At 39.7% G+C, this 261,517-nt stretch overlaps 13 protein-coding genes across 20 annotated transcripts; 5 read left to right on the top strand and 8 right to left on the bottom strand.

Annotated features, from left to right (window-relative positions):
• Window positions 1–20,088: 20,088 nt before the first annotated feature.
• Window positions 20,089–23,732, bottom strand: LOC133999329 (formin-like protein 1; the record flags this gene model as incomplete). The annotated part of the gene is made up of 14 exons (XM_062438521.1): window positions 20,089–20,249; window positions 20,381–20,487; window positions 20,660–20,754; window positions 20,834–20,935; window positions 21,038–21,192; window positions 21,275–21,404; window positions 21,493–21,573; window positions 21,649–21,717; window positions 21,811–22,045; window positions 22,158–22,348; window positions 22,453–22,577; window positions 22,749–23,196; window positions 23,469–23,558; window positions 23,682–23,732. Coding segments are annotated over 14 exons (2,040 nt in total), but the record flags the coding sequence as incomplete, so codon positions are not given.
• A 6,324-nt stretch (window positions 23,733–30,056) lies between these two features.
• On the bottom strand, window positions 30,057–46,186 carry fmnl1a (formin-like 1a). Its single transcript, XM_062438555.1, has 25 exons — window positions 45,603–46,186; window positions 42,169–42,252; window positions 41,671–41,757; window positions 41,499–41,572; window positions 40,100–40,183; window positions 39,859–39,996; window positions 38,912–39,020; window positions 38,610–38,686; window positions 38,428–38,521; window positions 37,968–38,042; window positions 37,752–37,862; window positions 34,066–34,215; window positions 33,852–33,953; window positions 32,997–33,576; window positions 32,702–32,826; window positions 32,388–32,590; window positions 32,043–32,277; window positions 31,878–31,946; window positions 31,715–31,795; window positions 31,498–31,627; window positions 31,249–31,412; window positions 31,039–31,140; window positions 30,857–30,952; window positions 30,578–30,692; window positions 30,057–30,451 (listed from the first exon to the last, which is right to left on the bottom strand). The coding sequence occupies exons 1-25, from the start codon at window positions 45,786–45,788 to the stop codon at window positions 30,387–30,389; spliced, it is 3,336 nt and encodes a 1,111-aa protein (XP_062294539.1). The 5' UTR covers window positions 45,789–46,186; the 3' UTR covers window positions 30,057–30,386.
• A 952-nt stretch (window positions 46,187–47,138) lies between these two features.
• On the top strand, window positions 47,139–56,126 carry mlx (MAX dimerization protein MLX). Of its 2 annotated transcripts, none has more exons than XM_062438740.1 (8): window positions 47,139–47,177; window positions 48,538–48,574; window positions 48,753–48,842; window positions 49,726–49,835; window positions 49,944–50,046; window positions 52,059–52,158; window positions 52,340–52,541; window positions 52,647–56,126. In XM_062438740.1, the coding sequence occupies exons 1-8, from the start codon at window positions 47,139–47,141 to the stop codon at window positions 52,701–52,703; spliced, it is 738 nt and encodes a 245-aa protein (XP_062294724.1). In that variant the 3' UTR covers window positions 52,704–56,126. The 2 variants fall into 2 exon arrangements, with proteins under 2 accessions (XP_062294724.1, XP_062294723.1); XM_062438739.1 differs by having other exon boundaries at window positions 48,535–48,574.
• A 129-nt stretch (window positions 56,127–56,255) lies between these two features.
• On the bottom strand, window positions 56,256–59,283 carry psmc3ip (PSMC3 interacting protein). Of its 2 annotated transcripts, XM_062438741.1 has the most exons (8): window positions 59,228–59,283; window positions 58,707–58,807; window positions 58,479–58,568; window positions 58,269–58,380; window positions 57,940–58,085; window positions 57,787–57,840; window positions 57,491–57,550; window positions 56,256–57,348 (listed from the first exon to the last, which is right to left on the bottom strand). In XM_062438741.1, the coding sequence occupies exons 1-8, from the start codon at window positions 59,244–59,246 to the stop codon at window positions 57,292–57,294; spliced, it is 639 nt and encodes a 212-aa protein (XP_062294725.1). In that variant the 5' UTR covers window positions 59,247–59,283; the 3' UTR covers window positions 56,256–57,291. The 2 variants fall into 2 exon arrangements, with proteins under 2 accessions (XP_062294725.1, XP_062294726.1); XM_062438742.1 differs by lacking the exon at window positions 59,228–59,283 and having other exon boundaries at window positions 58,269–58,367; window positions 58,465–58,568.
• A 1,143-nt stretch (window positions 59,284–60,426) lies between these two features.
• Window positions 60,427–69,511, bottom strand: retreg3 (reticulophagy regulator family member 3). Of its 2 annotated transcripts, XM_062439149.1 has the most exons (10): window positions 69,419–69,511; window positions 68,926–69,202; window positions 66,972–67,078; window positions 66,578–66,608; window positions 66,348–66,474; window positions 65,910–65,994; window positions 65,096–65,233; window positions 64,274–64,353; window positions 63,357–63,489; window positions 60,427–63,260 (listed from the first exon to the last, which is right to left on the bottom strand). In XM_062439149.1, exons 2-10 carry the CDS (start codon window positions 69,171–69,173, stop codon window positions 62,710–62,712), a joined length of 1,500 nt encoding a protein of 499 aa, XP_062295133.1. In that variant the 5' UTR covers window positions 69,174–69,202; window positions 69,419–69,511; the 3' UTR covers window positions 60,427–62,709. The 2 variants fall into 2 exon arrangements, with proteins under 2 accessions (XP_062295133.1, XP_062295134.1); XM_062439150.1 differs by lacking the exon at window positions 69,419–69,511 and having other exon boundaries at window positions 66,972–67,077; window positions 68,924–68,955.
• A 1,844-nt stretch (window positions 69,512–71,355) lies between these two features.
• On the top strand, window positions 71,356–79,254 carry tubg1 (tubulin, gamma 1). Its single transcript, XM_062438067.1, has 11 exons — window positions 71,356–71,479; window positions 71,859–71,971; window positions 73,304–73,471; window positions 73,569–73,637; window positions 74,733–74,812; window positions 74,932–75,058; window positions 76,369–76,455; window positions 76,849–76,998; window positions 77,132–77,284; window positions 77,398–77,559; window positions 78,116–79,254. Exons 1-11 carry the CDS (start codon window positions 71,431–71,433, stop codon window positions 78,311–78,313), a joined length of 1,356 nt encoding a protein of 451 aa, XP_062294051.1. The 5' UTR covers window positions 71,356–71,430; the 3' UTR covers window positions 78,314–79,254.
• Window positions 79,255–81,390: 2,136 nt separating this feature from the next.
• plekhh3 (pleckstrin homology, MyTH4 and FERM domain containing H3) lies at window positions 81,391–111,547 on the bottom strand. 2 transcript variants are annotated; one of them, XM_062438065.1, is made up of 13 exons: window positions 110,901–111,547; window positions 105,088–105,143; window positions 96,311–96,405; window positions 92,303–92,485; window positions 90,799–90,956; window positions 88,503–88,626; window positions 87,756–88,053; window positions 85,596–85,803; window positions 85,276–85,403; window positions 84,577–84,697; window positions 83,642–84,130; window positions 83,319–83,510; window positions 81,391–82,026 (listed from the first exon to the last, which is right to left on the bottom strand). In XM_062438065.1, the coding sequence occupies exons 1-13, from the start codon at window positions 111,033–111,035 to the stop codon at window positions 81,856–81,858; spliced, it is 2,358 nt and encodes a 785-aa protein (XP_062294049.1). In that variant the 5' UTR covers window positions 111,036–111,547; the 3' UTR covers window positions 81,391–81,855. The 2 variants fall into 2 exon arrangements, with proteins under 2 accessions (XP_062294049.1, XP_062294050.1); XM_062438066.1 differs by lacking the exon at window positions 81,391–82,026 and adding an exon at window positions 82,110–82,265.
• An 11,463-nt stretch (window positions 111,548–123,010) lies between these two features.
• cntnap1 (contactin associated protein 1) lies at window positions 123,011–140,734 on the top strand. Its single transcript, XM_062438422.1, has 24 exons — window positions 123,011–123,142; window positions 127,376–127,477; window positions 128,159–128,352; window positions 128,647–128,800; window positions 129,180–129,383; window positions 129,650–129,834; window positions 129,943–130,092; window positions 130,993–131,254; window positions 131,427–131,576; window positions 131,663–131,837; window positions 132,297–132,403; window positions 132,524–132,646; window positions 133,002–133,205; window positions 133,310–133,466; window positions 133,553–133,680; window positions 133,783–133,956; window positions 134,079–134,297; window positions 134,415–134,654; window positions 134,804–135,043; window positions 135,217–135,344; window positions 135,764–135,857; window positions 135,972–136,202; window positions 136,291–136,335; window positions 140,149–140,734. The coding sequence occupies exons 1-24, from the start codon at window positions 123,082–123,084 to the stop codon at window positions 140,346–140,348; spliced, it is 3,927 nt and encodes a 1,308-aa protein (XP_062294406.1). The 5' UTR covers window positions 123,011–123,081; the 3' UTR covers window positions 140,349–140,734.
• A 3,626-nt stretch (window positions 140,735–144,360) lies between these two features.
• On the bottom strand, window positions 144,361–157,429 carry ezh1 (enhancer of zeste 1 polycomb repressive complex 2 subunit). Of its 4 annotated transcripts, none has more exons than XM_062438236.1 (20): window positions 157,397–157,429; window positions 155,517–155,698; window positions 155,205–155,330; window positions 154,468–154,590; window positions 153,973–154,090; window positions 153,523–153,753; window positions 152,761–152,863; window positions 152,304–152,467; window positions 152,052–152,143; window positions 151,773–151,935; window positions 150,354–150,568; window positions 148,761–148,852; window positions 148,389–148,417; window positions 148,174–148,299; window positions 146,836–147,014; window positions 146,601–146,696; window positions 146,266–146,347; window positions 146,090–146,170; window positions 145,904–145,988; window positions 144,361–145,751 (listed from the first exon to the last, which is right to left on the bottom strand). In XM_062438236.1, the coding sequence occupies exons 2-20, from the start codon at window positions 155,694–155,696 to the stop codon at window positions 145,691–145,693; spliced, it is 2,346 nt and encodes a 781-aa protein (XP_062294220.1). In that variant the 5' UTR covers window positions 155,697–155,698; window positions 157,397–157,429; the 3' UTR covers window positions 144,361–145,690. The 4 variants fall into 4 exon arrangements, with proteins under 4 accessions (XP_062294220.1, XP_062294222.1, XP_062294219.1 ...); XM_062438238.1 differs by lacking the exon at window positions 157,397–157,429 and adding an exon at window positions 156,728–157,120 and having other exon boundaries at window positions 145,862–145,988; window positions 155,517–155,699; XM_062438235.1 differs by lacking the exon at window positions 157,397–157,429 and adding an exon at window positions 156,728–157,120 and having other exon boundaries at window positions 155,517–155,699.
• A 3,376-nt stretch (window positions 157,430–160,805) lies between these two features.
• On the top strand, window positions 160,806–165,477 carry ramp2 (receptor (G protein-coupled) activity modifying protein 2). The gene is made up of 6 exons (XM_062438960.1): window positions 160,806–160,890; window positions 161,474–161,539; window positions 161,633–161,659; window positions 163,530–163,562; window positions 163,730–163,895; window positions 164,012–165,477. Exons 1-6 carry the CDS (start codon window positions 160,830–160,832, stop codon window positions 164,259–164,261), a joined length of 603 nt encoding a protein of 200 aa, XP_062294944.1. The 5' UTR covers window positions 160,806–160,829; the 3' UTR covers window positions 164,262–165,477.
• A 6,947-nt stretch (window positions 165,478–172,424) lies between these two features.
• Window positions 172,425–173,083, bottom strand: apnl (actinoporin-like protein). Its single transcript, XM_062439569.1, has 2 exons — window positions 172,980–173,083; window positions 172,425–172,881 (listed from the first exon to the last, which is right to left on the bottom strand). Exons 1-2 carry the CDS (start codon window positions 173,081–173,083, stop codon window positions 172,425–172,427), a joined length of 561 nt encoding a protein of 186 aa, XP_062295553.1.
• Window positions 173,084–174,576: 1,493 nt separating this feature from the next.
• On the bottom strand, window positions 174,577–176,185 carry LOC133999328 (uncharacterized). Its single transcript, XM_062438520.1, has 2 exons — window positions 176,082–176,185; window positions 174,577–175,006 (listed from the first exon to the last, which is right to left on the bottom strand). The coding sequence occupies exons 1-2, from the start codon at window positions 176,183–176,185 to the stop codon at window positions 174,577–174,579; spliced, it is 534 nt and encodes a 177-aa protein (XP_062294504.1).
• A 41,363-nt stretch (window positions 176,186–217,548) lies between these two features.
• Window positions 217,549–230,310, top strand: LOC133999697 (C1q-related factor). The gene is made up of 2 exons (XM_062438962.1): window positions 217,549–218,175; window positions 230,131–230,310. The coding sequence occupies exons 1-2, from the start codon at window positions 217,567–217,569 to the stop codon at window positions 230,308–230,310; spliced, it is 789 nt and encodes a 262-aa protein (XP_062294946.1). The 5' UTR covers window positions 217,549–217,566.
• The last annotated feature ends 31,207 nt before the right edge of the window (window positions 230,311–261,517 follow it).

The raw sequence follows: 261,517 nt of genomic DNA, 5'->3' as shown, positions 1-261,517 counted from the left end.
TTTTTTTAATGAAATGACTGTTGTAGTATGATTATCAGGTGACCATTGTTGTGAAGCATGATTTTGGTGAGTATACAGTGTATAATATTAACGCTATTGACGATTTTTCAAAATAATATTCCCCAAAAATATGCAAAAATATTTATTTTTTTATGAAATGACTGTTGTAGTATGATTATCAGGTGACCATTGTTGTGTAGCATGATTTTGGTGAGTATACAGTGTATAATATTAACGCTATTGACGATTTTTCACAATAAAATTGCCCAAAAATATGCAAACTTTTTTTCCCCCTGAAATCACTGTTGTAGTATGATTATCAGGTGACCATTGTTGTGTAGCATGATTTTGGTGAGTATACAGTGTATAATATTAACGCTATTGATGATTTTTCACAATAATATTCCCCAAAAATATGCAAAAAGATTTATTTTTTTTCTGAAATAACTGTTGTAGTATTATTATCAGGTGACCCTTGTTGTGTATCATGATTTTGGTCATCCTACAGTGTATAATATTAACGCTATTGACGATTTTTCACAATAAAATTCCCCTAAAATATGCAAAAAGTTTTTTTTCTGAAATGACTGTTGTAGTATGATTATCAGGTGACCCTTGTTGTGTATCATGATTTTGGTAATCCTACAGTGTATAAAATTAACGCTATTGACGATTTTTCATAATAAAATTCCCCAAAAATATGCAAACTTTTTTTCCCCCTGAAATCAAAGTTGTAGTATGACTATCAGGTGACCATTGTTGTGTAGCATGATTTTGGTGAGTATATAGTGTATAATATTAACGCTATTGACGATTTTTCACAATAATATTCCCCAAAAATATGCAAAAAGATTTTTTTTTTTATGAAATGACTGTTGTAGTATGATTATCAGGTGACCATTATTGTGAATCATGATTTTGGTGAGTATACAGTGTATAATATTAACGCTATTGACGATTTTTCACAATAAAATTCCCCAAAAATATGCAAAATGTTTTTTCTGAAATGACTGTTGTAGTATGATTATCAGGTGACCCTTGTTGTGTATCATGATTTTGGTAATCCTACAGTGTATAAAATTAACGCTATTGACGATTTTTCACAATAAAATTCCCCAAAAAATTCAAACTTTTTTTCCCCCTGAAATCACTGTTGTAGTATGACTATCAGGTGACCATTGTTGTGTAGCATGATTTTGGTGAGTATATAGTGTATAATATTAACGCTATTGACGATTTTTCACAATAGTATTCCCCAAAAATATGCAAAAAGATTTTTTTTTTTTCTGAAATGACTTTTGTAGTATGATTATCAGGTGACCCTTGTTGTGTATCATGATTTTGGTCATCCTACAGTGTAGAATATTAACGCTATTGACGATTTTTCACAATAAAATTCCCCTAAAATATGCAAAACGTTTTTTTAATGAAATGACTGTTGTAGTATGATTTTCAGGTGACCATTGTTGTGTAGCATGATTTTGGTGAGTATACAGTGTATAATATTAACGCTATTGACGATATTTCAAAATAAAATTCCCCAAAAATATACAAACTTTTTTTCCCCCTGAAATAACTGTTGTAGTATGATTATCAGGTGACCCTTGTTGTGTATCATGATTTTGGTCATCCTACAGTGTATAATATTAACGCTATTGACGATTTTTCACAATAAAATTCCCCAAAAATATGCAAACTTTTTTTCCCCCTGAAATCACTGTTGTAGTATGATTATCAGGTGACCATTGTTGTGTAGCATGATTTTGGTGAGTATACAGTGTATAATATTAACGCTATTGACGATTTTTCACAATAATATTCCCCAAAAATCTGCAAAAAGATTTTTTATTTTTATGAAATGACTGTTGTAGTATGATTATCAGGTGACCATTGTTGTGTAGCATGATTTTGGTGAGTATACAGTGTATAATATTAAAGCTATTGACGATTTTTCACAATAAAATTCCCCTAAAATATGCAAAAAGTTTTTTTTCTGAAATGACTGTTGTAGTATGATTATCAGGTGACCCTTGTTGTGTATCATGATTTTGGTAATCCTACAGTGTATAAAATTAACGCTATTGACGATTTTTCACAATAAAATTCCCCAAAAATATGCAAACTTTTTTTCCCCCTGAAATCAAAGTTGTAGTAAGATTATCAGGTGACCATTGTTGTGTAGCATGATTTTGGTGAGTATATAGTGTATAATATTAACGCTATTGACGATTTTTCACAATAATATTCCCCAAAAATATGCAAAAAGATTTATTTTTTTTCTGAAATGACTTTTGTAGTATGATTATCAGGTGACCCTTGTTGTGTATCACGATTTTGGTCATCCTACAGTGTAGAATATTAACGCTATTGACGATTTATCACAATAATATTCCCCAAAAATATGCAAACTTTTTTCCCCCTGAAATCACTGTTGTAGTATGATTATCAGGTGACCATTGTTGTGAAGCATGATTTTGGTGAGTATACAGTGTATAATATTAACGCTATTGACGATTTGTCACAATAATATTCCCCAAAAGTATGCAAAAAGATTTTATTTTTTTTGAAATGACTGTTGTAGTATGATTATCAGGTGACCATTGTTGTGTATCATGATTTTGGTCATCCTACAGTGTATAATATTAACGCTACTGACGATTTTTCACAATAAAATTCCCCAAAAATATGCAAACTTTTTTCCCCCTGAAATCACTGTTGTAGTATGATTATCAGGTGACCATTGTTGTGTAGCATGATTTTGGTGAGTATACAGTGTATAATATTAACGCTATTGACGATTTTTCACAATAAAATTCCCCAAAAATCTGCAAAAATTGTTTTGATTATTTTTAAATGACTGTTGTAGTATGATTATCAGGTGACCATTGTTGTGTAGCATGATTTTGGTGAGTATACAGTGTATAATATTAACGCTATTGACGATTTTTAACAATAAAATTCCCCAAAAATATGCAAAACGTTTTTTTTATGAAATGACTGTTGTAGTATGATTATCAGGTGACCCTTGTTGTGTATCATAATTTTGGTCATCCTACAGTGTATAATATTAACACTACTGACGATTTTTCACAATAAAATTCCCCAAAAATATGCAAACTTTTTTCCCCCTGAAATCACTGTTGTAGTATGATTATCAGGTGACCATTGTTGTGTAGCATGATTTTGGTGAGTATACAGTGTATAATATTAACGCTATTGACGATTTTTCACAATAATATTCCCCAAAAATCTGCAAAAATTGTTTTGATCATTTTTAAATGACTGTTGTAGTATGATTATCAGGTGACCATTGTTGTGTAGCATGATTTTGGTGAGTATACAGTGTATAATATTAACGCTATTGACGATTTTTAACAATAAAATTCCCCAAAAATATGCAAAACGTTTTTTTTATGAAATGACTGTTGTAGTATGATTATCAGGTGACCCTTGTTGTGTATCATAATTTTGGTCATCCTACAGTGTATAATATTAACGCTATTGACGATATTTCCAATTTTTGTTTCCTGAAATAACTGTTGTAGTATGATTATCAGGTGACCATTGTTGTGTAGCATGATTTTGGTGAGTATACAGTGTATAATATTAACGCTATTGACGATTTTTCACAATAAAATTCCCCAAAAATATGCAAAAAAATTTTTTTTTTTAATGAAATGACTGTTGTAGTATGATTATCAGGTGACCATTGTTGTGAAGCATGATTTTGGTGAGTATACAGTGTATAATATTAACGCTATTGACGATTTTTCACAATAAAATTCCCCAAAAATATGCAAAAAGTTTTTTTTCTGAAATGACTGTTGTAGTATGATTATCAGGTGACCCTTGTTGTGTATCATAATTTTGGTCATCCTACAGTGTATAATATTAACGCTATTGACGATATTTCAAAATAAAATTCCCCAAAAATATGCAAAAAGATTTATTTTTTTAATGAAATCACTGTTGTAGTATGATTATCAGGTGACCATTGTTGTGAAGCATGATTTTGGTGAGTATACAGTGTATAATATTAACGCTATTGACGATTTTTCACAATAAAATTCCCCAAAAATATGCAAAAACGCATTTTTATTAAATGACTGTTGTAGTATGATTATCAGGTGACCATTGTTGTGTAGCATGATTTTGGTGAGTATACAGTGTATAATATTAACGCTATTGACGATTTTTCACAATAAAATTCCCCAAAAATATGCAAAAAGTTTTTTTAATGAAATGACTGTTGTAGTATGATTATCAGGTGACCCTTGTTGTGTATCATAATTTTGGTCTTCCTACAGTGTATAATATTAACGCTATTGACGATTTTTCACAATAATATTCCCCAAAAATATGCAAAAAGTTTTTTTTATGAAATGACTGTTGTAGTATGATAATCAGGTGACCATTGTTGTGTAGCATGATTTTGGTGAGTATACAGTGTATAATATTAACGCTATTGACGATTTTTCACAATAAAATTCCCCAAAAATATGCAAAAAGTTTTTTTTATGAAATGACTGTTGTAGTATGATAATCAGGTGACCCTTGTTGTGTATCATGATTTTGGTCATCCTACAGTGTATAATATTAACGCTATTGACGATTTGTCACAATAATATTCCCCAAAAGTATGCAAAAAGATTTTATTTTTTTTGAAATGACTGTTGTAGTATGATTATCAGGTGACCATTGTTGTGTATCATGATTTTGGTCATCCTACAGTGTATAATATTAACGCTACTGACGATTTTTCACAATAAAATTCCCCAAAAATATGCAAACTTTTTTCCCCCTGAAATCACTGTTGTAGTATGATTATCAGGTGACCATTGTTGTGTAGCATGATTTTGGTGAGTATACAGTGTATAATATTAACGCTATTGACGATTTTTCACAATAATATTCCCCAAAAATATGCAAAACGTTTTTTTTATGAAATGACTGTTGTAGTATGATTATCAGGTGACCCTTGTTGTGTATCATAATTTTGGTCATCCTACAGTGTATAATTTTAACGCTATTGACGATATTTCCAATTTTTGTTTCCTGAAATAACTGTTGTAGTATGATTATCAGGTGACCATTGTTGTGTATCATGATTTTGGTCATCCTACAGTGTATAATATTAACGCTACTGACGATTTTTCACAATAAAATTCCCCAAAAATATGCAAACTTTTTTCCCCCTGAAATCACTGTTGTAGTATGATTATCAGGTGACCATTGTTGTGTAGCATGATTTTGGTGAGTATACAGTGTATAATATTAACGCTATTGACGATTTTTAACAATAAAATTCCCCAAAAATCTGCAAATATTGTTTTGATTATTTTTAAATGACTGTTGTAGTATGATTATCAGGTGACCATTGTTGTGTAGCATGATTTTGGTGAGTATACAGTGTATAATATTAACGCTATTGACGATTTTTAACAATAAAATTCCCCAAAAATATGCAAAACGTTTTTTTTATGAAATGACTGTTGTAGTATGATTATCAGGTGACCCTTGTTGTGTATCATAATTTTGGTCATCCTACAGTGTATAATATTAACGCTACTGACGATTTTTCACAATAAAATTCCCCAAAAATATGCAAACTTTTTTCCCCCTGAAATCACTGTTGTAGTATGATTATCAGGTGACCATTGTTGTGTAGCATGATTTTGGTGAGTATACAGTGTATAATATTAACGCTATTGACGATTTTTCACAATAATATTCCCCAAAAATCTGCAAAAATTGTTTTGATCATTTTTAAATGACTGTTGTAGTATGATTATCAGGTGACCATTGTTGTGTAGCATGATTTTGGTGAGTATACAGTGTATAATATTAACGCTATTGACGATTTTTAACAATAAAATTCCCCAAAAATATGCAAAACGTTTTTTTTATGAAATGACTGTTGTAGTATGATTATCAGGTGACCCTTGTTGTGTATCATAATTTTGGTCATCCTACAGTGTATAATATTAACGCTATTGACGATATTTCCAATTTTTGTTTCCTAAAATAACTGTTGTAGTATGATTATCAGGTGACCATTGTTGTGTAGCATGATTTTGGTGAGTATACAGTGTATAATATTAACGCTATTGACGATTTTTCACAATAAAATTCCCCAAAAATATGCAAAAAAAAATTTTTTTTTAATGAAATGACTGTTGTAGTATGATTATCAGGTGACCATTGTTGTGAAGCATGATTTTGGTGAGTATACAGTGTATAATATTAACGCTATTGACGATTTTTCACAATAAAATTCCCCAAAAATATGCAAAACGTTTTTTTTATGAAATGACTGTTGTAGTATGATTATCAGGTGACCCTTGTTGTGTATCATAATTTTGGTCATCCTACAGTGTATAATATTAACGCTATTGACGATATTTCACAATAAAATTCCCCAAAAATATGCAAAAAGATTTATTTTTTTAATGAAATCACTGTTGTAGTATGATTATCAGGTGACCATTGTTGTGAAGCATGATTTTGGTGAGTATACAGTGTATAATATTAACGCTATTGACGATTTTTCACAATAAAATTCCCCAAAAATATGCAAAAACGCATTTTTATTAAATGACTGTTGTAGTATGATTATCAGGTGACCATTGTTGTGTAGCATGATTTTGGTGAGTATACAGTGTATAATATTAACGCTATTGACGATTTTTCACAATAAAATTCCCCAAAAATATGCAAAAAGTTTTTTTAATGAAATGACTGTTGTAGTATGATTATCAGGTGACCCTTGTTGTGTATCATGATTTTGGTCATCCTACAGTGTATAATATTAACGCTATTGACGATTTGTCACAATAATATTCCCCAAAAGTATGCAAAAAGATTTTTTTTTTTTTGAAATGACTGTTGTAGTATGATTATCAGGTGACCATTGTTGTGTATCATGATTTTGGTCATCCTACAGTGTATAATATTAACGCTACTGACGATTTTTCACAATAAAATTCCCCAAAAATATGCAAAGTTTTTTCCCCCGGAAATCACTGTTGTAGTATGATTATCAGGTGACCATTGTTGTGTAGCATGATTTTGGTGAGTATACAGTGTATAATATTAACGCTATTGACGATTTTTTAACAATAATATTCCCCAAAAATCTGCAAAAATTGTTTTGATTATTTTTAAATGACTGTTGTAGTATGATTATCAGGTGACCATTGTTGTGTAGCATGATTTTGGTGAGTATACAGTGTATAATATTAACGCTATTGACGATTTTTAACAATAAAATTCCCCAAAAATATGCAAAACGTTTTTTTTATGAAATGACTGTTGTAGTATGATTATCAGGTGACCCTTGTTGTGTATCATAATTTTGGTCATCCTACAGTGTATAATATTAACGCTATTGACGATATTTCCAATTTTTTTTTCCTGAAATGACTGTTGTAGTATGATTATCAGGTGACCATTGTTGTGAAGCATGATTTTGGTGAGTATACAGTGTATAATATTAACGCTATTGACGATTTTTCACAATAAATTTCCCCAAAAATATGCAAAATGTTTTTTCTGAAATGACTGTTGTAGTATGATTATCAGGTGACCCTTGTTGTGTATCATGATTTTGGTAATCCTACAGTGTATAAAATTAACGCTATTGACGATTTTTCACAATAAAATTCCCCAAAAAATTCAAACTTTTTTTCCCCCTGAAATCACTGTTGTAGTATGATTATCAGGTGACCATTGTTGTGTAGCATGATTTTGGTGAGTATATAGTGTATAATATTAACGCTATTGACGATTTTTCACAATAGTATTCCCCAAAAATATGCAAAAAGATTTTTTTTTTTTCTGAAATGACTTTTGTAGTATGATTATCAGGTGACCCTTGTTGTGTATCATGATTTTGGTCATCCTACAGTGTATAATATTAACGCTATTGACGATTTTTCACAATAATATTCCCCAAAAATATGCAAAAAGATTTTTTTTTTTTATGAAATGACTGTTGTAGTATGATTATCAGGTGACCATTGTTGTGAATCATGATTTTGGTGAGTATACAGTGTATAATATTAACGCTATTGACGATTTTTCACAATAAAATTCCCCTAAAATATGCAAAACGTTTTTTTTATGAAATGACTGTTGTAGTATGATTTTCAGGTGACCATTGTTGTGTAGCATGATTTTGGTGAGTATACAGTGTATAATATTAACGCTATTGACGATATTTCAAAATAAAATTCCCCAAAAATATACAAACTTTTTTTCCCCCTGAAATAACTGTTGTAGTATGATTATCAGGTGACCCTTGTTGTGTATCATGATTTTGGTAATCCTACAGTGTATAAAATTAACGCTATTGACGATTTTTCATAATAAAATTCCCCAAAAAATTCAAACTTTTTTTCCCCCTGAAATCACTGTTGTAGTATGATTATCAGGTGACCATTGTTGTGTAGCATGATTTTGGTGAGTATATAGTGTATAATATTAACGCTATTGACGATTTTTCACAATAGTATTCCCCAAAAATATGCAAAAAGATTTTTTTTTTTTCTGAAATGACTTTTGTAGTATGATTATCAGGTGACCCTTGTTGTGTATCATGATTTTGGTCATCCTAAAGTGTATAATATTAACGCTATTGACGATTTTTCACAATAAAAATCCCCAAAAATATGCAAAAAGATTTTTTTCTGAAATGACTGTTGTAGTATGATTATCAGGTGACCATTGTTGTGTATCATGATTTTGGTCATCCTACAGTGTAGAATATTAACGCTATTGACGATTTTTCACAATAAAATTCCCCTAAAATATGCAAAACGTTTTTTTTATGAAATGACTGTTGTAGTATGATTATCACGTGACCATTGTTGTGTAGCATGATTTTGGTGAGTATACAGTGTATAATATTAACGCTATTGACGATTTTTCACAATAATATTCCCCAAAAATCTGCAAAAAGATTTTTTATTTTTATGAAATGACTGTTGTAGTATGATTATCAGGTGACCCTTGTTGTGTATCATAGTTTTGGTCTTCCTACAGTGTATAATATTAACGCTATTGACGATTTTTCACAATAAAATTCCCCAAAAATATGCAAACTTTTTTTCCCCCATAAATCACTGTTGTAGTATGATTATCAGGTGACCCTTGTTGTGTATCATGATTTTGGTCATCCTACAGTGTATAATATTAAAGCTATTGACGATTTTTCACAATAAAATTCCCCTAAAATATGCAAAAAGTTTTTTTTCTGAAATGACTGTTGTAGTATGACTATCAGGTGACCATTGTTGTGTAGCATGATTTTGGTGAGTATATAGTGTATAATATTAACGCTATTGACGATTTTTCACAATAATATTCCCCAAAAATATGCAAAAAGATTTATTTTTTTACTGAAATGACTTTTGTAGTATGATTATCAGGTGACCCTTGTTGTGTATCATGATTTTGGTCATCCTACAGTGTAGAATATTAACGCTATTGACGATTTTTCACAATAAAATTCCCCTAAAATATGCAAAACGTTTTTTTTATGAAATGACTGTTGTAGTATGATTTTCAGGTGACCATTGTTGTGTAGCATGATTTTGGTGAGTATAGAGTTTATAATATTAACGCTATTGACGATATTTCCAATTTTTTTTTCCTGAAATAACTGTTGTAGTATGATTATCAGGTGACCCTTGTTGTGAAGCATGATTTTGGTGAGTATAAAGTGTATAATATTAACGCTATTGACGATTTTTCACAATAAAATTCCCCAAAAATATGCAAAAAGTTTTTTTAATGAAATGACTGTTGTAGTATGATTATCAGGTGACCCTTGTTGTGTATCATAATTTTGGTCTTCCTACAGTGTATAATATTAACGCTACTGACGATTTTTCACAATAATATTCCCCAAAAATATGCAAACATTTTTTCCCCCTGAAATCACTGTTGTAGTATGATTATCAGGTGACCATTGTTGTGTATCATGATTTTGGTGAGTATACAGTGTATAATATTAACGCTATTGACGATTTTTCACAATAATATTCCCCAAAAATCTGCAAAAATTGTTTTGATCATTTTTAAATGACTGTTGTAGTATGATTATCAGGTGACCATTGTTGTGTAGCATGATTTTGGTGAGTATACAGTGTATAATATTAACGCTATTGACGATTTTTCACAATAAAATTCCCCAAAAATATGCAAAAAGTTTTTTTTATGAAATGACTGTTGTAGTATGATAATCAGGTGACCCTTGTTGTGTATCATGATTTTGGTCATCCTACAGTGTATAATATTAACGCTATTGACGATTTGTCACAATAATATTCCCCAAAAGTATGCAAAAAGATTTTTTTTTTTTTGAAATGACTGTTGTAGTATGATTATCAGGTGACCATTGTTGTGTATCATGATTTTGGTCATCCTACAGTGTATAATATTAACGCTACTGACGATTTTTCACAATAAAATTCCCCAAAAATATGCAAAACGTTTTTTTTATGAAATGACTGTTGTAGTATGATTATCAGGTGACCCTTGTTGTGTATCATAATTTTGGTCATCCTACAGTGTATAATATTAACGCTATTGACGATATTTCCAATTTTTTTTTTCCTGAAATGACTGTTGTAGTATGATTATCAGGTGACCATTGTTGTGAAGCATGATTTTGGTGAGTATACAGTGTATAATATTAACGCTATTGACGATTTTTCACAATAAAATTCCCCAAAAATATGCAAAAAGTTTTTTTTCTAAAATGACTGTTGTAGTATGATTATCAGATGACCCTTGTTGTGTATCATAATTTTGGTCATCCTACAGTGTATAATATTAACGCTATTGACGATATTTCCAATTTTTTTTTAATGAAATGACTGTTGTAGTATGATTATCAGGTGACCCTTGCTGTGTATCATAATTTTGGTCTTCCTACAGTGTATAATATTAACGCTATTGACGATTTTTCACAATAATATTCCCCAAAAATATGCAAAAAGTTTTTTTTCTGAAATAACTGTTGTAGTATGATTATCAGGTGACCCTTGTTGTGTATCATGATTTTGGTGAGTATACAGTGTATAATATTAACGCTATTGACGATTTTTCACAATAATATTCCCCAAAAATATGCAAAAAGGTTTTTTTATGAAATGACTGTTGTAGTACGATTATCAGGTGACCCTTGTTGTGTATCATGATTTTGGTCATCCTACAGTGTATAATATTAACGCTACTGACAATTTTTCACAATAAAATTCCCCAAAAATATGCAAACTTTTTTCCCCCTGAAATCACTGTTGTAGTATGATTATCAGGTGACCATTGTTGTGTAGCATGATTTTGGTGAGTATACAGTGTATAATATTAACGCTATTGACGATTTTTAACAATAAAATTCCCCAAAAATCTGCAAAAATTGTTTTGATTATTTTTAAATGACTGTTGTAATATGATTATCAGGTGACCATTGTTGTGTAGCATGATTTTGGTGAGTATACAGTGTATAATATTAACGCTATTGACGATTTTTCACAATAAAATTCCCCAAAAATATGTAAAAAGATTTATTTTTTTCCTGAAATAACTGTTGTAGTATGATTATCAGGTGACCATTGTTGAGTATCATGATTTTGGACATCCTACAGAGCATAATATTAACGCTATTGACGATTTTTCACAATAATATTCCCCAAAAATATGCAAAAATTGTTTTGATTATTTTTAAATGACTGTTGTAGTATAATTATCAGGTGACCATTGTTGTGTAGCATGATTTTGGTGAGTATACAGTGTATAATATTAACGCTATTGACGATTTTTAAAAATAAAATTCCCCAAAAATATGCAAAACGTTTTTTTTATGAAATGACTGTTGTAGTATGATTATCAGGTGACCCTTGTTGTGTATCATAATTTTGGTCATCCTACAGTGTATAATATTAACGTTATTGACGATTTGTCACAATAATATTCCCCAAAAGTATGCAAAAAGATTTTTTTTTTTTTAAATGACTGTTGTAGTATGATTATCAGGTGACCATTGTTGTGTATCATGATTTTGGTCATCCTACAGTGTATAATATTAACGCTACTGACGATTTTTCACAATAAAATTCCCCAAAAATATGCAAACTTTTTTCCCCCTGAAATCACTGTTGTAGTATGATTATCAGGTGACCATTGTTGTGTAGCATGATTTTGGTGAGTATACAGTGTATAATATTAACGCTATTGACGATATTTCAAAATAAAATTCCCCAAAAATATGCAAAAAGATTTTTTTTTTTTAATGAAATCACTGTTGTAGTATGATTATCAGGTGACCATTGTTGTGAAGCATGATTTTGGTGAGTATACAGTGTATAATATTAACGCTATTGACGATTTTTCACAATAAAATTCCCCAAAAATATGCAAAAACGCATTTTTATTAAATGACTGTTGTAGTATGATTATCAGGTGACCATTGTTGTGTAGCATGATTTTGGTGAGTATACAGTGTATAATATTAACGCTATTGACGATTTTTAACAATAAAATTCCCCAAAAATATGCAAAACGTTTTTTTTATGAAATGACTGTTGTAGTATGATTATCAGGTGACCCTTGTTGTGTATCATAATTTTGGTCATCCTACAGTGTATAATATTAACGCTATTGACGATATTTCCAATCTTTTTTTCCTGAAATAACTGTTGTAGTATGATTATCAGGTGACCATTGTTGTGAAGCATGATTTTGGTGAGTATACAGTGTATAATATTAACGCTATTGACGATTTTTCACAATAATATTCCCCAAAAATATGCAAAAAGTTTTTTTTATGAAATGACTGTTGTTAGTATGATTATCAGGTGACCCTTGTTGTGTATCATAATTTTGTTCTTCCTACAGTGTATAATATTAACGCTATTGACGATTTTTCACAATAAAATTCCCCAAAAATATGCAAACTTTTTTCCCCCTGAAATCACTGTTGTAGTATGATTATCAGGTGACCATTGTTGTGTAGCATGATTTTGGTGAGTATACAGTGTATAATATTAACGCTATTGACGATTTTTCACAATAATATTCCCCAAAAATATGCAAAAAGATTTTTTATTTTTTTTAAATGACTGTTGTAGTATAATTATGAGGTGACCATTGTTGTGTAGCATGATTTTGGTGAGTATACAGTGTATAATATTAACGCTATTGACAATTTTTAACAATAAAATTCCCCAAAAATATGCAAAAAGTTTTTTTTATGAAATGACTGTTGTAGTATGATTATCAGGTGACCCTTGTTGTGTATCATAATTTTGGTCATCCTACAGTGTATAATATTAACGCTATTGACGATATTTCCAATTTTTTTTTCCTGAAATGACTGTTGTAGTATGATTATCAGGTGACCATTGTTGTGTAGCATGATTTTGGTGAGTATACATTGTATAATAGTAACGCTATTGACGATTTTTCACAATAAAATTCCCCAAAAATATGCAAAAAAATTTTTTTTTTTAATGAAATGACTGTTGTACTATGATTATCAGGTGACCATTGTTGTGTAGCATGATTTTGGTGAGTATACAGTGTATAATATTAACGCTATTGACGATTTTTCACAATAAAATTCCCCAAAAATATGCAAAAAGATTTTTTTTTTTATGAAATGACTGTTGTAGTATGATTATCAGGTGACCCTTGTTGTGTAGCATGATTTTGGTGAGTATACAGTGTATAATATTAACGCTATTGACGATTTTTCACAATAAAATTCCCCAAAAATATGCAAAACGTTTTTTTTATGAAATGACTGTTGTAGTATGATAATCAGGTGACCCTTGTTGTGTATCATGATTTTGGTCATCCTACAGTGTATAATATTAACGCTATTGACGATTTGTCACAATAATATTCCCCAAAAATATGCAAAAAGTTTTTTTTCTGAAATAACTGTTGTAGTATGATTATCAGGTGACCCTTGTTGTGTATCATGATTTTGGTCATCCTACAGTGTATAATATTAACGCTATTGACGATTTTTCACAATAAAATTCCCCAAAAATATGAAAACTTTTTTCCCCCTGAAATCACTGTTGTAGTATGATTATCAGGTGACCATTGTTGTGTAGCATGATTTTGGTGAGTATACAGTGTATAATATTAACGCTATTGACGATTTTTCACAATAATATTCCCCAAAAATATGCAAAAAGATTTTTTATTTTTTTAAAATGACTGTTGTAGTATAATTATCAGGTGACCATTGTTGTGTAGCATGATTTTGGTGAGTATACAGTGTATAATATTAACGCTATTGATAATTTTTAACAATAAAATTCCCCAAAAATATGCAAAAAGTTTTTTTTAATAAAATGACTGTTGTAGTATGATTATCAGGTGACCCTTGTTGTGTATCATAATTTTGGTCATCCTACAGTGTATAATATTAATGCTATTGACGATATTTCCAATTTTTTTTTCCTGAAATGACTGTTGTAGTATGATAATCAGGTGACCATTGTTGTGTAGCATGATTTTGGTGAGTATACATTGTATAATATTAACGCTATTGACGATTTTTCACAATAAAATTCCCCAAAAATATGCAAAAAGTTTTTTTTATGAAATAACTGTTGTAGTATGATAATCAGGTGACCATTGTTGTGTAGCATGATTTTGGTGAGTATACAGTGTATAATATTAACGCTATTGACGATTTTTCACAATAAAATTCCCCAAAAATATGCAAAAAGATTTATTTTTTTAATGAAATGACTGTTGTAGTATGATTATCAGGTGACCCTTGTTGTGTAGCATGATTTTGGTGAGTATACAGTGTATAATATTAACGCTATTGACGATTTTTCACAATAAAATTCCCCAAAAATATGCAAAAAGTTTTTTTTATGAAATGACTGTTGTAGTATGATTATCAGGTGACCCTTGTTGTGTATCATGATTTTAGTCATCCTACAGTGTATAATATTAACGCTATTGATGATTTTTCACAATAAAATTCCCCAAAAATATACAAACTTTTTTTCCCCCTGAAATCACTGTTGTAGTATGATTATCAGGTGACCCTTGTTGTGTATCATAATTTTGGTCATCCTACAGTGTATAATATTGACGCTATTGACGATATTTCACAATAAAATTCCCCAAAAATATGCAAAAAGATTTATTTTTTTAATGAAATGACTGTTGTAGTATGATTATCAGGTGACCATTGTTGAGTATCATGATTTTGGACATCCTACAGTGCATAATATTAACGCTATTGACGATTTTTCACAATAAAATTCCCCAAAAATATGCAAAAAGTTTTTTTTTCTGAAATGACTGTTGTAGTATGATTATCAGGTGACCCTTGTTGTGTATCATGATTTTGGTGAGTATACAGTGTATAATATTAACGCTATTGATGATTTTTCACAATAAAATTCCCCAAAAATATGCAAACTTTTTTCCCCCCTGAAATCACTGTTGTAGTAAGATTATCAGGTGACCATTGTTGTGTAGCATGATTTTGGTGAGTATACAGTGTATAATATTAACGCTATTGATGATTTTTCACAATAAAATTTCTCAAAAATATGCAAAAAGTTTTTTTTATGAAATGACTGTTGTAGTATGATTATCAGGTGACCCTTGTTGTGTATCATAATTTTGGTCATCCTACAGTGTATAATATTAACGCTATTGACGATATTTCCAATTTTTTTTCCCCAGAAATAACTGTTGTAGTATGATTATCAGGTGACCATTGTTGTGTAGCATGATTTTGGTGAGTATACAGTGTATAATATTAACGCTATTGATGATTTTTCACAATAAAATTCCCCAAAAATATGCAAAAACGTTTTTTTTTATGAAATGACTGTTGTAGTATGATTATCAGGTGACCCTTGTTGTGTATCATGATTTTGGTGAGTATACAGTGTATAATATTAACGCTATTGACGATTTTTCACAATAAAATTCCCCAAAAATATGCAAAAACACATTTTTCTGAAATAACTGTTGTAGTACGATTATCAGGTGACCCTTGTTGTGTAGCATGATTTTGGTCATCCTACACTGTATAATATTAACGATATTGAAGATTTTTTAATATAAAAAATCTCAAATTATATCAAAACTAATTTCCCAAAAATAAATGTTGTAGTATGATTATCAGGTGACCCTTGTTGTGTAACATGATTTTGGTCATCCTACACTGTATAATATTAACGCTATTGACGATATTTCAAAATAAAATTCCCCAAAAATATGCAAACTTTTTTTTTTCCTGAAATAACTGTTGTAGTATGATTATCAGGTGACCATTGTTGTGTAGCATGATTTTGGTGAGTATACAGTGTATAATATTAAAGCTATTGACGATTTTTCACAATAAAATTCCCCAAAAATATGCAAAAACGCATTTTTCTGAAATGACTGTTGTAGTATGATTATCAGGTGACCCTTGTTGTGTATCATAATTTTGTTCTTCCTACAGTGTATAATATTAACGCTATTGACGATTTTTCACAATAATATTCCCCAAAAATATGCAAAAAGTTTTTTTTCTGAAATAACTGTTGTAGTATGATTATCAGGTGACCCTTGTTGTGTATCATGATTTTGGTCATCCTACAGTGTATAATATTAACGCTATTGACGATTTTTCACAATAAAATTCCCCAAAAATATGCAAACTTTTTTTCCCCCTGAAATCACTGTTGTAGTATGATTATCAGGTGACCATTGTTGTGTAGCATGATTTTGGTGAGTATACAGTGTATAATATTAACGCTATTGACGATTTTTCACAATAAAATTCCCCAAAAATATTCAAACATTTTTTTTTTTATGAAATGACTGTTGTAGTATGATTATCAGGTGACCCTTGTTGTGTATCATGATTTTGGTCATCCTACAGTGTATAATATTAACGCTATTGACGATATTTCAAAATAAAATTCCCCAAAAATATGCAATTGTTTTTTTCCTGAAATAACTGTTGTAGTATGATTATCAGGTGACCATTGTTGTGTAGCATGATTTTGGTGAGTATACAGTGTATAATATTAACGCTATTGATGATTTTTCACAATAAAATTCCCCAAAAATATGCAAAAAGTTTTTTCTGAAATTACTGTTGTAGTATGATTATCAGGTGACCCTTGTTGTGTAGCATGATTTTGGTGAGTATACAGTGTATAATATTGACGATATTGAAGATTTTTCACAATAAAATTCCCCAAAAATATGCAAAAATATTTTTTATGAAATAACTGTTGTAGTGTGATTATCAGGTGACCGTTGATGTGTGGAGTGAATTTGGTGAGACTACAGTGAATAAAAGTGGAGATATTGAATATTTTTTGCTTTGGTACTGCAATTCGTAAACGGTCCCTAAGCGCTCGCCTCTCCGCCCGCAACGCATAGAGAGCAATATATTTCCTGCAGCCTGTAGGACGACTCGTTTTGGCGAAAATTAGTTTGTAGTCAATAGTCTACCTTACTACGATAGGAAAGAGACATTTTTTTTATGTTTTAACAATGTTTCGTTTGTGAGCTATTGATCGCTGAAGTTCGAATCTGCCAATCTCTTTCTAACTTTACCTAAATTGCTGAAATTAAATGTCTGATCAGTCTCTGATCCATCCTGCTCAGACTCTCTGCGCGGGGCAGCTCTCCCGCATCACTCTCTCGGTCACCTGACTGCAGCTGGATCTCTCTCCTCTCTGACGGAGCTACCAAACTCAACTGTTTCTGTCAAAGATAACGTGTTGTGTGTCAGGCTTTCATACAAGCTAATGGACGTTAACATTAGAGCTGACCTGTTAGGTTACGTTACAAGGCTGCCGGTAAACGTTGGCTGCGCTGTTTCTTACCTTGCTCTACGTTGACTTTACTAGTTCCAGCTTCACCGTCACCACCTTTTTTTTAAATTTTTTTTTAGAAAATCTCTAAGGCCTCTATTTTCCTCTTATCTTTTCTTTACTTTTCTGAGCACCGGACTTGGGCTGACCGGACATTTTTAGCGTACTGAACATGACAACATCAAATTTTGATCAGTGGCCAAACCATTTTTGTGTTGGGGGTGGGGTGGTTCTTGACCACTATTTCAAGAGCGATTAGGAAGAAAACAATTAAAAGCTTTTATGTAACTCAAATATTACACATCTTTTCCACAGATAGGCCTATTTTGAAAAATTATTCCATAATTTAATGTGGGCCCAGTTCTGGCCCCCCCCCCTAACCTGGGCCCGGGACAACAGACCCGTTTGTCCCCCCCTATCGGCGGGCGTGGCTTCAGACATCATGTTACTGTAACCCCAGCCACATAGAAACACCTGAAAAGTGCCACGTACTATTCGTCTTTCTCGTGTCGTTTTTTCCTCCGCAGCACGGTAGACACCGCAGTTTTAAAAGAGAAGCAACAATCCTGCTTTAATGTATTAAAATAGTGACTCAATGTTTTTTCGGATTTCTTTCATAGGATGTAAAAAAAAGTGTGGTAGATACGCACATCCGCAGCTCCCAATGCAGGTGGATCCCAATCTACCTGCATTGGGAGCTGCAGCATGCGGACTTTTTTTTTTTAAATTGCCTTTACAGATTTTGTTATTTGGTCCAGCTCCTGCTTTCTTATTCTGCGTGTATCTACCACTCATTTTTTTCTTTTATAGGATGCGAAATTTTTAAAGCATCAAAATGTGGCACTTAAAGTGAACAGGAGGTCTATTTTTTATTTAAATAATGATATTTTAGAAGCGTTTTGTGATTTGATATGAATGGAAGTGTTTGTGTTAAATCTGCTGTTATATAGTCTCATATGGATCCTGCCTCCTGAATCGAATCGAAATCGTATTGTGACAGAGTTTGTGATATTGGCAAACATCGAATCGTTGTTCATTGAATCGATATAATATCGTATCGTGAAGAAACTTGTGAAATTGTTCATTTGGAAGACGTACTGCGAGCCCTGGTGTGAATATATGCTCACACATTAGCATCCACTTAGCTGACAAGGTATTAAAGTAGTTAAGTGATTAGGTAGTTAGCTAATGTGGTTAACGAGTATGATAAGCTCATTGTGACAGAAAGTAAATTATGGGGACGTTGTTTATGTATTTTCCAGCATTGCATCTCATTAACTAGGTCACAACAAGGCGTGAAATCAACACTAATTAGACTGAAGCTGCTCTGATGCTAACCTCTCCTTTATTACCTGTGCTGACTAACTACTCTGCTAACATGACAAACGTGAGAATCATCAGTGATGTTGTCGGGGATGGACTTAATGTTATATTAGTTATAGGCCTATTGAAAAGGGAATATGATGGGGTCATCAGTATTTCACACGCTCATTGCCTACTTAATCGAAGACACCACTCGACTTCATTACTGTCATGTGGCAGGCTATGATGGTACTCCTCCTCACGTGCTGCAGACGTGTTTACAGTATTGTGATTTAAACATGGTGTCATTACGTAGTTTGACCAGCAGAGCGCGCTTCGACTTCATGCTCTGTGAACAATGAGTTCGAAGAGTGCTCTGCTGGTCAAATACGTAATGACACCATGTCTAAATTACCCCAAGCATAATTTTCTGCATTATATGAACTGTTCAAATGTTTTATATGCCTTCTTTTGTACATAATTTGCTGTTATTGAGTGTCCAATAGAGTGCAGCTCTTTTGTACAGTCTTGGCGTCTGAGCTTGCTTTCTGACCGGACTTTCTGTGTGTTGCCCTGTCAGGAAATAACTGCATCTCTTTAGCATCAGAAAATGTGGACACAACCCGGATGTTGCATCCAATATCAGATCAAAACTCTTATATTGTTGACAATATAAAATTACAGGGACATTAAGCTTAATTTAAAATGCTCATGATTTTTTAATTTTTTTTAATTTCTTAACAGGTAATAACAGTACAAATTTAAATCATACAAAATACATGCGATGTCACCTGGAAAAAAATGTTCAGCAATATTTGGAATCAAATTAATTGACTGCATTAAATATGACAAATAATTCCAATTTGATATTTCAGGCAACACAACATGGCAAGAGGCTTATTATATATTTTGATATACTTTATATACAGAACATTTTGAAGCATGCTCTTTTGTCTGTATGCTTAAGTGTGGTTCCAGTTGAATTTGCAAGGAGTCTTTGTCCAAAAGTGGCCCAAGTTTCCTTGCGCTGAGCTGGCCGTCGACCATCCGTCTGCCTGTATGGTGAGTTTCTCAAATCTGAGGCAGAGGAAGGACCAGCATAATGAAATCAAGGAAGAATTTCATTTCAACAGCATGTACACATCAAACATGTAACCTGCTTGAAGTATCCCCATGTGACACCTCTAACATGCATTATGTGACTGTATCTGTGATGATGTCCTCAAAAGCACCATCCTTCCCCTCGCGTACCTGGGGTTTCACCTGCCCTTGGTTCAGCTCCATCTGAGGCATCTTGGGCATCATAGGCCCATAGTTAAAAATACAATGAAATATATATGATAATTTATTGTGAATGTTTTTGTGAGATAACTCTATCTTTAAAATAACACAAAATACATTGACACACATCCCCATTCAATACAAAGGTCTGATATATATTTTATCATTATGCCTGTCCTTCCTTTATCACTAGACCTTAAATGTCTTACCTTTTGTGCCCCGCCTTGTTGGGTGATGGAGAGTCTTTTACCTTTCTGACCTCACTCTCCATTTTCTTTTTCTTCTTAATCTCTTCCTCTGCTTTCTGTGTTTGACAAAAGGTTTAACTTGCAATGTAGTACATCCTAATTGATAAATATCAGAAACCTACCACATATCCTCACCTTATAGGCCTTTATGAAGCGTCCAAAAATCGGGAAAAACTCTGAGGGATTTGTGGTTTTTGAGTTCTCTCCAAAGTAATCCACCACAGAGCAGTAAGCCTCCTGGAACGAGTCAGAAAGAGCGAGAGTATAACATAAAGTGTGCATGTAAAAGCATGTGATAAGGTGGTTTTCTCCGTTGTAAGTTTGATATGAATTATAGACCTGGGCTGTCTTGCCGTGTTTCATCAAAGAATCCAGCTTCTTACTGTTGGTTTTGATGAATTTCTTCAACACTGGGCTGTCATCCTGCACCTCTTTGGTCATCTCCATTCCCCTCTCTAATGAGCAGATATCTTGAATAATACTGTCGAGGTACACTGACAAAGAAACAGAAATTAGTTTAGTACCAGTCCTGATTATATAATAAGTTTCAAAACTGCCCTGTCTGTGTGAATGTACCAAGTGCTGCCTCGTCCACAAAGTGTAGCTCAGTGTGAAAGTTGGCCAAGTCGGCATATTTTTCTAGGATGATATTGGTGATGAAGTGAAGCAGCGTCTGCGAGCGGTCAGTGGACTTGGTCTCCAAGAGCTGAAGAGGAAAGACAGTGTCAGAGCATATTCATTTAATCAAGTTGTCTTACTCTGAACAAGTAAATGTGAAAACAAAAGCTACTTACTAGATCCATACTCTGCAGTCGAAAACCATAAGCTGAGCCCCTCTTACTGCTGTTCATGTAGTTGCCATGGGCGAGAACAATCTAACACATGAGATGACTTATAGAAAAACACACATTTGGAAGATACATCAACATGTTGTATTCTCCCTTACTTACTTCTAAGATCTTTTTCAGTTTGGTTGAAGACTTGATGGACATCGACGCAGAAATGATAGAGTCCAATTGCTGTGGATAAAATTTTAAAAATTTGATGTATCTGTTGAGGAGTTGAATCCAATTCTCTTCCGGTCCAAGTTATAATACACTTTATATACTCACCAGCTGCAGTCGTTTGACAGTGTCCGGGAAGTTGCCCACGAAAGTGAGAGTGTTAATTTGCTGGCTCAGATGAGGAATCTTCCCAAAGCGTAACATAAATTGGTCTTCGTCAGCCAGATCCTCAAGTGGGCGGCCATCGTTTTCATAGTTAACCAGCAGCTTCATCTCAAAGTCTGATGGTATGAAGGGCTTGAGCAATTCAAGGAAGACTACAGACAAAGACTTCTGGTCATACCTGCGCAAAATAGAAGTAACACCAGTTAGTGTATGAGAGGAAGGGTGCTGGAAGAGCAGGAGGGTCTGTTTATGAGGAAGATAATTCAAAAAGTTCCGCCTCAAGCACATACATCTCTATGGCAGTGCAGATTTTAGATGGGTTCATTCCCCCCTTGTGTAGAGTAATCGCAAGATTCTTTGCCTTGTTGGTGTTAATCAGGGATGTCTTCTGGACAGCCTTCTTCTTCAAAGTGAACTGGCCTCCAGGATTACCCTGAGCCTTAGTCTTAAACTGTTCCTCAAATATATCCATGTTCAACTCCTGAAATAGACAGAACAAGAGGCAGAGATAGGAAGCAGAGAGGTGATAAAAAAAACCCTACAGATTATCTTGTACAGTGTATGTGGAAAATGGAGGATTCTTACCTCTAAAATCTGCTCATCATCCAGCTCATTAAAGACGGTGCCTTTCACCTGGTTCGGCTTTAAAACCTGCCAGTTAAAAAATGGCATCCTGAACTTGGTCTGAATAGGCTTCTTGCCCTTAAGCCCTGAGGAACCATGCCATGATGCAGAGGAAGAGAATCAGTCAGAGTGAGGAAAAGAAGAGGAATGGTCAAATAGGTAAGATCTTTACTGTTCAATTCCTTCCATTTTATGACAGTTTTCAATATTTATCAAATCCTACTGTCAAGCGTTTACTTCCGAGACAACATACTTACCGGATTGAGTGTTTGGTGCTCCAGGAAGGAGTGGGGGTACACCACTAAGTAGGGGATAAGGGGGAGGTGGAGGAGGAGCAGGAGAGGCACCTGGACCACCAGAAGGGGGAATGGAAGGAGGAGGAGGGGCAGAGGCAGGGACAATAGATGCTGGGGAGGGAGTATCAATGACATAATCTGGGGCAGCTGAGGCTGATGTTGGTGCCTGGACGTATTCAACCACTGTGACAGGCACAACTTGGATGTCCAGAGCTCCTGAGGCACTGCTTCCCAGTCTGATCAGCCCCTTATCCTGCAGCTCCTGGATCTTCTGGTCCAGCTCTGAACTCGTCTGTGGGGTGGAGGTGTTCAGCTGCTCCCTATCCTTCTCACTCTCCCTGTCCAGCTCCTGCTCCCTTTCTCTTTGCTGTAAGGCACTAACCTGGGAACAGGACTCTTGTAGATTTTCCTTTAAGTTACAAACACAAATGTAGACACACAAATAATCACCAAAAAGAGCATTTATAGAATCTTTCATCAGGGTTTACATGTGTACATATGTTAAGCATATATGTGCTTAAAATACAAGGTTATTAAGATGTATTTGGTAAGTGCAATGAGGATTATTAAAATAAAGTGAAGTGCCACTCGTTATTCTATGTGATCACTGTGAGGATGGCACGGCATACTTGGCTAATTAATCTTGAAAAACATCATACATGTACGTGAAGCAGCACTTACTTTGAGCTCATCTATCTCCTTGGTGGCCTGCATGAGCTGAGTCTTGAGTTCCGCACTGTGAATCTCACTTTTTTGTAGCCGAGCAATCAGCTGCAAGACAACATGCAGGATGCAGACAACGTTGCTTTAACGCCACCTTACACAATACTTTACACCAACAAAATCTCCTTTTTGTCACAGTGATTCGTCTATTTGTTTTATTTTGCAGCTGACCTGTGAATTATTATGTTGCAGTTCTTCCACCTTATCCAGCAACGTCTTTATGTCCCCACCATCCTTCAGCAGTTGTCTTCGATCCGGCCTTATTTTGCGTGTGCCCATGTTTTCTTGGATGGGTAACTGGTGGGTGGTCAGAACGAATAACGGAATATTCACTGCATGCCCACATTCACAAGCGCTAAATAGATCATGCTTTAAAAAAATCTGCCACTATTAAAAACAAACAAGCTTTAACTGCGCAACTTGTATTTATTTAACTAATAAACAGCCTTCATTTCTTCATAAACACATAAAAGACTTTTTTTTTTGAAGGCTTACAGACCCTTATAACAGCGTGGATTTTTTTTTCTTCCCGTCATAAACAACGCTGGACACAACGATAGTTTTCTCACTGAGACTTTTGTCACACTTTCGATGATAGTTATAAATGTTGACGTAGGCTACTAGTTTGGTGATTAGAAGGTCCATCTTCCTCGATCAATAAGCGTCACAGCAGCCTTTTCAGGTGAGTCAGCATTGTCGAAGTGAAGTCACAGTAGTTCAACCCTGTCTCACATATTTCACACCTGACAAAATTATCCTTTACCTTCTTAAAGTTTTTTCACGCTGGACTTTTGTGTGACTTCGTCTGCATCATGTTCCCTCTATTCAGTTAGTGGCTACCGAGTCAAAGTGGCCAGGGCAGGAATAAAAATTCACTGCGTGTGTCAGGCTCAACTTAAACACATGGTGGAGGTGGTTAACAAAAGCTTAGGCATGATCCTCCTGGTGGGTTATGGTTGCTCTCCAGTAGCCTTTAATGAACCCTTCATACTAGACTACATAGTTCAACTCTTGTTTAAGTTTTTCAGTGGAAAAAAAAGACCATAGGCCATAGCACAAAGGTCGAAGTTGGTCCCTGCAAATGATTATTTGATTATTCAGTTTTATTGGCCCATCCCTATTCTGGATCTGGGCCTGCAGTTTCTCGCTCTCTCTTTGCTTCATGCTCTAACACACAAAACTGTATACAGTAATGAGTTATACATGCAATTTAAGTTATAAGTATGATAGCCTACCGTATCCATTGGATGTTTAAAGTAATACCGAATGTACATCCTTCTAGAGTATAATGATTAAGAGTTAATTATCTTCTCAAATTCATTCATTCATTCATTTATCATTCAACCTGTATTTATACTTGAGAGATCATTGAGGGGCAACCCTCATTGACAATGATATCAAGTCAATTATAAAAACAGAGGGGGCAGAGGGCCTGAGGTATAGGACAAAAACAGCAAATATGGAGAGAAAAACTGATTAGGGAAGATAATTTGATAGATTGAGATTAAAATGTCAAATAAAATATAGTCATGTAAAAAAAAAAAAAAGATTAAAGTAATAATTAAGATATAAAGTAAAATACAATCATGTAAAACAATTGCAAGTAGAAGTTTAAAGATCCAGGTTCTAAAATGAAAATGATGAAACAATATTGTTGATATAAATCATAACAAGAACTGGACCTAAAATTGAACCCTGAGGGATAAAAACTCAATGATAGCTTCCCAGATTAACAGATTGTTGTCTCTCTGATATAAGATGTTTCTGAATCATTTAAATGCATTGATATCAAATCCAACATTATGTAGCCTCTACAATAGAAGAAAATGGTCTTCAGTATCAAATGATTTGGATAAATGAAGTCCCGCACAGTGCTTTTTCTTTTTTCTTTTTTTTATCTAAAGCTGATCTGTCATTTAGGACCAGAGTAACAGCAGTTCCAGTACTTTGCCCTGTCCTAAAACTATAATGAAGCAGACTTAAGATGGAAGACAGAAAGATCTTCAATTTATCATTAACTAGACATTCATGGACCTTTACCAGGTAAGGCTGTTTGGATATTGGCCTATAGCTAAGATTGATGAGCATGTTATGAGCCATTTCCCAATCTCTGGGAACTGTACCAGTAGAGATAGAAAGATTGAAAATTAGTTATCTGAGATAAAGTTGCTAACGATTTTAATAAAGACTATATCAAGTAAAATAAATAGAAAAATAAAAATCTGTTCTGTTCAGTCAACTTTTGACAAATTCAATAAAGAATGACATAAGAATAAATAAATAAATAAATAAATAAACATCAGTTCTGTCAGTCAATCATCAGTCCATTACTGACTATTTTAATACTGCCAGTCAATTAGGGGCAGGTTGTAAAACAGTAAGCATAGCTTCTCAGCATTTACACCTGTCAGGGAGCTCTTCTTGTCATCATAAATGTTCACCATTGTACTAAAAACCCTCTCACTGGTGACAGCGGACGATGGAGAAGTTAGGAACCACCTGGCCAATGGACAGAGCTTCAGAAAGCAGCTGCTGCTCTGTTTTCGCCACTGCAGAGGGTCACCTGATCATAAAAATAAAAATAAGATAACTTTTTTTCTCTGGATATAAAATATTGATGTTTATACTAGAAAAAAAGCTACAGGTTCTTTAACAAACCTGTTTTTTTCGATCCAGAACTGGCTCTCTCAAATACTGTTCCAGCTCCTCAAGGAGACCTTCATAAGGCTCTGGCTGGCTCATCAGCATGTCATCATATAGGTTGTCTAACAGACTCTGAGACTGGCCCTCCCCTGTGGGATTCTCTTCTCTGCTGGTGGTTGCATTGTTGCTGCTGCTTGGTTTGGTGCTGTGGCTGCTGAATACTTTTTCTGCCTCTTCTTGGAACCAGATTTTGGCAGTGTTTATTGTTGATTATGACAGAGGGCACTGCTTGTACCGACAATCCAATATGCAGGCCAAAGATACTTCTCTTCTTTCCTCCATGGCTCCAAATCTCCTATTCAGCCTGTTCAGCACGGTCTGTCTGAGAATTTGGATTCCTCTAGTGTTTGGACCCTGTGACTCCAAATAACGCTGCAGTACTTCAATTGTGGGTATGATACATGAGAGAGAAACATCGTATTTACTCATTTCCAGCGTGATTTCTTCTATTGGAGACAAAGTGTCAATGACTTTGCCCACTAAGTCCCACTCATCAACAGTTAGGCATGTAAATGCTTATACTCCCAAGAATACAGGGTGAGTGCTCATTTCTGCTACTGCATTCTTTTGAGCATGTGAAATGTTGAATTCCATCTTGTGAACAATGGCATGACATGGGAGGCCAACTTCCTCTTGGAAGAGACAGAGTGGCCAAAGTGACTAGCACCTCTTCAGCTTGGCAATGATGTGCAGTACAGCCCCTCTGGGATGCAAGGCCATCCTTTACTACCAGTTTGAGCGTGTGGGCACTACAGCTGAGGCCTGGCATGTCCACAATCTTCATCGCCTTCACCATATTGGCACCGCTGTCACGCAGCACCAGCACTACACGGCTGCTGTTGATGGCCCACTCGTCTAGCATCTCTAAATACATGCCACTAATGTACTGGCTAGTTAGGGACTCTGACAACACCTTGACATTTAATACAACTTGCACTCTTTTCCACTCTTTGTCAATAAAATGGGTAGTTAAGCTCATCAGTGCTTCAGTTGTCCCAGACCAACAGTCTGTTGTGAATCCAATGTCTCCAGCATTATCCACAGAGAGAAGTCCTTTAATTTTTTCTACCACCTTGCCATGCACTTCAGGTACACTTCTCTGACCAAAAATCTCAAATTTGGACTAATCAGACCAAAGGACAGATTTCTACTGGTGTAATGTCCATTTCTCGTGTTTCTTGGCCCAAGCAATTCTCTTCTTCTTCTTGTCCTTCCTCAGAGGTGGCTTCTTTGCAGCAATTCGACCATGAAGGCCTGATTCACGCAGTCACCTCTGAACAGTTGATGTAGAGATTTGTCTGCTACTTGAACTCTGTGAAGCATTTATGTGGGCTCTAATCTTGTGGTTTCTGAGGCTGGTAACTCTGATGAATTTATCCTCTGCAGCAGAGGTAAGTCTTGGTTTTCCTTTCCTGGGGCGGTCCTCATGACAGCCAGTTTCATCATAGCATTTTATGGTCTTTGCGACTGCACTTGAGGATACATTCAAAGTTCTTTAAATTTTCCGGATTGATTGACCTTCATGTCTTAAAGTAATGATGGACTGTCATTTCTCTTTACTTAGTTGAGTGGTCCTTGCCATTATATGGATTAGAACAGTAGTCAAATAAGGCTATTCACTGTATAGACCTTTGTACCAACCCTACCTCTGCACAACACAACTGATGGTCTCAAACACATTAAGAAGGCAAGAAATTCCAGAAATTAACTCTTGACAAGGCACATCAGTTACTTAAAAACCATGCCAGGTGGCTACCTCATGAAGCTGATTGAGAGAATGCCAAGAGTGTGCAAAGCTGTCGCTGTCGCTTTTCAGCCATCTGTAGGTCGTTTAATTTAAGATGGGCATATTTAAGATGAGCATTTTTTAAATGTAGAGATAACAGTTAATTTTAAGTTATCATCTTTTACGTTTACAATATTGATCTGTTAAGTAAACTATAGAGGTGAAATAAATGTAATAGAAATGTAGGTGGAGTGGAAGTAATAAAGTAGCTAAAATGTAATGGAAATACTCAAGTAAAATAAATACAGTACTTAAATGTATGTACTTATATTCTACCACCGCTCTCTACTATAGGCCCTGTACTACTATAGAGCTACTGCTTTGTTCCTATTCCCAACCATTATTTCAATTGATTGAACTCCAATCAGCATTGTGAAGTAGTACAATGCTTTTTTTCTTGCTCATCAAAAAATGTCATCTTTAATATTTCACTGTTCATGTAGCTATAACATAGCGGTCATTGACAGAAACTCCGCTGCCGAGTGAAGAGATGAAGAGCAGCAGCGATGTTACACCATAACGATATTCTGTTAAACGTGCTCAGTCGAAACGTTCAACTTGATTTTGTTCATTTCTCACTCAGCCCGCCCCCCTGGCCCCTTTTCGCAAGGTTTGGGACAATCGCCCACCCTTCCCCATTTTTTTTTTTTTCGACTTTTTTTTTTTTTTTTTTCAATTTTTGCCCGGTTTGGAAAATCCTTCACAATTTTCACACAATGCCCCAACAGTGGAAACTAGAGGTTGAAATTTAGTTTTTGTAAATGTTACGACTCTAATTGTTCAATGGAAGACATACCAAACTGCGACCCCTGGTGTGAATACATGCTCACACATTAGCACCCACCTAGCTAACAATGTTTGAAAGTAGTTAGGTGGTTGGGTAGTTATATTAGTTTATATTGAAAAAGGATGATGGGGTCACTGTTTATGAACTTTTTAATATATTTCACACAGTCGTTGCCTACTTAAAGCGAAGACACCGCTCGACTCTAGTCTACTATCATGTGGCAGGCTGTGTGGTACTCCTCACAGACATGTTTACAGTATCGTGATTTAGACATGGTGTCATTACATAATTTGACCAGGAGAGCGTGCTTCGACTTCATTTTTTATAGATCACATGTAGAGATAATTTATAGAAGTGGCGATTTTAGACCCCTTTTAAGGGTGCTCAAGCACATCTAAATTTGATCTCAGCCCCCCTAAAAATAAATAAATAATGATTGTATTTTTTTCCCTAAAAATTATTTTATACGGCGTTAATTATTTTGTGAGCCTGTCTGTTAGAGATGGGACAAACAATTATGCTACAGGTTCAAATGGTTTTATTTTAACAGGTTTAATGTACTTTTGATAGTTCTGTCATTAATATTGCCCTTCCCTCAGGGTTCATTAACTTATCTAAGGGTCCCCTCTGTAGAAATCTGTGATTGTATATTCTGAACCATTATTATTACAAACTATAGTACACCACTCTACTATGTATTAATATTTCTTGTTGCAATTTACGTTATCCAGTGAAATGAGTAATTTAGCAGGGGGTTTGAACACTTGCAGGGCATTGTATGTCAAATTCTCATTAGGAGCTCAGCCCCCCCTAAAGGACTGATCCTCAAATCGCCCCTGAGTTATAGCCATAGAATGCACATCTTTTAAATCAGACTTCCGGGAGAGGAATAAACATACATGCAATCTAGGTAAATGTAAAAAATGACACATCTCCAAAGCATGGAGGGACGGGGGATGTATTAGTGTAAGGTGTGATAACTTGTCTGTCATACTGTAGCAGCTGAAAATGATGTACATTTGAAAGCCTACCGATACTGGAGATACTAATTTATCAGTGTGGATGCCATGTTCTGTGAGAAATGTTTTTGTTTTTCCTGTGAGGAGACAGTTGGCAGTTGAACCTGCCTTCTTTTGTACATAATTTGCTGTGATTGTGTGTCCAATAAAGTGCAGCTCTCTTGTATAGTCTTGGCATCTGAACTTGCTTTCTGATCTGACTTGTCTATGTGTTGCCCTAAAATTACAAGAGCAATGGTTAAAAAAAATAGGCTTATTTTAAAATGCTCATGATTTTGTTTTATTTCTTAACAGGTAATAACAGTACAAATTTAAATCATACAAAATTCATGAGGTGCCAACTACAAAAATGTTCAGCAATATATCGAATCAAATTCATTAACTGCATTAAAAATAACAAATAATTCCAACTTCATATTTACAAAGAAAATTCACACTAAAATGTTGGCAATACAACATGGCATGAGGCTTATATATTTCGATATACTTTATATACAGAACATTTTGAAGCATGCTCTTTTGTCTGTATGCTTAAGTGTGGTTCCAGTTGCGTTTGCAAGGAGTCTTTGTCCAAAAGTGGCTCAAGTCTCCTGGCGCTGAGCTGGCCGTCGACCATCTGTCCGTCTGTATGGCGAGTTCCTCAAATCTGAGGCAGAGAAGGGACAAGCATAATGAGATGAAGGAAGAATTTCAACAGCATGTACATGTCAAACATGCAGCATGGTTGAAGTATCCCAATGTGACACCTCCAAGATGAATTGTGTTACTGTACCTGTGATGATGTCCTCCAAAGCACCGTCCTTTCCCTCGCGTACCTGCGGTTTCACCTGCCTTTTCTTCAGCTCTGCTATCAGATCCATCTGAGGCATCTTGGGCATCATAGGCCCCTAGTTAAAAATAGAATAAAATATGTAAATATATAATTTATTGTCAATGTAGTATTGCTGAGATAACTATCTTTAAAATAACGCACATAATACAATGAAACTGATTACCAGTCAATACAAAGGTCTGATATATATTTCTTATCACTGGACCTTAAATGTCTTACCTTTTGTGCCCCGGCCTTGTTGGGTGATGGAGAGTCTTTTACCTCACTGACCTCACTCTCCATTTTCTTTTTCTGCTTAATCTCTTCCTCTGCTTTCTGTGTTCGATCAACAACAAAAGGGTTAACTTGCAATGTACTACATCCTAATTGATAAATATCAGAAACCTACCACACATCCTCACCTTATATGCCTTTATGAAGCGTCCAAAAATTGGGAAAAACTGTGAAGGCTGTGTTGTTTTTGAGTTCTCTCCAAAGTACTCGACCACAGAGCCGTAAGCCTCCTGGAGTGAGTCAGAAAGAGCGAGATATAAACATAAATTGTACATGTAAAAGCACGTGATACTGTGGTTTTCTCTATTGTGTGTACGTTTTATGAATTATAGACTAACCTGGGCTGTCTTGCTGTCTTTGATCAAAGAATCCAGCTTCTCACTGTTGGTTTTAATGAATTCCTTCAACACTGGGCTGTCATCCTGCACCAAAAACTCCTTTTTGGTCATCTCCATTCCCCTCTCTAATGAGCGGATATCTCCAAGAATACTGTCCAGGGACACTAGCAAAAAAAACAAAAAACAGAAATTAGTTTAGTACCATTCCTGATAAAAAGTTTCAAAACAGCCCTGTCTGTGTCAATGTACCAAGTGCTGCCTTGTCCACAAAGTGTATGTCAGTGTGGAAGTTGGCCAAGTCGGCATATTTTTCCAGGATGATATTGGTGATGAAGTGAAGCAGTGTCTGAGAGCGGTCAGTGGACTTGGTCTCCAAGAGCTGAAAAGCAAAGACAATGTCACAGTCGATTCATTTAATACAATTTTCTTAAAGTAAAAAAGTAGTTGTAAAACAAAAGCTACTTACAAGGTCCAGACTCTGCAGTCGAAAACCGTAAGCTGAGCCCCTCTTACTGCTGTTCATGTAGTTGCCAAAGGCGAGAACAATCTAAGAGGAAATACATGAGATGACTTATAGAAAAACACACATTTGGAAGATACAGCAGTGTGTTGTATTCTCCCTTACTTACTTCTAAGATCTTTTTTAATTTGGTTGAAGACTTGATGGACATGGACGCAGAAATGATAGAGTCCAATTGCTGTGGATGGAATAAAAAAAAATTCAATACATCTGTTCATGAAAGTTGAATCCAATTCTCTTCCAGTCCAAGTTATAATACACTTTATACACTCACCGGCTGCAGGCGTTTGACAGTGTCCGGGAAGTTGCCCATGAAAGTGAGAGTGTTAATTCTCTGGGTCAGACGAGGAATCTTCCCGAAGCGTAACATAAATTGGTCTTCGTCAGTCAGATCCTCAAGCGGGCGGCCATCCTTCTCGTAATTAGCCAGCAGCTTCTTCTCAAAGTCTGATGGTATGAAGGGCTCGAGCAACTCAAGGAGGTCTATGGACAAAGACTCCTGGTCATACCTGCACAAAATAATAATAACACCAGTTAGTATATGAGAGTAGTGATGTTAGAAGTGCAGGAGAGTCTGTTTATGAGGAAGATAATTCAAAAAGGTCATTAAAGCACATACATCTCTATAGCGGTGCAGATTTTAGATGGGTTCAATCCCCCCTTGCGTAGAGTAATAGCCAGATTCTTAGCCTTGTTGGGGTCAATCAGGGACGTCTTGGTAGGGGCCTTCTGGGCAACCTTCTTCGTCATAGTGGACAGGTCTTTAGGATTACCCTGAGCCTTAGTCTTAAAGTGTTCCTCAAATATATCCATGTTCAACTCCTGAGGCAGAGATAGGAAGCACAGAGGTGATGATTTAAAACAAAATACTTGCATTAAACTGCAGATTATCTTGTACAGTGTATGTGGAAGGTGGAGGATGTTTCTTCTTACCTCTAAAATCTGCTCATCATCCAGCTCATTAAAGACGGTGCCTGTAACCTGGTTTGGTTTTAAAGCCTGCCAGTTCAACAGTGGCATCCTGTTCTTGGTCTGAATAGTTTTCTTGCCCTTAAACCCTGAGGAACCATGCCATGATGCAGAAGAAGAGAATCAGTCAGAGTGAGGAAAAGAAGAGGAATGATCAAACAGGTAAGATTTTTCTGTTCAGTTCCTTCCATTTTATGACAGTTTTCAGTATTTTTCAAATCGTACTGTCAAGCGTTTACTTTTGAGACAACATCCTTACCAGATTGCATGTTTGGTGCTCCAGGAGGGGGTGGGGGTCCACCCCCAGGGGGGGGAGGTGGAGGTGGAGGTCCAGCACCAGGTGGGGGAGGAGGAGGTGGTGGGCCTCCTCCAAGACCAGGAGGAGGTGGAGGAGGAGGGGGCACAGCTCCAATTCCAGGTGGAGGTGGAGGAGGAGGTGGTGGTGGTGGAGGAGAGGCATCTGGACCACCAGGAGGGGGAGGGGGAGGAGGAGCAGGGGGCGGAGGGGCAGAGGCAGAGGCAGCAGGGCTAGATGCTGGGGAGGGAGTATCACTGACAGAGTCCGTAGCGCTGGGCGGGGCGGCTGAGGCTGGTGCCTGGATGTATTCAACCACTGTGACAGGCACAACCTGGATGTCCAGAGCTCCTGAGGCGCTGCGTCCCAGTCGGATCAGCCCCTTTTCCTGCAGCTCTTGGATCTTCTGCTCGAGCTCTGAATTTGTCTGTGGGGTGGAGGTGCTCAATCGCTCCCTATCCTTCTCCCTCTCCCTGTCCAGCTCCTTCTCCCTTTCTCTTTGCTGTAAGGCACCAACCTGGGAACAGGACTCTCGTAGACTTTCCTTTAAGTTACAAACACAAATATAGACACCCAACTAATCACCACAAAGAGCAATTTACAGAATCTTTCTTCAGGGTTTACATGTGTACATATATTAAGCACATATGTGCACATGCAAGGTTATTCAGATTTATTTGATAAATGCAATGAGGATTATTAAAATAAAATGAACAGCCACTCGTGACCATATTCTATGTGATAATAGTGAGGATGGCACACCTTACTTAATTAATCGTATTAAACTTTGTACATGTAATGAGCAGGAACAGCACTTACTTTGAGCAGCTCAGTCTCCTTGGTGGCCTGCATGAGCTGAGTCTCGAGTTCAGATATTTTCTCCGAAGCCTGATTCTCAATTTCTTGAAGCCGGGCACTCAGCTGCAACACATGACACAGACATTGCTTTAATGTCAGTTTACAAAATACTTTACACCACCAAAATCTCCTTTTAGTCACTGTGATTCCTCTTTTTCTTTATTTTGTGGCTGACCTGTGAATTATGATCTTGCAGTTCGTCCACATGCTCCATCACCCCTCCTCTGTTCTCAGCATCCTCCAGCAGTGCTCCTACGTCTAACACGTTGTCCAGGTAGGCCTGGATCTGGACCTGCAGCTTTTCGCTCTCTGTTTCCTTCAGGCTCTAACACACAAACACAATTATAATAATGAGCTACTACATGCCGTTTAAGTAATAATATGTATTATAAAGTATGCATTGCATGTTTAAAGAAATAATGATGAAGATTAAGAGTGAATTAACTATATATATATATATATATATATATATATATATATATATATATATATATAGTTATATTTGATTTTGTCCAAAAACGATGTAATTTTCTGAACCTACCAGATTGTTCTAGCTGTTCCTTTATTTGCTTTTTACCCATATATATATATATATATATAGGGAGGAAGGAGGAAGGAACAGCTAGAACAATCTGGTGTAATTTTCAGAAAATTACATCGTTTTTCTGTAATGCAACTACTCTGGATGGCATTACACTGGCCTCCAGCACCATTGTAAGGAATCTAGGAGTTATTTTTGATCAGGATTTGTCCTTCAATTCCCACATAAAACAAATTTCAAGGACTGCCTTTTTTCATCTGCGTTATATTGCAAAAATCAGACACATCCTGTCTCAAAATAATGCTGAAAAAACTAGTCCATGTGTTACTTCTAGGCTGGATTATTGTAATTTATTATTATCAGGCTGTCCTAACAAGTCTCTAAAGACTCTCCAGCTGGTCCAGAATGCAGCTGCACGCGTTCTGACAAAAACTAGAAAGAGAGATCATATTACTCCCATTTTGGCTTCACTGCATTGGATTTAAAATCCTTCTCCGTACCTTCAAAGCTCTTAATGATCAGGCTCCATCATATCTTAAAGAGCTTATAGTACCTTATGTACCTACTAGAACACTGAGCTCCCAGCATGCAGGCCTACTTGTGGTTCCTAGTATCTCTAAAAGTAGAATGGGAGGCAGAGCCTTCAGTTATCAGGCTCCTCTCCTATGTTACCATCTCCCAGATTCGGTTCGTGGAGCAGACACCCTCTCTACGTTTAAGAGTAGGCTTAAAACTTTCCTTTTTGATAAAGCTTATAGTTAGGGCCGGCCAGGCTTGTCCTGGACCAGCTCCAGTGTATGCTGCTATAGGCTTAGACTGCCAGGGGACACCCATGGTGCACTGAGCTCCTCTCTCCTCCTCCCTCTCTCTATCCATCCATCTATATCCATTAACATTCATGCACTATTAATGCATACAATAACCTAAACTTCTTTCCCGGTGTTGTCTATGCTTTCTCGTCTCACAGGTAATCTGGGCATGTGTAAAGTGCCTTGAGATGACTTTGTTGTGATTTATCGCAATACAAATAAAGATTGATTGACTGATTGATTGAATTGTTTTTTCAAATTAATTCATTAATTCCTTCTTTCATTCATTCATTCATTCATACATTATACTTGAGAGATCATTGAGGGGCGACCCTCACTGACAATGATGCTCATTGACAATTATAATGACAATTATGATGACAACAGCGAAACAAATATACTAACAGAGAAAATGTAATACCACAGTTAGCTCATTAAAAAAGCCATTAAAACATAAACTGAGGTCTTTAAAATGTAAAATAAAATACAGTTATGTCAAAAACCTTAAGACATTCCAAAAAGATTAAAATGATTAAGCTATAAAATAAAATGTAGTTATGTAAAACAAGTGCAAGTAAAGTCTGGGAAGTTAAAGATCCTGATTCCAAATTGAAAATGATGAAACAATGATGTTGATATAAATCATGAAAAGAACTGGACCTAAAATTGAAACCTGAGGGATAAAAACTCAGAATGATAGCTTCCCAGTTTAACATATTGTTGTCTCTCAGAAATAAGTAGTTTCTGATTGCATTGATATCAAATCCAAAATTATGTAGCCTCTAAAAGAGAAGGAAATGGTCTACACAGTATCAAATGATTTGGATAAATCAAGTCCCGCACAGTGCTTTTTTGTTTTCATCTAAAGCTGATACAACGTCATTTAGGGCCAAAGTAACAGCAGTTACAGTACTTTGCCCTAAAACCAGACTGAAGCAGGCTTAAGATGGAAGCCCTGGGCAGACAGATCTTCAATCGATCATTAATCAGAGATTCAAGGGCCTTTGCCAGATAAGGCAGTTTGGATATTTCCCTATAGATAAGATTGCTCTTGTCATCTCCCATACATATGGGCATAAGATGAGCCATTTTCCAAACTCTAGGAACTATAATGGAGGAGAAAGAAAGATTGTAAATTAGTTATTTGAGATCATTTGCTCTAACAGCCTAAGAAAAAAGGGTTCCACATTGTCGTCTTTAGTACTTATCCTGGGATCTATGGCCAGGAGAGCATCTTTGACTATACTTGAAGAGACAGAATATAGGGGAAACAGATGACTGAGAGAAACAGAGAATAATCTGTCATCAGTTTGAGGAGAATCAAATTCTCCATCCTCAAAAAAGTGACCAGCTGCTTCAAAATATTTATCAAAAGCTAAAATAATCTCTTTATACTCAGTTTTTAGTTTTATTGGAATTCATGGCCTTCCAAAGAATTTGCAGGAATTAAGTAATAACTAGAGATTAATTCAGGAAAATACTCCTTTTACTACAATTTTCAGAAGCAATTGTATTACTCCTATTGGATAGGATTAAATCAATTAGCATTGAGTTCAAAGGATTAGGTCTAGTAAATTGGGTGATTAGCTGTGACAGATTAACACTGCAACAGATCTCTTTAAAGTAATCAGAGGTGTCAGAAAGCCAATCAATGTTAAAATCACCCATGACAATTATCTCACTATTAACATACCTAGAGAGTTTATCTGCCAGATGATTAATCTAGCTAGTGACAGCTGCCTGTATCAACCACAGCAATAGACAACTTGAACCTGCCTCCCTAAACTCTGAATAAACTGTAATCATTTATTGTCACTAACACCCTTCTTTATCCATGATTCAGTAAGAACCAACATATTAGGGTCTGCCTGAGAAACTAATACCTTAACATGATCTAATTTCTGATGCTGGAGCAGATTTAAAATGTAGAAATCCCAAACCTATCCTGGATTTGGGAATAACATAGTGATAGATAATACAAAAAATGGTAATACAAGTGATTGATTTCATATATGGTATTATGCATGTGAACATCATATTGTTGAAATTATGTTTCAAAACAGCTCACGAATTGATTTGGGTAGAGATATACAGCACAATTTAAAGGGATTCGATTTTTAAATTACAAAAGCAAATGTGAGATATTTGTAGACAAAGCTATGTAGAGAAAAACACGTGTTTACCTCTCAGTTTTCGCAGAAAATATTATGCTGTTATATTTTTTGACTAGAATTAGGAAATCTCCTCTATACCAGCACTGCCTCAAATATAAAAGTAAGGACGTTACTATGTAACTCACATATGTTTCCCTTAGCATAAAGTAAAGGAAAGTGTATAAGGATGCAGCGGCCAAATAATTCTAAATGAGGAAGAGAATAATATGCATATACATATACATACACATAACATGCAAAAAATGTATGAATTTTATGATATGCAATTAGTTTTCACCCCTAACCACTGAGTTTTTAGACATAACTAAAAGCTACATATCAAAACAATACAACTCACCTCCAAATACTTGTCTAGTCCGAGGTGAGTGAACTCATACTGTAGATGGACACGAAAGTTCATGTTTTCCACTGAATGGACCACAATGTTTATGAACTGCATGGACGCCACCTGGACAAAGGCACAATGATGGTTAAATCTCTAATACATCCACAGTTTAACAGCTCCTTTGAGTATTTGTTAAACAGTCAGCCTGTGGTAAATTTAAGGACCCACCATGAAGTCAATGTTGCTGTCATCATTGGTGAAGTACTCCATCAACTTCTCAAAGCGGTTCTTTTCTTTGCTCACCTGAGGGGGGAAAAAACCTATCTTAATGTACACAAGAGTATGCATTACAACTCTTCCCCACATGGTGGCGTAAGGGGGGCATAAAAGAAAAAATAGTCTTTTCCTGATAATGTTATATCTATTACATGAAGTAGTCAATACTTTTAGTTAATTGGTACAATATATTTCTTAACATTGCACTGTACTTGCATTTGAATGTATTGGTATACACACATGCGTGACTGTTCTACATGTGCTAAAATTATGATCACAGTGCTTGTGTCAGTCACAAGATGAGTAATCAAAGAAGGGAAGTCTGGAACAATGGCATGACTGAATGAGTAACTGTCGAGGTCAAATAAAAACATTGCAATATGGTGAAATACTAATGCAAAACTCATTTAACCTCTTTAAAGCTGTCAAAAGCAGAGAGAATGATGTCGTGTCCTCCCCTGACAAGACAGACAGCCGCCAGCAACTCCAACACAAGGGCTTTGGTCCTGTCGCAGCAGAGAAGGGACAGATAGTTAGATATGGATGCAGGTAGACAGATAACACATGCTTTCTCTCGGGACCAAATGCACTCACCTGGGATTCTTGCTGTTGAGGCTGAGGGTGATCTCATTCACACAGCATGGGTGAGTCATCACCTGGTTAAAACCAGACTGAAAGCAGAACAAAAACATGAACAATGGCCTCCAAAGAGATGCAGGGAATGTGTGTTATGTTGTGTTTTAGAGGAGAAACTAAATCGTAAAAAACAAAATCACACAATGAGTGTCATAATTGTCTTTTTCATCAGACAAGCAGAGCACTTAGACAAGTGAAACAACAGTGGGGGATAAAAGTGAAGTTAGGTATCACTTGCAAGATTTTTTACTTTACTCTACCTGGTAGTTCATGATGGCTCGCAGGCACATTATGCACACATGCACATCATCTCTCTGGCCGAATGCCTGGGACTTTTTATGCATCTTGCTCCCCAGAGTGTGGGTTATTCTGAAAGCAATAACAAGTTTATGGACACATGAACAAATACTTTAAGAGGAGAGCTGTGCACAAATGGTTTGAAACCAGGGGCCCAGAACTGACATGCAAATAGGATTTCAGAACAGTTAGCAGTGGGCCAATTATAACAAGACTTCAGGCGCTGTTTTGGACACCCACTGCGTCAGTGTGGCAATGGATGTGTTGCATCAGGAAAAAAAAACTCAACAAAAGACCAAAGGAGATGAATGAATGAGAATGGGAGGTATCCGTCATGGTTGGTAAATCACTTTCAAGAAAAACTGCTGTCTAGCAATAAAAAAGCCATGAAATTTAATGAGATATGCAGCAAAAACACTGTGTTATACATTTAATATCCACAAAACTGAACCACACCAAAATTCATATTGATTCAGTTAAAAAGACATTTAGTTATTTCATTTTTTACAGAGACAAAAGCCTTCTGCAGTTGGTTAATCACTACTTATCACTTGTTACTTGTCACTACTCATGAGAGCATTCGAAATAATGAAGCTACAAACATCAGGGAGACCTGGAAACTTAATATGCAAGTCAGTACATAAAGAAGGTGGTTTAGTGAGGTTTAGTTTGAGACAGCTCAGCCTCTCTTGGAAAAAAGGCATCTGATCAACTCTGTGACACTATGACCCTATCACTATCACACCACTTTTCTCACGTGATTCTATGTTCTACTATATATGCAACTGTAATCTGAGAGTTCCTCTTTAAATAAGAATTTTTGATAGAGTGCACTATACATACAATCATACTATCAGTTGAACATCTCTGGGTTTAGGACTCTGCTTCTTTCATGACCGGAGCTTTTTACCTTACAGTCAGCGCTCGAGCAGCTCTGGTCATCCCATGCGCGTGGGAGGTGCCGGAGTTCTTGGTCAAGTCTTCCATTGACCTCTCAGCTGGCTTTCCTCTGTCCGACACGCCATTTTCAACACTCTCCACATCAAACCTACACAGTTAAGAGATACAAAATAAACACCATGGGGATAAATGACTTCACCATAGTGCGCCATCAGTTTTTGACACAGCTTTTGCAGCCTGCTGGTACTCACGAGACGTCACTCTGTGCATGGGACAGGTATTCCACCAAGACATCCAAACCTTTGTTATGTTCATTGAGAAACTCTTGTGCCCATCTACAAAAAGACAGTCAGAGAATGGTATTTAGTAATTATGAGACACAGATACTGCATTCAAATTGGATTAAATGCTCAGTGAACTCAAACTGACCACTAATAATAATTAGGGCCGGGACTTTAACGCGTTAATTAAGATTAATTAATTACACAATAATTACCGCGTTAAAAAAATGGACGCATTTTAATCACACTTATTTTTGCACCGCGGAACGTTTCTCACTGGATGAGTTTCAGGCGGACCGATTATACTGGAGCACCAACTAGCCTTAAAAAGGAGATAGTGGGGGTCTCCAGGAAGTTAACTGGTTTAGAGTGGCAAGGTATGGTGAGTGTGTCCCGATTAAAGAACACGGATACGGATGTACGGAGTTATCTGCTTTATTACAGCTGTGGTCCTTATACATTCACACACAGCAGGAAATCAGGGCAATAAGGATGCAAGATGCAAAAAGGCAAGGGAAAAAACGTCATGGAGAAGGAGAATAGCACAGGTGTGGTGCGTTCAAGAACGTCGGTAAAACTCAGCTGCATTCAATAACGTAGGACAAATGAAACCTACAATGCAAACAGACTATAAACAGGTAAATATCACTCAAAACAATGTGGGCTTTCTAACAAGCGTAGTTCAGACAACAACAAACCACAGTGAACATGAACAAAGTAGCTGATGAGACCGCTTTGGTTGGCCCCGTGGATGGGAGTGTGGATAAGAGCATGGTTGTGTGCAAGCTATGCAACAAGGAATTCGCATATCACCGCAGCACATCGAGCCTCAAGTATCACCTCAATGCAAAACATATAGCAGCTAGCATGGAAGCTAGTGTGGTAGCTAGCTAATTTCTGAAATGTACTATATTTCTAAATATGCTATTGCTACACTTAATGGCAAAAATTGCACTGGTCTGTTGGACTTGAACAAAAATAAACAATATTTTTGTTGCTTAAGCTTATGTATTCAGTCATTATTCAATGGTATACTAAAAATCCATGTGAAAAAAATTACTTCTCACTGTTCTCAGGTCAAATATTTATATTCGGTTAAAATACGATTAATTTCGATTAATTAATTATAAAGCCTCTAATTAATTAGATTAATTTTTTTTAAATCGAGTCCCGGCCCTAATAATAATAATAATTAACTTTATTTCTTTATCTTAATTAATGCTTCTAGAAAGAGCTTTACAGACAGAATGTGCAAAAATATACAAATAATACAATAAAAAGTTCAGATTACACATTTTTTAAATTCATCAAAGGACCCAACAAAAAGCTACATCAAATCATATTACACATCAAAAGTTAACATGCTCACCCAATGTGATTGGTGCGAAGGGAAATCTCCAAATCTTTAAGGACCTGGGTGGCTTCTTGGGTCCGTTTCTTATGCTAAGGAAGCAGCAGAGGTTGCAGTCAAGACACCACTGTGCAAGTATAAAAACTAAAGATGTATCATATATGAAAGGAAGATGCAGTTTTACACTGACCCTGCGAGACACCCCTCCTTGATCCTGGTAGAAGCTCCTGATCTTGTTCAGGTAAGTTGATGGGGGACTCTTTACCTGGAAACGCTCCTGGGGGAAAACGGATCACAGTGGAACTGAGTCAAAATGTGTTTTTTATAGTAAGTTTCATCAGCAACCCCAAAAGATGGTTTTGGACACACATTTACCAGAGTGCAGCATCTAAAGCTATAATTGCTTGCACTAGTAAACACAACAGACACAAACTGCTCTCTGTTTCCATGCCGACGCCTCTATCAATTGCCACCGCGGAAACTGTGCTGCAAGGTTCTTACAATGCACTCTGTTCTTCACCACTTAAACCACTCTGCGTGTTTATGCACTACCTTTCAACCCTGTCCCAATGAAGGAGCTGGTGCAAGAAGTCTGTTACGTTTGATGTCATATATTCTGAGGTATAATTGTGACACTGGCTTGTTATCAATATCACAGTGTATAAATAGAAAGTAAAAATACTGTTACCTGATCGCAGACTAGTTCCCACTTCTTTTCATTATCATACTGACTCAGTAGCTTCAGTTTATCTGGGGGCAGGTTCATGTAGCTCTGGAAGAGAGTGAGAACAAGACAATCAAAACTCAGAAAATCCAGTGTGATCAAATTAATTTTAAATGTGAGGATTTAATTCTGGGTAAAAATAAAAAAATCTCACAGGAACCATATGTTTTACAGTTCATCTTAACACCTCGACTGTAATTAAACATAAACATTTTACATATCATTATTTCTTCTTCTTTCCTGCTTATGCAATCATATTCAAATTTAAGAAAACCACTGATGCACTTTCAGTGCAAAGCAGGAAGGGTGTTAACAACCAAACGGAACTGCCAATGACTCAGTGTTTACATGCATGTATGGTTGTCAGGTACCATGTACGTCAGAAAAATAATACTTTTTGTCATCATTTGGTTGCTACAGTTTTACACTACAATGTAACCTGTATTGAAGACGTTTTGTCCTTAGTTGATCGCACATTTAAGAAATCCCACTCCAATACCCATTGTTATTTATTTCTTTACTTATATATTTATATGACCAGATTTAAAATATGAACTGTGTCAATTTTTTATATGTAGACACAATTAGATTATCATTCAGATCATTCCTTTCCATCAAAAACTGTGGATAACATGTCAATAATCTTGCAAACATTATGGAGAAGTTTCGCACAGATCAAGATCTCCCCACCTACAAAACATTTCGGTGAAAGGTGACTCAAAACATCTCAAAAGTTGACATACAGTATTGGTGTCCAAAAAGTACCGTTTCAATTTGACTTATCACCCTCGACCTACAGTAAAATGTTTGACATTTAAATGCCATTAGAACTGAACAGTTATGTAATGAATGATTGTGACATGGATGTTCCAGACACCAGACCTCATCCTAAATTAACTCTTATGGATGATTCAAAACCAAATAGAATGATGTGTAGAAAAAAAGAACAGTTTTAAAGGGCAAGATGCCTGAACAAATCTAACCAAGAACTGGAGTTAATTGAATATTTATATTTGTCTTTATGTTTTCATTTAAGTTTTTTTTTGTTGCAGAATTGTCCTTCAGTTTCACAAAACTGCAACAATCTCCGCCAACCCCATTGTGTGTTATGCACCTGTCCCGAGACTCCAGACACAACTATGACTAACTGACAAGACTACTCATTTCGGTTGACATTGGGTGTTGATCTTGAATCTAACAGTTTGTACATTCGTGCAGTCCTTAGTAGTTTCTTTCCACACCCTAAAGACAAAAATGAGAAGCAAAAACGGAAATAGCCCACTGCGGTGCTGCGGAGTTGGCACTTCAATCCTGCTGGGGTAAAGGAGGGGTCTCACTTATGGTTTTGTGGTACAACACTTACAAGAAAACATTGTTTTTATGACATGCATAAACATTTATATGCTTCAAAACCAACCCACTGCTACTATAAATTCCCCAAGTTTAGAAACAACATAAAAAAGAAGAAGAAAGCCCACTTCTCATTTCCTTGTAGATTTAGTTACACACACAGGAAGGTGCATATTGGCGTCTCTCTGAAGATGACTTTTGTAAGTATTTTTCTGAAAAAGGAAGTGAGGTCATTCTTTCATATAGTGCCTGAAATGCCACTTAAGTTATTTTTCTGGGTGAGAAGAATATGTCACACTGATTGTGAAATAGATAACATTCTCATGCCTTGTGTATTTTCAAGCATGACGACATTAGCACTCTAACAAGACGTTTTGTCAATCTATGTGAAATAATCACATGTACATTTTAACGTAAATAAAGTTTAATATAATCTGTCATCAGTTCTGATTGAATGAATGATCATTACTCTCAGTGATAGTGTTTGAAAATTTCTGAATTACATAGAAAATTTGGATGGTTTTTCAGCTTCACTAAATGCCTAAAAGTATCATAAGGTATAAAAAAGAGTCGTGCTTACCCCAATCCTACATTTACAAAATTGAAAAACACATAAACTCCCAAGGTAAAGTGGATATGTAGCATTTTGGTTAATTACTGTACTGTACTGTTTACATAAACAGAACTTCACCTGTGCCTCAAATTAAGTAAACAGGTTTCCAGTCAAACAAAAGAGATTAATCAGATACATTGTTTGACACTCCAATTTCAGTTTTTGCCATCTCTTTACACATCCACAGAGTACCTGGATAATTCATGCTTTTCATCCAAGGGAAAAAGAGAAGATTTTGGTCCATCACTGAACACATGATATCACATGTATATGGAGCGTCATAGAAAGAAAAGAAAAACACTTTGGGGACCAGAGACCATTAAGGTGTAAAGCTTGTTTTTTGTTTTTAGTTATATTTACACACATATATACATATTGTAATGGATAACCATACACTGTAAATAAAGCATTACTCACAAACATGCACAAACAGAGAGGGGAAAGAAACAAAAAAAAAGGGAGGGGGAGGGGGGGAGTATTTTGATGATGTACAGGTTGACAAAGTCAAACTACTTAATTGATGTTAATGGACACACTGCAGTTTGTTTTGTTTCAGCATGACACCACAGTTGGAAGTCTCTTCAGTTTTAAAGCTTTTTATGTTCGTTAACATGGACTTGTCCTGGAAATTCAAATAAGATCTTTAAAGTGAGTTGTATCTTTGTATGTTTCATTTGATTTTGGTGTTTAAAAAAATAAAAATATTTTGCAATATTGATCAAAGATTCAGGTGCATATTTGTCCCTGACACTAAATCACAGGTTTTGATGTGTTATGATTTGGTCTTATGATAAGTGTCCCAAACTCTTTCAATATTCATCACAAGGCTTTATGTTTTCCAACTTGTTGTAAGACTGGTGAAAGAGTGGTGAAACAGTTGCTTTCCGGTCTTATGGCCTCACTCATGTAAATGTATTGCTCAACTTCCTCTTAGGGCCAGCTGCCCATGCATGCATTAATCACCCTGTTCCTCGCCTGCCATTTTCTAATCAAATGGTAAAGGAAAGAAATACCAATCAGTCTCACCACTTGTTAATAGTATTGGTTCCTTTGTGATAAACCAGTGATTTGCTGTTAACTTTGTGTAATTATTGTTGGACAAAAATCGTAGATCAAATGACTCTTTGATAGACTTTTGAAGCCGACAGTATCAACATCAAATAAAGTTTGTATACAGTTTATATTGTTTTTTGACAGCACACGTTGGACTGAGAGTATAACTGCTTAAAACAAGACTCAGAACACTTTCTACTTATAAAAACATTACATTCTCTGATAAATTGGTTTGTTTTTTCTGGGCCTCTGAACCATATGAATCTGCGTAGTTATCCCAGCCTCCGGCATTATTAGTGTGTAAATAAAACATATATATATTTTCTGTGTTTTCAAGTGCAGTAAGGGTGTTTCCCTTCTTGTCGCCAGTTCAGTCACTCACCAGCACCATGTTGAAGCGTTCTTCCAACTCTTCCTCTGAAGGCATGGGCAGTTTGGGGGGAGCCGGCTGCTTCTTCTGCAGGGTTGGTGTGGGGTCACTCATTCCTGAAGCTGCCCCAACTGAGTTCCTGGCCTCTCTTCCTTCAGTGGGTTCCTGCTCCAAAGCACCTGCAGCCGCATTCCCCATCACTAATTTCCAAAAGTAATCCAGGAGGAAAGCTTTACAAAAACACTATTTTTGTTGAGAAATTAGGGTATTCCAAAAAAAAGTAACAAAAGACCTCCACTTCAAATGACCAGAACAAGTAGGCCTATATCAAAACAAGTCTTAAGGCCTTCAGTGAAAGTAACATCAAGCTACTTGTTTACTGCATCCGCCTCAGTCCTGAGTGCAAGGTGGATGATGAAAGAAGGTAGTTCGTCCTCATGTCTGTCTTCTCTTCAATGTGTACCACTCTCTCTACAGTAACTTTACAACAAGCCTTGATTGGGCTTGGTAGGGCACTAAGACAATAGTACCCACCTATTTCTATGTTCTGCACGAGATGACAGAAAACTCCTTCAGTACAGAGGGCTGCGTGTGAGAGGAAGGATAGGGGAGTGTGTGACAACCTCTAACACAGACAGAAACCACAGAAGCACAAAAGCAGAAGAGTAACTTCCTGTGTATGAGAGCAAAAAGAACCTGGGGTGGAGGACAGGGTGGGAGATTAACATGGTAACAGTTGGGTGTACCATGCATTTACAAGTAGGTGGTTGATGAGTACAACAAGGTAGTACAGGAATTACAGAGCACAATGTTCAGAGATGAGTAAATACATGCTAACTAGGCAGATGCATATGTTAAATCAACCAGCAAGCAAAGGACACTTTCTCCCACTTTACCATTAATCCACCTGCACTACACTGCAGCCATTAATTCTCTGGAGGCTAGCTGAACCTGCAACGGGCCAGAGGTTACATCAAGGTTTCATGTGTTTTGGTCAGTTTCCTTTCATGTAAGTCCAGATTGTTTGTAGCAGTAAGGTAAAGGTATATGTGTTGACAAGGTAGCGCGGATTGCCCAACAGCGACACTCTGTGGTTGAAGTCAATTACTGCAATGCAATGTTGCTGCCTTTGGGTGCCCCCGGAAACTTGGGAATGATCTTCAAAAAATATAGTTTCGTTCATTATGTTTTAGACTAAATGAGAAATGTGGACATGGACCCTGTAACACAGTTTGGTTAAATATATGGATAAAACATGTATATAAATTACCACCAGCAACTACATGCTTTTAGTAATCCTTACATACGAATTAGCTTACTTTAGGAAACTGATTATTTAGTTAGTAGTGGATGCAAGTGATTATTTCGACCGTACATGAGTTACTACAACTTTAACTCCCGATACAACTAGATTTTTTTTTTCTTTTACGGATTTGGATATTTGAAAGTAAAAATTTTAGTCTGCTTTCACTTTTTAAAAGAAAGAAAATACAAATTTACGACAGGTACGCAAAGGCAGCAGCGCTATCAGTAATTTAGCATTCCAAAATGACCGACCCAACAACGTCGCCAGAGGACCACTGGAAAGTAAGTCACTTTAACTATTATCAGCTAACCTCAACCTTTTTTTTTTTTAGGTGTAATTGATTTGCACCCTTGCTGTGTGACAGTAGTGATAACTGCCGAACCTCGTTTTAGTCCAAAAGATGAAGTTTTGTTAACATTGTGGTTGAGCTGTGCTTTGTTAGCTCGACTGCTAACGCTGCGAAGCTACAGCTGCTGGCTAGTTAAGTAAACAAAACCTTCAAGCTCCTCATATTTATCTCCGTTTGTGTGGGAAAATGTATCATTTTTCTTTTTGTGCATTTCTTTTAAATCTTCAAGTGTAAATTTGTTGAAGAGTCTGCAACAATAACAACAGTTATTATATACCATTACTAAGCTTGTTTTAATTGCAACTTCACACTTTCACTTGTGAGAATCACTGATAAGACATAAGAAGTGTTATTGTCATTGTGCTACTGCGGACAGCATAACAACGAAATTAATATGTTGCACGGGGGCTATATAAAAAGTGCCATTTAACAATTTGACAGCTCGGGGGAAGAAGCTTCATAAAGCTGCATACATCTGTGATTGAGAAATAACTCAGTCCACTTTCTAATGTCAGAAGTATTGACTGCTCCACAAAAATGGTCAATTAATGTTATAATGTTGGTATCTTATATTGATCTAAGTAGCCAGTGCACACAAATGACACCTGCCACCAGACAACAAAAAACACTAATAATCGAAATGATAATAATCATAATTGAGTGGCTGGTAAAATGGTGGGCAAAAAAAAGTTAATTTTGCACCCTTACTGTAACTGTCAATCATGGAAAAGCTGCGTGTGAATAAAAAGTCATTTAAAAAGATAGATCTTCCTCAGACCAGAGGCCCCTAAATAATTGTTAAAAATCAACATATTAAACACTCTTTGGAGATGGCAGCAAAATATATGTCTGCTCCAGGTGGCAAGAATAAAATCTTTTGTCCCAATATTCATTGTTAAATATTAAACATCAACCATGACTCATTGTTGAAATTGAAGGCAGTTTTATGAGTTTTGTTCTAGCTGGAACCATTGAGAGACCCCTCGAGATAACTGGTCCCAACTTTGGAGCCACATCTTTAAGTAACTATTGGGTCGTGATGCCCTAGATCAAACAGTGGAGCTGTGATTGAAGTACTAATTTGGAACAGCTCTTTATCCTCCTGCATATATGAATTGGACAAATAAGGGCAATGCTCAGTGGGGGTTTAGACTTTTTATTAAGCAGGCAAGCTGTTGGCCTATTGTCAGCGTATTTGGGGCAGCACAATTTTCCTCCTTATTATTTCAGCCTCTCAGCCTCTTATTTTCTCATTTTTCCCCATCTTCTGTTGTGTGGTGATGGCTCAGCAGACAGACGGTGCTTTCAGCGACAGCGGCTTTGACCCCAGTGAGTATAAAGTCAGTTCATATCCCATACGTTAAACGACAGGAAACTCATATCTGATATTCAGACCGTGTGATGGTGAGCTTTTTGTTTCTGGTGTTTGAGATTAGAATGTCAATCTATTTCTGGTCTTGTGGTGAACGAGTGAAACATATTTTACGTCTGCTTTCTTGCTCGTCAGGTTTCTTTGCTGAAACAGCCAGAAAGGGTACCGTTGTGTCCAGGGCTAACAGCATCGGCTCAACAAGTGCCTCTTCAGTACCAAATACAGGTATGGTGTTTGAAACAGAGAGTATCAGCTGTTCAGAGTGTTTTTTGTTTTTTTTAACATATGAGAGCTGTAAAAAACAGACTTAGCCAGACTTTTCCTATTGTGACCCACAGTATACAAAACATGGAAATAAAATGCATCTTTATTAAGTTTTAGTGCAGCTGGTACCCATTTTATATATGCAAATGTGCAAATTTAACCTGTGTTTATTAAAAAAATTCCAAAATCAGCTTTCAAACATGTTGTTGTATTCATCATATTCTATAAAATGTTCACCTGGAGTCTTTTTTACATAAGATTGATCAAACAGAAGGATTAATCAAACATTTATGAATGACCGAAAGGAAATTTATGAATGTGAATTAGTGTAGAGACTAATTATGAGTCAGAATATGAACAGTATGTAATGGTTGATTTAAGAATTTATACTTTGTTAACTGTGCCTCTCATTGAATGATTGTCCTGAAATGGGTATGTTTGTACTCTTAATTCTCTAGAAAGTATCACATATTTAATATATGTAGCATATTATATCAGCTTTCATGTAAATTAAAAGTCAAATGTAAAACTCACTCATTATGTGAGTTACTGTATTTAAAGTCAAATTTAGTAGGAGCTCAGGAAAGCAGCATTCTAATGGAGGGCTTTAAAAACATTAACAGGACCATAAATTGTTATAATTGTTTTACCATAGGCCAGTTTAAAGTGTATTACAGCAATCTTGACTTGACTGAATCATCTTTTCTGCATCCTGCCGAGATGAAAAAAAAGTCCCACCTTAAGACTTAAGACTATTTCCAGGGTTATAAATCTTACCCGAAGGTATTCTGTCACTGCCATGAGGCATGTCTCTTAATCTAAGTCTTAATATATTCTCAAATAGATGATGAAGACAGTGACTACAGGCACGAGACGTCATATAAGGACTCGTATAAAGATCGGCGGAGACAAGCGCACACACAGGCTGAGCAGAAGCGTAGGGATGCTATCAAGGTAAGGCTTTATAGTACACTGCAGTAGGATGTGGGTCTCTGAAATATATTTCAATTTTCAGGGTTTTTTCACTTGTTAATAACACCTTCTTTTTTTTTTAAACTTTAGAAAGGCTACGATGACCTCCAGTCAATAGTACCGACCTGCCAGCAGCAGTCTGAATTTGCAGTGGGAGCACAGAAGATCAGCAAGGCTACTATACTGCAGAAAAGTAAGACGTGATCTTCAGTTGCTCTTCGTATAAAGGCAGTTTTATAAACACTTGGACAGCAGATACAAGGATTACCACTGTTATTCAAATCACTATGACTTAAAGGTTTAGATTTACACTCACCGGCCACTTTACTCGTGTCTTTGTTAGTTTCCCCTGACGCAGTTGACATTTTCTCGCCCTGCGCTCATGTTGTCTAAATAGCAAATGCACTTGCACCGGTCTGTGCGCCCGTGGGCGTGTTGAACTCAAAATTAGGTGTGGTCAAGCGCATTGGTAGCGCTTTGCTGTTTTGAGGAAGTGGAAAGCAATTGCACTAGTGACCAAAAAAAACCACGTCTGAAGTCACTGCCGCGTATTTCAGAGTTATTTTAAAGGCACATTATCAAGATTTTAATATGATCCTACATAGGCGGATGTGCAGCGCGCATACACTGTGCTTGTTACGCACACACGGACGTGCAGCAGCATACAAACATTCAAAAAAATTATAATAAAATAAAAGTAGCCTATTACATCAACATATTAAACAATACATGTCATATTGGTTAGTCATAATGTTTATCAGATTTAATTACTTGTAAAAAATAAAGGATTAAATGACAATGGGCCTCCCACTACTGTATATGTTTGTTTGGGCGGGGGGGTCAGCACCTTGGAGAGTGCCGCTGCGGACCGTCCTAACAAATCTATGAAGGCTTAACATGATTTAAAACAGTTTTGGAACAATATTTAACATACAGATGCGCTGTTATAATAGCAATCCGCCAAAGTGACAGTGCTTCTGGAAATTAAAGGGAATGGGAGATGACACTCTGATTGATTTACAGCGTGTTACGCCCAAAACACACCTATGATTAATGAGGGGACTTAAGTCCAACCCTTTTAGACCATGCGATCTGGCGCATTGACCATTTTTCTGCTGTTAAAATAGAAAAGTGGATTTGGAAACGCCCCAAAGGCACTTGCGCCACGTGATGCACGCTATGCGCTATAGATCATTAAAATAGGGCTCTAACTGTCATGATGTAGGCTCCACTTAATTAGATGCCTTCATATCAATAGGGTGAGAAACAAGGGAAAAAACTATAAGAAAACAGTCAGCTGGAAGTATTTAAACGTCCAGCGCTTACTGAAAACTCTTCTCTTGTCTTTCTATCAGCTTGGTTCGTTGTCGCCGTCCTCACTGATCTCTGCCATCAATAACACATTTTTGCCCAGAGAACTGCTGCTCACTGGATATTTTCTCTTTTTCAGACCAGTCTCTGTAAACTCTAGAGATGCTTGTGTGTAAAATTCCCAGTTCTGAAATATTAAAACCAGCCTGTCTAGCACCAAAAACCATGCAACATTCGAAGCTACTTAAATCACCTTTAATCACCACTCTTCCCCCATTCTGATGCTCAGTTTGAACTTAAGCAGATAGTTCAAACATCAGTCGACATCTTAATATGCCTGTCAAGAGAAGATAGAGTAAATAGGAGAACGACAGCGAAAGTGAAGGCCAGGTTATTCTGTCCAGCTGCCAACAACTAATTACCTGAACAGAGTATCCACTTGAGTCCAGCTGTGCTTAATTAGTTGAACATGGCCCAAAAATGGGCAAGGTCATTGTTTTATTTTCACTTGTGTCACCTCTCAATCTGCATACAGATAGCCCCAAATTACAGGTAACAGACTTGCATGTTTACATTATAAAAAGCAAGCCCAATATTAAGACCATAATGGAAAAATAATAAAAATACATACAGAACATAAATATATATATATATATATATATATATATATTGGCATATATTCAAATCACCAGAATTTAACAGAAAGATATTAGTGGACAAAATATTACACAACACAGATATATCTGCACTTAATCTCTCTACAAGGGGTAAAAGGGAACCAGCATGATGGTTATGAAACATTTCTTGAAAGATGGAAACTTAACACCATCTCTTGTAATCTGTGTGCTGTGAAGAAATCCCTGACTGAATCATCTCTGTATTTTTTTTTTTTAGCAATCGACTACATTCATTTTCTTCATAAAGAAAAGAAGAAGCAAGAGGAGGAAGTTTCCGTACTAAGGAAAGAAGTGATGGCCCTGAAGATCATGAAAACGTGAGATAATGGTTCAAAACCTTTTTCCGCTTAAGCTTCTTTTTTCCATCATAAATTAATCCACAGTCCCACTTGTTCTTGCTACATTAAGATGTTGGTTTCACTTGCATTATGTCATGGCAATCGATTAGTTGTATATTTTGCACGGTCTTAATAAATGGTGGTTGTGTATCTTCAACAGGAACTATGAGCACATAGTGAAGGCCCACCAGAACAACCCACAGCAGGGAGAGGATCAGGTGTCTGACCAGGTCAAGTTCAACATCTTTCAGAGCATCATGGACACCCTGTTCCAGTCTTTCAGCAATTCTGTTTCAGTGAGCAGCTTCCAAGAACTGTCAGCCTGTGTTTTCAGTTGGATTGAAGAGCACTGCAAGCCCCAGGTGAGGAATGTATTTGACGCATTGTGGTCAGCAGATCAGAAACTATTGAGTTCTTGATGTTGAGGTAATTATAATGTATGTGTGTGCTTGTTTCGTTCTTTACAGACGCTGAGGGAGTTTGTTGTCGGGGTGCTCCGGCAGCTCAATGGTCAGCTTTATTGATCTACTTAAACCTCTGGAGTGAATTTCCAGAAATTGACTTTGGGCTTGCTCTGGCCTCTCAGGGTGGAGTAAAAACTTCAAATCAGCCTCAGGCCACACCGCAGTATTTACACTCTCTTCAGCGCATCAGTGACAGACTCTCTGGCTGCAATTGGATTACCTCAACCCACACCATGGCAGAGATGAAAAGTTTCATTGGTTTGAGTAGTAATATGTTTAAGATCACGTTTTCATTGTATAATGGTACATAAATACAGCATCTGCTGACTCTTCATATTTCTTACTTTTATTCTGCAAAGAAATGCAGAGGAAACCGTTTCCTAATTAATGTACAGTTGTGGTCAAAAGTTTAAATACACTTGTAAAGAACATAATCATGGCCGTTTTGAGTTTCCAATAATTTCTACAACTTTTATTTTTCTGTGATAGAGTGATTGGAACACATACTTCTTTGTCACAAAAAACATTCATGAAGTTTGGTTCTTTTATGAATTTATTATGGGTCTACTGAAAATGTGACCAAGTCTGCTTGGTCAAAAATATACATACAGCAACATGAATTATCAATTTTGGTTATGTAGAAAGTTGTGTCAATGTATTAGCTTCATGGCATGGCCTCTTAACTTCTGATTATGATGGAATACAACTGGTGACTTCTCTGAGCCCATTTAAATAGGGCTAATTTGATACAATCATTAGACTTGGCCACAGACGCTACAATGGGAAAGTCAAAGGAGCTCAGCACGGATCTGAAAAAGCGAATCATTGACTTGAGCAAGTCAGGAAAGTCACTTGGAGCCATTTCAAAGCAGCTACAGGTCCCAAGAGCAACTGTGCAAACAATTGTTTGTAAGTATAAAGTGCATGGCACAGTTGTGTCACTGCCACGATCAGGAAGAAAACGCAAGTGATCCCCTGCTTCTGAGAGAAAATTGGTCAGGATGGTCAAGAGTCAACTGAGAACCACCAAAAAGCAGGTCTGCAATGCAAGCTGCTGGAACACAGGTGTCAATGTCCACAGTCAAGCGTGTTTTACATCGCCATGGACTGAGAGGCTGCCGTGCAAATAGGAAGCCCTTGCTCCAGAAGCGGCACCTTAAGCCTTGACTGAAGTTTGCTTCTGATCACATGGACAAAGATAAGACCTTCTGGAGGAAAGTTCTGTGGTCAGATGAAACAAAAATTGAGCTGTTTGGCCACAATGCCCAGTAATATGTTTGGAGGAGAAAAGGTGAGGCCTTTAACCCCAAGAACACCATGCCTACCGTCAAGCATGGTGGTGGTAGTGTTATGCTCTGGGCCTGTTTTGCTGCCAATGGAACTGGTGCTTTACAGAGTAAATGGGATAATGAAGAAGGGAGGATTACCTCCAAATTTTGCAGGATAACTTAAAATCATCAGCCCGAAGGTTGGGTCTTGGGCGCAGTTGGGTGTTCCAACAGGACAATGACCCCAAACACACATCAAAAGTGGTAATATAATGGCTAAATCAGGCTAGAATTAAGGTTTTACAATGGCCTTCCCAAAGTCCTGACTTAAACCGCATCGAGAACATGTGGACAATGCTGAAGAAACAAGTCCATGTCAGAAAGCCAAAACATTTAGCTGAACTGCACCGATTCTGTTAAGAGGAGTGGTCAAAGATTCAACCAGAAGCTTGTGGATGGCTACCAAAAGGGCCTAATTGAAGTGAAAATGGCCAAGGGAAATGTAACCAAATATTAGCATTGCTGTATGTATATTTTTGACCCAGCAGATTTGGTCACATTTTCAGTAGACCCATATTAAATTCATAAAAGAACCAAACTTCATGAATGTTTTTTGTGACAAAGACTATCACAGAAAAATAAGAGTTGTAGAAATTATTGGAAACTCAAGACGGCCATGACATTATGTTCTTTACAAGTGTATGTCAACTTTTGAATACAACTGTACATTTAAATGTTAAAGGCATCAGGAAGACATCAGCTAGTGTAGTATGAATCTTGTGCTTATGGTCTTCAGAAACAGGATTCCCCCCTGCTTTGAAAAAAATTGACAAATCAACACCAGTGTGGTTTCATAAGCAAGATTGTCACGTATGGAGTTTGATATAACAGCTGCTGTAAAATGTCTACCTAACAGACGGAAATAGCGAGAAGAGTAATGAGGAAACTGGTGAGTCCACACCTTCCTCTCTGTCACGTCAAGAACATTACGACCTAATGCTGAACCGATGCTTCAGTGCACAAACACTGAGTCGGCCATATTACTCCTGAACTGTTCTTAGCTACTGCTTTTTATCACTGTGGCTGGATTACAACACAATTCTTTTACCCTTGGTGTGAAATTGGTCTCACTGAGTGACATGTTAGCATGAGACAGGTGAGCCATTTAGGCAGCATAAAGGTTTAAAATGTACAGTTGTGTGCAAAGATTTGGGCCCCCTTGACAAATAACATTTTGATATAAACAGTCTCATTGAAAAGATATAAACAGTCTAATTAGGACATGGAACATAAGATACTACTCTCAGCAAAAATTAATGCATACTTTTTCTGTCAAATTGATCAAAAATAAAAAAACATAATTGTGGCCATGTGCAAAAGGTGGGCACTCTAAAAGTGGCAGTCTTAGATTCTTCTTACAAGGTCCCAGACCTTCATCAGCTCTTTAGGCCTGAGGCACGTCAACAGTTATCATTATGAAATATTAACTGGTGTCAGTTTCAAAATTTTACAAATTCTCTGACTCATCAAACCTTGTCCAAACATGTTCCTCTGAGCAGTTGTGAATAACTAAATTAAAGTTATTGATGCCCACAATGTAGGCTAAAAGAAGATAGCAGCGTGTTGTCAGATCGTAGTCTCCATAGTAATTAAGAGATAGCAGTTTAGTGGAACTCTGGAGGTCAAGATGCCAAATGGAAGACCAAGAAAACTCTCAGAACTCTTTGTATGCTGCTCAAAAAAAAGTCTGAAACTGAAAAAAGGACTGCTTCTACAACAGGATCATCTCTGGAATGACCCTCACAGTCCTCTGACATGAGCATAATTGAACATCTGTGGGTTGATCTGCATGCAAGACGGCCCACGAATACTGCATAATTAGTCAACTTTTGCTAAAAGGAATGGGAGAAAATCCCAAATACTAGACCTGAAAGACTTTTAGCTGGCTACAAAAAGTGTTTGCAAACTGTGATATCTGCCAGAGGGGGTGTTACCAAAGACTGACTATGTAGGGTGCCCAAACTTTTGACATAATTAAGTACTATGAAGTAATGCTGGCTATGAATTAATGTTCCATATCCTACAGAGGCTGTATTTACATCTTTTAAATTAAAAAATTACCAAAATATGTTAATTTGTGAAGCTGTGCCCAAAATGTTTTTTTTAGGGTATGATGTTAAATTCAAAGTGTTGATTTTTAACCTTTCATATTGCAGGTTCCACATCAACAGGTAGTTTAAAAAAAAAAAGAAAAAAAAGCCATTTACTTTCATTTCCATTGGCCCTTGTGATTAGGAAGAGTTCATTTCAAATGGTAATTAATCATTTTATGAAGCCATCAGTGTTGCCTGCGCTAGTCACAGGTGCCAGGCGAGATCATGGTCTGGGAATGGCACAAAGAGTTACAGCCACAATGAAAAACAGGGAATTTTTAGATAGATGAAATGAAGCTAATTGCCTTGATGGCTTTGACATACACGTGGGGTTGGATAACGTGTAGAGTTTCGTTACTGTTGTTGCTTTAATCGCAGGGATATTTTGTTGCCTGTTGCTTTAAATGTTGTCCCTTGATAGTTGTTTTTAAAAAAGCCATCACCATCCAAAGAGAGATGTCAACCTATGTAAAATAAATGTATGACGTGTGTGTCCTGTTAAATTTGGCCAAAACTTAATGAAGAAACAAAGTGCAAAAGACGACAGGAAATAAGTGCAAATGATTTCTCTCTGCAGCCAATGAACCTGTTAAACCTCAGTGTTTTCAGATAGTTGATAAAGAAAATTTCAGTTTGGACTTCAGTGTCAAAAGTTACTATCATGAACATTTAATAACTTGGCAGTAAGAGTGAGAAGACAAAAATAATGATAAAAAATAAAGGAAAAAAGGGACAAACCCTCAATACCTGAGGGTCACTTATAAACACCCATGCTTTATACATTACAAGCCTTATGTACACTTTTCAAACAAAATGGCAGACAGATGGACTTGAACAGTAATAAGAACAACAAATAATGTGCATTTCTCAAAGATATAATGAATAATAAGTTGATATAGGCTCAGGATTGATTTAATAGCTTTAAACATAAAAAAAGGGAAAAATTAAACCAACGTGGCTTATGACGTGACAAGCATCCCTCAGTGCTGTCTAATGATATAATGTAGAGTTAGTGCCTCAAATGGAAGAGCTGTTTTTGTATACTTTCAATTTCAAAGTTTGTTTTTCCCCCCATTTGACATTTATTAAAAATGTACTGTTTGTTCAAAAGAAACTGGCTATAAATAAATGTGCTGTGACTCGGACTGCTCTGATGTGTAATCTTATTTTCTTAGCTAAGCACTGCACACACTGACGAAGACGCTGAACAAGCACTCATTTGTTTTTTCATGTACTTGGAACAGCCACCTTACAGTCCTCATCGGTTTCCACTCCAACCTCATCCTGTAAAAGATAGAACCACATTTTATATCTATTTTTATAATATTAATTAGTGCTGTGACTAAAAACAGTGGCACATAGGCATAATACACATAGGTGGCATGATGTCACGTTGAAATGTATTTATTAGCCTCTTTTAACTAACCAGGAACTCCTTTTTGCTCTTAGGATATCCCTCCAGGATTGCATTTATCATGTCTGAAGCCTAAGAGAAACAAAGCACAACAATGATAATATGACTTCATATGATAATGTGGTCACGGATGTCTCTTTAACACAAGCGTAAATATCCACTAGAGTCATTTCTTATGTAATTTCCCATGCAAAGCTTCCAATACTAGCACTGGCAGGGGGACAATATTGCATTTCATCTGACATTACAGGAGCTACTAATGCAAAAATGCTCCCACTGTTATGTGATTCAGGCAAAATATACATTACCAATCTCTTCCTCTTCCTCCACTCTTTCACATAAACATCTCTGTCTTTATAAACCTGTAAAATAAAATATTAGGAGCACTGTTAACCCTTGCTGTGCTGGAAATGAGAAAACAAGATTCCTGAGATCATAGAAAACATAAATCCTTTTCCCACCTTCTCTTTCTCTTCTGGTGTGACGTGATTTGTGGCCGACTTTATCTTCTCCAGACGTGCTCTGTACCCAGAACACTCCGCTTTCAGCTCTCGGATCTCTGAGATCATTTCCTCTGTTGTCAAGGAACTATTGAGTTCTTTGAGCTCTGTTAACAAAGATTTCACACGTCAAGGTTACAGAACATCCCCTTCAACAAAAAACATGTTCCTCATTCAAACTGTACGTGTGTAACAAACAGCAACATCCTGTGTCCTCTTGGTACTGTCTAGGCTCTGAGAAAACATAAGTGTGGAGACAACAGCGTGCATTGATCTCCAGTGTACTCCACCTGCATCCAGCTGTTTGCAGCTCTGGGTGAGGGACTGCACCTCCGCACTGAGCTCTGAGATCTGACTGTCCATTGCCTTCAGGTCTGCATCACTCACATCTTTAAACTGAGCCTGTAAAGAAAGGTCAGAAGCAGAGGTCAGTTTCATAACATACATTAATCAAAGTACATATGTTAATTTCAGACTGTATTTCACAAGAATAGACTGACCTGATCTGCAAAATATATCTTTTGCTTGCCATACACCTTCTCCTTTATCTTGCCCTCAAGGGCCAACAGCTCCATGGCTTTGACCACTGCCTGGTGTATCACAAATATGCAATTAATCATTGATTTGTACACACACACACACACACACACACACACACACACACACACACACACACACACACACACACACACACACACACACACACAAGATTATGGTGTTAGTCTCACCGTTTTCCCCAATCCATGCTCCTTTTGGAGATTACAGAAGACATCCTGAGCACTGTAGGGGCGGTTCTTCTCATTCAGATAGGCAAGGATGACAGTGGCACCTGTGGATGACAGCAGGAAAATCCCAAAATGACACTTATCTTTAATTTGACATTATGCTTGATACACTTAAAACACAGTATGACAGCCACATTTATGATCTGTGTTTCTATGTTAGGTCTCTCGGTGAGCTTTTGTACTATACTATATAACATCTGTAATACATCCCAAATACTGTTGGTTTCTTTATAACACACGTGTCATGTGGGGAAAGTGGGCGTATTTGGAGTAAACACACAAAAAGGTTTCAGAGTCCTGAGGTCAGCTAGCTTATCATGTTTGCTATGTTGCTACAAATGACGCTAGCTGATAATTAGCGTCTAAACTAAAGTTAACATCGGTGACATCTTATGGACATAGTTCGTTAGATAAGTGTTAAAGACAGTGAAAACACCTTGCTATAAACTTAGCAGTAGACTTACCGCTATCCTTTTTACTCATCTCTAATTACTCCTCATTCACTTTATGTCTCCAGTCTGAGTTTCGCGCCAGATAGACGTCACGTAAAAGATCGTTTATTTAGTATGATGTAATACTTCTTTAGAAATATCCCCTTCTGCTTTGAGAGTCTTAAAGGATTCTTTGCTGTTTTCTTTTTTGAAAAAATCTCAAAATCATTACTGAAAGGAAAATGTGTTACCTCTGTATATTAACTGCGCTCTTGAGTAATGTTTATTTGCCCCTTAATGATGCTCTGTCGGCTCAGTCTTTACTATTCATGAGGTCTGCGATATCCGGAAAGAAGCGCAGAGTGAGAGCTCTTTAATTTTGGCTGATCTCAGAAACAGTCAACAGAGGGTTATTGCCTTAAAAAAAAAAAAAAGACTAGAGCTGCAACAGTTAGGTGATTAATGGATTTACTGAAAATTAAAAATAAATTAATGCAAATATTTTTATAATCTAATAATTGTTTATAGTCTTTTTTTTTTTTAGGCAAAAGTGTAAAACATTTGCTGTTTTGTTTCACTTTGACGCTGTATTTGTCATACATAATGATAGAAAACTGACAATCTGGTTTTGGGACTGATGGTCAAACAAAAAAAGACATACAACAATGTCACCAGGATTTTATAGACAAGAGTTTAATCAAGAAAATAATTGGCAGATTAATGGATAATAGGTAGTTGCAGCAGCTGTACCTAAAACATTTTGATAAAAAAAACATAGTTCACACATGAGCTATTGTGTTAAGAAAAATACAGATATCTTCACTGCAATGCAAAAACCTGTTGATGTAGTGTAGTATGGGCATGATGAATCCTAGTTATGGGGTCTCCATGGGGTCTGTGTGACATGAACAGAATAAATTGCCTATTAAAACAGACAGGCTAGTGTTATTCAAAGAAATTGTGTGAGCCAGTGACACCCACTGTGCACTTATGGTACTCAATTAAATGTGCTCAGTAGGTCTGGAAGTCAACAACAATGATCCATCCATGTTTGCAACCTCGTGAATGGTTTTCTCAGTAAAGTTGCTTACAAGTTTTAGTGCCTTAATTGCAAAAACTTTGTTGCTTTTTTGTCCTCAATTGGAAACTTTAGATGTAATAATAGATCTTAAGCTGCCATCTGAGATAAGCACATCTGTCACATTAAATAATACCCGGGGCGGACATAATTGCAAACATTTTTATTCAATGCGATTTGCACATCAAAACATATCAAAACCAGTTACAGAGAAGAAAATACACTACTGTGCAGATTACATAATCAAACAACACTGCACACTCATACTGAGGAACTGAACTCTTCATGGAGCTGCAATGAGCGACATTCTTATTAACTGAGGTGGTCGACCCAGTATTAACTTCTTCTCCTCGTCTCCTTTAACAATTTTCCTATCAGTGCACAATTACTTCTACTTCACCTCCACGAGTTTGGATCCAGCAGTTTTTTTTTCTTTTCTATTGTGCTACATCTTTCGCAGCTATGATTTTCTTCTCAAAAAAATAACACAATGAAAGAGCAATATGTTGTTGTTTTTTTCTATTAAAACCCAGCAGACTTTGATATATGCATTTCAAAAAATTTCAGCTGTGGCTCATTGGATGACCAAGTCAAATTTTATGGTAAAAATGCTGACATACAGGACTTGGTTTGACAATCAAAAAGGGGAAATCAGGCTGACCAGCGAAAAAGAAGCCACTTTACGTACTAACACTTAAAATAATAATAATAGAAGGACAACTTTCTATACCCAATTTTGATGTAAACATGTTTCCTCATTAAAATAGTAAAATAGTAAAAGATCCATGGATTGAAGAACATTTCTATCAAAAATATTCTGCATGACTTAACTACATGTAATACAAAGATGACAAAAGATACAATGCATTTTGTTTAAATAATACTTTTGAAAAGAAAAAAAACACACAAATGAGGACTCATTCAAGGTATTAAACATGGACACAATATGTCTGAGCTGTATTTAAAAAGGGCAGCAATATGAAAAATACTTAACACACAGCAAAAAAAGAAGCTGACCTCACCCTGGGGAACACATCTGTGAATACAATGCACAAAACAACCTAACATCAAGTATTCCTCTGGGTCACATATTTTAAGACTGTAATAAGACGTTCTTTGAAAATAAAATACGATCCAAAATGTATGGGAATATTTCCATATGTTAGTCAGAGGAAAAAGGGGGGAAAGTAAATAAAATCATAACTGAAGCTTTTGCCCAAATAATCTTCATTTTAGAGGATAAATACTGTCAAAACTTACAACTGCTGACAAGCGCTAAAAAAACATAGATCCATCTCTGTAAACCTGTATCAAATAAATCTTCTTAAAGACCATCAGAGCACTACACTCAACATGAACTGCTGTTGCTTGGAAAGAAATGGGGACTCAAACATTTTAACAAGCCCCCCCACCTCCACTCAAAAATATATATTGTTTTGCTTTTGCTCCTACAGTTGAATGTTTGCGTTTCACTGTGCAGAACGATGCAGAGTTTTGACACTAATAGAAGGCGGTTTTCACACTTATCTGCTCAAAGCGAAAACTTTATCTTTGTGAACTGAAAATCGAATTTTAAGAGGCGGGCCTATGAGCACGATTTGTGACATTACAGATAGTTTGGAAGCCAGTCCTGCTTTAATTATTCGATTTATGAGCTAACACTGAGAATGGACTTTACAGTGAAGTAGGAGACAGCTTGTGTCCTGCTGTTAAATGAGAAAGAAATAGCAGATGCAAAACAAAAAAAGATAGTGGATGGTGGAAAAACCATATCACAAACAAATTATTATCCAAGGTAGGGTTTTTTTTTTAATATATCTTAGAACATATTTGCAGGGAACTTTCAACATGAGTTTGTTCCAACTATTCCAATCACTAAAGCTTAAACATAAAATGCTGTTCCACAATGTTATTACTAAAGCAACATGGCTCAGCTCAACCGACAGGAATGTCATATTTGGTCCCATGTTAAATAGCCCTGTATGTCTAGACCTCCAGGTAGAAAAGAGATTATGGTCACTGTTGATCTTCATTTCTAGACACCAAAAAATATGCTTGTAACTTATGGGTGCATAAAATTACAAGACTGAAACAAGGCTCAATAATGCTGGTTATTTATCTTTTCTTTTTTTAGTTTATTATGTTGTTGTTGAATGTTTCTATTGCTCAGCCTACAAAGTATTTGATTTCTGGATGACCTGGGTTTAAAAAGGTACATGAGAAAGAGCTCGAAAAGATAAGAAAAAATTAAGTACTTCACAGTGATAAAACTGATGCCAATCAAAAGCAGGGCTGCTGGAACCTAAAATCATCCTTCACAACACACACTCAGTTCATCCACATGTACACGACCCATGAAATTACACACAGGCTTACACACACACTCTCTCTCTTTCTCTCTCACACTTTCTCACCAGCACACACACATACACACACCTTACTGTGGTTTACCCAGCAGGCTAGATAGGAAGTTAGACCCCTGACTCTCTCCCCGTCTAGCACCCCCACTTCCTCCTCCGAGGGGATCCATCTGGTTCAGTTCAGACTGATCCAGCATTTCAAAGTCCTCTCCGTCCAAGTCTGTGTCCAGCTCAGAGCTGGATTGCTTGCGATAGCTTCGGTGGGTCCCTGCTTTGGGAGGGCCTTCTCTGCGCTGGGTAGTCATAGGCCGAGGTTGCATCGCCCCAGCGATTGCTGCCTGGATCATGTTGCTAGCAATGACTCCGGCCAAGTCTCCAGTGAAATCACAGGCAGCGGGGATGCTGCTGAGCGAAAGTTCTGTATCCAGATCCTCCTGGTCTGAGTCCAGATGAGCATCTACATCCAGCACTGAAGGTCGGTAACTTCGGAGCCCGGATATACTCAGACTAGGTAGCCCGATGCTGGTGTCGTCATCATCATCCATCAGAGTGGCATCAGGGTTTATGGAGGGGAAGTCTGGAAGGTCCTGAGCAAAGGACTCCTCTCCATCACTGTGTCTGTCAAGATCTGACCAAAATGAAACAGACGACAAGTCAGGAAGTCAGGGACAAAAACAAAACGAGAAAAAAAGTTCAAAACAATCTGACACAGCAGCATCCTCACCCTCAGAGCCCTCTGTAAGCGGGGTCTGGCCTCGGGATAGGTTAAATGTTCCGTTATCAGTGTAGGACACTTCAGCATCAGAGTGCTCTGAGTCGGTCAGTGCAAGTTCCTTCGCGACAACTGCATCATCAAACTAGAAGAGACAGCAGATTTGACAGGTTAAATATTTTTAGGTTGTACACTTTTGAGTGTTTTTTTTTTTAGATGTTAATCAAAATCATTTTATAAATATTTTTCTCTGCTTTACAGGGTATGAAAACTTTCTCTCTCTCCCACTGTTTATTCTCTCACTGTTTTCTTCTCATACCTTCTGGGGGCTTCACTACACACAAGCATTAAGGCGAAAATACACAGGCACATGACACACACAGCACATCATGTGAAGTTCTTAACCTCAACAGGAAATGGCTGAGCTGTGCCCCTGAAATAACACTGTGCTAAAAAACAAAGCCATAAAGCTGCCGTGAATGTTGCATCCGTAAAAATTCAATAATATAATTTACAACTTTCACACTGACAGGGCGCTTTTAAATTAGAACGCGCATTATCAGAAATAAAAACACCTCGCCTTCAAAAAAACAATCCCACTGTTGCTGTCTGCACAATTTGGCACAGATGCTGACAATCCATAAACAGAACAGAGGCGTTAACCGTCGTGGCATTTTAAATAGACGAGCACGGACATGTCACAAGCATCATAAGTGTGTGTCATGCACGCTGAACAAATGTTGGTTTCAAAAAAGCACAATGTGAAGAAAACATTTCATAGACATGGATTTGTTTTTAAGTTCCCTGACAACTGGTGAATGTTGGCAACTATTCAATGAATAAGAGGACTATATTCCCTGGCATTTACATGTCAATAAAATTATTGACAGCTCCTCTGAAATAATGGGTTTCTTTGGGCACAGACTGACCGTTGGACAGAAAGCAGCCAACTCCTCCTCGCTGTCACTGGCTTCACCTGAGGCTGCACCATGTATACGCCTTCGGAGGACTGCAGAGAACAAGGACAAAATGTTCAGACACCAAAAGATTATTAAACTTACAGGCTGGAGTCATGTTGAGATGGAGGTGGGAAAGCTGCCGGTAATTCATCTTTCCATCATACTGTCACAACAAACTGTGACAGTATGCATAACAACTTGTTTTAAAGGAGTGATTACAATACAGGTGATGAGACAGTCTAATTATAACATCAATGTCTGCTCAAATCTGGTACACAATAAAGAGAAAGATGAGTTAGTTGACTCATATTGTTCTTACAGAATTAATATTTGCACATAAATGAGATTGAATATGGAACTTTAAATATAATCAAGAAACATTTAACAAACAGGACATGTATTCAGTTTATTAATTAAAGCTAACATTCTGCAGTTTAGAGCCACCAGAGGGTAATAATGCATCATTTATTACAATGATATGATTGGCCACAACTGATTGTCTGCAATGTTTGTCATTTAAGCAAAAATTCATGGTTGGTCAGTTGTATTAAATGAGGTAAAAACAAGACATAATTGCCAAAACTTTTGGCAATTATGAAAATCTCATGATAGATCTAATGTTGAATGTATAAGTATAAGACTTAAATTGCGTATCAGATAGCTTTGATTATAAATATTTTCATTTATCAGTCTTGTCATTTAATTTATCCTTGTTAACAAGCTGTCTGTAAACTGAAAACTCCACAGTCCTAAAAAAAAACAACCCAAAATGACAAATCAAGTACTACTTACACTGATTATCAATCGGCTTTGACATCATGTAACCGTGAATGCCAAAGTCTAGCCGCTGCAGGACCGGCTCCAGCTTCACACACACATGCTGAAAAAGCCTGTGATAGGCTGCCAGAGGGGCCAGGAGGGTAGCCAAAACTAGAGGAGAGCAGAGAGGAAATTAATACTAGAAAGTATTAAAAGATGGCGCCCACTGTTGCAGACGTCTCACTGTGTCTTTATAGAGTAATTAACGGCAGCAGATGGAGAGGCAAACTAAGAATTTCATTGCATTGATAATTTGTTAATTTCTGCATATGACAGATATGATAAGGCCTTTGAGTCATTGAAGTACAGAGAGGTTGTTAAATACACGTGATAAGAAAAACTGAGTGAGAAACTCTCCTCAGTGTAGAAAGACTCCCGCAAACCTGTGTGAGCTTCAGTAGGAAAACAAAAGTGAGGCATGGGGAGCACCAGGGAGTAAGCACAGCGAGTACAAGCTGCTGTGGATTGTTTCAGACGTCAGAGCAGAGGGCCTTGGCAGTTCTTGCATCCCTACACTGGCTGGAGGTGATGAGATTAGCCCGGTCTCAGCCTGACCTCCTTAGCTATCTCCCTGGCTACCTTCCCTCCTTCACTCCCTCCTTGTGTGTCTTATCCCAGCTTTAATCACCTCACACAGGCGAGGCCCTGGTACTGGGGCCCAGCAGATCTGGTTTCACCCACCCATGCATTTTTAAATAGGACCAGTCATTCTGAGTTTCCCTGCCAACGTGGTCTTGTGAAGGGACCTGGATCTGTAGTTAGAGCTGGCTAAACTGCTCCGACTTACCGGCAGAGTAAGAGAGCACCAATCCAGGAATGTAGCGTCCGATCACAGCCAAACAGGTGAAAACTGCGCAGGTCATGATGCAAAACTGACACAGGACAACAAAAACACACAGATCATAAAGTCAGCACCTACAATGCATGTTGATTATGATTACAAATTTGCACAGTCATGCCTCTTTAATATTATAATCATCACTGTAATGAATCTCTGTGGTGCCTATTTTAAGAATAATGAGAATAGAAAAATGACTAAATCAAATTTCTTTCTGAATGATCTCTGAAATACTCTCCCTTTCCATTATAATGCAATTCAATGTGATGAATATTACATACATAATTTAAAAGTAGAGCTTCCATGTGTGAACAGATGCTGTAATTTATAAAGAATGATATTTTCTGGAAATCTTGAATTCAATTCGTCATCATGTGTTGTCCTCACCTTGCCAGGGTTGAGTCGTTTGTATTGTATCATACTGGTTGTGAGAACTACTATGCTGACCCAGGCCTCAGCTAGGTGGTGGCACAGTTCAGGCACGCTGATGATGCCGGGCTGCACCAGACCCCAGCTGGACAAAGAGAGAATATTATAAACACTTTTTATCCACTCACTAATAACATCAATATTATTGTGTCATTATCTGTAATGGGAAACAGGCTGAAGGAACAAACCTCTCATTTTCTGACTCATCCAGTTTTCTGACTGAGGAGAGAGAAAACATCACTTTTAGAAACATTTAACTCCATAATTCACTAAAATATTACATATTGTGTGTTGCAGTTTCTTAAGCTAGTCTCCACCCCTCGTTCAGATCAGGACTTAGGCCTCAGAGTAACATACGTTTTTAAAAAAAAGTGTGTTAAATAAACTGTTCCAGGTGTAATACAAAATACTAGAAAAACTGATTATATGATGGTTAACTGGGTACATTTGTTGTAATCACAGAAAACTTAATTACAGATGAGATTTACTGTACATTTAATAAAAGAAACCTCAGGGACTCCAGAGAGACAGAGAGTACACACCAGAGAGTTAGAGAAATATAAAAAAGCAATCTGTAAGCACCTCTTATCTCTGGCCAGATCTTGTTTCTCCAGGTATCAGCACAGACCATCAGAGCCAGACCTGAAGCCAGTAAGAACAGCATGCGCAGTGAAGTCAGGGCAAAAAACCTGGAGGGGGGAGAAAAAAAACATCAACAGACAGTACTTCCAATGTCTGTTACCCCAGTCGTAAAATGATAAAAAGTTATATAATCCAACAATTTAGCACACAATTCACTAAACCAACAAACGCTTGAGTAATGATCTACTGTTTCCTTATGTAAGAACTAAGAACCAGAAAGCGGTTCCACCTTTTTATCAGTACTTACATCACAACGGAGAACATTAACAGGATAACATTATTACACTTTCAATGGTAATAAAATAAAAATTGGGAGGTGAAAATTGTTGCAAGTGTTAATATAAATATGAGTCTTATCCACTAACAGTGGAAAAGCTGAGGGGTGTTCGTCTAGATCGTGATATCAGAAAAAGTTATTTCAGGTGTTTTCCATCTTTGAGGAGGGCCTCAACAATTAAAGCCCTTGAGCGTTGCTCCACATTCAGATCACAAGACTTCACATTTTGTTGACCAAAACAAGCTGCTGCCAATCAGCACTTAGAGATTAACCTGACAAAGAATTTGCTGGCAGAACAAGGCCTATTAGTGGGGTAGCAGTGCAATTAGTAGGTATAGTCAGTTTTAAAACATTTAAAGTGCAAATATCTATGTGGGATTAGCTCTATGCACAGTCAAGACAACCTCTGTGGTCCACTGACAGAAATACTGCCTCCTCATCTCTATGCGACTTCCTTTACCCAGTCACATCATGCATTACAATGAGTTATGAATGCATCTCTTTGGCCAGAAACTAGCCTTCACCATGGAGTGTGTGCTGAAGCACGAGTAAAAGGAGACAGGACGAGCAGCCTGACATGCCCAGTGGTCTAATCGAATAAACGCTGAATGCCTGAGCTACACAAGTGGGCTGGCTAACCTGGTTTCCTCTCCACGGGCCAAAAGATCTGTGGCAGACTCAGAACCCTTTTTTTTTTTTTTTTTTTTAACACATAAACAAACAAAAAAACATACTTTTATGTGATGTCGTCTTTCGTTGTTTTGTACTCAGGGTTTGAACTTCCCCCATTGGTCTCATTTTGTTTTCCTTTACCTCATTTGGTGGGCATCAATGTCTTTTGTTTGTCTAAAAACTAATCTAATTAATTAACTTGATTATTCATGTGCTCTCTTCGAAAACAATGTTTTTATAAAGTTCTATATAAATAAAGGGTATTATCGTTATTATTATGCAATGATATGAAGGTCACCTAATTAAAATTACTTGTCATAGTCACACATCTTGCCTATTGGGTTTTTGTGGGTGTTTAAGGGTATATAATGTTAAGATTGCATGATTTCACTTCACCTGGCAAAACAGACATGTATAAATGGACTGATTTTTGCTGAAATGTGATTTAAACTGATCGCCAAACCAATTTACTGCACCAGTGGCACATGCAAAATCAAATAGGCCAACTGAATTTCCTCTTCTGTGGTGACAATAACATCAACCTGTACATTACAGATTAAACCACAGTTCACCACCACCTCCACACACACACACACACCGTTCAACCATGACAGTTGGTGAAAAGGGGAATCCAGGGCTGCTTTCAAGGTTAAAAAAACCCCGTCAAAAACAGGTCAGTTAGGGGCGACATTAAGAGTTGTGTGTGTTTGCAAGGCGTGTCTATAAATAGTAACACTAGCTTGCCATCTGTGCTGCCTTGAATTGGCAGGTGAAACATTGCATTGTGTGAAAAAAAAAAAGCTGCTTGCAGTCACGTTGGCCTTAAAACAGTCTCTGTATTGTGTGAATGCAGGCTGCTAATGTAACACAGTGACACACAAGCAAGGGACTGATTCATGATTCATACAAGTTTCAGGACAAAGTTTCCACTCATGTTAAACTCACCAGAACACCACGTTGACCACAATGTACAGCAGCACACACTGGACACGTCTCTCCCACACCAGGACGGACTGCAGGTAGGTCAGGACGGGCTCATAGGGCCCTAACCTGGACAGAAGAGCAGCTTTGACAGCCCGCACCCGGCTGTCTCTCTCGCTGCAGCACGGCCGACTCCGCAGGGACACGCTTGACCCCGGCTTGGCAGAGCAATCCTCCATGGATGCGTCTTCCGTTGCCCCAGTGTGCGCCATCTTTCGCGTCTACCCTCGATAAAGCAAGCCTGTAAAAAAAAAAAAAAAAAAAAAGAGGGGGGGGAGAAGAGGGACACTTCAGTGAAGAGGTGAACTGCTTGACGAGCTGCACCACAGCGCCACGGAGCAGCTCAACTCGTAACAGCGGTCGATTTAGTGTCAAACACGAACCGTCTGACTGTATTAGAAAGCAAACATGTCATCAAAACCACTGTGTACATCAATTTTAACGAGCTGACACTTACTATTTTGTCATTTTTGCAAATAAAAAGGTAGCGCTCCCCGTCGTAGAAAACTGACAATATGGCGTCACCTGTTTTTCTGAGCCTCGAGTCGTCCAATCAGAACCCAGATGAGCCCCTGCGTCATGATGTGTTCAAGTGGAATAGGAATAAACACACACACACGGTTTGTTGACTTAAACGCACCACATGTACAAACAAATCAGTAAGCTATTAAGACTGTGATTATCTACAATTTTAAAGTTTCTATTTATCCTTAATAGTTTTGTATAGATTAGTACTTACCAAATAAAGCTAGAAAATATGTATATTTTTTTAAAGTTCAGTTTCATTGATTCATGTGAAATAAGAGGGTGATACATTACAGGCCAGGTCATAACAATATATTAGATGGAAACTATTCACAGGTAGACTTGGCGCGCTACTGTGTCTGTCTTCAGGCTTGCTATTTGTTGGTTTTGTTAAAATAAAAGAGTTCGACCATTCATAGGAGGTAGTCACAATCTGCATCTACACCAGCTTGTAAAAAGGTTATATATTTAATGACATAACCGGAGGTAATGTGTCAGTATTGTGTCTATCTTGACCTAAGAATTCAGTTGAAGTTGCTCATTGTGACCACAAGAGGACAGTATTAGACATAGCCATGAATACTGCACTAACATGCAGCAGATAATAACGTAATAATTCAAATTAAATTATAAAATGAAAGAAAAGAACATCCAAAACAGTAAGTGTTGTAAGCATACAGAAACTTCCGGTTAAGATATTCAAAATAAAAGTTTCAAAATGGGCAGCTGTGTGAATAGGAGCTGTGACTTGAAATTAAGCCCAAACCAGCACCTCCTACTCCCATTAAAAAAAGACTGATGCTGTCCTTACTATGTAAATCCCAGTAACATTGCACATATGTATACAATCTCAGGAACTACTGCAAATTGCACATTTATATATTACAGATTCATTTACACAGAGTACTATGTATAGTATTTTTTATTTTTTATTTTATTTTATCACTTTCACTCTTACTCTGCTACTTTTTTCCCAAGGGGGATCAATGAGGATATATCTTATCTTACCTTATCTTATTTCAATCACTCATTTATTGGAAATAGAAGCACCACCATGTATCATACAGTACATTGAAACTCTAACAGGGGCGATTCTAGGATCAGTCCTTTAGGGGGGCTCAGCTCCTACTGAGAATTTGACACACAATGCCCTGCAAGTGTTCAAACCCCTAAATGACTAATTTCATTGGATAACGTAATAAAGAATAAAGAAATATTCATACATAGTAGAGTGTTCTACTATAGTGTATAATAATAATGGTTCAGAATAAACAGTCACAGCTTTCTACAGAGAGAAGCCTGAGATAGTTAATGAACCCAAAGTACATTAAAGCTGTCCAAATAAAACCATTTGAACCTGCAGCATAATTGTTTGTCCCATCTCTAAACATAATAACATAATAATACGCAATAATAATTTATTTATTTTTAGGGGTGCTGAGATCACATTTAGGGGTGCTTGAGCACCCTTAAAAAGGGTCTAAAATCGCCACTGAACTTAATGCATTGCTACTTGTATTTAAATAAAGGATCTGAGTACTTCCAGCCAGTATGGTTAGTTGGTTTTACTCCCACACTTTAGGGGGCGGTGTGCAGCTTTATTGACGGTTTACAAGCTGCCAATAAGTCTGCTTTCAGCGTCACATCAGTACCAAGCGGGAAGCTTTATTTTCTTTCCTAGGACAGTGAAGTCATGACCCGCCCTACCCTGCCTCTGATTGGCCTATTGTGATATTGTGTCCCTAACTTTAACCAATCAGAATCTTCAATCCTAAACCAGGCAACGAGTACTAGCCAATCAGAGGCAGAATAGGGCGGGTCATGACGTAGCCACCCTAGGAAAAAACAACGCAAGCGGGAAGGAGCGTGAAGCGGTTTGCAGTCTTTTTCTCTCTTATTATTTAGCTAGCAAACAGCTAAATAAGGAGCAATTGAAGACTGAACATGCCGCGGGAAATCATAACGCTGCAGCTGGGACAATGTGGAAATCAAAGTAGGTTAACCCCTTTTTATTCATTCATAGGCAGTGTCCCAACATTTAAGTTCAGTTAGCTTGAGATGCTCTGTTAGGGTTTTTTTTGCTATGTAATGTTAGCTAAGAGCTAGTTTCAAGTCTAGCTACGTTCAAAACATAAATATAATATAAACAATGACAACGTTAATATGTTACTTTACTCATTGCATGCTGAATGTCATTGAATATAAGGTGACATTAGCTTACCTGTGCAGTGTCATTCAAACAACGCTGCAGTTGATGCTAAATGGCATGTATCTAATAAATCTGAAAAGTCACAAACTGCTAACTAATAATATTGAGTTGAATTAATAATTCATTGCTAAAAACCTACTTGTCTTCTCTCTTTGTTGTGCAGTCGGCTTTGAGTTTTGGAAGCAGCTGTGTGCAGAGCATGGCATCAGTCCAGAGGGGATTGTGGAGGAGTTTGCAACTGAGGGGACAGACAGAAAAGATGTGTTCTTCTATCAGGTGAGTGGATCATGTATTTACAACTTCACTTCAATGTCTCTTATGTCATATAAAGGCACTATACTCAGGATTGGGAAGGTTACAGGTTACAGATTACTTTACTAATTTACCCTTTAATAAGTTTACCCATTAAGTCCACCAAAATCTAAGTTTTTCATGGATACTGACTTGATTTATAAGGGAGATCATTTCTTATAAAGTAAGATTTATCTCTCATTTGAAAATGTATTCATTAGTTCATGTAGATTTTGGAATATAAAATGAAAATATTTTATGAAAAAACTCAAAAGTCTGGCATGGGCTTAATTGGTATTGTGACAACATTTAAGCCCATGTGTGCTCCAAATAAGCTCACGTCATGATTTATTTACAAAATATAAAAAATATTGATATCAAAGAATTAAAAACAGCAATATATGTATTCAGTAACATGTTAAATATTAAAAGATGAGGGAAAAAAACCCTCCTGAGCAAAATATTAAAGGTCTGACTTTGGTTGTAACCCCCTTTGTAATCATCAACATTTTCATAAGTAACTATGATTAAATAACATATTCTCAGTAACTTTAACACGTTACAGTTACTTTTATTTTGTCATTGAATTACGTAATGCAGTTACATGTAACTAGTTACACCCCAACACTGCATATACTATAGTGTATGGTCAGTCTTTGTCATGTATTATAATTGACGAAACTAAAACTAAAACTAGCAGTTACAAAATATTTTCGTTAACTGAATTAAAAATAAAAATGAAAACTAAATAAAAACTACAATGAACAATGTAAAACGAAACAGAATTGCCAATAAAATCAGCTTCATTCTGGCTATTAATGCAGACCATTTAAAGTTTTGCTTTTGATTTAGTTCCAGGTGATAATTGCTGAGCTCTGCTGTGGGTCGAGCATCGTTAATGGTTAGAGAATAAAAATTTAAAAAAGGTACCTTTTAAATAAACAATGACTTGGTAAACTATATTTTGTGTCATGCATTCTTTTATCCTTTTTCAGCCTCTACAAATCAAGGCTTTCTTCCTAATACCTGGAAAAACTCAACTAAAACTGGTCATTTCTTCAAAATAAAAATAAAACTACATAATCATAAAACACTGAAAAAACTAAATAAAAATAAAAAACAAATGAAAATTTAAAAACTGTAATAACCGTGGTCAGGTGGCGCTTGTGTGCAGCTGAAGTGTAACAACATTACGTGTCACTAGATGGAGTGGTTGTAGTTTAAACGGCACTCCCGCAAGGACACAACAACCTACACAGACTGTGCAGCATCACCAGCTTATCCCCCCCTCCTTCGGTTGTTCATGTAACTTCACAGGCTGACGACGAACACTACATCCCTCGGGCAGTTCTCCTGGATCTCGAGCCTAGGGTGATCCACTCCATCCTCAACTCTCCTTATGCAAACCTGTACAACCCAGAGAACATCTACCTCTCTGAGCACGGCGGAGGGGCTGGGAACAACTGGGCGAGTGGATATTCACAGGTGATCACTGGGGGAAAAAAAGTGTCATTAATCCCAATTAAAGGAAAAAAAATATTTAATGCATCTAAAATGTTTCCCTGACATTTTTTTTTCTCAGGGCAAAAAAATCCAAGAAGACATCTTTGACATCATTGACCGAGAGGCAGATGGCAGTGACAGCCTCGAGGCAAGTTATCGTTTATCACATACCGACTGTCCCTGAGGCCGTGAATGATCGGTGCTGTGGCAGAGTGGAATTTTAAAAACAGATTATAAAGTAATGTGATATTTCTGTGGGTAAGAAATATTACATAGTATGCAGTCAACTGACTCTCTCACCCCGTCTGTGACCTCAGCACTCTGTATGTTAGCCCATGAATTGGTCACATAGCGTTCCCCACACAAACCTTAGGGCATTATGCCTTTTTAAAGAGAAAATTACAACTGCAAGTTCAAGCATCACATATTTGTTGTTTATAGTAAATGTGATACACGTATTTCAGTAGTATAAGTCCATACTTGATTGTACTCAAGCATGACTTCGCTTTTAGTGTCCAGACTCTTGTGTGGAGAATCTTTTTTCTTTAAAAAAATGACAAACGATTAAGTGATTATCAAAATAAGTTGGCAATTAATTTATCAGTTGGCAACTTATCAAATATTCGACTAATCATAGCAGCTCTACTCTTGTGTTTCTTGTGGTGGAATGCTTATAGAAATGAGTTCCTTTATAGAAACAGCATGTTAAAATGGTGCCAGTGCTTGTCATCTTAAAACCAGCAAAGCCCCAGCCATGCTTCAATATTATTCTTAGCCTTTCTCTCTTTTTTCTTTTTCTTGGGCGGGGGGCTAACTTTCTTTAGCTGTCAGCCACTCATAAAATAACACTCACATTTCCCCTCAAAGGTCTGCAATTTCTGTAAGTCATTCACATTATGACCCTACATTATTATTTAGTGTGTGCACTCATGTGTGCACTGGATAGAAGGTGGGCTGAGCTGCCGTGTGCATGTGTATGTTGGCAGGGTGTGGCGTGTAGAATGTCTGGTGATAATAGCCGGGCGAGTGTGGAAGGCAGGTATTACAGGGCTGTCTTAGGGGGGGTTGAGGGAGCCTATTTGTGAGGTTTTATATAACTGCCTAGGAAGAGAGGCGTTTAGCTCACCCACACAAGTTCAGCTTTCTGCATCAGTAGCGTTTACAGTAGGCTTAACACACACGTGGCATATTCTGTAGCTGTAAATTTAAACTGTGAGTAATGAGTAACCCTTTGTCTCTGTAGGGGTTTGTCCTGTGTCATTCCATTGCCGGGGGGACAGGCTCTGGGCTGGGATCTTATTTACTGGAGAAACTCAATGACAGGTCTGCAAACACACAAAACATTTTTTTTAAGGTTTTGATAATGACTATGCAGTAAAAATTGTCACTTACATTTCTCTTGTGACTTGGTTTGTGTGTGCATATATTTTTCTGGTCTCTAGGTACCCAAAGAAGCTGGTGCAGACTTACTCTGTTTTCCCAAACCAGGATGAGATGAGTGACGTGGTCGTTCAGCCGTACAACTCATTGCTCACACTGAAGAGGCTCACCCAGAACGCAGACTGTGTGGTGAGCAGAAGCAGCGCTCATGAACAAATGCTGATTAATCCCATTGCTCTCTTTGTCTCATGACACACAATGGCACAAAAAAACCCTCACAAGATGACATAAAAATTACTCAGTGCGGTTTTTTTTTTTAAACAAGGACCTGCTTGGCTTGTAATCTCACTGCTTGAACAAACAGAAGACAAAATTCAACACACTAGCTAAATTGTTCCACTATCAGTGAGCTGTGACAGGAAACAGAAATTATTTACCAAAGCGGTTGGTCTTATTGCCAACAAAATGCTTTGATGTCAGACTGTTAAACAAATTTGGTCTCATGTGTTCTGACATAAATTGCAGAGGTCAAAGGGCAGCAAGGACTTGATAGTACACATGTCAGACTGTATTAAGACATCAAAGAGGTATGAAATTATTACATGAATAAAGCTTGATTAAGATCCGCAGGCCTATTACACAATTTTGTCACAGCACTATTAAAAACTGTATTTTATTAGCAAAACCCTATACTACTTTAGGCTTGTTTAATGTTTTGAGAGATAACAGTAATACTCTACCCCCCCCCAAAAAAAAAAACAAATCATGAATCATTAATACGAAAACAGATATTGTTGCTTATCTATGAAATTGCGCAGTTTGGTAATTTAGCTTCCCACTTGTCATTTAAAGTCATGTAACTGATATCACATTACAGTTCACAGTACATGCCATGATAAGTCGTGATTGCCTTCAACAGTCTTTGCATGGAAAGGCTAACTCGAGTGAATCAGTTAATCAGCTGTAGTCTAATGTTTTCACTTAGATCAGTTATTTCGTTGAAGGACTTCTTTTTATGCCGCCGCACTGCTTTTCCAGCAGACTAATGATGAAGAAAACTGCAGCGCCAACATTGAGGCCTTACAAATCAAACTTATTAAATCTCAGTCTTACGTTGGTGATTGTATTAGTCTGAGATGCTCTGACAGTCTAATGGTGTTTCCTCCCTAATACCTACTTCCTCCAAGGTCTTGCATAAGGGCCCCATGTTGATTAAATTAGCCAGAGAGCTAATAGAATCTGCTCAAGAATTGGTCACCCTGTTGCAACTGTACACTGTGCCTTTTATGTCGAGGTCTCCTAACAACAGCACACTGTGTTGCTTCTTAAAGAGTTTCCTTGACTGCGTCATTACTCAGATACCCGCTCAGTCTTTCTTTAACGTCGTAGCAGCATACTGACTTTCACCATGTTGTTGGTGCTGGAGGGAATCTCTTGCCCCTGTTTTCTCTTCATTTGTCTAATAATTACCCTCTGTCTGTGTGTGTGTTGTATATCAGGTGGTGTTGGATAACACGGCTCTAAATCGCATCGCCACAGACAGGCTGCACATCCAGAACCCCTCGTTCTCCCAGATCAATCAGCTGGTGAGTGAGAGACGTCACTCAATGTCACAACTTCCGCCCCCCTTCAGCTTTTCGACTTACCTTGTCAGTCGGCAGGTTTTCAAATGGTCGTAATTTTCAGTCTACCTGTATTTGAACAAAGGCACACTATGAGACAGACTGTGCCAGACTCCTGTCGGCTGTTGCTTGCTACAAAAATTACAAGATTTACAAACTAGTTTGGCAAGTCAGTTGCACGTCAGACTGGATTTCAGCTTTCCTAGAAATGAGTTGCACATGGCTGCAGCCTCTAAGTGGTATGTCAGCTGCTTGACAGGAGCCACACAGAGATTTTGAATTTCACCTTGCAGTTATTTGTAAGCTCTTAGCAGGTTGTTTAAAGCTTTGTGTCTAATTCAACTTCCATCCACACAGGTTTCTACCATAATGTCTGCAAGCACAACCACCCTGCGCTACCCAGGCTACATGAACAATGACCTTATCGGCCTGATTGCGTCCCTCATCCCGACTCCCCGCCTCCACTTCCTAATGACTGGGTACACACCACTCACTACTGACCAGTCGGTGAGTTGTGTTGAGACAAGTGTTTACCCTTCATTCAAATGTTCTCATGTTAATGCACCATCAGAGGATTTTAATGGAAAGTATTGTCGAGATCAGCAGCAGCTTTTGAATCAGTAGCTCTGTTATATTACAGGTTGCTAGTGTGAGGAAAACCACAGTGCTGGATGTGATGAGGAGGCTTCTGCAACCCAAGAACGTGATGGTGTCCACAGGAAGAGAGAGGCAATCTAGCCATTGCTACATTGCCATCCTTAATATCATCCAGGGAGAGGTCGACCCCACACAGGTATGCATGTGTGGAGTCAAAGCATGTCCTTAAGAATTTAAATTTCTTTATCCTAAAGCAGCAGTGTCAATATGTGTACAGAGTATTCAAATCTATGTCTGGTTCTACTGTAGGTACATAAAAGCCTCCAAAGGATCCGGGAACGTAAACTTGCCAGTTTTATTCCCTGGGGTCCTGCCAGCATCCAGGTGGCTTTGTCCAGGAAGTCTCCATACCTGCCCTCCGCCCACCGAGTCAGCGGCCTGATGATGGCCAACCACACAAGCATCTCCTCTGTAAGTGCTCATCTTGGAATTTCATCACCTCAGCCTGTTCAGTTACATTTTCCTCCGGTGTGTATTTATACAGTACAGACATGTGTCTGTGTTTGCTCTGAGTCAATACTTGCGGATATGCATTGTCCTGAAACTGAAGTCAACCCACCACTGCATCAGTTCCAGATGAATTACACAGAAATATAAGTTTTGATATAATATGCTGGCAAACAGGACATATCTTCAAAAGTCTTGTGGGTACAAAACATGAGCTATGAAGCTGATGGAAATGTGGTCCTGCGATGTCCTTTTAATTACTTCATCTGAAATGATTGGGGCAAATTTAAACTTTTCTCTAATTATTTTAGGTCTTAAATTTAGATAAGGGGAAATTACTGTCACCCAAGGTAGCTTCACTGATGTCATAGGATGGCAATTACGTCTCTCCTGACATTTCAAGAAGTTGAACTCAAAAACAAAACAGAAAGTTTGAGAGAAATATAAATAAGAACCTGAAACTTAACCCTTTCCGAGCACTAGCTTTCGTTCTGATGTCACTTTCGTTGTTGTCCCACAGCTGTTCGAGCGGACATGCCGGCAGTATGACAAACTGCGTAAGCGTGAGGCCTTCCTGGAGCAGTTCCGCAAAGAGGACATATTCAAGGACAACTTTGACGAACTGGACAACTCGCGCGAGGTGGTCCAGCAGCTGATAGACGAGTACAGTGCAGCCACACGACCTGACTACATTTCCTGGGGCACACAAGAACAGTGAACAGACTACATGTCTTGTATTTGAACTACAACCCAGTTAGGATACATGCTTAGCTAGTCTTTTCTAACTCAATACTCTCCACATTATTTTTCCTACATATGTGTCCCAAAATAGACAGGTATTTGGCTCTAGCTGCTTCTCTGGAAAAAAATATTTATTGATTTGGTTTGTTATAGCATGTAATCATACTGTGTTTGTGTCTAAAAAAAGAGACTGAGGGATGAGTGTTTACACCCACTGTCATATTACCAAAAATGAAAAGGGTGAAACTACAGTGGGGGGGGTTTTCTGAGATTCTCAAACTGAGTATACTTAAAGCAGTCCGTATGTACTAGCACTTGTTCCCTGCAAGTGTGTGCCTCAATATGTCCTCTACAAAAAAATTGTTACTTTATTCTTCTAAACTCATCTTTTCCCCCCTTGTAGCCTATTTCAGTTTTCAGCAATGAAAGCCAACTTGTTGCCTTGTTTTGTTCTATTTTTATACTGAGTACAGTGTTTCAGTTTTTGTGCAGTTAATTAACAGTGAAACATCCACAGTCCAGGGAATGATTGCCTTGAATAATGGGAGTACAGACAGAATGATTTGCATGATGGTTAATGCAGGTTCTTGCATCCCACACATTTCTGACATGGTGCTTTGTACCGTCTGTCTGCTGCTGATATACATTGCTGATATACACCGCTCTACATGACCAACAAGAATGTCAGGTTGAAGTTTGAGTTTGAGTTGAATTTTGAGCCAAAAATGATGTTTAAATACCTACCATAAAAACTGCATTGACATTTAAACAACAGAGAAAGGAACAGTTTGGATGGATCTTGTCGAACACTTCATCTCTATGCCTGTAAATACTTAAAAGAATAGTTGGTTCACTGGCCTTCTGTCTAAATGAATATACTGTTTCATGTTGCTATACTTGTTGGACCTGTTTAAAATGACAAAGGAATAAACAAATTTTCTATTATTTTTCATCATCTATTTGAAACATTTTTTATCTTATCTGCAGGCATATTTGATAGGATTTACGTAGAGAGAATTTTCAAACCTGAACGCAAAATAATGAAACCATGTTTTTCCCCCCTCACCTGGAGCTGTAGCATACTGGTGGCCAGTAGCTGTTCATCCAACTCAGTTAAGGCTCATTACCACAGGGGAACGTAAAAGCACTTAGCAACGCTTGCTCAACCAACTGTTGTTCTTAAGCAGCAAAGCTACAGGGGAGGTAGCTTTCAGCTCTGCTGCTGGCGCCAAACTTGAGCCTTTTATAAAATGTGCCTGGTTGAAAACAATAGTCTTGCACTGCTTCACTAGTCGAGGTACAAGAAAGCACATTCTCTAAAAATGAAACAAGGGAAATGAGAGCTGAGGGTAAATAATAGGACCAAAGACTAAATATGGTAAAATGGTGCTGTTTTTTATTAATTACATACAGTATTTATAGTCTTATTGCACTTCCAAGTTAGTTAAGAACAAACAATAGTGCAATCAACTATACACACATTACATAAAAAGGTACCATGCAGCATACAAACAAACTTAATACAAAGCAAAAACATCGGCAGTTTGATTTTTTAAATTTTAATACATGTAGCTCAGAGCTGCCTGCAGCTGCAGTAGAAAAAGCAAAGGGCTGACTGTGCAATGACTTGTCAAGGCCTTCCATGGTGAGAGGATTTATGTCTTGAGTTTTGAGGCTGGTTATCACATGGGGTTGTTTAGCAGACAGTACTGTAAAATGATTTATGGTCTCAAATTCCTAAACGGTCACATACTACAATTAAATAAAAGTGTACAATGTATACAACTGGATGTCTTCATATTTGTCTTTATATTCAAGTTTAAATAAAAATGAATAAATGAGAAAAATGGAAAATATAAATTGGGGGATCTATCTGCTTTGGGATAATTTCTTGTTATAAAAGCTTATTAAAAGAAAAAGAAAAAAAACATCTTTGGTCCATGCTCAAACCCATGACTTGGCAAAACTTTGGCTTCACGAGAGTACTCAAGACAGTGAATACGAAGAAGGAGCTACACAGGATTTACACATGCTTTAAGGAAAAGAGCCGAAAACGTTCATGGATCTGATCAGTTAAAGCAAACCTAATGAAAACACATAGGTCTGCGTTTAAGACAAAGGACAGTAAGAAAAAAAAAATCGCAGTCCGCATAAATAAAATTACAAAAGCATCCATGGCCTAATTAGAAAGGTGTGTTTGAATAGCAGGGGACAGATGGGGAACTTCATGGCAAATATTGTGTGATTTCTTAAATGATCACTGATGGGGGGGGGGGGGCTTGTGTGTACTCAATATATACATTATGAAAATAACGATAAGATACAGAGAAGCACCTGTTATTTTCAGCAGAGTGGAGCTGCATTAGGATAGTAACTAACATAAGCAAAATTATCCAATCAGTCAAGTGTTAACCAAGTTTCATGTCGAGGATTAAAGCCAAGACAAGCAGCACAACTAAGGACAAATCAGAGCATTTGGTGGAAACAATGTAGAAACAGACCCTAAATCCTTTGGTTTCTGTGAAACACAATTAAGTCCCATCCAGGAAATTGTTTTCTTGATCAAATAGACACACATACGCACACACATACGCACGCACACACACAAAACTGATAATCCCATCGGTAAGAGTCTATATGGCCATGGCAGCCAAAGTGACTTAGCTACAGAGTGCAACATCTGTTTCCAGTTCCAAGTTCACATGGCTCACTGCATCAACAGTTCCAGGTAATGCAAGCCTGGCTGGGACCTTATAAAAACTGACCGTCTCCGATGAACAAGTCAGCATAAGGGTGCATGAGAGAGCAAGTATGTATATGTGTGTATGTGTGAGTGAGAGAAAGAGAGAGCCAAAGACGGGTGTGTGTGTGTGTGTGTGTGTTGCTGAATGTTCTCAACACTATTCCAGCAGTGCATGAGGGACGACTGCCTTCTAGGAAAGGCAATACAAATATGGCACAAGAAAGAGAGAAGGAGAGAGAAAGCAGACAGAGAGAAAGTAGTGTTTTTCACTCTTAGCCATACCTTCATGAGGGGAGTACAACAGCTTACTCTTGCTATGAGTTCTAACTCTTATGAGGCTATCTCTTCCTGATGTAGCAAGGCTCACACCAACGTCTCACATTGTCAAGGGGGGGTTGGGGGTGAGGTTGGGGTAGGCTGCGTTGCCATGTAGAGTAACAGAGGTGGTTGCGTGACAGGATGGAGTGGGGGGTGTGTGACACCTCATCAGCAACCGCACTGGTTTCTGTGGGTTTCTGGCCTCACTTGCAAAACAGAACCCCTTGCCTTCCCGTCCCCTCCTCCACCTCTGCATCGGCCAGCTCCTTCAGCTGTAAAGCTCAGTGACGGTTTATTTTCATGGACGGGGAGCGAAAACAGCCCTCTCTTTGTTTTGGCTGCTGTGCCGTTCCCAGCGGAGGAGGCGCGGGGTCCTGAGGGCTGGGGCTGGGCCTCATAAGGGCCACGTGGAGGAGGACGGTGGGGAGGTTTTGGGGGCGTCCGGGTATGGGTCCTTCTCAAACAGGGTGCGACGGCAGCTCCAGGAGGGTGGGCATCTGCGTCGAAGCCAGGTGATGGAAGCCCACCTCTGTGCTCTCTGCGATGGTGATGTCCACATCTTCCCCTTTCCCTCGCTGGCGACGGATGGCACTGAAATACGCATTCATCAGCTGCATGATCTCAGTCAGCTGTGACAGAGAAAGAGAGAAGCAGAGAGAGAGAGAGAGAGAGAGAGAGAGAGAGAGAGAGAGAGAGAAAGAGAGAGAGAGAGAGAGAGAGAGAGAGAGAGAGAGAGAGGGAGGTCAGATTGGTGGCAGTCTCAGTGACTGTCTGGCACTGTCACAGAAGGGTGGAGAGGAATGATGTCATCCGGCTTCTAGAAAAACTGGATTCTCCAGAAGCCGAGGATGATGTTGTTTGGCAGATTCTAGAGGACAAACACACCCCTCGATCATAAAAAGCGGTCTTACATGTGTGTGGATATTTCATCACTTTGACATATTTTGTTCAGCAGCTGTTGCAGAAAAAAGGGAGGGCGCTGCGGAGGAGTTCATTTGTTCATCTGTCTCTCCATTACCCTGACCTTGGTGGACATAACCACCAAACCACCAAAAAGCCACCGTGACCATTACCCTTACTCTAGTCCTGCTAATGCTTGGCCAAACTGACTAAAAAAAAGTCTCAGATTCAACCTTCACCTACTCCTCAATTTTAACTGTTACCCTTGAATCAGCAGCTAATCTTGCCCTCAGTCTTACCCTCCAGGCCTAACCATAATCACCCCCTGCAAATCCACTTTCTTTTTTCCCCCCTTGCTCAGTGACTCAAAACTCTGCACATTCATGTCAGAGCAATATGAGTTCATAAAAGTAGGAGGCTTTCTACTGTAAGTTGTCCTTCAATTTGCCTGTGCCTCCAATAAATAAATAAATGCCACTTTTGTGCCCCATGAGAGATCACAGAGGGATTTTTTGTTCTGTGTGGGAAGATGCAAGCAAATCTGCCCAGTGAAAGGCAAGATTTGTTCTCGACTGAAAAAAAAAGTCTGTTTGGAAGAACATCCATGTTTCTGAGAAATGTTTTGCCTAATATTTTAATCTAACCACTGCAATAAAACTCACCCCCAGTTGCCATTTAATGCCAGGAAGTTAAACTTTTGGTGGTTAGCGTCGGTTGGAGGGCAGGGGCAGGTTGTGTGCTCTCTATTTAGACCAAATTAATGAGTGTTTTTAAAGTGGGTCAGAGAGCTGGAGGGAAGGAGGAAGGGGGGGGTGTCATGAACAGACAGCGTGCTTCTTTCACTTACTGTACAGAACACTGCATGGTGATAAGGCCACTGTATGCAAAATGTATCCTGACTACCGCAGAGATAAATTGTGTGTAAGCTCGGTGCAGACAGCTCCAATTAATAAGTGAATAAGTTAATTATGTCTTTAACCCTCAGTTTGTGTATGGTAACCTTGGATGTACACCAAAATACCTTGGTTGTTTCAAACAGCAGATCCCGATCCCCAGCTGTGATCTTGAAGGTGTTGCTGTCAGATACACCGTAAGAGCAGATCTGGCCATAAGGGAAGGACTCCAGAGCCTCTGCCTCTCCCTGCCGATATAAAGAAACGGATGTTGCAGCTACACCAAGCCACAGCTTCTGGGAAAAACTCCCTGTTGAACTCTGGAGAGAAGAAGAGGTAAGCAGATGTCACAACTTAATTCAACTCAATTCTGAATGACTCTTTACAAGACCCATACACTAATGGAGCCCAATGTTTTGTTGCTTTTTTAATCCTACGTCATAATACTCACAATATAAAAGTCCACTTCATAAAGAGTGCATCCAAAGCCTGACCACTGGCGTGCGATTGTGAGGTAGGCGGCCATACTGTCCATTCGGCTATAGCCGGCCAGACCTTTCCAACGCTCCAAGATGGATCCCATGACAGCTGCTGCCTCCTCCTTAAGCCGACTCCGCAGGCGCATGTCTTGTTCCACCTTTTGCTTGTGCGCTGCTGTAGCTGTGTGGCTCCACAGCGTTCCTGCCAGGAGGCCCGTCGGGAAGCGCTGCGTTGTGGGGCAGCCCTGAGCTGCTACCTGGCAGGGGGGCAGGGCTTGTGGGGCGGAAAGGGACATGAGAACCTGAGCTTCTAGCATATGACTCGGGAAAAGCTCATCCAGAGGCGGGCAGGGTGCATGTGTGCTGAAGTCACCCATCAGACACTGAAGTCTCAGGGAAGCCAAGGCTTGGAGGTCCTCTTCACAGGCTGGCAGCTGGCCACGGACCACCATCTCATGGCACTGCAGCACAAAAAGGCCAAAACCAGGACAAACAGGTAAGTAGAGTCAGATCAGGATGAAAAGAAGGTACACTTTGTCAATGATAGCCTCAGTCCTGCCATCAATCCTCTCAACCCCACCCTGTTTTATTTTGTCCCATAACTCTTTTATGGGATTCCTCAGGAAAAATGTTCTAATGAAGCCAGTGTTGGCTGCCTTTTGCCCCCTCGGCACCGTAGCCAGTGTTCTTGGTCATGCTTTTTATGCACTGTATTTTATTGCAATCACAGACTGTGAGACATTCATGATTGTTAAATAAAAACAGATTAATCCAATGAAATACGAGAAATGACTCACTGCAGGACAATAAATTAGATCTCATTATCAGCACTGAAGTGATCATTCATAACAAAGATATTCTCAAAGGAGAACTCTGCCCTTTGTGGAGTTGTGTTCTGGTCCATTACCTGCTCAAAGAGGAAAAGATATTCAATGCTGTCCACTGATATGCTGTCAGCATCCAACAGGCAGTAGAGCTTGAAACACAGTTTCCATTGGGATTTAGATTCTGACTCTTTGGTGGAGAAGCTGCACAGAAGAAGGACAAAGGGGATTAGAAAATATATTAATATCCAAATGGTATACCAAGAATCTTACGCCTGGCTGTTAATATGTTACAAGATATTGCTTCCCCAATATTGTTGTTCAGTAACTTGGTTGGCTGAGCCTCATGTTTACTCTGTCACTCAACACTGTGAGGACACAGACGCCCTCGCCTACTAAAAAAAACACAGATCCCTTTTATTCCAACTGGATGCCTTATCGTTTGATTTGAGACTTTGCCTTGTACTACCAAATGACATCAGCCTCACCTTGGCTATCCAGACAGACATGGTGATACAAGTCCAGTTTCCCAGCAGGGTGTCATGTTTGACCAATAAGACCAGACAAGGTCACCAGTTATCAAGGATACTGGATAACGTTCAGCATGGGAATTGGACAAGTGAAGATAAATACACAATCCACCACTCTGTTCGCATTCTTCTAACAAGTGACAAATAGCTCAGACTCTTGGCAGACTCAGACAGACTCTGTTTTATTGTGTCTGACTTCCTCGAGGCTTCTGTCTGTTTTACAGGGTGATGACTGACGTTAACTTTTCAGACCTGGTCAGGATGTCTGCGATCAGAGCGCTGCCCGCAACCGGCTGCTCCCACAGTGCGTTCTGCTCGTACAGTGCAAATGTGTTTTTGCTCTCTTGCAGGCCGAGCTTTTCCTGCATCCTTCGCACCACCTGTGGAGTGACAGGAGAAGTTGGTTGAAAAGACAGGTGGGCGCAAAGATGGTTAGACATTACTATTGAAAAACAGAAAGGGGCAGAAATGCATTTTCTGTGATTATCGTGGCTTAAGAAGTATGACTAGACTCGAGACAGAAGAAGAAATTTGGAACAGGAGCATGTGAGAAGTTGACAGACTGCCCAAACCTCATTGGCCGTAGTGTGTGAGCTGATGTAGAGCTGGCAGGATCCGGGGCCAGGATAGTGCACAGTGCACAACATCTCCTGTCTGCTCATAAGCATCTGGATCTCCTCCCAGGATGGCACACACTCCCGACACTTGGTCTTCTCCAGAGCCTCGCTGATGAATGATGCATAGTTATCCATCTCAGACTCAGGACTCTGGCTCTGGATCCTGCAAGGAAGAGTGAGAGGGGTGGATAAGTATTATGAGTGTGGGGGTACACGTGTGTGTGTGTGTGTGTGTGTGTGTGTGTGTGTGTGTGTGTGTGTGTGTGTGTGTGTGTGTGTGTGTGTGTGTGTGTGTGTGTGTGTGTGTGTGTGTGCGTGTGCGTGCAAGTGCATGCATGCAAGCCTATTTAGATTTGCTACATATTTGCCAGCAAAATTAAAGTGCTCAATACTTAAAAGGGAGAACTTGTTAATGCTCGTGATGTTAACAGTGACTCAAAGTCTGTAAGGTGTTATGGTATGATTATGGACTTTGCGTCATCCTTTTGATTCAAGTAAGTTCCTTATTTTCTTTGGGTTGGCAATGCTAGAAAGTCAATGAGGCGAGGAATGACAAATGTTCTCACTTTAGCTCTTAGGGACTTAAAAGGCTCAACATCCCTCAATCCTTCAAAGAAAAGGAAAATGGCAAAGAAAACATGTTTGACTTTGCGTAGCACACGAAACAGGAAAAGGTGTTTCCGCTCCTGTGAACCGGAGTGACCTGCCACTTCCTCCCAGTGGAGTGTCCAGGAGCAGTAGGTGAGTGTGTGTGTACGTGTGCATGTGATGATGTTTTAAATGAAGGGGGGGGGCACACAAAGGCAGTGGACAACGAACTGAAATCCTTACACACTTTGTGGAGTGTGAAAGGTGTGAAATATAACCCAGTGGAGTTATGAGCTCAGCCTTGTGTAAACACGGAGGGAAAAATAGGAAGGAAACAATTATACTATGATGTTCGTCCCAAAATACACAAAACAGGGGGACAGAGGGAGGCGAACAAGAGGGCCTCAAACATTCTGCCAGACGGAGAGAGGCCCTCTCATTCCCTCCGATGTCTCGCTCTCTCATAACTATATGGCCACAGGGTGGGATTTGTCCTGCAGAAACATAATTAGGAATGTTCCACTGAGGCTGTGTGATCCCTCCTATACTCTTCTCTTTTCACCCCTCTCTGCTCTTTCCTCCTTTCTTGCCCCCTCCTTCTCTTCTGCTGTCTTTCTTCTGGCCTATTCTCCCTGACAGCAGACATTCCCTGGGGGTTTCTCAGGGCACTGGGGGAGTGGAGGAGGGTTTCTGGGCCCACTGCCCAGCTCCAGTCTTAGCTCTGCCCAGCTGCAGCCTCAGCACTGATCCACAGAGTGAGAGAGTGCGTGAGAGCGATGGCAAGATGTATCAAAACACACACAGGCAGTGAGTTTCCCCCAGCAATATGAATCGCCATTGCATGCAACTGTTCCATTAGCTAGAGGGTGATATCCAGTACAGACATACACATACATAGAAAACTGTAGTGGTTTGATGGCATGGCGTAAAACAGAAAATCTGGAGCAGAAGATTAGCACCGCTAATAACTTAGATTAGCATGCTTGACAGAGGGGCTAATTCAGACCTGCAAATCCAGCCCTAAAACACTGGATCTGTCTTGGGGAACACGCTAACAATGTGAAGGCATATCACGCTACTATATCTAAACTTAGGGATGCTGGCGCCTGGTTTTTGTCTGCTGTCTAGACCCCAGGTTTTCCCCGCTACTACTACACTGGATCACCTTCATGTCTAAGCATTCAATCTGTTCTCTCTCACACTCTTCCCCATCACCAACAACTGAGTACTTATCTGATGTCCCATTCATATCAGACTCTGGTGGCATCTTGTTGCTACAATTTGTGTTTATGTAAAACTGGTTTCATGACTATAAATAAACGCTGCAATATTAGTGATTGTATCACTGTTATAGTATCGATTCCCTTAAAATGTCAACATTCACTGCTGGGATTTCCATTTCCACAGGAAGGTAGTGTATTCATGTGAGATGAACAATTTCAATAACATACAGCAACTTCTATACGATCACCTCACTCCTGAGTGGAATTTTCAATTGTGCTATGATATCTCTTGTGTGCATCTCACCTCTTGAGGTGGAATCGCAGATACTTGAGCACGTTGGGCCCAGGCAGGAAGGTGCAGCTCATGCACGTAAGAAGCTGCCAGTAGCGGAGGTGTGCAGCAGTGTAAGGGGCAGGCGTGTAGCTGGTCTGCTTCACTAGCTGGCAGTACACCTCGTCGCGGAGGGGCCGCAGGTCCAGGCAGGTCTGCAGCACGCCCTGGATGATTGGAACTGGATCCCGTGCTGATTCCAGCTGCTGCAGGCAGTTGAAGAGCTTCACGGCCTCCTCACGCACCGAGCCATACCCTTTCCCGTTGTGGTCTGGGTGGAAAAGGAAGTACAGCAGTGAAATATTGTGTTTTGCTTTGAATTTTTTAACCTCTGTAGGATCTGTATAACACTAAACTTATGTCATACAAATATAATGGAGTTGCAGCAAGATTTTATGTTGCAGTACAACATCCGATTACATCAGCATCTCATCAGAAGACATGCTTTACTACCTGATGGCTTATTTATATTGTTATTAATGTCAATTTGAATTGCACTGTGCTTAACACTGCCTCTCAATACAAACAGCAGTGTAATAAAGATTAGTTTTCTCCATCTTCTTTGCAAATCCTAGTTGCAGAAAATAGTCAGTTTCTAACAGATAGCATAAATAACTGTGCATTTTTATATATTTCAAAACCACTTCAACAAAGACTTTACCTGCAACTTCACACATATTTGATGTGATAGTGTATGATGTGTATATCTTAAGCACTTACATGTGTGCTCCAGGCTGCCGTAGGGGAAGGGCAGCAGAGGAGCGTACAGGGGACCCTGGGTGTACTTGAGGATTGGGTTGTGCTGGTAAATGTGTTCCACTACTTCGGGGTTGAACTTGTTCTCCTGAAGGTAACAACCAATTTTAAAAAATGTCAATAACCTTTCATATTCCTTCAATATGCTTGAAGAAAACCTGGAAGCAAGTCAGTGAGCGGGTGATTGAGTGTGTGTTCGTCTGTCAGGGGTGACTGGGGTCGATTTGACCAGGGTCAAAAAAAGGGTCAGAATCACGATTCAGCTCTGGCAACTTTCAAAGCAGAAGGAAGGTCAAGTGATGACCCAGCAAACCACACCAGCATGGCTGACACATTATATTTTATCTGCTGGTGTCAATGAGTTTAGTGTGCGTGTGTTTGTGTCTTTCATTGCCTATGAGGATAGATGCCTTACAGCGGTACAGATGGCTTCCATGCTACTGCCCTCTAGCACCTGTTGCTCATTAGTAACGTTGCCACTGCTCTGGCTCTCTCCTGCCTCTGCAACCCCCCTAAACCCGCCACCCTTCCTCTCTGGCTACAAGACAAGCCTGCTTTCCCCCTTCTTAGTGGGGCAAAGTTGACACATTCTTCTCAAGTGTTTGGTGCACACTGGTGACAGGTTTGTCTGTTTGTACTGTGGGAATAAGATGTTGCTCTGTGGGCCATGTAAAGCAAGATACAGTACCACAACATCCCAGACGATGCTCCTATGTTGTACATACATACATCATTCCCTTTGGGTTTCTCCTAACATACACATTCTCAAATTGCTTTAAAGAATACTTTCCATTTTTTTTACAACTCTGTTATTATTTTCATAGTTTTGTCCATTCTCTCAACCTTGTGCTCAGTGAAGAAACAGCTGAGATCTAGGATCACAATGACATTGCTACAACGAAGGCAGATGCCTGACTGTGCATTTCTTGCCAAATCAGATATCTTTTTAGTAATGTTGCTGCATTCCCAGATTTCAACAATTCACTTACGTAAGTACAGTGTTATTACTACAGATCAGAATGATGGCCTTACAGAAGTTGTGATAAACTGCATTTCACTTAGGTAAGTACGATGTTATTGCTACAGATCAAAAGGATTGCTTGACAGAAGTTGTAATAAACTGGAATCATCCTTTAAATGTATCGTGTGAGATTTAAAATAGAGGCGTTTAACCATCTAATCTATTCTTCAGAACCTCTCTCCAATTTTCTCTGTTTCACACATGGCCTCTGGCTGTAGGTCCAAGGCTAAAATTGCAATCCCTGCACTCCCCTGTGTCTGTGGCAGGGACATGAATCTATGCTTTAAAGATAAGCGATCAGTCCTGTTCACACAAAGCCTCCTCTGTTCATTCTCTCCTTGATTTTTGCAGCAGCAGTCCTAATCTCACACTCGACAGGGAAAATGCCTCGCCTATTTGAGAAAGCGTGCCTGTGTGTAAAGGTGAGAGACAGACATAAAGCAACAGACTGAGGGAGACGGTTTTAAGACTGTGGAAGAATTTTCAGGGGGAAAATCCAAAACAATGAATGAGGAGCACTTTAAAAGCAGGCCCCCTCTGTTCCTCCAAAATATAAGCTCGGCCCCTCCTGGCGAAGCAGACAGGGGCAGACGATTAACCACTTTCTTTAAGATTAGAGACTTGAGTTAGGAGATTACGGAGACAGGAGGCCAGGCAAAGGACTGCTTATCTGGCCCTGCTGCTTCACACCAAGCCCTCTTCCACCTCCTCTGCCAAAACTGCCCCTCTCTTCACTTCAGGCGCAGACTGATGCAAGACAAGTCATCTGTCTGCTCAATGAGATTCCTGCACACTGTGTTCTCCAGCAATCCCTAGTCTAAAAATATGGCTGTCCACGTGAGAAGGTTAAGCAAAGAGCATCCTTTCAAATCAAACGAATCCAAATAACTGGAAATATCTTTATCTTAAAATGACCTTTCTGCTGCAGGTTTGGTACTTGGACTGGTTATTATGGGCTATGTCCTGTCCCAGTGTGATGAGGTCATTCGAAAGAGAGAGGCAAGCAGAGGAAACTTTGGACTCCTGGCCCAATGTGGCCGTGTGGTTTCCATGGTGACAGAGCAGGGAATCATGTGTAGCCCGGCAGCTGTTTGTGTTTGGTGGCTCTTATCACAGGTAGCAGCCATGTGTCTATGTATTTGTGTGTGTGTGTGTGTGTGTGTGTGTGTGTGTGTGTGTGTGTGTGTGTGTGTGTGTGTGTGTGTGTATTTGTGTGTGTGTGTGTGCTGTATGGCCCACCTCAATGTCTCGGATCAGGAGCTGCGTTGGCGTTTCTACGGGAGCTTTGGTATCAATGATTTTCTGGATGGCACATGCCCAGTGCACAGCCTCGTTGAAGTGCTTGGTGTACAGCCTGTAACAGTGCTTCCGCCCATATACTGTGATGCTCCAGTAGCCTGAGAGAAACACCCAAAAAAAACATTTGATACAACTGATACATGTAATTCTAACTGCACCTACTCTGATAGTGTAATTTAAGTAAATAGAGACGGGAACAGTGAAATGTTCCCTGCACGGGACACCCCCTGCATATCTGGCGTGACTCCCACTCCCTGACTTCCTCTCTCGGTTTCACTGAGGATCAAAGGTCAACTTGAGAGGAACCTCAGACCACGCCAAAACCAAACAAGAACAGTTATTCTACAGATGAGTTAGGACACAAGTGTTAAACCTCTCAGTAAGTCTCCTCTTGGACAACCTGCAATAAAAGTGAAAAAAGGCATGCTTCCTCCTTGTGCAGAGGAAGTATTAGACATACCCCAGGCAGCCTGGCCTGATCTGCAGCCCCACGGCTGTTATCAGGCTTTCCTGTTACGTGACTTGGCACCATATCCTTCTTTGTTTAGGTTCTTGGTGAAGTACAAACCCAAAATAACGAGGTTTCACAACACAGTGGTATTGCCATTTCCCACTTTGAACCAGACTGGTGCCTTAATATTAGCTTTACTATAAAGGGACATTGATGCCAAAGATGGAATCCTTAAAGGGAACTAGTATTTTATGGTGACAACCAGAAAACACACAGAGGAAGTAAATATTCCGTGCAACTCGTATGTGACAAATTTCTCAGTGCCTTAGGAGGAACACAAAGATATATAGTAATGAAACGATCTTGTGACAAAGCCACTGTTGAAAGCATACTTCTGTCCAAAAAAGTCCCCTGGCATATTGAATTAATATGAGCTATGTTTAGTTTTGGGTTTATACAAAGGTTTGGACATTTTAAGTGGTTTGGTTAAGTTAGCAGTACATAATCCCCTCCATTGATCGACAGGCAGACAGACATAGACAGAGGTCAACATGTTTGAGTAATACAAAGACTAAAAAAAGACAAGTCATCCCTGTGTCTCTTCCCGTACAGTAGACTTTCCTCTTTATTCTGTAGGCCTTTGGTTTCTTTCATCCCAGGAAGGGAAGGGGGTTGCCCCCACTGATTACTCAGATGTTATGTTTCTAGGCCAACCTTGAGCCACGTTTTGGATCAACCACGGCTGGGGCTTCCCAAACTTACTCAGTATTACAGTGTTCATGGGAGGGGAAAGGGGACCACAAGATGTCACGTAGATATCAAAGAACCCAAAGCAACTTCCCAGGACTTTTTGAGAATGTCCAATCGCTATACCACGTAGGGAGTCAACACAAGTCTTACTGATCTCCAGTGAGATTACAGGCAAATGCAAACAAGGTTGAGTCAGCTACGCATCAGCCTGTCTGAGTATGCTTATACGAGTGTGTCGCTCACCCGTCTCTTTGTAGGTCTGCTTGTCTGGCCAGATGACAGAGCAGAGGCTGGTGAGGACCAGCGTGCCCAGTCTGCGGGCTCCCTTCTCTGGTCCGCTGTAGTAGTCGAGGGAGTCTTGGCTCAGCACAAACCAGTACCGCCGCTGCTTGATCCAGTTACCTCGCACCTCCCGTAACAGCCATCCTTTAATAAGATACAGACACATGCATCACAAGACAACTCAATGCCAGCATTAGCCCCATGCATTACAAGGGCTATGTGATGTTAAATTTTTTCTGTACAAGTGTGGATTGCAGTTATTGTACCAATACAAAACTAATACTATTTTCAATGTTGTTGTTTTTTTACACAATCCTTTTCTTACTTAACAAAGGAAACCAAAGTTAGCACAATTTATAAGATTTGTTGCAACATGATTAGAGAATCAGTTGACCTGAGTATCACCTTGGGGTAAGTTGTCGATCACGAAAATGTTTTCTTATTTGACTTACAATGCTTTCTGGCACTCTTTGTGTTGTGCCATCAGATCAAAACCAATCAAAGCCCTGCTCTTGAAAGGTCTGGGCGGTAGGTAGGCTAGTCGTGGTGCTACAAAATCAGTGCTGCGCACCATGTCTTCACTAAGAATAATCCCCAAAGCATGTAATTGTCCATAAAGTTTGTAGAAGTCTGTATGTGACTGCCTTGTTGGGGTAAATGCTAGGGGATAAAAATACAGCCAGCTAATGGCATAGGCATTAAAGCCTGCATGCAGCCTACATAATTACCACTTTGGGGGTTGACAGAGTGAGAAAAAGAGAAAAGGAGAGAGAGCAAGAGAGAGGTACTGGAACAGTGTGACAGAGAGAGACAGTAAAGCAGACATGCCTTCAGCCAGCTCATAGGCATGCAAGTTGGTCTTGCCAGGTCTGGCTCTAAAATGCAAGATTGTTGTGTTCCCAAAGTCCTGAGGGTTTTGAAAGGCTGCAATAGCCCAGATCCACTGTTCCCAAATAGCAATGAAGGTATGTGTGCTAATAAATATTTAATCTCTGAGAAGATAAATAAAGTAGTTTGGCAGAACTCTGTCCAGATGCTGCCTTGGAGATTGAAGAGCCCTGGTGGGGGGGTCACAGTTCATCCAGAGGGCTGATTGAGAGGTTGGCAGGGGATTCTAGCACACCACCTGGATGCTAGGCTGGGTGGGACTGTCTGTGGGGGGCAGGGCACTGCTATAAACTGGCAATGTGACACTTGTGGGATGGCTATACATGTGTGTCTATATGGTTTGTGCATGTATATTTGGGAGTGGTTTTAAAGAAACAATTAGGCAATGTACCTTCAGCTTTTTACCATGTAAAAACAGTAATGACGCAACACCAGCATCACAGCTTCCTCTGTGGTTAGCAAGCTGCGTGCCACCTGTCAGCCAGCTCTCACTTCGCCTGCATCTTTCTTCCCTCTGCTCTCACTGTCTTCCTATTTACTTTCTTTGTTCCCCATTTCTCTTCTCTCCCTGTATTCGTCCTTGCCTCAAAGTGTTTTTTTCCCAGGCAGTGCAAAGCTTTCACTGCCTCGCTGCTACTCCAAAATAAAAATAAAGAGAGCTGGGGGGGTGGGAGGGGTTGCAGGCTCAGCCTCTCAAGCAATGTCTCCTGTTCGAGAATGCTTCTATATGATATAAGTGGCAGGTCTGAACCCACCATAAACCCACCCAATATAGCCTAAAGCAAAAACCCTGGAGGTACTTAACACCACATCAGAGGGGGGCAGAATCAAAACCTAACGTAAAATGATAAATAAAAACCATGAGGTAAGTCGGGCTGAGCTTGCTGACAGACTGGATGTGAAACAGGGGGTGCAGACAAGCTGACTGGGTGCGAGACATGGAGAGAAGGGCATGCCTGCTAACCTGACGCCAACAGACACGGGACGTCCCACCAATGCTGCTTTTTTGGGAACTTAAATCAGTGTGATAAGAAAAGGAAAAGGAGAGAGACAAAGAGAGAGAGAGTAAAGGAGCAGCAGAGTTTTGGGACCCCTTATATGCCCCTCCCATGATCCCCCCATCTGGATCCCATCTCTGCGGCCTGCTAATGCCTCCCCTGGGGGCCACGGCTCGCCCTTAATTTGTTTCATTTGTGACCTCTGACCCCCAATGCCCTGCCCCCTCAAACACAGCTTGAGCAAACAATTTCTCTCATTTTCATCTCTTTACTGCAACTCTCCTGTCACTTTCTGAGTACTGACTGTTTGTTTTCTGTATCTTAACATAATGTTATAAAGACAATATTTCATTACACTCACTTCAAAGTTCAAGTCTAGAATCTGTGTCATGCACACACTTAACACATCGGTAATATAATCTAAAAATCAGGCAGAAATTGACGAAAACACTGATGGCCACATATTTTTAGGCCTGCTAATGCCGTTAGCTGGCTTTTCAAGAATGTCTTTGGCATTTTAACTATGTGAATTATTACCAATATGGAATAGCAATTTAAATCCTTTGCACATAAAGTAATAATTCAAGTGAAGGAAGACAGATATGCATTTTTGACCATCTGAAACATAAATTAGAGCCTTGTGTATTTCATTAAGCTTTACATTTATATAAAAGTAACTCAGAACTAAACTTGTTTCCCCCTTTCAGATCAAATCAGACCCCATTCAGATTCAGCCGCAGTTTACTGGAGCATGAGAAGATCTGTATCATGTGAGGAGCAGTTCATCTTTACTGTAAATCAACAAAGGAATGTCAATAAACCAATGTCAACATCTCTTTCTGTCACCACTCCATGGGTTTTACAATTCATCCTCCCCTCATCAGTCACTATCTACAATGTTGGTGGCCTATTTTAGATACTGGGACAATATTCACCCTGTGTAGCCTCAGGATGCCCTGCTGAAAAAAAAGAAAAAAAAGAAAAAACCAAACAAGGGAAAAGGCCCTAATGGAGGTACTCTTGAAAACATATCCTTGTGCAGCACACAGAAAGAAAAGAGAGGGATTATCTAATGCCCTAAGGTGCTTCACTGTGGAGGCTGTAATAGTGTGTAATAGTGTGGTCAGTTGAAGGTTGGGGGCGTGGTGCAATAAGCTGAAATCCCAAGTGACAGTGTAATCAATGGCCTAATGAAGGTAAGCTGTCCTACGTTTTTGGAGGGAAAGTGGCTCCCTAATCTTCTCTTCCAAAGTGAGACAGGGACAGAGAGGGTACAGCAACGAGGGAGGGGCACTATCCAAGAGTGCATGGTAACTGCTGTCAGAATTAGGCAATCTGACTGCCGCCATTCCAAACAGGACGTAACTTATCCAAGTGCTGGCATTTTACTGCTCCCTTGCAGAAGCAGGCCAAGAAAAAAGGAGAAGAGAAAAAAAATCACACAGAAATATCCTATGAGATCATTCCTCAAAAGCATCAGACACGCAAGACAGCGCTCCTGATGCCAGTAGCTATCTTTACATGAACACACACAGAGCGAGGTGAGAGTGGGAGCAGCTGTGGGCCACATGTGGCCAGAGAAGAGTTGGCTACAGGGGGACAGAGCAGCATGAAGTTGCGACACTACTTATTATATACAATTACGGTAATGAAATATATACTAAACTTAATGAGATGAAGTGCACCAGCTTAACCCTGCAAGAACTTATTCATTAACTGAAGAACAAAATAGGGCTTATTTTAATTTTTGATTCATCTATAGATCAGTTTTTTGATTAATTAGTTTGCAAGAGCCCAAGGTGACATCTTCAAATAACTCCTTTAGTCTGACCAGCAGTCCCAAATGCGAAGGTATCAATTAGCATTAATATAAAATGAAAAAAGGAGAATGTTTCTCATTTTTGTTTAGAGAATCAATCAATAATCAAAAATTCTGTGCATACCTTTTCTGTCAACTGATTAATGTATTAATGAATTACTCATTACAGTTCAGCAGTATAACACGGCTCAGTGTAATCACATATTTGTTCACAACAGGTGGACCAGGTGTAATGATTGCGTTTGTTTGATGAGTCAGACTCACCTTTAACCAGCAGTTCTGGATCTTCCTCCAGGCCCATTTTATTCTTCTCAATGATCAGGCTCTTCATCTCGTCAGAGACTTCTGAGACAGTGTGCCTGTGTTGAAGAGCAGACAGAGAATGTAAATAACTCTGCTTCCCTCTCAACTCAAGTCTTCCCCTGACTACTCCCTCCTATTGGATAACTAATTGGCCCAGAGACACACAGTTGGCTGTGAAGCCCCCCATGTGACACTGAGCCAACTACAAGCCATTCTGATACTCTTAGGTGGGGGTCACACAGGGGGGACTGGAAGAAGTTCCATGAATATCTGTCCTCCCGCGTTCTTCCACTTTCCCTCCCTAGCAGCACGCAAGCACACAAACACTGTGTGCACACTGTTACATACCACGCCACTGTGGACAGCTCGTCTCTCTTTTATCACTTTGGCTGGCGAGCCGGGTGAGCGACTGAAAATAAACGTGACAGAGCGACGCCGGCCTGACTCCCAGCCAGCCACCTCACGCTGGTCGGAGGAAGGCAGAAGGTTCAATAGGTCACAGCCATGAATAGTTAAAACCATAAACATCAAAAACATCTGTAAATCTGCTGAACCACTGTTCTTTCTTTGCTTCTTTAATGCCTCACTATCATGTATACAGCCACTACTCCACTTCAGCGTTTGGCTGGGCAATGCTGTGGACAAACATAGACTTTGTTATCTCAGGCTAAGGCCCATTTCCAGTCTATTAGATTGTTTAGAGGTTTTATCTGTCCTCATTTATTTATCTAATTATTCGTTTATTTTCTCTGTTTCCTGGGTCTAACTAGCATGTGAGGTATACAAGTGACAAACCCCTCCTTCCTTCCTGTCCTCCGCCTCCTGGGATCACTGCTCAGGAAATGAATCTAGCCCTCACTCCCAGGGATATCTGGCCTCCAGTTTCCTAAACCTTGGCCAGCTGATTTATGTCCTTATTGATCTGATAATCTCAAAAGGTTCCTCCTCACGGAAGACAGCAGTAATCAATGAGTCTGAATATAGCCTTATCTGCTTTGACTCAGCTTACATGACCGCAGAGGCCATTTCCTTTCTTTCCGTGTGTGCTGACCCGATCCTGTCTATACCATGGTTTATCTAATTGACCCTGTACTTTCAAGTAGTGCTTACTATGCATAAAATGTGTTTGCTTTATGACATATATCTGTAGTGGGGGAACCTAAACGAATGGCATCATTCTCTAAATAAAGCACATGTTCAGAATCAGTGAAACTCTATATTGTGGGCCAGTTTTTCTGTATGTGTATATGAACTGGTCCAGAGCATCGCCAGAAAGCAGAGGTGAGAAAGAGAGATTCAGGATCGTGTCACATTATACTCTGTCAAGCTGTATAACTAAGCCTGCTCGCCTGCTACAGCAACAGCCTTTGGGGACCTCTAACAGTCACTGCATCCACAGTCACCGCTTAAAAGGCATTAAAATAAACACAGAAATGTGAGGACGTCTCTTATTTGAGGTTGTTAATAACCCCTGCTACATAACGGAGACATGCACATAGACAGGCAGTTAGTCTATATGCAGCCCAAACGGGACAGGGATTAGATCTATAGAAAAACTACACCCAGACAGGATAATATAGCCTGGTGTGCACAGTGGGGGTGTTTATATTCAATGTCTTGGATTATTGTGTGCTATATCTGTGATGGGCTTGCATCCAATATGTCAAGAGCAATATAAAAAAGAGCATTCCTATACTAATACTGTTTTGGCTTTAATACAGTGCTGTTCAGGATTCAGCTATTTGTAAACCTTTTGATAGGTTTGGGTGTACGGCTTTTACTAAGTTCTTAGAAAACATTAGTTCATTTCAAAGTGGTGATCAACAAAAGTCAGGTTGTCCTGTAAATCACGATAGATTTTAGATTAATTTGAAAAGTATTGAATCAAAAGAAAGGTAATCATTTCCTGCCTCATAATACATATTAGTTACATGTCAATTATGCAAAACATCTAGCAGTTGGTAGGTGTAAATACATCAACTATAGTTTTCTATGATGAAATCCATTTTGATTTGGTAAGGAAATCTCAATTTAGCATGCATTAATATTTTAACTTGGCCTTGTCTGAACTTAAGAACTGAACTGATGTAACCAGCTGCAAGATTTGAACCAATGCAATAAAAAAGTGACACTCAATTTCACAGTTTAATACGAAATTATGTGACACATGGCAGTCCATCTTGAAAGGATATCAAATATATCAACATTATGTATTAGATGAGATAGATCAGATCAAATTTGGCTCTTGTGTGAAGATTTCTAAGAAATGTGGGTATTTTGCAATGCTGCTAGCACAGAGAGAAATCTGGTTCCCTGCCCTTAACTGTTCCCATGTATAACTTGAAATATTTTATAAGTCAACTTTAGTGCATCTCTTAGGTCATGTTAAGAGGAAGGAGGGAGGAGGAGGAGGAAGCAGAGGTCCAAACCCAGGTTTTGACCTTTAGCAGTACACACTAGCCTGACCTTCAATTTAAAATGCTGGCTTGGCAGCGTCATTTTTACCATTGTGTCCAAAAACCCAGGCTAATGTCCAAGATTTCCCTTTGAGACTGGCTGGAAACCCCAGCAGTGTAATGCTGTCTCTACAACAAAATCTGCTTAGTGTCTCATTATAAAAACTGGTGCCATTATGACAAGACATTTCTCATAATGTTACAAGATCCTTTCTTTCATACTTCCTTTTTTTCTTCCACGTTTTTTCATATTATTTACCCTCAAACTTTTGTCATCATAAGAGGTTGTAAGTTTAAGAAGATAAGTTGGTATGCCGTTGTAAAATGTAAAAGATGCAATCACACACACACAAACCATATACATAGTGCATAACTCTCTGTAGTTACTTAACATGAAGTGCTACCTCAGTTGCCCAGGTCATATGGTCTGGTTCTAGTCTTTAAAATGTTTCACCAATTATCCAATAAGCTTTGAAGATTGAACCAGAACAGACACAATAACATGGTTTTGGTTTCATATGCTTCCAGAAAAACCTTCTTTTAAGTGTTCTGGCGTGTCCTAAGCCTTACACACACTTGGGCCTTGTCAGTATTACTCTGACATTCAGTCTAAACTGTCTTTCTAGTCACACTCCACTCAATCTATGGTGTACCAAGATAAAAGATGTGCTGACAAATAATTCACGTTGTACAACTTGGGGGAAATGTTTGTGCGCTGTTGATGTGGGGGCTTTGACTCTCCACAGCTGTCCAGCAGCCTTACAACCCCCACCTCCACTCAACCCCCCCCTTCCACCCTCTCCATGCTACCGCCCCCACATTCCCAGAAGCCCCAGCAGAGGCCATGACGGTGGGGCCTTTGGTGGGCAACTTCCTGTGGAGTGCAGGAAACAATTTGACATGGGGATTAGACAGCACGGAGAATAGAGTGAGTGCACATCTACAGACAGCATCTTTCTCGCTCTCTGTTGCCCTCCCCTTGTGGACTAAACATCAGCTGCTGCGGAGGGAAGAACAGAAGAGGTGCATCATTTTAAATGTCACACCACTCATCTGTTAAAGCCGGTCATGTGTTGAAAATCAAGGTATTTCCTCTGCCCTGTGGTATGAGTCTTGATTGAGATGAAAACACTGGTAGTTTTCCTTTTACAAACACTGACAAATTTCAGTAAAAGTGCAACCTGGGTTACGGGCAAAATACCTTTGCAATGATTTGTTTATGAAAGTGAAGAGGAAAATGTCCACAGCCCAGATTGCATAGGTCAGCTTAGACCAGCAAACACAAACTGCAAGCTTCCCGCAAAGTCAGAAAGAGGAAGTTGTGAAATAAAAAATCAGAAACGACGTAACATGGTTAAAAATAAGGAAAGAATTTCCCTATAGAAACCAACAAATACCATTCTATGATACAGCTAGAGCATTTATTGAGATCCTGTATAGGCGTGCCAGGTGCAAATGTTCTCTATGCCCTGTACGTTAGTGAGAAACTTTGTATGGTGCAAAGAGGAAGAGGAAGAATAAAAATCACCTAGTTGTCTGGTATGTTCATATAACTCCAGGCCAACTGTCATGTACAATAGTCTCTGATAATGATGAACTCTCTCCTTCCACCTCATCAAAAGATGACTTTTTTAAACGTCTAGTTACTTGGTATTGTCTTGTATGACACGTTGATGGTCTAGTATACTAAAAATTGCCATTCAATCCCAAAAATATGTCTTAATACATAAAACAGTATGATGGTATGTTAAGAAATAATGGTCTTAAATATACTAATGCTATACTTCAATACACAGCTACTGTGTTATTAATGGCCCTAAACACCCACATCAGCATTTTAGATTAAATTTGGCTGACCTCTGCTCAGATTTAGTTGGGAGGAGATTTATTGGCAATTACCTGAGTGATAAAGGTTTAAGTTGTTCCGCCCTAACAGGTGCAACAAAACTAACAGGAGCGTCAGGGAAGTGTCAGTCAAGTATGGTTTATACACACCCATGCAGTTCTGAAAGGAGGTGTAATCAGCCATAGTAAGTGCAAATACCTTGGTGGCTTTGTGGGTAAGTAGTCAGCGTTTCTTTATCAGCATGAAGCAATTAATTTAATGTCACTGCACTTAAGTGCTAGCTACATCAGTACAACCTCAAGACTTGTAGATCTTGAGCTGGCCTCCGACCATGCCCTGTCTTCCACTGTCATTATGTGATGAGTACAGTTTCCAGTAAGCATTTACATTGTTCAAAAATACTTCAGTAATCAGTGTCTCTACCCTTTTCTCTGCTCCAAACAGCTATAGATCTACTCAAATCAACAGCAGGTCAACACAACATGACACAAGCATACTGTCTGCAGTCCTTTCATGGTGACAATGATGGTGACACACTTAAATTCACCAAATATGAGCAGCGCCATGAGTTGATTAGTTCTTGTCTGTCTGGTGGTGGCTGCTGGAGTGATGAGTAATTGATTTCAGTCCAGGGTCTAATCAAAACGCAGAGAAGGCTAATTAAAGTTAGAAAAGTAGTGTCCTTGCTCTTGGGCTTGGATGACCGCAGTGGAAACAGTGGAGACATGTTCCAGCATACAAAGTGGGTCCTTGTGACCACGAGGAAATGCACGGTTGCAAAAAATGACCCTTGCACGGATGTGTCACAGAAATACTTTGGAGATTTATCTGATGGATGAAAAACCCAGATGGGTCCAAAAAGGCATTTAAACAAATGACCTCAAACTGGCTGCTTTTTTGATGTCCAGCTCCATTAGAACTCATGTACTTGACATGTCAGGCATGCATCAAGTTAGCCACAGTTTATTAGATATCCAAACATGCACCAAGGATAAAGAACACTATCTGAGACAACATTAATTTAAAAAAAAAAATGCAGGGGGTCATACTGTCGCACTAAATAATCACGGTTTCTCTTTATAGAAATCCATTCCTCTCTCTCCAGTCCCTATCCCCTCCCCCACATTGCATGGGCTGACTGCTTGGGCTTCCAGCTGAAGCTGGGCTGGTGGGAAAATGGGAATGTGGTGATTAAGACTGGGCCTATATGACCTCCCAGCTAAAAATACGCTGTTTACTCAAGACAACTGCCAAGAAACTCTGGACTAGGCAGAGGGGAGAGGAAAAAAGTCATGTTTTGAGAAAGGAGGAGGGGGAGGGGGTTGGGGGGTGGGGTGGTTGTGTGTGTGACAGGAAGTCTGAGTTTGTGACTGAAGGACAGTGTGTGATCAGCAAGAAACTTCATGATAGAGAGTTAGGGATTTTAAAAAAAAGTCTGAATGAAGTCGCTTTGCTGGTAAAACTTGATGTGAATTAAAACTTTCTATATTTGCTGATGTTGTAAACAGGCCAAGTTTGTGATGGTTGGATGGTTGACAGACAGGCCGACAGACACTCAGACAGGCAATTACCAGGGGCCCACTTGTTGTGAAGTTTTTCACACAAAAACCCACATATTTCATGCATACATACATTAAATACTTTCTGAAACAGTGGTCTCTTTCAGTCATGAAAGCGAGCCTGGCAGCCCACACCAAAAAAATGTCTTTTTGAAGGTTTTTGATGGTCAGATGCCGTCAGAGAAGAAAGGGGGCTAATGAGAAAGCAGATGGAACAAATGGTGAGAAAGAGATGGAGAAGTCCTCAAGTGTTCACGTTCCTTCCGGTACAGTTTGTACTCTGCTCTGCCCCAACTATGAGAAGGAACTTGAGAGCGAGGAAAGTGGGAATGAAAAAATAGTGATGATGTAAGACAGAGTGTGAGCATAGCAGGAGAGAGCAAGCTGTTTGGCACTTTGCACTAACTGAGCGAGACAGACAGAAGGATCTTGCATTGTCTTCATGAAGAGATACATCCATCACACACCTTGACTAAGCTGCCTGCAACCGAGAGGGGTCTGTGCAAACACACAATCTATTACAGGACAACTGACATAGGCCAAGCTGATGTTATCACTTAAAAACTTTGTTTCCTGCCTCTCCAGCTCAGCCTCTGCAGTTTCATTTTTCATTTCATTGATTTATGTATGAGGACAACACAAATTAATCAACGTTCCTGTAAATGTGCCAGCATTAGCCAGTTGGCTGATTCTCAACTGCAGTGCTTTGGCGAGATGTTTCAAACCAATAAAGTGATAAAGTTTACAGAACAAAGAAAACAAGGCACCATAAAGACAGTTACAGCAACAAAACATCTGTCAGCTTAAAGGGGGCAGTTCATTCTTTTGTTTTAAACATAACAAAATTATGATCAATTGCATTGTAGTATGTTTGATATAATTCTTAATTTTAGATGCCAGAGTTTTGATTTACAAGTGATAAGAGTGCATGCATCATACATCACCATGTCCAAATATGAAACACAGGCCTACAATACAGTCTCCTAAAATCAACTTAATATAAACTTTCATCTCCCACTGCTTGTCACTGTCTCATAAAATATATTTTAATAATTGTACAACTTTTCACATTGTGATTGTTACAGATGAAAATCTGGACTAGCTTGTTCCGTTTCACATTTTTAGACACACAGCAAGGTGTTTCTCACATTCTATCCATGTGTAATTATTGCTCATGTCAGTACTATGATAAGAAAAGACAAAGAATTTGACTGTGGACTGTTTTAACTAAAGACTCGAAAAAGCATAAAATTATACAAATCACAGTACAGTCAAATATAGCATCAACGTATATTCTCATGCAGCTTTAGTATATGATATTCAAAATATGCTGGTAATACTCCACACGTGTCTGTACCCACCACATCTGTTTTGACAGAGGCGGGCCTATCTCCTTTCCAGCCTGACCATATCATGCCAGCAGCATGACAAATTATATGAGCATTTCCAAATTAACCTCAATCCAGTATGGTGAACATAACCCCCCCCCCAATTCATCACCATCACATCTCAGCCACTATTCAAACCAATGAGATTAATATCAATATTAATTCAATGGCTCAATAAAAGTACAAAGTAAACCAGAGCTGCCCTGTCTGTTACTTGAGATAAATGGATATGGCAGGATTTACTACATCACAATGCCCTCACTTATCAGAGCCTGGCTTGGCTTTCCCTCCATACAGCTGAACATCTGGGCGTGTCCTGTCATTGGCCAGGTAATGACCAAGCACCACGCTCTCTAATCTTTGCACTCAGTGTGATGATTACAGCCAGGCTTTTAACACACTCCCTTAAAAACCTGTAGTTAATTATGCCATGTGGCCTGAGGCCACCTTCACAATACTGCAGAAGTGACACACACACATACACACAGCCGAGCCACACCTCATCTGGGAGTGCTGCTGAGGTGGGACTGAGTCACTCAGTCCAGTTAGCCTACCTCACTCCATACTTCTCTTTCTTCTTTCCCTCAAGCCTCAAGAAATGGCATGTCCTGTATGATTCCAGCAAAATGTCTCAGCTTCCCTACCCACTTCCTGTGGCAGCTCTCTTCTTATAGAGAGTTATTGCAGACACTTTTCTATTCATTTGATGTGTATGACAAGTCAAGCTTTGTGACTCATTTGTGAGTCGGCAGATGTACAGTAGAGATTGTGGACGAGGGAAGAGGGGTGGGGGGATGATAAAGGCACAATGCCAGAGATAGACTGGACCAGATCCTGGCTACATCACTGTCTGAGATCACAGCCCAGCACTAATAGTCTGGATCAAGCCCTCCATGAATCACTCTTTTTTCATTGTCACTAGTATTCACTTGTCAACCACATGCCCATTTGAATTTCATTGTTCGTGAGAAGCATAGTGGGTTCTTGTTACCAGCAGTTTGAGCCTTCAAATAAATCATGTGATTGAATTTGTGGATCTGGAAACTGGACAGTTAGCCTGGCATTACAACTATGAATGGTCACAATAGTCTAGGTTCACAATTGATATACTATAGGCCAATGTAGCCTCTAATGACATCTGAGTCATTCTTTGAAATCACTCACACAGCCAAGAGACTAATGTGTGAAAACCGACATTATTTATAGACAATCAAAGAACCACTGCAGCTTGAAAATGTCAGATCATCTGTCAATAAACATGTGAGTGTGTGGTGTATGTGTGCACATGTGTGGATATGAGGTCAGGCACATGAGATAACATACACCGTGGAGGGAAGTGAAAAATCAAGTGATTGGCTTATAGTTATACATGTGCCTGCCTGAGGATAAATACAGAAATCCCCAGAACGCAGAGGAAGTATATAAGCAAAAGAAGGAACTATAACTTCCTAAAATTTGTGGAAACAAATCTGGTTCTCTCTCTCCTTACCCATTTGTTCCGTTGGCTGTGCAAGTTGGTTGAGAAACAGTCACCTCAGCTGGACTCTGTCAACAGAAGAGAGAGAATAGGGTAAATAGATGATAATGCAACACAAACAGTAGTCTGTCCGTGTAACTAGTTCACAGGTTGAAGTGATCCCTCAAGGGTTTGCCTTCAGTGGCCATGTTACAGTAGAGCATGTGGCCGTTCCTGGCAGTCTAAGCACATAGCTGCTCTGTTCCTGTAATGCTTGGCTTTCACTTGCAAGGGGTGAGCTGGTGGGGAGAAATATGGCATGCAAAACAGCCTCATTTAATACAGGAGTGGGGAACAGAGGAATCTTTTGTGCAATAGCTGCGTGCACCCCAACCAGCAAACCCCAAAAGCTTTTATTCAGATCAGTCATTTCTCTGAAAATGTTGTTAACCTAAAAATAACCCAGGTCTTAAAGATTGCCCTCATAACAAGCACAGTTGCCTTCATCTTCTCTATCCACATGTTTATATTGCCACAGGTTAATGGTAAGGCTGTTCGCATGATGAAAACAAGTGAGTAAGACAAAGACCTCAAGGGGAATTGTATAGAGACAGCATTTGCTTGGTAAAATGAAGGTGTACTAATGATAGTTATCTGATGAACACAGCCACAAATCTTACACAAATTACAAGTTAAATGTAAGAGAAGTGATCTCAACTGCGAGCCAGCTAGCTTTCTTGGACATCAGTTTTGTATGAAATCGGGACCGCCACTGGCTGACACATCAAATTAAATTTCATGGGCCGAAAAATGAACTTTTCTTTCCAGGACTCCTCTGGTAAGCAGAAGATGGGAGAGGATGTTTCCTTTCACAGAGTTTAGGCCTCTAGATTCCCAACCTGACCTTGGAAAACCCCATCAGACATCAGAGCTTGCCTGTGTACAATTTGGACTGATTCCCTGGTGTGCAGGGAAGCACTGTGTGTCCCCATGGCCTGACTTGTTGTCTCTGTGAGCCACAGCCTTGAGCGAGCTCCTGTGGCTGCCCCAGCCCAGCTCGCTGGTGTTGGCCTACCTGAAACACTATCCAGGTCAGCTCTGGGCCCCCTCACAGTTCACACACCACACTTTACTACTGGGCAAACTAGCCTAAGTATAGCCCTTGCCCTGCAAAAACAGTCTACTGCTTCTTTTTGGATGGCTCAAAAATAACAAAGAAAACATGAACTGCAAATTTATAGGCTAGTATGGAATCTGTGTGATATTTATAAAGGCCAGTTCAGACCGAAGAATCGCAACAAGTCGAGAAGAAATTTGCAACTACTTGCAATGCGCCAGTCTGCAACGTTCAGAAACCTGCCAGTTTACACCAATGCAACTAGACCAGACAGTGTATCGTTTCCGTAGCAACCACTCTCTGTACTTCTGTTCGAACTGCCAACTTTTCCGTAGCTGGACAGCGTATTAAAATATGAATAGGGATAGTGATAGTGAGTTACTTGCTACAGTTGCAGTTCTAGTACTGATGAAACAGGGTCCAGAATTTGAATTGTACTTTTATTGCAAATTAGCAAATTGCTCATTTTAAGGCTTGATTCATACAAACATGACTCGATCTGCAGACTTCGCTACGAGCTGATTGGCTCTTGAAACAGGTGACATGCCTTACGTTCTAAAACCAGTCACTGGAAACTTGACAAGCTGAGTTGTATGCGACACCACTTTTCCCTACAATGTTCTAAAATGGTTTTGTCTCATTGTGAATCTTTGGTCTAAACACACAAAAGAGGAAAAAATTAGGGTTTGGATTATGAGATCTAATTAATGTTTAACTCAGGGAGAGGTACTGTACTGTAAATGTCAAACCAGACAGACAAGAATAACTGAACATTGTCAGAGAGCGTCTTGTGAATGAAAGAGTGTGAACGGTAATTCCCTACCTCTGTCCGTTAACCATAAATGATTTAGCCAAGCTAACAGCCCCAGAGTAGAAAAGTCTGACAGACAGCCATGGCTGAAAATGACAAATCAATAAGAATCACATCAATGACTGCAAAGCTGTAATTCCATGATATAAACTAATCAAATGATCAATAAACTAAATGGGTCAGGAAGATCAAGTTAAAACATTTTGTGTAATTCTCCACAAATCGTGACTTTTACGTGAATTTACAGTAAAATTGCTTTCCAATGGAGTTCATGGGCTGTGGGATGAGGAACAAGGATAGCGTGCGATGCAGAGCCCTGGCAAAAGCTCTCCCTTTGGACGGGCAGGGGATGAATCACTCCAGACTACAGCAGAGCATGGAGGGAAAGAGGGAAAGATGCCGTGATGTGTTCGTTCCGTGGCTGACTTCCGCTCTCGCTTTCCCTTCGTCTACTCTCTCTCTCTCTCTCTCCCTCCAGCTCTCCTGGGAGGCTGAGTAACCAGGAGGAAATGCTTGGGCTCAGCCAGTGTCGGCCTGAAGACCAGATGTGTGGCCTGGAGGTGGTGAGGCAGAGACGCAACGGAAACCAAATATAAACCAGCGTACCATGACACCTCTGAAGACAGAGGGCAGTAGTGATGGTTAATAAGACCCGCTCACAGCATAGTCGAACTGTGCCCCTTTATAACAGGATGCACTGCGGTACTCTGGTCCCCGGGCCTGAACACTTTGTGGTGGTAGTTTAGTGGTAAACGTGACTTCACGTTGCATACAAAACTGAATAAAGTTTCAGTGGAAACATGGAAAGAAGAGAGAATGACGGATGTCCTGTCCTAAATTTAGTGACTTGCTGTCCCAACACTGGAGGCATTCAGCTCAGTGTGACTGTTTGGGCAGCTGTTGGAGCGCAGTTTCTTTGAATGAGGACTGTAAACATGCAGGGAAAGACTCTGCTCTTAAGGGCCAAGCCTACACAAGCGTCAGCACTGACTCATGATTCCAACCTCAGTGAGAAGAGTCCTGGCAAGGAACAATGTGTCACCTATGGCTTTGGTGCTTTGTGGATGCTACACTTCATGGCATCCCCTGGCAGCATGTTGGAAACGAAGCTGGAGATTGTGGTGAAGGTTTTGGATGTTTTTAGCGAGGGAGACTCCACCAGACCTCTGGGTTATTGTGGTCATCTCTGGCAGGAGCTGGACAGAGGCCTACTAAATGGAGTATTTGAGCATTACAAAGCCCAAAAGACACACACACATACGTCCAGGGAGGTCTGACCTGCTGTATGAAAATGTGGCTTGTCAAGCTCTGAATGAAATGGAGCTCTCTGGATAAACGATGGAAAGTTGCCCTGAGGGGCTTTCCCTGGGAATCATTGTAGACCTTGTAGATCTTCATCCCTCACTGTAGACCATCTTCATCCCCTTACCCTCCCACCATGGAAAACAAAACAGTATAAGCTAGATCTGTATATTCTGAGAGGAGGGGCCCTCGGGAGCATAACAAATTGCGTTGGCTGAGAGTAGGTCAGCTGATGAAATTGGAATAGAGTGGTTCAGCTGTGGTCTTAATTTTTTGGCTCAGTGTGAACTATTGATACAGATTTACAATATCCAGTATAAATCAGTGACACAGATCAAGAGGAAACAGGATTTGTGGAAGTGGATTGATTACATTCAAGCAGGAAGTAGGATCAATAATCAATAACTTCAGGTCACCTGGGAGCATTTATAATAACAAAAAATGGCTTGTGTATTGCAAAAGTGCAGTTTACTGCTTTTTTTTAACGGGGTAAAACACTGTCAATTACATCAGTCAATAAAGTGGGTCCTCCCATTAAGAAGTAATCTGATAAACTGAACAGGCCCAACCACATGATAGATTAAGAGGAAATGTTCCTCCAAGGGAAATACTATATCACTCAGATTAATAGAGGCACACTATTATTTTTATGGCTCAAGACAAATCAATTCATATTTATGAATATTTACGAGCAAAAAATCAATAGAACTGAGAATACAATCAGTGATATAACACAGCCATAACAGAGATCAGCACTAAAGACAAATAAGCACTGAGAGCAACACATTAGACAATTGTTTTGCACTACCATACCTAAGCTTATACCAATACAAGAGGCAGCTTTCTCTTACAAAATATTATTTTGTAGATGTTACATCCGTGTGAATAGCTGTTCCTCTTTAAGAGAGACTCAAGACTGGCCAGAATGCAAATCCCTCAATCAAGGTCATTTCATACAGCCACATTCCTCTCCAAACATCACATCCACTATTTAATGAACCAACATTAAATCTTAGTGGGGCCCAATTCTGCAAATGGAGCATAAATTGCATTTTTAACAAGAGATCCGGTAAAGATACAGGAAAAGGAGATCTCTGTGTCTTGTTTTAAAAGGGCCATCAGGCGTCTCCATTAGTGCATGTTCCTATGATCTTGTATTGATTGCAGATATGGAGCACCAATGGCCAGCCAGATGGTATATTATGACCAAGACGGGGATGTTTGCCAAGAAGACGCGAGCTACACACCAACACCTCTCTGGATACCCCTGAGCAACAGATGTTGGTCTTATCTGGCGGTTGCTGGTACTGTTAGACTTCTGTTGAGGCAATAACTGTGTAAAACTTATCTGCTCCCAACGTTTTCATGCAAATCGCTATGGTGCCACACTGGTTGGTTGCAAGCAGACAAAAGGGACAATAAATAGATAAGCAGGATATGCAAGTAGTGGCTCCAGGTGGTATTAGTTTCATTTGCAAGGGCATACTGTATTATTGTATTTTTACAATACCTCCTCTGATATTGTTGTGTAGGAACGAATATTGTTGCTTGCTTGTTTGTTTATGTGAAGTCGGGTCTGTAGAAACTGAATTGCCCCTCTGGGATAAATAAAGCTGAATCTGAATCTGTATACTGTTAGTGTAATAATGTCTCAGCAGCACAGAATACCTAAGCCTATTATACCAACAAATCCTGCAGATAAAGTCAACAGTCTAAACATGTATGAGAACTTCCTCCCTAAAAAGAGTGAGCAATGTGAAGAAAAGCACCCAGGTCCAATAAATACTTGAAAATATAAATTTTTGTAAGAGACTGTACATAAAGAGCTGTGCATTGGGTCATACAGAAAGAGCCTACCTCAATTCAAGGCAACAATGCCCCCTCACAAGTGGGTGGACAATGCTGAACTCTCTGTGCCTGATCAGATGACTAACATTACAGAGAAGACAAGGCCGCAGTCTTATTTGCAATTGAGCGAACGGAGGCCAAACACACAGGATCAGTTCAACACACTGGTTTTTACAGCTTGCATCAGAGTGTGTGTGTGTGTGTGTGTGTGTGTGTGTGTGTGTGTGTGTGTGTGTGTGTGTGTGTGTGTGTGTGTGTGTGTGTGTGTATGTGTGTGAGATTGCTCAATGTTTCCCGAGCCTCCAAGACCATGCTAACCTAAACGTCAAAACTGGGCAGCAGCTGCACATTCAGTGTCCTCCATCAGTGACAGAGGTTTGCAATGAACATTGAACCAATTGAGGACAGACAGGTTAACATGTGAACTCATATGTGAAGAATTGCAACTTCAAAATAAGGCAATCTTATGCACTCAGGCTGCATTTCTTATCATGTCTTAAAGTCCAGTGCACATTTGCTTGTCAAAATTAATACCTGTGTGAGTGTAACCATGTATCTATTTGCACAAAATTGAAATTAAGCCCCTATAGATGACCCTGTTGTGTGATATGTTATAATGCAAAGGTATGTGCAAGATCACAGAGCAGTTCTTACAGTCACACTTGACATTTTAAATATATACTCTATAAAATGATATTATTATGATATGTGCAGCCTATCTATAAAGACGTGATGCACAGGGTTGTGGTGCAGGTGGAGAGTTTTTACCCGTCCATTGGAAGTCAAGTCCTCCTTGTTGCGCAATTCAAAAGACTCTTCCTCCTCTTTCTCCCCATAGTCCCGTCCCAGCAAACTGAAGCCCTGCCTGCAGCACAGAAACCAGCAAACCCCTTGCAAAGGCATTCAAATGAGGTTAAGTGTGTCGTCTTCTGCTATCCAGGTCGGGGAAATCAACATTCACGGTGCTGTCTCGGCCACAAGTAAGTCCAAGAGCTGCGTGAGAGCATACAGGATACCCTCTCCATAGATATCCAGCGAGGAGGATGAGGGGTAGCATAAGCTTACTCTATCCTCTTTTTTTTTTGTCAAAGAGGCTGTAAAAAAGAGAGTTGTCTAGTTAGTTAACTGTACATGACAGCAGTTATACTCCAGCAAAACTGGTTCAAGGAAAATCCTCCCCCTCTTCCAGGGACTCCGGTTGCTTCGCACACGACACCTTGCTGTCCCTGAAACAACTTCACGAGAGTGCGACCAAAGTGCAACAAAAATGATTTACTTTCCCCCAAAATAATGGCACAGAAGAGGAAAAGCACGTCGAGCTGAATCCATTTAACAACATTGACGGTGTTGCTGCCAAAAAATGTTTATAAACATTTGGTAAGTAACCCAGAAGCGCACCTCTGTACAGGAGCGAATGTCTGACTTTCTGAGTTTGAACAAAAGCGTGCTGCAGCTGGGACAGGGTCGTGTGGGAGGAGTTACCCCGCCTACCGACCTCACTTCTGTGGCCCGATTGGCTCTATAGAGACACTCCCCGGATTGACACGCCCATAACACACGCCCGTCCACATTGACAGAGCATCACATGTCATGATAGTAATAAAATAATCCAAATCATCAAGATGACCCCGAAATACTTTAATACTCATCAGTGGGGTTTAAAAAATAAATCATTACACACGAAGGAAGCTGCAGTATTCATGTAGGGAATCCAATATCCTGTCTTTACATCTGTAACAGTATCAGATATGAATCTGAAAACAGTATTAATAATGAAGCCATGAAAAAAACTTAAAATGTAGCTTATTTTACTCCCCTTTATGGTGTTTTAAATCACTGTTTCCCATTGTATGATATTAACAAATTCATTCTCATGGGTGCTCAATAATATGATATGGTATTTGCAATATACTTTGATTTTCTCATAAAACTGAAAACAATCTTGGTTAGTAAAAAAAAAAGCACATTTGAGCATTTTTGGCATGACTTTGGAAATTATTAAAAATTGTATGTATAGTAAGGAGAAAACATTTTGATAGTGGTATTGCACACACACACACACACACACACACACACACACACACACACACACACACACACACACACACACACACACACACACACACACACCGATGTCCTAAGTCACTTCTGGGGACATCATATAGAATTACATTCATTTCCTGGAGACTGACCCTAACCCTAACCACAACCACTACTTGCCAAACCCTAACCCTAACCCTTACCATATTACCATATTACCATATTACCATAACCTTAACCTAATCCTAACTTTTAACCACTGACCCAAAAGTCTGCTTTTTCAGTTTTTTGTCCCCAATTGGACAAGTTGTCCCCAATCAACTTCTTTTAAGTCTGAAATGTGTCCCAAAAAGTAGCCTATGACAGAGCCTGAGATGCACACACACACTCTTCCCCCACTCTTTCCTCTTCCACTTTGCCGAACAGTCTATAAAGATACAGCAGTATAGGAGGTAGGAAGACTGGTGCTAAATCCAGACACGTGATCTATCCAGCCCCCTCGGTGCTCATGCTTATTTCTCCCTTAATATCCCTTCATTTCCCCTTCTCTGCTTTGTGCAAACTCCCCCCACACATCTCAGTCAGCTGGCTTTAACTCATTCCTCACCAACAAGAGCTCTTAGCCATTGGTCTACCCACTTTAGCTTTATGGATAAACTCTGGTTCCGTTCTCCCCACAAACACACACACACACACACACACACACACACTCGCACACAAACATTTTGCACACACATAAGCACACTACACTTCCCATTTAGACACTTTTAACCTTTGTCCCTTCTGTTGCCCTAGGGGCTTTGTAAATCAATAAAAGGGCTCATGGATTCACCTTTTCAGCCTGGGTGTACTCAGTGTTATGAGTAGCTATCCTTACCACCCCTCATCCCATCTCAGCCACACACACACACACACACACACACTGTCTCACATTTAAACCCTCAATGGTTACAGGAGAGAGGAGATAACTATTTGAGCTATCTAATAGAATTAGCTTCATTTCCTGTATCTACTTTCTGATCGTGTAGGTGTTTATTAAAAGTTTGCTTGCCATATTCGTATGCAAGAGCAAATATTTCCTCAACTGCTTTCTTCAAAGTACAGCTCCCTCCCTGCTCTACCTCTGTCTGTATCCATTCTGCAGTATCTCTCTGGGCCAGATCCTCCCTGTCCTCCCCCATATCCCAAAACAATACGCTGGGGGCCCCTGCTCCCACAGACCTGGAGGAACATATGTTTTATTTTTAGAGCTCACTCCCTCAGCCCACGCTAGTAAAGTGAAAAAAAAAGAAAAGCCCTCCCTCCATATATGGTTTCTGAAAGAGCTGAAGTCAGTACAAAAAGCAAACGTGTATCATCCTCAAATATACCTAAATGTTGTCTGTGATTGCTTTTTTCTTACTTGGTGACAAAAGAAGCATTTGTGATATTGTCTTGTCTCTAGTAAACTCTCATATGAAAATCTCCCCCAATGTTTTGGTCTTGTAGTGTCTTCTTCTGTGCTCTCCTTGCTGTGGCATCCATACTCTTCCCCTCGTTCCAGGAGATGACATATGATTCTCCATTAACAACCAGGCACTCTCTCTCTCTCTCTCTCTCTCTCTCTCTCTCTCTCTCTCTCTCTCTCTCTCTCTCTCTCTCTCTCTCTCTCTCTCTCTCTCTCTCTCTCTCTCTCTCTCTCTCTCTCTCTCTCCCTCTCTCTCTCTCACGCACACACACACACTTACAAACACGCAAGATAACCCGATACAGTGTGTCAGGTTGAGGCACTAGATCAGGAGTAGGGCAGATGATTTGGTCGGGTTCCCAGAATGAACACAAGCCAGGCCCGATAACCTCAAACCAGAAAGTGTGAATCTAGAGTAGTTACTGGAGGCCTTTAATATGATGGGATGTTGCTGCTGAATGTTTTGGTGCTACATTGTTTGTTACATTTGCTCAGACAACAAAAATAGTGAGGTTGCAAGTTGTATTTCTAGCAGCCTCAATAAAGAGATATAACTATTTTTCTTTTGATATGCACAATCATGTGTATGTTATCTTTACTGTGGTGTTAGCACAGCTCTGCTCTCCATCTCTTCATTTTTATAGCTGGCTGGTTCCTCCCACTTCCTGCCTGCCACTCCTCTCAACACCGTTTGTTGAAATTGGCGTGTGGGCTTTCCACAGAGACGTATAGATGCAAGTCACACATGTCAAGTTGATTGGAGACAGAACAGAGCAGAGCACCGTTCCCTCCATTCTCTCTCTCTCTCTCTCTCTCTCTCTCTTTCTCTCTCTCTCTCACACACACACACTCTGTGCCTCTCTGTCTGTCTCTTACTCTTTCCCTTTTGAGTTTTTGCTCGCAGGATCTTGTTTCACTTCAGCCCGCATTGCAGCCAAGCTCTGATCTTGGTGAACCAGATTGATTGTCAACAGAAAGGGATGTGAAATCTAGTCTTCCAAGAAGCTCCCTGCATGGTTCACATTTGGGTTTTTTGTGTTATGCTCTGTTCTGAGTGGTGTCTTTGGGTGATGACTGATCAGATCTAGTACTGTGCGGTTTCTGCTTTTGAGGTTTTATTTGAAACTGAGCTTCCAATGTGGTTTGCAGGCACATAAAGACATTATTCAATAAGAAGCTCTGCGTCTGTTCTGTCTTTAGTGAGCTTCTCTTTAGAAGACTGGTCCAAGGTCAGAGTTTATCTGACAACCCCAAACTAAGGATTTAGGGTAGGAACTGACCCCCAGTGACCCCTCACCCACGACTCAGACAGGATTTCCTCCCTGCTGTGTCCAGAATTGAACTTAACCCTTATCCTGCCGTGCCACCACCAGCCCAGTCTGTTTAGGTCCAACAGGAGTTGAGGCTATGGGTTAGTGAACAGAGGACTGCTGTTTGACGGCTGTTGGCCCTTGTAATGGGATAGGTCTGCTGTGGAGCCCTTTAACTAATGCACCATTTGACCTGAAGTTCCAACTGTGAAACATCCAGTTGTGTATGTGGATTGTTTGTGACAGTCAGGCTGACTATGTGTAAACTTAGGGTGATGAAATGATGATAGAAAGATGGAACAGAATCACACAGAGGCTTGTTGCAGGGTTTCACATCAGGGACAGTGGGTGTCTAATGCACACAGTTTAGTTCTCATCAGTATCATGTCCAGTACCTTCTGTCATCCTCTCCTGCCCAGCATGCTTCAGAAAAAGAGTTTCCTAGTGTTAGCAGGAGGGAGGTGTTTCTAACCCAGGTTTTGGGCACATCTGTTCCTTGGGACTATGTGGCACACTGGCTTGTGTCAAGGGAAGGCCAGGCCAGGGAAAACATTCCCAGCTTAAACTTCTGACCCTCTCGCCCCAGTTAACCCCTTGCATCCCCCTTTCCCCCCATCTTAATTACAGTAACCCTAAGCATTCCAGGCTCTTACACACTGGCTCAGCCTGTCAACACATAAACTGCCTGCAGAACTTGTGCAATGGGTGAATAAATGGTTGGGAGGAGGCTTCTCAGGTTTTAAGAGACTGAAGGATATTCTAAACCTGAGGCATCTGTCTTGGGTGCCACTATGGATCCATTGTACCGCAGCTAGCTATTTTTACAGTACCACAGTCCGAAAAAAATACACAGTTTACACTTTGTTTGATGGGTAGCAACCTGCAACAATTTTCTGTGAAAAAGTCATATCATATCATCACTCTTTAAAAAGATTTGTGCATTTGAGTTGTAAAGCTTTGAGATATGCTGTCACCATCATTCAAGCCATCCATTAAATTCATGTAGTTATTCTTTCAGTCTTTCATAGCTCTGCACCATAATCCCCCTATTACTGGAATTTTAAAAGCTGACATTCCACCGCATTTGGAAAAATGAAAATAAGAGGAGACAATACCAGAAGCCTTGTTATCTCTAACTGTCATCAAAAGCCAAGTGAGCAAGAGTTGTGCTGGAATCAGAGAGGCAGAAAGAAAGATGTGGGATTGAGAGAGATTGATAGTCAACCAGAGCAGATAAAAAGGCAGGAGATCTGAGACTACAACATAGAGAGGAGACACAACAACTGGCAATGCAAACAAACAGCAAAGATATGCCCTCATATCGTCTGGTATTTTCACATCAAAGAGGAAGTTAAGAATTGAGACTCCTCTAGACATGTGCTTCAACATCCTTTTAGTGAACGATTTATAACATACACTCGACAATCATGAGTTTGTTAACGGACATCAGTTCTTCTTTATTCATGTATAGTTTTCTCTTAATTTTATATGGTTTACTATCACATAAATGAGGCAGCCCATATTTGAATAATTTACAGATAACATGTGGCTTTCTAGAGAAGGTGTTGTTAATGGTTGTGGCACTGTAGGTTAAAAGCTGACTGTGAGGGAGAAGATAACTTATTGACAGTTAGGGAAGGCTGGGCAGAGAGCCAGAGTCCTTCAGCTATTTTTAGGACGCTGACTGTGTGAAAGTGCGCTGAATACAGAAGGACACATTGCCAAAATCTGAACCTGTGCTGGATTAGTGGTGTCTGTGTGCACTTGTGTATGTCCACATGTGCATAAGTGTGCTTTGGCATATATGCACGTGTATGCACATGTATATTAATGGCTATGTCAAATGGATTTGCAGAATCAATGGAAATGGTCTGCTATTTGTGAAAAGGTCTAGGTCTGTGTGACTGTGCTTAGTCTTGCTCTTGTTTCCTGTGTTTAGATATCAGCTTTGAGAGTGGCTCTTAGCAGTACAAGCAGTATAATTACTGAATATGGAAAAAAGTGCCCACTGCTTTACCTCAGTCTGGGCAGCAGCCCTTCACAAAGCAACTGAGTAAACTTCAATTCCTTTGGTCCAATTTGCGAGTATCTTTACAAGGAAGCCCACCCTAAAACAGAGCTGTGCACGTCTGTGATCTTCCACACTTAAAACATTGTAAACAGGAACGGATCTCAAAACAGAAAAGCAAAAATAAGGAAAACTAAGGCTCCAGTGACAATGACTGGGAAGCGAATCTTCTCCATAATCTCTTATCTTGTTTGAATATTTTATGCTTCTATTAGTTCAGAAAAGATCTGACATTTATATCACCAGGAAATTATCAAGCATAATGTGACATTGCATACAGTGGAAGTCTGCTTTTCCTGGTTAATGAGAAAGCTTGAGAGACTATGCAGTAGAATACATGCAAAAAAATGAAAGAGAAAAAACATGCCAGCTAAGTTAGTTTAATCAGGGTGTGTTTAAGAAAATGTATCTTACTATATAAACGGTGTGTGTGTCTGCCTGTGTGTTGTCTCATGTTTCGTTCAGGACTTGATCCAAGCTGTTGCTAGGTGCCATGACCTCCAAAAGCAACATCCATGGACACAGAGGGTGAACCCTGCAAGAAGTAGGGCTGTATTTTGTTTCTGCACCCTCCCCCTACCCCAAACACACACGCTTAAACACATACACTGTATACCACAAAATCCCTATGGGTTTGGCCTGTGGCTAGGTTTGATCACTAATGGTTCACCATCAGACACAATATCTACTCCCACCACAACTAATTACCTCTTGCTGTCTTTATGACCAGATGAGGCAGAGGAGGTTCAGATCTTAAGAGGTAGGTACTTCGGTCTTTTTAACTGAGGTCTTTTTAACTCAGGACTACAGGTTTAAATAAGATGTCAGTGCAAACTGGTTTAAACACTGCCTACACTACAAACTGTAGTGTAGTGTAAGTATAAACTTTAGTATAAGAAATATGCCTCCCTTCCATTAGCTGCACCGATTGCTACCCTCCAGATGCCCCAACCCCCACCCCACCTGCAAGCTGTGAGTGGAGTGGGGCCCAGCATCGAGAGGACAATCCGTTCTGTAGCCTCCCTGCCAAAGGTACTTTACTGGAGCTCTGCTCCAAGGATATGAGCTGGGGAGGGGGGAGGACACAGTTTGCATGTCTAGCCAGATTTCCCAGTGTGTGCATAGCACAGTACTCAGCAGAACCTCTAAGAAAAGACACGCCTGACCTTAAGAATCACCCATTGCCTTGTTGCTTTTGACCCGCTTGCAAATGTGAGAAAGCTCTTGTCTAAGTTAGTTTGGAGTATTTCCCAGTGTCCCGTTGTAGCTGAATGTGAAGAGAACCATTCAGTTGTCACGTTTTGAAAACAAACACAGAAACGTTACTGTTTATTCAACCTGACCACCTTCATACTTTGTCACTTGGCGTGACCATTTTCATCTTCACTCATCATCCGCCCAGCTGCAACTGTCATTTTGTTGGTCATTTGCTACAGTCAGCAGTTCACATCAAACAAAGCCCAAGGCAGAGCAACAAAAGAGAAAAGACAGTTGGCAAACAAACTGGGAGGCAGACTAAATAACTGCGGCTTGTCTGCTGTGTGAGGGAAACACAACCCAGTGGTGTGTGTGTCACTGGCTGCGGCTTTGCATCTGTGTATGTGTGAATTTCTGTGTGAGTGTGTATGTGTGCTCATGTTGGCAGCAAACATGGAGAACAAAAGTGTCTCAGCTCCATGCATCTCCAGTAGGCCACAGCTGTTGTTGGTATTTAAACTTAACGCAGGTGTCTGTGCTGCTGTCTTTGTGGAGCTGTCGTTGTTTGTTTAACTCCTCTGTGAATAAATCAGCTTTCAAAATGTTGTGTATATGTTCATTAACCATGTGCATAAATATGGCACAGTGACAACAGTAGGTGTCATGACTTATACTTAAGCACACAAGCATTATTTGGCTGTTTTAAGAAAGTAAAGTGGAATCTGATGAGAGCTTAAATGGTTTACAGACTGTTCTACTGTGCTGACCAGGTAGACAGAAACAAAACAACCTTTCCAACTGCACTCGTGACATTGAATAAAATATGAACATTAAACAGTTAAATATGTCTGTAATGCTTTAAAACAAAGTTACAAAGTGCTTTACAATAGAGCAACCAGATAAAACAGAGAGACAATAAAAATATGCTAAAATAATGAGATTACAAGACAGAAAATGTTGATCTAGAAAACACTTGAAAAATAAAATTTGACTGGCTGAGCTGGGGTTCATAGAGGACTGTGTCTAAAATATTGATGGTGACAGGCGATTGACAAGTGGTTGAGAGCTGAATAAAGAGCAACAGTCCCAACATAGGGGACAAAAGAATGTATTATTGTCCTCAAGATGTGTGGTTGTTAAATTTGATTGAAGTCAATCCACTGGCCATTGGTTCTGTAACATTCCCTTGACCCCTGCTTTGTGTCCTAAACTCAGTTCATTGGTTTGTCCGCTCTGAAGTGTGAGTGGTCCAACAGGTTGTAGCAGCTGTCTTGGATACACCAGTTGAGCTAACACTGGGGGGTGTGGGGGATCTTCAGTGGTGGGATCTCACTCTGTGCATCCCCTACTGGGCTTATTTACAGCTGGGAATGGACCAGCAGGAGGTCATACTAGTGTATGGACACCTGAGAGCAGGCTGTTTTAATAGCTCTGTTTACAGCCGCTCAGCCGTCAGTATGCAAGGACATCAGGTTCCCATAGGTGGCAGCCAAACCAAACACCTGTCCCTGAGTCCAACTAGAGTGTAATCTTGCTGAATTCCCCAGATCCTGACACTCGTTTTTCAAACCAGCCATCGTCAGCATTCCTCACTTCTGTTTTGAGTTTGACATATCAGATACACATAAATAAGGCCAGTGCTCATCACACAAAACTTCACAGATTTCTCCATCTATCTTCGTCAGAAGTAGCACTCAGCCATGATAACAGATCAGCAGAACTATCTCTTGGAAACATCTGGGCTTGAGTCATGACTGACCCTGTTTGTGATTCGGTCTGTGTTTATGTGCCCATAGTTGTGGGTTAGGTGGTATATGTCTATGTGTGAGAATGTCTGTGTGTCTATGTGTTTATTTATGTGTTTTCATGCTCATACCCACAGCACATGTTCTATGCAGTATACAGTGGTACCCCTATGGAAAATACACACAATGCTAATGGGGGCAGACCAGAGCACAATCTGATCCCAAAAAACATCAGTCCCTGTGAGAAACAAGCTGATTGCGGGTCTCCAACTGTGAGTTTGTTTGTGCATGTGCATTTAAAAAAAAAGTTCCTTAAAAGAAAGGAGACAGGGAGAACCTGACATTTGACACTATATGTTTGTATTTTAAAGAAGTATAAAAAGATATAGTGCTAGACAAGTGAATATCTCTCGATGCATGTGAATATCTGGCAGCTTTCTCTGGTGTCAGACTCATTTTATGAACATAAAGATCATTGGCTCATTCATTTATAATTCATGTCCAGTTTCTATGCATTTTGGCAGCATTTTATATTATTTAAGATATTTAGAGTAAAGTTAAGTGGTTAATACATTGTGGAAAATTGTTGCTTATCAGCTAAATCATGCAAGCTGCTGTCATGAGGGAGAAACAGAGATCCAAATCTGAACTTTGTCTGACATCTAGTGGTCAGTTGTTGGTACTGGTACGATTTCAAGACTCCTGAAACTACTGCTGTACCTGCAAAACACAAATATAGTTCAAATACACATAAATAAAAGAAAGTTGTGAGTCATAATAATTAAAGTACGTTTATTACTCTTATGATTAACATATCTCCTTATTTATCCACTGCATTTATATTTCCATACAGCTTTTAATCAGTCTTTAAAACCTTAGTATTGACTTTTACATAAAATGTCATCCTTAAAACAATTGACCAGTGAGTATGTATTTATACACATTTAAATATATGTGCTGTATATCACTGTATTGTTTAAAAGGTAATTTGTTGAATTCCTTGAACAAATTTTTTTTTAATCACAAAAGAAGTCTTGTCAAGTCAAGTTTTGTGAATAGGTGGAATTATTTCATCCTACTCCCAGAGCTATTCACATGAAGAAAAATACACAGATTGTTAGATGAATTTGATATGACAGGAATATTATAGTATATTTTACAGCTCAAATGGTGCCAAAAGTACCATGAATTTGTGAGTGAGGCTGGTTGAGCCTGAGTTATATATGCTTTTGTTCATCAGTTTATCACTTGAGCCTCAGTGGTTTATCCCCAACCACATCATATTAGACCTTATTTGGAATGCGTAAGGTCAAATGTAAAAGGTCATTGGGGAAACAGATGGCCATCCAGCCTAACCGCAACCCTCCCATCTATAAGCTAGGTGCAGATGTGTGGGTGGAAGGGTGTACATGTGTTTGTGTGTGTCCATGCACTGTATTTCTTATCAGGAGACAGCAGAGCAACAGTTATCATAAAACAGCATTTTGTTTTGAACTCTTTCAATGTGATATTGCCTAATAGTCCAACAGAGACAATTTACTAAAGAAACAAACCAATTATGTTTGCTTGCTGTTTGACATTTCACTAGTTGAATGAAAAGCTTTATCTTAACACATGGTATTGTGTTGATAAGCCTGTTCAACCGTTAAATCTCACTTTTCTTCAAAAAAACATCAATATTGTGAGATGATTACACACTTATAAATTCCATTACACATCCTTTAAGCCTTATTTTGAAAAAAATGTGAAACATGGATCACTGCGCACTATTAATACGAAAACCGCCCTCAAATATCAAGAACAGTCGGGGCATATATTGATTTCCATTATGAGTGAGATAGATCACCTCACCAAATTATTCTGTACAAGTCTCTTGTCAGCTACATAGATATCTTTGCACTGCCAGGGCCACATCTTCAGGCAGTTTGCCCTGCCCTACTTTATTCTTCTATGTCATTTTCTTCTGTTTGCCATTGTCTTCTCTGTGCAGATACAATTTTCTACTCTTATCGTAGTTCAGGGGTTGGGGGGCGCAGGGGCAGGGAGCTTACAAACTGACAATCTGATTTGATTGAAAACACGGTAAATCCCACGCTGGCCTGGGCATTCAATCTCACATCATCACTGACACACTGACGTCCCATAAACCCACTTCTTAATCCCAAAGCCTTTTTATTTTGTGGTCAGTGTGCCACCCATTGCCATAAATCCCCTCTGCCTAAGTCTCACCCTGCCCCCATACCTCTTGTGTGTGTGCTTGTGTGCAGGGATATGTCTGAGTTCAGGAACAGCTGGCATTATCATCCTTTAACCTGTTCTGCTCTGGGAATACATTGGCATGCCCTGAGTACCTGGACAAGGTCAGCGTGACAACCAGCTGAACTGTGCAGCTGTGTCATATTCATTCTCTGTGGATCTGCTGCTGATACAGGATATTAAGGACTTCCATCCTATTTTTGAGATAAGTCAATATCTACATTCTGGGAGAGAAAGACTCCTTTACCATCTCCTCACTAACGCAGTGCACTCTCAGCCAATTGGCAAGCCTGTAAACAGTGCCAAAGGAGGATGTGAAATGCCAGGGCAGAAGAGAAGAGGAATACATCTTTTGGCAATTGGTGATCCGCCGCCCAGATCGGAATTTGATATTTTAAACAGTTCCTCAAGATTTTTATGGAGATTGAAGACAACCTTTATCTTTCTTGAAAAATCCTACTAATCTACAGCGAATTGAAAAAGTTTTTTTTTTTTTTTTTTGCCTTCCTCCCATCCAGTCTTCTCTGCAACTACAAATTCTGATTCCTGCGGAAAGGACGGAACAGAATCTCACTCTCACCTGGCCAACAAACACTCTGCTATTGATGCACATTTACAAATATGTGGAGCATAATGAGCAAGCCACATCATTACACGAAGGCCATGTAAATAAAACAATTAAAAGGATATAAAAGAAGAAGTGCGCGCACTCGGCGCCTGCATCCAATGCGCGTCCCCGCCCCGGTAGAGGCTGCCCGCCATCCCGGGAAGAGGAGTTGGAGCCGTGCGAGTTAAAGTTGGGCTAAAGGGGGGTGAGAGGATGCTGCAGAACAATCCACGATCTAATTAACATAGCCTATGCGGAGAAACGTGTCCTAAGTGAAGGATGACTTGCAAAATACTGAGCATATGCCTCTTATTTTTGGGTTTTCAACATTGCTCATCACGTAAGTCTTGTGAAACAGAAATTGTTAATCTGCTATCATTGCTAGAATATTATTAAAATATTTCAAGGTGTATATTCATGCATACTGTTTAGCGTCTGATAATATGCTTAAGAAAAAAGTTGCAGGATAACATTCGGTGATAAGTGGAAAATACCACTGGAGGGCAAAATTCAACCTAAGGTTTTATTGAAGGGCAACACGCGTTGCCATAAAACCATGCAGCCTTCCAACACAAATCATTAAATGTCACTGCTTGTCTTAATTATAATGCAATTTTAGTAATGTATTGTTTTTTGGGATTACACAAAAAAGTGCAGAAGCAAACAGCGTCGGTCCCGCAGAAGATGCGCACTGACCGGACTGTCTGCATTGCAGTGCTTTCTCTCAGCCACCACGCAAGTTTCTGCACCGTGTGGGTTAAACTCTTGCAGCACGATGCTCGACTCTGTTATGTTGCTGCCAATAGATGGATTTAAAAATGTCATTAACACTGTATGTCTTTGCTAAAAATCCGTTGAACATATTTTCAAATTGGCGGTCGAGAGAGTATGGCATTGCGTCCTAACCGGGACCAGCCCACTGCAGTACTTTTTGGGGAAGCCTGTGTTCCTGTCACTTGTCCATGAAACCCCGCATGCTGCACACGATGCGCAGGCATCCACCTGGCAGAGAAATCATTACCCGCTGCAAGATGAATGAAGCAGTCATATGGTGGATTTAGTTTGACAGAGGTGGGGCTGTGTTTGGGGCTAACATTTGGTTAGGGAAAGGTGCAATGTGCCTCATCTATCACAGCGCTTGTATGCATATAATACGCTTTATGTGTGATGTCAGTACCAGGTTGACCACAGAGGAGCCGTACCGTTAATTATCTCCCCAAAATGTATTTTATGACTCATTAGTTCTGACATCAGTGGCAGATCAGGGAGGAGGGATGGGCTGTCATGTCATGTGACTTTTGGATGCTGCAAATTACCATGAAATTAAGTTTGGGTATAGTCAAATATACCTGTCCTTCATTGTGGGGAGTCCTAGAGCTCAGGCAGTGTCACTATACTGGATGTTACATAATATTGTGCCCCTTTCTGAGCTAAGTTCTTTTTCTGATGAAAACACTTTTGTGTTGATGTCAGACTAACTGCTGAATAAAAGAAGCTCTGTGGCATAGTCTGCTTGAAGTGAATTGTACCATTGTAACAGCAAAAAATTGGTAGGACTTCAGTGGAGTGGAAGTTGTGGAGGCTATGGGGTTGGCTTGTAGAACTTCCTGTTGATGTTTTTTTGCAGGCCAGGCCAACAGCCTATCTGCTCAATGGGTCTGCACAGTGGAGCTGTCCCAGATTACAATGGTGCCTCAGATCCCAGGGCAGTGGACCAGCCTGGGGTGGGGCTGAGACTCAGTGAGGTGCGTTTGTTTGAGTCTGTGTGTTTGAGTTTTAGGAAGGATTTTTGCATTGTGCAATATTTCATGGTTAGCTGCACAATAGGCATGAGACTGGTCCATGTGAGGGGAATTGGGAAAGAGAGGCAGGCTGCTGTGTGTGGAAATGTAGCTGTTCTTTTCTTTTAGATTGAATAATGCTTCTAGTTGAGATTCAAATTTAAGTTTAAATGTGATTCTGATGGGCTGCATGGTTTGCATTTTATCCCTGGCAGTTTTCAGACACCACCCACTGTGAGGCCTGCCTGCTTATGAATAATTGAGTAAAAATATGCTATCATTTTACTAGACCTTTGTGGTACTCTACGTTAGTATTACTTTTTTTGTAATAATGTGAGTGGACATCGGCATGCAGTTGACATCTGCACATGTTCAGGGTTGCTGTTTCCGTCCCCAGCAGCCATGCATCATAGGGAAGTGTCAGGCAGAGGAGGTGCCTCTCTGCATACTGTATGTAACTGTAACGATGTGTCAGCCCAGACTGAGCAGCCTACACGCACAGCAGACTGATGATTCAGCAGAAGTGGTGTTAGAGCTCTACATAGCCACACAATTCCCCATAAACCCTTAATGGTAAGGAGAAAGAGACTTCTGGTCAATGTGGTGCAGAGAAGGGAGGGGGGGATGCAGAATGAAGCAGAGGGGTGAAAACCTGGTGACTGGATGCTCTGCACAGGCCTCAGGTACACTTTAGCTACTGCAACATGACAACGCCCTCTTGGTTGGGAGCAGAGGGGGAGAGGCAGAGAGAGAGAGAGAGAGAGAGAGAGAGAGAGAGAGAGTAGTAAAAAATAGATAAATGATGAGTGAGTATATGAGATAATGGGATGCTGTGAGAGCAAGATAGAGTGTATGCTTTCTGGATTTTGGATGGAGTTAAAGGGAGAGGAGTCACAGTGAGGGAAAGGAAGCAAGACGCTTCGATGAATCGGTAGGGGTGTAGAGTGCGTGACAGTCTTGGAATAAGGAGGAGCTGAGCAGCATAGTGGCCTGGGTTAACCTGCTGCAGTCCAGGATGTAGCTGCTCTTAACATTTAAAGTCTAATTCCTCTTCTTTTACTTCTTCTTCAAGGAATTAAAACAAATCAATACACCTTTAGCCATTAGTGGCAAACAAAAAATAGCTTTGCTCTTGTAACTGCCGCACAAAACTTCTAAATATTATTGTTTGAATGGCCACTGGATCACTTGAAATGGCTCCACAGTACAGTAATGGAGTGATGCAGCAGAGATCTTTTATCGATCATTGGCAGCACAGTAGGGATCTCTGACCAAGATGGTGAGAAAGCCTCTTAGTGGCAAAACGGAGGCAGACAGAGCAGAAAGTCAAGGTCACATTTCCCTTGCTCAGCATGTCTCTTCCACCTGAATGTGTGGAGTGTCCTTGCATGAAAGGTGACAGGACTCATGTGTCTAACTCATTCTTTCCAGACGAGGGAGAAAATGGTTTATTCATGCCGTACGTTGGCTAGTGTATGCTTCACTTGTCATGTAGTCTAAGGCAGTGGATGAAGGCTCCACTTCCTCATTCATATTTTTTCGCTGTAAGGATCTGATCTGATGACACAGTCTACTGTTAGTTACTGTATTTCAAAGCTGAGGCTATGCCGCACCCGCCTTCATCTTCCTCCATCTGTGGCCTGCATACTAATTCTGCTAATGTGTCCTTTTTCCATCCACTGTTTACTACCTTTCCTTCTGTGCTCCATGACCCCTGTGTTTGTAACAACAGGGACTACAATGCCAGAGCTCCTGTGCACCTGTAAGCCACCCAGTTGGAGCTACTTTCATTAATATAATTTCAATATTTTAGTTGGTTTAGTTGGTCGTGTACATTCAGTTTTTTTTGTATCTGCGTACATTCATATTCAATTAAAACCTAATCCATCTATATTTTTAGTCTCTATTCATATTATATCTCTGAGGATTATTAAAGTACATATTTTGGCAGTTAAAATGAGACAGTGTTTTTCTTGCAGCTTGAGGTCAGGCCATCACACATTTATCCTCAGCAGTGACACGAGCAAGATTAGGTAGAATTATGGTCAGTTTTAATAGCCGTGGGCCGGAGAGGGAGCCTGAGCAGATGGGTGATGGTCCTATCAGTCTCATAACCACATGCAGAATAGCAACTCACCATTGCATAGCCACAGTCTCTCAGTTGGACCTCAGCCTTTTCCCATGTGCTTTTTCAAGAAATGACACAATAATATGCAAAGATGCTTTGATGTGATGCTACAACACTTTCATTCTGTCTTGCAATACTAAAGAACAATATCCGGAGCTTTTTTCTACTCTTGAAATAGGGAGCAGGTGTTGGCCTGCAAGAAATGTTCACAGTGGCTGTTAGTGTCATATATTACAGCTAGTCTCATTCAACTGGTGTAGAAATGAAGATGCAAGGACGCTGCACTCTCTGAGTAGATGACAGGATACTGAGTTAGATTTATATGTCTTGGTCCACCCCCTTATAAAGAGGCTATTTAGGACTGTGCATTACTGTGGAATATGAATTCTTGACTTTGCTTCTATATCCTGCAACTGACAGAAAGACCAAATTTCTTTGTGCTACGCTGTGATTTCATTAATCCAACCAAATAAGTATTTTGTGTCACATAGAGCACATTATAGCATCAAATTAAATTCCAAACAATCTTTTCTTAGCAGGCTGGGCAACTGTGCCACTCTTTGTTGTTCAGAAATTAAATGTTTTGAAAGAGATGTGGGAATGCTACATTATGAGAGATCCTTTTTAATACATTCTCATCTTGCTGTCTTTATTGTCACTACAGGAGACTGTGTTGATCCGCTGGTCTCTGGGCTCTATGCCTCCTCCTTCCTGGCCTCCTCCAGATATAACTTTCTGTACTCCGCCAATTTTGCCAAATTATATGGTAAGTTTTTAATTGTATTGTAGAGTTTATCCATCATTTCACACCATTTACCTTACTGTCCGTTCTAATAGCAGTCATTTTTAACTTAAAACAGCAGGGGAAAATAATGAATTTAATGGCTCTGTTCAATTTAGGTTTACCAATAAACCATGCAAGTGATCATCCAGCATACAATACAAGGACCCTGGCATTGGCATATCTCAATAGAATTGACCCAGTATTCATTTTATAATTACACTTCCTTTAGAAGTCAAAATGGCAGCTGTGAGAAAAGCAATATTAAACTTGTCTATACAAAGTGTCGAAACACTATATACTGCATATAAAATCTACTTTCACGATACTAGGGAAATGAGGATTTTAAGATTACATAATGTCACAATTATATGACTGTGTGACTTGAGTTGAGATTAGATGGTTATCTAATAGATATACGCCTGCAGTAATTTGCTTCATTTGGCAAAGTGCATTAACTTTACACTGGAGAATCTGCCAAATTCCAAATGCTGGTCCAATCCCAAACATGACAGTATGATAGCTGATATTCACTTGCTTAGTAGAGTGTACTCAAGTTCAAAATGGTTGCCATAAGATTTAAGGCCAGTTGAGTTCACAATTGCATTCTTCATTTACACTGTATTTGTCACCTCCCACTCAAACACTCTTCTTTCTTCCCTTCAGGCAGCAGTGGCTGGTCCCCATCCTCTAGGGACAGGCAGCCATGGCTACAGGTGGACCTGGGTAGGAAGTACCGACTGGTGGCCATTGCCACTCAGGGGACCTTCAACTCATATGACTGGGTCACCAAGTACACCCTCCTCTATGGAGACAGACCTGACTCCTGGACGCCGTACATCATGAAAGGAGGCAATTCTGTAGGTGCTACTGAGGCAGAACGGTTCAAGTGGAGGGAAAAGGGCCATAACAGGGATGAGGCAGGGATTAACTAGTCAAGCTTAATCTTTATAGCCGATTCTGCTGTCCGTGGGTGTTCCATTATATTCATTGTCACTGGCACTGAAACAAAGACAGCACGGCATATTATCTCTCTCAACACTGACAGAGCTAATCTCATCATCAGTTCATCTCCAGTCTCTTAATAAGGCTTTAACACCATTGCGGCGACTCAATAACTCTCTCCCCTCTGTCTCTGTCTCATCTGTTTGCAGACGATGCCTGGAAACTGGAATTATTATCAGGTGAAGAGGAATGTCTTCCATTACGCCTTTACTGCTAAACACATTCGTCTGTTGCCTCTGGCGTGGAATACAGAGAATGGAGGGAAGATCGGTGTGAGGCTGGAGCTGTTTGGCTGCGCTTATGGTAAAAATTACTGATGGACGATACGTGGGGATTTACTGCCTCTGATTCACATCCAGGGACACTCTACAATCCCAGTGCTTAATCATATTTTGATGACGTGCCACAAAATCTAAGTGCAAAAAGTGCTTCAATATGTCCCCAGTTAATAAATAACTAAGGTCAGTATGACCAGAATCATATTAGGAGCATCCTTCCCCACACACCTGGAGAGCTCCAGTAGATAATTATCCAGGCAGATAATATATAAAACCTCAATAAGTGCAACATATGACTGTATATAACTTAATTATGCACCTAATAGAACAACATGAGCAATATTTAAATTTAAACACCGTATTTTGGAAATCCTGAGTCCTGAAAATGTGCTCCCTTTTTTCAGATTCGTATGTGCTACAGTACAACGGGGATGACTCAGTGGTCTACATGTACCCAGGAACGAGGGCCCGTACACTGCAGGACCACATTGCCATTAACTTCAAGACTCTGGAGCAGGATGGCCTGCTGTTACACAGTGAGGGGGTTCAGGGAGACCTCTTCACCCTGGAGCTGAAGAGAGGCCGTCTTTACTTGCACATCAGCCTTGGTACGAGTCATTTGTTGGATAAATTAAGTTTAAATCATGGTAGGGATCTGGTTGTCGAGTTTTGAGTAAAGAACACATTGTCCTGTTTGACATCTATCTCAAAAAGAAGCAGACTTTTTTCAATTGGTAAATAATCATTTTAAGCTGTACTGTTTGGCAGGAGATCTTAGAAATGGGGGTTAGATTATTGCCAGGAGCCCTGCTTGAATTTCCTTTAATGTGAAAAGCATCTTATCTCATCTTGTCTAATGTCTTCTGTTTTTCAGGGAGCAGTGTCATACACAAAGTTAATGGTCGAACTACATTAACTGCTGGCAGCCTTCTTGATAACCTACACTGGCACTATGTCACCATCAAGCGCTACGGTCGACAGGTGAACCTCACAGTGGACAGTCACACAGTCACAGGCATCTGTAATGGCGAGTTTACCCACCTGGATCTGGATAATCAGGTACCTTAGCATCTGGGTTATAACCCCCTTTCGTTAATTAAAGTAAATAAAAGTAAATATGGATTCATGTTCTGGTTTAATGGGGGCATCTCAATATCTGTCTCTTAGTTGTATGTAGGAGGAGTAATAGAGCAAAACTTGCCTCACCTCCCCACTACACCAAATTTCCGGGGCTGCCTGGAGAATGTCTTCATCAACGGCGTCAACATAATTGACATGGCTAAGAGAGAAGAACCTGAAATCCGCATTCCCCGAAAGGTAAGGCTTTCTACAAATGTGATTATCATTAGTAATTGCAGTTAAATCTACAGAGAGGAGGTGAACCAAGTGGTTGACTGGTGCAAAACAAACAACCTGGCCCTGAAAGATCATTGTCGACTTCAGGATGACCACAGTCATACACCACTCCTCCTCAACAACAGGGCAATGGAGGTAGTCAACATCTCCAACTTCCTGGGGGTACAGATAACAGACACTATGTCCTGGTCTCTTCAAACCGAAGCTCTTGTAAAGAGAGATCAGCAGCGCCTTCACTTTTTACGCCGGATGAGGAGAGCACATCTCACCCTTCCCATCCTCACCACTTTCTACAGAGGCACTATAGAGAGCATACTGTCCAGCTGCATCTCTGTTTGGTCGGGAGCCTGCAGTGCCTCAGACTGGAAGTCCCTGAAGAGAGTGGTGAGGAGAGTGGAGATGATCGTTGGGACTTCACTTCCTCCCATCCAGGACATTGCACAAAAACGCTGTTTGACCAGAGTGTACAACATCATCAGAGACCCCTCCACCCCCATCAGAGGTTTAGCAGCATTCATAGCAGAACAGCCAGATTCTGCAACAGCTTCTTCCCCGTAGCCATCAGATTATTGAATTCCTAGTAATCCCCCCACCTACGCACTCACACATTCACAATGGACAATTATACTTATGTAAATGTGAAATATATATATATATGTGTATATAAATACATAGGAGCCATTGCTATAAAATTGCGTTTGGATGTGCACTGTATAGTGTATAAACTGAATGACAAAAAAAACCAATCTATTTTATCATTATCATATCTTTAAATGTTTCAGGATCACAATTCAATCACAGCCAGTGAATTTTTTTTAAAACGGATGATGTATTTTTCTATTTTCTCTCTCTTCCCCTCAGAAAAAGATGCATTATGCCTGCCGTGACATTCTTCTCAAACCGATGACCTTTGCTGGGCCCAACAACTACCTCCAGGTGCCGGGTTTCTTCAGGAAGCCTAAAATGTTTGTCAAGTTTAAATTCCGCTCCTGGGACTACACAGGGCTGCTAATGTTCACTCGTTTTGCTGACGACTTGGGTGCCCTTGAGCTGGGCCTGAGCGAGGGACAGATTAACGTCACTATATTTCAGCCTGGCAAGAAGAAACTCCAGTTCGCTGCAGGTGGGCTTCAGCAGTCTCTGTCCTTGTCAGATATGACAGAAAAGATTGAATTGAAATATTTTGGAACACAAAATGCCTTGTACTTTATAACACAGCATGAATGTGATGTATTGTGCATGTGATCTTTCTGATAGTAGAATCACTACTTGACATGCTTGATTCCACTCTTTAGGATACAGGCTTAATGATGGCTACTGGCACACGGTGGATTTAGCAGCCAGAGATAATCTGCTGACTCTCACAATTGACGAGGAGGAGGGCTCCCCTCTGAAGATTACTAACCCCTTCACAATTCGAACAGGGGACCGCTACTTTTTTGGGGGTGAGTTAATGACTTAAATAGTTGACAACTCCCAAAAATGATAAATCTTTACTGTTCATTTCATGCATTTGCCTTCCTCTACTCAGGTTGTCCGAAAACCAATAACACAATAAGGAAGTGTGAGACCAAGCTGAATCGCTTCCATGGTTGCATGCAGCATATCTTCATCGACAATGAACAGCTTGATATCGATATTATTCTACAACGACAGTGGGGGCGCTATGCTGAGCTGTTGTTAGGCACCTGCGGCATCACTGACCGGTACGAAAAATCATTTACAGTATTAAAACAGAGCACACATGGCTGATTCAGTTGCATGGCATCATGTTACAGACAATTAGCACTGCAAAATTATCCATCCTCTAATGCTGTTTGAGTCTAGTCAAGCCGTTAAAGTTACCAATTACGGTATGTACTCCCATCATAGTCCTATAATAATACACATATTCTCATAATGGTCACTACACTGTATCATAGGCTCTTTTCTGGTATTGACACGTGATCCAGGAGGATTGTGGAGTGTTTGGCACTGAATTGTAAGTGACATGAGATGTTTAGAGTTGAAAGCTTCACCACATAAACCTTGTAAAGGCTCTCAACAACACTCAAATATCCCAGAGGAAAGAGATGAAGTGAAAGAAAATAGAGCACTCTTATGTAAGCCTCTCGTTGCTTTTTTAACATCAAAATACTCAGTCTCAGTACCTACTTTGTCTACAGGTGTTCTCCAAATCCATGTGAACATGAAGGCAGATGCATCCAGTCCTGGGATGACTTTATCTGTCTGTGTGAGAACACAGGCTACAAAGGAGAAGTGTGTCACATGTGTAAGTGTTGGCTGATAATCGTATCACTTTAGCAAGTGTTTCTTTACAGTGAATTAGACCTGGCCAAGCTATATTTGTTCTCCAAATAATAAGAAATTGATGATCTCTCTTCTCAAACAGCCGTTTATAAAGAGTCATGTGAGGCTTACAGACTCAGCGGAAAGTATTGGTCCGGAAACTACACCATCGATCCTGATCTCAGTGGACCGCTGAAACCATTTGAGGTGTACTGCAAAATGAAGTGTAAGTAATCACTGTGACTAATAAAAATACGGCTTCTTCAGCACTTTGTTCAGAATTAGCTGTATCCACCGTAGGTTGTTCATGAAAAGTTGGAAAGCAAAATGTCAGGTTATCAGTCCTTGTTTCAGTAATGAGTTGGGTGCTGAAATTTCATGGGAAATTAAAAGGGTTTATTAAACAAGACAGCTGTACCTGTGTATGTGTGCGTGTGTGTGTGTGTGTGTGTGTGTGTGTGTGTGTGTGTGTGTAAAAGTATGCATTTTTAGAACTGTGTCTTAATTTTTCTTGCATTATTATTCATCTTCATGTTGAAAATTTACTGACTGTGACCTATATCTATCATACCTCTTTGCAGCGTACAAAGCTTGGACAGTGATTATGCATGACCGTGTGGAAGGTACCAAGGTGACAGGGAGTTCAATAGACCAGCCGTACATAGGACATGTCAACTACTGGAACGCCTCTTGGGATGAAGTCACTGCCCTAGCAAATACCTCCATGTACTGTGAGCAGTGGATCGACTACTCCTGCTATAAGTCCCGTCTCCTCAACACCCCCAGTGAGTGCGATTAGTCCATTTATTTATTTAGTAGTGTGCTGATAGAAAAACAAGCAAGACATGAAACTTGAATGACACATTAACACACCTCTTAATATGTATAGATGGAAGACCTTTTGGTTTCTGGATTGGTCGTAACAATGAGAGTCACTATTACTGGGGTGGAACCTTCAGAGAGGTCCAAAAGTGTGGCTGCACAGTCAACCAAACCTGCATTGACTCGAAATTTCAATGCAACTGTGATGCAGACTATAGACAATGGTGAGAGAACACACACACGGAGCAGGTTTCTCTTGTGTGAGTGACACTGACATGAAGGTTTTAACATCCTCAATGTGGCTTTGCAGGTACTCGGATAAGGGCTACTTGGACTTTAGAGACCATCTGCCTGTGAGGAAGGTGGTGGTCGGGGACACCAACAGGACCGGCTCAGAAGCACAATTCACAGTTGGACCCCTCCGCTGTCATGGCGACAGTAAGCAAAACTATAATGGGTTGTGCTGATATATGTGCTCATACAGAAATGTTTTGATGTGCTTGGTGGTTTTTTAAATGAATATATCAATGTTTCCCACAGGAAATATCTGGAATACCATAGCTTTCACCAAGCCCACCTACATAACTTTCCCCGCCTTCAAGCCTGGCTCCAGTGCAGACATCTCCTTTCACTTCAAAACCTATCGTGATAACTGTGTCTTCTTGGAGAACTCTGATGACCACCTTCGAAACTTTATACGGCTAGAGCTCAATAGTGAGTTTTGGCTCACCCGTTACCAGGGAGCTGTTCTACTTAAACAAAAAAAAATTAGGCAGGATATTTAAGACTTCGTCTTTAGTAACTCTTTTTTTTTTTTTTCTTCTTTTCTCTCCTAGGCACCCATAACCTTTTGTTTATATTCATGGTTGGTGATGGCATCCTTAATGTGACTCTACACTCAACTGTGCCACTCAATGACAATGAGTGGCACTTTGTCCAGGCTGAAATCAATGTGAAGCTGGCCCGCATCAAGGTTGATTATCAGCCTTGGGCTGTCAGACGTTTGCCAGGTCAGACGTTTGTCACCATGCAGTTTACAAGTCCTCTGCTTGTAGGTAGGTTGCCCAATTTTAACTTGGAGATTTGGAGTTTAAAGCTGGCATGGCATCCAGTAGATTTTATGTTTTCTCTTTAAACCTTGAATAAAGATGAAGTTTTTTTTTCATTTTTAGGCGCAGCCAACAAGACCCACAGACCTTTCTTAGGGTGTCTTCGAGGTTTACGGATGAATGGTGTTCCTCTGGATCTAGAGGGAAAAGTAAATGAAGAACAAGGTATAAGGAGGAACTGCTCTGGAGAATGTCTCAATGCTACCATACCATGTCGAAACAGTGGCCAGTGTATTGAGGGCTATGCTTCCTACACTTGTGACTGTAACAACACAGCCTTTGATGGTTTCTACTGCCATAAAGGTGAGCTCAGAAATGCTTCTCTTGACAAATTGCTTCCCTGACATAACCTGAACATCATGAAAGCCATACTGATAAAAGCAATTAAAAGCTGATGTAGTCAACAAAAATAATAGAGGTAGATGTCTAATTTCACAATGCTCTTGTCCAAGATATTGGAGCCTACTTTGAGATCGGTTCATGGCTGAGATACAACATACGAAAAAAGCCCATATCAGACGAAGCAGCATGGGCCAACTGGATTGACCCGCATTACGACAACTTCAGCCTTGGCTACAATGACACGGCAGATGACATAGAGTTCAGTTTCAGCACCGTTCACACGCCAGCTGTGTTGCTCTACATCAGCTCCTTCGTCCAAGACTACATCGCTATCATCCTCAAGACTGACGGTAGGAGAAACTCAGAAACAATTTGTCCGGTAATGTGAAAGATGGCACTTTAATTTCATTCACAGATTAGAAACTCAGAATCTCAAATAAACTTGACCAGTAGTTGATACAATGCAGTTATTCTTCAAAACAGTATAGGCTATAGATGTCTTTTATTGTTTCTCTCCCCACAGGTAGCGTAGATCTGAGGTATAAGCTTGGACTCATAACACACAAATATCAGCTAACTCACCGAAACCTGGCAGATGGATACCCCCACTATGTCAACATAACCAGACACAACCGAACCATCAAAACACAGGTACATGATCTCACTACTTTCATATCATAAACACTGATCTGTGGTTTACGTTACTTTGAGTGAAATAATGCATCATGTCTAGGAAAATAATCTTTTCTTCAACTACTTTTTGAAAATAAAGCCTTATTTTCTTTAAATTACATGATAACTTTAATCAATGCATTTCCATGAATTTTATACACAGCACTCACTCCAAATTGTCTGCATGTGCTGTAGCTGTGCTTTAGTGATTACTCACATTAATAATTGGACTCATGTTTTTATCCGGATCCACTTTTTAAAATCTTTGTTCAAATATGTGTGCAAATGTTAATTGTATATGTCTAATTACATCTTTATTACGGTCATTTACATGTTTTTTTATGCATCAGTTCCCTTCCTGTAAAGATGAGGTGTAACACTTATTTTGCTACCAACAGGTGGATTACATGGAGCCCATAGTGGAAAAGATAACCTTAGTGGAGGATGCCAGGTTTGACTCTCCAAAGTCCATGTTCATGGGCAGAGTGATGGGTAAAAGTCTTGTTTACCACTTGTTGATAAAAACATGTAATGCATTCATCATGCATTACCAATTTAAAGTAGGAACTCTCTTGATTTTTTTCTTGCTTGTGTGTGCTCATCCAGAGGTTGGTGACATTGACTATGAGATTCAGAGGCATAACGCTCCAGGCTTCATAGGCTGCATATCCGGAGTAAGATACAACGTCTACGCCCCTCTTAAAGCCTTCTTCCGTCCAAATGAAACTGACCCTCCGGTAAAGACACAAGGCTACGTCTCTGAATCCAATTGTGGCGCCTTCCCTCCCATCCTGGGTTATGTACCATGGGAGGCAGATCCTTGGTTTACTAGCATAGGTGAGTCTATATATTCCATAATGCATCAATTCATGTAGAGAATATTATTTGTGTTCGTCCTCTTATGTGTCTATCTCTGTCTTTTCAGAGTATTTATATATCCATGATGACCTAGGGCTGTTTTGGATAACAGGTAAGGTTATTGTTTTTTTCTGTGTTTTTGTACTCTTTGATCAGATGTTGCCCTGAATACACAAATATCTGCCTTTATTGAACTGCTGTAAAAATAAGACCAGTTAAGTGATACTTAACAGATGATTGAACAGATTATTCAGTTCATTTTGAAGCACTGCACTTCTCTCCCTTGTGTCTATTTTACGTCTATTTTATTTCCATCCTGCCCCAGATCACTCAAATCAGCCATTTTAAATTCTCTGTCCTTTTTTCTTTAAATCCTCTAATCCTAAATTAGAGCAGGGTTGTCAGATTCCAATGTAGGCTTTTGAGTGTTTAATCAAATGTCTTACTGCTAGCACCAATTTATTATATCTGGGACAAAACCAAAGAACATACTAATTGAAATATAAACTGCTTGACATTTATAATGTATTGTTTTCAATTGTTATCATTGATTCAATTCAGTTAATGTCATCTGTTAATGGAGTTTAGTATATGAGTAAAATGATTGTAAGAAAAATATATGTATTTGTCTTTGCCAAAAATACTGTATATTGGGCTAATATTAAACAATTACATACACTTTTTACAATGAGTACAACTATGACAGTATTTAAAGCTGCTATTGTCCTACTGCTAACATAAAGTCCCAAAGTCGTATTACAAAGGCAAAAGCTCATTCATGTAAAAGCAAGAGATTATGACAATAACGATAATTAAACTAGATACACTCAAAACTGAGTAAAAAATGATTTTATTTGATGATCTAAAATGATATTAAAATTATTATGTTATTGAGATGATTGCATCAAAGATAGCTTTCTATGCTGCTAGCCAAATAGCTTTGTTTTTAACTTTTTCATCATAGAGATTAATTCTGAGAGTCTGTCAATTTAGTATAATGCAACTGAGTCATCATATCAAAAATGCAAAAACAATAATGATTAGTTATATCGCTCCACACAGAAATGAGTATGGTAAAATAAGTTTTCACAAACAAGCATGAAACTGAAACTGAAGCTGAAATTAGTTTTTTCTGTGTACATCAATGGATTTTTGGAAACCACCAGTATTTAATATATTTCTTCATCTATTTAATCCTCATACTAACATTGCACATTATTACAAGAGGACATGTTGTGGAGTGAGCAGATGAACAGTCTGCAGCACAGTGTTACAGATGAAGGGAGACTTGGGATTAAACTGCAGCACAGAGACTCCCTGCTCCAGCCCTGTCTGAGACCTTTACTGGATCAGCTATATTTAGTCTGCATGGGCCCAGCTTACTGTTCATCATTGATAGATGCTTCAGCTTAATAGATCATTTTGCTTCAGAGGTATTATGCTAATGCGGGACATCAGTGTGTCATTAAAGATTAGTGCACCATTCAGGCATCCTAACTATGGTCCCTCCTGGTTATCATACATCATCCCTGTCCAGTATGCTCCCAGAATAAGATTGAGAAATGATATCTATATTATTATTATTATCATCATCTTGTTTTATATGTAGTTGATGATAGAAACACATTAACCATGTGTTTGGACTGTGGGAGGAAATCGAAGAAACCATAGGGGAACATTAGAACTACACAGAGTAAGGACCAGGCCTGAGGTCTTTGAACTTGTAGCTGTAAAACAACAGCTTGAACTACTCAAGCAAGACACAAGCATGCTACAAACACAAGCAATTCTGGTTGTGGTTGCCAGATGCTCAGAGGCATAACATTTTTTATTTATTTTGTTTATTTCACATTAAAAATCACATTAGTAGCATCAGTTTGGTTGCCTTTTGCTGTCTGAGAAATATATAAGATCAGGGGTTTTCTGTCCAATTGGACCATGAGAAACTCATGCATCCCTTTATCACGAAGACGCTGAATTACTGCAATTTCCTCTTTATTCCCAATTCGAAAAGCAGCTTTAAAAGATTAGAGCTCATCTCTCTGGTCCTTTGAGACCTCCACTGGCTACAGTGGAAATAAAAAGTCTACACAACCTTATGAAATTGCAGTTTTTTGAAAAGTAAAGACAGAAATAAAAACTTGTTGCATCTTTAACTTGATCTTCCAACAAATAAAAAGATACATTTTTTTCCAGAGAAAAAAGCAAAAAAGCTACAACACTCTGATTGAATAAGTCTGCATGTCCTTTAATAATGAGGGCTCAAGCTATGCCCAAAGTTAACCAATCACATTCAAAATCATGCCTGCTATCAATGATAGTGATTCTGATTAAAAGCAGAAAGATGTCAGTCAGCCCAAACCACATAGGAGAATTTGTTAACGTCTGAGAAGACAAAAGTCAAACTTTTCAGCCTTAATACCAAAAGATATGTTCGACACAAAGCCGTTACAGTTTATAATCCAAGGAACACCATACCGACTGTGAGGCATGCTGGTGGTAGCATCATGCTCTGGGGTTGCTTCTCTTCAGCTGGGTTAGATGCTCTTGTCAAGACAGACCGGATTATGAGCAGCTCCAATTATCAATTTATTTTGGCACAAAACCAGCTCGCCTCTGTCAGAAAGCTGGAGATAAAGAGGAATTTCACATTCATGTTGGAATGTGAAATTCCAGACAATGATCCAAAGCACACATCCAAGTTGACCAAGCCACGGCTTCAGAAAAGGAAAATCAAAGTCTTGGAATGGCCCAGCCAGAGCACAGACCTCAATCACATTGAAAACATGTGTTAAGAAAAAAGGAGTGCTTCACCCAGGAGATCCCTTCACAATTGGACCTTTTTTTGCAAAGAGGAGTGGGATACAATTCTAAAGTCTAGATGTGCAAAGTTAACAAAGACTTATTCACAAGGTCTTGCTGCTGTAATAAATACAAAAGGTGCTTCCAAAAGGTGCCTTGTTATGTCTGTCTTTACATACCTTACAAAAACTGCAATTTCATAAGGGTGTGTAGACTTTTTATTTCCACTGTAGCCAGTGGAGGTCTCCAAGGACCAGACAGATGAGCTTTAATCTTTTAAAGCTGCTATGTGAATTGGGAATAAAGAGGAAATTGCAGTAATTCAGCGTCCTCCAGATAAAGGCATGCATGAGTTTCTCATGGTCATTTTATATCTACTGTGCATGTTTCAAATTCTATTATGTATCATCCTTAATGTGTAAAGCTTTAATGACTGGGCTTTACAGTTTATATCATTCAACCTACAAACCCAGCATGAAGCAGATCTTCTCGATGTCATGAGAGCCTAATCTGGTGTGATTGTATTCATTATTTATTCACTGAAAGTCTAAAATAGTTTACCTGCTAATCCGAGACGTACATGTTGAACACATGTTGAAAAGACGAATAGTGTTTTTATTCAGTTTAGAATTTTTTTTTCTAAAGTTGTTGTTATTGTTCCTATGTGCTTTTCAAATCCCTCTGCTGCTTTTTATACCTCTGCTCTTATTCTGTTGATATGTCTTGCTTTATTATTCCCTGTAAAGCACTTTGAACTGCATTTGTATGAACAAGTGCTTTGCAAATAAACTTGATCTTGAACAAAAAAAATAAAAAGACAAGAAGGAACTGGGTAGGATGAACACTGATACAGTGGATGTACAGACAACTAAAAAGAGCCACTTAAGGAACTTGCTCTTCAATAATACAAAAACAAAGGAAAAATAATAATATAACTGGCCAAAATGTGTCATTAATAAGTCAGTTGTGTAATGGGAAGTACATAAACAACCTCAATGCAATTTGCTGACAGGATGTAATGATATAGCTCCAACGGTGCCTGCTCCTCATCAGTATTTCAAGGAGCACGTCTCTCCTTACACTTGCACAGTTTAACTCTGACTCTGCTATTTTTATCCTACAGTCATTGTGATCTTGGCGTTGCTGCTGCTCTTCGGAGGTCTGTACAGCATCTACATTTATGCGTACCAGCAGAAGGGCAGCTACCGCACCAATGAACCTAAGAACCTGGAGTCCCCGAGCAGCTCTAGGCCGCTGACCGAGACCCTGAGAAGAGAAAAAAAGAACCTTCCACAAATTGAAGAGGAGTTCAGGAGCGACTAACTTCACAGGACCTATGGGACAGTGGGCGGGGTTTGTCTGTGGGCCAGGGAGAGAGAAACAGCATTTACAACCACAGATACCTATATTAAGTTTTTTAATTTCAGTTTTTTTCTTTTTATTTTCTTTTTTGGCTGGACGGCAACTGTGGGGCCAGCATGACTGAGTGATAAAGTTACACCATTGGTTGGCCAAAAGCAGTCACTTCCTCTATCTGTTTCATATGAAAAGCCTTCCGCCAGGGTTTGACCTAGGCTTGTTTTTTGGCTGGACTGCAGGGACCAGCCCTATAAATATGAATGTCTGTCCCTTTGGCTGATCAATGTGTAACTTAATCACTCACCTTGGCAAGTAGGTCTTATCTGCGGATGCGCAGTATCTACACAACACACCCGCTTCACTACACAGCCGTTTGGTTCCGTTTTGGCATGAGCAGTGAGATAAATAGTGTTTGGGATCAGTAGGGGTGTCGTTTTGGTGACAACATCAGAGGGTTTGTGTCGTTTAGTAAAGTGGGGGTGTCGTGTAGGTCTGCATGACTACGGATAGCCCCTTCTCTTGGTGTCCCCAAGTGTCGCCGCTTCCTGCATTCTTAATTTTAAATCAAAAGCCCTCTAGAGTTCAACCTAGCTTTGTTACATTTTGCTTTGTGTTTCTTTCCCCGGTTTAATGGGATCTGATGCCTGGTGCTCTACATAGTATGTATTTTGGTAAGTTCTAGTTTTGCTGGATACAAAGTTCAAATCAAGCTCCATGTTGCGTGAGTAGCCAACAAGTCTCACACTGTATTGCAGGGTGAAATACTGAAGTGCCTCATCTGAGCAAGCTTGATCTAAAGTAACCATAATAGCTTATTCAGATAGGGTTTAGATTAGACACTGTGGGAACAGGATTTTAAGGGATGTTTAATTACAGTTGGAACATCAGTTTAAAGTATTCAGGCATTTGTTGATTTCTTTCCTGAGCCATTTTTGAGACTGATTAAAGGTAAATCTTGCTGTATAGACTGATTGCCATCTAGAATATACCTTTTGAAGACAATCTCTCACGGAGCCATTTGTAACACTGAAGCTCAAAATCTGTCTCGGATTTGAGCAGTGAGCATATCTGAGCGCCAGTGAACCAGTGCAATGAAAATCCAGATCACAGGAGAAAAAAAACAAAAAAAAACAAAGAACTGGCATTGATAAAAACAACTGACCGAAGAGAGACCACACTGACAAGCATGGAGCTTTGAGATGTTAAGCTTTGAGATGATACATATAAAGATTGTAAGAGGTATATACGCTTATATTTGTTGTATTGCAGCCTATAACAGTGCATTACCTATACAGAATGGCACATGTAAGTGGTCCAGAAATGCCATAGTGTCAGTAGATAGCAGCTTTGCCAATCACAGTGTGCTCAATTTCCTAACACATTCTAAACCACAGGGCTTCAGAAATAAGAGCGTGATGATAATGAAGATACCGTACCTCTAGGTGTGAGAGCTAACAGTTGGTGTTGTAATACCAGAGGATGACTGTTGGTGTACTGCAGAATCAAAACAAAAAAAGTTGAGGTGATAAAGCTTGCCAGGGACAGGGTGACCTAAATACCCAAATTCTTATTCCATCTGTCTTACTTCTGGTCGCTTATACTGTATCATGGTCAAGCTGCCAAAAGCTTGGTGCTACAGAGTGTTTTTCACTCAGCGGGTATTTTCTGTATTTGGCACTATTACAGAAAGATCAGACTTCTCACAATCCTTTCATCCCCAAATAATAAGAACGTTTCAAGAAACAGCTACTCCCTATGGTCATGTGAAGAAGCGCATATATATCTACATATATATAAACACACATGCACACACACAATTATGTACAGAGGACCACACGAGTGTAAATGCTAATATTTTACTTCAAACTCACACTGCTTGAATATTTTTGCATTTGCTGTAGGACAGTAGCTGAACACTGTCATTATTGCTGCTGCTTGTTTAGCTGCTTCCTGTGGAAAGTTTTAAAATTCTACCAATAGTCCAATGAAAATGTCTTCTCTGGCAGGATGAAATTTCATTTGATGTGTGGTTCAACCAAAGCTTAGGGCTTCCATCACTCACTGCAGCTCTCCTCAATACTAAAGCACTATAGTGTATGTGAAAAAAAGAGCAAAATATTTGCTACATATTTGCTATGCATATGTAGAGCATGAGCGCACTTTGCAGTAACTTGCAATAATATGAGCTTCTTTCAGCCACCAGTGATGTTAATGTATCAGTTTAATTTGCAGGTGCACAATAGCAAGTAGGATGTAATGAGTGTATACGTGAATATATGAATAATGTGTTTAACGACTTTTTTTATTCCTATGGTTTATACAAAACTGAGTGCTTTGAATGTAATCCTTTGACTCTGTAATGTATGAGCAGACTCTACAGTGAAGGCCTGCTCTTGTGTTTTCACCGTAGGCTGCTTAGCACTGAAAGTAATATTATTCATGGTAGCTTTTTAGAATGCTCAGGATAAAGAAAGTACAGTACTTGATCTCTGTAGCTCTAACACACCTCCAAACACCTCTTCCGTTGCAGATGGACAGGACTGTGCGAAATTGTATAGTGAAAGCATGTACAGTAGATGTAAAAACTGTACAGATTTGGCCAAAAAGTCGCCTTCACAGGCTATATTTTTAAGAATGTGCTGTAATAAGATGAATGAAAGTGAAAAGTGAGCAAACAAGGGGAAATTGTTTTGTTGGTTTGTGATGAGTACAAAGAATAGTGTATGGTTTTTTTTTGTTAAATTGACAATCACCACTCAAGACTCATATTTGACACAAGCCAACAAACTTGCGTCAAATATGCTTTGTCGCCTATTAGGAAAGAGTCGATTTATGTATTATATAAATGTATACACCCTTACTGTATTCACTGGTAAATGTACTATAAATACTCAGCCTAGCAGTGACACTTTAATGCCATTCACTAGTTTTTTCATGCGTGGTCCCTGGAGCGTGTGTGTGACTGACCGGACGTTTAAATGTTTGTGAATTCATAGTTTGCCCACAAAGATACAGCCTACTGATGTTAAAAACAAACATGTGCACTGATGCCAACTATTCCAACTCACTTATTTTAGTGCACCAACGGTAGTACAGTGAGACAGAAATTAGGCCTGTGCGTAGCTTGGAGTGGCCCCTCCATTTTCAGGCATCAGGCATCTGCAAGGGAAATTTCAAGCGTAGGGGAGATATGCAGAACTGATCCTAAAGTGTCCATCCTGCATCCTGATAATGGTGGCAAGGATGTGGGTGAAAGTGATTAAGATAAAAAGCCCACTAGATGGAGTAGGCCAGCAGCATGTTAGCTCAGACAGGGTATCTGCTGATCTCACAAAATGTGAGACTTTTTTGTTTTTTAAATGCTGTTTAATCCTTCCTGGCAGTAACCAATTAAAATAAATAAACACATTACACTTTTAATTATAAAGCACATTTATTTATATTTATTATTTATTTAAGGGCCATATAGTTAAACTAAAATCAATAAAAAATAATCTTGAATGACATGTGATTCTGTTGTCTTCTATTTACACCTATTATAGAGATTTTAATACCTATAAAGGCCTTAAGACTTTTCATGCTTCATGAGAATCTGCAGATATCCTGTCAGCAGTCATGTGATCAAATCAGATGGTAATCGCACCAGAGTGAGGAGTAGGCAAATTAGACTTCTCTGCACCATCAAACTGAATCCTCCTGCAACAGGTACCAGAACTTATGATTACAGTTGTGTTTGTGATCACATGGAAATTTAGGAATTTTAGTTTTTCAGTATGCTCAAATTTGTTTTGTAATACTTTCACTGTAAATGACCATTACTGTGTAAATCAAGGCAAAGCCAAACTATCACCTCAATAAAAGAAGCTTGAAGGAAATTGTTTCTGTGTTATTTAGTTGAGATGCTTTTTGCGATTGTGATTTTTTTATATTTTTTTCAGCAGATAACACACTCAAGGACAAGGACAACATGTTGTAATGTATAAAGTTAAACCTTTAATTTTTATAGGCATACACTGTACATAGCCGTAAACTCCATTTTGTTCATTTCTATTGAGAAATCTCATTTCAATGTGGGCTTTATTGTTTTAATGAATGAAAAACAGTGAATAACAAATCTGGACGTAAAAAAACAAACGAAAAAATGATAAGTGATATTTTACATTCACATGTGGGGGACTTTAATATTTGGTCAAACACTGATCATTTTGCTTTTCCCATAGTCATAACCTTGTAACGTTTACCTTCAACACAGCTCCGTTAATTATGCAACACATCCACATGGTTTCAGTCTTTTTTTGTGTGGAATCATTTGGCACTTATTTGTTTTTTAAAAGGAAGACATTTAATGTGTGACTAGTTCATTTATTAATTATTTGCCTCACAAAGTGTGAAGGCCTCAAGATCATGTAAACGAGATGACGAATGTTAGATTTGCATGTGCGTTGATTTGAGTACCAATAGTATGGGAAAAAGTGTAAAATTAAAAACAGAATGAGATCTCTTCACCATCATCTATAGGTTACATTCAGTCAGTCGGTTTCTTGTCTGGTTGCCTATTTTTGCAGAACAATGATATAAATGCACAATAACTTATTTCACCATAAAGATGTGGTGGTGATGCTAGCTGCTGTAAAGGTTCACAGAGGAACAAGCATGGTCGAGTTCTTCTGAAGACCAGCTAGCGGGTAACATCACACTACATATTGAGTGACTGCATAGAGCAGCACCTGACTGAAGCTAATGCTGTGACTAACATGTTTAATGGTTTGTTTATCCAAGAGACAGCACATGCATTACACTGATCATTATTAGGTACTATGTAAAAGCTTGCATTAAGTATTGAGAGGTCAAACAAAAGTGTCTATAAGTACAGTAACAAAACTGCTGAGAGTAACACACTGCATGATGAATAATCGTAGCCTCTTTGCTTTGACAAGATGGAACAAAAATAAAAAGTGTGATCCTCTTGGTGCAGTAAGCAATACAGATTAATAGTATTTCCACTTTAAATAGTTTAATTTCATAAGCTTGGCGTACACAGTCTTGCAAGGTGGCTGAATTTGGGCAGATGAGGGGGAGAGCTGACGGCTGTCATTGAGGGACGTGGTACATTGTCTGCAGAGCAGAAGCACCTGCAAACAGCGGGGGGAGGGACTTTCTATTTTTGGAAGTGCAGCAGAGAGAGCAGACACAGTGCCTGCACAAAGAAACTCGTCAGCTAGGTGTGACGCTGCAGAGAGGGACAGAAGCGTTAGTGGGTGGCTGAGGAGTTAGGGACAAGTTATGGAGGTAGGCAGCAGGTGCAGCTAAGTCATGTCTACCTCCCTCTCTATCCCCACATATTTGAGGGCATCGGCTTGGCTGTATCTGTGGGAGAAAGGTGAAGTAAAAAGTCAGTAAACAGTATCTGCAGAAACCAGTTATACAGTCACATAATATAGCACCTTTTTTTTTCTTTTCTTTTTTTTAGAGTTTACTTTGAAGCTGATGGAGAGTCACAAAAAGGCCTGTGACTCTACCTGTAGTCGAAGAAAAGCTCCTCTCCTTGCAGGATTGCTCGTTTGGCAAAAATTCCAATACGGTGGTCTCCATTCACCATCACCACTGCAACGGTGGCAATCACAACATCAGCCAACAAAACACTTTTTTTCATCCTCCCCCAAATTCCTGCATTCACATTTCAATTCATAGCAGAACAGTCTTACCTTTTGCGTAACAGTTGGGATTAACTGAATGATTTGCAAAGCGAATTTTGTTCCCTTTTCGTGTAGCATCCACAACAAAGTCTGATGATATAAACAGTCCATTAAAGATTAATGAATGTACTTTAAGTGTAGTATGGTTGGCTTAGGACATCGAAATAACAGTAGGGAATACTTGCCATTGTTCAAGTTGAAAAGGAAGCTAGACATATATTTGTCATAGATTCTGCCACGTCTGTCCGCCTCATCCTGAGAGATCAGCTGCTCATGTACACACACACACACACACACACACACACACACACACACACACACACACACACACACACACACACACACACACACACACACACACACATACACACACACACACACACACACACACACACACACACACACACACACACACACACACGGACACACACGGACACACATTTTAACACTAGAAGTAAAAAACGTTGAAATTGTGAGATTATGAATACAGTTAAAATTAGACCAAGCTGCATGGACTTGCCTCTCCGCAATACTCTGAGATGAACTCATTCTTCTGAACAGACTCTTTGATGAAGGTGCCCCACCCGGCGACATCTGATGGTGCCAACAGCAGGTGCTGAGAGAAGTTCAAATGTAGGTTAGACCACAAGCCAAATTAGTGATCTATACACCCCTAACTTGACTTTGTCTCCAGAATTACAGATTATCAGATTTCTATTGTTTGACCATCAAGAACTTCAAGGGTTCTGGCGTACCTTTTTTAGGCCTCTCTGGATGCTGCAGTTCTTGCATGAGACCACCGAGGTGTCCCAGTGTTCTGCAGCACCGCAGGTCATGCACAGATCTGGGTCACACTCCCTCACGGCCAGGTAGCAGGGACACTGTTTAGTGTTACACTGTGTCTTACACCTGCAGCCTGGGAATCGGTTCTGGCCTGGAAAACATTTAAATACACAGCTGCTCTGAAAAGGGGTGTGACGAGAAGGTAATGGAACAGACTTCATCCAGCCATACAGAAAGATAATACATTATGTGGCTTGGCAGAATACAATAAGAAAATGATAAATAATTCCATTTCAAAATGCAGTTGCAGCACAGAAGCTCAATGGCTGAGTAATGCTGAGAAGCTCATATGTCAGGGACCTCTGCTGGCAGATATGCTGAAATACAATTTTGCAGAGTGTAACATAACACCCTCCGGGCAGATGAACAGGAGGATCAGGCAAGAATAACCGAAATGTCTTTCCAGCAGCCTCTGCCTAGGGAAAACCGTCCATAACAAGAGCTCCAGTCCGCATTTGTCTTCTCTATCGTGCCGTTTTAACCTCTCATTCCCAGCCAGTGCAGATTTTATGTGTCTGTATCATCAAGCATTGTTTAGCTGGAGCTGTCTGACTCATGCTGATGCTGGAAATCATGTTGTACATCAGGCACGGAGCCTCTCACATCCCTTTGATTTCTCTCCAAGACTTTAGAGCACACACATGTGCAACTGAAGGCTGCTTCCTGTTTGACCCCAGCTCTCCTCTGCTACGGGAAAAAGGCGAGGTAACAGTCAGGTAAGGAGGAGGAGGGGGGAGGGAGGGTAACTCGACCACGACTGAACAGATGATCAGATGAAGCAAAATCATCCTTTCCAAACCATAGAAACATGTTTACACGTCTGGTCCCCTTTCTCTATTGTGAACTCTCCAAAGGGCAAAATACAAAATGCATTCCACCACCATGTGGCCATTTCGGAAAACACAGATCTTGGTTACTGCCGCTGCAGCAAATGCCTCACTCTGAACGCAGTTCTGTATTAAACAGACACCCACCTATTCCTGCCAGAGGACAGTTTCTCCTCTGACTGCTCCCAGAATACTGCAGAATTGTTTTACAACCTAATGCCCTCTCTATTGTGGCATGGCAAAATGGCTTTAAAGCTACACTGAGCTTTCATTGGAGAATGTGGTTATCACATACTCTTTTCTTTCTTCTTTAGCATCAAGGCAGATCACACTAGGTAGGTGTTTTTGTTTGCATTAAAAATAAAGAAGCATACAGTAAATGACAGATTGGTGACACAGGTGAATAAGAAAAGTGACACTCACACTCGTGCTCGCACTGGCAGAACTTCTCACAGAAATTCTGGGTTATCACACACGGGCAGGAGCTGTCGCATGGGTGGTCAGGGTGGTCACATGGCTGGTAGTTGTACACCTGATTGGATGAGTTATCTGGAGCAACAGAGGACAAAGTCCTCAGACTGACAACAGTAAGCTGTGTAGTATCTCAAAAGGGATGTTTGATTGTGGGATGAACATACCTTTCTTTAGCTGAATCTTTGCCCATAACCTGCCTCATCAAACAAACACAATGAAAGGGTTTATTCAGTTTTGTCTTAAACTTGTTCTTCATGGTATGAATTGCAGGATAATAGAATACAAATGTAGATATTAGACATTCAATTAGCTTACGCTGCAGAGACTTAGTGACAAAAATTGTGTAAGACCAAATGCAGATTTAAAAGTAATAACTACAAAATTGTTAGAACATTTTCTCTGCATGATTTAATTAGATAAATAATGAATTTAAAACTTTTATTTATTCAGGAAGTGTCACTGAAGGTCAACCTCTGTTTTGCAAGAGATCATGTTATCATTATGTTTCCATTAGAGAACAACTGGTGATATCTTGCCTGTGTTTCCTTTTCTTCTTTTGGGGAGAGATGCCTCCATCTTCTATAGGTACACGATGGATCAGGACCTCTTTCACTGCAAACTCGTAGACCTGGAGGAGATGAATATGATATGAACAATAGCACAATGTGCAAATTTGACACAAATTTACACAACTGTTTGACAATTCAGTTTGCTTCATTGTAATAATCTTGTAATGTAGTGGCTCTCAACCCGAAAAGCACATCTCCATGATTACGCCACAGAACATCCTGCCCCCTCCATCCTGCCCCCTCCATCCTCTGCTTTCAAAACTCCACTGCAGAGGCCAAACACACACACACACACACACACACACACACACACACACACACACACACACACACACACACACACACACACACACACACACACACACACACACACACACAGACACAGACACAGACACAGACACACAACTACTTCTGGCTGCCAAAGCCCAGATTTGGCCTCTTCCCTAGGACACGGACATACATAATGATGCAGCTGGTTTCTGCTTTTCCACTCAGTTAAGCAGGGGGCGGGGCCCTCTGGATACCAGCAGAGCTTTAAAAGACAGTCCAATACAGACTCTGGACTGTGTGGACATAGGAAAGAGGCACTACAAGGGTTGGATGTAAAGACGTGAGGCTCTTTCACAATGTGTCAGATAGGTCTAGATTTGGTTTTCTTGTTCTTTACTGGTAAAAGTGTACTTAAGTAATTCAGAGGCTGTAATATGTTCTGTACAAGGCTTCTTCAAAGTCAAAGTCAAAGTGGCTTTCTTATACTGTACATAACCCATATGATATTCAATTGACATAAGGCTGGGAATGTCTATGGCTGAATGACTGCATTATGAGAAAGCATGTGAGACGTCACATCTGGTAAGCATCCTTGTTTATGGTGCCACATGCTATTCTCTCTGTAGTCAGCCCAATTACCCACACCATAAAACCACAGGCACAGGATACATGTGTTATTATACTCGCACTGACGCAATAGAAACAGAAAAAAGCAACAAAAGTATGTTGTCTGCTTCATTTCAAAACAACTATGTATCAGTCCTAGAAAGTCCAAATTCATTGCTTAATGTTTAAAACTACATTTCATGGCTAATATAGCAGGTAAACAACAGATAAAACAGCTAATAACTCACAACTGCAAGACTATTAATGTTAAAAGTTTTTCCCAAAAATTAAAACCTAATTTCTTATAAATGCTCTTCTCTTTTTTTTTGTCACCATTCCACATTTGCTTGGCCTATCTTTTCTTATATGCTCTACTAGCGCATTAATAATATTAGATACATTTCCATAGTTCTACTTTGAAAGCTGTGGCTCCATTTGGGCTGTTTTGTACACTTATAGCATTATGGTTTAAGCCGTAATAATGCCCTCTTTAAGATAAAATCCTGCATGTAACAACTTGTGACAATTTGTGTAAATATGAGCCAGAATGTTATAATAATAATAATGTAATATATGTGTGATTAATTATTATAGTCCAGTAACAGCAGTTGTTTGTGCAGTCTCTTCTGCTTTTTGTGTCAGTGAAAACATGCTGAGAACCTGAAAGGTGTGTGAACATTTCACCTCTTTGCAGTTCTTTGTACCGATGAGTCGAGCAATGGAGCAGAAGTTGTTGAAGTATGTGCCGTGCAGCACCCTGAACAGTGACTCCTCCGCCCCGCTCCACTGGACCACACAGCACGCCTGCTGCTCCCCATCATCATCCCCTGGACGTAGCTTAGTGGGAGTCTGGCATCGCGAATTCCCTTCTGTATCATGCATACACATACAGACACACACTACGGTATCATTGACTAACTACTCTTGGCCAGAAAAGTTTTGGAATCTACGCACTTGAAGCTGAATATACACACAAAAACGTTTCTATTACTTGGTCTTGGCAAAACGTTTATTACAGTTTTTATCTGCACATGCACATCAGTATTGCTGATTTAACCATACAAAACAGACATATTGCTATTTCTTGATGCCATTTTTGTACATCTGTATGCACGCACACGCACACACACACACACACACACACACACACACACACACACACACACACACACACACACACACACACACACACACACACACACACATACACAGGACCATGGGCTTTGACTTAGCTTTTCGGATATTCAAGACTGATGCTCGCACACCCACAGCTCAAGGCAGAGAGCCGAATGTTGCTTGGCAACAGGCTGAATGCAGCATTGCTGCGGCCACATGCTCCATCACCCAGTATCTTTATAAATCAGCTCAACAATCTGTTTTTTCCATATTATCTCAACACGTGCGAGAGACTCTGCTGAGTCACTGGCTGAGCACGAGAGATTTCCAAAGCTAACAGAGACTTCCAGTGAGGCATTGATGGCGATGAACAACAACCTGAGAGCTCCAAGGGAAAGAAAGAAAGATAAAGAGCCCAAGGAGATTGCTCTTATTTCCCTCCCACTGCTCTCCACATGAAGATGTCAATATAAATGAAAAAAAGAGAGAAAAAACAGAGTAGGAGGAGGGGGAGAGGGAACAAAGTGTTTGTGTTGGGTCTGAAGCATGCAAAACTAATGGTTGGTTTATTTTGCTTGGCAAGAGAGAGCTGATACTGAGAGGAGATGGAAGAGGGGAGATAGAAGAGAGAGCAGGATATGACTTAAAAGCTTTCATCTCTGGCCAAATTTCACTATTCTGTAGGGCTGCAGTCAGTCTGGGCAGGCCTTACTGAAAGGGAGGGATTTGGGGGAGGTTATGGTAAATGATGCATCCACTTAGTCATACAGTTACTCATAGTCTCAGAAGCACATTGAAAAAAATAACTATGAATGGAGCAGCCAGCCTTCAAAATTAACCAGATTTTTATATTTACTGTGGAGTTGCTGAGAAATCTCAAAATCCATAAAATGTTTAATATAAGCAATACTTTATAACTACTGTATTGGCTCACACCTGTCTGGAAAGGGCACCTGGTGGTTTCAAAAGCAGTGAGATCAGTCCTACCTGAGGAGGAGGTGGTCTCATGGTCACTTTCGGCCTCTTTGCTTTCTTCAGCAGACCCAGACGGCCCAGGACAGCTGGAGTTGGTGGCACGCTGCTGCCTCCGCCGCTTCCGAGACCTCTGTGATCGCAACATATTCTGATCCACAAATTCTTTAGCCCCTTTCTTCACAAGAGGACATGGGATAGTAAGAAACACATGCAAGATAGAAAGAGTACCACAGCGTACACAGTGACTGAATAATATAAACATGGGTTAAACAACTGCAGGGTTTGGAATACCTGTAACATGAAGCAGTCCACACCACATGGTTCAGTCTCAATTCGGATCTCCTTATTCTTCCTCTTGTAAACATTGGGTGAGGCATGAAAAGCTTTTGAAAAGAAATAAAAACATTTTTAGTGTCAGTGAAGTAGTTAGTAGTAGCAACTAGTCACAAATTACGTGAGCATGACGTATTTCTAAGTATAGATAAGCATTTGAGAAATAAATCTCCTGGAGGAATGATAATAAAAAACAAATTATGCCATTACGGTGAAGGAAGCAGTCGTATTTGAAGCAACGTCTGCAAAAGAGTGTGTGGAAGGAGTGTAGCGACTGCTCCCGCTGCACAGACTTAGCAAAGGGTCCATCTAGGTTGGGGGTGCAGAGGGGGGGCAGCTTGATTGGGCTAGGGGGCTCCAGGAGGTCCTTGTACCTATGGAAGTTACAGGGAGAGTTTTTAATAGTGATTACCTGTTTACAGTTCTTCATGCAGCACTATTAGTTTGTTCATTTTGAAGTCAGCGTTGGGCAAAGATGTAGATGTTTCTCTCTATGTAAAGCTCTTTCAGAAGCTGATACAACTGCTCCTTTGAGTGAGAGAGCCTGAGAGGGAGCCACCATTATTACTCTCCTCCCTGACAGCTTGCGTCTCCATGGTGAACACTAAGCAACGGTCTGTTCAGCATTGTGCACACAGATCCCTCAGTTTCATTTCACTTTTCTTACTTTTCCTTCAGCTCCTCCATGGTGCCCTTGTAAGGGAACATTGAGGCGATGGCTGTAAATATCGTATCATTGGGGATCTTCTTGCTGCCGGTCAGGTCCCTCGCTTTGGGAGACAGAATGAAACAGTGAACAGAATTTGTTATACAAATAAACCAGTTTTTGTCCAAACATCAGGTTTTGATACAGATTCACAAATAAATCTTATGTAACGTGTTCTCTCAAACATTTTGCAACGATACAGGAGTTTTCCCATTGCTCAAGGCCAGTTAGCAATAACATGTTCTGAAAACAGTTTCTCTGTGAAAAACATGATGTAATGAGAGCAATGCTGTTTTTTTTATTTATTTATTTATGTACTTTATTCATGGACCCTACATACATGCATTGTGTACCAGTAGCTGAATTACTGGGTGTCCAGGTATGCTTTGATTTCACTATCACTAAGTGTTGGCAGAGTGTGTATACAGCCTAGTTTCCCATAAAGCCTGGTACAAGAGGTCATTAAGTCCTGTCATTAGAGATGGGTCATATCAGTGTCATGGACAAACAGGTTCCCTCACAAACAGTACCCATGCAGGGACACAGGGGTGGCTTTAAAGTAAACAATGCTGGTTCAGGAGCTGCTGTGGCAAGGCGACCATGTGGCAGCTGCACAGTGTAAAAAGACGAAACAGTACCCGCCTTGTTCATGCTGCAGCCCTCTTGTTCTCTCACAGGACAAAGTCTGAACTCTGCACCAACTGAAGCCTTTCACACTCTCACCCTCAGTAGTGTTCCTCCTCTTCCTTCTGATGAACGCCACAGTCCCAGCTTTAGTCTCTTCTGAACCCTCCACTGAACTCCTCCTCATCGCTCTCTCTTCCTCCTTCTTTCCCGCCGCCTCTGTCACCGCCACCGCCACTGCTTCCTCCTCGTCCTCTTCCTCATGGTCAGAGTACTGGCTCAAGGCCTCCACCAGCTGTTTAAAGATCTCGTCGCTGATAAAACCCCCCTCTGGAACACAATTACTGTGTTAGAACCTGACAAATGTCAATGTTCATCTCTTAAATATTTGTGTTTTCATACAGACAGACTTAAGACTGACATAAGCTGTACTATCAACATTTAATAAACCCAAGTTCTTGAGCAAATGTTGCACACTGATGGCCAAAAAAGGATAGGATTATGCTATCTGTGCAGACAACTTGATGGGATGGAGCATTCAGCACACACCTCTGTCACCATGGACACCATCATAGTTGTCAATGAGTTCCTCCAGGAAGGCCTCGTCCTGCTCCAGCACCTCATCACCCATGTATGGAATGTTGTGAAGGAACGTCTCATCCTCTACCTATGACAAAAAAAAACCCAAATCAAAAAAACAAAAACAAATCAAAATTAACAATATTTGCCTTACATCATGCATGTGCACTGTCCCCTGCCACTCTGAGGAAGACAGGAATGCAACAACCACATGGCATACTTCACATTGCCACATGTGATGCTTCAGAGGGGCTAAGCCAAAAATGTCAAACAATCAAGTACACAAATTTGTTCGTAGAAAAGGTACATAAACGGGCTGGAAATAACATTGTTGTGTTGCAAGAGCAGTGACATGTCTTCTTCTGCAGATAAAAAAAATATGCATTTCCAGAATAAAACTTTAGGATTTGCACTTGTGATAACACTGTAATTGTATCACCAACAGCACCAACATCTATTTCATACCATGAAGTTGTGCTGCAGAGGTGACCAGGAGTACATAAAGGGGATTCCTGCCACTGTTGACAATGATCTCGTGGCAATGGCTTGAGCTTTGAATCCTGGGAAGCCAAACTCCACTGTACACATCTGTAAGAGAACCAGAGGTGGGGTTGGGGTTGACAAGATAATAAAGCAGTCTTCAGGATTATTACTATACAATCAAAGACACATGCTGCTCAACCTCCCACAAGGAAAATAAACCCAGTAAACACAATATAGTAGACAGTGACAGCATGTGTGAAGAGAAAGATGCTGTTATGCCCTCTGGCTGTTTGTATTCTGAGCTCCCACAGGGCAACAGACCACTATTAGACCGCTGTGTGATCAATTTCTGGCACACTGCTCTGTCCTAAGATATTTAATTTTAGTACCACCTGCACATTTAGCAGGTGGGAATCAGAGCAGAACACTGTGCTGGAGAAGAGGATTCAACCTGATGCTTGTGAGGAGCTTTTCCACACATTCACACAATAATAATAGACTGGATTACTAGTTGAGCCATGGCAGCGCTTGCGGGAATATGAAGGCAGAGCTGGACAATGCAGGCAGGATGGTGTGTGAAGTTATGTGTGGTCATGATTTTCTGGGACTCTCTCTTTAGCACACCACACACACACACAGACACATACACACACACACACACACACACACACACACACACACACACACACACACACACACACACAGACACACTAACACACCTTCTTGTTGGCCGCAGCTCCACTTGAAGTTGACAAAGGGATGGACTGAATCCTGAGGTTGGACCAATCTTCATTCAGGAGATTTGTCTGTTGCTCAATCTTTTGCCTGTTGGACATAAACAGGGTCTGGAAACAAACAGAACAAAGATCATGTCACACGAACGTTAAGACACGCATGCACCAGGCACACAAACATACACAATGAGTGCTGCATATCAAACACATACCTAATGCAGGTCCTACATACTATGTATACACACAGGCACACACACCTTTTTTATGAGCAGAAGTGTCAATATCAAGATAACCCACCTTGACCTCCTCTGCTTTTTTAAGGCGTTTTAACTGGCGAAGGCGCATATACTCAGATTTGACCCTCCGTCTCCACTCCAGCAGACTGCGGGAGGGTGCATAGGAGGAAGGCTGAGGTCTTGGGGTTGGTGGGGTGGCACCAGTGGTAGAGGCTGCCGTTTCAGCAGCTGTTTCCTCCATGGCCTTTTAAAAGGACAAAGATACCATTTAACTTCCCTGTGTTATAAGAGGCATTTGGTCTACAGAACAGGATTGTGAAATTAAGCTTTTGGAATCCTAAAATATATGTATAAAAGGTGCAGGGGAACAGGTTGATGATTGCATTTTATATTCTTATCAGAAAAATACCATAATATTTCTGAATGGTCTTATACAGTCTCTATTGTACTTCATAGTAAGTATACAATGAACTCATGACTGTTTTCATCATTTACTCTATCATAACAATTCTTAGTAATACTACTAGCCATATTCTCACAGTACTTTTCTACTTATTGTTGTTAGATCACCATATACGCCTTCTACACACTTTTGTACACTACATATACACAACAGATAGGAAACTTCCCCATTCACCCTAGGTGGAAGTCTATTTGAAAGAGTGCCCCCCTCTGTTGGCAAAACAAAATTGTCATTAATGTAAAAAATGTCCTCCAAGGTAGTGCTTTAAACAGCTTAGGGTGCGTTTGCTTCCAGCCCTTTAATTTCATGGTAGGCAACTGACCAAATAGTGAATAAAGAGGCCTATCATGTGCCCACGAATGGAGAAAGTCTCGATTAATTTAACAGCACGGGGCATCCACATTGCTCAGGAGTGGGCGTGCCTCTTCAGAAATGCAATATGAAGCGGAGAAGAAAAGTGCGTAGTACAGTTTTTCAGTGTTTCATAACCACCTTAGTGGACATCAACTTCCCTGTCTGAGCTAATACATAATCAGAAATAAGTACAAAGGCAAAACTGAGCTCTGGAAACTGGCATATAGTGCAATTTTTGTTTCGGAACACGAGTCGTGCATAACGTTTCAGCCACAGCTATGAAGTGCGCTACGTCCTGTAGCTGCAGCCCTGTTCAAACAGAGCTACGCCACAATCCATTTAAATTTGGATCACTTTAAAGACGTGCGCACCGAGCACCACAATGACAGCACGTTATTCTGGCGGACGCGTGTGCACGTCTACGATCTACATTCAGTGTCGCAGTTATTAAATACCTTCAAATCCACGTCTTGCGTCCTATTTGTTGCGACAAGAGCCCCGTAACACGATCAAGTCCCTCTCTCTCTCTGTGTGTGTGTTTTTTTTAGTAGAGAGATCCAGAGGAATTAAAGGCTGTCTTTGCTATGGATCTGACGCAGATATCGTCTCCGTACGGCGAGGGGATCTCAGAGAAATCCCTACGTTATCCATGGGCATGGTGCTGGAGGTTGTTGTTGTTGTAGCTTACAAATAGCTGCGCACTTGGCTTGGTTGAGCCAACCCGAGCAGGAGGGTGACGTCTTTATTATGCCTTTCCAAGCAGAGGAGGATTTATTACTATTCTGCGTCCTGGGAATAAAAAGTAGCGTGGAGCAGCTACGGCACAGCACAGCTATTTACACGCACACACAGGAACTGATGCAACTGTCCACAGCGCTAGATCGCCATCTAAATGCGTGAGGGCATAATAGTCAGTGGGTTTTAATCGGCATAATCATATCATGTTTAAAAATCCCACAAGCTATTTCATTGCAATAGTCAACTAAAGAAGTGAACATGTAGTGTAATAAGGTATATTTGGTTAAAAAGATGGCACAAATAAATGAAGCAATATGGCACATTGTAGTGAGTTTTGGTTGAAATATGCATAATCAAAAATGAAACTGAAAAAAATATTCACATACTTGGTCTGTATCACCGGAATGTTCAGATTCACGTTCAAAAATATATGAACATTATTAAATTTGGTTAATAGTAGAAAACTGTCCCCCTGTTTCTTGTCATTCCCATGGACTTGTATCGGATGAAAAAACAGTTCAGTTGTTGTTCCTCTCTCCTCCTCCAGGGAGAGCCCACCACAATTTAATCCTTCGTTTTAAAGGGGCTGGATGAGGCTTCTCTGGCCACTGATGCCACCACGTACTCCACGTGAAATCCTAGTTCACAGTTCCTTAATTGAAAACATGGCAAAGCACAACGAATCATAGTGGGGTGTTAAAATTAGGCAAATTATCAGCCAGGAAATGATTTAAAGCCACTACTTTTGAATAACTGCATCAAACTCTTGCGTGACACAGATCATAGAAGGTTTACAGTTTGAGGTGAGAACATTTTTGGGGGGCGTTTCAATAACGTCATATCCTTCTTGGAGGGGGAAGGGGTAAACCACATGTAGTAACCTGGTGATGCATCAGATTAATGGAGCACATGATTTTCTGCTCTAACCTGATTTGACCTCATTTACAACTGCTAATGTGGCCACTACTGGGTAATCTAATTCATTTAGGTATAGGGCTGTTCTATAGTCTAAATAAAAATACATAGGCCTATTCACCTTTCACATATTGTGATTATTATAAATAATAATGTATATTAATGGCTGCTCACAGTTTGTATTACTGCACCGATTAAATTGAACACATTTACTCTATAGACAACAACAGATGCTGGTGTCTAAATTATAATCTACTCCTGCTGGTTGATTTCTTTTATCCAAATGAAGCTGATATTCCAATCCCGACTTGTAAGTGTATCTAAACCTCATAGAGGTTTTAACAGCTTAATTTAACAGATGAGCATATCATTCACAGCTGCATATTTTACATATATTCAAAGTGAGTTTGAAAAAGAAGACAGGAAATAGGCTACTTGAGTTTTTTAAGCTTAGGAATCAACAGACATGCCATAAAATGTGTAGTATAATAGTCTATAAATACTTGGAATATGCATAACTGCTTTGACAAACATGCCTGTTTTCACTCTTCACAACAGAGGCTCTAACAAACATTTTTGTGTAAGACTTGTCTTAAAAGGGCTTGTATAGAAGTGTCATTGCGCAAGACTGTTAATAAAGTCCCATCTGTTCCCCTGATGGTAAACAAAATAGATACAAAATCTACTATGGATCATGGGTTAGACAAATCGGCCTAGAAACAGGGAATGTGATTAAAAAATGTGTTTAATTTTATATTTACTGTCTTGAGCTTTTTCTTTTCTTTATCCTTTATTTCCATTTGACATCCCCGTAGACAAGCGTGTAACATTTCAAAGATCCAGAGCAATGGCTTGCTTCATTTATTTAATAATTGTTTATGTGATTGTAGGTTTAATGTTGTGAGTATCTGGTGTGGTTTAATAGTAGAGTGATAGATCTAGGCTATACTTTAATGTATTACCTTGTGTCATATCTAACAGGTAAGCCCTTATTATCCATTCACAATTTTCAATAAACAGTTGAATTCATTGTCTAGGTTGGAGTATATTTTTTAAAAAACAATTATGGATTAAAAAAAGAAACACAAGATGGCACTGTTCAGCTACTTTTCATCCTACAGTATGATAAAGCACATGCTCTTACATGCACACACGCTCACATGTTTGTATGTCTAATTTGGATAAAGAAACCAGACACAACATGTTTTAGCCTTATATTATATCATACCAACATAACTGAATCATTATGTTTCTCTCTGATCATTGTGTTGTTGCTAATCCTTCCTTCTCACTGCTTTTGCTGTTTACGTCGTGCATTCTTGGCTACTAATTATGCATTCAATGAGCAAAAGCAGCCTATCTCAGACGATACAGCATGTTTGGCGTGGCTACATGGGATTTAAAGTAGCCCGTGCCATGTTGATACTGAACTGTCAAACAAAAGCAAACACACACAGGAAGATAAGCTTCAGAGCAAGGCCTTTTCAGCAGGAAGTTTTTAAATCCTTATAATGTAAACTGTCTGTTGGTCTTGGCACCTGCCAGTGGGACTCATATCTTCAAATATGTTGCAGCTTTTATGATCTGTGACAAAGGGTTGGAGATTAAAAGATTTACTAAGTATCTCATGAAATAGCTACCTCTTAAGTAATTTAACATATTAACTGACTATAACTGATGCAAGAAACATTGATTCATGAAAGAGATTTGCCAAGTAAACTTTCACTTATTCTGCTTTCTCTCAACAGAACAATTGAAATATTTCACTTTCCTTGGAGGCCAAATACACTCAGATATTTAACTTCACTCTCACTGTAAGTTTGATGGAGATGTATTTAAGGGATTTTTTTTAAAATAGTGGGATTTAAAAAACTGTTACATGAAAAAGAGCAGACTAACCAATCTGAAATGAAATGTGGAAGCAATTGGCTTGGAGATATCTGGCCACATCCCAAGCCCAGCAGCTGAGAAAGTGCACTCATCCTTCAGTGACGTTGATGAGTGCTTGAGTTTCATACTGGAGATCCCTGCTGCCTCCCTTCACCACAGAAGCTCAATGTGAAGTTAGATCCAGAAGTGATTGGAAGGAGTGTCATCACTACTGATGACTGACAATGTAACAGCACTGATGTGAAAAACATATTTTACTCACCACCAGTGACACACTTGCACATTAAATCTAATGCTCTATGGAAACAAAGACCACAACACATTATCTGGAAAATGTAGTGATAAGTATATTTTTTAAAAAGTCGTAACATGCTTTTGGATCACTATTGACAGGAATGCTAATGAGCAATGTCTAAGCAGCACACAATTACTGTTCCAAGCTGTCATTCATCAAAACATGCAAAGCATAAAAAAAGTTTTCACATATTAAAATTGCAACATGAATCCTTTTAGTTCAAGATGACTCACATGCTATCAGCCAGCATTTTAAGAAACCACTGCAATGTGTGTTGCTTGTAATGATAAAAAAACACCAATCAAAGGCAAAGGTAAAAGCAGAGAAAGGAGGAGGAGGAGGAAGAGGAGGAGGAGGAGGAGGAGGAGGAGGAGGAGGAGGAGGAGGAGGAGGAGGAGGAGGAGGAGGAGGAGGAGGGGGAGGAGGAGGAAGAGAAGGAGGAGAGAGACAGAGAGGGAGAGAGAGAGAGAGAAAGAGAAAGAGATGGGTCTCTTCCCAACTCTGTTTCTATATGAAAACAGGAGGTGGGATGAGAGAAATAGATGTGCACCGGTGGACCACAGTAGTTCTAACCTTATCAGAGACTCTCTGTCCCATTGTGGGAACACGCCCATCCTGGGAAATGAGGGCTTCCTGTTGTTTTATAGTCTTCCTGCAAAAAGTTTGAGATATGTAATCCCTACCCACCAGGGAAGACGGACAGAACATTGTCAGGCAAAATGACAGCCACCAGTTTCTCTCTAATGTTTTCTGGATGTTTTGTGACTCTGCTCATCTGGGGTAAGTAGAAGATTTACACTGTCCATTTCTTTACTCATGATATAATGTCTTATAGCTACTTGCCCTCTATCTCACCTCTCAAGAGGAATGCTTAGGAGCGTTCAGTGATTGAGTGGCTTTTAGAAAGGAGCTTAGCTAGTCTCATGATTGAGTTTTACACTTAAACAGTTTGGTTTGAGGGTAATAATTCTGATCAAGCTGAGACAACAAATTAACTTTTAAAAATGAATGTTGATTTAGTAGGTTAATATAGTTTATGATGAATACTGTAGTTATTATTTTCTTATTTTTTTTATTGAATAAGATAATATTTTCTTGTGAGAGGGGAATGATTGTACATATGATTAAATGTCCTTATGTTGAATATATTAAGATTTCCTTTAAAGCAGTGGCAGACAAAGGGAGGATGCACTGACCTGTTCGCTCCCTACAGGTTACTCTGTGTTATTTCCTTTACCTCCTCTGCTGTCACATGTTCTGAAATTGGAGTATAAGGGTTATCTATTATAATTCAGTATAGCTCTTGTTTCCAATTCTGGCATTTTTAACTTTGATTTTAATATTCAGTTAATTTTTCTTGTAGCAGGGCACACAACAGTGTTTTGTCTGGTTGCTGAAAATGTAGCGACGCAACGAGCCACTACAGTAGGTATGTATATTTTTAGTTTTTCTGGTTATGAGGAAAAATAATCTCATGTATTAGCAAGAATTCTTTGACTAACCTGACATCCTTTCTCTATAGGGTATGAATCAACAAGGATGATGAATAGTAAGTTTACAGTTTAAAAGCTGTTCCTCTATTACACAATTTTTTAAGACTGTTAATTATTCTCCTGTGTCTCCCTTACTATAAATGGTCAGGTTCTGATTAATTCTTACTTTAATCATTGTCCTGACATACATTAATGCTATTAACAGTGTCTAAGGTTTGTAATTATATACTGATTAAATATTTGTGTCCACTGAGGGATTGTTTTGGATCAGTTCCTTAAACTCATTTGCTTGGCCTGGAACTGACAAACACAGAAAGCAGATCTCAGATATATTGGTTTCTGCCAAGATCTCCTTGTGTGTATTATCACGAGAATCCAACACAAACTCCTGGGGAGGTCTCTACCAGTGAGGGGTCAACAGCAGTAGACACAAGGCCCATAATGGTTTGGGGTTGAAGGTTAACTGAAACCTTATTATGAGCATCCCCCGCCTGGCTCAACTTCCTGAATTTGTTCGTCATTCACCCCATGCAACGTCTGTGATCAACGCATGAACTCCGAGTTGTGAAACAACTGGAACTTTGGAGCAGCGCCCCTTTCAGTGTTCCTCATCCTGTGCCTTCCTTTTTTTTCTCTCCCCTGACTGTCCCCCCTCCTTCCCCTGCCAACTCCCCCCATCTCTGAACTCCTCCTCTGCTGAAAAGACACATTTCCTGATGTCATTACTAAATCAAAATGCTGCTCAGCAAACAGATGTTGTGAGAGGCCCAACATGTGGATTCAGTGACATAAATGAACAAGTTGGTTGTGAGAAAACATGAATCACGATTTCCATTCAGTCAATGAAACCACCTTTCTCACATTGCTTTTCAAAGTTGTGAGTGGTGACAGTGAGAAACTACCTTACAGATGTAGCACACTCATGAGTTCCTCATTACATAAGAAGCAAAAAGTTTCTCACACTTGTGGCAGAAGTATAAGCATGTTTTCTTCACTAGAAAGATATTAAATAGCCGATCAGCTCTGACTAACAACACAATTTGGTCAAATTAACCTACATATGAAATCATGGCTGTCTGCTCAGCACACCCTGCAGAGTCATGATTACATCCACCCCAAAACGCTAAGCCCTAAATGTTTACTTATGTTTCCTATTTGGCAGAGGCAGCCCAAAAGGCAAATAAATCACATGCTGTGAGCTGGCCAGGCCTTCGACTGTGAGAAACTGAGACTAAAAAGCAGAACAAGAGTTAAAGAGTAAAGGGTTTTCAGATGTGAGTCCAGCCCAGCTTGGGTGTGCTCCCTTTTATTTGGGAGAATGGAGAGGACAATCTTTGTTGCCTCCACCCCTTTAAAAAAAGGAAGAAAATCCTAAAGAAACGTGTGTTGGAGAGGGGAAGAGCTGCTGCCAAGGCGCAGGGCCGTCAGACAGATCTTCGAAGAACATCTGGTAACCGCGGGTAACACTGTTTGGACATCTGGTAACCGAAGGTTACACTGCGTCTCTTCCATCCTGTCGGGTTTCCTGTTATGCCTCGCTGTACACAGTTTAAGAAGTTTAGGTTTATTATACATGGTCAGCAGTTGGAGAAAAGGCACCTTTATTCATTTTTCCTGACATGAAGGGAGTACTTGGTTTCATTGGGGTATTCCTCTCCTTTTTCTCCGGTGAGTGTGTGGTCTCCCTTCTACAGCTGCAAATGCCTTCCTCAGTACTGTGAAGGGGAACTCATGAGCTAAAATAGACAAAAATACTCTTTGCATTCAAATTTGCTATGATGTGTTTCTTTTTTAATGTTCTGAACTACAAGGTGGTACTTGGCAAATTTTAAAATGTTTTGTGTTGACTGGAAATGTAAATAGTATACATTACTGTTTGATGTAAAAGTTTTTTTTATCAAAACATATGATTTTTCTCTGTTTCAGATACCACTTATGGATTCACTAACTTGTCATCTGGTATGTGAAATAACCTTATTACCACACGAAACCATACAAGCATGTATATAATTCTGTGAACAAAGAGTCCTTTACTCAATGCAGATGTCCAACACATTTTTATTGTCATTTTATGATCTGTCTCTCCCCTTTTCTTTTCTTTCTCTTCTCATCTTCATTTCATGCAGGTTGCGGGAATTCTAGCCACTGTGTGCATTATTGTGACTTCTGTTCTGGGGTAGAACCAATAATGGATTGTCTTCCCCATTTGTTGAGTAATTGTGTCAGGAAATTTGAAACTGCAATGGAATCACTAAACAGCACTGACTGGTGCATTTGGAGTAATGTGAACAGGTAAGTAGAATGTGCTTAGCTCTTTATTTACAGGTTAATATTTTTAACATTAAAAATATTAAATATTTGCCAGTTTCTGAATCCTCTTTCACAATGTCCCTGTCTCCTCACTGCAGTCTCTATAGTAACTTGAGCATTTGCACAGAGGATATATCTGACTGTCTCCTGATCCCATGGCCCAACCAACTGGTGGAACTTCTTTTTGTGCAAATACACTCCATCTATTTCAAGGATTGTCCCACAGAGGAGCTACGTGACCCACCACCAGTCATTGTCTTTGCCCTGGTGATAACTCCCATCTGCCTGATTCCTGCTATGGTTAGCCTGGTGGTGCTCAAAACCAAGAATGGGGATGGAAGCTCCTGATAATCTGGTATCTCTGCTATGATCATGATCATCATCAAGTTTTTGACCTACGCTTCCCCATCTGTTCTCATTTGAGGACACACATGGACCTCTGCTGCATTTTCATCTCACCAGTGACTTTGCAGAGCACTGACTCTTTATGATAAAGTTTACCTGTGCTTCATAACACGGACAACTTCCAAAATATTTAAATAGCCATTGAGGAACCTAAACAGAGATGATTCAGCAAGAATGCCATAATCAATTGCATCACAACTATTGCAGCTGTCCAAGTTTCTGGTGTTAACAAATTCTTACTGTGATAAAAATATGTTATTATAAATTCTGTACCATACTGTATCTGTTTTTAAAGTAATGGTTCTGACAAAAGTTTTGTTTTCAACCACTGACTTGAGATCTGACACTGATTGAATCAGTCATATCCAATTTGCACACAATATTCAGAAAACAGAGCTTGATATTGATTATGTTGAATAACCCAGTATTCAGGGTTATGATGACAAAAGCTTTGGAGCTTGCAAAGTTGAAGGCAAAATATATTTGTATTGACACTCCTCATTATGTTGGACAACATTTGTACTGATAAAAGACAAGGTAATTATTTTCATTACTGAACTTAACTATGCTTTGAGCTCGATGTGCTATCTAAACTGATGATTTTCATTTTGAATTGGAAGTACGTATGTGTCCATGTTTGATATATAAAAAGGATTATCTATATATTTGTAGGGAGTACAGAACAATGACTATAGTCCACAGCATGAACATGGTTATGTGAGTCAAAGTGTATGGAAGGTGTGGGGGTTAGAGGTTACAGATCGGACACAATGAGAGGTTACGCCCAGAGAAGAACTCTTTCCTGTTTCCTAGTATGAAACCTTGCAGCATGTTCCTCTGTACAAACACTGACAATCCTCATGATCATATGGTGAGCTAACTTTATCTAACATCTCCAAACAGTCCAAGCAAAAGATATGACTTGTCTGAGCAGCTTAGTGATAAAAACTGAACTGAACTGAACAAAAAAAGTGTTATCTTTCGCCTGAATCATGACAATGTGTTATGTTATGTGTTTTTTTTTTGTTTTTTTTTAAATGACGATAAAGCCATTGTAAGTGCTTTCAAATTTGGAACAAAATGTTTATTTATGTATTGTGTTTAACTTCTGCTATTTTCAAGACTTAGTGGACTTATTATCTGAGAGAATACGTCCTTTCTGCTCTCACTCCATGTACTGTATACCATTTGATATACTTTAAAACATTTTTTTTTTTTAAAGTTAAATTTAAGTTTTGATTGTTGGCTGTATTTTTACTCAGAAGCAGATTGTTTTGAAAATTCTGGCTGAAGCACCCTTTAACCTTTCTCAGTATTCGATTAAGCATTTATTTCCCTTGAGTGCAGTACAGATGGCCTTGCTTTGTGCCTCAGGTAATGTTTCACTGTATCCTCACTGAGCAGTATATTATGGTGCAGTTGCTATGCTGCGCAAGTGCTGGTGTAGTGAAGGAAGCAGTGACAGCAGTCATGTATCACACCCTCATCTGGCACACACAACGCTGCAGGGTGGGCCTGTGTTTGTGTGAATGTGTGTCTGGCAGGGCTGGGTGGGAAAGTGTGTTAGCTGACCTTCTTCCTCTCTCCTCATGTCGGGTCATCCTCGTCTCCACCCCCATCTGATCTCATCCAATTCTGTGTTACTCCTCATTATTACAGCAAGCCAGACACCCTTTCTGATGCCATTATGCAATATGTGGTTGTGAAAACAATATGAATCATATTTTATTAGTCACATTACATCAATTGTTTCACAAAACAATATGTGCCTGTTGATCACATATGTCAAATACCCAAGCTCAATATATTTAAGTTTAAAAACTACTTTCAGTCAGGAAACTTTGCCCTCTAGTGGTTTTAAGTGATACAGTGACAAATTGCTCTGTCACTCAGCAGCAAGTTTTCATACCAGGATATACCAACCTGACTATCATCTTGAAAAAAGGTAAATGCTTAAAAAGACAGCTCAAAATCACAAAAGACGTCAGTGTTTCCCAGGGAACAGTGGTATTGTTGCAAACCCTACTGTACAGTAACACACTAACTGCTGTTTATGTTTGTGTACAGAGAAGCAGCTGTTTGTTTCTGTGTATACAAGTAAGCAGCATATTAATTAGGCTATCTATAGATAGAAGGAGGACACCTTGGATTCAGCATGGCTGAGCAGTGAAGGAACAATAGAAAACCCCTCAACAAAGCTGAATTACTACTTAATTAGGGTCTGTAGCATTCATATCCATACTATCTCTGAAAAATACCAACAATGATAGAATCTTCTAACTGCGTCAGATCAATAAACGAGGCCAGGACTTTACGTTTACGTAAGTTACTGAAAAATTCAAATTCGGCATGCTTGCAAAGTTATGGCTATCCTCTGGAATATGCAACAGTGCTGTGCTATGTGCTATCACCAGGAATCCTTCAAAGCAGTATAAGAGGCCAATAGGTTGTTCTTCAGCCCCTCAGCTGTGCCACCAAACAATAACATAATATTTTGAAATGCCCAGACTTGCACTGTTTATAAATCAACTGCTAGAACACAATCCCATGGGCCTCAGTTTAAGTGATCTGTGCTGACACTGAAGTAGGTTGACTTAAAGCTATAGGGCTGACAACGCTCTCCAAAATGGACTAGGGAGCATGTCTGCAGTCCTCAGATACATATTTTGTTATGTAAAATCTTTCCAAATTGATTGTAAAATTAGGATAGTCTGGGAATGGGAAGTCAGGAATACTTGTGAAATTAATACCAATAGGTTTGCTGTACCTGGCAAAAGCACCAGTTATATATTTCTATTAATATAGCACCTAAAAATACAAGTAAAACATGGAACTGAGGATAAACATTGTTTCACTTTTACTTTAAGAGTGCACTGTTTCAAAAAACAAAAACTACAATGGCTAATGACTCTTGACTAATGATTCTTCTAGTGGCTGCATGATAGAAACTAACATTACACACATTCCTCAGGGTCAAACAATCGCATACTCAGACACTTGAATTAAGTACAAGCCACAGACACATCTGGCCCGTTTATTACACGTGCAACTCAATAAATAAACAGTATCAGGTCACGGATAGTACCAATGTATGTAAATACATTCTCTTGAAAACTCCTTTAAAAAAATATCATTTTTCAACTGATATTGGGGATTCATCCGGCATTGGTAGCATATTATTTATTGGTATTGGTATGTGGTTTCAAGAAGATCTGTTTTACAACATGTTTTCTTTACTAGGATCTATGAAATACTGTTGATTATATTTTCGAGTACTGAGACAAAGAGTGCAGTTTGTTTGCACAGCACTTGAAGATACCAGACCCGCAACAGTGATCACACTCTTGAGCCACAGCTGTGTCTCCAGTTGCAGGGTGGTGGGTTTTGGCTCTGGAGCCTCTGTGGGGGTTTTATGGGTCTTCTCGCTGTGGTAGCTGATGACTGTTATGTCCCAGAGATCTAGCAGAGTGGAAGCTGGAAGAATATCGGATAATAAAATCTGTGGCTGTGGAAATAGCAGAGGTGGCTGATAGTGTCAGTGTCACTGCTTCGTATGAAGGAGTGTCAGCAGCATCCATGACAGCAAATCAACCTTAACAGCCAGCTGGAGAAAGTCAGTTTCCTGGAGTGAGTCTTTTTCAAACTGGACGAACAAATCTGTAGAAACTTTAGTAACTCAAGTGCTTTTCACCACAGGGCAATGAGATAAGAGGCAAAATGTAATCTGACCAAGAGATCCACTACTGTGATTATTATTGATAACTCATCCAATTTATAGGTGTCTTTTTTCATAAAAATCAGTTTACATCACAGGTTTTCCTCAGCCATTATTGGGGCATGTGCACAGTGGACTTTTGCCAGACTTGATGAAAATTAAAAGATTGCACCCGTTGATGCGAGTCATGCAGTGTGACATGAGTAATTACTCTGTTGTGCGAGATCCAGGCAGCTGGCAGTGCTATGTCAGAGTTGACCCTTCAGCTGGATGACACCGAGCTGGCAGCAGATGACTCTATATTCAAGTAGGTTTGACATCAAAACTGCTGCCTGATCAGTCAGAATAAGCTCAAAGAAATACAAAGCATGAGTAGCCGTGTTCTACAGCCCGATGGAAATTTCAGTGACAAGAGGCAGAAATATTCTTCAGTCCAGTGATGATGGAAAAGGAGCGGGGTCTGCTCTACTCTGTGAAGGTCCTTTATGAGGAAACAAATAAAGGATGTACAGACCCCATGTGGGAGTTCAAGGAGACTCACATAACATCACCGCTGAGGACTTGAAGCTGGGTTTGACATGACATTATGGTGAGCAATGCTTGGCTCATTTCTTAAAAGAAGACATTTTTTGTACTGCTTGTTTTATTACTTGCATTACTCCTCCAAAATGTGTGTTTGCATTATTGCTATGAACTTAAAAAAACAAGGAATTTCCATCAAATATACCAGATGATGACTGCTTGTGTGGTTCAAATATAATCTAGTTTAGTATTTACCCAGCCTACACATTAAATTCCAACATTTTTTAATGCTTTAATACAATGAGAGATAGAATTGAATTGTGCCATGTCACAAACTGACATTTTAAAGTACAATATTTACTGGAAGATTCACCAGCTTTGCAGCCATAGAAGCATTAAAAGAGACATTGTGGCAGCTTGGTTTCTTGCAATACTGTTCTGTAGAAAACATCTTTCTTCCCTCAAGTTATCAGTATTGTTACACGATACACATCTGTGCCACTCTGCATGCTGATAAATTCCAAAATAACAAACTAACATGATGAGAGAATTTCCAAAACCTGCCAGAAATAACATGAGCATTGAGCTTCACATTTCAGTTGAATGAATTATGAACAGTCTGTGGAATATGACCCACAGAAATTTCGAAAAACAAAACAAACCTGCAGAATGATTCGACTCAGCTTAAAATATTTGATTTTATTGTTTTACTCTCATAGACTCTCTGTGGGGGAACATAAATCAGGCCTGCAACTGAGCTCTGATAACTGGACTACAGGCGTTGTTTGCCAGTCGAACACACTTTGAGGCAGACATAGAGTGAACTATCTAAGAGTACCCAGCTCTGCTGGATTGTCAAGACATATTTGGAGCCGGGAACAGCAAGAGGTGAGCCACATAATAGGCTTTCTGAGGACACAAAGAAAACTTTCATTTCAATCTGTGTACATTACATATTACTGTAGTAATTGTCACTGCCATTGTAGAGACTAGATGATATTTTGCAACTGTGTTTTAAAAAATATCTCTGGTGTGCCCAGAGTGCTTAGAGCAGTACAGCTGTGAATCGTGTGAGTACATTTGATAACATGGGTGGCCTCTAGATGGCAGTCTTTGAGAGCATATAGTAGCTGAGGGCACTCCAAAATGTTTCACTTTGAGAGGGAATAAAAGCCTATGTATTATATTTCTGATTGCACGTTTGGTCACGTGCATTAAATTGGTTTCAGATCAAATGCAAACTTCATGTTATGGTTATTCAATCAATAAATGCTTCTGTTTGGACACTCACAGTTAGAGTCAATATGTTTGGGTCAATATAATATGCAGTTCCTACGTACTGTAGGCTTTGTATGAAGGTGAATAGTATGAACCATTAATGCAGATACATTTTTTATGTTCATCAACCCAGCTTGATGCAGATGATAGAAGGTGTTGGAAGCTTGTCTTTACTTAACTTTTTGTCTTTTTTCTATTCACAGCATAAAAACTATAACGATTAAATGAATTAAACCTTTTTAATGTTTTCAAATGACAGAGAATACCAAGGGAGAGTGCATGCAAAATTGAAATAGACTGCAAAAGTCACTTTCTTGGCTTTTAAACCATTACTATTGTATGTTTTCTCTGATGTCTTCTTTTCAGGGCAGTGCACAACATAACAATATTTTTCTCTCATTCATCTCTGCTCATTTTCCTTCAGTGGGTTTAAGCAGAGCCTCACTGTTGTTTGGTTTGATCAGCTGATTGTTGTACCCATAAAAAAACATGCGTTAACTTTAATAGTGCACCTGCATTCATCCAACTCCCTTTCCACTTAATATCCAAGGCAGATTTTGACAGCAGCTTTTACCATGAGAAACGGCTATATTCACTCCTGTTTAGAGCTAAAAAGCATCAGTTTCAATCCACAAATGCTGAGCTTCTTACGTTTATCTACATAGGAAGAAACATTTTTCCAAATATCTTTGTTTCATGTTTAGGAAGTCTAATCCCATACTGTTCTTAAAATATTTTTTTCATGCCCGCTCAATACAAATCAAATAATGCACACAAGAATGTATTTGATATGAAATACACATCTCTGTGAGCCCAGGTGTCTGTTTATGTATACTCTTAGATGCTCATCCTCACACAAACATGCACACAAATACTGTATGTAACAGTGCAGACACAAACCCAAAAGCACTCCCTCCCAAACACACACAAACAATATAATTCAAACATGAAAGAGGACTTGTGCAGGTATTGTAAACATAGAGGGGGGGATTGAATGGAAAAATTATGAAAGGAATGTGTAAGAACTTATCCCCATTTTAAAGCTCTTAAACAAAAGTTTCTGCTTAGTGTCTCCACCAGTTTATAGGGACTGCATGTCATTTCCCCACTTGACAATGCTTCAGGGATTGAGCCTAAACAGGCCGAGTTTATGCCTCTATATTATGTATGGCTTTTATGCAAATGCAACGGTGACAGTGAACAAAAACCTTTGATCTGGGCTTCTTTGTGGCTGGAACAGTTAATGCCGCAAAAGCATCATGAAAACAGAATCAGAAATGCAGCGCTGACATGTAAATAGAATCGGGGAACCTGTGATTTAAATTCAGCGCTCATATATTGCCTCCTCTTATAGAACCCTATATTTTAGTATGATTAATGATTGCATCGCCACAAAATTGGCTGTACCATCACTGCAAAACAAGTAGTTTGGTGAAAAGATAATACATTAAGATTGTCATTTCTCCCCAATTAAAGAAAGCTTTTAGTAAAGCTTAAAGCTTTTAGTAGATGTAACGAGTTGCTGAGCAGTCATAATAATAGGGTCTTAACCTAAATCCATGCCTGTCTCATTTATTACTAACTTGTAGTTCCTGCCAAATCATAACGGCAAGAAAAAAATGAAAGCTAGTGTATCTTAGTACATAACTGAGGACGTTTTAGGGGCAACACAGCCAGTTGACACAAGTTTGTCCTTAACCAGATTTTACTGTTCTGTTTTGTTATTTTATTGCAAAACCGATGTGATCTGTTCAGTCATGTTGCATTTAAAAAAACAATTGGTTCTCTAATTGGACACTTACAACACCTACAAACCATAGAAAAGATAGCGAGTCTGCAACTGAATGTTAATTGTAAGCAAAATGATCTTATTTTATTAACTTCCTGCATTACAGAAATATTAGGAAAATAATTCAAATGTTAAAATTAAAAAATATATTTTGCAGTACCTTAAATGCAGTGTTAGCAATGATATATAAGCTTTGCTGAACATTATGAGAAAGGGTGTGTCCTTACGATGCTTTACTACACCAACTATGGAAAAAAAAACTTCTGATCATATTTCAGTTCCACTTCAAAGTCTCATGCAAAAAAACAAAGCATTCTGTGGAGTCTATGCATTGTATTCATACATTTTAATCAAATTTCTAAAGCACTCAATCAAAAGACACTCATACAGAAATAGCTTTTTTTTTTAAAAAGTTTATTTTATTCCTCAGACTACAGCATCAAGGTAAATACAGACAAGCTCTCAGTGTGTTTTATTAAGCTATGTGCCCTCGTTCTCCGGTGAGTCATCCTTTGATTTCCATTTCTAAAGATGCCATTCTACCGGATGCTATTGAAACAGACAGAGGCTTCGGCTATAAAGGGGGGGTATTGCTGCCTGGATTTATAAACAAGCTAAACTCTGATCTTAAGCAGATTTACTGAAGGGTAATATCCAACCATACAGACACATGTCAGCCACAATACATCTGTTAAATCATGCGCGTTAACTGTATTGGAAACAGTCTGCCAGGTAAAAGCTTGAAGTGGAGGGATGAATTTGCTCTCCAGACACATGACAGAAATACTGTCAGGAGGGGTCTCTAGTATGCCTGCTGGCTCATGGGTGTGAAAAGCTTATCCCATACCTCCACCTTCATGATGGCTTTGCCCATGGGACACATGGTGGCTTTGATATCTAGGTAGTTGCCCACATAATTGATTCCTGACCCAATGGCTTCCTCCCTGGTAAACCCATGCTCATGCTGTTTCTTCTCATAGTACATTTCTTTATACAAATCCTTATCACAGTTACGGCCCTTTTTGTAGATTCCCACTGCAAACCAGTTCTTGTACAGGTGGTAGTCCCAGGGAACTGAGAACATGATGGCCAGAGTCTCAATGTAGTCGTTCTGAGACCTCTCGAAAAGGTCGTAGGTCACTACACCAACAGTGCCTGTTGCTTTACCGCCGGACTTGGTGAAAGTGCAAACCTCCGTCTTTAGAGGACGCACTGTGGGTTGAGGTGGGTTGTATGTCTCTCCATTGTCCAGGTACACCCTGACGAGTACACAAAAAGAAACATACATTAAACATATTAATTATTTAATATTAATCCAAGCCTTAAAATGCATGTTTTTAAAAGAGTCAGGGCTTACCTGGGGTTGATGAGGCAATAGTTTTTAGTGACATTTGTGATTTCAAGGGTGACACTTCTCCTGCTGGTCACATCGGCTGCTACAGCTTCAGCTGACTCCGTCATGTTGATAAGGCTGTGAGATCCACTTAAAACAAAGGTAATTCAAGTGTTAACCAGCTGAGTCAGTTAGCTTCCCAGCTGTGAACAACACACTGGGAATTATAACAGTCACACTTATTACAGTATAAAATATCCTCCTGAACTCTGCTCTGCTGACATGCTCTATTGGCATTACATCGACCTTCAAAAACGCACACACGCTCTGAGTATATGAAAGATGCATTTCAGAGGCTAATGAGATTTTGAAACAGTTAACAACCACAGAATGACTGCAGACTCTCTTTGCCTCATTAGAGAATGTACCTTTTCAATTACAGCACTAAGTACCATGCAATAATAACGTTAGAGTGAAAACACTAGAAAATATGATCACCCTTTTTATCAACTGATATGAGATACAAATCAAACAAATGCCCCATAAGGCTTCTATATGCATCTTTAAATCGTTTCTTAAGAGTCCTGAGCCTATTGCTAAGGATCCATATTATGTACTGTCTCTTCTTTCTTTCTCTCAAAAGCTTTTTCTCTATAAATCCTGATTGACTTACCTGCTGAGAACCTTTGTTGGTGCTCCGAGTCCAAAAGTTGGAAAAAGTCCCTAAAAGGGTGGTGCCGGTAGTGTTTTTTAAACAAGGATATGTATCAGCACCATGGAAACCCTCCCACTTTAAACACACAGTTTGGCATTATACACCCTCTTAAGACATATTTATCACATAGTCATCACCCATACAAAAACACTATAAAAGCAAATATTCCTCTTTTCTCTCTTCTGGGAAAGAACAGCCACACCCTTGTCTAACAGACCTGAACAGGTAAACTGAGATCATTCACTCAGCACACACATTTTCCTACAGGTCTTTAGGTACATGGATGTCTGAGTAACTGAAGTGGCTGGCATTCCCATGGAATTGTGCAACTGAACGAGTTTAGACAGACATCTTTGGAGCTACTTTACTCATATTCTTTCTTTTGTTGAGCCTCCTGCATTCCAAATACCACACAAAAATCACACACTCAGTGCAAGATGGAGAGTCTCGCAGCCAGCGAAGAACAATATTGTTACCATGCCTATTAAAAAAACATCTATGCAGATATTCCATCTGTTGCTACTCATTAGAATTGGATGGATCTAGCTAAAAGATTAAAAAATGATCACTGTTTATCAGTAATAATGAAAGCATGCTGAATGAAAAAATATCCCACACAAAGTAACACAAGCATTGGGTCTGAATGTTTTATTACCATAATCAAAGAAAGAGTATACAATATACATAAGCCCAAGAAATAAGCTAATGGAGAATCAATGAGCTGGCTGTCAGATATTGATATCTTTCAGCAGACGCAAAATACAGATGACAGCAAAATCAGTCTTCCTCTCTTGTGGATGTTTTTCTAAATGACAACATGCAACAGTAGTCAGATTAAATGAAGTTTATTTATTCTGTGGAGCACAAAAGCAACATAAAAGAAGAATACCAGTTGACTTTTTTACACTAATGGCCTATTTTATCGTAGAGCTCCACTTTAACAATGGCTTTGCCGATAGAAGACATTGTGGCCCTCAAATCAACATATTTGGCTCTGTATTCCAGCCCACTGCCGTTTGCGTCAGAACGGGTAAAGCTACTGAGGTCTTTCCCATCATACATTTGGTCGTACAGCTTTTCGTCGCAGGCACGGGACTGTTCAACCATGCCCACGGCCAGTCGGTTCTTGTACAGGTTATGGTCAAAGGGCACAGAGAACATGATGGCCATGCGCTCAGAGCAAACCCGGCTCTGCATATGAAACAGGTCATAGGTCAGTAAGCCGACAGCGCCCGTGGCAGTGTTGTCATCTTTGGTGAAGGAGCACACTTCAGTCATGGCAGGACGAATTGTCGGCTGGGGCGGGTGCTGAGAGAAGCCACTTGCCATGAATACCCTATAGAAAAGAGCAAGAGACAACTCCTTACTATCATTGATAACTTTCAGTCTGGTTTCCTTCAGAAACCAGTGTTTTGTTGAAAAAAAGACAGTTTTGTAAGTTTTGTGGAGACTGTCAATGTACTTTTAGAGTGTTGGGCTTTCCAGGGTGAACCACCTTATGCTGATGGATGGAATGTGACTGTGCAAGCACTGCTGTGGACTTCTAAGCAACAGTGAGTGTACCTGCTTGAGATGTGCAATGAGGCGGTGTGTGTCACTACATGATGGATAGGTGGATGTTCTCAGCAAAGTGATGTCACACATGAAAACCACCCATCCAAGATATGGTCTGTCCTGCCACAGCTAGATAAATGTAGAAACATGGCACAAATGCCAATAGACATGTCGTTTTTATTCATTTTATTGTTTCATTTTAATTCATCTTCTCTCTTTGTCAGAAGTGAAATTGAGAGGTAATAAGGAAAATCGTTTATGTATGTTAAATAGAGGATATACTATACTAACATTTCACTTGCAATATTATTGAGCTATACTTCTAATTACAAGTACATCTTAACCACATTGAATTAACAAAGGCATTTTATGCTGGAAATCTGTGCCTTTCTACCAGAGAGACAAAAGAGCAGATACTTAATTTTTCTGAAGGGATTCCATGCTAATAGTATCAAGATGTTTATTTGGAGCTGTAATCAGTCATTGGAATCTCAAAGCACTTCAAAGCAATGTGTTAAGCCTTTTGAAAATGAATACCTGTCCCTGGAACCAATCGAAGTTGAGTATACACTCAGGTCACGACACTTAGCAGCAACTTATCTCTAAGTGCAGAAAACAGCTGCTGATGCAAGTATAATAGATGGTATAAGAACTGACCTCTAATTTAGAGATGTATTTTACCCGATAGAGAAAAAAAAAAAATCTTGTTGATACACATTATCTCTGCAAATACTGTATGCGATCATTCATCAAACTGTATTTTTATACAGTATACATTCTTGCATCAGTCAGGAATGATTTTGAATATTATGTTTTAAAAAAAAGTATTAAATTGGTAAATACATTGACAGACTTACTTGGGGTTGATGAGGCAGTAGCTGCCGCTGACATTGGTTATTTCTATGGTGCAGTTTCTGTTGGTGGTGAGAATGGCTGACACAGCCTCTGCTGTTTCTGGCATCTTGCCTGGAAGAGGAAAAGGTTTGAAAGTTTAAAAACAGTATATCAAGATACATATCAAAGTTAAGTTATCTTTCTAATAGAAAGAGAAATTACATTCACCTTTTGGAGTTAATTGTTCGAGCTGTGCTGGTCAGCAGCGTCAAGTTCTTATTTCTCAGATCCTGCAGAGAGGTGGTGACTCTCACCTCAACAAGGCTTGTTCCAACACAAGCACAGGCGTGTCCACCATGAAATGAACACGCACCATTCTGAGTGGAAAATCCTATCTCAAAAAGAAGCACTTGAGCCACCTACAGTAACATTCCATTATCACAATATACAGAAAAAATAAGGTAATTCATTAGGTTCATAAATATATTGTACAAATAATAGAAAATAATAATGACACAACATCTCTCAACACCGTCATCATATTTCAGCCTGTTGCATATTTCCCCCTCAAATCTCTGGGTATTACTGATATTACCTTGGTGTCAGTTATGGTGACTTCAAGAAAATTATTCTACCTCACTAAACTTTATGCAGATTTTAATTAGATTAAATGTAATTGATTTAATTTCACCGTTTTTCAACGAAGTCATGTCATTGCTCTTAAGGGACCCATTTCGGCTCAGCACATATATTTCATAAAGACCCTTATGGAACATTTCATGTTCTGTCTTGCTTGAAACTATAATCTCACAGGCATTGCACAACTGATTGCCTATTGTTGTTTCTGCAGGTGATGGCTAGCGACAGATTCCTTTGGGAACCTCCCCCCATCAGTCACAAATCTCAACACACTGTCTTATTCTTATATTACTAATTCTTTTGCTGCTGAACTGCTCCCACTGGAGTGTAAAATGGAAAAGGAGACACTCCCCTCTTCCATGTAGGAGCAGCTTACAAAAACAATGTATTATGTAACAGAGCCCAGTACAGTGCACTGTCATAATTATCCATAATATTATAGGGCCTTGGGGTCTCCCTAATTAAGTATGTTTTGCAAACTTAGAGTGTTTTGAGATGTGTTCATTATACCACCAATGAATTCAAGTAATTTAAGGGCAGCTGTTCCATCCCATACAGTACATCAGGCTCCTGGAATTTGATTTAAATCCTTCAACTTCAATACTTGAAATCACCAGATGGCTCCAAACATGCATTTGGAAAAAAAACCATTTGCACTACACAGACTTTGTAAGTTAATATTTGCTCTCTGATGGTTAGCCAGTGGCCATGGCAGAAAATCTCTCTCTCAAATAAAATAAAATAAAATAAAAAAACATTACATAGCCTGCCCTTCATTATGTCCTGTGATAAAGGCATTGCTGCAAATAGTTATAGCATAGGTGGAATACAACATATCAGGAGCTATATACGTAAGTCTAATACAAAATAATGAATTCAATAGAGTGGATATAACCAGCAACATAAGTGTATGTGACACATTGCATATTATTATGACACTGGAAATACCGTCTTGCGGTTGTATGCCTCCACCAACCAGCCAAGTTGCAGTTTACAGCCATGTCTTTCAAGACGAAGAGTATTTGTAGTGAAGATATTGAAGGAATTTAAGAGGAAGTATTACGTTTGACCTTTGACCACCAAATTTAATTAATCCATGAGTCCAAATGCACGTTTATGTAATGAAACTCCCTCCAGGCATTCCTGAGATATCACGCTCACTAGAATGGGACGGATATAAGGTCACAGTGACGTTGATCTTTGACCACCAAAATCGAATTAGTTCATCATCGAGTCCAATGTTTGTGTCAAATTTGAAGAATTTCCCTTAAGGAGTTCCTGAGATATTGCATCCATGAGAGAATGGGATGGACATACTAACAGATCGACAACTCGAAAACATAATGTCACAGTTGTCACCAGAATGGAGGCATAAAAACAAACAAACAAGCAAACAAACAAACAAACAAACAACAAGCAGGACCTGTAACACTTTTTGAAATCTTAAAGGGTACTTATAGAGAAGACTAAAGCCTGATCACCTGACTTTGAGATGTCCCAAAATGACCACCCTTATGAAGAATAAACCCTTCTGACAAGACCTCTCCTCTGCTGCCACCCTCAGGGCAAACTTCACAACTTTATATTTACAGTTTTGTTTAATCCTTAATTTTTTGGCAAAGTACTGTTTTCCAATGTTAAGAGCAAACTATAATCAAATCTGACACTAAGACTAGCAATCTTACCGAAAGCCCCCAATTCTGTTTACTGTAATGTACAGTAGTGAGCATTACACTGTCCTTGCAAGACCTTAAGAAGTTAAGAATGCGTACATACATATAACAATAAACAAAGTTAGTTTGACTTATAATAGCCTTTAATTTGTACAGGTAGTAAGAATTGGGTATCCTTTTTCCTGCAACACTTGATCACCCATTTAATAACACACACACTATCATCCTCAATTGATTTATGTCAGAATAGAACCACATTTCTTCCTTATTTTAAGCAGGTCTGTAAATGTAATCACTCTGCAGCGTTATCTTTGCAGTGTCTGAGAACAGTTTGTAAGAGGCAATTAAGAAGGTGACAAAAGGACAGAATATCAGTGATCTTTATTCGTAGGTCGCTGTAGCATTTAAAGTGTTATGATGACAAAGATAAATGTTCGCTGAGGATGAAACCATATTTAATTATAGTGCCTGCAGTATCAGTATCTCAACATGTCACTCACGTTGCTTTTTTTTTGTCTGTTGGACATTTTTTCCTCGCATTTTCTCGACTTCCATCCCTCCCTCAGTCTGCTTTATACAAGGCAACAGAGTGTCTGGTTAATTCTTTCCTGGAATTACACTATAAATTATTCAAGTCTGTAACAGTCATCGCAGGCCCAAATCTGAGTTGTAAGTGAACAGTTACGATACTTAACAAATTATTAATATTATACTTTTTAACGAGAATGCATGTGTAATGTTTTGTTCATTCAGCCTTGATTAAAAAGTAAAGTTAAATGCCATGTTAGTATGTTGTCACCATTGAAAGCTGCACTGTTCTGAAAACAGCAGAGCCATTACCAGCAACTTCATTTGTACAGTATTGCACTGCAACAAACATCTTGCTGGAATATGACTTTTTTCACAGCAGACGTTTGGATTTTTCATAGCAGGAAAAGCACAGATGCAATAAATAACATTGATAATGGCTCAGTTACATTCACTTATCCGAGGAAGCTGTACAGGTGAACAATCATACACTATACAAGGGTCGTGAATTTGGAAAAATTACCTCTGTGAAGAAGGTCTGATACAAATTTGTTACAAATACAGTAGGCCACACCTCTGCCTCTGTAACAATCAAAGACAGGGCTTGGACCCACAAGTGCACTCAGTAGAAAGGACTGGTAGGGTGAAAACAGGCTTTACTTTGTCAAATTTAAACTTACAGGTACCAATATTAAGTCTGTTTAATTGTGTAAATATATGTGTAAATTTAAACAAACACACTCTGGCTGTATTAGAATAATAACACTGAGATATAGAGTGAGGCATTGATATTACTGATAACTAAAAATGCTGGTATTACTTTCATTTTCTTTATGAAGTTGTTGATTTGGTAGTGATGTATTAGTTGGATCTATGTATTGATTCTTGCATTATGCCTAATTTTATCCACTCTGTAATGTGGTTGTCAAGTTTTTTTTTGAAGAATGGTTAAATATAGTCTAGTGGGATGTAAAAAAATTAAGTCCTCCCAAACATGGGTCTGTGGTCTATTGTGCATCTATTTTGGAGTTCCTTGACATAGAAAAATTTGAGATTGCCCGGTTTCTCAAAATCCCATGGTTTCTTTCAAATGTTTGCTACTCTGGAAAGAGCGGCAAAAATGTACAGCATTCACATCTGGTAAGGAGTAAGAACTAATGGTTCTCCAAAAAAAGAAAAAAAATGCCTGTGCTTTGAGACCACGAAACCAGTCCGTAAGCCTCATTGACGAGAATGGTGAAGCGTTTCTTTTATGTTTATCAGTGCTGGCATGTTGAACAAGATCTGCATGATGTGCACGTATTTCACACTTACAGAATCTGCACATTACCTTTGAATCATCCCCCACTTGAGGTCAAATCCAGTCTTTTAATCTATTTTCCTTCTCTCACTCTTTGTTGTATCCCCCCCCCCCCTGTACTTCACCCACTTAGTCATTGGAATTGTGAGTGCTAATTTAAGTAGCTAATTTGTAAGTGCTGAGTCTAAAATTCCACACTATGTATTATCAGTGTGACCTGCAATTGTTTTTGTAAGAAAGTAAGATGTTACACTTGGAGATGGACACATCAGTAATAATTGAATAATAATAAAAATGTAATATGTATTCTTACCCTCTAGTCTTCTCACCTTATTTATATACTGCCCTTTACACCTCTTGGCATAAATTGTCACTCAGTTTGGTAATACGTTTGGTAAAAGAATAAGTTCAAAAGTAGTTGATCTTAGAGAAGCATAGCTTCTGTTTTCAACACTGACTGTTGAACCCAGGAGTATTTGAAAGATGCATTTGTTTTGATATGTAATGTATGTTTTCTTTGACAGCTTTAAATAAAAGCTAATGTGATGTAAGGTACAGCAAAAAACTTAACTATGTGTTCCTCTAATACTGTTTAATACTACAGTGAATTAGAGGCATGCATACCAGAGTTAAATCAAAATATTTATATGCACAAAAACAGGAACAGGAAAACAGGACTTTTGGCTGATTCTACAACCCCCTGGCTACATTCACCGTGGGGATAAACAATTGAGGAAGTCCATCCAAAGGCTGTGGTAAAGCAAATGTTTTAGAGAAGATGGAAGAGGAAGGGAGAGAGAGAGGAAGAGCTGTGACAAGTGTGGTGGCTACCCTTGTATCTAAAAATTCAATAATGAATGAAAAAGAGTGCACATCAAACATCACATGTTTTTGTGATGCCAAAACTTTGATGGGAAATCCAAATCCAGCATCACCGAGCTGGATATTGTCTTTCAGATACAGAGCAATAGTTTTTAAATATACATATCACTGATATCTCTCTCATTGGTTTAATAACTCATATAAAACTCATATAAAAATGGCAAGGGTTATTTTCTTTACCTGGGGATGAGTCACAATGCTCCCACCAATAGACAAAAGAAAAGTAGCCATCACACTAATCCCTACATCCGTGCACATGGATCTCATTTGTGCCCTCAGATTTTGGCAATTTTTCCTTTATTAGATAGGTATTGTGGAGAGAGACAAGAAGGATGGGATATAGACATGCAGCAAAGGGTCAGGGTCAGAATCGAACCTTCTCAGCTAAGGATTTTAAAGTCAGCTGGTATTTGCATGGTTCTGACGACAAGCAGCAATATTTGACAACTTGGCTTTACAGAAAAACTAGCTAAAAGTCACTTTATAAGCGAACATGGCAGCTGTGCTAATGGGCAATGAGAAGCAGGTGTGCAGGCAGGTTGATGTGGCAGGTTAAAGACTGAGGCAGGAATGCACTGGGGACACCTGGCGGGCAGGTGTGGAACAGCAGGTCTGAAACAGCAGCAAATGTTAGTAAACAGCAAAATCATTCAGTTTAATCAGATGCGGGGGAGTAGGGAAGCAAAGATGGAGCAGCTGTTGCCAGGACAACATCAGTATATCATTCACAAATAATTTTGATAGCATATATGTGTAGAAATATGAAACTGTCAAGGGCTGTCTGATTTATGAAATTTGTCCTCAGATCAGGGGCAATTGTCAGAAATGACAAATTTACAACACAAAGAAGAGACCTAAACAAAATAGGGAGGAGAGCAGCCTCCTTCATTCCTTCCTTCTTCAGCAAAGTCATATAATGTGTGCACTTAATGTACCACTGAAAAAGGTGGATTTTACAGCATCCATATTCCAATACCCAAAGGTGATAATTTGCATGTGGCAGGAGATAAACTCCCAGTTCACTGAATTATTTTATCATCCTCAATTTACATTTACAACAATCTGACTCTGCAGTCATTTATTAGAACATGTTTACAGCATACTAAAAAATAAAACAAACACAGCATATAATGGATTTTTGCTCAACTCGACAGGACTGTCCTGCTGATTCTTAATAGCAAGTAGTATAATTATGGCACTTTGATTGTAATTATTCTTCTATGGAGCCTCTAGTATGTACCTAATAATATGAACATTATGCTTTTCATGATGTACAAATAAGGATGCCTTTCTGCTCTCATGTCCATTATCAGACAGTCAAACCTTGTCATCCAATGCTTGATGTCTGGTTTTGTTTTGACCTTTTCCCAGAACCATTCTTTCACTTCCAAATGTAATATCGACATTATGGAGCTCTGGGATGTAGAATTGGCCACTTAGGACATGTGAAAACAACCACGATCATAAATTGCTCCTTTGGTGCTAGCTTAGGCAGATGTGCCTGACTGATTTTAGATTGATATGACTTTGCGCTTCCAAGCATCGGTAAAAAGAAATTTCTGGAAAAGCATGCATTGGTGCTTACATTCCTAATGTTCTTTGACTGTCTGGAGACAAAAGGATTTTTAATGTAGTAATTTAAAAGGGGAAACAACAACCGGTTTTCACTTCAGTTCAACACTAACACCTCCTGATTTATGGACAGGTTCACATTCCATCCCATTTAAACCTTTTTTCAGCACTGCATATGAAGACGACCACTTTGCAGCTCTAATGACTTGCAACATCAGTGACATTTCTCCCTCTGGAGGCCACACTTCACATCTGTCTTAATCTCTTTATCTCTGCTGGTATATCTGACGATAACTGTTTTTTCTGATGCAGTACTTTTTAACGGGCACTTTTTGGACAAATTACTTTATAAAACAGTGCCCATCTCAAGCTGCCATCTCCAAGTGTATATTTTATTCATGATGTAAAATGTATAAAAGATCTCTCATTCAAGCTCACCTACTGTCACAGACCATTTTTATGTTATGTTATGAGTTTTTTTGCTTGAGAAACCACCAGCTCCAAACTCTAATCCTAAAAATCCAGGCAATTTGCAGAACAAGCACAACCTGATGGGAACAAATAAAAAGGGCAAGTAACTGTTTGTTTGTTTGAAGAATGTCATTTTATGTTATATTCTTGTGTCAAAGGTCTGAAGTAAATATCAGTGATTACTGGAGTGTCTATTATTGTGTGGTTTTGCTATTATCATTATTAGGGCCCGAGCACTGACCAGTGCGAGGCCCTATTGTATCTGTCCTGATTATTATTATAGTTCTTATAAAACAAACGCCTTTTTGACAGCCTAAATGTGCCCCAAACTCACCAAAACTTGCAATCATGTCCGATCCTGATTACTTTCCCAAAAGTAATCTGATTACTTGTAATGGCGTTATTCATCGCTGTTTGCAGCTTTAATGATTATTATTATTATTATTATTATTATTATTATTATTATTATTATTATTAATAATAATAATAATAATAATAATAATAATAATAATAATAATAATAATAATAATAATAATCATATTTTAGTAATTTGGTGATCCCCTGACCTTTCATCTTTTGCCATCTAAAGATCAAGCTTGTCATTTATCCAGTGAAATATTTAAATGCAATGAAATCTTGTTACAGACCTATGTGGTATATAACTTAAGTCATATCCTGACTTTACCACCAGTTTCTCGTGAGGATGGCATTTTTGCCCTTTAATGCAATGTCTTGATAACTATTAGATGGATCACCATGAACATTTATACTGATAGTGGCCACATTATGTTTCCTAATGTCCTTTGATCATTTCCCCGACTTTTCCTCCAGTGCCACATCCAAACAACAGTTGGAGTGATTGCAATAACTTTGGTGATACCCTGACAACTACCCAGACTTTTCATGTAGCTCTATCATCAGGTCACATTTTTTATATGTTTAATTCTTTGGTTTATAACAAAATACCTGTAAAACTAATGACATTCCCATTAGCCTCTGCTGTATACTTTGTTTTTAGTGTCAGTAAGCAAATGTTTGCATGCTAACATGCTAAACCTGCTTAGCGTCACTGCTGTCATTTTGAGCATGTTAGCATGCTGACATTACCATTTAGTAAAAAGCACTGCTGGCATGACTCTAAGTATTGTCAAATAATGTGCAAGCAGAATTTCTGCCTTCATACTCCCATTAATACTGCTAGTAATGCTGTAAACAAAGCCTAAAAAACATGATAAACTTGAATATAAGTAACTGCCCATTTTTCCATGTTAATATTTTATTTCATTACTCAGGCCCTTTTGAGCTTGAACAGATAACAATGATCAGAAGAGGATAAATTCACAACCAGCATGCTTAGTGAGACTCTGTCTTTGTTCATGGCAGCACGGCTCAGATATTTATGATATGGAGCCATGTGCAGTTTCCCAAAAGCAGACAATCAAAAAAACAGACATTCAGTCAAGCCAGAGAACCCAAACATATATATAATATTACTGCTGCATAAACTCTTACAATGTCATCCTTGAGAATAGAAGAATCTGATTAATCCCTTCAGTCATCAAAATGGTCTTCAAAGGTAAAGGTTCTCAAACGTGGGGTAATGGGTAGGGGGAAGCAGAGGGGGATTATGCAAACTTCACAGTGATTAATTTTGGCCTGAGACGTATCTTCACTGATGGTAACCGGGAGAGGAGCATATTGATTGATTGCTTCAGGGGGCGCGAGGTTCTGCACATTTACTTTTTGATGAATAGGCTGTCAGGGCCACGAACAACCAAATATGGCCCCGTAAATGAATGTTTAAGCGATTATGGTATAAGTGTAAATATTACACATCCATTAAGGAGGATTACATTTGGTGCCACTTTGAAGAGGGGAGGAAATAAAAGGGACAAGCACGCAGAATATCCCACAGCAGAGTAGGTGGATGGAGAAATGTGGTTTTAATCTGCATAATGTTTTAGAATTCTAAATGGGAAAGTCCTTGACATTAATCTGTGTGTGCTTGTGTGTCTGTGTGCATGTTTATGTAGGCTGGTGTGTGTTTTTCAAGAGAGCGAGGACTGAAGAAGAGGGCTTTAAGTTGACAGAGCATGCCAGTGCATCCACCCGCTCAAATTACCACGCAGCATAACACATCTGGGGTGTTGCACTGGAGGTGAGAGTGGGAATAAACGCCTGCTTCAAAGATGATTTGTGCTCGGTGCGGATTAATTCCCCCACCTAAGAAAAATCAATAGCACCATGTGCAATAGGAATACATTTGTGTCACCTCTTTGGGAAAAGGAAGTGAAAACACAGCTCAGAAGCAGGTTTAGACAATACACATCAAAATGACTAAAACCCAGCTGGTTAGAGGGCTCATTCTGGAGAACTGCCAGTAATTAAGGACCCTCTCTCTTTGTGTCTCTCTGTATCTCCCTCCATCTCACAGCTCAATGTGAATTAAATACATTCTTTCCAAAATAGCACTTATGTAATCTTTAACTTTTGAAGCTTAAGCATTTGATCACTCAAAATATGCAAATATATTCACCATATTCATCATTCATTGTTCAAGAAAGCACTTTCCATCTAATTTTTGGCTTGACATCCTTTACATTTTTACCCTTATATCAGCAATCTCTTCCAATGGGAGACTTACCATTTTGTTGATTATTGGAGAGCATACTTTATGTACATAAGCTTACACATGGATGCATATAAACACGAGCACAGAAAACATACACATCATAAACAACGCTAAGCGATACTCATTTCAAATACAAACATAAATTCCACTGGGAGAAACCCACTGTGTTTTTCTTCTCAACAGCATGTCAAAAGACAGAAATGAAAACAAATCTGTTATCCTCATTGTGGTCTCATTCTGCTACATTTTTGCCAATTAACAAATGGCAATAATGTTTTTTGTTTTTTTTACATCTTGACTTTTTCCTTTTTCTGGCCACGATAATTTTTCAAAGACATTTTGGGACAATATCTGTATGTGGTCACACAAACATGCAGAGTTTGCCATACATTTCCATATCCCCAGACAGGGCGTCCTCATCCTCGCATTGACTAAATGATAAACACCAGGGCCTCTGTTTGCCACTGATCTTCTGAAGAGAAGACGGACAGAAGATCAATAAACTCCCCACCCTCCATCCCATCTGTAGGCATAGGCTTTTATTCTGTTCAACACCCTCCCCTCTCCCCACCAACTGCACCCTTCCCCAAATTGTCGCTCTGTCATCCCATCCTCCATCAGCCCTCGTGCGGCCTCTCTGATGGCTCGATCCTCTGCCTTTCACTCGCACACCCACAACCCTTGCACTGCCCTTCCTGCAGCCCCCACCTTCCTCTCCTCCGTCCTGCTTTATAAGAAATATAATCCCATTGATCCAAAACCCGATGTGAAGCGTTGATCTGTAAACAGACGAGTGCTCAATAAGAGCTGTCCAGTCCTCTAGAGAGGTGATGGAGGGATGGAGGGTGTTAGGGGGCTGGGCTAGGGTATTTTCGAGGTGCAGCTGGTGCCGGAGAGGTGTGCTTGTAGAAAGGGCTGCTGTGAGGGGGAGAGATGGTGATGATGGTGGGGGGGGGGGGGGGGGTCCTTAGTATCAGTGTGTCTTGGAATCATTTATCAGTTTTATTGCTTTCTTGTCTTGTTGCTGGCTGCCATCGCCCCTCACCTGGCCCTCCTGCTCCCACTAAACCTCGCTCCCATCCCTGCTGCAGCTTCACTTCGATCAAACTATGTTCTACCCATGCAATTAAAAGTCTGCAGCTCAGGGTGAACAGATGAAAGGTGTGACATTTTGCTTTTGACTGACGATGAATTCAGAGTGACGGGCCGGACCGACGCATCCAGGCAAGGATATGGATTTATTTTTTCCCCTTATGTTCCCACACTCTCCCTACAACACCTCCTTCTGCCTTCACTGTTGTCTTATTTGCCTCTTTCTGAGGTGATGGGGCCTAGCTGTAAGGGAGTGTGGCCCACACCCAACCTCATCCTAAATCATTACTTGACAGTTTAAAAGGGCACAAAAGCAATGGATGGCTTTTTTCTCTGCGTTTCCATGGTTATTTTCTTTCTCTTAACCCTTTCTCTTTTGTGGCTTTGATAAAGTGAGTGGGTCTATCTGTACTTGCGCTGCTTCTGTGTCAAGGTCATTTGTCACTGAGAGAGTGATGCACAGACTCTCTAACCAGATGGAGGGATTTTCGCTGGCTGATGTCTGTGGAGCAAAATTTGGATTTTTTATGGTCTACACATTTTTAGTACAGTGTCAGTGGTGTCGTCACAGTCTCACTATACTCCAATACTGAATTTACCTCTTCCATCTACACTGAATTTAGCTTAACCTGGTCTTTCTAGAGCCACAGGTGCGGGACGACTGTTCGGTAATGGCTTCTTGTTGTCAGGCTATTGATGTAGAGCATGCCTAACTTTAGAGTGAGCTTCAGAGTGTTACTAACATAGTAAAAACAACCGAAATATACAGCAATAACCATGTAGATGGTGTAGAAAAATTAAGAAATCCAATCCACCTTGAACATTTTAATGAACTTACACAGTTAATTGCATCCTAGCTGTGCATTCAAATTGATTTTATTCATACTAAGATTGAGCAGTCACGTCAGATGGCACATTTTTTATACTGCAAGCACAAATTCAGTGTAATTTTTTAAATACCTTGTTAACCTTGATAACCTTTTTCTAATGATCAGTCAAGAATCTGGAAATTGTATTTTGATTAATTGGGCACTGGAAAAAAGTGTTTGCTGGCAGCATTGATCTATACTCCAACATCGACACATTCATGGACACACCCAGAGTATTGATTGAACAATTCAGAGAACAAACAGAGACCTTAAGGTCAAAGGCACATTCTTGCTAATGACCTGTAAAACAAACTGTACTGTTAAAAGGTGACATCAATACTAAACACCCGAACTCCTCTAAACTAGGTCCTCAACAGTGAGTGTCTGCCCACATGAAAAATCTCCATCTCTGGATTATTTAATCCAAATCCAAGCAGACTCCAAATGAAGCAGCTTGGACACGCTGTGTGAAACAGGTGTGCGCAGAATGTACACAGTTCTGTTTGAAAATCTCCTCTGTACACAAACAACTCAAACAGCCTGGAGGAGACAGGCTGTCTGCACACCTCATTCTTTATCTGATGGAGAAGTGTATAATCAGCTGTTTTGGTTTTGGTGACACTAAACAAGTGTACAGTGTGAGCTCTTGCTGTTAGCATGCTTTCAACATGAGCACCCAATCCATACATTCAACCCAGCACCTCCTATGTTGGCTCACCTCATCTCGAAATGCTGTGAATACTCCAGACATGCCGCATACACAGAGATCAGCAGATCTCATTCTGCTCTAAAATGGGGTCAGTAGCGGGCTAAGGTGCATGCTGTGCACACAGAAAGAGTTGTTATTTCCAGTTTGACCCATGACTCTTCACACAACCAGCAAGAAGAAGCTTTCTGATTCACAATTAAGCAGAGATAAAAAGAGAAAAAAAACAATCCCTCTTTGGATACTTATGACATGACACATAGCATTTAAGTTGTAGGCAGGAGACAAAAAATGTCTTTAGCAAACCATCAATCACACACCTACATGATCTGGAAAATTGATCCACCATTGTTCCCAATCAGCAATAATCAAGTATCCCTCAAGCTTCAAGCATATTATGCTTCAGATCCAAACCTTTCTGAAGGTAACAAATCAATTTCCATATTGGCAGAAAATAGATTACATTATTTTTTGATAGAGGTTTAAAAAAATAGTAGATCAGTCCAAGAAATCCTGGCAAAAAGTCACTGATCAAACAATGTGCAGTTATACTATTGCATAATTAGAACAACTAATTATCATCTAATGTGAGAGGTTTATCAGACATATGTTTTTATTTGCTTTCAAAATGACTATAGTGTTGCTAAACTTGTAAGCTGTCCAGAAAAGATTATCTCATAGAAGAGCAGGAGCCAAAGAATTTAATAAAGAGATTTTCTCCCAAATCTGTGCTCAAATTGGATATGTTATTATTATGGTTGTTGAGGCAGCTGTAACCTTCTTTTATTGCTGTTTTATTGTGCAGTCTTGGATAAGAAATTGTGTCTTCTGTTAATATGACATATTGGTGTCTCTGGCATTTCTGGACAAATTCTTATTGTTGTTGCCCTGCTTTTTAAACAGAATAAGTTCTGGTCTTGACCAGTTTTCTGCTTTTTTGTCCTTTGTCTGTGGTTAGCAACTTCAGGTGAGCAAGCAGGTGCCTAAGCACTAGATGGTCATTTTCCTTTTGTTTTTTTATTTCTTTCTTTATTTTTTATTTTTTAAATTGCACAGTGATCAGTCCATGCAGTGTTCAAATGATACTGTGGGGGACAGCAGCAGGAGGGAAGGGATGGAAAGAGTCAGCCTTATTTTTAGTTTATTCTGAAATGACGTTTTTGTTGCTGACCACAGGTGTGTGGTTGGGAGTAAGGTATTCACTTATTTTCACACTTACATGAGGTGGTGGTGGGAAAGAGTGGGTAGGAGATGTCCATTCTTGTCTTGTAACATCCTTGCAGACTGGTAGCCAACACCACATGGACCAGTACCAGTTTGCAGCCCGATTGCTGTGAATCATTGATCTCAAATCCACACAATTTATGTATGTTGTGCAAAAAGCAATACCACATGAAACACCCCACGGTCACGATGCACAGAAAAACACCCTGCACATGTCCAGACCAGTCATGTTATTTGAATTATTGGCAAGAGAGTCAGCTGCACTGACCACTGCACACGTTTAAAACTACAGGGAGGGCAGACATCGGTTTTTAATTAGATTTTAATTATTCTGGAAAGGCTATCATTCATTGCACATTAAAAATGCTATAATGCTTGAATATAACTGGGTGTTACTGGCCGCACAGCTGTGGACGAGCCAACTGTTGCAAAGCATATTGAAAACAGCTGATGCCAATCAGCCAATACAAGCACATTGTCAGTGCTCTGCCTGAACTAATGCTGCATTTATATTGCTGGCAGTCAGCAGCACTCAGACTAGTTCTGGGACAGATTTGGCCCTGGGATTCATTCCAAGCATAATCAATATACTGTACAGTATATAAACTTTTATTTCCCTCGCTGACCTTGAGTGTAATGAGTCTTACAGTCAATTAAAATGAGTTTTGTCAAGAACACATTTTGCCTCCTCTTCAATATATGTTCACATATTTACCCTCTGGAGCATGTAATATTTGTAGGATATCCTCTCCCTTCTGCTATGTTACAATTTTAAATAAGAACTCTCTTGTTATTGTACCAAATAAATATTCACATTCAGAATCTGATAAATGATTCCTGCATGCTTGATCTCCTAGATAGTGTAATCACCTCCATCAAGAAATGACTGCAACTGCCAGGCAGACCCCAGAGTCAACTTAACAAGTAGACAGATGGCTGGGACAGAAAATCATAGTCGTGCAATATTCATGAATATTAATTGGTATGAGGTTTGAACTAGATACTAGATACGTGTTATTCTAGTATTTTCAAATAACAACCAACAAGCTTGTACTGTGATGGCTCTTAGGACATTTTTGTTTGTCTGTTTCTCCCCTAGAGCTGTGGGATAGAGCTATTGCAGGTTTGATGAAGGAAGAGAATTTTCCTGTGAGTCCTGTGAAATAGGCATGAGGCCGGTAATTCAAATCTGGAGTTGTTTTTGAAACCTGAACAGTACAATTCAGTACAGCTCCCAGAAGAAGAAAGGAAAATGTCTTATTTATTGCACCCGGGTATTCTTCTTAGAAACCTCTATTTTACTGTACCTTCAGAGCTCTGTCTCACTTGAGTATTTTGTTGCAAGACAGGTTTAGTTGTTTCAAAAAGAGCATAAAGACATTATTGGGGAGACAAACAGGGAGAGGCAGAGGCCACTGTTCTTAGTGATCGATTGGATATTGATGATAGCAAATGTTCTGGATCTGTTAACACAATAGCTATATGGTGACACAAACAAAGTCTGAACAAATCTGCTTGCTAGAAGTGAAGGTGACATTGTGATAAGAAAAACAACCATCATAGGATTAAAAGTGCCATAATGTGAAGCTTAGTAAACACATTGGCAGCTTTTAGTTTTTGGCCCTTGTTTTTCCTTTAATTATCAGTTATTCTCATAATGCCATGCTGTCCTTTGAAGAGACCATGTCATTATGAAGTAAATGTATGAAATTGACAAAAAATTGACGACATACAGTCACAGGCACTGTAATTTATCTTAATTCCTAATAAAAAGCCACAAAGTGGAAGATTCAAATAGGAAGGGGGAACGTTTGCTGATGTTCATAAGATGTTAATTTTGTAAAATGATTTGGAAGCACTTTGCAAACTTCAAAAATTAGAAAATATGTGAAATGACAACAGGGTAAAAGACTATTTCTTTCATTTCTTTCCAGATGAACATTTTCTCTACAATCAGCACATGATACATATGATATATGTATATTCTTTTTCCGGGAAACCTTGAAAGAAATCTGAATAAGATTTTCTACACATTATAGGAAATATGAATTAACAGATACAATTAATGAACCTAACTCTAAGTTTGTATTTAAAAAAAAAAACAAAATTTCAGCATGGGAAAGGTAAATTGCGTGTAACATCACTTTCACTGATGACTGATATTGAGACGCTTCATTGGTCTTTAGTCTCTATTCACAGCTTGTACTTGTGCCAGAGAACAAAGGTCTTCAACAAAGAACAAGAGGAAATCCCTCAGAGGTAACCTCTACACCAGTGCCTGAGGCTAGAGAATAAATACGCAGTGCCTTTTTACTCACTTACCTTTTGATTTCTTTGATTGTCTTCAGTCTCCACTACACTTCCCTACAGGCATCTGAGCTTTAACTGAAGGACTTTGATGCTGCAGGCTTTACTTAATTGTTTTGTTCACTTCAGAATTCATTGAGTGTGTGTGTGTGTGTGTGTCTTTGCAAGTGAGTGCATGTTTGTGTGTGTGAGGGCATGTGGATGACAGGCCATCTTTCCAGCCAAAGGAATCTGGGGAATAATCTCCAATTGATCCAGTAGAACTCCCAGGCTGATTTGGCACCTGCCCAGATGGCAGACCTTAAAATATCAGTTTCCTCACAGAGGTTAGAGCGCGAGAAAGTGAAACGCCAGGCTCCATGATAAGACTCACACCAACACATTGTCAGAGGAGTGTGAGAATAATGTGCAATGTGCAATTATGCTTGGCCTGACATTGTTGGAGATCTTTGACTGTGCAGACTAAGTATAAACAGAAAGATACAGCATAGTTGGAGAATTTGAAATAAAAAATGTATTTATACACCCTGAATATTTACAGTAATTTTAGGAACTGACAAAACTTGTCAGTGCATGCTAAAGATTTTTTGCTGGTAAAACACTACACTCTGTTTCCTCCATTGTTTAGTAATTTGCAAACAGTTTCTATGTTGGAGTGGCATGTCCTTGGCTCTGAAAAAGAAAAAAATAACACCTACTGTGTGCTTCACTATTTTCAAACCAGCCTGAAAAAGGCTCAAGGCAGTGCTGGTGCAATATCTATATAAAGAAGAAACATGGACAGTGTAAACCATTATAATTAAATAAATATTGTAAACTTATGTTCATGCTAATCTATTAATTGGAGTAATTTGAGTATTGTTAACCAGTTACATTTCCACTGATTAACTTGTCAATCATTTGTAAAACTGCATTAACCTGTGTAATATATAAGTAAAACACTGGCCATAATCACATTATTATGTGCATGCATATTTAACACAGTCAAAATCTTTAACATCACATTTACCAAAGGCAGTATTTTCATGTGGCGCATTAAGACTGCATTGACGTGTTTCAGGTGTTAGGTAGAGGTGTTGATGAGGTCGACGCTGCAGACTCTGTGTTTGACAACAGAGGTACATCCTCTGTGAATTGTCTTCTGCCATCAGCCTCGGACACCTTACTTGGCTCCAACTCCATCTCTCCTATTCAAGTCAAATAAGCAATTTGTTTGTCCCCACTATCTTCAGCCTTGTGATGGGCAGCTAATTAATCACAATGGTGCAGGCCTTTTCTTTAAACTTATTCCACCTTTCAGCTCTCTGTCCATGTGTTGGCTTTTTAGCTACGCAAGCAATGTAGCTCTGGGGACACCAATGTCTGTCTAGTTGGTCTGTCGTTCCACTTCGGTACAGAATGAAATATCTCAATAACTAAATGATGGATTAAATTTGACATATCTGATATTTCATCATTGCATGAGGGTCAACTGTACATTTTCTATTTGGCATTCATCCAACAATTTTGTTTTCTGGCGTGTAAAAGTATTAAAGGATATATTTGTCTTATTGTCAGTAAATCTTGTGTGCAAACTCAAACCAAAAATGAATTGATCCTACTTAGAAGTATTGTGTGTTTATCCAAAGCCTACTGAATAAGATATTAAGCTTCGAGTACACACACACACACACACACACACACACACACACACACACACACACACACACACACACACACACACACACACACACACACACACACACACACACACACACACACACACACACACACACACACAATAAGTGGGATTAATTAATTGTTGGTTATGCTTGTACATGGGATTAGTTGACAATGAGAGAAATATGGAAAACATAATGTTTTGATTATTGAGGTAATGTCTGTCTGAGAGCATTTTCTTAAAAAGCCTTAACTAAGAATCAGCAGCATGTTTGTGATTTAAATGAAAGTGACACTGGACAGACAGTCAGTCCACCTCTGTGAAAGAAAAGGATAGGTATAAGATGCCAAAAACAGAGAATGAGAGAGAGAGAGCGGGAGGCAGACAGAGGCAGGGAAGGAAAAGATGGGCAGAAGAAATTACACCTGCAGGTCTGTTAGCTTTAGCACAGTGTGATGTCCCATAACATACCCCAAGGGTCCGTAAGGAATAAAGAGTGAGTAAACCTCACATATCAAAGTTTCTTTTCTCTCACACTCCTGTTATTGCTCCTGTGCCTCTCCTTGACAGCCCTGTGATTCATTTCCTTCTGCCTGAAAGACGGGAAATGAATAGAAAGCTTGGATATTGTCAGCGGCTAAATGGGAAAGCAGTTGCTCTGGAGACACAATGCAGGTGCAGGTAAGAATGGTGAGTTCAGTTTAAAATGCCACTCAGTCCCACTACACAGCACACAGCAGCACCTGTCTCACATGGCTGAGGACAAAGGAGGGACGGTTGATTGGGTGTATAACATCCACATATCAGCGTGGTTTATGTTTCAGTGGGATATTCATCTCTCTGCTGTCAGTCTGCAGAATCCTTGTTATACACCTGCACCAGTGAATGAGAAAGCCCTTTTCACATTTCCAAATAGCTAAAAAGGATACAACTGACCTAAGAGTTTAACCTCAAGACCAAACTGGCAACTTGTGAAGTTTCTATATTGGCTGCAAGACAAATCCTGTGAGAGTTTCAGGGGTGCTTGTGGGTTGTGCATACCCACAACACCTTTGATGTTTCCCTAACACCTGCTTAGATGTATGTATCAGTGCTGAACAATACAAACACACATATTGGCTCACATATTGACACGTTCATGCAGCAATATTTCACAGTACGGGGAAGGAATATCACCCGAATGAGGTAGAAAACTGAAATATGCATAACAGCTTTGGAAAGTGAGAGGAGTTATTTTGGGTGCTGGAAGTAAAAGTCCTGTTTTCTGTTTTCCATTTTCTAAATGGACAATATTAGATGACTGGCAATTGGAGAACCTCCATGGCTTGGATTGTTTTGAAACTCTCCCATTTGAAGCATTATTAACTGCATAAAATACCTGCTTTTTGATAAACAAATAAGTGTATTGTAAGAAGGCAAGTTATGGACTCTGAAGGAGTGTTTTGGTTAAGAAAAAAAAAATACACCAAATCCCCAAGCTTGAAATTCTGTTATGTGCTGCTAATGGTGACACTAATTTCCAGTGGGGGAAAAATACTTCTGAAACCAACAGCTCATCCCATTTCCTGTGAACATTTTATAAAAGTCCAGGATTCAGAGTGGCCCAAAGCTGTAATAACTCAATGTCAACAGCTCCAAGCTATGATACTCAAGAATACTGAGCCATACTTCAGCTCATTGAGCCTTGAGATGTGTCTGAGTAGGGTTGTAATCCAAGCAGCTTCACTGAAGTACATTTGAGATGATCTGGATTAACATATCAGATTCAGAAGAACACTGCTTGTATGCTTTGAAGAAATATGGACCCATGCTCTCAAGCCTTGTAAGAATAATAGATTTTATGTGACTTAAATGTCGCCATACATTTTCATTAGGGTGAGCGTCAAGCGAAACAGTACGAGGATGACTTTAATACACAATGACAGCCATGAAGCGACCAGTGGACGTCCAGAATCTGAACCAGGGGCAGCTCTACGAGATGTGGTCTCAGAGAGGGTAGATGATGCTGTTTGTGTTCGCCTGGTTCAGCACGGTTTGTGACCTTCTCTCCACATGTATGCTCCACGGGGCCTCATTCTTTGTTTGTGATGGTATTGGTCTCACTGGGGTGTGCTGCTCAGCATGGTGGTGCCTGAGGTGGCTACCTGCTGGGATTTGGACTCTTCCAGATGTGAGGGAGTAAAATGAATGTTCGTGAAGTTAAAAACAACCTTGTTTTCTTCTTTCCTCATACTCCACCAATAGTTGAGCACTGAAAGATGAGATTATATTTGCATATTACACTGTTTTGTTCCTTTGCAATTCTAGAACATGTGTGTACTGTATTTACATGATGCTGTTCAATTTGAATTCTGATCTCACTATGTGGACAGATGCATATGTTTGCATAGACTGGTCAAAAAATAGATTTAGACTTATGATATTGAAATCGGGGGGGAGTAGCGATGGATATTTTGAGTTTTCAGTAGACAAAGATGCCCTGTTCCATAAGATGTAAATGTCAAAAACACAATGTTATGTAGGAATGAATTAACAGAAATATATTCTCTTGACCCTCAATGCAAATTATGGCTATTTGCCTGATGTTTTCAAGTAATTTAGAGCAGAACAGTTTTTCATTTCTCCCAGTTTCTCTCATTTTGTGCAATAATTCTTCATTTTCCTCTCTGCTGTCTTATATTAGCTCAAGGTTGCAAGAGCCAAAGTTGTTTTATTGTGAGAGAAACCCTTCAAACCTCTGCTTTGAGTAAAGCGGGAACATTTTAGGCTGTTTACAATGTCTATTAAAACTTCAATAGACAAAACACATCCTGTTTTCTAGACAAAACTGTGTTGGGAAATCAGCCCCTCAGAAACTTGTGAAGGTTTTTGTTTGTCATTACTGTGTCTCAAAAATATTACTGAATTTGCAAAGGCTTTAAACTAAATGTTGAGTAATGTTTTACCTTTTTGTGTTATCAAACGTTAGTCGAATAAAAACAAAAATTATAGTGGAATAAAAGTAAAATGTTTCAATTCAAGTAAAATCCATTTTTAACTTGAATATAAATTATATAGTAACACATGTAGCACACAATAAAACACATTTCCCTCCACCACAATATTGTTTCGCATATTGTGTTAGGATTGGACAAGTTTTATGTTAATTAATGCAACTGTTAGAACACTGATTTCTGGAGGGATTGTTGAACACCTGATGGCTGTGATGAAGACAGACAAAATGGGGAAAAACAGAAAGGAGTTGACTGATTTATTGTAACAGGAGATTGGTTAGCTGAGAGAGAGCAGCAGTGATAATTCAGTGAGAAAAAAAAGGTCCTGTGTCCAGCTCTGTGAAAGACAATAGACTAAAGGATGAGAGCAGAGAAAGAGCAACCAGGGATTGGATGCATCAAGCATGACAAAAGGTTTGTGTAATGATGCCGTTTGCAATTACTAACCTCTGTCACCCTTGGCTGTCATGTATGAATTTTCACCCTGAACAAAAAGACTCAAGTGGGCAAGATCAATCATAGAGATGCTTCACTGAAATGGGCTGATTTCACTGCTGCTGTGCTGCTAACTGTGTAATCGACATTTGTTTGCTGATTTTTTTAACATCACGCACAACACTTTCAAACTACTGTACTGCCCTGTGGGAGAGAGCGTGCATTATTGTTTACGACACTGGGGATTATATGTAATTCTTGTCTGTGCCAGAGCCTGCTGCCACAGAGTCAGGCCGACACTAGATTTAAAAGTCCTCATGCCGGGATCCTGAATTAAACATTGCATGCATGCCATCCTCAATCTGTGCCCCTTCAAACATTCCAAGAGTGTGTAATTAGTCACATGGAGCTGTTCTCTCTTTTGTAGACTGAATACACACAAGGCTGAAGTGTCGGGACAAAGTGTCCTACAAAGAGGAAGGACAATTATCAAATCTCACGGCGTCACTTCTCCAAAACGGTTTCCCAACTTATTTTGCAGCTGCTACCTTTTTGACAATCAAGGCACCTGTCAATTACTGGGAAAAAAAATTTGCAGGGAAGATGACAGAGTATCCAGTCAGTGGAGACACAGCAGAAAAGTTATTCTGTTGCAACCATGATGCATGGTCGTGGGGATTCATCACAACCCTCTGAAGAAGAGAGATCAAGATCTGTGCTTCTGGTGCCACAGAGTCAGAAGAGTCAAGTAGCCCCCTGTAGACGAGCCATATGGCCTAGGAAGAGTTTCATGGGTGTATATGTGTGGTAGCAAGCTCCATGCCAGTCCCTCTGCTGATTTCTCATTATCGAGGAATAAATAGAACAAGACAACAAAACAGTGGCCCTGTTGTGTCATACCCATTCTGACTTCGGTGTGAGACAGATGGTATAAACTAAATAGAAAGATTTGAATAGTTTGGAAACTGGGCAGCAACACTAAGCACAACAAATAGCAAACTGTGATGAAGCAAGCACTCCATTCAGCCCCTTTTCTCAACATTTTGTGAATTACACCATCATTTTCTTTCATTGTCACCTGTTTTATGCTGAATAGCCATGTGTCACTTTTAACAGTAATCAGAAATACTGCACCGACACTTGGTCTTGCTTTATAGCCTGTGCAAGCAGAGTGTGTGTTTGTGGCAGTGGTGTGGGTGGCTGTAGGGGAGTCACAGGGAACAACAGATGCCAAGTCTCCTCCAAGGTGGCTGACAGGCAGTCAGGCAAGGCAGACAAGCGAAGGATGCTAAAAGCTGAGAGGCTACCTGTAAATATAGCACAGCAACTCAGAAGCTTCGGTTTCCATTAAATAGCCATGTATTTCCCAGCTCCTGGCTTTATTGCACCGTTGCTTCGGGAGTGTGAGCCCAGGAGGCTCTTCAACATTATTAGCAGCTCACAGTACATAATCCCACAGCAGATTCTCGTCTATCTTCAGACCAGACCGAGATATATACAGAGAGATGAGGAGTGAGAACAGGAGGGAGAGGGGCGGGTATAGAGGGGGGGACGAGGGAGGAGTGGATGGCAGTCTTTGTAGGTCCAAGTCATTGACGCAAAGAGTCAGAAAGAGAGAAAGCCTTCGTACTTCTCATCACGCTGTCAAGCTTATTCAATGACAGACACCAGATGGTGGTCTGTCTCCAAAGGTCCCATCTGTCTTACTAAGTCATGAGGCCAGACACCGTGCCAGTGCCCTCCTCTGCCATTCCCTTAGAGGGGGATGAAACCACCTCATTCGGCCTCCCCGATGTCTCGGCCTGGTTACACTTCTGATGCTGCTGGACACTCTCAGGTGCTGTTTGCTACCAAATAAACTCAGTGGAGCTGAAAATGGGCAGATATCCAACTTTTTAAAACAAAACATTAGTTCTTGTTGGTCAGAGGAAATATTAAAAAAAGACATAGCTTTAATTTCCAAACATCCTCCACCTTCATGTATATAATCAGAAAACAAAACATAATGGGGTTAACTGCATCATGTTGCACGGGTTGCACAGTGAATCTTGCTTGGCAAACCAAACTCTGACTCATCACTACTTATGCAATACTGGAAAAAACACATCTACAGAGGACAAAACAAATTCAAACTTAATCCTTGTTCAGTGTGTCATCTGTAGACATCTTTTTTAAAAATGTCTTACAAGGTGGCAGACAGCCTATATGTGTGAATTAAGTTGCTCTCTGGAGGTTCATCACATCTAAAGATGCTCCAGTCTGATAAACTGAACTCATCACCCTCAGCACTCAGCAACCTCAGAGATTTCATCAAAAGAAATTTTAATGAGGTATGGTCACTTCTTCATTTACAAGAGGTGACTAACTGAAACAACAGCCATAAACAGGGACATGCACACATTTACATGTCTTCATTTTTAATCCGGAGCTCTGAAGTATCTTCACTTGATTTACAGTTCAAACTTCTGCCAGCTCTGGAGGCTACACCAAATTGTAAATAGACAGCACTTACATAGCACCTTTCCAGTCTTCCACTCAAAGCACTTTTACACAACAAATCACATTAACCCATTCATATAGTGATGGTAGGGTGCCAACCAGCTCATCAGGGGGAGCTAACCAACTAACTGTTGCAAACAGTTATCAGAGGTGGGAACCTGGGCTTTTGACTCACTTTCTATGTATGTTAACATCAAGTTTTGGAAATATGACCATATTTAGCATAACAGTACATAGATAACATTAAATCAGAGAAAGCATGATATGTCCCCTTTAAATCAGTGAGTAAGCTACAAAGAAAAAAGACAGTATGTTTTGGTGCTTTCCAGTGCCATTTGTCTAGTGATCAGACAACTAAAAAATTAATGTGCTTGTGTGGTTGTTTTCAATATTCTTGCTGTCACTTGGGGGAAAACATGAGGTTGTTTGAGTGAGTGTAAGGCTGACAGAATTAACTAAAACAGTATGAAATTATCTTTAACAGGAGCTATAAAGCCTTTGATTAAAAACAAAACAAAACAAAACAAAGACAATGCCTTACCTGAGGGTAAAAAACAGTAGAAGGAACAGAGCACAAACTGGAATTCAAAGCCATACAGTCACATGAAAATGTGTTATGTTAATAGATGAGCCATCAGGATGCCGGCATTCTACAATTAGACACTGTACACACCAGCTCATCACACACTGTGTCGTTGATATCCTGTGTAAGAAGGTGAAGATACAATCTTACTATCCTTCAGCGAAACGTCTCATTAACATCAGTAACTTATGTGGTAGTCACGATGCGTGGCACCAGCCTGTTATTAGATAATCACTAGATGAGAAGCGACAAGGGATAGGATGTCTGAGAATAAGTATGGTATCACAACATCCCTCCTACCACAGGCATTTCTGATGAGTTGGATGCAGAGAAATGTGTTGCTATAGCAAAAAAAAAAAAACCTCATCATCCTGAAAGGACTCTGTGCACTCCATGATTATAGGCCATTTATGGCACAAAATAAATGGTCTCACACCATCAAACTACCCCACTTGCCTGACCATTTGTTCTCCGGTCATGTGAAACCTTTAATCTTGCCCACATGGGATTGCATTTTTGCTCTTCTTCTGAAATTTTAAATAAGCTGAATTTAAGATTGTAGGCAAGTATTATACAAAAATAGTAAGAAAACAACTGGGGTCTGTGTTATTAGGTACTATTTTGAAAAACAATCATAATTCCTTATTTGTGATATACTGAATGTGAAGAGGATTACATCTTTGTTTTTAAATGTGCAGACTTTTATTGAACCATATCATTGCATTTATTAATAAAGAATGAATCAAAAGAAAGAATATTTTCACAATCCAGGTTATTACATTCACTTTATCTTACTTAAAGGACGACTCCATCTACATTTTTTTCAGGACTGTTGAAATGGAAACGCCCACTCAGTGACGCGAGTTAGAGTTCGCTGACAGTGACTTCCTTGCATACTCGTTCCCCAACGTCAGGGTACAAAAAAATGTCCAGATATTCTACGAGTGATATCACTGCACTGAGTGTGAGTGTGTGAGATGTTTATAAACACACCAGACAGGGCGGAGGGACAAACAGCTGCCGAGTGCCGGGAGCTCTGGAGGAGAAAGCCGGAGCTTCAGGACGAATAACACCCGCGAGTCACACCGGATTCTGCTCTGATCCGGAGCCGTTTGCTGGTGGGAGGAGAGCTCAGAGCTCAGAGTGAGTGCTCCGTCTGTGTGTCCCTGTTAGCCTATTTAGCTGAGCAGCAGCAGCAGCAGCGAGTGCTTAGTCTCTAATGCTACTGGCTAGTCGGGCTACGCTATATGTAGTAACGTCATCATGCAGAAACCTACGTCAGGTCACGCAGGTAAAGTTTTTAGAATGGCTTTAGAAAATGGCATTCTGATGCTAAAACAAACATAATAACAATAATAATAAACTTTATTTCTATGGCACCTTTCCAAACTGAAGTTACAAGTTGCTTCACTGAATACAATATACACCATTTAATCAAGATGAAATTAACACAATAACAAAACAATAGTCAAGCATAAATTATTTTTTAAATTTCAGTATTTCAAACAAAATTTGAAATACATATGGAACAATAATGTCATATAAACCCCATCCCAAAAAAACAACAACCCAGAAAATAATGAACCAGCACTTTCATTATCAAACATAAATGATTTATCTTTGATACAGCATCAATTTTTTTTACACAACTCTAAAGCACAAAAGTTGTTCATATGTAATATGGATGAATGGCACCAGTGGTCCTCTTTAGCCAAAGCACATTAATCATGTTGTATGTGAATGCCATTGCTTCACATGTAATGTATCTTGCCTCCCAAATCCCCCAAGGCCAGAGCCACGTTCTCATCGGGCTGGCTGCTCTGCTGTTCTGCTTGGCACGATCAGCATTTGCCACTTCTGACCAGGATCATCTCAGCAGCATTTTACGTCTTCTCCACTTATCCACCCACTCACTCTCATCTTGCTCTCCTTACTCACTTGACCCGCCCCTCCACTCACCCTTTTATTGCACTCTGCAGCGGCCTCTCTGCTGGCTGATATGATATTTGCTATTCAGATGAGGAAAGGGTGACAAAACCCTTATCCAAACTCTGACCTTTTCTAAACCTCACATTCACCCCCAATTTCACTGACTTTCAGAGGCTAATAATACAATTTGAGATGGCACGTGATTGCATATGTTGTATGTAATTGACTTGTGTTTTGAATTGTTTGAGCTTGGTTTCTCTATCCAGTGATCTTTACCTGATAACCTGTCTGAATACTGCACATAACTGCCTTACTTAATGCAGGTAACTGCAGCAGCAGCAGTAAAGGTTAATGAATGCTCATTGAATGCCACATGCCATGGGCCGCTTTGGGGCATTATGTATTCAGCTTATTCAGTGGTTTGCCCTACTGATGATCCTCTATACATTTCCTGTCCACAGCAAAGCTACCAGAACATCCTCTTGAGACAATATAAATATCTCATTATGTCCAGACTACATGTGAGGGACAAGTTTTTTAAGTTTTAACCCACACTATTATTTCTCAGCTATATTCTAACAACAACTTTACTGCCAGAGCATTAAAACAACTATTATAATCAGGAGGACTGTTATTACACAGCTACTAATTTAAATGGTAGAAGAGCACACAAGTTCGGAATTGTTTTCTAAGATAAGGCTTACCTGAAATGTCAACGAAAGAGCCATCCAACAATCACCTTGTCAAAGCTGTGATCTCCCTTTCCTTCCCTCCAGCCGCAGCAGTGGCAGCAGCAGCAGGGTGCTGGTGACACATATGGCCAATTATAGGTGGAAGTGGAGAAGATGATGTGAGCTGAAAGCTTGTTCACACGTGGCGGGTGTCCAGACGGCCAGGGGCTGCGTGGTGGAGGGCCGTGGGAGAGAAAAACGTATCAATAGCTGAGCTCTCCTCTCTTCTCCTCTCTTCTCCTCTCCTCTCATCCGCAGGTCTGTGGCAAATCAAAGACTACTTTTTAGCTGATCAATACTGCCCCTTAACTTCCTTTTATTACTCCACAGCCAGAGTAAGGGTTACAAAGGGAGATGCAATATTCAGTTCATAAATCATGCAGTAAAAAAATGTCAGGGGGGTAATTGTGGTTTTCTAACACCCTTTAAAGGGAGGCAGATTTTATTAGTGGGTTAACGTTGCAGGGCGACCCTCATTCCTTCTCATTATGGGCTCATGGAGGCATCATCAAACCTTAAACGTAACAACACTTCTCAGCGGACCCTGGCCTCATTTCTCAAATACACACCTCTGCTGTACATGCAGGTACACAACATGAGTGGCAATAAATGTGATGTACTTGCACAAGAAAGCTTTGTTTATTTGTAATACATGACAGGATTATCTTGGTCAAACTCATTGTCCATGCTTTTTTATTCTTAATCATTGATTTGTTTTGTGTATTACTTTCTTCACTGCTAGTTAACCAAATAAATAAAAAGGGTCTTTTCTTTTCACAAATACATTGCACAAATAACTGGAATGATTGTCTCATTACGGTGCTACAGAGTACTGTTTTACTCCCTTCTATCGCTCTGTTTCTCCTTCTCCTGTCTCCAATGAATTTCAATTGGCCAATAATTTCCCACCATATCCCAGAGTTACAGCATTTTTGTCACATCTTTTAGTGATTAAATGGATCGATTTCTGTTCTCTGTGGGTGATTAATCCCACAGGGTTAGAGAGATTACAGAGAGGGAGCCACAGAGAAGCCTTCTTAATGGATTCACACAGAGAGCCTTCCATTCATAGGGCTAATGAGATTGGATTACAGGACCAGGGCTTCAGAAAGGAGAGGGAAAACTCACAAGAGGAAGCTCATATCCAATGGGAAAAAAAGTAAGGAAAAAAGAAAAAGGGGTTTTAGATGAGAAAAATCTACAGTAGGTGCTGAGAGTCACATGCAAAGAATGACCTCGCCTGGCATACTGTCTGAGTGACCCTTGGTGCTGTTTTTTGACTGGGACTGAAAACCTCAACACCTGCTTGGCTGGTGGGGGTTCATACTTCATTGCTTATCTTGTGTGATATCCTTGCAGTGAAGCCTCACATATGATTGATCATAGTCATTATCAATCAGTGGGATGGGTGAGGAGTGCAAGGGATCATTGCAGCCAGACACTGTAGCCGCTACAGTTATTTGGGTGTCCCACATAGCCCAGCTGTTTTAGGCTGGAAGGAGCTGGAGCATACTGGGCAGTGAGGGTGTTGGGATGTAAGTGACAGTGGGTGGGGCCTGAAAGTCAGGAGCTCATATCTTTCCTCCACAGCTGGACATGGAAGCGAGTGGGAAAGCCAATGCCCGACTCTCGTGGTCCAGAGGACTGGAACTCTCCCTCAGCCCGGTGATCTGTGTCACACCCCCACGGCTTCAAACCTCCTCTAAAGCTCTGACAGATCCCATCAGGACACAGCGCCTGTCTAAGCAGGCTACCATACACTTCAGAGGTGGGGGGGAAAACAGGAGGCGGGAGGTGGCTGGACTAGAGGGGAGGGTGGAGGGGAGAGGTGGCGGACGAAAGCGTGTTGTTGAGTTTTAAAAACACATGTATGACCCACAGGGGGGATCAGAGGCCCCAATCACAGCTGGAGGTCATCCGTGTTACTGGGAGGGAATAAGAAGGAACGTTGGCTGAAGTCGGTTACTCCAGGTCATTGCACAAGCGATAGCCCCATTTAATCTGGAGTGTATAGACTAAATGCCTACAGAGTGTAACAGATTACAGTGCAGAAGGCACACTCTTTAATGTTCCTCGGGTCTCTTAGTGGATCTGATGAAATGGCATGTGTGTCTCTGTATATGTCATTTGTAGTGTTTTTCATAATGACCGCCTATTTGATTTTGACAGTTTAACAACAGATATTTATTACAACTAGTACAGTATCATTCCACACTGAACAGTACATCTAAGGAAACTGGCTGTCAATTAGAAATGAGGGACATTATTTTGTTAGAATTGGACATAAATAAATCAAATCCCTTAGTGTGTACGATTGAAATACATTAAACACTTCCACATTGCAATTTTTTAATACTGTGTGTGTTCAATTCGAAAAATCAAAACAAATGTATTAAGTGAGAGTTTGATGCATATTTCAAATCACTGTAGAGTTAAATGAGTAGTGACAGGTCACGAGGGGCCAATGAAGAAGCAAACATAGCCCCAAGGTGCTGTGTCTCATCCCAGAGCAAAGGGCGTTGCTGACAGGAAGCTGTGAACCAACTAAAATAGCAAACAAGTGCCCTGGTGCCCTGAGCAAGGAGTCACATACTGTCCCCAACCCACCCTGTCTGCTCCAGCCTGACCAGGATACCCCCAATATCACTGTGGGACATGCCTCCACAAACACATACACTAACGCTTGGTTTACAGTTAAAACTACACTTTTTGTGTGTGTGTGTGTGTGTGTGTGTGTGTGTGTGTGTGTGTGTGTGTGTGTGTGTGTGTGTGTGTGTGTGTGTGTGTGTGAATGCCTCTTTTAATGAGTGGGCTGGGTTATAATAAGATGCCCCATTAATTTCTTATTTGTGAAATACCTGTACTTACTGTACATTCTGTAAATGTACTCTCCAGGTTTTTGTTAATAGTTTGTTTATTGACATGGAAAGGTAAACAGTGACTTCAACAAAATAAGTCATGGAAGCAAAAGAGCAGAACATTAGACTTTTAGTTTTTTGGTTTTTCAGCAAGATTATGATAAAATTGTCTTGTTAAATATCTTGCAGTGGCTGTAAAGTGTTTAACTTTTTTCAGAGTTAAACAGAAATAGGTTATCCATGTAAATACTGCAAGGGGTTGCATTTTTTTATACCAACTTCTACACTTTAAAATAATCTACAAAAACATTTTGTATTATTAAAAAAAAACAAAAAGCTGTGAAATTATCTGGAAGAACTTGGTCAAACCCCTGAGGTACGATCCATTAGAATAAAGAATACATATTTACAGAAGCGTTTATGACGCACATAACTCATACATCTGGGTGAGCTGCACTTGTGTGCTAACCCAGGGTGATTTTTTGGAATCCAGTCCAAGGTTAGTTTTCTGTCACATACTTCTGACGTCAGACGTTGCAGTTATGGGGGCTAATTATGGACCAACACAGGGGGATTTCTGCCTCCAGTGAAAGCTGCTCACGTGGAAGGGTTAGTCCTGCTGCTGCTGACTCTTTCAAAAACTGTGTCTCTGAGTGAAGTACTCATATATGGTATACTCTACACACACACACACACACACACACACACACACACACACACACACACACACACACACACACACACACACACACACACACACACACACACACACACACACACACACACACACACACACACACACAGACACTTCATACTTCATACACACAAACCAAGTGAAGCCTATATTTTTTGCAGTGCAGAGAGTCTCCAGGTAGAGAGGCAAGAGTTTTCCCTCAGTGCAGAAGCCATTAGTCAGAATGGAGGTGATTTATGGGTTGTCTCCTTGCAGAATTTAAATTAACTGCCATGCTATATAGAGGGAGGAGGGAGGGTACTACCACTTTTTGGGTTGCTCCCCTTTGCACTCCACCTCTCATGCTCTCGATCTGTCTTTTCTCCACCTCTCTCTCTCTCTGTCTCTCTCTCTCTCTCTCTCAGTCTCACAGGAGAAATTTGGAACATTTTTTGGATCCAGCTGCGTTGTCAGGTGGTCAGCTCACACATGCATCTCAGAAGATTTCACCGGTAAAATATGCTCGTCCAGATGAAAACATTTCTTTCCTTTCTTGGAGGAATAAAATAAGCAGAAACATACAAAGACACACAAGGTCAAGGTCAGCAGTTACTTTGCAGAAAGTGTTGTGTCTTACATAGACCAGCATATACAGCCCTAATTAAGCTGTGAATACTCACACTCACAGTTGTCCACAGGCTGCAGTAAAAGCAAACACATTTTAATGTAAATGTTGTAAATATACACACAATGTTTCCCACACTTATTTTTGAATGATTAATAATAAATGTGTGCTCAAATGTGAAGACACAGCATTACTAATCATGGGTTTCTCATTATTTCAGGATGTGCTCTCCCTGCTCCCAATTCCATATTAATGATTTTCCTATTAATGAAGTTGTATACTGTACTCTCTCCTCCCTAAAGACTATATGATATATAACTGAGCTGGAAGACAAGCCTGCGGTGTGACATGGGAGCTAAAGGGACAGGAACTTCATCAGAGTTAATCAGAAATTCCCTCCACGCTGTGCATGACTCATTGACAGGACTTCATATACATAAATACATACTTATTGCATAATACTTAATGCTGTGTAGATGGTCTGTGCTGTGAGACAGAGGCTGCGGGGTGGGGTCGGTTGCTGGCTGGGGTCGAGGGTTGGAGGTCAGGGGCCCAAGGGTGCTTGGCAGCAAGAGGGGAGAGGGTGGATGCTGGGGGAGAGAGGTGAGGAGTGAGGATGATTCCATATGACATCGCACTGTAGAGGCGACAGAGTTTTTACATGGCATATTATTAGTGCTGTGAATATATTCTTATCCAAATACCTTTTATGGTATTATCTATCTAGCTAGATAACTAGATAGATAAATAGCTAGATAGCTAACTAGCTAGCTAGATAGTTAGACAGAGAAAGAGAGATAGAGTTGGCATCTGATTACACTGCCCCTGTTTCCTGATGAGGAGATTTTTTTTCAGCAGCTTTATTGCTTCCACCCCCAAAACACACACACACACACACACACACACACACACACACACACACACACACACACACACACACACACACACACACACACACACACACCTCTGCACACACACGCCTCTGCACACACACACCTCCAGACTTCCTCCTGCAGGCTCAATGGGCTCACAGTGAAATATGTAATGATTTCATTATGCATCTGTTTCCTATATTGAGCCTTGACCTTTGGTGAAATTTTATTGCTGCTGAGCTATTCAAGAGATGCAATTATTACCTTGTAACTTAGTGATTTTAATATGAATATCACTACAAGACAATGCATTCATCAATTTACAGTGATTTTCAGGTTCACACTGTTGAGTTATTTTAAGGTTGGGGACAACACAGAAAGACAAAACAAAGTATAGCAAAAACCTTGAGAATGATCGAAGAATCTGGATATGTGAATACATTTTTCAATTAAATTACTCAATTAAATCAGCAGTTTGTGGAAATGGTTCTCAGGACTATGGAGTACTGTTTCCATCGTGCATCACATTAAGTATGTTAGTTAATAAATCAAAGAAAATAACTGAATCAGTGCATCTCTGTATTGGCAATTATTTTATGCTTACGATAATCACATCATTGAGAACATAGTTTCAGTTACCATTGCACTGCTGGTTCACATCACCCTATTAGCATCTGTAGCATCTTATTTCACCTGTGTTTTTCCCCACACACCTTCTTAAACACTAGAATATAAAAACCCCTTCTCACTCCTAACACTCTTCATCTCCTCCCTTCATTTCACCCTTGGGGGAAGTTGTCTATTCCACAGACGTTTCATCCATTCCCCCAAGCACAGAATATTCCTCTGTGGTTTCTCCGCTGCAGCTCTACCATGCTGGGAGCAAGACCAGGCCACAGAGAGCCTTTGCTGGACTGCAGCTGAGGTTTTGACAGGCTCTTGTCTTCAATGCCTGGATGAAGGAAACCACCCTGGGACCTCCCCTGGGTCAGACGAGAAGAAGGAGAACAAACACAGAAAGAAAGACAGAGTCGAACAAAAAAAAAGAAGAAGAAATCTTCACTTATCTTTACCAAATATCTCTCAAACAAAGAATTTGACCACACTCTATATACAGCAAATTATAAGACAATGTGTTTGTTCAGTACCAGTTATTGTTTAAATTTTGCATAGAGACTGCTATAACTAAATTGACAATTTAGTGGTTATTTTGTTCTGTGTACTACATTTTAATATGTGGGTGAAAACTGTGTATATACACCACACACATGCTAATAAAAACAGCTCATTTTCACAACCAAATCAAAGGCCTCCACTGATGTTATTACTTGACAGATTTTGGACCACCTACAGGTCAACTCAATATATCAGCAGGATTGGTTTGGTACTGTGGTTCTTTCCATCTTTCCATCTCAGTTCAGTTCACAAGGCCTGACTCATCAACAGTTACCACATAAAGATACACATAAACTTTGAATTTCATGACCTTGAAGCAATATGATCAAGCAAGGGAAAGATAAAACAGCAACAAAACACATTTTGTATTATAAATGTTATAGTGCAAGAGCAAATTGAGAGTAAAATGAAATGTCTATATAAGTGTTACACTGTTGGTTGTGGTTAATGGTTGTTTATGGTTCAAAACTCAAAGCGCAGCCGATACTGTATACTGCATACACTGTATCTGAAGATATGCATTTCTGACCTCTCTTACAAGGCAGGATTGAAATTAGATGCAAGTGGAGGAGGAAGGCAGAGAGGAGAGCGATATGAAGGAGGAGATGAGTTTTCGGGTTCATGCTGTGAGTGACACTGCAGTCCTGGCCGAGGTGGAAAGGTCATCCCATCATTTGGGTGCCTGTAGGGAGAGATCAAGACTGAGTGAAGCCACAACCGGCTCGCTGCAGGCAAGGCAGACACAGGGAACGCACACACGAATCACACACACACACACACACACACACACACACACACACACACACACACACACACACACACACACACACACACACACACACACACACACACACACACAAATCACTACATTGCCACATTCATTATGATACCTGGGTGTCTTAGACAGCCCTGCAGCAGGTCAGTCTGTTGCAATGTCGGCGATGTCTCACTTCTCTTCATTTTGCAGATTGGAGAGTTAGAGTTAAACAACAATTTCCCTTGGAGCTCAGTTGCTCAGTCAAGGAAAAAAAAACAACAACGTGTAAACAGAAACTAAAGATCAAGCAGTGTTCATGGGTGACAAAATTTGGCTACCCCGAGCTGCTTCACTAAATTGTCTGTACAGTATCCTACACTTTGTTTATAAGCGTATCAGTGTAATCAGCTTGTAAATATTTCATAGTCTTGCATATAGAGCATGCAACTAAAATCAGTTCATTGCACTAAAGGGTGCATGCAATAAGGCTGATGTGACTGCCCATGTGACATAACGTGCAAAGTGGTTACAAAATATTGTAATCACTTTGGTATCAGGATCTATCGTGTCTGTCCTTTGAATGGATGAGCTCTGGTATGCAAAGTCAGTTATTATGTCTTGTAAAAATGCAACGCTGTCACATGCTTTAGTAAACAGGGCAAACGTCAAGCTTGATAGAACCACGGCTGCTGTAGTGAGGAGGAACACATGGCCTGAGGGTATTCTCTGTGTGTGTGTGTGTGTGTGTGTGTTGCTCATTTTCCTCTGGAGTCATGTCCTTCACTGTTTCTGCATTCACCTGGATATTCTGTGCATTATAGTGCGCGTCAGCAAGAAATCACTGAGGCAGAGAAGGCTTAAAGCAAATACATATTAATTTTCTCAGCACATATAAAAAAAAACAACTCCTCCCCAACTCCTTCTCCCTTCTCTTTCTGTCATGAAAAAAAAACACAAAAACACGAACACACTTATTCCAGGCACTTTGCAGAAGCCATTGCCAATTCCCCCTCCGAACTCAGCCTTTTTCCTTTCCCATTTTCCTTTAAATGCACAAATTCACCATCTCCCCTTCGCTCACCATCTTCAATTTTGACTTCCTCTGCCTTGCCTTCTTTGTTTTGAAGCTCCCCCCTCCCACCTTACCCTCCCCTCCCCTCCCCATCTCCAAACCACCTCAGTGGGTGCCAAGCAGTCACAGCAGTGGCTTGATCCTGGCACTTATGAAAGGAGCTCTTTGATAAGCCTCGGCCAGGAGTAACACAAGGGAAGCAATCAGAGACACAAACTCAACTAGAGATGAGGCATCTACTCTGTTTGCTTGTGTTTTTGTGATGTGTTTTTTGTTTCTTTGACCTGTTAAACTTTCCTCTTGGAAAAAAAAAGTTCCATGTTTTGTGGTATTCCCTTGTGCACTTCTGAAACTCTTAGAAACACGTTCTGCCTCCTCATCTCTTTGTAACTGGGGAGAACAACAAAGTGATTAAAAGCTTTTGAGGTCTGTTTGGATGTGGCTGATGCCTTGACACAGTGCTACTGAGGCTGTGGTTTCCTGTTCTTGTCTTGTTCTCACATCCGCTCACTTTTACTCTCTTCACAGTCTGATCAGCAGTACTGTACAACCATCTAAGCTCTCTTTTAATTAAACAGTTAGTTTAAAAGTTAAAGCAAATGCCTAAAAAAAAGATTGCACCATATTTAAAGGAATATTACATTACTTTCAAATGTGCTGTAGGTGTTATTTTTGCAGTTGGTATTTGTATTGGTAATGTTAATATTATACACACCAATGTAGCTGCTTTGTTGTCCTTTTGCTGTATTTTGAATAATCGTACTCTGTGTGCTGCCTGTACGTTTGAGTGGTGCTCAGCTAATGCATGTGTTTCAACTTCAGCATGACACTTTGACCAAGATGTGTATGAATGGATTTTAGAGACTGACATGTTCTTCTTTAAGATGTTCTGGTCAATGGGTGAGTATGAATCAAGAATTTGTTGAAATGGATTCGAGACCAAGTGACCAAGACTGAAAAAAACCTCCATAAACTATATTTATTTATTTTATTTTAGGTGTTAGTAGTGTGCTGCAGTGGTGATGATATAATAATTAATTTGGTAACATACTGTAGGTCTTTTTTGTTAAAAAAGTGGATTAAACTAACAAATATTTAATTGTTTGTCAAAAATCACTAGGCAAGGCAAGGCAAGGCAAGGCAGTTTTATTTATATAGCGCATTTCATACACAGTGGCAACTCAATGTGCTTTACATAAAAGAAACATTTAGACAGAAAAAATTGAAAAAAAGATGGAATTTGAGAAATAAAAATACAACTAGAGAACATATGTACTGTATTTATTGAGATGACCCTCCTATTGGTGTGGTGATGGCAGTAGACAGACATGTGCTTCCTTCCTGACACATAGTGTCACCATCCACTTCTTGTCACCTGTCAGCACTGAACTTCATTGGAGCGTAACATGACAGTATTTCACACTATCCCTCTTTCCACACCACACTGTGCAGGCATAACGACCAAACAGTAGGAGTCGCTGTTGCAGCAACAAGGCTGAGAACCTTCGTCTTCGTCAGCCGCCAACAATGCCAAATTTGTTCACTGGAACGTATCACGCCCCAGGTGCGTGATACGTTCCCAAGACTGGGAATCGACTCCATACTCTTTGCAATGCCCTTGCGTCACCCATGCACCCCCCTAATAGTCTTTAAAATCTGACATGTATAAGACATTACATACTCAAAATCTGCCTTTGCCATATGCAGCTACTTAGAGCTCCAAAAACATGTCACACTATTAAAACATGTTTCACCGTGACTGTCAGCACTCATGGCTCCTCTCCCTACATGCTCCAGCAAATCAAGCAAAACAAACCAGCTACACCGATATAAAGCTCAGCTGTCATGGCAGTTAACTCCCTCTCCATGTTGAACCTCTTGCTTCCCTTCTGCCTCTCTATTTCTTGACTCCCCATCTTTCTCATCTCTCTTTCATCACTATCACTCTCTGTTTGTCCTCTCTGGTGTGCATTGATCTCTGTGTTCAGAGATTTAGAGATTTGGGGCACAGTGATCTGACTGGCAGTTACAGCCAGCAGGTGTGAAGAACAAACAATGGCCCCCTAAACAAACCCCAAAACCAATTTAGGGCTTGTGTGCTTCCTCATATAGGTAAACTCCATGTCTGTTATGAAGAATAAAACAAAACAGGCAAATATGCATTGCAGGCACACCTGGTGTGCTAGTTATTTGGGTATGTCTCACAGACTCTGCTCAGTGATAAATTAGGCAACCAACTGGTAATGCCATAAGTTTGCAACTGAAGTTTAATGATGATGAAGAGAGAGAAATCTAGCTAAAAAACTGGTGATATGTCAAGTATAGTGGTGACAAATACTGCATCCTGCTCATTGATCCATCTCAATCCGCCACCAGAGCTGAGTCCAGCTCAGGCGCAAGCAGTCATATCTATGCCAAGAATAGGCAATCATGACACATGGAAAGCCAAGAGTCTGCAGATTTTTTTTCCAACCAATGAATGCAGCATCTAATTTCACTGATTAGCAAGTTTAAACAGAAAGGTGGAATTCATTAGTTAAAAAATCTGGTTCATGAAAAACAGCCAATTTAGCCAAAAATGTGTCAAATCCATATCAGACAATACTCACACAACTCATCCAATTAAACATCAGAATAGCCTCAACTATATTTTTCTAATTAATTTAAAATCTATGTCTGTGGTGTTACGCCAACAGCTGTATTAGTTTCCATTTTGAGATTCTGAGCAGCAAAATCCCCTCTTCTTCTTTTTCAACCACTGTCTCTGTGAGGCTAACATGAACACAATGACATGTAGATTGCATATTTTCTCGATTTCGTGTCCATTTAGTCTTCTGAACGGTTTCACATGATGACTGTGTTTGCTTGCCATCTGCAAACTTTGTCATTTGCTCTCTTACTTTACCATTCATCACTCTAAGGGATGAAAATGTCAAACAAACGACATCACTGCTGCATATAGATTTTTGTTCTCCCAACCAGGACCCTTAATTTGATAAAAACCATTAAATCAATACCTAAAAAAAGACTCCAATAAGAAATGGTGTCAGCGCATTCAGGTGGAGAAACGGGGTTATTGACACAAGGGAAAGGCAAAGAGGGGAATACAGGCGAGCCTATTCACCTAACCAAGAATACTCAAACACTAATAGATTTAATATCAGCAAACAAACCTGATCTAGTAAGAAAAACATATATTTTACGTTGCACTTTGTCTGATCATAACATGATACTACTGGCAAGAAAACTAATAAAAAACGTCTAGCTAGGTATTTTAAGAACCTTCACAGAGCAGTAAAACTTGAGATTCCTCTAATCTGACTGAATTTGAGAATTAATTAATGAGAGTTAGCTGGGATGAGGTTCTACATGACCAAGTAAATGAAGCTGTAATAAATGTCAGGCATTGGTCTTATTGTTGACAAGTTTACTAAATTAACACAAATTAATACAAAAAGCCACAGAGAGGAGAACAGCTCCCGTGGCTGACTAACAATGTGCTGTCAGTTACTGAAGCCAAGATATTAGACTCTAAAGACCTCAAAACTCAAAATGGCACTTACTTAGAAATATTCCAAAGGGTACAAAATTGGGTGGTTAAGTAACTGCACATTTCAAAAGCAAATCATTACATTCAAGTCTTATCAGCAGCTAAAGCAAATGGTAATATAACCTGGAAACAGCTAAACAGTTTAATAAAACTGAAGACCAAATATGAACTTAAAGTTGGGGATGACATTATCTCGGATCATGTACAAGTTGCTAACTTAATTTAGTGATTTTTTCATTCAACCTGTTAAAGATCTTGTCATAAATGTCTCCCATATTAATATTAATAGGATTGTTATAGTTTCTGATGAAGGTGATGTCAATTAATTTGAGAGCAGGGAAGTTGACAAATAAGCCTTGAAAGCTATTAGCGATTTAAACACCATTAACACTAAATATATATATATATATATATATATGTATATATATATATATATAACCTAGATACGTTATTCCTAAAAAAAGGAGCATTCTGGTTCAGCCCTATCTTATTAATGTTTCTATAAGAACTGGGCAATTCCCAGATGGAAAATGCCTTCATAATGCCTATTTTAAAATCTGGGGTCGCTGAAGAGATTAGCAACTACAGACCAATTAATCTTTTTCCAGTCCTGTTTAAAGTGCTGAAGAAGTCTCAGAACAACTGCTACAGTACTTGGAGACAAACCATTATTTGCACCCTCTACAGTTTGGTTTTAGACATAACTATTCCTCAGAGTCAGCTACTTGTTTACTATTAGAAAACATAAAGAAGCCACTTGAAAAAAGGAAATCATGTGGGTGCAGTGCTTCTGGATTTAAAAAAGACATCTGATACCGTAAATCTCAAAACATTCATTTCAAAACTTTCTTCAGACGTACATTGATGATACAGTCATCCATTTATCTGGCAAAACCTGTGATGCTGTTGCAGATAAGATATATACTTAGAGAAAGTATCCACTTGGCTTGATGCCTCTTGTTTGACACATAACATTAAGTAAACAAAGTCTATCTGTTTTCCCATTAAAAAGCTACCTGCAACAGAAACTTTGAACATTAGAATTAAAGAGCTCATTCTCAGTTAAATTTTGAAAGTCATGCTATAAAGATTCATAAAACGATTAAGGCCAACCTTGGCTGCTTTAAGATGATGAATTGCTTGCCATTCGACTGTGCCTTGTTGTTTCTAAATTCAATGATATTCTCACATCTGTCCTATGGTTTAACTACCTGGTCCCAGGCCAACCAAACCAAGATCTGATTACAACCAGTAATCAAATCCAGAGAGTGTCTTCACAATCAGGCCAGGAAAAAAGCAAAAAAGTATCATTATTGCTGCATTTCAAATACAAGATTTTAAGTTTTGCAAACTTTATTGATTTTGATTATATAAAGCTTGTGTTTAAATGTTTAAATCGACTTGCACTTTAGCCTTTCTGCATCAAGAGACTGCATAGCTGTAGCAGATCCCCCCAGAGCAGCTTCAAGTGGCGACTGTAAAGTTTCACTCTGCAAAACATCTTTTGCTCAGACAGCTTTTTCTGTGAGAGGAGCAAAGTCCCGAAACTTGCTACCTGATCACTTTACATTTCTGCAAACTTCACCACTTATTTTGTTTATCATTATGTATAAATCTTATATATAGTTCTGTTCATCATTAGCAATAAAATAGATACAAATCTTGGTTAATTCAGCAACAAACCTGCACTCAAGTCTAGTCTAATCTCTGAAGATGTGTGGTTGCTGAATCTGTGCTTCATTGTATCTTGTACTAAGTTTACCGTCTTTTTGCCTCACTGTTTTAATCTCTTTCTAGGGACGCTTGTTGCAAATTAGAATCTGCTACAAACACTATGATTATTGCATCTTTTTTCAGTTTGTCAATGTACGCTGTATCTGCCCTTATCAAATAAAGCACAAATAAATCAATTAATTAATTAAATAAAAGCAGAGGACATTGACTGCCTTTATCCATAATAAATGTCTGTGAATGATGTGCCGCCAAGATTATTTCAAAAAGTTTTCAAACAGTTCTTCTGCATGTGTGGTTATGTGTTTAATTTGTGTTACACAGTTCAATTTATTGGCTTATGAGTTCATTCTTGGCATTAAATTTTGTAATTAGCACCTTTTTTTTTTAATTTGACAGGCTGTTAGCATTTCCTGGCACAGGAGATTTAAGTGCTGTCTTGAGTCTGTGCACATATATGCATGAATCTCTAGAACCCACCTCCAGGAAAAGAAAAAAAGATTGACTTTCCACAGCTCTATCTTTATTTTTAGAGGCTGGATGCTGATGAGAGAGACAAGAAAGCAAGTCAGAGTCAGAAACGGCATGAAAAAGTGGGGAAAAGGAGGGAGAGCAAGGAAAAGAAAAAGAAGAGAGGGATTAAAGAAGGGGAGCAAGATGGTCAGGGGGGTTGTGTTGGTTCCTCAGTGGTTCGAGAGAGTGGTAGAGAGGAATGCAATGTGATGTGAATCCTTCCTCTGAGTGAGCTGGAGAGAGAGAAGGGGACGTAACCACACCAACCTCTCACTCGATGGGGGAGCAGAGGGGCGGAGGGCGGGAGGGGGGGGGGGGGGGGGGGTGGATCTGCTGCTACTGCCGTATAAAAAGCCAAGCCTGAGAATCAGGCACCACAAACTCACCACACATACACACACGCACACACACACACACATACACACACACATACAACAGATTCAGTCGCTGCTCTGTTTCTCTCACACTCACCCACTCTCACCATTTTCTCTCTCTCTCTCTCTCTCTCTCTCTCTCTCTCTCTCTCTCTCTCTCTCTCTCTCTCTCTCTCTCTCTCTGTCTCGCTCCCTCTGTCTCTCACTCCATTCCTCTGGGCTCTGCATCCTTCTTGCTTCTTCTCACAAGTCAGATTGTGTTTGTAAGTACGCACTGAATGTCTCCCTGTGTATGCATGGGTTTAAGTCTTTTTGTATGTGTGAATGACTGGTTGCCTACTTTAGTGTGACTGAGCAGAGCAGTGAGGTGTATCAAGTGTATGTGGGTCTCTGTCTCACCCTCACACACTCTCCACTCCTCTTGCAACTCTTCTCGGGATCTCTGGATCCCTTTCCTCGGTGACAGGCTCCCCACACCAACCAGTCACCATTTCCGCCCCCGGGAGACCCACGCTGGCAGCGCAGCCCCTTCCCCGACTCAGCATCGGGAGGAAGACCCTGGTGGCGGCTGCCGTAGGGGTTATGCTGGTCCTGGTGCTGGTGGTACTCATACCGGTACTCGTCAGCTCTGTGGGTACAGATGCCAGTCACTATGAGATGCTGGGCACCTGTCGTATGGTGTGCGACCCCTACCTGAACAAGGGCACTCCGGCCAGCAGCACCAGCTCCACCGGTCTCCAGGCTGAGGCAGAGGCGTTGAGCGACCACAGCAATGTGCTTCCACCCTCCACTTTACTGCAGGGCCCACAGGGGAAGCCTGGCAGGCCAGGCAAGCCCGGACCACCGGGTCCACCGGGAGAACCAGGACCACCAGGACCAGCGGGCCCTCCTGGTGACAGAGGGGATCAGGGAAGGACTGGGATTTTGGGTCTAGGGGGGGACGGAGCTATCAGCACGGCCACCTACAGCACTGTGCCTCGGGTGGCCTTCTATGCAGGGCTTAAGAACCCCCACGAAGGCTACGAAATCCTCAAGTTTGACGACGTGGTCACCAACCTAGGCAACAACTATGATGGCATTTCTGGCAAGTTCATCTGCAGCATACCGGGCACATACTTCTTCATCTACCATGTGCTGATGAGAGGAGGGGATGGCACCAGCATGTGGGCAGACCTTTGCAAAAACGGCCAGGTTAGTGGTTTGAAACTTTTTCAGAGTTTTCTGTCCTGAGTTAAAGCACACCTGATTCCTCTGATGCTCACTCTCCTCCTCTCCTGGCTTGTGTCCTCTATTGTGTCTCTCTTAAAAGTCCATAACACAAAACGCTGATTTTTTTCATAAAGCCGGTGAATAAAAAGTGACATTGTGAAGCAAGCGTGCGCATCTGCCGTGTGCCTCAAAGCCCAGAGCGCACAGCTGTGGCACCCAGCGTGCCTGGAGATAAAGATGTGTTGACTGGTTGCAAACCGTGTCCCCTCTTCGCGTGATGCGTCCTGACATTGCCGCGCCCCGCGATCCGAAGGACGGTCACAGTTTGGGCTGAGCAGAGGGTCCGTGCCGCTATTTATGCATTAAGTCGTTATATTTTGGAAAAGAAAAAAAAGATCCAGTCCTTGGTAATTTTTTTAAGTTGTATTAATGTATAGTAATTTATAGGCAGTGCTGTTGCGATGGGAAAGCCGGAGTGATGATAAAAACGACATTTCTGTAGTTTCAAATGTTTGAAAGCTTAAAGGATGAATAGGACGCGCTCGACAGGCTTTTGCTTTAGTTTTATAATTAAGGAGTCGTTATAGTTTAGTTTTGTCACATATCATCATCAACATTATCATCATTATTATCATAATTTTATTATACTGTTTCGAGGCGTGTGCATCCGATTACTTTTAGTAAAAAAAAAAAAAAAAACACTTTTACGGTGAACTTTGGTGTCTGCACTTTTAAAGTGGACTGGAGGGGGAAATATTAGAAATGTCGCTAAAAATATTTGACCATACCTGTTTGTGCACTGGATTATGTTGCCTGTCCGCCCCTGCATCCATCTGTCTTCTGCAGTCGCTTTCAATGCATTGGGACGTCTACATGATCTATTCTCGGCTTCTTTGATGCATCGTTTTAATGGGGCTCTAATTTTATTTCGCGCCCCGGAGGGTCCTCTCAGGTTGGTAATGTGTGTAAGTGTAGTTTGCAGCCTTCCGATCAGCCGTCAGATCTCTTATCATCAAAGAGGCTTTAAAAAACGGTTTGCCTGTAAAAGAAAAAAAGAAAAAGAAGATGGATGTTACACTACAGTTTTTGCAGTTAGGCTATTGTTGGCTCTGTTTGCTCACAGCTGCAACTGTGTCACATAGATTTATCATGTAAAGCATTTAAAATACAAATGTGTTCATGTAAAGACAATAGATCAGCAAAGAAGCAAGCAGCCACATTTTTAAGAAAATACTTGTGCTACAGTATAAAGTTTGGCTTTTTGTCAGCGTTCACATGGGATACTGTAAAACTAAATTCAGACATGCAGACAAGCAGAATTTCAATAGCTATTTTAGAAAAATGCTTACTCAACTTAAAGTCTGTGTCAAAGAATAATATATGAGAAGAAACCATAAGTTAAGGGGTTGCCGGCATTTCATCTCACACATTGACATGTTTTCTTTTTTGGTTCACAAACCTAGCAGCACCATATGTCATAACACCATCATCTGTTCAAAAAGTCATAGAGATACAGCATTGTAACAAGACAGACATTGTTGACAGACTTTTTTTCCCTCACTGTATATGATAAGTTAAGATCAAACTCAAAACTGACAAAAGAAAATACATTAATAGTGCTACTGCATTTCAGGAACATTTGGGGTTTCTGCTTCTTTACCATCAGCTTCCTCTACACTCACAAACACAAAGCTATGCAATGGGATGAAATCAATAATAATTATGACTATAAATCCACCTAATCTGATCCTACAGCTGTTATTTGACATCATTGCTCCGTAGTCTCTCAGATCGATTTCATATTATTTATCATAATACTGGCATTTGTGAAATAATCTTAAATTAAGTTAATTTTCATTTACACACTTTATAAAAATGTCCCACTCCCCATGTTGAATATTCAAAATTATTATTGCCAATTAATAAGCACAGAGTTTGATTAAAGCAGGAAGCTGTTGGGGTCTTAACCTTACAAGTGAGACCATGATATGTACAGATTACAGATAAAATAACAGTTGGCATCGGCTTGGCGGTGTAAACCTATACAATCACCAAGGCAGCTAGAGGTTAATTCCTTTACCTTCACCAAGTTCACACCCGGTATGAAAAAGAGAGTTGCAGCAATTGCCTTCTATATATAATGTCTCACTCAACAGTAATGTTTATGGGTGGGCGTAAAAGCATTGATATATAATAGGGGAAGAAGAACATATGTTCCTGTAAAACGCCTTCTGTTCCCGCTTCATTGTGCTCCCAAGAGGAGGGTGTGGAGGTACTTAAGTTAGACGCACACAGTGTGCATCTCTAGAGACTCGTGTAATGTTTATAAAGTGGTAACTGCTTCTCGTTCTCTATCTTCCTCTGTGCTATGCACAGCTTATACATGAATGTGTAGTTCACTCACTGTGGTGTTTATTAGTTTTTGTGGTTGGCTGATGGATAAGGCCCCAGAGTCTTAGTCTCTGCAAATGACTGCGAATGGTTATAAATGTTGGGCCAAGTTATGCTACATCATTGATGAAGTGCTGAGAGTCAAACTGAATCTCCTATAGTCACACTGGTGCACTCCTCAGCTCATTAAGGCTGCAAAAAGCTACACTGTGGTTTGGGACAGGGGGAGCCAGGGAATTGCAGACAATACTAGTATTTTATCATCTTTTGGCTATAGTGAAGTGGTGGGTTTCCAGGCCCTGCAGTGCTGTTTCACCCCAGCATGTGCTCCTCCCACTCCAGAGGTTCTTACAAGCTAACATCAATATCCGCGGGTTACTTTATTTCCTCTCTGCATCTTCTGCTTCTCTTTCTATTCACTTGGTGAAGAATCCCTGCATTGTCCCCAGAACTTTGCACTTTTTCAAGCTAGACTAAAAAGTGAGCTTCCTGGAAAACAAACAAATAAGGAATCTATTTTTAGCACAGCACATTTTATCTTGTTCCTCTCTGCACACTCTTTTGGCTTCCTTATCGCCTGTTCTTTTACTCATGTGCCAAATATTCCAACCAATCCTAAACTTCATCCAGTAAATCAATGCTTTGCTTTAACTTGTCTTGAACATGTCTTGACAGACAAGGCAGTGACAATGAATACAAACTCATTGGACGCTGTAGAACGGGGAGAAAGAAAAGAGGACACAGTTATTGTGCTATTGTGCCATCCAGTCTATTTAATTGTAATTAAAAAGCTTGAACCAGATCCAGGATGTGTTTGCGCTTCTCCTCTCCGTTCCCTTCTTAATATTGTTATTAATCCGCAAAACCGTTTCAGAGTTAATTAAAAGCAATGACTTCAGCGTCAGTCTCTCAAGAGGACCATAGTGAATAATCACTCTGTCTCCTCCTTTAATAAGCTTCAACGTCCTTCGTGCACATGGCTCTTCCTAGCAATTACCACTGCAGTCTCCTTCTCACATACACACACATTCGCACATGCTCACACACACACGCCTATGCTCATGCTTGGTCCCCCCACTACCCCACACCACCACCCTCCTAACCCACTGCCTCAACCCACCCCAACTGTGCACTGCCCTCCATCTCTCCTCTACAGAAGGTCTACAGGAGCTCACCTTTCTAAATGGGCAGAAAGTTTTCACCGTAAAAGGAAAACTTCTTGTAAAAAGCAGCAGCACACTCAGAAGGGTACCCGGATTGCGATATCACAGAATCGATTCGCTAACACACAGTGCCATCAATATTTTTCATTGCTCTCAAGTGATGCATTGCACTATGACAGAATCAGTTAGAGCATGCCACCCTTTGCTTAGATTTTGTTTTTGTGTTCACCTCGCTTTGAAGAAGGAAAGACTCTTTTTTCCCCCCACCCCACAGCGTTGCTCACGTTAGCTCAGTTGCAAGTCCTTGTCACATAATTCGACTCAATCCGCCCATGAAGACACTTCCAGGGGGGTTTCCAGCTCTGGTGCACATGGAGACTGTTTATCCTGTTGCTCTGTATCCAGGTGAAACCCACGCATTGTGCTTCATCACATGTGGTGTCAATCCCAACATTAAACTGGCTACAAGCTGAGCCATCTGGATGAAAGACTGCTCATGTTTGATTTGAATATTGACATATTGACAGTATGCTCTAAAGAAAGGTGTGAATATCAAAACCTGATTATTTTCAATACATCTTCATTTAGGGTGGGCTGTAGTCTGTTAATTTTTTTCCTATAAGTTAAAAACTGATTGATATTTTAATATTATCTGTCTCAAAACTGTGAGTGGCCATTGAAAGCACTAGAGACATCTACAATGTGATTATTCAGTACCGTGACACCCAGATACAGCAATACTTAGACTTGATTGATTTAACATTCTGGTAATGTTCTGACCTGCTATTCTTCATCGTGGTCTGATTTCAGCACTGAGAGGCCTCTGTGTGTCTGCCTGGTGTAACAGAGAGACTCTGTCTGAAATAGACAGGCAGGGTTTGAGAGAGCCACCCTCTGTCCCTCAGCCTCTTTGCCTGCGGTATTGATCTCCTTATGTGTGTGTGTGCGTGCATGTACATGTATCTCTTTCCTCTTTTTTCTTTTTGACAGACCCATTTTTTTCTGTGTGATGTATACCGTGGCACTTCTTCTATAATCAGCCAGAGAGGTAGTGGAGGCGGACCTTTGGCCTTGATCTGCTGTGTAATTGGACATTGGATTTGACACTCTGCCGAGTGGAACATTAGAGCTAGCCTAATTAGGTGCGAGGGCTATTAAATGAAGATTGGCCCATGTTGTTAGGAAATACCACACAGATTGGAAATGTCAAGATGACATCGGGCAGTCATCTGCAAGCACAGGGAAGAAAATCTATCATTTATTGGTGAAGTTTCAAAAGTTGCTTGAAAACAGCCCACTCCTTGTATGTAATAATTTGATTACTTAAAAACATTTTGCACTGAGACCCTCAAATCAAGAGCCATTAGAACATACCAGAACACACTCTCCCTGTGCTGGCATCTCAGATTAAGTAGCTAATGAAATACAGTTATAATGTCTCATATGTACTGTGAAACCAAAAACATACGGTCTAAAATAGGATATGGATCGTCTCCTGTGGCTGGCTGACTCAAGGATGCTGTGGTGTTGACTCACAAGGCTTCTTCATTATAATGAGGGCCATATGGGAGATAGACAAGTGCCCCTGGCCCTCTTATGCAAACATCTCTCTCTCCGTCTCTCCCCACGCCCCTGACATTTAGCCATCCCCCGAATTCAGTCTTCAGTGATACCCACAATTATCCTCTCCCTCTTCACAAGGAATCAGCTAGTCAATGGCTTTAAATGACTCACAGTCTGCTACATAACTCAATGTGTTTAACACCTCCTCCTCCCCTCCCTTAAAATGAATATGGGTAAGACATCAACACTCACTCCAGTAAGAGAGGATGAATCGGCTACTGTATGAAAAATACATGTCACAGCAAGGCTGATGGTTTGCTTCTCATCCAACACTTACATTGAAAATCACTTTGCCTCATTTTAAAATAGTCCTTTTTTTTAAAAAGAAAAAAAGAAAAGGGAAAATCTTAAACCATGATACGCAGTGCCTCAGGGTTAATAGGAAGCACGCTGGAAAAACAGGCTTAGTGTGAACAAAGGTTGAAACATTTCCAGCAAAAAGTCTTTTTTCACACAGTGCTGCGAGCAATGATTGCAGTTTTTGGTGTTGGAACTTGAGGCAGACAGCGCTGTCTACCTCAGTAATTAACTGAGGGTGATGAGTCAGACACGAGAAAGAAAAGAGTGGCTGGATTGCAGGTCAAAGTTGATGCCTCTTTTTTCCATCACTGTTTCCCTTGTCAAGCCTCTTTCAGTGGCTCTTTCAGGAGGAGCTGTCCTGATGTCATCCTCTTTGTTGCTCCTGCCGAATTGCAATGCTGCTTTCCTTGGTCCCTTTTCAGCAGCATTTGGATTATGTCTCAGTGATACACCTTATAAACTAATTAACTAATACCTGACGCTGGACTCACCTTTTAGCAGTACTTTAAACAATTTCATAAACGGCGAGAGGTTTGCGCAGTTAAGTCATCCAGGCTGAACAGGTACAAAGAGAACAGCTGGTGAAATTAATTCAGGAGGCCTTTTTCTACTCTCCTCTGACAGATGGCAAATCTCCTGTTACCATTTCATTCCTCTTATCATGTTTTCACTTAGGTTCCACCGACAAAATAATTCCATAACCCACGGGAGACCCGACGCTATCTGACAACTACAACTACTACAATTCTCTTGTAACCCATCGTGATTTCCTGTTCTCATTATTTGAGTAAAATTGCCTCTCATGTGTATATGTGCACACAAGGATGCATGTAGATGAATGTGTATATCCGTCTGTCACTGTGTGTGTGTATGTGTGTTTGTGTGTGTGTCTGTGTGTGTGTGTGTGTGGTGCAGTCAAATGTTGGAGCAGGCTCAATAGCCACGACAAGCTATCTAAGCTGCTATCTAAGCTGCTATTAGGCATGCGGTTCACGGCTGGAATGTTCAAACACAATTAGATGGAAGTACACTTTGATTTAAAGAGGACCAATAGACTTGTTGATCCAAAATGGAGGCTCAACATCAAGTCAACAAATCCCTGTCAGAGAAGCCTCGAGACACGTCCTTGTCATTGTGACAAAGCTTCTTGTAAGATCATTGTCCCACTGAGACATTACAAGGTCCTCCTGCACTAGACACAACAGATGCACAACAGACTTTGAACTTTAATATAAATAGTATTTTAATAAAGGTTTATAACAGAAGCTTAGAGGTACTGCAATGCACAGCCAATCCAGCCAATCATACAATAGCACACATGATAGCTGCTGAATGCAAACTGACTTTTAAGTAAAAGCTTAATGTAAAAGAAATTCTAATTTATTGAGAAACAGGGACAGTCAGTATTTTAAAATGCCATAAATTCTTCTTCCAGAGCACATTTTTCACATAAACACAGTCATTATTGATAACTGTCACGTTCATATTCACAGTCGTACAGTGAACGAGTTGAAACAATCCACATTTCACTTTTCCAGGCGCACATTATCTATTAAGCTCAAGCACAGACTTGCATTTTCTGTGTCTCCACTCAGAATATTATTCAATCAAAGCCATCACGTTGACGATATGACGGATGCGAACACGCAAGAGCAGCCACAAAAGGAAGACAACATCGCCTGACACCTCATTTACCATCACTAGAGCTGGCGCTTACGTCCTCATGCTTTGTTTGTCTTGTCAGTTCCTTTACATATTCTGTGTCAAGGTCACGCACTGCCAGTTGGCTGTTTGTCCTGCTCATCCCTCGCTATACATCTGCTGTACCCTGCATTTGAACCTCTAACTAATATCCTTAACAAGTTCCTTGTGTGCTGTAGAAAAAAACAGAAGAAAAAAAGAAAGAAAGAAAGCTCCAATAGGAGCTCCCTGATCATTATTTCAAAAATAGTCAGAGGTTTTATTCATGCATGCTTATCATTGAAAGCAAACGAGGGAGGCAGTTAGTCTCAGACGGGGATAAAAAACCATTCGAGCAAAGAAACAAAACAAAAATAATATTGTGGAAGAACTACAATGTAAGGGTCTCAAGGAAGTTTACTTTCACTGGGGCTTTGTTCATTCTTTCTCTGCTCAAGGAAAATGTGGTATTTGTACAGCATTGTCCCCACCCCCCACTCCCATCCCCTCCACCCAATAATGCTTTTGAGGATGTGTTAATTTTAGTTCCTTAAAGAGCAAATGAAGAGAATAATTTAAGCTATATTACACATCTGTGACATTGCCAGAGGTTCACAACACGTATAAAATAAATATTTTGATAAAGTTTCATTAAAATCCCAATTGACAAATCCTCCTGAGCCATCATCCCACTCCCCCACCAACCCAAAGCGGTAACCCTCTAATAAGATGATGTTGACTTTGCACACGGAGGGCACATCATATAATATTAATATGCACTGGACGCCAGCATCAGAATCAGAACAGGAGGCTTTGTTTGCACATCGATATGAGCTGTGCTAGATTTAATCAGGAGGATAAACAATAAGAAAAAAATGTACAATATTCCATATATTACCCCTGCATCTTAAGATCTCTCCTCAGAATTTCATTATCCAGATTAGACTTTACATCACTTGCACATTTCATACCATTGTGACTTCCATTATGCACAGTATATTGTTAAAAAAGGTTTAAGACATTCACCAAAACCTCTTTTCAATTATCTGTCTCACCTCACCATAACTAATTGGGAATCACACCTCTGCCAGGTGATTTGGTAGATATAGTAAAGTTTATCTTGCTCTCTATGCAGCCTGTGCAAAGTCATTAGGACTAAAATGTTGCTGCACATAATAATAATTTGAACAAATGTTACTGTTAGCGCTGTGCCCATGCTCGATGTTCTTTTAAATTCACCTAGCTCACTATAAAAGGCTTGCATACCACTTTCATTTTTCATTCAAGTTTATTTTAAAAAAGCACTGACAATATGTTGTTAAGAAGACTGAAGACGACTCAGCCTTGCTCCATAATTCAATGCCGCAAGCTGAAGGTAAAGCAAAAAACTGTTCTTCTCTCTTTGAAAATCATACAGAGCGTTGAGTGTTTGATGGGCAGCAGGAGGACTTCACAAGAAATCCAGCTGGATATTGGCCTGAACATAATAATTCATTTGAAATTCCATCATTTTTTTACGAATATTTGTTGTTTTGCAGTCCATCTTGTATTGTTGAATTATAGAAAATCATGTTAATAATGGCCTCCTGTCACAAAGCTGCTGAATAGTTGTCGGCTTTTCACCGAGTGACACACTTTGGCCGCCCTTGATATGTTGATTTTGGGGAGGGGGCGGGATATTAGTAGAAATGCTGTCCCACCTATCTGACAGTTAAGATAAAGTGCTCTTAAGAAAAGTGTAATGCAATGTTACCTTGAATTCTGTAGCACACAGTCTGGTTTAGCCAGTATTGCAGCTACTGTGTAATGTTTTTTACAGTAGAGGTGCGGAAAGAGTCTGTCTTTGATTTCAAGTGTCTCTCATTGTGTTGCTCAGGGATATATAGCATTGTCCTCCTAAAGATTTTTTCGTTTTTTTCACTCAGTCTTTTTATTTATTTATTTAATTACACGCATTTATCATGTAACAGTGATTCAAACTCCTAAAAAAACTATCCAGTTCATGAAAGCTTTACTACACATTTTCTATTTTAATAAGACTTCGCACCTCTGCACATCTGCTGCACACAGACAGTAGCAGTAGCTTGTTAGCAGTGAAAGCTACTACAGTAGAAAAAGACAAAAGGAAGAACATCTTTAATTGAAATGATTGACAAATAAAAAACACGATTACACAATTAAGTAAAAACTAACACAAAGTGAAAGCAATACACTAGCATGTTGTTAAATTAGTGGAATAAATTACTGATTTGATTTCAACTGTGCAAAGAAAAATATGATTTATGATTTTAATATGTTTAAATGTCAAGAGAACCTTTTCCAGACACCCTGTTAATTTTGGCAACAGTGATGCTTTCTGTGCAGGAGCTCTCTGTGAGTAGCTGGCCTCTCCTCACATTTGTAAATATGCCTGTTGTGTGTACTGCTTAAATAGGCCAACTAATTATTGGGCATCCTTTATGCCGCCTGTTGGGCCAGCTTGTCGACACCCGCTCAAAAAGCCCCGATTTAAAGCTGTGCGGACAAACACTGAGCCAAGGGAAGGGCCACAATGGACTTTGGAGACCCGATAATGAGCCACAGCAAAACACTTCCAATGCACGTAAACTATCGATTTTGATTCAACTTTACTGACCAAACTAAGTGACTAATTGCCTTATTTAACCAGTGTCTACTTGAAAAGATATATTGTACAGTACTTTCTTGTTTTTCATCTCAAGAGAAAATAATGATCTTCTGGTTCGATTGTGTTCTACTTAAGTTATGTCTGATGCAGTTCTCCTTCTCCTTGTTAGTAGCTGTTTAATAGCACTGAGATGCAGTTCAGACTGAAGTCATTTGCTGTTTCAGCTCTGTGCCGTAGTACCTTGGATTTGAAATGAAACAATACCTATACAGTTAAAGTGCTGACTTTTAAATTAAACATCCATACTGGGTGAATAGTTTGAGAACTAGAACCCCTTTTATAACAAATTAAAGGTGACCAAAGTTAGCATAAATGCAAATATGGTCAATGTTTAGTTGAAAATCCTGTGCAATCAGTTACTGTTTGTAGTTTATAATAGACATGCCAAGCTTTGCCTGCAGCCACATTCACTTCTTGTTTTATTTTGGGGGATTTTTGTATTCAGCCTGGTCTGCAGAAATGGATGCTAAGTTGAAATGAGATCAAGTAACTGATTTGACAAACCAAGAACATCCCACTGTTTGGCTGAAAGAAGCTTATTGGTTGTCTGTATGTTTAGGATCATTGTAGTATTTGCAGTATTGCCACACATTTGGTGAACCACAAACAACCGGCGCTGTTCGATCAATGCGCAACTTATAATTATTGTTTATTTATAAGCCAAATGTGGCAGAAAATGACTGCACTGTACCGCATAGGGTTACAGTTCATGACTGTTGTGCAGGGTAATATTTAATTAGGCCTGGTGGCTCAGCAGACAAAGACACACACTGTATGCTGGTTTTAAGTAGATGACCTTCACTATATGTCACTGCTGATTTCTCCAAACTTTCTACTCACGCTTTTTAGTTTTCATTAAGCAAAGAAAAGGCTACAAACAGAAGTCTTAAAAAATTGTAACTTCAGATATAACTTATATATACTTATATATATAAATAATGTGACCAATTAATCTACCACTGTATTAGTATCTCTCTTTCATTCATTTCATCCACAAACACATGCTCATACACACATGTATTGAGCTTGAGCTTTTATGTGCACACAAACAATAGCACAGCCATTGTTCAGCACCAATTTGGCATTGCAGCTGCACCTTCTTCATGAGAGAGAGAGAGAGACCATGTTCGTGGTGGAGGTCTTAATTAGCCAGGACAGGTTATTTAGAAACTGCACCAAATGTCCTGTAGTGAGACTGGCAGACCACACACACAAACACACACACAAACACCCCCCCCCCCCCCCCCCCCCCCCGTAACCCTGTTGTTCAGACTTTTTGTGTGATTTTGTGTGGACCTCTTGTTCCAAGGCTGTGAAAGACCACTGACTTGATTGAAACCATAAATCTGCTTGACAGACTGGCCTGAGATTTGACTGACCCTCTGGTTGTTCCTGGTGGTTTAATATCAATAGAAGGAAATATTTTGTGCCATTGTTGTATCCAGTAACTTGTTTAAAAAACTTGTAATATTGCAAACGTCGTTTTCATTTGGCTGTCCCTCTCTTGTGATTCAGCAGCACTGAGATTTTCCAGATTAGTGACAGTTTGTTTAGGCTCATGTTTTTTCCCCTTTCATTACCAAGAAAATAACTTTTATATTTTGTTTGTTTGTTTTTAGTCTAATTTGTTGTTTTAACAATTAATTTATTGGAATATATCACAATCCAGTAAACAGAACATACAGTAAGGCAAAGAAGAAGTGATCACTTTTGGTGTGCATCTAAATGAAAGCAAGGATTTGTTAAGCACTGTGAGAGAGACTTTCACTATTTTCTCATAACTCATGCATTTACTTGAACTTAAAACAAATTAGTAAAATAAATAACTATCATGATTTTCTGTAATTGTGTGTATTTTCGTGTAGACCTTGAACTTATGAAGATTTTGCAGCCTGTGATTGGAGATCTCTGACCACTTTTAAATTCTAAAAACTTTTTCTTCAGATGTATGGTAATGAGAGTCTTTAAAATGGAAACATTTGTGTAGAAATTGTGTTAAAAAAATAAACTAATTAAACCAATGTCATAAAAAGTACTGTAGCTAATACGCCTACCCGCTCTCTCCTGCCTCTTCGTCTGTCCCTGTCCCTCCAGGTTCGAGCCAGCGCCATCGCCCAAGACGCTGACCAGAACTATGACTACGCCTCCAACAGCGTCATCCTCCATCTGGACGCAGGCGATGAGGTTTACATCAAACTCGATGGAGGCAAAGCCCATGGAGGCAACAACAACAAGTATAGCACCTTCTCTGGCTTCATCCTCTATGCAGACTGAGAAAAAGACAAACACAAAGACAGTCGGGACAGGAAGAGATTGAGAGAAAGAGTTGTATGACCGGGAGGGAGGAGGGTGTGTGTGTTAAAAGCCGGAATGCTTTCTAGTTTTCCTAAATCTCTCCATCATCATGGACACCTCTGCTTCGTATCCATCAGCCAAGACATCCAGGCTCTGTAGCCGAGCCTGGATGCAAAGCTCCTGAGGACACACTGAGAGGGGCTGGGCGGGAGGCGTAGGAGGAGCGGGACGTGAGGTGGAGGTGTGCTGGTTTTCAGCACTCTCCATCACAATGCAAATGTGTCAGAAGCTCCTCGCTTTCAGTGTCTCTCCTCTTCAGCCCCGCTCCATTGCACAGAAATCTCAACAACAAAAATGAAAACCCTGCAAAAAGTGGATGATCTCACCTCTTCTCTCCACAGTGGCAACAGTCAGCTGTACTGTCAGTGGACTTGATTGACTGAAATTCGTAGTGTTGTTCCGTGCAATTTTCCTTAGATTGTGTTTTTATTTCGTAGACATGCGTAATATTCTACACAAATGAGATTAAAAAAAAGAGAATATATTTGTCCCTTGTGAAGATATCCTGTTTGACTGAGCGACCGGATTTGTGAGATGTTATTTGTGATGCAGCTAAGAGATCTAACCACTGGAAAAGAAATCTTAAACTCAAGGCTGTCACTATTTCATGGCAGTGGGTGTTTTTCTTCATCGCTGGGTACAGCAAGGTAACTATATATTGTTCATGTGGAGAATAACAATACATTCTGCACTGTACCTTCTGCAATATATCTAAAAAAGGAAACATCTTATATAGACAATACCCTTTCCACAAACCTCCTCACTCTGTTTCACACACACAAGCGCACGCACACACACACACACACACACACACACACATACAATGTCCTGCTGCTGTTTGGATTAAAAGTAGAGTTCAATTTGTCTCTTCAATGTTCTAGTTTTATGTAAATGCTCCACTCGGCACAAGCAGCTACGTGACGAAGCAAAAACTTGAGTTTCTGAGGTAACATCCCGTACTTTCTTCTTCTCTGCTGTGCCAACCTCCAAGCCTTGTTGCACAGTAAAAAATGTTGCTTCTGAAGCAAAGGGTGAGTGAGAGGAAGTCACAAAAAGACAGTGAAAGAGTCAGAAGTGAGAGATGGTGGGAGGGTGGAGGGGGCGTTAAAGCACAGTAACAGTGAGTGGGCAATTTTTCTGTTTCAGTGTCTCTGAGCTTCACTGGATGTCATCCATTCATTAGCTGCATATTCACTGACACACAGGCATTATGGTAATATTTACTCAACATGGCGGCCTGACAGCTTGCTTGAGAATGAAATTGATTGGGTGAGTGACATGGCCTATTATGACTGCACGTTTGTGTGTGTGTGCCTGTGTGTGTGTGTGTGTGTGTGTGTGTATGTGTGTGTGTGTTTGCACGTGTGAGTACGTATGTTTCTGTGCATACCAGTGAGTGTCTGCATTTTAGCATGTGCCGTGCCATAGCTACATCGTTCTTTTCAGAGTTATTCTGTGCTACAGCCAATGACAGATATCTTACTCAGCAGCCAATGAGATTGTGCTCTGTAGGGTGGGGAACCTCTATAGATATGATGAGAAGAACAAACAGCTTGTAAATGAAATCTATGACATGTTTGTCTATCTTATCTTTTGAAATTGTTGAATACATTTAAATAATAAATGGGATTTTTTGAGTGACTTGTCTCACGAGAATTCTTGTATCCCAAATAACGCTAATTAGGGTAAATTATATGTAAAGGATCTCATTTTCTCTGTGAGACTAACTAACTACAGTGCAAACAACATGACTTGAAATGTGTGTTTCTTGTTGCTGTTTAAACTAAGAAAATTTAAGAATGGCCTGTCAGTTCAAACATTAAAAACAGATCCTATCAGCAAGTCCCTCATCTCTCTTTTCTCTCTAAAAAGACAAACCCTGAAAGTATATTTAGGGTTACAGGTATTAAGGGAAAGATGTTTGTGTTTATGCTCCCTCCGTTGTATCCTAAAGTGATCCTGTGAAGCGTCTCTCCATCTGCAAAGGTGCGCTCAGAGACAAAGACCCTCCAACTTTAGCAACATGCACCCATGGTGTAGAATTCGGTTTGGTGAATGCCGATGAGTCCTTAAGGAAATGCAAGCTATTCCTCAACCAACAATCGCAGCGTCTTCTAACAGATTCTCATCAACAGAGTGATATACCTAGCGAGAAAGTGAAGAAGGAGGAGAAAAGACAAGGAGAGGGGAAGATTGAGGGAGATAGAGGAGGGGCAGAATATGGTTTGACAAAGACTGATGGAGACACGAAAGAAAGAGTAGGCCAAAGAGAGAAGTAATGGGGAGGGGATAGATAGGGAGAGAGAGGGTAAAGAGAAATATAAGGAAGACAGACAGAAGGAGAGGGGAGACGGTACAAATTTGAGGTGGAGAGGGAGGGCTGGATTGTTTTCAGGGTAGAGTGATTCCCTGTCGAGGCTGTGTGAGGTGTCAAGAGAGATTAGCTGGCGTGAAGCTGGAGGAGAGAGCTTGAGATAGCTTGGATTGGACAAGTGTCAAGGACTGGACATTCTTCAGACCTGGCAGGAATGGGATGTGACACTGGATGCTATGTTGGTCTGCACTACTTTGCTCTTAATGGAGGCAGTGACCCCTCACTGTATTATTTTATCCATTTCCCTATGGTGGAAAACAAGCTAATCACATGAACACTAGTGGGAATGAGCACATTTAACCCACTATCATCTGTAATTTTGAAGACAGTATTTTCAAAAACAGGATCATCACAAAAGAGAGGTGTCTACCAGCTGTGTTTTAGTGTGTAGCCAGATTCAGTTGGAAATTTTATGGTTTATATAAACCTACACAAAAATGGAAGTGGCTGCCCTTGAACACACATTGACGTGAAGCTATCAAAGCATCTTGCAAAGGCAGATGGTGAAAGACATAAACACGCAAAAGTAAAATTGATACCATGTTTATCTTCTTCACTGGAAAAAAAATAGGACCCGCTTTGTGAAAGGGAGCAACATGTTTCATGTACAAAGTGGGTCTCACAATTGACACAGCTGGGCTCTGAGAACAAAAGAGTAATAAAGTAAATGGTTTTTGTAACAAATTAGCCAATTACACAAACAGAATCAGAGAGTCCAATCTGTGAAAGCAGTAGCATAGGGCTTGGATGGGTGAGAGTGTGCTGTGATAGTAGAATCAATGTATATGTGACGTATCAGACAGTCAGTGTTGATGTGGACGTTGAAATGTGGCCAGAAACAATTTTCCTGACAGGAGACAAACAAACAAGCCACAGAACAGTTGAAAAGCAATCATGAAGGAGTCCAGATTTCCTGTAACGGAGGGAGAGAAGGACTTTAAGGCAGAGTATGTTCTAAATCTGTTTGTGAGGTTGATGGCACAACAACTCTTTAACATTTTGGCAGTGTTTTCATTGCTTTTCCTGTTACTGCACCTTGCAGGTGTTGACGTATGTTTTCCATTCAGAGGGGGGATCGCGACTCTTTTTTGTGTTACGTGCACATCTCATGAGAGGAAACTGAACTCATCTCTGGCAGCTAATGGGGTGCTGTTTCCGCCCCTGCAGATTTCTGTATTTACACTATGTACCACATGTCTTCTTTTATGATTTTAATGGCTTCTACAGGTTTCAAAGAACTTAAAGTGAATTTAAGTACAGTATAAAACAGGGGTTGTTACACCACGTGTGAGAAAAAAAGTATACCATTGCTATAAATTCTAGTCTCTCATTTGTCATGCTAATTGAACTAAGGTGTTAATGAATGTGATCTTGATAGTTATTCTTAAAATAGATATATGTAACACCTTTTACAACTGGCTTTCACAGCAGCGCTCTGTGGGCAGAAACTGCTAGAAGAACTTTGCTCAAAAGCACTTTGGAAACCAGTTCAGTATTACGAAAAGGTTTCCATCCACAGCAGTAATTTTTACAATTCTGGCACCATAATTTTCTCTCAGTATTCAAGCCTGACCTTTTTCTCTCACTTTTTTTTATTTTTTACACCTCTTTTCTTTTCTCCTTACCATACCCTCCCTTTAACCTGGTATGACAAACACAGAGGTTAGGAAAGCAGACAGCCGTTAGTAGACCGGCCCTCTACTGCCGCCCCATAGCTTCTATACATGCACGCACATGCATAAACGTGCACACACAGTCCTCTGCATGATAGCACAGTCACACATTAACAGTGTCAACCTTGCTCTGTTTGCTCCTACCACTGCACATGATTCCTTTTGTCAGTTTGGGTTGTGGCCGAGGAGGAAGCCTTTCCAAGTTGTCCCTGGATGGTCTGAAGCTGCCAAGCCAGGTGTACTCTGCAGTCACTCCCTGCGCCGAGGGAGCTGGGCGAGCTGAGCCGCACAGGCTCTTATCTACAGGCCCACCCTCAGACTGTGTGACACCGTGACCCCACCTTGCCGCTCCACTGCCTTGTATACACTTGTTCAATATCACAACAACATATTCCTGGCCACAGCAGAACGAAAGTTGACTCATACAACTTCAGACACCTCTGCCCCTCATTCCTTTCTCCGACTTTAACTTGCCACATCTGTCGTCATGCGCTCAGCTCTCCCTGTATTTTCTTTCTTTGCAAATGACTGCTCATGGCCAGTGCTTGCCCTTACATGCTGCAGGCAGAAAGAAGACAGGATGCAATGCGGTAAATGTTTCACACTGTCTCCATCTTCTCACAGTAAAAAACACCATGGTATCTTCACATGTTATAGCGCTGCATCTCCAGAGAACTCACTGTAAAAAGATATAAGAAAGCACAAACAAACATCCAACATGCCTTTTTCCCCCTTCAGCAGGCTGAGTGCATTAGTGACCTTTTAAAGTGCTGTCTCCCTGATGCTTTGCACACAGCCAAAAGAAGAACAAACTACTAATAGGGCTAAAAAGCTGACACACTTTAAACAAAGATCAAACCATTTCTTGGCTATGAGGTAGTACTTGCTACATTAATGGTATTCAATTATGTAGCCAAGACAAACAAACATCTTTGTAGGCAAACATCAGCAGCCAAATATGTAAAAGTGCAGAATGAGGACCATAAATAAAAAAAAACACATTAATACGCTGAAAAAATACACAAGTTTAATGTTTTAAATAAACAGTAGTAAATGCTGCTGCTACTCATTGTTCTACAATTTTGATAAAACAAGTTTTATCCCAACATTGTGAGTATTCTCTTCATATTTAATTTCTCATACAAACGAGTTACTGCATGTTTATGGGAAATAAGGCTCAGATTCTAGAGAAACATCAGCTTTGCAGATGGAGACAGATGAGGACACATAGTGTGAAACAGCTAACAGCTACTGCTAGGATAAAGAAAAGAAACAGTTTCAGAGTACGTTTGAAAATGGGCAACTTGCAGAGATGTAAGTATTTGTTTTCTTCATCTACAAAATGACCTTATTGGTTAAAATCGTGGGAGGCAGTAAGCTCACACCATATGACTCTAATTGCAGCGAATCTGTATGTGTGTGAGTGTTTGTGCGAACATGCGTGCTCGTGTGTGTGGAATGTACTGGTGTTTGCGTGAGCGGACATCAGACAGAGCTACTGGGCCTACGGCAGGGAACTGCGGTGAGGTGGATAAGCTCAGAATTGCAGAGGGCAGATGTCAAAGAGGAGATATTACCCTCCACATTACTCCCACTCGAACAGGATAGGCCATTATACAGTGTATTTCAGACATTAGCATGTAGATAAAATAGATATTGACAAGTAAGAGAAGAAGTCACCTTGGTGGGCAAGATATTGTGAATAATATGCAAAACCTCTACAAGATGTCAGAGGGAGACAGCGCCACCAGGAGATAAGTAATTATGCCAAACTTCTAATTACTAAAAAAAGACACCAGATTCTTGCATAACTCAGAGCAGTTTGCTCTTACTGAGTAATAACTCCCCAAATTTAGCTCAGTTTGCTATCTCCTGCTGATTCCTCAGTGTCTGATGGATGTGTGGCATGCAAGTCATGCCGCCTTCTGTCACCTGTGCTGCACTCGCTCTGGGCAGGGAGACAGGGAGAGAGCCATGGGAGGTCTGGAGGAGGCCAAAATGGGGGAAAAATAGACATCTGTGATTAACACATACAGACACGTGTCACTAAGGAGCATTCGCTGGGAGGCACGCTGGGAGACGCTCACACACAACCTGCTCTTGACGGCATAGGTTTTCCTAAATAAAGACGCAGATGAAAGGATGAAGAAGTCTGGAGAGGCCACGATGATCCCACAAACACATCCACACAGGAACATGAGTGTGTGCACTACATGAGCAGAAATTAATTAATAGACTGAATGAAAAATACATTTCAGTGCTGATATGAAAAGCATGCAGCTGCCAGCACAGGTGCATGTGCAACCACATTCACACAATGTACACCCACTCAGCCACATGTGTGCATTCATCTCACACCTCCCTCTGATATGTACTTTAACAGTGAATTGTTTGTAGTGTTACATAGAAACATGAAAATATATAAATGACCTCTGGATATATGCCAATTCAAGAAGGTTTGGGGGTTTGAAATGACAATTCCATTATTCTTTTCTAAAACCATATGTTCACACTACAAAGCACTCTCTCTCTCTCTCTCTCTCTCTCTCTCTCTCTCTCTCTCTCTCTCTCTCTCTCTCTCTCTCTCTCTCTCTCTCTCTCTCTCTCTCTCTCTCTCTCTCTCTCTCTCTCTCATTGACACTCATTGATATGCTGCATTTCCTAACCCCTTCTGGCAATTTTAAAGGATAGGTTCACAATTTGTTTGTATTAAATATAATGGACAATGATAATAGACAATAGACATGTGCCCATATGAACATTGAACCAGGTTTTGCTTGCTGCAATCATTCCTCCTGTGTCAATGTTTGTTTGGGTAACTGTCCATTAATTATCACAACCACACTGCCCAATTCCAACCCTTACTCCAGCCTTAATTTGAGTGTAATTCAGGTATATTACAATGTCTATCTTACTTTTTTTGGTATAAATCCTAGTAATGTAACAATGTTTGTACTCGCCAATTTAATTGCTGAGATCTAGAAAAGTCTGACAATGCAAGCAGGCCAAGTGATTAGATACATGGTTTAAAACAAACCTAACGTTAGCCATCCTCACTCAAACCATTATAACCAACTTCCTGGTTTAACTTTTACCTGCTGTGCTCGTCGTCATTGTGTGCACACAGTTTTCCTTTGCAGTAATGTTCCAATATTGTGTTCAATTTTAGTTTCACACCAAAATAAAGTCATCTGTTGGCTTGTTTACAACATGTCTGATAGCTCATTCCCTGTCAGATTACATTGTCATCAAGTAGCCGATCTCAGCAAATACAATGTTATCATAACTAATAGAAATAATGGCACGATTATACTAAACCAAAATGATTCTTTACTCATCGCAACCCTTTACCCTTTTCTTAACCTAAAGCTAATCATGGTCTCTAAAGTACTAAAACTAAGACAAAAACAAACAGTCAGGAGGACATCACATAAACTGAATACATTAACCTGGGGATTGGCTGGGAATAAGAAGAGGTTTCAAATAAACAGGGGCGGTAATGAGCCCCTGCAAGGTTAAGGAGACCACAGGGGAGGACAGATGGGTGAAGAACATCTGTGAGAGAGAAAACAAGATTAGGTCAAAACCTAGTATACTGTATGGCTGTACAGTGTATGAAACGCTAGAGGGCAATTAAAATGACGGATACAGGAAGTGGCACACGTTGCCACCAAGCCCCCAGGAAGTGCACCAGGCTTTGACATAGGGCCTTTCTCAATAGTACAACAACTTTGGACTTGTGTACTTGGTAGTTTGGACTTCGCAAGTTGAACTCAGGAGTAAAAACTTCTGGGGACAGAAGGACACAGTATGATTATTTTACCTGCTGACAGAAGCAGCACAGCTTCAACACACCTTCCTGACTGTACTGTGACAAAGCAATTAAAAGCTCCTCTTGTACTTTTTTTCTCACAAAAAATAACCTCATTGACAAGAAATGCAGTAAATTATATTATTCAGTCAGTAATGTAGCTATGATAAAAATCCAAACTGTTATGTAGCCTAATAAAACACAATTTAATAGACTGATCTGTTCATTTTAAAACATTTATATTTATTGAAATGTGGTGATTATTGTACATTTAGAGCCCCAGAGGCAGTGCTGTTGTTCTGTCCAGTAAAAACATGAAGCTTCACTTTACATTCAAACAAATTAATGTAGCAGCTACAAGTGTTAGATTTAATCTGTGACACCAACATTTATCTTCCAAAAGGAATTATATCATATATTACAATGCAACAGAGACATTAGAGCAGCAGTAAATTAAAAAAGAGCTGCACAGATCAGCTCATCGGGTTATGTTCTCCCTGGGATGATGACGTACATTGACAGGCCGATCATCTCAGGAGTCGGGCTGCTAGCTGCTGAGATGAGCCAGCAACTCTTCTCATCTCTTCTCCGAAAACGTTGGATCAAATTTCCACATAGGAAGTATTTCATATTTGGATAAATTAACCCCATATGCAAAATCAAAATAGTTAACTTCTCGCCCAAAAAAATATTAAAAAGTGACATACTGACAGTCCTACAGCGGAAATTTCAACAGCTCTTAGTTTGGCTCAAAATCTCCACCATTGCTGCTGGATGGTGCGAAATACTAATTCTGAGATACTTGGCTGTCCCAGAAAGCTGCCTTCAGCTTACCAATGGTGAAACTTCATCATTCGGTCAGTGACAGACAGACGTACTAGTCCCTGCAGTCTAGCCAAAAAATAACTAAACCAACACCCCCCGAATCTATCTGGATTCCAACTTCTAGTGCTGATCCTGATGTAAACTTAAATTGTTGAGAGGATGCTTTCAGGAGTCTTTGTCTCTGCAGAGTTGCAAAAGCAGAAATAAACAAACGCACACACACACACACACTTGAGGGAATGGTTCCACGGAGAGATTCAGTGTGCCATCTGCCGAATTAGGCCATGAGCCATGAGCCCAAAACTTCACTGTTCTATTCAATTTTCAATTACTGGGCTAGAGGCTTAAGCACAAGGTCGGTATACACCCATCTGAACACGTACACACACGTTAATAGAATAGCTTTTTTTCACACATGCATCCAATATGAGATAAAATGAATCATGCAAACATGGCTGAGTTAGTTAAAATGTTTCCAAAATGGATCATGTCCATTGTGCCATGACTTCAAATTTTATATTATTCAACACTTGGCGTGAAGATTCACAGCGATGAGATGCAACAGCTTAAGTGAGAAATTAGCTCCTAAAGGGAACAAACACATGACAACATTGATCTATATATACAGTACATGCATATACATGAGTAAACCGACATACAGTATATGTCGCTCTTTAACAAACACACGAGGACACCAACAGAGTCTCTGGAGCCAGGGCTGTGTCTGTACCCAGTGCCAACTCTACCCCTTCCAAAATGTCAGAGGCATACATAGCAGGGAGGGTGTGAGGTGATAAACACACCCGAACGAAAATGTCAGAGTGTGACCCGTTGCCATGACAGCCGGCAAAGTTTTGGCAAGGACTAGAATGCTTCAGCCAAAGGCCACAATATTTGCTATAGCTAATTGAGTCTGTAGTTTCTAATATTACTCTATACTGGTGAAAGCTATAAAAAAGATCTAGGGAAGTCTACATCTCTCTATATTAATGGGAAAAAAAACTCCAACAGATTTTAGATATAAATACGTCATCAGATTTTAGACTCCAAGAGTGACAATAATCATTCAGAAAAAAATGCGTCAGTGACACTACAGTAAGTCTGAAACATATTTCACAAACAGGATGCTGGTGAGGATCCCACGTTTATTTAGAAAGATATCTGAGCGAGTTGGCACATGGGAAGAGGTGAAAGCTATTTAAAGGAACATTCAGGGTCTCTGTGGTCCCTTTTTTGATCAGCCAGCCCGACCTCAGCGTGCAATTAAATGTAAAACCTTTTAATGCAACTTGTTCGGTCCTTCCAAGGTGATGCCCTGTTGTACGGTTGAAACTGTTGAACTTTGATGACATTGTAGATGGAAAGACTTGATATTTGAGTATTTGCTGAAACTATGACACAAGTTGTTTATAGATGCAGTTCTATGGTATAGTTTGTTAACCATCTTTACATATTAGAAACATATATTTAAAAGAGACCACAACAAACTGCAGCCTCAAAAAGTACAAATCTCAACAACAAGTGACAAGGTGGAACTTCTGGACTGCTCATTTAGAAACCATTACAATGTGCAACAGGTTTCTAGTTAGCAGGATATTCAAAAAACTAAACAGACCTTTGAGGTATCTTTAAAAAAAAATTAGGCTGGAAGCCAAGGAAACATTGACAAAACAATCACAACTGACTTCATTTTTCTTGGGGCTTTGTATCACATAAAAGGGTCTTCATAAGAAGATCAATCATTTAAAGGTACAGTATGTAGGAGTCAGTCGCATCTGAATGAATTAATCACTCATTACGGTGGCCCAGAAACATATGAAACACATGAAAGGCCATCTCTAGAGCTAGTGTTTGGTTTGTCCATTTGGAGCTACTGTAGAAACATGATGGTGCAACATGGCAGCGTCTAGGGAAGGGCTGATTTTAAGGTAGCAAAAACACAATGATTCTTATATAACATACTTATTAAGTTTATATTCCACTCATGACAAGTCTGTTCTGCTATACGAACTAAATTCTACATACCCTACCTTTAAAGTTTAATTAAGACGGTGTCACAATGTGACCATTTATAAAACACACAATTTTGGCTCATAACTCCTACATGATGACATGTAAAGACAATTTCATAGTTTGGATTAACTGTCCGAACATGTATTTCATCATTAAGGCCACTAACATTTCCTTCTTTCTTCAAAATTCACACTAAACTTGGAAAATCTGTTTTTGTTACTGAATACTGTTTTTATATAACATGCCAAGTAAGTCTTTTTTTGAGAATTAAATAAAAAAGAAACTGTTTCAAATAAACATGCAAATGAAGATATTTTCAGTCTTAATGTTTACACCCAATAATTTTTCTTTTGTCCCAAGTGATGTATTGTACTATTTTGAAGTCACAATTGCCAGCCAATGTATTTCTGGTGCTCTCTGGCTGTGTGAAGCAGCTGCTGACTCTGTTCCTGGAGGCGGGTATGAGGCTCGCAGTTGACTAATTATTATGGAAATGTGATAAATTACTATAGTTGGCTAAATTCAATGTATTTTAAAGTGGTATCACTTACATAACAGGAAAGCATGAAGGAAAGTTTTGAATGGCTGAACCTCAGTTTTAGGTATTAATTTGTAATTTAATTTTCTAGTTGAAGGAAAATCCTTCTTTGTAATTTCACTGAGTGAGTGTGGCAGCTGCACATGAATCTGAGTGATGGCTAAACGACCACCAAATGTGAACCAATAATATGTTCTGCTCTGTTATGCGTCAAACGTATTAAAATGTACACAGAGAGTTCTTAAGTCATTCACTAATTCATCATTCATTATTCTTTCTTTGAACATAACATTTTTCAGTCATATAGGATGTTTTAGGAACATATACCATTTACTGTCAATCATACATGCTATTAAAGAGACGTAAATAGCGCAAGGAGGTCACAGCAATAACAATAATGACAGGCGATAGACAAACAGATCATGTCAACAGATTAACACTTCCCTTTTTACTTTCTCATTAACAGCTTATCAAGACAGCAAAAGCCACAGAAACAATGATGTGATAACTCTGTCGCACACAATTGACTGCTGAGCTATTAATCTTAACAGTGCTGATTAGATCGCCTTGTATTAATGTACAACTGAAATAAAGATGAATCAGTGATGAACAATAAAGCCAAATGAATGGTGCTGTTTTCACTTACTGTTGTATGTACTGAAGTGCATTTTGAACAGTGATGCAGCTGCTTAGCTTAGGAAACAAACCACACAATTAGTGACAACAAATCTTTGAACTGGACTGAATGAAACGATTCGAATCACCAATATGAGCTGAGGGCCAACGAGAGCGGGATTAAGAACAGTCTCAATTGCTTATTGCAGCTTTAGTTGAAACTGAGCCCATGTCTGCGAGACACATTTAAAGATCTACACCATCTGGTTGCTTAAGAAATGCTTACATTTTTGTTTTTTCATGCGAGCAGCACTGCGGCTCAGTGGTTAGCAGTGGGGCATTTCCATGTGGGCTTCCTGCAGGTAATCCCATTTCCTCCCATGAGACAAAGACATGCAGATCAGGTGAGTTGCATGAGAAGGAAACTGCTCTAGAGTGCACATTTCAACCAATGGATGCTCCTTACTTCCACTAATGCAATAATAGAGAGAAATAGATTAATTACATTATGTCCATATTATTATTATTATTATGTAATATATCAATTTTACAGAGAGAGCAGCCATCCTACTCTGCCCTAAAGCTGCGAAGTGAGTCACTGAATCCTCATTAATTGGGTGAGCATTTTTTACAGCAGAATATTGTATGTCCCTGAACACTGATCACCGAGTAATATCACAGGTGATGTGTCTTTGTATTTAAATGATCTGTGCTATAAAACAGATATATAAAGCATTGCCTGCACAGGTAGAAAAGGTTATTGCTTTTGTGATGTCCACTTTGTTTGCATAAAGTTTAGGAGACAGCTCAATTAAAGCACCAATCTGTAACTAATCTGCTCTTTAAGTATTCAGATACGTGCACATCCTCAGAGAGTACAGAGTTGGAGCTTTGTTCTGCAGACTTCATAAGCTTTTGCAAACAGTAGCAAAAAAAAAGTTAACAGCCTCAAATTTCAAGGCTTTTAATGGCAGAAGTAATGGAGCAGTTACTTGCCTTCTGTTTTGTCTTTTTCTAAACACAAATCCCTCTGCATTTAAGGAATATTTAGTTAAATTGCATTAATCTTGGTGCTGATTAGTAACTTGTGTCAATTTTACTTTATGTTGGAATACATTACCTGTGACTGGCAGTGAGCAGCCATGATCAGAACCTGTGTTTCCACTCCACATGTATGGCAAGTTAAAAGGTTTGAGGTTCGAATTGTAATAAGCCTCTTCTTTCTTTTCCTTAAATCTATTTCTCATTATTTCACTGAAATATTTAAAACAGAGGCACTGTGATAGCCTCAGGCTGAACCATGAACTGCAGTGCCCCCACTTTGAATCTAGCCAGGGACCTTTGTTGCATTTCACTCCCCAGCTCTCCCCTGTTTCCTGTCATCTTGCTACTCTTGACTATAATGAAGGCATAAAATGCCCCAAAAATCTGAAAAAAGAAGAAAGAAAACATAGATATAGACCAGTTTGAACTGAGGGATTAATGATTGGTCAATGTTAACCTTCAGCTGCCTCAAAATAGAAACCATTCAGTTGTTCGCCAGTAAAAAAGGTTTTTTCTGCATCAGCTTCAGGATATGCTGAATTTGCAGACAGCACATTAACAGTTACAGCTCCACTATCATCTAACAGCGCAGAGCAGTTCCTGTCTGTTAGAAGAAGGTAACAAAATGAACATATGGACGAAATAAACCTCCAAATAGTTACAGCTACAAAACTGTAGAAAACCAATTGGTGAGTCTTTTATTTTGGCTTTCTGACTAGTAAAACATGGTCAGTGGGCTTTTCTTTTTGCCCACAAGAGAGTAGTCACCACATTTATTTTTAACAAATATCATTAGTATGATAGATTACAGCCAGTTATCACAGTCACTGAAAGTCATGCTGACAAAACGTTCAAAAAGCACGTTGTTTATCCCTCATATGCCTCTCGTTGTTTACTCATTATTTGATATGAGTTGACTCAGCCCAAATGCTCAAAGCTTCATCACTTGCCGCTCTAATACGGGTCAATGTTGGCGTAAAGACTGAGCCTGTACAAATCCAGAGGTTATGAAAACCCTCACACACAGAAACAAGCAAACAGATGACTGACATTCTGACGTCCTGCGGTAATTTTGGCACAACGTGCATCTTACACACTCTGGCAACACACTAGCTTGTGCAACACAGTCAACACAATCACCTCCTGATCTGCAAAAGGCCAAGTGTTGACTTTGACAAAGGCCAAATCACTTTTCACTCTCTTCCAATCCCCCTTCTTTCCTGTCTTCCTCTTTTCACCCACAGCCACCTGTCTCTCACCCTCTTACCTGAATTACCTTCTGGTTTGTTTTTCAGCATTTGTATCAGTTTGGGCACCCTTCTGCACACATTCTAACAATTTCTTGTGGCATGTTACCCCATGTGTCAGAAAGCGGTATACAAAAAATCTGCTAAATGCATTTGATGCTAAATTCTCAAGAGGCATCTGTCCTTTTCAAAACAGCATTGTGTTTTGGCTTTTCCAGGAAAGAGAATCTGGTGGCGAGACAAGATGAAAACATGTGTTGGCATCAAAGTCTCCAAGGGATAAATGTCCAGTGTACCTGAAGCTCTCACCCTGCCTGGCTTTTACCAGCCAGTATTTCTGTCCAGGCCACTGGATTCTTCCAGGATAAAATCTTTACTCTCTCTCTGCCTCTCCTGGACTGCTTCTCTGTGGCGCCACAGGGGAACAGCGGGACCAAGAGTGAGCCTCCGAGAGCAAATTATGTACATTTAAATGAACCGTTTCCTTGAGTCTGCTCAGCTCAGCTCTGAGAAAGATTTCAGACGGAACGGAGCTGGAACAGGAGGTTGAGAGAGGATGTGTGTGTGTGTGGTGTGTGTGTGTGTGTGTGTGTGTGTGTGTGTGTGTGTGTGTGTGTGTGTGTGTGTGTGTGTGTGAGAGAGTGTGAGTGTGAGGGTGTGTGTGAGAAAGAGAGTGTATCAGGGATACACACAGTGCAGCCCTGAGTAGGAGTGTAAAACTTGAGTGGACCTCAGGCCCTCGCTTAGCCTTAATAGCTTTCCTTTCCACCTCCTCCTGCTGCATTAGAGTTACATTTCCACTCTGGGGAGACGTTCCATCTTTTATATATTTATTTATTCTATTTTCTATCCCTGCCTAAATGCGCCAACTTCATCCATGCAGTGACTTCACAGAGGTGATGATGCAAGTCTCACTTCAAACGCCGCCTAAACACTCCTGCAGGGGTCTGGCAACGATGGAGAGACAAAGTTCCTGCAACCATCAGTCCTGCTCACACACACACACACACACACACACACACACACACACACACACACACACACACACACACACACACACACACACACACCTGTGGCTTTGTTTCACATTCAGACAATGCATCATGGAGCCTCCTTTGTTTGTCAGGCTGTTCCATTATTTACCTCCTCCCCTTTCCCATCCACCTGGGCCTTCGGATGCCATTTATCATCCCTGAGAAACCTTGCGTCCGCTAGAACTTGAAAACCTGATGAATAAGTAAACTAGTTCCTCCACACTGCCACACACTTCCTGTCCTTTTTACAGGAACAAAGACAAAGAGCTGGGACAGAGGCAGTCACAGCCCTGAGTGGACTCCATATAAACCAGACTATACAGGCTTTGCCTCTCTCTTGCTTGAAATAGAAAAAAAAGATTCCCTGACCTTGCAAAGCCTTTCTTTGACTCTCAAAGCCTTTTAACTGCTTTCAGAATTTTTCTACAAGTCATTAAAGTCATTAAGCTGCACGATAAGAAGAATTTAAAATAGTGGTAAATCAGTCCCCTTTGAGATTACATTGCTTCTTTCCTCATCCTCTGCTCTACAAGCACAACCCACCATAGTCCTCTGTCTTGAGCTCCGGCTTTTTTCAGCCTGCTTCCATAAAGTCCGCAGTTTGCCAGCCAGCCAGCCTGCCAGCCAGCGCTGTCTAAGCATTCCTGTCTATTCAATGAGCTGGAGTCAGCCAAATAGTGATCTGCTGTTAGTTATTCAATTACTTCACCTGGTTGGCCTACACTCCCTGGGGGTGCTCGCGGGGGGTAACAGTGAAGATGGGTGTGCTGTGCCTGGAAGAGCTGCCTGTTCCCTGCAGGGAGAGACTTAGGCCTCCCTACAGCATCACGCTCATTTCCCACCATGATAGAGCAAAATTAGTACAGATTTAACCAATTAGAAAAAAACACAAGAATCAGTTGCCATGTCATTTCCCTAACTGCCGCCAACCTGTTTCTTTGTTTCGTTGCTTGCGGGAAATGTGTGTGTAAATCCCTGCGAGTGCCTGTGTGTGTTTGAAGTAATTGATATCGTGAACATATTCCCATGTGGACTGTAAGCTCCCAACAACTTTTAGGCGCACTAATACCAACAAGGCTCTAAGCCGCAGGCATACCCTGGATGAAATACTTGCTGTGTTTGCCAAGAGACAAATCTATTCTCTGCTTTCAGTAAAATACTGTCTATGCGGCAATATCTTATTTGTAGGCTGAGACCAGAGTCTCACAGGGACCAATTGAAGCTAGCTCTTTCCATCCCTGTGCTTTGTGTGCTAATTACAAGGGTCAGAAAGACTGATGACTTAACAGAGAAGGTTATGAGATGAGGTTATCACTGTCGAACTCCCTCTACTCCTTCCTCATTACCCCCACTTTTTTCTCTCTATTTCAGGCTTTTCTGTTTCTCCACGGTGTGCACATGGAAGACCAGACCATCACAACTGACTAGAAATATCAAATCCATGAACTGCCATGAATGATAATGGCTGACATGGGTGCTTTTCTATATCCTCTGGATGCCATGCCAATGTTTGTGCTCCAGGTAGCACCAGTGGATGTACATGGAGGTCATGTGAAGGATCCCCCACTACTCTTCTGACCCTTCAGGGGTTTCTCTCTCTCCCTATCTCTCCCACTGTTTCATGCTCTCTCTCTGTCTTTTTTTCCCAATGGGCCTCCTCTTGTGCTGCTCCTCTAGAGATGAGAGAGACAGTGGTAAAGGGGCAAGCTGTGTGAAGATAACATGTTTGGCAAGAAGTGTCATTTTCCCTCGCATGGCTGCTCAATTAACGCCCCCCACACTAGCTTGAAAAAACTTAGCCTTGCCTGCTGCAAAATTCAAATTAGCCCTGAGATTACAGCTTCCTTAAATTTATAACCTTCTTTTAACCTTGTCATGTCAATATGAAAGGTGGTTAGAAAGGAAAGACAGAAAGACAGGCTCATATTTTTTTTATCTCCAGAACTTCACACTCTTGATTTCACATATGTTTCTGCCTCTGCTGTCTAAACGCATTTCACAGTCATCTTTTTTTATTTTTTTTATTTGAGAAATCAACTGTGTGTCAGCGAACATGCTGCAGTGCCATATAGAGTCTATCTCACCATTTATATCGTGAACATTTTAAAGCTGAGATATGCAGATTCGATCCACCAGGGCCTCAATGGAACATTTACCCTACACACATAACACTATGTATTTCCACTCACCCGTGCAGTATAACTGTGACTCAATATTCATCATCTAAAATAGCACATATTAAACCATTAATGCGATGCACGCCCTCGCCTGCCCTCTGAATAAACTAATTAGTTTTCAATTGAGATGTTGGCTGGTCTCTCATATTGTTTTATTTCACAGAAATCGCAAGAAGACAGATAGCACAGCTGTCTTATGAAGTACTTAACTAGACCTCAGCACCATGACAATCCACTAGGGATCATCACCATCACGTACACACAGCCAACACACATGTTGGTCAGCATATACTGATGCACATAGCACATGCATAATCGCAATCAAATTTTACTGTAAGCAAACACATACAGGCAGCTGACACACACGCCAACTGCCTCAGGTCCTAAATGCACAGTCTTGGTGTGTGTGTAGTGAGGGGGGGTGGGTGTTCACAGTCCTCGGAGAAGAGCAGGCACCCTCAGGTGATAATTATAGCTGCAGTTCAGTGGCCTTGCCAAGGCTCGACTAGGAGAAGAGGAGCCTTGAAAGTTCCAGTCCAACGTATTGTTTCCCCAAATGCAATCTAAAGGAGAATAGAGCAAACAGTTAGATGTTGCTGATTATAGCTGACAAAAGAGTAATAAAGCAAACAGGATGAGCTTCAAAAGGGGACCAGCATTTTAGAAGAAAAGAAAGTCAAACCCCACAACAGACTGCATGGCTGTGGGGGACTAGTTCTCAGTTGTACAATTGGCTATGATTGTAAATGTTTTAAAGTTTTACAGCTTGCACAGCAATGACTAAGAATGGGGAGATTACTTAAATGTTTGTTTATCATCAATAAGTCTGTCAATTACTTGTTTTTATTAATTGTCTTAAATTTTTTGTCTATGAAAAGATTTTTTTTTTTTTTTTTTTACAGTCCAACAGTCCAATACCAACTATTTTTAGCTTATAATTATGTGAAACAGAGAAAAGCAGCAAATCCTCACATTTGAGAAGCTGGAAACAGAAAATGTTGGTTTTCATTTTTGCTTAATAAATGACTTGAACAACAATTAATTAACTAAGTGTCTTTTTCTATCAATCAACCAACCAAAAAATAACTAATAATTTGCCACTAAAGGGTATAGACCATATAATGTTAATGACATCCTTCTTGCTTATCAGTACTGAAAAATATACATCAATTTACAATACATTTCCATATGATTCCATAATCCAACCAAATATGTAATTGTATTCCAGACTGCATGGATGTCATCTGCAGTCAGTCAAACAGTCACTAAATCAGTTCATTGTTTAACAGTAAATAGTATTAATTTCGCTCCATCAGTGAAATAGTGAGTAAAAGTCCAGGAGCTGCTGGATGATCAAGCATCAGAAACCATCACTATCACTCCTGCTTGCCAGCAGCCATTGCTGCGTCTGAGCATGTGCGTCGCCAACACCCCGAGCCCCTCAGGGTCACCTCCACCCACCTTTCCTCTCCACCACAGTGCTTTGGCTGTTGTGACAGCCCTGCTGCCATGGGAGCATCTATTTTGGCGCAGACCTTGATCTTGGGTGACTTCACATTCAACCCTCAGTCTCTGATCAGATGTGCCTCACGTAAACTCTCACCTGATCAGCTACAGGATCTCAAGTAAGTGCAGACCTGGGAGAGAACTGAGGGGAGGCAGAGTTCTGGTTCAAGAACCTCATAGACTGTCAGACCAACTGTTTAAGATTTGTGACAGTGGTCCATCTGCTGCCAGGTGATACGCAGAGATTGAGAATCACTGAACTGTTTATGAAAATGAATCAATACTAAACAGAATGAAGATCATTGCTCACACAGAACAAGATCACCGATTGAAGTCTATATGACGCTTTCCAATAGGCTACCATTTCCCTTTTTTAGTTGGTCACCATCATCTACAACACTGACACACATACACACACACAAATAATCAAACTCTAGTGTTATTGCAGATGTCCCACCCTCCACAGGCAGATAATTACAGTGTTAGTGATGGGGTGATGTGGAGAGTGGGGTGTCGGACAGACCAGGGGAGAGGAGGGGTGGGGAAGTGAGAGTGGAGCAGCACAATGATTCATCACCACAGTACTCAACACACACCCCTCCCTCGGCAACATGCCCGCTCCAGCCCCCCGCCAGCAGTTTGGCAGCACGCCCGAGAGTGACAAGGTGACACTGTCTCTTTTTTCATGTGCTGCAGCTCCACGCCACTCCAATCAAACCGCGAGAAGCACCTCTGCTTCACAACAACACACGAGCCGCTGACTGGCAGGAGGAGAAGCAAACCAGAGCCGCAATCGGACATAAATCATTCTCCGGTTGACAACTGCTGCCAAATGTTGATTGCTTTCTGGTTATCTTCAAATGCCTTGTTTCATTGTCTGTGTTACTGGCAACATATGTTGGGTGTATACACAGAAATGTATAAATAGGAGTCAAAGTCTGTGTGTTGATAGGCTTGGTGACTCAAATGAACAGATCGTATCTATACAGTAATACAACATATCGACTGTAACTGAAGTTTTGTACATAACAAGCATGTATTGTAGTGTGCTTTGTGAAATAGAACTCACAATCTGCCTTTCAGGATTACTATGTGTGAGTAATAAAGAAAACAATACCCAGTGAAAAAAGTGTGTTGTTTTCATTCCTATTGTTCCTGAAATGCGAGCAGAGTCCACTACCAAAATGCACATTCAATACCTCAATGCTCTCTTAGCTGTTCAAAAAAAATTCAACAATGACCACCATTGACAATTTCAATTTATGTTTTCCTATTCACCAATAAAAAACAAATAAAAAGAGAGCTGGCCCTATTTTGTGTAATTCAAAGCTGGAAACACAGGGGACAGCTGGCTATTCAACCCTCTATAATATGTGGTTGCATTAGTTTCAAGGCTGCACACTCACTGATTCAGGGAAGAACATTTTTGTTCAAAAGATTATTCCACAGAGGAAAAAAATAACAATCTTCCTGACCACTGTCTTTTGTGCTAAACCTGAACTAATGCATTATTGGACCAGAAGGTCTGATCAGAGAGTTTTATAGTCTTCCAAAAATAGATAGCCAAGGTCACACTGGGGATTTACAAGAACAATAATAAGAAGACAACAGCATCAACACTGGGATCCTAATATGACATTCACCATGACTCTCTAATGACTCTCTCTAATGTGTCTCTGAAATGCAGCTATTGATGACAGCACTGTCACTTAACCATGAATTGTTTCAGGGTTGACCTGGTAATGAACTTTGTTTCTACATTTGGCCTCTTGACAGCTGTATCTCCTCCTATGTGCATCACAATAACGGTAAAACAACTGAGACCACTTCTCATATAAAGAGTGATTGCTTATGCTCAGAGGTACATTTTCATAGCCAGACATGGCAGAATTATTTACTTGAATTATTGGCGCTTGTGTTGAATCGTGCATGTTCAGGCTGCATACACTGCAGTGCTAACGCAGCACTAAATATTTGACTCACCCCGGTGAAGGCAGGAGTTATAGTATAAACATTTTATTAACAAGCAAGTCAGTGTTGAAAATGCACTTCACAGTTTTTTGTCTCTCAGTGGTAAAAACAAACTAAATCTTTTAACTTGTTTAATCATTAAACCGTCTTTGTAGAAATTAAATATAAGACAGGATGACTGCAGTTAATGTTGTTTTATAAAGATGTAAACTCCTTGTACTAAAAGCTCTTCTGTGCCCACATTCAGTCCTGACTAAATCTGAAATCAGCAATTCACCAAGCTGTCACGATTTTTTTCTTAATCATCTGCTGCCCTTTATAATGTGCCATGTTCATATTGAATTCTGTGACTATCTTACTTGTTTAATGTTATATTAGTGCATTTATATTTATAGCAGCTTTTATTATGACTTGAGCCATGACCTGATGATCAAATCACCAAACCAAACCTGGATCTCTAAAAAGGTAGTTTTTGTTACAGGCCGAATCTTTGGCCGAAAGCTTTGATCTTTTTGTCAGTGTTCAATTTATACAAAATGTACATGTACGATGAACTGCAGAGAACTTACTGAGCCAGAAAGCAAAGCACACTCATGCACACGGGCCTCTAGTAGTTACGCACTGTTCAGTCAACTGAATCTGCAGAAGATGATAGTAGTAAGCAAGTTCAGTAAATTCACAAGCAAAGCATTGTGTATAGGTCACGGGAACTCACTGAAAGAAGGACACCACCTCACACACATTGGTGATGAATGAATGTGAATGAGAGGAGCTGTAAGGAACATGTCATAATTTTGGGGAAAAGAACACAGTGAGTTAAATTCCCTTTCGTGTATTTTAATCATAGATATTATCCTTAAACACACCATTTCACCTCACATCACAATGTCCCTTGAGCCCAAGTGGTCAGAAATGAAGGAAAATTCACATCAGCTTCTCGATTAAATTACAAACCTTACAGACGTTTAGTTATTGCACTAACCGCTGCACACAGCCTTTTAGAAATGGAGAAAAAGTTTAATTTATTTAAGGTAATAACAGAGTAGAAGCAAATACAATTAAAATGAATAAGCAGAAGGGAAAAACACCTCCCTCTGCCTTTGTTTAGAACTTCTAACAAATGCAGAAGAGAAAGACGTTTTCTTGTCTCGACTTAGATGGTCTTTTAAATCTTCAAGGACAGTGTGTGTGTGTGTGTGTGTGTGTGTGTGTGTGTGTGTGTGTGTGTGTGTGTGTGTGTGTGTGTGTGTGTGTGTGTGTGTGTGTGCGTGCGCATGCGCATGCGTGCGTGCGTGTGTGTGTGTTCCTTCAGAACTCAAACAGAGCTAACTACTTCATTCCCACCCAGGGATATACAGTAACAAAGGGTCAAAGCCTTCTGAAGCTATCAGATACTGCAGCTCCACCACCATAAATGGACACTGCAGTAATGCAGGACAGATTGATTTCTACGTATCAAAGACAAACAGTGTTAGCTTGTGGGAGGCGTTGTTTTCCTTCAGGCTGATGTTGATTTAAAAAGTGTAGAAACGAGTGGATCAATTTGCATCTGACAACCTGGAGGTATGCAGGAAATGATAATGAAGTATTTAATTGAACCCCTGTTCACGGGAGAGGAAATAGATAAAGAGTATGGGAAACAATAGAGTGGAATGCTCCAATCGAATTGCAGATTTTTATAATGAATAAACTTGTTTATATGCACGTTTTTTTGTCTAAATGGTAAGAAATGCTTCGGAATGGGTAACACAATGTTGGTTTGCCTACATAAGGAAGGTTCAGCCATACACACACACACACCAACACACACAGAAAACCATATCTGCGTAAACAGTGGGAGGTGCTGTAACAGTTTGCCAACAGGAGATATTCACGCTTTGATGAATTTGGAAGGGTGCTAGCTAACGCCCATGACTTCCTTTCCCTTATGAGAATTGTCGATGACTTTGTTCGTCATTAGCCATTCACACAAACCACCAGCTCTGCATGTGAGCCGCTGCCTCTCTGTCTCCCATCGAGAACTCCTCTTCCTTGTGTCTAGACTCACACCTTTATTCTCCCTCTATCAAACCCACACATCATGACACAGTGTGTGACCACATGACATGTCATCTGCCGATATACCTCTGTTGTCACAGGCAGCAGGTGCTGATTACTCAGGATGTCACCCATTGTGCCCTGTGGTATCACACAAAGGTCTGTGATCATGACGAGCGCAGAAACTCACAGTGTGCGCTCAATCCAACTGGATGACAGAGGAAAAGTTCAGCCTTGGCAACTACTAATTTACAGCCTTTCTCACACTCGGGTAATAACGCAAGCTAATTGTTTGTGTTTATGTCTGTCTGAACAGGATTTAATGTATTATGTAACTGAAGGAAGTTTTTTTTTAAACTGGCAATTTAAACGGAAGGAAGAGTTAGTGCACAGTCACACCAGAAAGAGGCACCCTGAAAGTCATTTGCATATGCTGCTGAAATAGGAAGAGGCAGCTGGGCGGTGTAGATCATTCAGTAGCTATAAAATAACGTGTACATTAGACTTCTATGTGCTTGGATAAGGACAGACATAAATATCCCTTGATGTGGAGCTTTGGCAGATTTTTGGGAGTGACAAGAATTTTGTGCTGGAGCCAGTAACTGAGAAAGTTGCGTGACACCAGCAGGGGTATTCTCAGCTCCATTGCACATACAGGAGCCAGTAGCCAATGCAGTCGACTGTAGCAGAAACCACAGAAGTCTGCAGAGTGCTCTGATGAAGCTATCCATGGTAACGTCTGCTGTCACTGAAGAAAAGTGGGCGGCCGTTGTCCTTTTATAAGGGCAGCACCTAGAGGTTTGAAGAGGCTCATTCTGTTTGTCTGAGCATGTACCTGAGTGGCTATGAGCCAATAGAGCTCTGTTAGAGAGAGATGCTTATGTAAAAATAGAAAATATAGATTTGACTTTTGGTTTTTCATCACTCTTTCCTTTCAATTCTCTTGTAGTACCAACCTATTCTGTGCTTCTCAGACTCAGCCATTTAGTCCCACTCATTTGACTTTAAATCACTGACTTACAGACAACTAATCAGCAATGACATATGAACACTGCTTTTTGTTCTGCATCCATTACGCTCAAACTGTACTGTGTGTGTTCTCAGGTGTGGATAAAGTCTGACATCACTCATCAAGTGCTCTGTATTGTGATACAGGTTCAGCCAGTTGTAGTCCTTTTACTGAGTCCAACAGTCTTGGCCAAATCCTGATGCCATACTGAAGACCTGTTTGTCCAGGCATCGAAGTGCAGTTTAGATACACAAAAGTCATGGTGTGCAAAAAAAAAAGAATTAAATTACCCATCATGTTACACACACACACTCTCCATAAGACACTTATATAATGAGTCAGCCTCCGATTTGAGGCTGAAGTTTTTCCAAATGTGACTTAAAGGGCCACTTTGCCAGTTTTCAACCTACATCCTATCATAGCAATGTGGTGAGGATGTGAAAATCTGACATTAAGTCCCACTGATTTCTGTGTCTGCAGTGGCTGCCACTGCTGCCTCTCCGCCATCCTGCTGGCAAAAAAAAGAAACACTTCTCTTGTGTACAATGAAGCTGAATTTTAACCCATTTCACTACAGAATGCAGAAAATGTTCAGGAAAGTGATCTGGGACATTCCAAGTTCAATTTACATTTGAGGACCATCACTAAAAAATAAGAGAGAGATTCTGCTGATTGATATTTTAATATATAACCTTAAAATCCAAACATTGACTCTGTGTGGAGCCTCTTCTTAAGTAAGCTGCTTCTTTAAACCAGTTTTCACTTCTTTGATCACATCATACTTAACTTAAGAAATAAATCAAACCACAGAGCCATTGCATAATGAAATGTGCAGATGATGAGAGGGGGATTTCTGCATGTTTGAATCAGCACTGTGTGCCCATTTTTTGCAGTTAAATCTGAAGTCTTTCCTTGAAGTGCTGGAGCTCAAGTCCCCAAACACACAAGCTTCCCACACTCAGACATCCATCCAATTGTTATACTTTATTAAGTTTCATTTCAAGTGGCAGAACTGTAGATATTAAGGTTTATGACCGTTGTACGTTAGAGGAGAATGTATATAGCACAGCTCCCTCAGCCAAGCAGAGAGAAAACAAGAGACAGAAATAGAGGACTAAGAGTGAGGGCCCATTTTCATTTTAATCAGTCAGCTTGTTGGTTCAGTTGGCTATGAGCACTCTACAAACAAAACCAAATGGCAGCTCCTGGCACTGGCTGAGGCACAGAGACTTTGGGCAGAGAGAAGAGAGAAGAAACATAAAGAGAGGGAGTTTGGGAAATCAAGGTTTCATAAAGCTGGCCAAACACAGTAAAACTCAGCGGTGATCAACAACTCCAATTGAGAACTGCTGAGGACAAGATCGGCCAAAACTGGACATTTCTTTTCTGTGAGCCCTGCAGCATCTGTGACAATGGCTCAATAAAAACTGAACACACTCCAAGGCTTAAAGAATCTGACAGGGTGGGCAGGAAGAGAAGTATTTTATTACCCTGAGTGGAGAATTCAGATAAGTCTATTTGAATTTGTCCATGTGGTCAATAACAGGGCTGTAACAGATCAAGAATGGCATGTTTAGAGTCATAATGAAGATAAATCGACTCCTTTAAAACTATTCATGTCTGATAACCTCCAGTATTGATAACGGCTTCATTATCACTCCTCCACTTCTCTCCACAGCTCGTCTTTTTAAACAGAGCCACAGGTATTTCTTTACATGTGCAGGTGCATAAGTGGAGAACGATTGAGTTCCAGGTGTAGACATGCCAGCTGGATGTCTGCATCAACCACCACACTGTGAGCTACAAAACACACGTGCAGGTCGTGCTACTTGGCTGCTCGGCTACATGTTAAACAATTAGGGAAAAAGCTGCCTTTGCAGCCATGCTTAATTGGGAAAACGTCAAGTTCCCCAGCTGAAAGCAGCCTGACATATTACCCAGATTACTGTCTCACTTGAAGGCTTTCCCATTAGCTAAGGCATGTCTCCCCATCTCTTTCCTATTTTCTCTCACCAACCTTTTCTATCTTTTCTCTCACTGTCTCGCTCCTCCACTCTGATATCACTCTGTGCATCTCCATGTCAAGACTGCCCATTTATAAACTTGGAATCAAACTGAAGAAATGAATAGAGTGTGCTTAAAAAAACGCAAAATAAAAATTCTCACATTGTTAAAGTCATTTCCACATTCAAGACTGTAGTTTCCCACAGTTACTCATGCAGCGAATAAATAGAAAAGCTACATCCATGTACTGCAGTCAGCAGCTCCTACAGCACAGTTATTTTTTTCCCTCCTTTTTTTTTAGTGCAGCATGACATATTATCAGTACAGCATGACATGAAGAGCCCAGTTATTCTGCCATCCTGTCCTAAGTTTAAATCTGTCAATGTCAAAAATCAGTGTGGTAAAAACATGGATTTATCAGGGTTATTTTAGATGAATTTGGAACTACACAATCACATAATATCAACATTTACTCTATGGAAATTATAACAAGTCATACTAGTAATAACTCAAACTGCTGAATGATAATTTGTTTCTCACAAACCTTTTTTAAAATCATTTTTGCATAACAACAAACAAGCAAATTAAAACTATTAGAGCTGCAGCAGCCATGAGTTTATTTACATTATCTGCTATCCTATCAAAGGTTCAATCTCACCCAAACCACAGACTACTGCCGTCAGGAGTGATGTCCCACCATGATAAACATTTTCAGACTTTGAACTCTTTGATAAGCGACACAGAAACAGTCTCTGAAGTCTGATAGCCATTTTTGTAACATACAGACAGGCAAATTGCTGGGACAGCTGCATAAAATCTGCGCTGATCAAGATTAATTTGGGGGAAAAAACTCAGATATTCTTCTATTGATTAGATAGGATTGTTCCCTGCAAGCTGTGATAGCCAGTCCCTAAATTATTACCCAACATTCCTGATACTTTTTCGACTGATTCTATAAAGTAATAATTGTCCGAACCTTTACGCATGTTAACAGACAGACAGCCTATTTCAGTTTTCCTAAGTGACTGTGTCAACTTGATACTGCACTGTATGAGCACGCAGCCTGGATGAATGTCATGCTGCTCAGACTGTTTTAAAACTGCTTTTCTCAAGGTTCAAGGATTTAATTTTTTTTTTCCAAAGCACAGAGTTATTGAGGACAGATAACTGTAGAGAGGGCCGGGGACACGCTCCTCTAAAATAGATGGGAATAATACGCAGTCTTACTAAGTGCTCATTTCTATTAAGGTCTCAGATAAGGCCACCTAAACAGAATGGATGAAAGGAAACCTTGAGTCGCTTGGTTTGGACGAACTTGTTAAACTGATGGATTGTAATGTTTAAACTTGAAATGAATTTAAACCAAATATGTTTTAAAGGTATGAGCTGACTTTATATCACATATTCTTAAGCATAAAAATAAAATAGCAAATATAGAAAAGAAAATAGAAAATCTAATCAAACCAAACAATTCTGTGCCATCCACTGCTGACATACTGACAATAACAGACAGTATAAATTGTAATGGAAATGCCTAAACCTATGAAAATTGGTTGAAATAGGCACATTTATACATCATCTATTCATCCATCAGAGTTGCTCATCCTCATCAGGGTTGCAGCATTTCCTCCTCAGTTGTCAGATATCAACAGACAAAAAACAACATTGCTTTGATCCTCAAATTTGTTTTCTTTTTTATGGTCTATTGGATTCAATTTTAGGGAAAATAAAGACTACCATTTCATACATTTTCCTTAGGCTACAACTGCACTCACTCACTTGGTAAACTATTCACTGTCTAAAGTAACTTTTTACTCACTTGACACTTTGAAGGGAGGCGAGTTGATAGAGGATAGGAAAGGCTTGAGGCCGAGACACAGACAGACAGTTGATGGACATTTCTTAACCCCTCAGGGACCCGCTGCATTTGTCTACTTCAGCTTGTTGTGTAAGTCATTGCCTTTTAATCTCGGAAGTCAGACCTAACACATCTTAGCAAGAACACCAGCTTAATGTTTCTACTCTTGGACACACTGGTAATACATACCACAACTAATGAAAGACACAGTGAACACTTTGTCCATCTTGTACCAAAAAACACCTGAAACAACATCAAAAAGACACTTTTAGGGATAATCCATTGGACCAGTCATGGGGGGAACCAGTGGTAAAGTATGACTGTACTAGTGGCTAATGACATTTACATAACTTGTAATTAAATCTTCAACACTTTGATATTCTATTTGATCATTTTCATTTTACCTGACATTTAGCTGATGACTCATATATCATATAAATCGAAATGTCAAAACCTCTATTTGTTTTTCCAATTTTTTTACACTTAATATTGCACATGAAATATTTGATTACGGCATGTGCTCAGCGATCATCGGCTATATAGACCACAAAAGATTGATCCATGCATTATCAAATTCCAATTCATGTGACATACAGTGGAGTATTTTTTCAATTTACCTCAAAAATAACATCATAAATTTGATTTTAGACATAAACTTTCATCTTCTTTATTAAGCAGATATTTTGTTTAAAGATTGGATTTATCCTTTAAAGTTAATCAAAGAGCCATTTGCCTTTTCCATTTAATTGTAACTGTACTGCAGTGAGCAGGAAGAGAAACACAAAGACTGCACTGAATTCTTCATTTAGCTCAAACATCAAATTAGCAGAAAGCAGCAAAGCTGAAATTGTCCCAAGGTGTTTGAGCATTTCTAAGCCAAGAACGGCGTGGCCTTTGCACTGTCAATTAGAAAACACTTTATAAGGCAGCCTGCAAAATCCAACAGACTTAGACCACTTAATGTCTGCCACTGTCGGCTCATTGCACACATTCTCACAAAATTAGCCTAACAACTCCCTCGGTATGTATTCATCAAGTCTTAAAAGAGAATACAGCTGGAGCAGCTCATTATGTTTGCATTATCAACAATGAATTTGAATATCTGCAGTTGCATTTCTTAAATACTGACAGTTTTCGCCTCTTAACTTCTCTAGCATTGAGTGCTTAAAGTAGACGGAAGACAAGATCCTGAGTAAATGTCAAACTCTGAACATTTTGTTGGCATCACCCACTGACCCATAAAGAAGCCCCTCTCTCAAACATTTCCTGTAATGTGGTGTTCAGCCTTTCACAGGAGCTGCCTTTGCAGAGTGGGACTGTTAACATGCTGGAATGAACATCACATTCCTTTTAGGGAGATAAAAACCTCAAATGGTCCCATAAAGGCCTGTCCTTTTTTTAATGACTATCTGAATCTATTTCTAAGTATTAGTTTCACAGGGAATAAATGTTGAATAAACCGAGCCCAGTATACGTAATACTTCAACATGGAGTTGAAATAATTTTCCTGCAGAGTTTCACCTTGTCAAAGTGTGACGGGCTAATGAGTTTAGTGCGGGTGTGAAACGTGTATCCTCCTCCGACAGTAAAGGGCAGAACCAGGCTCAGTATCTGTGCAATCTATTTCGAGATCCAAGGAGCACCTTATGTTATTATTTATGTAAGTTCACCAATTAGAAACTTCTCTTGTAACAGACAACAAAGTCTGCACATTTCTCCTACATCTTATCTTCCTGTTGTTTGAGTGGCAGATTGGCTCCATTTTGTAAGTTGGCTTAATTAATATGTGGAAATGGCTGTGGCAGGTAAGGAGGGATTTACACAAGCACAAGTTACTCAACAGCCAGTAACCCCTCTTTGCTCTGACAGCCAGCCAATAACAGACACACTATGGTTTACAGTCTATGTGAATCATTTTTCACCCTGTGAATATCAGAATATGTACAGTATGTGCTCTAAGTATATATACAGCCAGGCAACCTTAGCAGTGCTAATATGCAATATAATATTTGATCAAAATTATTTCTCAATATTCTCAGAATTAAACTTTATTCAGGGTAAACCAAGAATGATACTCCTGCAATATTGTTGTATGACTGGAGAGCTGATTTTTAGCTCAATCTCCAAGGCAACAAAAACAGCAGTACCATCAGGATTTTTACTGTCTACTGACACAGACAAAACAGAGCATAGAAATAGTATTGGAAAATAACTGGGCTGTGTTTGTGCAATGTTCACTAATCTATCATCAGGCAGCAGGGATGAAAATCTGTTACCGTAGGTTGCTCTTGAGCAACATGGATGAATTTCATCACTGTGACCAAGAAGGATAATGTGGGTGCTTGACAGCAAGTGGAGCAACCAATAATCAAAGTGAAGTCAACACTGCAGACTATAGAATGACATTGTTGTAAATATAGCCAATGTGTAGGTGGTCAAAACTGCTTGCAAATGAATAACAAGCACAGACATGACCCAAGAGAATCACAGAAACATCACGAGGCTACTGCAGCATGAAACACGGTACCATAATGGCTCACGGGTCTTCACTGTCAGTTTATGCAACGTAGGGGTGTGTACCCCTGTTTATGAAGTGTCTCCAGAAAAGAAGGCAGAACGTGTAACAAAGCTGATAACAAATAGAGAACTTTATTGATGGGATCCCCTTGTGGGCAATGGCATCACTCAACCATTTAATTGGATGGGACTGACATTTGCAGAGCAGGGTGTCGAAGCATTTGTGTCAGTGCTGAGGCACAACTTGCATCCGTACAGATGCATCACGCTCCACTGACTCAGGAGGCGCCGTTTCCTTCCTCCGATAGGAAGACTCACAGTCACACTCGGCAGAGTCAAACACATATATGCTCACACATTTCAGTTAATGGGCACCTTGTGGAGACATCAGGGGGCCGCTTGGATAAAAATCAATAAGCGTGCAATCAGCCTACACATTTTTATCCACCAGAGTCTAAAGACAGTCTTGACTATCAACGTCACACAAATGTCACAAGGACCATTAGTCACTTTAAATAGATATTTAAGTGCCCCTTGACTTATCTGCTGTATCATTCTGTAATTATAATCCAAGATGAGAAGCTGCTTTGAAGGACCAAAGGCCAAATGCTTACAATATGTGCCTTACTTATTCTAATCAAACACACCAGCTCTTACCCATCAAATACTGAAACATGTCAGATGACACTGATACTCCATTATTTAAGAGCTACTTATGCTCCCTATAGCATTGGTGGGCACCAGAACAAAGAGAATGCATGGATGACACTCAGTGCTGCTGCTTGACCTACTATACAGCGATGCATGTTCAGCAGACAGAAACCATACAACTATGGCCAATGGTGAAAAACATTGAGATAAAGGTTTATTTAA

The sequence above is a fragment of the Scomber scombrus genome, chromosome 18 (assembly GCF_963691925.1).
Source record: "Scomber scombrus chromosome 18, fScoSco1.1, whole genome shotgun sequence".
NCBI lineage: Eukaryota > Metazoa > Chordata > Actinopteri > Scombriformes > Scombridae > Scomber > Scomber scombrus.
The sequence above is the reverse complement of the archived record's forward strand: the minus strand, read 5'-3'. Positions and strand labels throughout refer to the sequence as shown.

What these genes read in the sequence shown, in the direction of transcription:
- fmnl1a (XM_062438555.1), bottom strand. Translation starts at nt 45,788, where the DNA reads ATGGGGAATGCGGCTGCAGGTGCTTTGGAGCAGGAACCCACTGAAGGA. An exon ending in ACAGCAACATTGACTTCATG is followed by an intron (nt 37,863 to 37,967) that starts GTGGGTCCTTAA and finishes GCCTTTGTCCAG; the next exon opens with GTGGCGTCCATGCAGTTCAT. An exon ending in ATCTGCACCGCTATAGAGAT is followed by an intron (nt 32,278 to 32,387) that starts GTATGTGCTTTA and finishes TATTTTGTGCAG; the next exon opens with GTATGACCAGGAGTCTTTGT.
- mlx (XM_062438739.1), top strand. Translation starts at nt 47,139, where the DNA reads ATGACCGACCCAACAACGTCGCCAGAGGACCACTGGAAA. An exon ending in GGCTACTATACTGCAGAAAA is followed by an intron (nt 50,047 to 52,058) that starts GTAAGACGTGAT and finishes TTTTTTTTTTAG; the next exon opens with CAATCGACTACATTCATTTT. An exon ending in AAGAGCACTGCAAGCCCCAG is followed by an intron (nt 52,542 to 52,646) that starts GTGAGGAATGTA and finishes CGTTCTTTACAG; the next exon opens with ACGCTGAGGGAGTTTGTTGT.
- psmc3ip (XM_062438741.1), bottom strand. An exon ending in AGATATATTTTGCAGATCAG is followed by an intron (nt 58,381 to 58,478) that starts GTCAGTCTATTC and finishes CTTTCTTTACAG; the next exon opens with GCTCAGTTTAAAGATGTGAG. An exon ending in CTGCAAACAGCTGGATGCAG is followed by an intron (nt 58,086 to 58,268) that starts GTGGAGTACACT and finishes CTTTGTTAACAG; the next exon opens with AGCTCAAAGAACTCAATAGT.
- retreg3 (XM_062439149.1), bottom strand. Translation starts at nt 69,173, where the DNA reads ATGGCGCACACTGGGGCAACGGAAGACGCATCCATGGAGGATTGCTCT. An exon ending in AAAGCCGATTGATAATCAGT is followed by an intron (nt 64,354 to 65,095) that starts GTAAGTAGTACT and finishes TGTTCTCTGCAG; the next exon opens with TCCTCCGAAGGCGTATACAT. An exon ending in GCTTACAGAGGGCTCTGAGG is followed by an intron (nt 63,261 to 63,356) that starts GTGAGGATGCTG and finishes CATTTTGGTCAG; the next exon opens with ATCTTGACAGACACAGTGAT.
- tubg1 (XM_062438067.1), top strand. Translation starts at nt 71,431, where the DNA reads ATGCCGCGGGAAATCATAACGCTGCAGCTGGGACAATGTGGAAATCAA. An exon ending in CACTCACTACTGACCAGTCG is followed by an intron (nt 76,999 to 77,131) that starts GTGAGTTGTGTT and finishes GTTATATTACAG; the next exon opens with GTTGCTAGTGTGAGGAAAAC. An exon ending in ACCACACAAGCATCTCCTCT is followed by an intron (nt 77,560 to 78,115) that starts GTAAGTGCTCAT and finishes GTTGTCCCACAG; the next exon opens with CTGTTCGAGCGGACATGCCG.
- plekhh3 (XM_062438065.1), bottom strand. Translation starts at nt 111,035, where the DNA reads ATGCCTTTGCAAGGGGTTTGCTGGTTTCTGTGCTGCAGGCAGGGCTTC. An exon ending in TCCAGAACTGCTGGTTAAAG is followed by an intron (nt 92,486 to 96,310) that starts GTGAGTCTGACT and finishes ATCTTATTAAAG; the next exon opens with GATGGCTGTTACGGGAGGTG. An exon ending in ATCTTTTCCTCTTTGAGCAG is followed by an intron (nt 84,131 to 84,576) that starts GTAATGGACCAG and finishes TTTGTGCTGCAG; the next exon opens with TGCCATGAGATGGTGGTCCG.
- cntnap1 (XM_062438422.1), top strand. Translation starts at nt 123,082, where the DNA reads ATGACTTGCAAAATACTGAGCATATGCCTCTTATTTTTGGGTTTTCAA. An exon ending in GCTGTTTGGCTGCGCTTATG is followed by an intron (nt 128,801 to 129,179) that starts GTAAAAATTACT and finishes CCCTTTTTTCAG; the next exon opens with ATTCGTATGTGCTACAGTAC. An exon ending in TATACGGCTAGAGCTCAATA is followed by an intron (nt 133,957 to 134,078) that starts GTGAGTTTTGGC and finishes TTTCTCTCCTAG; the next exon opens with GCACCCATAACCTTTTGTTT.
- ezh1 (XM_062438236.1), bottom strand. Translation starts at nt 155,696, where the DNA reads ATGGAGGAAACAGCTGCTGAAACGGCAGCCTCTACCACTGGTGCCACC. An exon ending in TGGACTGCTTCATGTTACAG is followed by an intron (nt 151,936 to 152,051) that starts GTATTCCAAACC and finishes CCTCTTGTGAAG; the next exon opens with AAAGGGGCTAAAGAATTTGT. An exon ending in TGAGACCACCTCCTCCTCAG is followed by an intron (nt 150,569 to 151,772) that starts GTAGGACTGATC and finishes ATGATACCGTAG; the next exon opens with TGTGTGTCTGTATGTGTATG.
- ramp2 (XM_062438960.1), top strand. Translation starts at nt 160,830, where the DNA reads ATGACAGCCACCAGTTTCTCTCTAATGTTTTCTGGATGTTTTGTGACT. An exon ending in GCAACGAGCCACTACAGTAG is followed by an intron (nt 161,540 to 161,632) that starts GTATGTATATTT and finishes CTTTCTCTATAG; the next exon opens with GGTATGAATCAACAAGGATG. An exon ending in ATCAACAAGGATGATGAATA is followed by an intron (nt 161,660 to 163,529) that starts GTAAGTTTACAG and finishes TCTCTGTTTCAG; the next exon opens with ATACCACTTATGGATTCACT.
- apnl (XM_062439569.1), bottom strand. Translation starts at nt 173,083, where the DNA reads ATGACGGAGTCAGCTGAAGCTGTAGCAGCCGATGTGACCAGCAGGAGA. An exon ending in TATTGCCTCATCAACCCCAG is followed by an intron (nt 172,882 to 172,979) that starts GTAAGCCCTGAC and finishes TGTACTCGTCAG; the next exon opens with GGTGTACCTGGACAATGGAG.
- LOC133999328 (XM_062438520.1), bottom strand. Translation starts at nt 176,185, where the DNA reads ATGCCAGAAACAGCAGAGGCTGTGTCAGCCATTCTCACCACCAACAGA. An exon ending in TACTGCCTCATCAACCCCAA is followed by an intron (nt 175,007 to 176,081) that starts GTAAGTCTGTCA and finishes TCTTTTCTATAG; the next exon opens with GGTATTCATGGCAAGTGGCT.
- LOC133999697 (XM_062438962.1), top strand. Translation starts at nt 217,567, where the DNA reads ATGCTGGTCCTGGTGCTGGTGGTACTCATACCGGTACTCGTCAGCTCT. An exon ending in ACCTTTGCAAAAACGGCCAG is followed by an intron (nt 218,176 to 230,130) that starts GTTAGTGGTTTG and finishes CTGTCCCTCCAG; the next exon opens with GTTCGAGCCAGCGCCATCGC.